The sequence below is a fragment of the Agelaius phoeniceus genome, chromosome 6 (assembly GCF_051311805.1).
Source record: "Agelaius phoeniceus isolate bAgePho1 chromosome 6, bAgePho1.hap1, whole genome shotgun sequence".
Lineage (NCBI taxonomy): Eukaryota > Metazoa > Chordata > Aves > Passeriformes > Icteridae > Agelaius > Agelaius phoeniceus.
Window position 1 is genome coordinate 58437764 of NC_135270.1, and position 288358 is coordinate 58726121.

At 44.8% G+C, this 288358-nt stretch overlaps 5 protein-coding genes across 8 annotated transcripts; 3 read left to right on the top strand and 2 right to left on the bottom strand.

The window, feature by feature from the left end:
- Positions 1-37760: 37760 nt before the first annotated feature.
- Positions 37761-75949, bottom strand: SLC38A6 (solute carrier family 38 member 6). The gene is made up of 16 exons (XM_054635511.2): positions 75721-75949; positions 75096-75217; positions 74317-74390; positions 70230-70282; positions 67324-67363; positions 58195-58273; positions 53718-53800; positions 53189-53247; positions 48543-48608; positions 48291-48344; positions 46693-46772; positions 45931-46031; positions 43846-43970; positions 42829-42973; positions 42614-42708; positions 37761-41533 (listed from the first exon to the last, which is right to left on the bottom strand). Exons 1-16 carry the CDS (start codon positions 75874-75876, stop codon positions 41453-41455), a joined length of 1413 nt encoding a protein of 470 aa, XP_054491486.2. The 5' UTR covers positions 75877-75949; the 3' UTR covers positions 37761-41452.
- A 22-nt stretch (positions 75950-75971) lies between these two features.
- On the top strand, positions 75972-82120 carry TRMT5 (tRNA methyltransferase 5). 3 transcript variants are annotated; one of them, XM_054635255.2, is made up of 5 exons: positions 75972-76101; positions 77621-78270; positions 78579-78703; positions 80157-80811; positions 81833-82120. In XM_054635255.2, the coding sequence occupies exons 1-5, from the start codon at positions 76097-76099 to the stop codon at positions 81895-81897; spliced, it is 1500 nt and encodes a 499-aa protein (XP_054491230.2). In that variant the 5' UTR covers positions 75972-76096; the 3' UTR covers positions 81898-82120. The 3 variants fall into 3 exon arrangements, with proteins under 3 accessions (XP_054491230.2, XP_077036929.1, XP_054491229.2); XM_077180814.1 differs by having other exon boundaries at positions 76028-76094; XM_054635254.2 differs by lacking the exon at positions 75972-76101 and adding an exon at positions 76111-76621.
- A 1922-nt stretch (positions 82121-84042) lies between these two features.
- Positions 84043-203731, bottom strand: MNAT1 (MNAT1 component of CDK activating kinase). Its single transcript, XM_054634683.2, has 8 exons — positions 203596-203731; positions 169386-169538; positions 167694-167767; positions 159394-159497; positions 155277-155417; positions 149792-149917; positions 121100-121221; positions 84043-85219 (listed from the first exon to the last, which is right to left on the bottom strand). Exons 1-8 carry the CDS (start codon positions 203682-203684, stop codon positions 85099-85101), a joined length of 930 nt encoding a protein of 309 aa, XP_054490658.1. The 5' UTR covers positions 203685-203731; the 3' UTR covers positions 84043-85098.
- A 1114-nt stretch (positions 203732-204845) lies between these two features.
- On the top strand, positions 204846-215929 carry SIX4 (SIX homeobox 4). 2 transcript variants are annotated; one of them, XM_077180815.1, is made up of 4 exons: positions 204846-205072; positions 205166-205719; positions 207046-207734; positions 210181-215929. In XM_077180815.1, the coding sequence occupies exons 1-4, from the start codon at positions 204887-204889 to the stop codon at positions 210975-210977; spliced, it is 2226 nt and encodes a 741-aa protein (XP_077036930.1). In that variant the 5' UTR covers positions 204846-204886; the 3' UTR covers positions 210978-215929. The 2 variants fall into 2 exon arrangements, with proteins under 2 accessions (XP_077036930.1, XP_054491228.1); XM_054635253.2 differs by having other exon boundaries at positions 204846-205719.
- Positions 215930-237793: 21864 nt separating this feature from the next.
- On the top strand, positions 237794-240183 carry SIX1 (SIX homeobox 1). Its single transcript, XM_054635301.2, has 2 exons — positions 237794-238561; positions 239593-240183. Exons 1-2 carry the CDS (start codon positions 238002-238004, stop codon positions 239879-239881), a joined length of 849 nt encoding a protein of 282 aa, XP_054491276.1. The 5' UTR covers positions 237794-238001; the 3' UTR covers positions 239882-240183.
- The last annotated feature ends 48175 nt before the right edge of the window (positions 240184-288358 follow it).

Here is a 288358-nt window from a genome sequence, read left to right on the forward strand (position 1 = left end):
CCTTCTGGCTTGGCTTCCACTGCTGAAAATATTGGCAAGAAAATGCTCTGCACTGGGGATATTTATTAGAAAAGCAATAGATTTGTACAGTTTAACAATAGAGGGAGGATTCAGAGTCGTCCATTTGCTCTGTGTTCTAACTTTCAACTACTTTTGTTTTTTATTTGCAAGCCAGAATAACTATACTTATCCTTTGAAATGATCGTCAGCACTGGCTTAGCATAATTGTATTATTTTATTAATTGTATTGCCTATGGAGGGGTTATGGCCTGTTCCTTACACTGAAAACTGCACAGGCTACTCCCAGATGGGAGGCCAGTCTTTTTATGAAGATTAAGTCATTTAGATTCACATTTTGTACTTATTAGAAGTTATCAGATTTTTTGCCTTTAATAAAGACAACAAAAGAAACCAGATTTACCTTGAACTTCAGTTTAGTTTTGTAGCAATACAGACTATGGAAGTGCTCAGCTCCAGAAAGGTTCTCTCTTCCTCCATCATTCCTGAGGGAGAATCTCATTTAATGTTGCTGCTCTTCCTGCCTTGTGCTACAGGAGCATCCATGGGCCTTGGCCAAATTTGCTTAACACTTTCCAAACCGCGGCCTTGACAAAGCACCTTCGAGTCTGTCAGGGTAGGAGAGATAGAAACTGGTTGCAAATGCTTCCTGCAAAGGAGAAATGAGTGATTTCCTCAAGGCTGTAGAAAAACTATGCCCAGAGACCTCATACACACTTCTTGTGCCTGCCAGTCTAGAAGCCCAATCACAGCAGGCTTTGCTTCTGATCCTGATGAAGACTTCCCATCAAACAGTGATGAAATGTGACAGGAAGGCTCTTATTTGTTATTTCTCCTTTTCCAAGTGTTTGGAGCCATTCCAGACTTGCATGACCAAGGGAGATTTGGGGGCAGTTCATTGCAGAGGGTCATTTCAGATTTTCTGGGCTGTAACCTTCAGGGTGAGCTCTGAAAAGTCATGTACACAGAGTGTAAGGTACACAGCCCTGGCTTGTGGTCCTCTTCTCCTCCTTGTACCTCAGGAATCTATAGTATTGTGCTGCAGAAAGAATTCCATGGTGGTGTGGTGATGTTTGAATCAGCCACATGAGATCCACACCACATTACCCAAAATTCCCATTGCCCCAAGTTCCTCCCCTCTGCCCATCTGTCTGTAAGTGGCTCTGTGCTGATGTGGGGGCAGCACTGCCTGAGCCCTGTGCAGCTCAGGAACAAGGAATGTGTGGCCCTGGGAGGGGGAATGGAGGAGTTTGCTTTGGAGGATTCCCAGCAGGAGCTGAGCTCTGGGCATGCTGGAGGTGCAGGATGTTTCCCAGACAGCAGAACAGGGCAGGTGCTGGAACTGCTCTGCTCAATGGGCACTGGGCTGAAGGGCTTGGCAGGGATTTGTCCCCCAGATTAAGGGTAGCTGTGTAGAAGAACTCAATCCTCACATCTTTTATGACTGGGAAGAGCACACCAAGCCCATCACTAAATATGTCCTTTCCAAGGGCAGCTTGAAATGGTATTGATAGGAAGAGTGAAGTTCCTGTGCAGGGTTTGCACCTATTCTTTACAGTCTGGTTTAGTGAAACACAGAGACCTGAGTGGGCTCTGGGCCCAAGGAAGAATATAATCCTTCAGGGGATATGGAACTAACCATCTCATAATGTATGGAAGCCAAATCAGGCAGAGCACACTGGGCCAAATGCATCCTGACTGGAAATCCTGCAATTTGAGAAGGCTGCAACACAGAGGAGTTTGACCCAATAAGTTTTGAATTTAGAATAGATGCCAAGTAGTAACCATTCCCATGTGAAAATAGCAAACATATCTCTTTGAGACCAGTGTGTTCCAATGAAGTGCATGAACTTAAAGGGTTTTTTCCTTTCCAGGTGAATAATGCAAAAACAAATTAAAAGCAGGAAATCCTGATAAGTGGTACAAGGATGGCTGTGCTACAATAGCATCAATCCCCATCTTCTCTGGCCCTCTTTTTCAACACCTTCTTCCTCATTAATCTCATTTTCAAAGTCCTGAAACAAGTTGCTGCCAAGCCTTATTTTTTTTGCCAAAGTTTTTTTATACTCCAGCCATTTGGAATATGTATTGTGGTTCTGTTAAAATACAGAAGACAGAGAGAGACTGCGCAAAAAGCCATTACTAGTCAGTTTATACAAAACAGCAGTTTTGTAGGTTCCTTACCTTTGTTTTGTCTTTCAAATTCACCTCTAAAAGCATGGCTTCCAAATTCCATGGAGTAACTTTCAGTTCCCCAAATGCAAACTGTGAGGTCTTCAGCTAGCAAATACTGAATTTTGGAGCACATTGGAGTTAGCTTTTCCAAAAGGTCTTCTGGAGCACATTGGAGTTCTCTTTACTTTAATAGGCTTTTTTGTTTTGGCTTTTACTGACATCAGTACATCCTGGTAACTTGGGATCTCTGCACGTTTTAAGCCCCAGACTTGCAGTTCTCCAAATAACTCTTCTCCCAGAAAAAAATATGAGGATTTACAACACCTTTGAGAGATGTGGGAGTTGTATCTAAATCCAAACTTGAAATCCCCAAACTCCTATTCATAAACCTCACACCCCAAAACTATGTAGGATCCCTAGTGCCCAGCAGCAAAGTTCCCTAAATTCACACCTCAGATTAGGTGCCTCCTCCTCCTTCCAGATGCTGCTGGACACCAATATCACCAACCCAAACCATTCTATGATTCTTTCTATGACAAATGTTGATTAATCTCTCTGCTATCCAGTGGCAGAACATGTGGGAATTGTTTGAAGCAGCACCAGGAGAGGTTTAGACTGGACATCAGGAAGCATTTCTTTACCAAGAGGATGGTCAGACACTGGAAGAGACTCCCTAGAGAGGTGCTTGATTCCCCAAATCTGTCAGTCTTTAGGAGGCATTCAGACATTTGTCCTTAATGCACTGGTCAGCCCTGAAGAGGTCAGATAGTTGAGCCAGATGAGCATTTTAGGTACATTCCAACTGAAATATTCTATTCTATTCTATTCATTCTATTCTATTCCATTCTATTCTATTCTATTCCATTCCATTGCATCCCATTCCATTCCATCCCCATCTTCTTAAATCACACAATTTTTATAGTGAATCATGCTAGATAACCAGAATTGCAACCATAATACTGGATGTGTGTTTTCATCATTATTTTTCCTACTTCCATTTCTAAGCACACAGATCAGCTTGATGTTCATAAAATCAGGAGACAAAATGCAAGACTCTGTCCTTGGATGCATCCCTATGGATCCTGGGTTTAGTTGCTGGTGCCAAATGGGCTCTGTGCACAGCACCCCATCCAGCTCTGCCAAGACATTTCCTGCTCCCCACAAATTTATGATGTCACTTGGAGCAAAACTCATCTCAGGATCTTACTTTTATGATGGTAACTCTGTTGTGAATCTGGTATAAAAGCAGCAGTACCCTGGCTTCTCAGCTGGTGTAAAAAGGAGAGCTGCATCAGTTTGTGCCAGCTGAGGATGTGGTTCAAGCTGTTTGGTTTCTCTTTTCCCTGCAAGCTGTTTGCTGCAATCTCAAGGACGCTGGAAAAAATGTTAACATCAGCCAGTTGGGGGCAGGAGGGAAAAATCCCTGAAAATTGAATATAGTTGCAGAGCAGTTTTTGTTTTTTCCATTAGCCGGTATTCTCAGGTTACCAGAAAGGAATTCATTGTCCTTCTCCACATTTGCTGCTATTGAAACAAGAGATTGAAAGAGTTGAGAATAAATGGCCAGGCTGAAAACTTGCAGTGCTTGTGCTGGGGTTTGGGTTAGGGCCCTTACCAATAGAGGGCTGATTAGGCATCCATTTCCCAGTCCTCAGCAATGAGATTAGGAAGTGCAGGAAATTCATTGTCTCGAGCTTGCCACTGCTGGCTTGCTCCAGCAGCCATCCATCAAGGGACTGACAAGCTCAAACTGTCCATGTCAATCTGCAGCTGCCTTTAATCACACACAGATTTATGGGACACCCCCCTCGCCCCCTGTGGAGATCTAGAAACTGTGCTTTGTTTTGCCTTGACATATATTTTTCCATTTAAGATGAAGAAGTATGAGTCCTATTAAGCTGCACTGCAGCTAAGAAGCAGAAGGGGCAAAGCTCTGTCTGAAATGGAGGAAATGATGATGTAATTTTGAACAGTTTAGGACTGAGGGGATTAAAAGCTTTGGAGTAGGATTTGGAAAGTCTCTGGTGTTACGTAGAGTGGGGTTATATCTCCTGCCTCCCCATCTGGACAGAGAGGACCTTTTTTCCTATTTACTGGTATGGGGGTTGTTGTTGTAGCTGTGTTGCTCATAAAGCACCATGGCACTCCATGCTCCATCATCATTTCCATCACAAACCCTCCTTTCCTGGGAGGGATCACAGCATCACAGTCAACATTTGCTGCAGGGTAAAGCTTGCCCCAAGTGTCTGCTCTCAAGCTGAAGAGCAGCAGGGGCACGAGGCAGGATCAGGCTTGGAAGCTTTCCACTTTCTAGTAACATTACACTTACCTCATTTTCTAAAATGAGCATTTCTAGCCATTATCAACAACCCCAGCCCAGGGATCATGCTCCTTTTCCATGTGTTCAGACAGCTCCCTGTCCACTCCCTGCAAGGATTTCTATCCCCACGGCTTTGGTGGTGGGACACATGGCCTGGGTGATCCTGGCCAGGCCCATCTCACTGTGGAACACCTCAGCAGGCCCAGCAGCTCCTTGGCTCCCTCCCCATCCCATCTGCTGCTCCCTGATGCTCCAGGCAGGGGCTGCACACACAGGGAAGGGGCTGGTTTTCCTCAGCCTCCCCTCAGCCCTTCTGCTCATCCATGAGAGGTCCAAGGGAATATGGGTGAAGTCATCCTGTGCTGCTGAAGCCCTGAGTGGTCCTTGCAGTGCTGTCTTCCAGCAGTTCAGTGAGTTTTGGGGGTCTCACTGGCTGTTTCCATTAAGAGAACAAACTAATTTTAGCTATTTTTCAAAGTTAATGATCAAAACCTCTTTATGAACTCAAATCCTTTTTATTAACCAAATCTAGTTTCTCTGAGCAGAGCAGGAATCAAATAACATGTGGGGACAGCACCTGGTCTTACTCTAATCAGCTGCCCCCCCATGTTCTCTGTCCCTTCCTGTGTTATTCTCTCTAGGTTGGGCTCCAAGCACATCTCTGGCTGCAGCTCAGGGCTTTGGTTCCTTCTCTGTTTGCTGCCTTTCCCCCTCTTACCATTTCCAGACACATGATCAAGCCAGAGCTGTATTCTGTCAGAAATGCTCTGGTCAGGTTTATCATGAAATTGAATTTGTCAGCTACAGATATGTCCATATCAAATACAAGGCAGGGGTATCAAGCTAAGAATAAGTTGGCAAATGGCAAGAAATAAATTACTACTTAATCTCCAAGAACAGAAGTGGTATTTTGACAGGTGTTCTGGCCATGCTTTAAGGGATAATCAAACTCCCTGCATGCTCTAAACACATGGGAAGTCAGTATACATGCAAAAAAGTGGCCATATCCCCTAGTAAAAACCTGCCTGAGAAATACCTGCATTGCAGATGTATTTTCAAAGCCTGTTCTGTAATTACTCTGCTATATGGAAACACAGCATGAAGTTGTGGTCTGCTCCCATTAGTTTTAATCACAAAGCAGGCAAATAAAATCAGCCATTCAGGCATGCTGAAATAACATTAAGAGCCTGATAAATTTGCAAGTGCAATCACAGTTGCAAGTCAGAAGATATTTACAATTCAAAGAGCATCAGTCCAATTCAAGAGGCTTCCAAAGATCTGCTTTCTAATCTGTCTCCAGTGTCAGAATAATTAGAGTGTTATATGCTCTGATAACAACTTTCTCAAGTTCCTTATCTGAATAGAAATAGCACAGGGACTGTCTCACTCAGGAGAGTGTAAATCAAAAGTGAAATGACAGTTTTAGTGGAGGCTCTGGGATTTATTTCAGCTGAAGACCTGCCCATGCCATGATGACATACAAGCCAGCCATAAAGACAGCACCAAATGAATCTTAAAACGTTAACAGAGATCCAGTTTGCTCTCAGAAGAGGTCAGTGATTTACAGGATTCATATTCCTGTATTGTTTTTATTGTTATTGTTTTATGACAAGGTTCATCCAGGGTCAGTTGAGACTCCAGAGCTCTCTGTGGCTGAACTGTGCCTGTTGCAGTGGCTGATAAAAGAGGGAGGGAAGAAATTTCCATCTATCCCATGCCTGGGAGTGCATTTCTGCTGGAGGCTGGAGTGCTGCTCCACAGGGAACAGGGCTGGGGATAACTTCCCTAGAGCACAGCTGCCTTCAAGGGTCCAACAGGAGCATTTTGAGGTTGCCCAAAAAGTGTTTTCAGCAGCACAAACCACTCCTGGCAGGTACATCCTGCTTGGTTCCTGAGACTCTGTGTAATGGAAAACAAGCCTGTGTAAGCCAGAGGGCAGCTCATGGACATTGTCCCACATTTCTGCTTTGATTCAGGTGAATCTGGTGATCATCTAAATTAAAACAAGGTTTGTGTGGCACTAGTACTCACATGGGTATGGTATTCTCTTTTGGAAAGGCCAGGAAATCATAACTGTCCAGAAGAAAAATATTGGGCCAAGTCCCAAAGTCCTCTTTGCTCAAAAAATATTCAAATATTCAAAATATTCAAAAATATTCAAAGACAAAGAGAGTAGAGTTCTTTTGAGGGATCACAAGCTGCACACCTTAGCAAAGCTGAAATAATGTGGCAAACTGCATGCAAGTAGGGAAAAAATACACAAGCAAACCCACTATTGGTTGCCAGTGGCCAAGAACCAGGGAAAATACAGTTTTGACTCATTTTTTCTTCTCTTTCTCTCTCTGTGCCCTCTTCAGAGCACTTACAGGTAGATATCCAGCAGCAGATTTCAGTGCTCAAGCTGAGTTCTTCAATCTTTTCCCATATCTACTGTGCTCACTGTGGGTACCAGAAAAAATGGTGGAGAAGTATCTCAAGATACTTTGGACACTTTGAGAGGTGTCTCAAGACAACTTGTAATAAATGATGTTTTCGCAATGATAAGCAGCAATTGACTGGTAGGCTGAAAAACAACAACGTGGTTTCCCCAAATTTATGTTTAATCCTGTCACCTGGAAAGGTGCTCTGCAACATTACTTAGTGCTTATGCCTGGAAAGAGTTTGGTCCTGAGCCCTGACACACAGGTGGACTTTTGCCATCAAGCTGGGAGAAAGCTTCCCTTCAATTCCAGATGCACAAAATTAAATCTGTGAGCTCTGGTCAGTGTTGCCATTGCTGGCTTTCACAGGGTGGTTTGAAAGGGCTTTTTCCCATTGTTTTTCCAAGGACCTGCCCAAAAAAGTTTCCATCCAAACCACCATCAAGCAAGACTCCAGCAGAGGAGAGAAGAACAATAGCACACAAGGTTCCAAGTTCAATAGCAATTTCAAGGATTTTGGCTGTTACAGTTAATGAGTGGCAGTTTCTCTCAGGCCTCCTTTCCTTAACCCTTGACAGACAAGGCTTGGAAAACTGCTGGTTGAGAGGGCAAAGAGGTCAAAAAACCCATTTATTTAGCAGCATGAATTATTAGGGAAAAAAAAAACTAAAAAATTTTTAAGTGTTTTGAAGCAAAAATCTCAGATAAAATGAGATTTTATTTCTATTTCCACTTTTGCTTAACTAAGGCATGAGACTGAAGGGTGGGGTTGAGAGTCTGGATTTTGGGCAGGGCTATTTTAGAAAGCTGAAGACAGTCCAACATTTGCTCTAGGGCAAGCACTGCCCAAATTTAGGGTATTTTAAAAAATACATGTATCCTGATCTGAAATCTGTGGCTTGGGCATGTTTCTAAACATTTCTTTTTCTTGAAAAAGAAAGAAAAATCACCATATAGTGCCACTGCAGAAAAACCCTGAAACTACCTTGTCACACCTTCCCTTCCAAAAGGCGTGGGGGGAGTTGAGAGATACAAGACTGAAAGCCAGAAAAATGGGAAAACCTGATGTTGCCCAAAAAACCATGCACAAACAGGTTCTAAAGGACAGAAAAAAGCATCTCCCAACTCCTCTGTGGGGAGAGCCTGAGGAGGAGGCAGCAGCACCTCACAGGATGTGTGAGGGGACACGCCTGGGGGACAGTGACCCCTGCCAGCAGCTGCCAGCCCACCCCATGAGCATTGCTGGCCTCTGGAATGATAAGGCCCAGGCTACCAAACCCTTGTCCCAGGCCACAGCAGCCCTCAAAAGCAGGGGCAGTCCCTGCTGGGTGGCCTGACCCAGGCTGAGCACCTCCCAAGGCAGCCCAGGACTCCTGAGAGCTCCATGTCCCCTTGGCTGGGGACACCCTGAGGTCACCTCCATCATCACACAGGGCCAGGATCAACACCTGCCCCTGGCACAGTGATGCCTTGGAGTGGTACCTAGAACAGAGGCTGCTCAAGATTAGGACAAATAATATATTTATATTATATATAGAGAGAGAATAAAGTGGGGATTTATTAAAGGCCTTCAAACAGGTGCACCTTGGGCAGTGAGGCCTCCCAGAGGCCTCACCCAAGCTGGATGATGGCCACAGGTTTTTCAGACCATTATAACTTTGGTCCATTCAGGGGTTAATCTTCCCTAATTACAGCTTCAGGTAATGAAGTCATACACCCCCAGTTTGCTCCCCCCCAAATTCACTTTTATTTACACTTTTGGGGCCTGAGGCTGGAGGGTGTCCTTGGATTTCAGGCCTAGAGGGATTGTTTTGTCTGGCCAAAATGTGAAGACAGTTAACTAACACTTCATGTGGAGTTTGGAGTAATGCAGTACAGAATTTGAAAAATATAAAAGCTAAAATCCTAAGGCATCACAGCCAGGGGACAATGAGAACCCTCCAGGCCAGAGCTTGAGAGAGGGTTCAAATGGAGGAAAATGTGCCACAGGGAAGAACACAGCATTTCAACCTCCAACAGGAGAAAATCCATTATTTCATGGGATTTAGCACCTTGCCAGGTACTGCTGCTGTACACAACCCTCTGAGCTGGTTGTTCCTGCCACGCTTCCCTGCACCAGCATCTGGTGGCCTCCAATGCCCCATCTTTGCTGACCCCAAGGTCCTTTCCTCCCTCTGCCTCAATTTCCAAGTCCCATGAGTGTGAATGATGGGAACAGACCAAAACTGGGGCTTGTCCTGCAGGGCACAACAGAAATCAATTCAAAATATCAGCACTTTGGTGTTACCTGAGATACTTCATTTGTAGTTGCTGGTGGTATTCTAAAGACTTTTGTCCATCTTGGGAACAGAGTAAATCCTCCAGTACAGCTCTGGAGAAAAGAGGCCCTCCCATTCATGGTGAATGCTTGTCACAGTTCCTCTGACAGCTCAGCACTTGATATGAATGAGGCAGGAGGCTGACAGCAAGTGGAGATCTTCAGGCTAATTACCTGGAATAATTTGCCTGCAGGTGCTGTGCAGGTGGTCTGAGCCCTGAGGCACTGACCTAGGAAAAGCCATGGGAATCCTGCATCCTGCTCCCATCTCAGCTGCACTGCTGGGATGCTGAAAAAAAAAAAAACCCAGATTCCACATTTTAGTCCACAGTTATCAATTTAGAGTTGCTTCAAAAGAGGAGGAAAAATCTGATGTCTTTGTAAAGTTTACCTCTATTCATTTTATCAGCTTGATCCATGTCAGCTTTAAAAGAAGTGGGGAACTTCCTCACAGATGAGAAGAGCATTAATCAGCTAAACCCTGTAGGCATTTAAAAACCAAACCAAAATACACATTCTTTCCTGAGGCTAGCCAGGCAGCCACCAGGAGTCACCCCCTCCTGAACATTGATGTTTTAAAATATTCTGGGATTTTAATTAGGCAGTGACAAACTCTCATGAAATGTGCTTGAATTCTTCTTCTCCAGGCCACTGACTTGAGGGTTATCATGTCTGCATTAAGGTTTAAAGCTATTTAACAGCTCCTTAAGTGCAATTCTCAAGATGTATGAATCTTGTGAGTCACAGTGGCTTCTAAGGAGAAGCAGTCATTTATATCTTGGATTATCAGTAAAATCTAATTTCTGGGAACAAATAAAAAAAGATATGACACCATGCTGTGCTTTGACATTCAGGAATATGACATGAAATAAGGTTACTGGTTTATGCTACATGCTTTATTGGTTTCTAAAATCAGATACAAGTCTGTGATCAATGCATACATTTCTTAACATTGCATGTGCACTGCTTGGGGTTTATCCCAAGAAACAATTACAATCCTTCCCACACCCAGAAAACATATTGGCTAAGACTCAAAATAGGGTGATCCCAAATTTACCAAGGATCTAAAGTCTTCCTTCACATGCTCAGGGCCAAGCTTCTGGGGGAGGTGTTGTCATTCAAAATGCAGAAGATTCCCTTAGAGCCTGCATGGACAGAGGACATGAATTACCCCCTGTGAATTTTAGGATAAAGAAATTCAGCATATTTTGAGACTACTTCAGAATTCACTTTTTACACAGAAATTGTCCACTGGTATCAAAAGCTGAAATGCAACAAAGAGGTACAGAAAAGGATCAAAAGAAATGACTGTCCAAAGAAGGAGAGAGTGGGAATATTGAACCCTAAGGAATTCCAGGCTGTTTGGCAAATCTGAAATTCATGTTCCTGCCTTACAACCAAGAACCTGTAGTACCATAAAAGAAACCTTTCTTTTAGCACCCTTTTTGGGATGGATTTTTAAGTTCTTTGGAGAGGAGCTGAAAGCAAATGGGTTTTGCTTTTGCTGCAGTACAGAACAATTCTGTAGCCTGTGATTTTTTAATAATAAATGTTTGGAGAGCTGTATCTGCAGTGTGTGCACACGTGGGTGGGTGTTTTGTCACCTCCCTCGGTCCGGATGGTTTGGGGTGTTTCCAGCAGGAGGACACATGTGCTGAGCTGTGCTCAGATGCCACCTCAGTGCCATTCTGTTTATTTTTAGGAAATGCAAGCTGATCCCCGTGTGCCAGGATGTGATGGGATCAAACAGCAGGAGGCTGCCCCCACGCTGCCCCAACCCTTTTGTTCTTTGTTCTTCTTCAGGATGTGCCTCATGTTTGCTTTATCCCTTGCTGTTCTTGCCCACTCTTCTCTATCAAATAGCATCAGCCTCTATCATAGGAAATAGAAATGTCCTGGGAATGTCTCCATATCCTTCTAGCCTCTCAACTCAGTTTTAAATTATTTGCCCTGTGCTCTGCTCTGTTTCTTTTTGGCTGCCACTAAATAAAGGAGCTGTTTCACTTCAGAAGGAAAGGAGCAGTGAGACCAGCCCTAACCTGAGACCAAACACACCCTTGGGAGGCTGTTTCCCAGGGGAACAGCATCACATCTTCTCCTGCCTCTTGCTGGATCCACACCAAGCAGAGAAAAGGAGTTTGGGCAGGTTACAAATGGCACAACCATAATCAGGAGCTTCTACTTTGTGTCATGATGCTTTCACACCATGAGCTCAGTCTGAGCTCTCTCCTGTACAAACCTCCTGGGGGGATTTGAATCTTCCTGCTTGTATTTGTTACACTTGCCTTTTGAGACAGTCCCTGAGGAATATTTATTCTTCCTTTGGAATCTGCTGTCTCTTTCATAAACTCTTTCTCACTTCTCCTATAAAAACAGATCCAGAACAGAACTCCTTCCAGTTTCCAATTTAATTTTATTCCTGAGCAGTTTATGCCCAGTTGTTTCCATGCTGTGGCTATGCCTTAACTTAAGTAACTCTTTTCCATCCCTGGTGTTCTCCCACACAGTATGGGAAAGGTAATTTTTTTTTTCAGGGCTCATCACATTTCTTACCACAAACCACTTTTAAAAAGTTTATCACTTCTCCTTCAAAGACTTTGGATGCATCAGGATTTCAGGTAGATACAACACACTGGAAAAATGGCACATACCACCAGACCCTCTTTATCAATGGATGGTGCATTTTCAAGCTGAAAGCCATCTCTTTAAATGAGTACAAGCTTTTTCTTGCTCTAAGGGCAGGGCTCTTATCTTCCTGCCTTTTGTTTCCACCACTATTTTTCCAGATCCAGTAAGAAAAGCCCACCTGAATCCACATTAACATCATCTCTATACAAGCAACATGCAGCATTTAAAATGATTGAGTTTAATTTTCCAGCATTCCCTGGTGCTGTCATCCTGTTTCATGGTGTGAATTGGGTGAAGGTCAGGGCTTGACTGACCTTTGTCCAAGGTGTCCCTGCCCATGGCAGGGGGGTAGGAACCAGCTGACCTTTAAGGACCCTTCCAACCCAAATAATTCTGTGACTTCAGGTTTAATTATGCTTGGTTAATCCATTTTCTCAGCATTACATAAAGCCCCTTCTTCTGTTCCTAGTCAGTGGAGTGATTGCTTAATGAGCTTATTTCTGACAGTACCTGGATCAGTTTTACCACCTGTGCCTCTCTGAGATCTGAAAAACAGATCCTGCTTCCTTTTCAGAAATTGTCCTACACTGCTGCTTTCCCCATTCAGAGGCACTGCCCTGTGCTGGCACTAGTCCAAGGACAATTTTGAGAGCTTAACTTGCTTTTTCCACAGCTCTTTGCCCCTCCACACTCACATCTCTGAAAGCCATGTTTCACTGTCATTCCTTGTTCTATGATATCCTGCTGTTCATCAGAAATGCTCAGTGGACGAGTGGGAATCCACACTTGCTCCATAAAAGCCCAAATTCCCTGAACATCTGTGCAGGTCTCAACTATGATGCACTTTTCTTCCTGATCTGACTCTTCAGCTTTGTGCCACCTCCTCTAGCACATGATGGGGGAGAAGTTTGTATTGGGAACTTCTGCTATTCTATTCCAGATTATTTTGTATGGTTAAAGGCTTTTGCTGCAGCCAGGATTAATTTTTCTTTCTTAAGTTGCAAAGTGAAAGCCTGTAAGAGAACTCTTTCTCATCCTTTGTATGCCAGTTCAGTTTTTCTTGTTCTATGGGTTTGAACAATGTTTCAAGTCAAGTTCCTCTGCTTCTCTATCCTTTCAAGTAGGGCATTTCCTTTTCCTTCACTTCAAATTTTGACTCTCCCCAGAACAGCTTAGTTTAGTGGCTGGTGCCCAACTATTTATCAAGGACTTGTACAAACCCTAGGTAGTTCAGCTTTTCTTTTTTTTTCTTCTCCTCAGTCTGGCAGGAAATCTTGCAGCAGCATCAAATCTGGGCTGCTCAGGTCCACACCTACAAACCCATGTGTGTCCATCCTTCCCAGTCAGCCTTTTAGACTGCAATGCTGAGCTAAGCAGAAAGACCTTTGAGAAGCCTTCCCACACCAGCGCAATTTTGCTTTATTTTAGAAAAAACCCAAATTATTTCCCTTATTCAAACTTCTTTGAGTTACTGATGGGTACAAAAAAGTGCTACAAATGTCTTGGTTTAGCCAAATTTTCCAGCTCCTACATTAAGAAGGACTTCACTGTCCTCTGTGACCCTTCTGTCACCTTAGCCAAGCAATTTTTCAGCTCCTCAAAAGCACTTGCAGAATCAGGAATTAATTTGCTGCATCATCATCTTCTTCATCACCCAGCACTATGTAACTGGAGCAATATCAGACAAGACACCAGTCTCTTTTTTTAGATTATATTTTTAGCCTTTTGCAGGTTACATCCATCTATTTTTAGACTAAATAACTACATAATAACTTCACTCACCTTCTGCTGGTCAGTCCTGACAGCAGGAGGGCTGTTGGAAGAGAGGAGTGGGGAAGTGAGAGCACAGGGCAGCCTCTCATCCTCCATCCCAGCTGCCAGAAATCTTTGAGACAAGGTGGAAGGCAGGGACACCTTCCACTAGACCAGGCTGCTCCAAATCCCTTCCAGCCTGGCCTTGAACACTGCCAGGAAAAGGCTGAAAATGCTCCACAGTTTCTCTGGGCAACTTTTCCCAGTGCTTGACCGCCCTCACAGTCAGGAATTTCTCCCCAGTATCCAACCCAGTCCTGCTGTCTGTCAGTTTGAGGCCATTCCCCCTTGTCCTGCCACTCCATGCCCTTGTCCCAAGTCCCTCTCCAGCTCTCTTGTGGGGACACTTCAGGCACTGAAGGGCCACAATAGGGTCAAGCAGGGATTGCAAAGGTAAAGAGGCTGGACTAAGCCTCTCCTCATGCAGAGTTAAGGATTTTCTCTGTTAGAGTAATTTTTTTTTTCCGTGGATTTTTTGAGCATCTTGCTTAAAAATCTTTCATGTCTTTTCCTTCTTTGAGGCACAATCCAAGCACTGCTTACCTTGTTGACTTTGCTGATTTCATTTTGGGAACCAAAGGCCCTGTAGAAGCACTGCAGGATGTTGGGTCTCTCCCTCTACCTGCCACAGATGACAAATCAAAATATACATATAAAATCAGTGCAAAAGCCGATAGGGTCTTTTGAATTAACACCCCTTGAAGATTTTTTCTGTCTCCATTTTACAAAATCTGATTTGCCCTGTCTCAGACTGGGAGGAATCAGGGTTCAAACCTGCAGAGGTATTTTCTGTCACCCTGGGCAGGCGGGGCTGGCAGATGGGACCTGGCTGTGCCCATGAGAGCACCAGGGTGTGAGCAATGGTTCTGCCTCCAGGTCAGCAAGATGCCTCTCACATTCACAAAGCCACCACTAACACGAGACCTGGCAGCTCCTCAAAGATGAGCAGAAGTTTGGAAATCAAAGGTATTTTTCATTCCTGAGCATTTCCATCCTACTCACTGGGCCTCTTTGCATTCTGCAAGAATAAGGCAACCAGAAGTGGTGGAAAAGTGGTGGAAAAAACCCACCCTCCTCAATTTGACACAATTTGTACCATTTGCTAGAGAATGGTTACAACCCCCTTAAAATATGAGTTCCCTTCATTACAGAAATACTTTTTTTATTCCTTTAAAAGCCAATGGAATGTGGACAATGAACAATCTCACATTCAGAAGCCAACTTTTCATCAGGGTTTATCCTTTTGATTTGGAAACTGGCTCTTTTATGCTGGAAAAATTCTGTGAAGTGTTGCAATAAAAGAGGCTCTATTTTTGCATTAGCAGAAATATGCACACACAGAAACCCAGGCAATACAAAAGAGAGCAAACAAAGGAGTGCCCAGCCCGTAAGCTGCAAACTGCAAATTTCTTATTTCAAACACAAAGGCCACATAGATCCTTGCCATCTCTAATAATAATAATGCATTCTGCCACCCAACAGCACCACATTCCCACCAGGCAGGGTATTTTTCCCTGCAAAACAGAACTTGGTGGATGTGGCTTCAGCTGCCTAAATGTCATCTCAGTCTGTTGCAATCTGCTGTAAACTCTCAAGATACAAGTCATATGTCACAAACTCACAACAGTTTCTGGATTTGCTTTAGGACTAGAATGTTCCTGGGCAAAAACTATTCAATAAGGAAGAAATTCTGTCTTCTGTTTTTTAATGATTCCCTGAAAGTTGCTTCTCACTGATTTTTTTCCCATCTTTTTTTTGCCTACTTTTGTACGTGTCATTTTATTTTATAAATCAGATCCATCCCAGTTCCATCAATCAGACATAGGAGGATCCTTATAGAGACATAGGATACCCTGAGCTGGAAGGGATCCACAAGGATCATCAATGTCCAGCTCCTGAATTGTGCTTTTCTGTATTTCAAAGTAGTGCAGTAATTGTACACATTGTTTGAGGGGAGGAAAAAAAAGAGAATCTGAATCCAGGATAAGCTTCTGGCCAAAGCAGCTCAGATTTTCCATCTCATCTGCAACTGAGACATGAAAAGCACAGGTTAGGACTGGGCAGCAGCCTCCAACAGCAGAAGTCCCATTTCTGGCAATTCTCCCCAAAGTTTGTGTGTAACTCTATTTATGGGCTTTTAGACCAAATATAGTAAAACCAGGTATGGGAAGGATACATTTAGACTGAATCAAAGTTTGAGGGAAGGGTAGGCTTTTTATGTTTCACATACACTTGCTGGCAGATATTTATAGAGGATGACTCTCTGAACTCTGATCCACAGTCAAGGAGTGGGATGAGTTACATGAATTCAATGCCACGAGCTCAACATAATTTCCTTTCAACACCATGGCCAAATTGTCTTGATTTCCACACCTGTAAAATGGGGGATAACACTTATCCCTTTTACAGGGGATAATGTTATAAACAGTTGTTTAATTACTTGGAGAGGCACCGACTTTAGACTGTAAAATAACTTTACCTGTACTAGCTGTGCCACACAGGAGGAGCTGAAATCAAACCCAGGAAAGTGAGGGAGAAAGGAAGCATAATTTCCTGTTGTATGATGCACTCTGACTAAGAATATAAACCCAAGGGACCTTGGGAGGAAAGGTTTTTTTGCAGCCTGCGTCTCCCCCTTTCACCATTATACCCATGCAATGCCAAGCCCATTCCTCCTTTACCCAGGGAGCAGGGAGAACACAGCCCTTCCACCTAAAATTAATTTTTCTTAGATTCCAGAGCAGCTGTGGTGCCATGTGCCAGCCACTATTCCCCATCCCATGTGCCCATGCTGTGCCCAGTTGTCCCCTCTGGTTGCAGTATAAATCAGAGGAGCCACTGTGGTACAGCTGAGAAAGCAATGGAAAATCCAGCCAGCCAGGAAGCTTTTTCTTTTTCTTCTTCATTTCTGTGAAGTTCTCCACACTTGGCAAGCTTTGTAAGCTCAGTAGTGGGAACTGAAAAGGAAAAACCATCACGTACCATTTTTCTGTGGCTTGCAAATGTGAAATAAATCAAGAGATAAAACATCAAGACATCTGTGATACAAGATTTGTTTTGTGAATGTTTAAAGCATTTAATCTCTGTTCTTCTGGCTCCCAGTCCTGGTTGCTGGGACATTATTACTTTACCTATTTTCCAAGGTATAAATGCTTATATCTCAAGAATTTTCTGGCTGTGTTCTGTATTCCCCTTTGCACGACTTGGATAAATCTCCATAACTTTACCCATCTGTCCCATTTTCTGCCTTCTGGTTTATCATCTGAACATCCCCATGTGACACAGTGAAGTCCCCATTGCCAGCAGCAGGGCCAGCTGTGCCACCTCATTACTCCACCCCTTTGCTGCCCCTCAGAGCTGGGCCAGGTGTCCCTGAGCCACAGCCACTTCTCAGGCAGGGACAGGCAGGAGCCAAGCTTCCCATCGCCACCAAACTCCTGTCCCTCCACCCTCTGGGCCACAGGACATCCCCTTTCCCTCTCTTCACACAGAATGATGACAAGGAGCATGGCTCAGGTCGGTGTGGGAGTCCTGGGGACCCCCAGAAGCCCAGGGTGAAGCTGAGACTCCCCCACCTGCCCCTGGCCCTGGTGGGTGCACAGAGGAGCCAGCCCAGGGTGAAAGAAAGCTCAGCAAACAGCCCAGCAAGGATTTGCTGATTGATGGAAGACCTGAAAATAGACCTTGCAGCATCTCTTTCTTCTGTGCCACGTGGCCTTCTGTCTGTCTCCAAACCCTGGTTATCCCAGGGGTCGTGCAGGGACCTCTGCCCCAGCAGGTCTCCATTGTGCCTGTTGTTAGAGCTTGGCTACAGCTGTTTAATTCTCATTAAACAGTCAAGTTTCTTTTCATCTTCTTCCAAAACAAGGATCTCAAGTCTTACAACAACATCTCCTAGGAACTTTCTGCTCTCCTCTGGGGACATATTTCTTTCTAGCGAAAGGAAAATTTCCCAATAACTTTCTTCTGCTGCCAGGCACCAAAGCAAGGCAGCATCGTGCCACTCCCTCATCATTTCCTAAGAGCCTTGCACATCACTTTAGTCAGGGCTGCACCCTCTCCTTTTTCCTATTCTCATTCCAGCCTGTCTGCTCAAATGCATCCAAAGGTGTAAGAAAAAATCCCTTTTGGGACAGTCTGTGCCATGCTGCACCCACGGCTGTAAAACCTTGGTGGCCTCACTACTGGTTCTTATCAGCCATCACACCTTCAAGCACAGAAAGTGTGTCTAATATTAGCCAGGAAACGTCCTGGAGAAGACCTGGACTTTTTCAGCTAATCAGTATTAATAACTTCCTATGTTTGTAGACAGCTCATAGGAAATGCAGCTTGACTCATCTACCCTGTAATTAGATGAACTCCCCGAAAAAGTGCAGGTGGCTGCACCACAAAGGCACATTAGCCAAGGTGCAGAATGTGCTCCTGACCAAAGGGCAGATAACAGCAGCTATAATTTCCTCCACTGATATAATGTAAAAAAAGCAGTATTTCTGACAGATTTGGCATATGGCTGAGGTTGGAAAGTCAAACAGTCATTTTCTTTCTCTCTCTTACCTCACTCAGGGGAAATCTGTAATATGCACAAAGCCTTGATTTATTTTTTACACTCTGGCATATTACTGGAAAATAATTACAAAGCAAAAATTCATGGATACCAGAAGATATTCAGGCCTATTTGCTGTCTAAGTTATACCTAGACTGTGATTCTTACTGAAGATATTTGTTTCCTGTGTTCTTTTCTGCTGCCAAGTTCAGCCATATATCACTTTTATGTATCTGAAGGCCATGGTGTAATGCAATATGAAGCTATGAATGGGATAAAGTTACATATTCTCCATTGATTTTCCATTGTATCCATTATCTTTAATGTTGGAATGCAGGTTAGTGCAAGTGCCGGAAGCCTCTGCACCTCTGTGCTGGCTGCTGCCCTAGGAAAACCATCCCTGGGGGCAGAGAAAATCAGCTGCAAGCTGCAGAGAGGAGACAGGAGTTCCCCAGAGTGTCCAGCTTAATGGGGGAAGCAGTAGGAAAGAGAGAGGGAGAAGGTAAACTCAGGGATGGGGACATGAGAGGGGCTGGGAGGGAAGGCAGGGGAAGGAGAGGAGAGAGGAAGGGAGCAGGACCTACTGCAGGCTTTCTATCAGTGGAAAATTGCTTTTTGCATGCTTAACAAAGGAGGGAGAGAAAGAGATTTGTGGCCCCTGATGCTGCTGCAAAGCCCCACAGGCACCACCAGCATCACTGCCCAGGAGAGCAGAAAACAGCAGCCACCAGTGCTCGAGAGCCATTGCTCCCCAGCCCCAGACCTGGTGGAGATCCAGCTGAGGGTTCAGCTGCTCACCCTGTGGGTCAGGATGGGCAGGGAGAGTGTTCCCAGGCAGCCCTGGAACTTGCCACCCTGGCAGATCAAGCAGAGGCTGCTGAGTGGGACAGGAGGATGCAGCTGGATGGGGAAGGCAGGATGCTCCCGACGCTGGTCGCCCAGCTGGGCCCAATTGCACTGGGACTAGATGTTAACACTAACTCTCTAACAAGCTTCTCAAATCACATTTTTAAGGCCATGTGTTAACAGAAAACAACTGTTCAAATTTAGCAAGTTCCAGCAGCACTTTCACCCTTGTTCTGTCTGGGCCGCAGGAGTACGAAACGCCACCACCACTTCATTTTTCATCCCTCTCACAAAGGGGCAGAGCTGTTAGTCATGCAAGTGGCTGCCTTGGACGGTCCCACGCAAGCAATGCCAGCAGGATTTCTCCATGTGTGACTAACTGCTCCTCCTGGGAGGCCAGAGATTCCCACTGGGAAGGTAAAGGACCCCCCATGCTCTGTAATCTTAACTCTGTAGTCACCACTGCTGCTGCTGTAAAGTGTTTTTAAAATGAAAATCCTTCTGCAGGACAGGTGACCTGCTCGTCTCCATCTGGCCTTTACTGTTCTGGCTACTCTTGGTGACATCTGTGACTAATTCATGATGGATGAAACTGAGCTGTGACCAGTACAAAAAACCTTTATTAAAACCCTGCCAGGTTAACCAGCAGGCATTCCTCAGGAGTGCTGCTCAGAAAGAGCCAATTCTGAGTAATTCCATGGGCCAACATTCCTGGAAGGAGCATCTCAGCTTACCTTGAAGCACATCAGCCATGGACACCTTGTGTCACCCATAACCCAGGGGACAGAGCTTAGGGACCTTTGTGCAACTTTTCCTTCACTTATTTGTCCTGGTAGAGAAAAGGCTCAAGCTGCCATGGAGCAAAACCTTTCCAGCTGGTTTAAGAAAAGTCTGGTACCTTGTTCTGTGTGTACGTGCATGTGCTGCACAGCAGGACCCCTTTTCTCATTTAAACAGCCAATTAAAGCCTACTTTGGCACTTAGCACATGACATCAACTCGCAGTACTTAACCTGCCTAGCACAGTGTGAATTTAATTTGATAAAGGGGCAACTAATAAAGATCTTGGAAGGCTGGTTAAAGTTCATTAAGCCATTCCTTTCAAGGTATACTTCCCTCCAGTGCAAAAGCTTGCATCTACTTTTTTTTTCTCTTTAAAGCTGTGTTATATCCTGCCACCAGAAAAAGGTGCTTGTGTCACATCCCGACAGGGTATATTTAAAGTCTCACTGTCAAAGTCATGGCAGGCCTTGGTTCTTTGCCCGGGAATGTGCAGAAAGAAAAATAAAAGCCCTTTTCCCTGAGTGTGGGGCGAGGAGTGCAGTGTGCTGGTGCAGCTCCCGGGAGGGGAGCGGGCTCCTGTCACACTGAGCTGCATTCATGCTCCTTCTCCTGAGCCATCCCTGATTCCAGATGGATTTCATAAACAGATGAGGAGACTCAGCTCTGAGTTCACTGCTTTAATGCAGCCCGTATGGCTGACTCATGTAATAAGTATTTAATCATGTTGATGAAAATCGGTTTAAAAACTCCCACCACCCACAGCGCCGCTCCCCGCGCAGCCGTGGGGCTGAAAACAGCACAGCACAGCCAGGGTAGCTGCTTCTCCCACAGCCAGGGCAGCTCCTTCTCCCACAGCCAGGGCAGCTCCTCCTTCCACAGCCAGGGCATCTCCTTCCTCCACAGCCAGGGCATCTCCTCCTTCTCCCACAGCCAGGGCATCTCCTCCTTCCACAGTCAGGGCAGCTCCTTCTCCCACAGCCATGGCAGCTCCTTCCTCCACAGCCAGGGCATCTCCTCCTTCCACAGCCAGGGCATCTCCTCCTTCCACAGCCAGGGTACCTCCTTCTCCCACAGCCAGGGCAGCTCCTTCTCCCACAGCCAGGTCACCTCCTCCTTCCACAGCCAGGGCAGCTCCTTCTCCCACAGCCAGGGCATCTCCTCCTTCCACAGCCTCTCCAGGTGCCTGCCTTGCCTTCCACCAAGAGCTTCATGATGTGTGCATGCATTGTGCACTGCCACCCTCTAACAAGGGCCCGTTCATCTTTGAAAATCCTCCTCAAGCCACCCACTGAAGTGCCACAAAAGGAGGGTCTTTTAAGCCCCACATTCCCCATGCAGCTGTTTCAGAGGTCACTCAAGGGTTAACACTTTGGTGTTTATATCTTCTTATTAGTTTCTGTTTGCGCTCACAAATGCCCATGCATTAAAAATTTGCTGAGCTTAAGTGGTCTCAGTTTGTAAACAGAGAAATGCCACAAAGCCTTGCAAATGTTGAGTCACCTTGGATGGAAATTGTTCTTCTTGTCAGCAGAAGTCATTCCTGATGCCAAGGACATGGATCTAAAGGAACATGTGTAAGACCATCATGTGGCAACCAGTAGTCCACACAAATTCAGTATATTTTAAGCAAGCTCAGAAAAGTCAGGGCTCCTCCATTCAAGGTTGGATTCCTGCTCATGTTTGTCCTTTTACAACACTCATCACTGTTCATCAGCAGTGTTCTTCTGAGAGCTCTGGGGAAAGGAAGATGAGTCCCATGCTGTCCTACACAGGATCCCAGCCACATACAGAGAGAGGAACCCCTCATTTTATCACAAGAAATTTTGTGGATTGGTCCAAATTTGTTGAATTAGATTTAATTTTAAATCTAAAATTTAGATTTGGGCAAGTGTTGTGGGCAAGGCCACACGAGGAGCTTTGATTTGTCAGATAATATTTTCCAAACAGAAATGTTGAAAGAAATTGTTGTTGTAGAAATGTTGAAAGCTGAAGGTGTGCCTGCAGTATGCTACCAGTTCCAAGGCTGCTTACATCCTGACAGGGAAAACTATTTTCTGCTTGAGACCAGCCAAAACCTCCACTTTGTGTCATTGAGTTAGTTTCTTTTTGTAAGTAAATTATTTTCCAAATCCCTGAAATGTAGCACAGTGTTCATGGCTTCAGAAGCTGAGTTTATTATATTTTCCCTCACTTCATTTTACAGTTGCCATTTTTTTCATTTCTAAACATGCAGATGTATTGAAAAGATACCAGTGTAGGCTGAACAGAAAGCTGACTGTGATCCTTTCTCATCCACTTGCAAAGAGTGTGCCCAGGAATTACCCCATGCTTTCTGAGATGCCCTTCATGTTGCTGCTATAGATAGTTGTGCTTCAGTGGTTGGTATTTAAACCTTCAAAATTGGGAAGTCTTCATGATTGGAAGGTCTTGAGGACTGGGAAATCTTGTGGTTGTGTTTGACTCGTATTGCTCTGGCACCAAGATTTACACAGCTCCAAGAAATGGGAGCGTTATGGTCTTTAGAGGCTTGATAACAAAATCCAGAGTTCACTTTGCACAAGTCCTTCATCCTTCCATTCACCAGGTTATGAGTTTTGGTGCAGCAGCACCAGACTCTGAAAGTGCAGGAATTCTGTATCTCACTTTAGAGCACCTAATGAAGATGTCATTGTGACCCAGAAAAGGACCTTAAATGGGAAAGCCCTGGAACAGTGGAGAAGTCTCAATTTCCTTGCTTATGACTTCAGACTCCAGATCTAAAGGACACCAAAGAGAGTTTAATGCCTATAAATCTTGCAGTGTGAACTGATTCATGACTCAGACAAAGCCCAAGCCCCTAAGAGTCAGGAGAACAACCCTTTAAAATACAGTTTGCTACTATTGCTGGAAACTTTAACCCGCTGGCTTCACACTCAGGTTTAAGCTGCAAGTGGCAGGAGAGGATTTATGTGCTCCTCTGAACAAAATACATCAGGGTAGGAAAACTTGACCCGACAGTTTTGAGACGTGCCTGCCATAAATAACCAATTGATTGGCTGGGCTGCAGAGCCATGAGCAGGCGTGGGGAGCCTGCTGAGACTCAGACACGGTGTAAAATGCTGGAGGTGCCAGCAAAATGGACACAGCCATCAGCTACGTGGTCACCTCCCAGCAGAACTGCTAAGGAGGGCTCAGGAAAAATGGAGCAGCTTTTATGTCCCTCATTCCACAACACCCTGGAAGGGGGATCCAGGCTGTGCCTGGGATCCAGGCTGTCATGGGCCAAGGGGGAAGAGAAGAGAGATAAAATGACCACCTTGTGCTTGAGCAGTAAATCATCTGGAGGAGGAGAAGTATTTCAAGTGAAGTTGGAGATCATGCCTCGACAGGTTGCAGATGAGTCTTTTCTGCTGTAAATTACCACAGCTGCCAAGTGGCACTGGTAGGTCTGAGCTAGCAGGGCTTTCCACCCCCAGAAAAGTGGCAGCAGTTACAGCAGAAAGGAATCTGATGACTCAAATCACAGATTTCAGGACAGAGGGCCAGAGCTTGCTTTGCCCTCTGAGAATGGGTCATTTTTATCTTTTCCTTCCCAAAGAATGTATGTGATGCTCCCATCTTCACTCCCACTGCTGCAGTCACACTTTCTGGACTTGGGTTGATCTTTTTGCACTGCCCCACCCTGATGGCAAGGGAGAAAGTGGGAGTTCCATGGGGCAATGCCTGCCAAATCTTTCAATCTGGAGAAGAGCAGGCAGTAGGAAGCAGAGCAGACATGATGCTGGTCTACTCCAGACACTCATTTACACTGGAGACATGTGCACGTTGCAAATGAGAAGGAATCTGGGTGGAAATGGCTACAGAAACAGCAGGGTAATGATGGACCAGAGCCAGCTCCTCTGGGAGGCTGTGGCTGTGGGCACTATCCTCAAACAAGCAAAGATGGGACCTTGTTCCTCTATCAAACATGAGATGAGAAGGAATGACTGGCAGGTGAAGGGCAGGAAGGAAGGATGGGGACATGTGAAATTCACACTGAATCATTAGGTTGGAAGAGACCCTCAAGATCACCAAGTCCAAGTCCATTCAGCCTGATCCTGCTCAGAGTCTCAAGTGCTTTCCCTGCTGAATGGGGCAGCTCTCAAGGGCCAGATCCTGAGACAGGTATCTCCTCTGTCCTGGCACTGCCACCACCCCAATCCATCAGCTCTTTCAGAACCAGAGGATTCCTCTGCTATGTAGGACTCAGTTTCTACGGACAATTTTTCCTTCTTTTGGGTTAGATTCAACTGTTGGGTATAGGGAGCAGATCTCTGCAAGAGAGGAATTGTTTCCAAATAATAGAATTGTTTCCAAATAATTGTATTTACACAATGTGCAAATGTGCACTGGCCAAGTATTGATGTGCTAGACAGGTGGCCTCCTGGTGGCTCCTAAAACACCAGAAATGGTGAAAACCAGGAGCAGATTCAGCTGCTTACAGGAATCTGGCCCATTCCTATGAACTACAAACCTGTACAAGTGTGACTGAGCCTTGAGTCTCACTGACTAAACTCAGATTTTATTTTAACACCCTGATAACCCAGTAACTACTCCCCCACATTTTAATGCCACAAGAGGTTATTGATCCCCATCCCTGGAAGTGTTCAAGGCCAGGCTGGATTGGGGTCTCAGCAACCTGGGCTGGTGCAAGGTGTCCCTGGATTTGTGTCTCTAAAACACAGAGGAAAGTGCTGCTAAATAATTTGAACTTATTTTTCTTTTGTTGTTGTTGCTGTTGATTCTTTTTTGAACTGAAATCGACTTTAGTCAAAGGATTGGTGGCAAGAAACTGTTGAGATCTTGCTTCTGTTTTGCAGGTAGTAGCTCCTTAGGATTCATGGACTTGTGTAAATTAGGGAGATAACAATTATCACCTTTGAAAAGAGCAGGACCTCATCAGCACCTCATCTCTGACAGGAGACAGTAATAAATGCTTTGGATAAACAAGTATCAGAGAGGGAAGGGCAGTGGTCCCATCCTCCCAGGCCAGGGTAGTTCAGGGTCTTTTGAAGGCAGCTGCTCTATCCAAATAACTCCTGCAGTGAGCAGGCCCAGTTTGTGCTGTTTTCCATGAGCCTGTGCAATCCTTTCCTTGCCAAGCTTTAGCTCCCACAACACCAGTACTGAGGTGCTCTGCAACACCATGAAACCTCTTAGATAAGAAAGCAGAGGGGCAGGTATTGATCTCTTCTCTCCGGTCACCAGTGACAGGACCTGAGGGAATGGCTGGAGCTGTGTCAGGAGAGGTTTAGGTTGGATATCAGGAAAAGGTTCCTCACCCAGAGGGTGGCTGGGCACTGAACAGGCTCCCCAGGGCAGTGGTCACAGCACCAGCCTGACAGAGCTCAGGAAGAATTTGGACAACACTCTCAGGCACAGGGTGTTTGGGCCAGGAGTTGGACTCCATGATTCTTGTGGGCCCCTTCCAACCCAGGATGACTCTATGATATCTATCATATCATGATTTTATGATAGGTCATTTTGCTGCCTTTAACTTCGTTGTCAAGCAAGTGCTTTAGGCACCATCTAGTCCTGGCTTTATGGGATAAAGTGGATAACAGCTCCATATTCATTTCTTAACTACTGAGGGCTCCATCCACATCCCCTCCTCGCTCGCTCTCCAAGTGTCCTACTCTCTTTGAACTGACCATTTTTTGGAAGCCTAGCACAAAATTTAGGCAAATGTTTTGCTACAGGAAAGAGAGTACTTGCTTTTGGAAGTGTCATTTTAGTGCATGCAGCACTAATGTTTATAAATACATACCTGCACACAGACAGGGCACTTGTCAAAACACATTCAAAGGATACCTAGGTTCTTTCATGTATTACATACTCAGAGTGAAAATAACCAGCTATATTTAACCCAGATCCAAGCCCAGACTAAATTATTTCAAAGGTCAATTAAAGAACAGAAAATCTCACTAGCTAAGAGATAAAAAAGCTCCCATTCATCTGCAGTTCCAAGAGCTTTCACAGAACCAAAGCACAGGATGAGAAACTGTAATTAATTACCATTTCATATAAAAATCATTGACAACTCCAAGTTTCTATACCTGCCAAGACCTGAATTCAGATGACTGCATTTGGCCTACAGCAGTTGATGGAAACTCCATCACTCACCAGGCTGATGTAGTTGTTTGGAAACCAACGGCTCTTGGCAGGGAAAACACATTTTAGCTTCTGTTGAATGACTGCACATATGAGGAGCAGGAGATGAGACAGACCAATAGCCAGCACTCAGATTCAGATTATGTTTTGGCTGGGGCTTAAAGTTCAGGTCTGAGGCCAAGTGGAGGCTAGGATTTAGCCTGCAATGTAATCCTGAAATCACATGGGCTCTTCTCCTCAGGTGTTGGCCTCGGTGGCAGAGGCTGGGGGTGTTTTCTCCCTTGCCTTGGTGAGTCTGTTGGTTTGGCAGGCACTGCTGTGCTTGCTGCATTCCTGTTCTTTGGCCCCGTGTCAGTCAGTTCTGGAAAACTCTTATTCGACCACAACTGGAAAAGAAAGAGAGAGAAAAAAAAAACCAAGCCAAAACCCACAGATCAAATCTGTAGGATGGGTTTGAACCACAGAGCCCAGTTTTTTACCCTGACAGCCTGCATGATCTCAGCACAGACATAACCACAAACAGGCAAAGGAAGCACTTGGGGAGCTGAGCCCTCTCCCATCAGCCAGCAGGCGATAACATTCCAGCCAAGAGAGCAATGAACACAGTGAGCCAAATCCCTGAAGAAACTCTGGGATTTGTTCTCTCTGGCTGATTGGAAAAGCTGTTTCCAGAACTCAAGTCAACACCTTCCTTCAACCCCAGAACACCTCCTTGGGTAAACATAATCACCTTCCAGGTTTGGGCCTTACTCAGACCGAGATCACTCCGCATAGGAATCATATTTAGCACAGGTCACTGTTTAAAACACCATCAGAAATATCTGCCAGGGCGGTCATGTTTCAGCTCTGCCATCAGCCCTAAGGTGAGAACACCCCAGTGTGGATTTGTGATGTGCACCAGAATGTTCATGCACTAATGAATGATGGCCCAGCTCCATTTCTTGTGCAGTCTGCAACTTCCCAACGTGTCTGACACTCTGGGAGCCCACGCGCAACAGGGATGGAAAACTTGGAAAGCGAATGGAAGCGAAGAAAAGCCCTTGGTGTAATTTTACAGTGTGTGAAAGACTTAAAGCAAGAAACACAACCAGATGCCACAAAGAAACTACTTTCAATTAGTTCTGCTTTGTGTTATACCTACTGATGAAAAATAAAAACAAATTCATTCTGTCAACAGCTCTATCTATAGCATAATCCTTAAATGAACTCATCCGTCAAACTGGTCTCCTCTGGCAAAACATATTACAATCCCTGTTTCTCAGCTGTGGGAATCAATCATCTGTTTCCCAAACCCATTGGTCAACATCTTAAGAACCCAATATATTTTTATTGCACTGAAGAAGCCAGTCACAGGGCACCAACCTCACCACACCACCTATGGACAAAGGCCTCGTGTATTAGCAGAGTCAGCGATTTCAGGGGAGCTCTTCCCCTGTCAAGGTTCCACAGCAAACCTGCCTGACCTGGAATAAAAAGCAAACCTCAGCCTTTTGGCCCCAGCAGGATCTGTGGGATGTGCTGCTGCTCACAGCTGGACAGGGCAAGAGCACTGAAGAGCAAACCAGATTTTTTCTGGGTGAGCAGTTCAGAGTGTGATGTTTGAACCAGGAGATACAGAGGCAGGGATGTGCATTTTTTAACCAAAGTTAATGGTTCCATTGAATTAGCAGCAGAGCCACCCCACCAAAGCACTGGCAGCATTCAGCAGCATTTCCAGTGTTCCTCAGTGGTGAATGCTCCCCATCCTCCATGCAGGAGGACCCTGAAGAAGGGCTCTCTTCCCAGCACTCCAAAGGCTGCTGCAGCCCAAGAGCACACCCTCCTTCCAGCAAAGGCACCCTGTGAGAGGGACACCAACTCTCATTCCTGTGCTATCCATGAGAATGTAAAGGCACAGCCCTACTCCATCCTGGAGGTACAGAGGGATGTGGGTGTGGGGGTTTCCAAGGGTCTCAGTGCCCAGCCTCCCCTGCCAGGCCAAAGGGCAGAACTGGCCAAGCTGAGATAATATGGGAGAGCAACTTTTTCATAGGCAGATAGTGATGGGACATAGGGGAATGGCTTTGAAACAAAAGAGGTGAGACTTAAAATAGATATTGGGAAGAAATTCTTGACAGTGAGAGTGGTGAGACACTGGCACAGGTTGCCCAGAGAAGCTGTGGATGCCCCATCCCTGGCAGTGTTCCCGGCCAGGTTGGATGAGACTTGGAGCAGCCTGGGATGGTGGAAGGTGTCCCTGCCCATGGCAGGGGTTGGATTGAGATGAGCTTTAATGTCATTCCAGCACAAAACATTCTGTGATACGAGCTGTGCTCTGCAAGAGCCACATCAGGATGGAATGGTCAGAGAACAACTTTAGTCACACTTACCAAAGAGTGAAATGTGCCTCAAAGTCATCCTTGAAATCCCATTTCCCAGCAGGACTCACTGGTGCTGGGAGCAGACACTTCTGCAATTGGTGCTCTTGGCCTCACAACATTGGCTGATAGAAAAAAATTACTAAAAGTGAATTGTAAACTGAGATGTTTCTTGCAGAGTCATTGGCTCAGACAGGCAAACTGCAGCAGTGGTTTTACCTGAGGCAACCTTATGAGAGCTCATTATGTAGCTGTATTTTAACAAATTAAATGCCAATTTCTATGAAATTCACTGGGAATCCCTTAAAATAATTTATGACACAGACACCAGTGCAGAAAACTGCAATTTTGAGCAAAGCAGACATATCAAGGACACCCTGGTCTTACTGTTCCAGCAGCAGTACCAGCTACTCTTGGCATTGCAGGAGCAGCAAAATCTGACTGATGTTGCACTGGTTCAAGATAAACTCCCATAATTTCCCATAGATTCCAGTCCCCTGGATATTTGAGAAATTGCTTCTGGGTTTGAAATGTTCTGATGCAAGACTTCACAGGAAGCCAAACTTTTCAGAAAGGTAACAGTTCTGGGTAGCATTTCCCTGAATCTTGGGGTGCAAGCAGAATGGCAGAGGACTCTCCCCACCACCAAGCAGATCTGCAGAGGTCTGGTATTGCTCAGGAAAAGCACACAGACAAATAACTCTGGGAAGCTGACCAGGTGATGAGGTTTTAAGAAAAAGTAAAGAAAAAAATAAAAACATTTTACCTACATTTTTTGCAATATCAGAGTTTATGAAAAGACTGGGTTACCAACAGGTTGGAGAAAAGCAAGGTGTGTCCACAGTGTGGCAACCTGCCTTCTCCTGGATGGAGACTGGCCATGCCAAACTCAAGGGAGCTGTGTGCCCCCTCCAGCAGGTGCCACACCTCCATGGCAGGGGAACACTGACATGGCCCATTGGGGTGCACAATGTCAATAAATTTCATTGCAGAAAGCAGCAAAGGCAGTAAGACAGCTTGGTGTGGGTTTTGACAGCTCAGAAATATCTGCCCAGGGCTCCCAGACCCAGCCAGCCCTGGTGCTGGGCCTGGCAGCCTGAGGAGGAGGAGGAGGAAGGGAGGAATTTGAGCTGAAATCAAAGCCAGACATCCCCAAAGAACAAAGCTGGGGGGATCTCTGGGCGACAGGTGCCTGGCACACAGGGACAGACAGGGAATTCTGACAGCCAGACATCTCCTGTACCCCTTCCCTTGGCAGGAAAGAAGGGCTGCCAGCAGAGCTGGCCAAAAAACAAAGCAAGCAAGGCATGGATCTCTGGAGAGTCAGAGAATCCCTGTGCAGCAGAGTCATGTGTGAGGAGCAGAACCTCCCAGGCAGTGGCTGCTGAGGGCTGCAGAACAGCCCCTGGGGAATTCCTCAGCGTTCATCATCCCTAAAGCCCAAACCAGCCCTCCCAAATCCCCTGGCATCACCATGGAAGCAGCCTGGGTATGGTTCCTGTGTCAGAGGACACACACACAGCTCCCTGCAGGCAGCAGGAGGGGAGCTGAGCTCTGCCCTGGAGTGCTCCCTCTCTACACAAGGACCTGCTGGAACTGCCTGCCCTGCACTGGGGGCTGAGGGCACAGTCTCCTCTGCCTCTCACACCCTCCCTGGCTCATCAGGCACTCTCCTATGGAGAGGGAGCTGAAACACCTCACCAAATCCAAGCATCCATCCCCCTGAGCAGCTCCCAGCTCTGCTCCTGAGCCAGCATTGAGCACCAGGAGGCTTTTCACAACAATATACTGAGTGCACCTTGGCTGTGCTGTTGGATGTCCCAGATCCACTCTACAACCATGAGAAATAAAAGGATTTTTTGTTTTAAAAGATTAAATTCTACAATCATGAGAAGTAAAGGGATTTTTTTGTTTTAAAAGATTAAATTCTGGCTGCTGGCACAACCTTAAAGCAGACAGTGTCTATATGATGATCAGCCACAGTTAATTCTTTTCATTCCTACTGAAGTGGTGAAAATTGTGATGTGGAACATTTCTGCTTGCCCTGGGACTCTAGAGTCAGATTTGGGAACTGACAAGTGATCATAAAAGAAAACTGACTGAAAAACAATTGTGTCAAGCAGACACTTGAATTCTGAAGGAGGTAATCTGTTCTATCCAAGGAAAGGTGAAAATTATTCTGAATATTTTCAGAAAGAAAAAAATGTATTATTGAGACGAGGCAGACACAAGAACTGACATTAAATAGAGTCCCTGTTGGTCACTTCCCAAAATCTCCAGGGGAAAGGAGCAGGTGCCCAGGGCAGATGAAGGCCTGGCTGCAGGGCTGGGGCTGCTCTGGGCTTTTCCCATGATGGTGCTGGGGGCCAGGGCAATGTTTCCTACCCAAAACCTTTGTTTTGGTGAGTTTGTCCAGCATCACCAAAGAAGCACAATCCAAGGGAAACCATGCAATCCTCAAGAACAGCTTGGATAAAGAAGAGGGCAGGGTCAGTGTGTGTCAGACCAGGAGCAGAGAGCTCTGTGGGTGCCTGATGAGCCCAGCCCAAGCCAAGGGATGGCTTTGGTGTGGCCTGGGCTCACCCAGTGAGCATCCCTTGGGAGGAGCTGTCCTCCCAGCCCCAGGTGTTTCCTCCTGCTCTCCTTTAGATGATGGCAGGGCTGGGGGCTCTCCCCAGCAAGAGATGGCACTGCAGAGCCCTTGCCCTCACCGTCAGGACATTTGTGCTGCTGATCCCTGCATCCTGCTGTCCTTGGGGAGCTGCCCTCAACACTTGTGCCCTCCACATCCTTGGGATGGTGATCACCCCGGGCCCAGCACAAGCTATAAATATTCCTCCCATCCTTCCCCCATCACTCACTCACTCAATCCCCTGGCACCCCAGCAGTGGCCACAGGCTCTGTGGAGCATCCCCCAGCCCCAGGCTGCCCTGGGGGCCCCAGCTGCTTCCCCCTCCCAGCAGGATGGGATGCTGGAAGCCCCAGGGGGGACGGGGCGTCCCGCAGGCTCTCCCAGAGGCACCACTGGCAGATTAGCAGCTCTATTTTTCAAGCTGATCCTCTCCCACCCCCCACCCCCCCTCCAACTTCATTCAACTTACAAGGATTTAAGAGAACTTGGCAGGACAGGCAGGGTCTAAATATAAAGCCTGGTGGCCATTTCATCAAACAAGCCCCGATGAGCAAATGGCCTCAGTACCTGGAATGTGGGTTCATGGAAGTGCCAGGTCAGCAAAGCAGCTGCCTCTTTCCTCCCAGCACAATGGGGATAGCAGAGATGCCATCAGCACGAGTTTTTTCCTACCCTGCTGTGCACTAAAAAAAAAATTATTCTTGGAACATTATGGAGCAGGGGAGTAAAAATAGAAATGCAGGTTCAGCATATGGCTCCCCTCACTCCTTGTGATTGCACCTTGTTTTGCAGAGAATAGAAGGAAAAACAGTTGTGCCACCCTGTTAAACCCTGCTTGCTCAGCAGCTCCTGACAATGACACTTGCTGCTTTCCTGGCTTGTTTTAGAAGTCCTTCCAGCAACCTGGGTGTCTCTGTGGTGTCAATTTAACCAGAAAAGATGAGTCTGTAATCAGCCCAGCATGGGTGGGAAAGCTCAAAAACTTGCTGCAGCATCCTCAGGTGAAACTCAGTTTTGTTTGTCACTGTTGGCAGCACCAAGGAGTCACCACATGGAAAAGGAAGCTGGAAGCAAGGTTTGCTCTGCCCCAAGATCTCCTGTCAGAGAGCCACCCCTGAGCCCCACACCAGGCTGGGGGGAGGCAGCTCCCACAGCTGCTCACTGGAGTCTTTTTGGCTCAGTGAAGCTCAGTAGAGACCAAACCAGCTGGAGCTGCTGGGATGCATCAAAAGCCCTGTGATGCCCTGCCCATGCACTGTGCCCATCACAGAGGGCCAACTTTGGTCCCCAGAGAAGTGACAGTGGTTAAACAATCCCAGTGTTAGTGCTGGTGGAGTCACTTCAGGGATGCAGCCTGGGAGGGGCCATGCTGGTGCTCACAGCATCTCCCACCCACTGAGCCACCTCCTGTGGCTCTTTCAGACCCCTGGGGACAGGCAAGTGTGTTTAGGCCAGCTCAGAAGGGCTGGGTGACAGGCTGTGGCCTCAGGCTCTCCTCTGGTTTCCTTGAAGGAGGAGGATGAGGCTCCAATATGGTCACCACAATAGGACCATGGTGGGGGGTGAGGGCAAAGCAGGCAAGGATCCCAGGGAGGCACAGACACCAATTCACAGAGGGTGACAGAGAGAGGGGCTGGTGTCCCCTCCCAGCCCACAGAGCCCCTGCACAGCAGGGATGGTGCCATGGGCTTTTGAACGGACACTTTGCCACACCACATTCTCAAGAGACAACCCAACAAATCCTTCCTCACCTTGCTCCTCCTCCCCTCCCCTCTCAGCCACCTTCCTGCAGCATTCACATTCTCTGAAAAAATCCCTTTGCCCAGGACTCTTCTGGGAAGTTGAGAAGCCTCAGAGAAAAAGGAAAACAATATTATCTCATTGCTTCTCCAGTGTGGAATGTGTTTGGAGATTGTTTACCCACAGGTGATTGTTTCAGTGGATTCTGCTGTGAGTTGTTTGGCCAATCAGGGCCAAGCTGTGTCAGGACTCTGGAAAGAGTCATGAGTTTTCATTATTTTTAGCATTTACTAAGTATCCTTTCTGTATTCTTTAGTACAGTATAGTATTCTTTAATATAATATAGTATTATAAAGTAATCAATTAGCCTTCTGAGAACATGGAGTCAGATGCATCATTCCTACCTTCATTGGGCATTTCCCTGTGAATACAATCCCTTCCTCCTTCCCTGGGGAATTTTTGTGCCTTGGTGATCTTTAGCCTTGGCCTCCCTGCAGCTGCAGAATCCCACAGCAGATCTGTGGCTGCTCCAGAACCAGCCTGGCTGTGTCAGAGCCCAGCCTGGCCAGAAGAAGCCCCTGTTTAGGGCCTGGATCCCTGAACATTCCGGCAATCACCGAAAGCCCCTGGCATTTGGGCTCCAAAAGACTTTCTGAGCTCCAGGATGCCACCAGGAAAAGGGACTGGCCCTCACCTGCTCGTGCCCTTCATCATCACTCTAAGCCCTGGGGCTGGAACAGGACAACAAAAAGGTTTTAAATTCACCAAATTTCCAACAAAACCTCATGTGTTTTTCCAGGTAACATCCACTGGACCCTGCTTTTTTCAGCTTTTTCAGTCAAGCACGTTTCCTCTGCAGCATAGAAAAGGACTTCAATCCTCACTCTCCCAAAAGATCATTTAACAGCAAGCTGGAGGGAGTGGAGAGATGACAAGGGATTTTAATAGAAGGCAAATTAAGCTCTTTATAAGTCATTTCCAAATTGATTTATATAGCCAAGGCTGCTCCACTACTTTTTCACAGTGGAAAAGTCCCTTAAGAAAACACCTTCAAAAGACTGATCCAACTCTCCTTGAAGCCAGGAGAGGCAAATCATGCAAGTGAAAACCAGGGCTAAAATGTGCACAAAATGCACAAAACACTCAACATCACCATTCAAAGATTGTTCCACAGTCTCCTGAATTCCAGATGCTGGAGCCTAATGGATAATGCTGAGCTATCAAAACATGAATGTATGTGGAGTCTCTTTAGTCTCAGCATTACAACTTCATTTCTCAGCATTAACGTTCATTTCAAAGCAAGGAATTTTGCTTGGCCTCCCCTGGGACCCCTAAACCCTGGTGTTTGTATTCCACCCTGCAGCAGGAGCACAGGGTGGCAGGGAAGTGCTAAAGCCAAATGTTTCCCCCTTTGCAGCGTGCTGGAGAATGTGCAGCGACACCTCTGCTCAAAGGGAAGGCCTTGTTTAGATAAGCCATGGCAAACACGAGGCACAGGCCCTGCAGGAACAGCTTCAGGGGCTGGGAGAAGGTGGAATATCAACTTCCAGTATTTGTGGGTGGAAAAAAAAAATCTGTCCATGGTTTCCATGCAGTTTCAACCTGAGGCTTTGCATCCCCCAGGGAAATGTCATTCCTTGGCTTGTGACCCACCAAACTGAACTGTCAGATTAAAGAATGGCAAGACAGACATCTCTGGCTACCCAGGCCAAGACAATGTCTCTCCACCATCATCAGAGTCATCTCCCCTTGGAAAAGCACCAGATGAATGTTCCTGTTGCTCAGATGATTCCAGAATGTTTGAGTTGTAAACAGCAATGGAAACTGTGCCAGCAAACACCAAAAGGAAAACTGCACCATTTCAACACTTGCTGAGCTGGGCCCAGCAGTGACACTCTGAGCACCTTGTGGATGGTGTCCCTTGAGACATGGGCCCTTCTCCCCCATCCCATCTGGTGATCACTTGTGCACAAGGCCTGCTTGCCCTGATGGTGTCACTGGCTGTGCACCAGCAGAAGCTGCTCTTGCTCATCCCCACCTCAGTCCTTGGACAGTGCTGTGGTGACAGCTGGCAGCCCCAAAGTGCCATGGCAATGGCTCCTTCTGCCCTTCCCTGCTGTCTGTGCCCCCCAAACCCAAAGCAGGCCAACCTCATGTGGCAGGGTTAATGAATAAATATGAAACCATGCAAGGAAAGAGCTCCCAGCTCTCCACCTTTCCATTCCACCAGTGCCTGGCAAGCTGTCTGCAAGCAGGACCTCAGTGTGCTGCATGCTCCCCAGAAAAAGCACACATCAGGAGGGGTAAAAGAACCAACACTGAAGATGCAGCAATTTGGGGGCATAAATTCCACATATGACTGTTGAGATAAATGTGTGCAGTGACCCTGCACTCAAACATGTCAATATCCAAGGGGCAGTGAAGGCCATAAACCCCTGCTGGAGCTGGGCAGGGGAAGGCACTGTGGGAGTGCTGCGTCTCAAATCCTTTCTATGACCTCAAAGAAAAGCCCCTCCCAGACAGATCTTCCATCTGCACCTCACCCACCACATGGGACCTCACCAAAGCTCCCTGCACCTCTGTAGGTGCTGAAGAACCTGGTCAGCACCTGCTCAGTGAGCAACAGTGGGAATTCCCCTGCACCCCTACCCAAAGCTCAGGGTGAGGAGCCTCCTGTGACCACACAACAGCAGCAAGTGGAATGCACCAAGAGGAGGTGTTATCCTGGTGAATACTCCTGAAATTGGAATGCACCAAGAGGAGGTGTTATCCTGGTGAATACTCCTGAAATTGGAATGCACCAAGAGGAGGTGTTATCCTGGTGAATACCCCTGAAATTGGAATGCACCAAGAGGAGGTGCTATCCTGGTGAATACCCCTGAAATTGGAATGCACCAAGAGGAGGTGCTATCCTGGTGAATACCCCTGAAATTGGAATGCACCAGGAGGAGGTGTTATCCTGGTGAATACTCCTGAAATTGGAATGCACCAAGAGGAGGTGCTATCCTGGTGAATATTCCAGAAGTTTGCCCCAGTGCAGCTGATTCTGCTCACTGCTTTGGCTCAAAGGATCAAACATTGATTATTATATTGGGAAAAAGAGAAGTGGACTGTAGAAATGTGAGCTGAGAAGTGAATAAACCCCATGAATTCACTCATCTTTAACAAGAAGGGAAGCTGTTCATCAAAACCAGGAGTGAAACATTGAAAGTGAGTCCCAGAGTGTCCCAATGCCAGCCCTGTAGGAAGCTGTAAAACAGAGGCTCTTTAACCCTTCCTACAGGAGATTCACAGCCACGAGCTGCACACACCCAGAAATGCTACCCTAAAGCCCCACTTTCAGCCCAAAGAACAGTGAAACAGCCAAGTGTGACAGAAGGTGAGAATAAGGTCTGAGATTTTCAAGGCCCTCAACTCCAGCCCAACAGGTTCTGTGCTGTCATAACCACATCCCACACCTTTTCTCCATCCCTGTGTAAATCCCAGTATCAAGTGGAGCTACCTGGGAGGACAGGGAGAAGGGGCTCCCAGGAACCCTGTCTCACTTCAGTCCCTGGAGCAGGGAGATGGGCTCCTGAAAGGCAACAGACTGGAACAACAGCCCTGAACCTCCAGGGCTCATTAACTCTCCTTGGCCACATCTGTGATTTGCTCCATGATGTGTGGAGCAGGAATTTCCACCCTGTCTCCAGAAAAGTCATCCTGCACCCTGGGCTGCTCAGCCACCACACCAACCTCCCTGTCCATCACACACACCTGGTGACTTCAACTAAACCTTGCCTGAAAGCTGGAATGTGAATCAGCTGGGGAAGGCATTGATGGCAGCAATGTCAAAGCTCAGTGCAAACCTTCCCAAGATGAACCATCCTGCCCTTGGCTGGGCTGACAATAAAAGTGTGACCTCATGTGCAAACGAGCTCAGAATTCAAACCAGGTGCTGGGAGCTGCCTGGTGTCATGAGCAGGGATGGTGCTGGGGCAGGAGCAAGGCTGAGCACAGCCAGGACACACAGCACCAAAACAGGCAGTGCAGCACAGGGCTCCATCCTGCACTGCATGGAAAATGCTGGGGTTTGTGCTCTTTGGTGCCAGCTCTGCTTGGGGCAAACACCATTAAGTGAACAGAGCTGCTGGCACTCACTTCCACATGTGTGAACTTTCCTACAGCTCTGGAATCAAGGCAGCAGCACAATGATGAGGGGGTTTCCATGTTTGCTTATACCCAGGACTCCCCTGGACCTTGCAAAGTGCTGGGAGCTGCACTCACAGGACACAGCTACTGGAGAGCACTGGGACTTACAGCCAGAAAGCACATCCATGCTTCAGTAAGGTAATGGCCTCTTCCCCATCACTGACCCTCACCTTGCTCAACAAGGCCCATCCCAAGGGTGTCCATGAGCAGTTTTTCACCCTATTATGCACTGCCAGGCCAGCTGCTCACCCTTTCCCCACATCCCAGAGGCAGTGCTGGCACAGAGCTGTGAAATAAACTTTGAAAAACACTGAATTCATCCTTGTAAGAGAAAGCATTTTGATAGCCCTACAAGCTTCCACTCTGTTTTTTTGAACTTCCTGAGTACAACTGACATTTTCAAAAGCTCTAAAAATCATGCACATGTGTGGGTCAGTTCTGTTCATGGTAAGCTCCTACCTGGCAAGCGGTTGTAGCTAAACCACCAGTAAGTTTGGGTTAGATGCATTCACTTCCAGCTAAGAGACATTGAGATTAGTTACATTTGTTAACTTCCAATCTCCTGATTCTTAAAGAACACCAGCCTCTGAAATAAATTCTGCTGGCTCCTGTTCACAGGGGGGACCAGATCAGCACAGAAGAGGCAGGTTTGCTGTCCATGAACCAATACCTGGGAGGACAGTAACTGCATTGCTCATTTTGTGCATCCTGGTGTTCTGGAGAGCACAGTCCAAAGAGTAAAATCCATCCCTGGAAGCAGATTGGCCTGGGAGGGGCAGTTGGGAACATTTCAGGATGTGCTGCAGAACATCACCTGCAAAACAGAGTGGGGATCACACACACAGCTGTGTAGAGTGTAAACTGTTCTTTATTTTTTGCATTTTTTGGAACATGCCCTGGCTGTTCCACAGTGACTCTGAGGCAAAGAGAACTCAGAACAGAAAACCTGTTGTACAATACACAGGGCAATTTCTACATCCAGATCATTAATAATTTCTTTTGGGAATTCCATTTCCACAGGAAGCATGGCTGGATGAACACTACTGAAGCACACAAATACCAAGACCACCACCACAAACTGCAGGAATTGCACAGCACTTTTATAATACTGAGAATTCTCTCCCACTGGCAGTAAGAGTAAACATGTCCAAGGGTTTCTTTGTATGGAGAGCAGCTGCAATGAATGCTTTCAACACCAAAATCAACTGGAAAACAACAATTTCAGGTGAAGTGTTAAATTAAATCTAACTAAGAAAGGAGTTCCACAATAATCCTAGTTTTGAGCTCTGCTGTTTAGCAGCCTCCTTCCTGCCATGCTGGTTACAAAAACCATTCTTCACACCCAGCTTACCACAATCCAGCTGAAACTTGAGCAGCCTCCAAATGGACAAGGAATGGAAATAGGAGAAAAAGAGAAAATAAATCAAAGGCAACCAATTAATTTTCATCTCTCACATTGTTCTTCCTGCTCAACCGGGGAAAAGGAACCTTTCCAAGTGAGTTCAGAAATGCTGTGTGGGTCTCTTCATTCATTCCTGTCAAGTCTTCAGTGAAGAAGGTTGGAAAATGCTGATGACAGGCAATAAAGTAGAATCACTGAAATTCATAAATCTGGAAATTTGGAAGAAAAAATATCTGTATGCAAGAATAATGAAGAAAATATTTGTCAGCATTTAAATGAACTGAGAGTTCCACACTGGAGGCCTCTTCTGCTCAAAAACTTCATGGAAGTGCACAATTGTAGAAAAACCCTTGAAAGACACAATGCACAGCACAGCTGTGGGAGGTCAGAAGGATAAATTACTCTGGTTTTTCATTGTGGACAACACTCATATCTTCTAAATTTGGGAACAGAAATTATTTTTCTGCTCCTCCATATTTTAAGTTATGAACTACAGAAACTCAGAAGTAGCAGCATTTCTAGTTCTTTTTCAGATGAAAGGTATCAGGCATTCTGTAAACCCCTGTGCTCTCCTTTCTGCAGCCAAAATGTATTAACAGAGCTCAGCAGAGCTGTGAATTGCTTCCATTCATCCTCATCAACTTCACACACTGCAATTCATCACTCCAAAGTCCACCTTTCAGGACACTCAGTCAGCAGCCAGGCTAGTTAGGATAATACCCAAGGATTAAAACAATACTGTAGTGATTTCTGCAGCACTAAGGAATCCCCTGTAAAATTAACAGTGGATTTCAGGTATTTTCTCAGTCATATTTTCAAGATGATGCACACAAACCAAACTGCCCCAGGGCAAGAGAGCAGTACAGTGCATGAGACTCAGCTTTTTCAGGGAGAGGAGGGAAGAGCAAAAGCTCAGCAAAGCTTTGCCAACTTTCTGTCCCCTCACAGATAATCTAAATATTCAGATTTAAGCATTACTGTCTAGAGTTTAAAATAAAAGTGACTGCAGTAATGATCTACCAGTACTACTCAACAGTATGCTACAAGAGCAGATAATAAATGAGAAACTATTTCCATAAAATTTCTAATAAATACACTCCCTAAATTCTAGTATCTGACAAAAATCCCTGAGTTCATTCTCATCAATGTAAGGTCTCCTGTTTTCCAAGGAAGGTTTGGTTCAGTCAGACAGAAAATCACTTCCTGATGTACAGCTGTCAGTGCTGACTCAAGGTACACTTTTACAAGGTATATATTTAGTTTTCTACAACAGTGCCAGAGATTCCATCAGCATCTGCATCCCTGCAGTGCAACAAAGCCCATGAGACTCAGCCATCAAAGGGCAGCCACAGGCAGGAAGGCAGCTGCACCTGGTTAGCAGGAGTTTGAATTGGAAGAATAAAGGCAAATTCACTTTTTAGACAGATAATGTCATATCTTGTGGTCACCTTGGTTGTCTGCTGGGTAAACATGTGGCAGGAGCCACTGCCAGTGCCACAGGAGGAGCTGGGAACTCCTGGCCAAGTGTGGATTTGCTGTTTCTGGTACTGCCAAACTATTACAGGCTTCACCTGGACTCAAGAAACCTCTGCTAGAAACTTTGTTAGAAAAAGAACTGCAGTCCTTTCCAGGGATCTTTTTCTTTGGGATCCTACCAAAATCTCTGAGTTAGCTCCCCGGCCTCACCACATGTATTTATTTTTATATTAAACTCCTCGGGAGAAGGATACTTCCAAGCAAAAAGGATTTCTGAAGCAGCACTAACCTGCACCACCTGGGTGCCTTCAGGCCATCCATCAAAAATGATGGAAAAGTAACTCCTGGACCCTGAGAGAGCCAAGTGATCTGCTGGCAGGAAAAATAAGGAATAGAGAAGGTGATTCCAGCTCTGCTATTTGCTGTTCCTCCCCTTTAGACAGGGCAGGATCTATCAGCTTTTGATTCCTTAGGGCATGAAACCTCTGAGCAGATAAGGTCACTTTATGGCCATCAGATCCCACCTGAGAGAAGGAAATGCTAAAAACCTGCCCATGGTCTCAGGCACTGCTTTCAATCTACTAAAATGAGGAACTTTTCTTGTGGGTACCCAATATCATTTCCAACCAAGCCCAGCTGGTGTTGGAAATTACATTCACATTCAGGGGGCCAAAGAATAAGGAATTAGAAAAGACTACATGGAAGTTCACAGACATCTGAGGTAAAATTAGGGTTCCATAAAAGTAAACTTTCCCTTTCCCAAACAGAGGCAGATTGTCATCTTTTAAGCCCAAATCTTCTCTGAAACACAAAAGAACATAAAATATACAAACACTTTAGTTCAAACCTGAAAGATTTGTAAAAATGGGTATAAGAGAGAAAAGAGGAGAGTCTTTCACTTGGAGGAATACTGAGGTACTTTGAGTACTACTCAAAAGTAGATATTAATTGAAAAATGTCTATTATTAACTGCAAAATGAAAACACCAAAATGAAATGCTACTAAAAGCTATTATGCTTGATGGGCAGAATCTGCTAATTTAAAAATTAATCAGGATGATTCAAGTGTGCTGACAGAGAAAAACTGTTTTTTAAAAAACAATTAACAAATATTATCATGACATGCCCATTAAACTGAGCTAAGGCAGTTGGTCTCTGGATCCATCTTAGGATAAATTAGGGTAAACACTTGGAATCAGCAAGTTCTTAATGTGAACTGGCTGAAATTTTGGATATTAGTCAAGCAACAGGAATCTTTCAAGGATTGGGACAATGTGCACTATCCTAGGTGCACAAATCACATTCTGCACAAAAAGTCTGATGTAATGTCTGTTCCCCTTGTTTTGAAAGGACAAGTTATTTCAAGTGTCTGTTTTGATCACCATGTGCCCTAAACCATTTTTGCATTGCAGAAATTTTCAAGACCTTTTTACCTGTCCTTATTACCTCATCAAAAACTCATATTTTAGGCAAAGATGAATTGTCCAGTAACTGAAGAGTGACTGAAGATTAAAGAAGGACCATCAGTAATGGAGGTGAAAAGAGCATTACTTCTTCCTTGGCAGCTCTGGTCAGTGTTCCTTTGGGATGTGCAGCACTCACTGTTGGCATCTCTCTGCTCCTTGCTGTCCTCCTGGAGCTCAGATCAGACAGGGTCAATAGCTCTTATTGATCAACCCAATTGAAAATGATTAGAACCAAACTGAGAAGGCCAACACAAATGCCAAAAATAACCAAGGCACATGCCTGTGAAGAAAAAAAGCAAAAATTAATGCCATGAAAGTCCACAAGAACAGGTACAAATAGTGTCTTTTGAAATAATCTGTAATGTTTCAAATTATTCAGTCTTCAAACACAAAGAATCTGCTAAGTGGGAAACTAAACCAAGCCTGGCATAGTTTCCCTGGGAACTCCTGGAGCAGTCACACTATCCAGCTGCACAAAAAATAATTTGCCCTTTACAACTCTAAAGAAATGGAGAAACTGATTGGTATTTTACTCAAAATACAATTAAAATTACAATGGATTTTTTTACATTTTTGACTAGCCAGATGATGATAAAACCACAGTTCAAGAGACTGCAGATTGCTGATTTATAACAGGTTCCCAAATCTGCTGGAACTAGTCATGACTTTAGATGGTCAGAGGGCATCATTATTAGATTTTCTTTCAGATTCCCTGTTTTGTCAATACAAGACCAGCTCCATGAATCATAAGAATGGCAGAAAAACTGTGTATAAACATTTTGTCAGCATTTTGGCCACTCTGCTGAGCAGTGATTAAATGAAGACAGACAGTTACAGTGCAAAAAGCAGGCTCCTGCACAAATTCCAGCCCAGAACTTAACCTACTACTACAAAAGAGAAACCACAAAGAGGAGAGAAAAAAAACCAAACAAAAAGGAAGAGAACAAAAAAAAAAAGAGATGTTTTTGCAAAGTCTTTTATAGAAAACAAGCACAAAAACCGTCCCACTTAAATGCAGTTTAGCTTTGTCCCAACTGCTCAGACAACAGAGTAACAGGTAAAAACTGAGCAGAAGCTGGATTAAAAGAAGTCAACATCTGAAAACTATAGGGAAAAGCACATATCAGACCAATTGCCCAGTACATGGACACACTGCTTGCCAAAAAACTCTGCTGAAGAAGGAGTTTCAGACAGACCAGAGCTACCAGGAAGGATGAAATAAAATACGAAGAGATTTTGTGAGCTGCAATGAAAACAAGAGCTTTGCCCCTCGGATTGTGTGCTCCACTGTGTATTAAAATGCATTTAAAATGAGCCTGTTTAAATATTATTAGTGCAGATGAGAAAACAGAAAACATACCCCAAGTTTCTGTGGTGATATAAAGTCCTCTCTGTTAAGTTTAAGATAAAATAGTCCAGGATATACAAAAAGCAAACATGTTGATGTGGTTGAACCTTTAATAAACAGAAAGTAAGGTTTTGTTTATAGAAGACTGAAGTACACTGCAGAATCATATACTGAATTTCTTGAAGTTAAAATAAAACCCAAGAAATCCAACCACCACAAGAACTTACCAACTACTCCAAATACATTTTTTATGTCTGGCACATACATTGCAAACAGAACAACAACTGCATTCAGTGTTAAGGTGACAAGGATATGGCAAATCCACGACCCAGGAAGATGAGAGAAAAATACCATCAACACAGCTTTCCTTGCCTACACAATAAAAGACAAACATTGTGTGGGTAAATACATAAATATGCACACACATTTTTTGATCTTACCTCAATTTCATAACTTGAAGAATTGCATCATTCCAGATGTGAAAGAACATTTTAAAAATCAAAATGCCAGAAGATTAGTAACAGTTTAATGCTTTATCTCTCTGTAGTGTAGAATGTGATTTATTACTGTATTAAAGCAAGATTTATCACATGGTCATTAGTCTTAAGAAATGACTGGTCCCTCCCTGTTTTGGAGGCACAAAAGAAGGCCTGGGGGATGGTCTTTGTCTCTTTGAAAATGCCTGGTAGCAAATGTCAGCATGTTGTCAACTGATACATAATCTATACAGTGCTTCCATACACAGAGTTTTGCCTGCAAAACTTGTTTTGGTCCTAAAAGAATGAATTTTCAATTCTACCACAGTATTGATAAGCTAAACTAGGGGGGTTTTTTGGTGAAATAGGTCTATATGTGTTTTTAATTTACAATCAAATTGAGTTTCAAGTACAAGTGTGTTTGTGTGTGGGTGCGTGCATGTAGAAAGGAAAAACCAAGTCAGCAAAACTCAATTTAAGAGGAAAAAAAATCAAACTAAATAAACTTTAGAAGTTCTGAATTCTCTAAATTAAAAACAATGCTGTGGGCTAGTTTTAATCTGAAATCTGTCTCAAGAGCACAAATTAGCTTAGTGGTTAGTTGTTATTTTGGAGCTTTCATGGAACACATGCAAATATGTGGTCTTTGATCAATTACTTGACAAGTGAATAAGATACACAAGACTAGATGTGACTCAAGAATTGCAGTCTGCAAAACATTAGTGACCAGTGCTCAGTGCCAGCTCCAGAGCTCCCAGGAATACTCACTGGGAAATGGATCAGAGGGACTGTCAGGAGCACAGCAAACAGAATGGCTGCTCTCACAGTCATGATGATGGTATCGTGGGGCAGGTACCTGGAGTAACCTTGCAGCAGCTCAGAGTCCACCTTGTCTGAAAACAAAACAAATTAATTGCTTTGTTAATCACTGGAGAGCTAGGGTAATTAAGGTGACATTCCAATGGATCCATCTGCTTGAGGGAAGCAGATACACTGGCATTACTGATACACTAGGAGGCAAAATCTTCAGGGAAATTAAAAATTTCAGGAGGCAATGGCAGGCAGAGCCTCTGCTGAAGCCAAAGATGCCTAAAGAAAAGACACAAATGTGAAGGAGACAGCATTAAAAAAATAGAGGAAATTTAAACAGCAAAAGTCAGAGCACTGAGAGTAGTCTGCTACCCTGATTTTTTTTTTTTTTTTAAATCTTAACTCTGCTTTTTTGGACTTCAGAATAGACTGAAATTTTCAAAGTCTGGTCACTCTGTGAAGTTTCAAATTCACAGAAAACAGAAGAAACCATCTGAACCACAGAGAGATGAAACATGCCTCATTTCAAAGAGGGAACTGTTCTTTTGTTTCCAATTTAAAATAAAATGTTTTACATTTTCTCAGACTGGTGTTTTAGGAACAGGGAACAGACTTTCTCTGTTTAAAGAAGTAAGTTAATTAAACAAGACAACCAAAAAGTGAAAAGAAGCTTGCAAGGGGAAAAAACCAAACCAAACAAACAACAAGTCTCTTACAGACATCCACTCTTGATTCCAGCATTTCAGGCTCCTGAGTCTTAGAGTTACTACAGGAAATCAAGTCTGCAGAAAACCCAAAGCATTCCCACTGAAACAGACTGAGAGGTGAAGACAGGATCTGGTCCCAAAGAAATCATGGCAGTAAAGGTAACAGGAACTGGGATGGCTTCCAGGACTATTTTTTTCCCCTCTTTTTTTCCCCTTCTTGTTAAGATTTCATCTGGACAGATGCCCTGCACTGCCTACTGAACCTTTCTGAGTGGCACTTCAATTTATATTCTCCAGCAAACTTCATGGAGACAGCCAGGAAATAGCAGCAGTGGCCACTAGGCCATCAGGGCCTTCAAGACTCCCCAGAGAACTTTTCTAAGGTTTCTGGATATCTAGGGAATATTTTCAGACATGCTTATACTTAGGGGTAAAAGACACAGAAGTTCCTAAAAATCTGGAATTATTAGATGCTGAAAGCCAATATTCTTGGTGCTTTGTCAGACACCATCTGATCCCTAGGATCAAGAATTATGAAACACTTGAAAGGAGAGGAAATCCTCATCAGAACTTTCATTTACTGCCTTACAGTCTCCTGTAAGAATTTTTATCCATTCCAATCATTGAAGATTAGCATGTGAATAAGAGTTTTCAGAAGACATCAGAAGGATCCTCATGGATGACTGTTATGCATTTATGTGACAGCATTGGTCTGAAACTACAACAGAATCAGCAAGTAAAGGAAATTCAACAGACCAGTTGTGTTATCACTGCTGTATGAAATAGACCCTCACCTACTTCTGCCAGGGCTGTGATGGACCTTTAAAAAAAGCCACTGTGTAGATAAGGGGTCTGAAATCTTTCTGAAGTATAAGAATGCCAGACAGAAAAAAATAATCTATGTTTAAACTCTACTGAAAATCTGTACCCAGAAGTATTTAGAAATCCAAATGTAGAGTAATTAAATTGGTACTGCAGCACACTGTCACCTAAACTCTACAGCAAATGAAAATTTGTGTAGAATTTGGTAGAGCAAGTGTGATACCCCACCCACTCTTCTGATTGATAATAAAAAGGTACAGTAACTTCATCAAATATCAACAACATTTCTAACAAATGGGCTCTTCTTGGTTCAGTTAATGTATCAAACAAACACATTTCTGGCTCAGGAACCAGAAGTTTTCCATGTGCTGGAAAACCCAGCTCAAAGCCTATCCTTTTGAATGTTTAAAATCTGAGGGTTCCAGTGTACTAATGCCTGAAGCATTCCCGGCAGAAGATATTTATCTTTTATCATTAACTTTTGTTCTAAGGAATACCTGAAGAATACACTTACCATAAAATGTCAGGTACCCAAAGAGAGCAGATATGAAGTAAATTAGGAAACTCAGCCCAATTCCTGTGACAGTTACATTCTGCATTCTCCTTTTGGATGGACTAAAATGGAGAAAGAAAAGGAAATCAGTGTTGTTTTATCAGTATTTGGGATGATTACACACAGCACAATCTATACAGTACCTTGCATTTCATAAGGAAGTTTTGGCCTAATTTAAGGCCACTGAGGATTTGCTGAGCTCTGTGCTGTCACTGATATTTAGGGGATTTTAAAGTATTTTTAGTCTGGTAATTAAAAGGGCACTTTTCAAGCAGACAATTAACACTGTCCCCATCTTGTCTGGAATTTAGACTTCCCAGTGTCTCTTTTAAATGAAAATTGGGATTTACCAGGCTGGCACCTGTTCAGAGCCAGGAACAGAATCTGTGTAAAAACCATCACTGGATCAGATATGGCCAAATGCAGATTCAGTTACAGCCAGAAAAGTTGACTATTAAAGTACCTTAGCAAATGACCTTTTTTTCCTCCTGATTGTCCAGAGCAGGACAATATCCTGACACTGATGATGGAACCACATTTGCTACTTTTCATTCCTCTAAGAGAGAAAAAGCCAGGACAGACTAAAACTGTACACTTCCTGAAACCATGAAAGCTCCTTATTCTGCAGTGAATTCTGCACTGACCTAAAAATAAAAAATACTCAGGGAAAGTATTAAAAAATGTTATCATTCTATTTTAATATTGCATCTGTTCATACATTACCTTTGGAGCTCACAATAGATTGGCAAGACTGAGGTATGGCACAGAAAAGAGAAGGCCATAGTTGGTATTGCATAAGCACTCTGAAAGAGAAAGAAAACATCTTGTAAGTTGTTTGCTGTTACTGCTGGCTGGAAAAATATCTGTATGAACTCAGAATTCAGTTCAAGTGTTGGAAGTCAGTGGAAATATTTCCAGATGAATGCTCTGAGATAAATCTCCACAAGACACAAATGGTGTCTCTAATCAGTCCACAAAAATTCAACCTTTTCAAGTCATGTCAGTTCAAGTGGACAGAGCTCAGTTTCATCATCAGGAGAAGTCATGCTGCCTATAAGCCAAAACTGGAAGATTTTCTTTTTTGACTATACTGAAGCCAAGTACTTATGTAGAAAGGGCAGGATGTGTCCCAGAGCCAGTGTATCACTTGTGAAATTCTCTAAGAATTTTTCCAAATTCTAATATCCATGGCTAACTGTCAAATTACTGATTCCTTCACCCTGACCTCACTATTTGATTACTCCTTCAGAAAAATTTGGATAAAACATAAAATATAACAGAAAATATTAACAGGAAATATAACATGCTTTGGCATCTGAAGTTTTTAAGACAGTTATGTAATTAAAGATGCAACCACACAATTAGTGGTGTCTCATTCCAAAAATTTGTAATAAAAGAGATGAATCATCTAGTACAGCTTACTGCAATTGCCAAGCAGAATAATCTGTAACAAACACTTTTGTGCTGAAATAATCAGGCCCATGCTGGTTAAGATATGCCACTTTCTATTGATAAAGCTAATTTTAAAAAAGAAGGAGAGATGAGTCCCAAGATTCTTCAAAGCAAAAAAGGCCAGAATCTCACATTAGATGTTTCTGGTCAAAAGCACCATTTCTTCTTTGATCTACAGACAACATTTGTCTGATGTTTGCATTGCCCAAGTTTGTTTTTTTTCTTGGGAGGGTAGGGTGGACTTTTGTTTTTTCAGAGAGATGCAGCCACATCCCTCCTAGATCTCACTACAGGGCTGTCCCAGATTTACCTTTTTCCCTTCCTCTTCACTCCCCAGAGACCAGGGCTCTACATGACACCTCCTCTCCTGCAAGCCTTGATGGGTGGTTACATGATTTAAATGCCATGTTAATTAACAAATACCAGAGCTGGCACCCAATGAGATGCACAAGATTGCATCAGGCCTGAAGGATCAGCTTCAGGTGAGAAAACACCAAGGTTAATTTCAGGAAAGCTGCTCTACCCTGCCAGGAACTAAGAGCACACAGCCAAGCAGCACCAACTTTCAGCTGAGGGCTTGATCTGATTGCATGATGAGGCTGACCACTGCTTCAGCTGTTATACTTTCTTCTTTGGTCATATTTCCAAAATATTTTCATAAATGCTAACTTGGACAATCAGCCTTCATACAAAAAAAAAAAGAAAAAAAAAAGTGAGACTGGATAGCACTTGGCAGCAGGTACAGAAAATATTTCAGCAGCCCATAACGAGTTTTACACAAGGACAGCTTACCCTGGGTAAGGTTTAAACCCCAATTTTTTAAATACCACCACCCCCCTTTAAGTTTGTGTATTGTTAATAGAGATTACCTCTTTTGAAAGATGAAAGAGCTTTGCTTTACAATCCCCAGTAGAATTTGAAACCTGTAAAACATAAATGCAAAAAAAAAAAAAAGGCATAATGAAAGAATAAGCCCAAACCACAGACATGAAACTTTTCAGATTCTGTGATGATTAATAAAAGAAGGAATTTAAATTGCAAGCTATTCTGAAAGTGTTAATGTAAAAAAAGCATTACAGTTTACTAATAAAATTAGAACTTCAAACCAGCATGCACTTTACCTGTAAAGTCTCTATGGCACTGCTCAGAGGGAGAGGACAAGGAATGGACCATTTTTTAATCACAACCTGCAGAGACAGCATATTTCATGCATGAATGATATCCTAAAAATCAGTTTTCAATTTGGATACACATAGCAGAAGTACCAGCCTGCTGGAACACCCAGCAGGGAGCTCCACCCCCAGTAAATCACCAGGCCTGCCTGGCAGCCAGGCCACCAGAAGGAGAGTGGCCAGAAAAGCCTGTCAGTGCCATTCCATGCAGCTGCTCACCCTGCACAGCTGGCAGCCTCATGGCCAGGGAGCTGGAGGTGGGGCACTATTGTAAATCAAAGGGCACAGAGAATGATGCATTTGACTTTATCATCAGAAGGCTATTTTATCCTATTCTATGTACATTGTATTTAAACTGAATTTGCTATGCACTTACTCTTGCTTACAACTGCTCCCACTGCACTCATCTCTCATTCTCTCATGACAGTCTGACACACACACACACTTCTTGGCCCTGACAGGCCAAGGGAACAAAACATCTTCACTTTGGGTAAACTATCTCTATATTACATTCTACTTTAACATAACACAAGCACAGCAAGCGAGACAAGAATTGTGTTTTCCTTCTTCTCTGCTTGTCTCACAGCTTCTCTCTGTTCAAAAAGCATGTGAATACTACAGGGCACTGCAATGGGCTCTGCCACAAGCTGGAATCCAAGCAGACTCCCAGGCCTGCTCCCTGGGCTGCACAGCAAGGGCCTCCCAGGCAGGATTGCTGCTGTGTTAGAGCCCAGCCTGCACCCACAGCACACGAGCCCTCAAGAGAGATAGAGCAGAGCCTAGGGCTCATCTTGAAAGGCAGAAACATATGGTTTGGACTAGAAAGCAAAGGAAAAACAATAAATGCAATTATTGTCCCAGAATGTCATTGGGCCTTCAGCTACACCCTGCTGGTTTAGGGACTGCCAAGTAACAGGGCTGAAAATCAAAGGGAAATTAAGAAATGTTACCTCCTTTTTCAGGAGCCCAGTTTAAAATGATAGTTGCATTGCTCTCCTCACCCTAATTAATTTCCTATTGTAGTTGCCTGGCTGGAGAGGTTATAATTCTTTTGAAGCCTAGAGCAAATCATTAAAAACTTAATTAAAGACTCAGATTCAGGAGAAGAATAACATGCAAGGGAACTCCTCTGGCTCAGGGAACTGTGTCCTGCATGCTGCCAAGTGGTGTTTCCCAGAGGATTAGATGCTCCCTCTTGTCACCAGTGCCAGGGGAGGCAAACAAATGTTACCTCTGGCCAAAATGTGGGCAAAGCAAACTGTGGGTACACAGCAGGCTGAGTGCACTGTGACAGGAACATTTTAAACTGCACAAGAACAACTCAGCTGAGGTATGGAACTAGGTGGGAGCCTGCTCAACAGCAGCCTGCAAAGGCCAAACACTAAAATATAACTTGAGCCTGGGTTGTATTTAAAGGCACCCAAAGAGGGGAAGGCTTTGAAGGCTCCAAAGCAGTCAAGCTTTGTGGGAACTCCCCCACTCCAGTCTAAAGCTGGAACAGGCACTGGGAAGGGGCATGGAACTGAAGGGCAAGGCTTGGGGAAAGGAAAATGTGCCTGGCAGTGGTGAGGGGAAGACTTCCTGCAAGCTAAAGAGCAAAGATATATATAAACATTGCAGAGGGAGGACCAGACAAGCCAAACCTAAAAGGCTGGAGGAGCATTTCTCTAAAATAAATGTAATACAGATTAAGACCAGACTGAAGTGGAAATAAAAGAAGACAAAATAAAATGTACTAGGTGCATTTAAAAAAATCTTTTTTTATTTTTGCCCACTTGCTTAATTATTTAAATGTATTTGGGTTTCCAATTGTAGTCTAATGAGTTTCCCCAAGAGGAAAGGATTTCTAAGCTGGCAGCACAGCCCAGTTCGCTGAGCAGTCATGCAGGCACCACAACCTTCCTCTAGAGCTTTAAGCCTATTTCATATAAACATTCTTTTGAGTATAAAAAATGTTTGGTTTTAAGTGAAAAAACCTTAAAAATCAAGAGAGATTCTAGTGGAAAAAGGGTATTTTAAGCCCACACCAGACACATTGCTAAAGAGTAAAATTAGAGGCTCAAAGTGTTCTAATATCCTCAGTGATTTTTTGTATCCTGCAGAGTGAAAACAGGAATCCCTTTATTCCAGCAGTACTGACAGCACTGGGCAAAGGGGCTGTCTGTGCATAACATCACTCATTGCATGTGGCAGGTTCCCAATCTGCAACATGTTTTGTTCTGGGAACACAAACAAGAGATTTAGACAAACACCATCAGCAATCATTAACACCTTTGCTAAACAAGCTACCAATAATGCTATCTCCACACACACACAAAAATACAAGTCTGTCTTACACTTCACCAATATACACAGCAAGAGGGGAGGCAAAACCAAAAAAAAAATTAACAATCACAATTTTTTTTTTCCCTGAGGATTCAAGTCAGGGAAGTATTTAACAACTGAGCAGCAAAAGTGCTCAGGACATCACAGAATCTGGCTTTGAATTAATAGTTACACATCCTTGTTTTTCTCCTAGATCAGCTCATCTCAGTGTCTGCAATATTTTTGCAAGTAAAGCCCAGAAGCAGTTTTTTGGCTTTAAAGGAAGAGATACTGAGGCACAGAGAGGACATTTGAGCCCCAGAACAAAGGAGTGTCCAGCCCTTTGCTCAGAGCACTCCCTGACCAGACTGACCAGGATGTCTCTTTTCTGCAGGCTGCAGTAAAATTGTGGCTTGCTGGCAAAAAGCTGAACAGATGGTGTGCACTTGAAAAGGCACAGAATTACTGTATATGCAAAATATAATTCTATCACTTCCATATGACTAACACAGTTCTCTTCTGGAACAAATTAAAACGTATCTGCCACACAGAAATTAACAGTGTGCAAACTAAAACACCATTTCAACAGCACATATCACCCACTTCAAAGCAATTAGATATGAAAACTAAACCACATTTAATGCCTTTACTTTCAGGGCCTGAGCAAGTCACAGGGAATATTCTGTCAGGAGTATTGGTTTTCTGGAAATATCCATAATGGCTTTAAAAATTTTGACCTCAGCTAGATTTACTGTGGCTGCTGCTTTGCCATTTAACAAGAAAGAGTAAGCACACAAACATTAACATTTCATTAAAAATCCAGCAGTCTGTACTCCTCCCTTAGCACTTTGTACCCACGTTTTTGATAGAGAATCACAAACTAAAATCTAGTTTAACTCATCCCAGCCTGGCATGGCTGCACACAGTTCTTGCTTACACATTTGCTTTTCCAGGGACTGAAGTTGTTTTAAAATGCATCCACCCGTTACAACAGCTCTCCTCAGAGATCCATAGACATTCCCTTTGAAATCCAGGAGCTGAGCTGGTTTTAAAACCCTTGCAACTTGCTTCAAACCAAAGGCCTGTGTCAGCATTATACTTAGTGCTTTTTCTTACTTTTTTTCCCATTTTTTTTTCTTTTAAAGATAAATTTTAGGAGAGAGGTCAAAAGTTAAGGTAATTTATAAATATTACAAATGAATTTCCATTAACTCTGGAGAGGCTGTGGCTGCTTCTCAATATTCAGCTTAGGAAGAATACTTCCCAAGGTCCTACAAACACTGCAGCTCTCCAGGGATACCCTAGGGAGATGTTTTGACAGCTTTGAAGTTTGGTTTTATCACATGGTTCAGTTCCTAATGGATTGCCTTGGTCTCCTGGATGGCATGTTTGTTCAACTTGCCTTCAACTCTGTTTATCCCTTTGTAAAACAGGTATTAAATGCAAGTCAATGCAAGCCAGAATGACAGGGCAGAGGGGGAACATTTTTGCCAGGCTCCCAAATAAGATTCAAATAGATGAAATAGATGACAGAGTGAGAGTTGCTCAGTTGTACCACATATTACACATGTGCATTAACACACTTTTTCCCTTTAAAAAGAAAAAAAAGTGCAACTTAAAGGCACATTTTCTCTCTTAGATCTGCCTAGCAGGTCTCACTTTTGATATTTGGAAACATCTACCTCACAGGGGCCTTGAGAGGGTGAACATCAGGGTCAAAAACCCCCATATGGCTCAGAGAAAAGAACTTTTCCTTTCAGCTGGAGAGGAGAATAAGGTCATTGACGTATTAATGAATCTTGTAAACTGCCTTAATGAAGTTCTAGTTTTCTTTGCCTTTTTCTGAACTCTGTCACTCCATTATACATGTAAATTTAATTTATTTTGGAGTATATTAAATTTTCTGCTGTACTAGTTGCAGTAAGTAATAGTTAGAAGTTAAGAAAACAGAATTCCATTCCTCTGCTAGTAGGGAAACAAAAATGTATGTGCCAGCTCCCTTTGCTGCACCATCAGCAAAAAGAAAAAAAAAAAAAGAATTGTTATATTTACCAGCCCAAAATATAATTATTTTAACTATTTTCACATGCTTGGAAGTTCATACACATTTCCCAGCCTCAGCAAAACAAATGTAATCTGTCCAAGCAAGCACATACTGAACCTGAAGAAAATTCTAAATTTCACATAAAAAATTAAGGGGGAGGGGAAGACAATTAATTTCAAAACAGGCTTATGAAAACATTCAAACAATAAGGGGGAAAAAAAAAGAAGCTGTGCAGAGATTAACTTACCACAAGAGTAAAGTACACCGTAAAGAAAAATGATAAACTACTTGTGTAGCCAAGAAAGCCTGTAAAATAACAGTAAAAATAAAAGAGAATTTATAAGGAAAGTGATCCTAATGTACAGCTAAAGCTTTACATTTTAGGCATGTTTTCTATTACAGTGCTTGGTATCTGGGGCTTAGGACTCAGAATAACAACATTCCAACTGCCTGTCACAGATCATTTATGTAGTTTTGTAGGGCAGAATTAGAACTGGCTCACCACTAATGGCATGCTGTAAGTAAATGCAGCTCTTTAATGTTCTGCTGTAAAGATTTTATTTTAGTATTGCAGACAAAATACTACTGCAACCCAAGTAATAGGTTAACTAGGCAGGGCTGGAAGGCAGAACACACTACAACAACTTAAGTAATCACCACCACCAGCAGCCCCCTGCCAGTTTAAATAAATAAATAACCCATTAAGGTTTTAAAGTCTTCAACTGTAATTGCTACTAAAGTAGAATAATATTCTCTTCTCTCCTTTAATTACTCACCAATTTTAGGAAGAAGGGCAAGAGGAAAAATAATGCAGACTGAAGTAAGCAGCAGCAGCAGTCTCCCATCGAGGTACCAAGACCTGTTGGAAAATTGATTTAGGTTTGATGCAAAGCTCAAGAGTCCTAAAAATATGTTTAACTTAGAACTGTGCTCTTAGACAAAGCAACCACTAGGACAAGAAAAAATAATTTCCTGTCTTACATGCTATTTACATGAATTTGTACTCCTAGTTTCAACACTGATATAAAACAGAGCTCCCAGATAATCTTCATTCTGTAAGAAAGCAGCCCTGCAAGCAATGTTCCACAGGCAAGTGTCTGCATGGATCAGGGGGCTGATGTGTGCCAATTAATAATTCTCATTAGCACAAAATGCAAATCCCTGCCTTGATTCACAGCATGGTCAGAGGGAAGAGTATTTCATACTCTACAGATTTCCAGCAGAAGTATTTACACAGCACAGTGTGTGTCTAAAGCTGGGTTACAATGAGCTGCACATTCACACACCTGAAGAAACAGCAACATCAATTCCCACTCACTGCTGAGCTTCCCTTCCTTGCATACACCCATGAAAGATGTAAAGGACAGAAGGGATAAAAATTATGCTGATGAAATCTGGTAGAATGTTTATACATAAAACCACACATATTCAAAAAGCATTGTAGAGGCACATTAAGTCCTCACACATTTAAAATCTATTTGAAGCATCAAAATCCCATCTCTGAAGTGAGGAAAGCACAGAGGGATAAGTTGTTAAGTAACAGAAACATTTTGAGGTTCCCTGCCCTCACTTGGCAATAACCATATCCTGTACTGATAAACATCTTGCACATCAGCCTCCAACTTTACCACCTATAAACACCTTGACTTTTGACCTTCCAGTTTATTTAGTCCAGGATATGGTTAGCACCTAATAAACAGGCAGCACCTCAAATTATCATGAGGGAAGTACCATAACACCTGTGTTAAAGAAGAATTATCATACAGGTATATTAACTACTGCTGTACAGCATGGACAGCCACTTGAGTCACTTGTTTGGAAAGAAGATGTAATGTAAATGAACAGAGAAATTTCAAGTTTGACAGCATGTTCACTGTATCAAACCCAAAGCAATCATTAGCTGACAATGTCTGTATTAAAAATGAGTCAAAACACATCATTCTTCAAAAAGTGTATTATTAGCTCTGTCTGCTACTGCTACAGTGAAGAAGCAACTTTGCCAAAATCAGCTTCTTGCTGTAGCATTTATTCTTCATTTTATTATTTACCATTCATGTATTTTTAAACATTTTCTTTCTTTCCAGTCTGGTGGATGCTCAGATGAGGAGGATCAGCATCATGGCAGAGAACACTAGGATTATGCACTATGTGGAAATGTGGGACCTCAGTTGAAATCTCCTGATTCCAAACCCACAGCTGCCACTGAGGTTCACAAGCTCAGCAGAACAGACAGAAAATTATTTTGGTTACTTTATGGTAAATGAAGAACCATTGGGGGGTGAGGGGGGGGGACGACAGAGAGGAAAACAGCAGTGAGGAAATGAAGGAAAAAAAGTAATTTTCTATACGGCTTCATTCTGGAATACCAATTCTTGTACTTAAAAAGACCAAAAAGAGCTCAAAAAAGTCCATAGTGGGCTGGTTATTGGAAAATGTGTCCATTTTCTCCTCAAAGTACTGATGTAAAAATACACTTATTTTCCAAAGGCAGAATAAATGTTTTGATAGTGCCTTTAAAATCAATCTAATCTGTAAGTTTAATCCTACATGATAAAAGCATTCAAAATATGAAATACAGAATATAAATCCTTGACTCTGCTGAAAAAGCTTTGGCATGCAGATGTTTCTCCTCCCTCCCCCTTATTTTAACTAAAAGCAGACATTTATAAATCGCTTTAATTTCATTCCTGAATTCAACAGAACAAGATATTCATATGTTCTAAATTAGGATCTTACTCTCAGTTCATATCAATTATACAACACACAAGCAAGACAACTTAATTGCATCAATCACATCCTCTGACAGGGTCATTAAATGTTAACAGAGGGCTCACATATTACAACTTTTTAACATAATCCTCATCTGAAACTATGTTCATGTCATCAAAACTATGTGGAATTCTTGTTATGCACACAGAAACATCTCCACTCATCAATGTTAGTAAGTGTTCATACTGTATGGTTTTGTTTTTTGAAAAGATATGAGGATGTGTTAGACTGGCTCTGAGCCTCTCAAACACATGCACACCTGCTAACCTCTACCTATAAAAACAATTTAATGCACAGATCATTCTTTAAATGGCTTTCCCAAATGTACAGCTCAGGAGGGTTTATGCATATAAAATACTTTCACAGATAGTTTAACTGACATTTCTGATACATCCCAACTCCAGTTAAGATAAATTCTGCACCAAATGAAAGCGTATCAAATGCTGTAATGACTTAACAAACACAGAACAGTTGTGCAATCCCATCTGGAAACAAGTGGTCCAGGTAAAAAAGTGACTCAAACTATTCCATATTTATGCCCTTTGAATAAATAAATTGCTTCTCAGGCTTGGTATTTGATTACCTATTTTTGTTGAACAATTTCCTACCATTTAAAAGGTCAGCTAGTAAAAATGTACAGAAACAAAAGATTATGATCTAGCATGGCCATTCATATGGCAACAGAAATTAAACATAGATGTGGGCACACATATGTGCATGTTCCTGTGCTTGATCACTGCACTTGAACAATTTGCTTGAACAAATACCAGAGGAGGGAAATTGTGTTAAATTAACATTGAATGATGCAAGAACTCCAATTAACAGAGGCAGAAACTGGATGAGACCAGGCAGGCAACCACCTAAGCATGGAGCTGTGGTCAGGATTCCTGTGGACAGTTTCAGCTCTTTCTAAATGCAAAGCTGAACTTCACTCCCATCTCCAACTGCAAGTTCAGCTAAGGAAGAAGCAGGGGTGCTGGCAGAGCTGACAGATCACTGAGGATTGCAACAGCTCAGCTGGTTTGTAATAAACAGCTCAACACTGTAACCTGAGTGCTCACATCCAGGAGATCTGAGGTAGGACCTGGACAAAGCTGTTGGGAGCATTATCCCACAGGCACCTTAATGAAGAAGTTTTCACAGTGCTTTTTCAGACAGAACAACCCTTGGAGCAGCACAGGCTTGAACCTCAAGGTTCTACCTACCAGGAGTCTTCTTAAGCTGTCTGTTTCAAAGTGTATCTTTGCTGGAAGAGAATTTACTTTGCATAAAATTAAAACCAGTAGTAAGAGATGTTAGATGCTAAATTTGGGGTTAGACAGATTGGAATACAGGCAGCAGATCCAGCAGCAGCTCAACACCACTGTGTATGAAGAGTGAGCTTGAAGTATGAGCTTGAAGGAGAAGGTTACAGCACCCAAATGAAAAGCTGATAACTACCACAGCTGGAAGAGATACATTAGCAAACTAAAAATAACATCTATACATAAAATGTAATAGTTTAGATAAAAAGAGAAAACTGACAAAAAACCTTACTAAAATTGTGAGGGTCCAGAGGGCAGAAATACAAAAAGCAAGATTACAGCCACAATTAATTTTTCAAACTCATTATAAAATCCAGAAGTTGCAAGTGATAAAATAGAAAATCAACTAAAGTACCTTTTAACAAACTGATTTCCCACTTAAAATTCACCCACAACATTCAGGAATAATACAAGCATCACACAGCCTTGAGAAAATTTCAGCACATTTCTATCCAGAGCAAGGTTTGAGCTCAAAACATCTGAAAATAGCAGTTTGGAAAAACAGCTGTAAGGCACTCCAAGATACACTGTAAGGAATGACAGGAGCATGGAACAACTCAAACAAGATATTTCAGTGCTGAAGCTGCAGTGTTTGCCTTCGATTTCTTGTGACAGTTCCAATGGAAATGTGAGGGACACACTCCTTACAAACAGCTTTACAGCTCAACTGCAAAAAATAACTTATTTACTGGGAGCCAAGTTTAGGAATTATAAACCAAGTCTGGAAACCTGGCATTTTTCCCAAGCCAAGTCCAATTACTAGAGCAAGACAACAAAATATTTCCATAGAAATGCCTGCCATTTTTTGTCCTGTGATTTTGAATTATGTGAAGTGATAACATGACAGCAGTGGAAATGCTTCTTCTCCTCTCCCTCCCAGCACCTTCCTGCTTCCCCTTTTACAACATTACAGGAAGGAGATTCCTGTAGATGGAGTTTTGCCACTGACTTTAAGGTCGTAGGATGGGAAATCGCCATGAGGAAAGAATCACGCTCTGTGTGTGTGTGCTGCAAATGACCTGCACTTGCCAAATACATTTCATATTCCAACAACTCATGTAAATGACTATTTAAATTCAACTGTGAGATCAGAGAAGTGTCAGCACCCATCACTTTCAGCAGTGCTGGACCCCTTTTTTCTTCAAGACAAACACAGAATGCATGAAGCATTTTTCCTTACCCGCTCTCGGCTCCACTCAAAAGCCCAGCAACAGCCCCAGGAAGTTCAGACTTGACAATTAACAGATAAGATGACATGGCTGCAAACAGAAGCAGGACAGATTTAGCAGGGGAACAGCAGCATCTCAGCCAGCAGGGCTGGACCAGCAGGGCTGTGCCTGGAACATCTCAGCTCCGTGTGAGACACCGCGGCACCAGATCCAGAATTTATTTTCTCATATACTTCCTTTAAAAATAGCTGCAAGTACTGCACTGATGTCAGCTAATGCCTCCAAAGAGACTCTTCCACTGTGAGTCCTGAAACAAGGAAAACATAATCCAAAGGGCTAAAAGGCAAAATAATGTAATATATAGGCTTGCCCTTCTACCTGGGAATACAGACCTACAGGCTAGAGACAGACTGTGAGGCTGCAGCACTCCTCCCTCCTCTTCATGAGACATTATTCATGATGAGAGTAAATAGTATTTGTTTCTCTCAATACAACAGGGTTTTTTAAAGACTCAATTTTCATAGTTGTTCAATTGCTGTTGTACTAAATCAATACAAGACAGAAATTCAAACACACGTATAGGACTTGAAAGGGATTTTTTATATACTCCAAGGTTTGGTCCTTAGAGCTAAGAGGATTATCAGTGACACATCCCTGCCTCCCATGACAAATCCATCACCCAACAAAATCCCAACAATAATATCAAGTGCAGAACTGTACAGGAACTGTGAAGCAGAAGAGAAAGCAGAAGAGAAATTATTAGCTACTCTTACAGGATTATTGACTTGAAATTAAGTCTTTCTAATTCTGTTCAGCAGAAAGCAATCCAAAAGCTCCTTCACAGTGCCACTTTTCTCCTTCACTAAATACTGTGATCAAAGGAATGAATAGAGGGGTTTTAAATCCCAATTTATACTAGTCTGAATCCTTCACATACTGTTCATGTTGCTTTTTTAGGTAACCAGCAGAGAATTACTCAAAAAATCAAGCTTTACAAACAGCTTCAACAAGCATCAAAGCCTAAGTGAAACTAATTTCCATCCTGCAGCAGCAAGTCATTTTAGTATTGTGTCAGTAAAAGCTTAGTTACATTCAATCCCTGACAAAAACTCATCTGTTGTACTCAAATTTTACTGTTCTGTATTTAGTAATTCTTTAGAATTTTACCACGGTGTATTTATTAATGCTTCAAAATTAAAACATTACATTTTGAAAAGGCAAACCTTCATAAGCTGATATTTGAATAAGTTTGTGTGGGATTTTTTATTTAAGGAATCTTTTGAATCTTAAAAGAAAAGATGTGTGGACTCATACACTGCTGTATTATAGCAGTTACTGTTAAATTTTGAAGAAAGGGTAAGGTGGTCCCAATAGAGAAAGAGAATTCTATTAACACAAAGTGACATCTCCCTACCACAAGGTTAAATTAAAACCATTTGGTAAGTCACTAAATAATAATAGTCACTTCTTCATAATTAAAAGCTCTGGTTTTTCCCCATGTTAATGTACATTTAGTGACATGTAGTTGTTGATTGTGTGGCATGAGGTATTTATCTGCTGTCCTGATTTACTCTCCTACAACAGAGTGTATTTTCAACCAGAGAGAATTACAGCATGCATATTTCTAAGTCACTAGAATTTGTAAGTAAATTAACCCAATTTTTCATGCTAAGTTGCAGGCAGCTGCATATTTCATTTTAATTTTTTAAAAAACTAATTGGGGGAGGAGGGAAAGGAAAATTCTTCTAAATTGCAATTCAACCTTATTTACCCATTAGCCTTCTCTCCTGTATGATACTTTATACACAAGCAAGTCAGAATTTTCATATATTTATGTCCTTCAGAAAGCTTTCAAAACGAGTTCTTTTGCAGTCTCCACTGCAGAAACCTTCAAATTAATTTCCAGATCAGATTTCTTCCAATATGCAATCTGTCACTCTGCCCTTGCATTCCTATTAGCCTCTGGCTAATCACTGGATCACTTCTCCTTTGTTGCTCACTCTTTGTTTTTGAGAGGAGTCCTATTTCACTGAATTCCACTCCTAAGGAGGGAGCCAGTCCTGTACCAAGAAAATTGTGCATGCTGAACATCTGTGTGCATCTTTCTTCCTTTCTCTGGGCATATGGGAAACAATCTCACATAGTAGGATTTTTTATATTCTCTTGTTTGTACTACAAAATGAATAATGGATATTAAATAATTTTATTTATATCCTGATGTTGGAACCCTAGGTAAAAAATTATTTAATTTAAGCATCAGGATGTTGATTTTTGTTTAAACATCTCGTGCATGAATCTGAGCGGCATGCCCATACTTGATACAGTTTAAAAAAGCCAAATTCTGCTTTTAGTTCATTTGCAAACACAGTTTTAATTCTCCTCAGGAGAAACAACTCCTTGTAGCTTTACTTGGCATGAAGACACAAACCACTGTGTAACTCTGCAACACACTACAGAGTGAGCAAAGAACATGGTTGGTTTGTTTTTTTAAAGATGAAACTAAAACAAGAAAAACTAAAACAATGTGACAGTCTTTTTCTACTTGAGGAACTGAGAGCATAAAATGTGACAGACAAAAAGCCAGGTATCCTTTGCCCCAAATAACAATCTGAACCTCAGTTCCCTGGCTCAGGTTGTGTTGTACAAATGAAACCTCAGCTCTCCTTGGCAGCCCTGATGTGCCATGGAAGGAAGAGATTACACAGCCCCAGGCTGAGCTGTGACACAAGAGAACACAACAAAAAGCACATCATCCTTGTGCTCTGATTTACCCTGAAATACTGACATGAGACACCCATTCCACCCTGAAATACTGACATGAGACACCTATTCCAGCTTTCCTGCAGAACAAACCCTGTGCAATGGCCTGGTCTGAGGCTGCAGCAAGAGGGGGAAGCCACAAGGGCTGAACCAGAACTAAGTGAGCAACCTTCACATGGTCACTTCCTAATTTTCAGGTTCTGAATTTGCACGTATTATGTTAGTTTGAGGTAATTTTCAGTATGCACCTAGAGCTACTTGATGGAGAACAGTTCTGAACTCCTCAACACGCCTTGACTCACCAGAACTCAGCAGAAATCAGAATTATTCTATTAGTTTATTATTCTGTACACTTACACTGTGTTGAAAGCAGTAAGAAATATTGCTCTTAAAATACCTATCACTTTGCCATGATCTGAAAACTTGCTATTAGCTGACAGAAAAAAACCCAAAAAGTTTATTAAAATATAAACTAGAGTAATTGCTTTACACTTCCATTACTACAGCCTGCAGTGCCAGCATGAGCTGTGACTCTATAAATACACACAGCATGCATACATTATTCAGAATGTCTGTGCTGTGCTACCAATATTGTTTAACACTGACCATATGCACCCCTATCTGAAAAAATAGTTGCTGGAGAAAAGGTTGTTTTTTAAACAGTCCTCAAAATACCTCTTCTGAGGTAGCCCAAACTTGAAATATGTGGGTGGCTGTTTGGTTAAAAGAAAAAAGTGTAACTTTTTCTTATTATCCTACCCAAAAAGAGACCAAGTGCTAAAGTCCACAGCAAGGATATCACAGAATGTACAATAAACTTTTAAGTAAACATAGAATTTATGGTGATAAATCCCTTTAAATCATTTCATTGAAGGGTCTGACTCTTCTGGTTAGATTCTCCTGATCTACCACTGTAGGTGATGGTATTAGAGCCTTGCAAATGTCTTGCATTTCTAAGCCCTGTGCAAAGATGGAAACAAGCTCCCCTCCAAACTTCCCCCAGGAGAAGAGAGGGAGTTACTGGTTTTAATATGTCCTTAGTGAAAGCTTTAAAAAACAATGTTGGGATCATTTCTTTGGTTTTAAATACAGATGTAGAATGGAGTGTGTGACAGAAGATGTAATCCTTGCTCATACAGAGAAATTCCAAGAACTCAAACAGGTTGTCAATTTCTTTGCTTGTCCTTCTATTATGGAGACTCATCCTGATGAATTTCTGGTCCCCTGCTTCCTTTTCCTTCTATCTTTAGCTTTTACCTGAATTAGTCTGGAACTTTCCTATGGCAAGCTTAAAAAACAAACAAAAAATCCTTCTTATTGTACATGGAACACACAGGCAGCAGATTTACTTTGGTAAAACTTCCTTAGTTATAAGTGTGCATTTATGTTAAAAGAATAGAAAAGTTTCCTACATAGCTCATTACATATTCCATTCTGTAGTACAGCTGCAGGCTGGTATTCCTGTAATTTAATTTTTTTTCTATTATTTAAAGAAAGCTTAATATTTTTTACAAGATCAAACCTTCCAAGAACCTTCCATTCACTGCAATAGGAAAACACAGGAGCATGGGTCATTAATTGTTAAATTAGTACAGGAGCTGACAAACCTGCCCTTAATTAAGGCAGCTCTGCACTGGAAATCCTCACTTTGAATCACTCAGGATAATTAGGCTTCCAGGTCAAAAGTAAAGCATGCTGTGAAAACAAACATTTGAGTTTGTTTGAAAACAGAATTAGATTTCCCATACCTAAAGGAAGCTTAGTAATTTCTTAAGGTATTAAGGATGCAAGTCTCAGCATGAAATAAGCTGTATTTCATTTTATTTTATTCCTCCATGATTTGCACCGTTCATTCATCTCCAAAGTTTCTGAGTATTGTTGTCATTCCTCACTGATTGCACGAAGGTTATTCCCATCCACCCCCTCAGTCTGAAAAAAATATTTGCTTTATTTAAATTTGAAACAAATTTTGCAAACACGTTTAGAACCAAAGGGCAGAATGGATGAACTTGGTGGGGGAAGAGGAAAAAAAAAAGAAAAGAATTTGCAATTAATAAATGCCCACTTAGCATGATAAAAAGAGGGGTTTATTAGTCTCTGCACAGCACCTCTGAGGCACTCACAGAAAGCACGATTATATATATATAAATATATATATATTTACATGGACGGGGAGCTACATTAAATATGTCACTGTTTCCCTCAGAAGAACAAAGGGGAGGGGATGTGGAAGGCAGCAGGAGAAGCTGGAGGCTCCCGAGGCGCCGCGCTGCCGGCAGCTCTCCCGGGAAGGCAGCCCAGGCCAGCAGAGGGTGGTGCTGCTTCTTTGAAATATCTGCTTCGCACAGCGGCTACGCCTCTCCACTGATTCCGGGAAGCTTGAAAAATACGGAGCACGCGATTGTAAATACTTATTTAGGGTGTCTTACAGGCACAGCAGGGTCTCTGTGTATTGTCTGTCACCTTGGCTGTATTAACAGGCCATAAAATCTACAGGGCAGCATCACCCACTGGAATGAATCTTGTTGCTCCCAGTCACTGCCTGCAGCATTCAGGCAGTGCTGAGGATAAAAATCACTCCAGGCACACAGAACGAGCTTTTCCCTCATCACTGATTCTTACAAAGAAGATAAGTGTGTACCTTTGAGGACATGTGGAAACAAAAAATCAAAAAGCACCAGTTATAGAAAGTATATTGAATTAAACTGTATTTATGTAAGAAAGCAAATAATCATTTGTAAAAGTAAGATAGCTGTCTGGAAAGTTTAGTTCCAAAGAATGACTGCAATGGCAACTTGGGGACAAGCCAAGGCAGGTTATCTGAAGAAACTGAATAAAATATATATTGCAAAAATCCTCACAGAGACCACCTAAGCTACATGGTGGTACTGTTAATAAATTTAAATTATTAAACTCCTGTTCTCAGCAGTCTGGACTGATGTCTGTGTGCATCACAGCCACCAGGCCATATCTCAGCAGCAGTGACCTTCAGCTGATGGCAGCCCCAGCCTGGGAAGCACAAAAGCTGCAGAACTCCACATGCTTCCTGCTAAGGTCAGTGCTGGCATTTGTTAGTGCTGGCAACGGGCTGAGAGCTGCTCTTGTGCAATACTTTATTGTGTTTGTCTCCATTTTTCCACCAGCCTTGCTAAAAATCAGCCCTTCTCTAACTTTATTTTGCATGCTTTAGGAGTCCTACAGATTTTCTCTTGGGTACATGGCTGTGGACTGTCCTCCTTTTCAGCCACATCCACAGCAAGGACAATTGTAGAAGGAGAAATTGCTGTCCTCCTTCCTCCTCTGCTTCAGAAAGCACCTATGAATCTCCCAAAACTCCCCTGGTGGGGAGAGGGAAGGGCTGTGTGATTGCCAGCCACAGCTCTGGCCCACTGTGCCCCATCCATCACTTCCTAGAAGCACAACACCATTAAACAATAGCAGGGAATGCATCCAACTCCAGCTGCTCCTGGGAAGGATGACATGAGGAGCCAGCAGAGCCATGGAACTCAGCATTTCCACAGCAGCCTCCCTCCTTCCCTGTGTGCCTCCAGGCCTGCAATTCCTCAAGGGCTCTCTCCCTTCTCTGAGGGCACCTGACACCATCTGGGAGCCTTCAAGAGCCTCTTCATCCCAGCAGGTGAGAAATGGCCATAGGGAAGATCACTGCAGAGGAAGATGTGTGTGACAGGAAAGGGTTGGGAGGAGCAGATGAACAAACCTGAGCAGCCTGGGAAGTGCAGTTTGACAGTTCCCTTTGCCATGTGCTCTTTGCACCCACACACCAAGCAGCCCTGTCAGGAACAAGGCAGTCCACGTGACTGTTTGCATTAAAGGGCTGCTGGATTGGGTCAAAAAACTGAGAAATGGAATGTAAAAATCAGTAGCACTGGCCATCCCATTCAATCTTTTGTATACCCTCATTAACAAATACCTATATTACAAGAACATACTCATTATAAGGAAAGCAAGGCAAATGTTCTCCAAGTTTAGTCACTAAGCTCATATTCTATACTCTTTTGAGTTAGGGTATTAAAATGATTCTAATTTACATTTGGATATTGAAAAGTCAACTCAGTATCCTGGTGCATCCTTAGTTAATCTTGGTACTTTAATAGATTTGATTTGTGTTATGTGGATTAATTAAATGCCTTCCAAGGGACAATTAAAATCTGCAAGAAAAGTTGAATGCTCATGTCAGGGATGCCTGTTAAAATTCCAAACAATGTACTTGAAAATTTGAACCTTAATTTGACCAATCAGTGCTTTCCTGCAGCTGTACAAAAAGGGTATCCTGGTAATAGAAAAAATCAATTCCCCTATCTGCACAAATCCCTGAGTATATGCAATTAGAATGTCAGATTCAAACTTGCACATGAAGCTTTCTTTTAAAAACACACAAAGATGACAAATTGGAAAGCCTAACCATTAAAATTATTACTAAAGTGCTTTCTCCACCACAAATTAATGTAACTCACTTCTGCACTCAGGCTATTTTTAGAAGGGATCAGGGCAAACTTTAAAAAAAGCCCAGACTAGATGCAGATAGTGACAATAACCCTGGTAAAGTTGCTTAATCACAAGCCATCTTTCATTATCTCATGCTCTCTAATCACTTCTGAAATAAGATAGCATGTGATGCAACGCACCCAGGTCTGATGATGGAAGAGGTAACACAAAACAATTTTATTTTTAGCCTTCCTCTGAAATCAAAGATGTTGACAGAGTCTGGATGTCTGCCCAACAGGCACTGTGCCCCTGGTTCCTTCAGCCAGACAGACAAACAGAAAGAGGGGAACACAGCAAACCAGCAGGACAGGCAGAGCCCAGGTTTTACACTTAACCCCAGCATGGATCCCAGTCAGGACAAACTACACTCCACAGTTCTGCCATGTAAAATCTGCAGAAGGACCAGAAAGACAAGAAAAATTATTTTCTTTCCATGCAGTTCTTTGGGAGTCAAAGCTGTGTGAGAAGAGAACTTTTCATATGTTATTTTTTTTAGCAGCCTGCAGCAGCACAGTCACCTTCAGAGCTGGTCCTGACATGGGGGACTTGCACTGCAGCATGCACTGGCTTAGGGCTCTGGAGTTACTGAGCTGAATTTTATTAAAAATGGCACAGAGGAAGATATGAACTGTGATGAGGAAGAAATGAGAGTCATGTTTCCTTTGACAGCAGTCTTGTACATGATCCCAGAATCTCCAGAACCTGCTCTGTGTATCCCTCCTTCTCTTGTACTGTTTATTTAGAGGTGCACTCAAACAGGAAAGGAAATGAAAAGATTTGTTCATTGCTACAGAACATCCTCTAAAACCTGTATGAATAAACAGTCCTTAATCTTGGAATTGCTATGGTCACTCCTGTCTAAAATTAATGCTTGAATTTTTACAGCCATTTCATTTGGGCAGCTTTTATTATACTGGAACTTTTAGTATAAGAAAATATTCCAAGTTTATAATGAAAACACAGTTACTTTGTCTAGTTCTAGGTGCTTAGACAGTGACAAAAACCAGCAATCATTGAATTATCTGGACTTGCCAGGTCATCCTAAAGGAAAGAACAGCACTGGAATGCTGTTTCCTTCTGTTGATGTATGTGAACGTGGGTATCCCATGGTGGTAGGAAACAGAGGAGGGAGCTTTCAGATAATTCCCTCATTTAAAAGAAAGCATCCAAAACATTTACAACAAAAGAAAAATTAAAACTGTTCTATTAGACTTCAAACTGTTCTACTTTCAGACAAATAATTTCTAAATACTTAGTGACTATCAAGTATGTGAGCATACCTGAGGAAGAGTTCAAATACAAAACCAGGGAGTGTTATTTTGTTATGTCATGTACCAAGGAAGACAAAATAACACACACTGGAAGGAGACAGCCCACATGATGTAAGTCAGGGAGATAAATTCCCCCAAAAAAACAAGTTATTGAGCTAAAAAAAGAAAGCTCCCATTAATGCAAAACATATGAAGCATCATAGCTAAGTAAACATTCACTTGCTGCACAAATCACTAAAATGCACAAGCAGGTTCCAACAGCAAAACCCAAACCACATTATCTGATAAAATGCAGCTACCAGATCCCAATGTACAGAAGAGCAGAGAGGAGATGCTGCTGCCTGAGCTCCTTTCAATGAGCAGGGCAGCTCTAAGGGATGTGCTCCACATCCTGGCATGCAGCAACAGGCAGAGAATCCAACCCCCAAAATTCCCCCATCTATCCCACAACTACAGCCCTTCTGCTCAGCACCATCACAAAAGCCTCTTAAGTTTTCTGTCCTTTTAATGAGTTTCTTAAAAACACTTTAATTATTGCCTTTGGTGCTGGTGGAGCTTTGAAGCCTGTCACAGATTTAATATTGAGCATATGAAGTCTCTTACCTCCAATATTCTGGATAATTATTGTAGTTGCAACAAGGACCTATAAAAAAAATGGATTTCTTTAGAAAGGGTAAGAAGAATAACTAAAATCATATGTCTAGAGCAGGCATAAACCACATGTGTATTATCTTAAACACACCAGATGTAGCAGTGATAACAAGTCCCAAAAGGAAGGGAATCTTCTCCTTAGTGAGGAGTTTAACACATGGAAACCAGCAATGAACATGGGGACAAAAATCCTTCCTGAAAATATCACATTTTTATTCAGAGACAAAGCAAGAGTCATTATACAGTGAAGCCTGTTGTGCACAAGAGAAGGTTTTTAAATCACTGAAAACAAAAATGCATTCTAACTGATATCAGGTGAATACAAATGAAAATTATCATTTATCTCTGACAGACAGCAGGGATTTGCACAAGCTCAAATGTACTTCCTTATTCCTGAATATTTCTGACTGTCAAGAATGTCATTGTTTTTTTAAACTTGTAAACCAGATACTCTTTTCCTTAGCACTTGTGATTATTCATAGTGGACTGATATGGAAGCAAAAATGATCACAGGCTATTAAAAAACTTGTCTGAATAAAAAAAAAAAAAATTCCAACTTAAAAAAAAAACAAAACCTAAAAGTGGCTATGAAGTTTTTCCAAGGTTTTCTTTTGAGTTTAGCTGTAAAATACCATTATCATGAGCTTCAGTTTTCTTTCTGCCCACTGCTCTTCTTGATATAGGACATTTCCTAAATAAGCACTGCCATTAAGTCAACTTGGAAAAAAATTAAGCTACAGTAATGAGAAGAAGTACAAAATTGGCTTTTTGAAAAAAATTATTTCAGATTTTACATTAATTCAAAGTCAGTTCAAATCTCACCAAGGAAAGGAAGGAAAAAAAAATGATATCTTGGAATTTGCCATAGATGGAAACAAACAGTTCACACCTTTGGAAAGGGAGAATCAGCAATCTTCCAACGGCAGAATATTTCCATTGTTACAAATCTCAGAAAAATACATTTGAAAGGAAATCACCATTTTGAGTAACTGCTCTAGTTCAAGAGTAGTTAACCAGTAGTTTACTCAAACTGAGCTGCCAATTAAAGCAAGGCTCTGCACTGGGCTGGCAGGGTCCTCCCCCTATGTGTGAGGGAGAAGTAAGCAATGCTGCAGAGAAAAAAGGAAAAATAAAAATAAAGTCATCTGTGCCTGACTGAAGTGAGAACTATTCAGGGATAGATGAGAATTCAGAATGGTAGTGGTCAAGTAGAAAAGCCAAAAAATCAACAAGATCAGTTAAAAGCAAAGCATTCAGGAAGCAGACCTCAGATACATGACTTAAAGAGTTACTGGATTGCAAAGAGAAAACAGTCTGAGAAAACACTCTCAGAAGCAGCAAAGCCTGTCTTGCAGGCAAGTTTTAACAAAAGTGTATAAATATCAAAGATGTTTCAAGTGACAAAGAAAAGTCCTCCAGAAAACATCAGTTCACCAGGAAAGCTTGGTGAACTTTGTTGGGAAGCTGTTCTTTTGATAAAATAATCACAGAAATATTCCAGTGCTCTCCATGCACGCTGAAAAGAAAAATCCAGATAATTTTCAGCATGGATTATTAAACTGCAAATAATGAAAGAGTATATTAAGAAGAATAAAAAAAAATACACACATTGACTATGATGTGAAGTTGTGAAATCTGCTTCACTTCAGCTTTTAAATAACAGATTAGATAAGCATCTGCCAAGAATGGTTTATGCATGCTCAGCCTTGCTTCAGGGCAAAAGCAGGGTAAGTCACATTTTAGTTTCTTCTTAAGCTCTGTATTTCTGTGACTTTTTCAAGTAATGGCTCATGGTTAATGTATACAGAACAGCTCCTGTAAATAATAACTATGTCTTATTCCTTGCTATTATCAAGGTTTATTATCTCTTGAGGTTGATCACTTGTTAATTTGGTCAATAAATATTGATCCTCAGACTACACTCATCTGCTTATTAATGCTAATGGAAGCTACAAACACCTGATAGCTCAGGCTTAATTCTCACTGACATTCAGATAAAAGAAAGCAGTCTCTAGCCTGTTAAGGCAAATTAATTTTAAAAAGTTTGCACTGTTTCAGTACAACATTAAAATCCCGCTCATGTGGTAAAAAAATCTGTTTTCAGTAAGGTATAACTGGAACACAGAGCATAGAATTCATACCATTAAATGTGCAGTATTCACTGGCAGCAACATTACTATTGGGAAAGAGATTCAGAGCACACTAGCAAAAAAACAACAGTTAACATTTTCATTACTCTTGTATCAGAAATGGTTATGTTGTATATGTATGTATCAGAAATGGTGGTTTTGTTTGGTTGCTTTTGTTTGTTGGTTTGGTGGGCTTTTTATAATTATGAGATCAAACAAGTAAGAAACATTCACGTGAAGAGCTTATTAAACAAAAGGAAAGCAGTAACATGCATCCTATGTACTCTTAGCTGTTCCTATAGTGGAAATTACTTGAAAAGCCATCCCTTATCTCAGACCCTATAAAATGATGAAACACAAACAGCAAATCCATCACTTTCCTGTCCCTTAACACTTTTACAACAGAGGCAGGACTGTATCAAATCTGAACCCTGAGCAACAATGCCAGTGAGCAGATTTGTACAGACAACTGAAAGTGAACACTCTGACAGGAAAGCACCACAAAATCTTGCATTTCAGGAGTGCAAATTGAGCTGAAGTTGGGCTTCCACAGAGCAGACCCACAAACTGAAACCAAGTGAAAAGCTTCAGGCTGTCATGGATTTCTCAGCATACTATGGTGTTAGCAATATACTATTAATTTCATTTATATTTCTTTATTATGCAAAGAACATTTGCATATCAGAAGCATGAGACCAAGAAGAAAAACAGGTAAAAATGAATACTCACCCTTCCAGTTGATCCAAATGCAAAAAGGCCAAGGTCTTCATAAGAAGTGACAGCTGTTGGTAAGGGAAAAAAAGAAAAGAGCTAAAATATCTCGAACTTGAAAAGATTGAAAGCGCTATTTTTGGCCCTTTTTAAATTAATAAAATTCAGAATTAAAAGAATATTTCATAGCATTTTTTACTTACAAAATAGCTTTTATTTTCACCTTTACTCCTGCTAAAAAACACAGCTTTATTCTCAAACATTCAGAGACTCTTCAGAAACTCAATTTAGTATTTGCAGTTTCAGTATTTAAAATATAATACTAGTACATTAATAGCAAATTGCCTTCTCCCAAAGATTTTCTTTGTGGGTGAAGGATTATGAAATTAGCATTAGCAATTAGATATAAGATATGTCTGTATTTTATTTCTTAAAACAGCAGGTTTTTTTAAATTAGGATGACAACAGAGGATACATTTTCATCTTTCTACAAATATAAATATTACCATCTTTCCAGCTTTTAAGAATTAGGCCTTATCTATTTTCAAGAGAGCTAAAGGTAAACACTTTCTTTAGTTGAAACCTCTTATTAAAAAAACCCAAAAGAAAACCCAGAGCAAAACAAAAATCCTGCCCTTACCTGCACCCCACTTACATAATTACATGAAAACAGCCTGTGGTTTCCTGTATAATTCTGCTGGGTTTTAGCTGAAGCTCACTTCTATTCTAACTCAAAACAATCCCTTCTCAGAGAGAAGGATGTTCTAGTAAAGCCTCTCATTGTTACTGTGTATTTTGTTACTAGAAATTCAAGCAGTATCAAAAAGATGCAAGTTTTCTGAGAAACACCACTCATTTCTTGGGATATAATAAAACACCTGTGAATGCTTCAGAGGGTACAATTACTCTCAAACCCTCATAATTCTGTGGTTGGTTTCTCTTCCTTGGTTCTGTTTGGTACAACACTGCTGCTGTCACAGTTTAATTGAGCTGTGCAGGGTGAGCTTTTCACACCTGGGAGGAGCCCCATCCCCTGTAAATGACACAGGCAGGGGAGCCACAGGCACCTCACCCAGATCAGGTGGCAGCACTGGAGCTCACACCTGCCCAAGCTTAGCTGGTTTTATTTCACTGAAATTCTGCACACAATCACAGCAGTGCCCAGAGGGGAACAGAACAAAAACAAACAGAAACCAACCCCAACAGAACTTCATGAATTTTCTCATATGGTTTTCTCAAGGAGCAGTGTATCCCATTCTGCTCTACTAAAGACTCCAACACATTCTCACAATATAAATGAAATAACAAAACTAAATGAGTCAGATTCAGTGCTCAGCATAAACCTGGAACTGACTCTAACAAATATCATTCAACAAAAAATATTTCTTACTAGACTTTACCTTGTGTTTTTCCTAATTTCCATTTAAAAGGAGCTAATCACTACTAAACTACTAAAAAAAAGCATTTTAGATAGCCATTTAAAAAAAATCAGTAAAATAGTAAACATATTTAAGAGCAAGTTGTTTTTACCACATGGTAATTAATATACAGCACACATGTATGAGGAGTTATGAGCAAAGAGAACAAAATTTTCCACACAATTCCAAAAGAGCAATATGAAACCTTAGAGTATTTTCTGTAATCAGTTTAGTCCTGTAAACACTGGGAAGCCCTACTACTTGATCACATTACTTCTGTAATTTCAAGAATATATGGAACAAAATATTTAGTGCAATTTATATAAAGGTAAGTAAGTTCTATCTGATTAGTTTATTTTTTATCATGTTATTAACACTCCATGGATATTATCCCTTTAAATGTGAAGGGGCAAGTACAGTACCAACAGTATTTGTGACTGACTCCTAAAATGAAAACAAAAAAACTGCCACAAAACTTCAAAGTGCATCCCACTTCAATTCCCAATTCCTCTGCTTTGCAGAGTAATCTCAGCCCTTATCAGCCCAAAACAACACAGGTCATACTGAATTAACACCAGGACAAACACTGACTAAACTAAACTCAACACTCGACACCTGGCAATATTTTTTTTGCTAAGCCTTTTGGTCTACACAAATCACTTGATTTTGTCAAAGTCCAGACCAACATAAATGAGTAACTGAAGACACTTCTTTATTTTTGAACTGCAACTAAAATGCTTGTGCTTAATAAATCCTGGCCTCTGTTTGAAATGGAATTAGCATTAGTGCTTTCTTTTCAGGAGGTGTTTTATAGGTCACCTCTTTCCTAAATAATAGTTTACAAACACTTTCAATGGTTTCTCTTCACCACCTTTCAATTTTTTCTAGCTTGTTTTTAATATGAAACTACTAAAATTTCCTTCCAATTTTTCCCATGGATTAAGTTTAATACTCCAACACTGTAATTGGAGTATTAAACTTAATCCACTGTAATTTGTAATTGTTTACAAATGAATATAGATTTTTAAAAGAAAAAGTTTGATTAAGTAGTTTGGAATCAAACACCTACAGAGATTTTGCTTTGTCGAGGTACAAAGGTTGTATTTCCCACTTTTTAAAGACAGTGTTCCAAGGAAAAACTTGGAATGCTAGCTAACATTTAATTACTTTAATAGCTGACAGGAATTATAGGCAATATAATCTCAAATCTTATTTTTAAAAATCAAAACACAAAAGGTCATAAATCCAGCAAAGTTATCCAGACATAAATCTGGTGCAAGTCCTACCTGCCAGCATTAGGTGATAACTAATTCTTATTTTCAGACTGGAGGAATTCTTCACCCTGACACTTCAGCTGCATGAATTTCAAAAATGCTTTCCTGAGGTGAACTCTTGCCTTTGGACAAGAACTGAGGAGTTCAACCCTTCTTGCACGTTAGGCCTCTGAGCTCAGAACATCCAAACTATTCTTACTTCAATAAACTTAAATCCTTGGTTTCCCTCCTCATCATAATTCTTTTGAAAGAATCTTTTTTTTTTTTACTAGACAACAGCTTAATGCCACTTAATGCCCATAAAATACAGAGCTTTTCAGCCTGAAGGAAGAGGTTAAAAGGCCACTAAAATTACCTGAATCTCCTTTTTTTTTTGCTTCTCATGTACCTATCTAGCTTCATGTTTCAGGTTCTGACTCCTTTCTAATAAATAGCACTCCAAAAGGAGAAAAAAATTACCAAACCCTTAATCCCAAATCATCAAGCAGCCAACAATACCAAGCAGAAAAGCAACCCTACCTCTGAGGGGTGTTTTTTAAGAATGTATGAAGAAGGTCACTCAACAGGTGGGGACAGGAGCAGCAGATCTGAGAAGAATCAGGAAGCAATCATCTGAGAGACCAAAGGCAGCTAAAGAAAACAAAGCCAAGGAGGGAAGAGGCAGAAGCTTTCTCCCACCACCTTTAAAAAGAGAGGAAAACAGATGAGAGGGAAGCAATAAGCAGGGAAACTTCCTGCTGTAACATGATCTTTGTGTAGCAGAAGTCAAGGAAAGACTCAGTTGTTTCAGTAGCAATTCAAAGAAGCAGGAATTAAAACAGGAGCAGATTTGAGTGCAGGTACTAGAATGGATTGTTTGAAGTGTCTCAAAGCAGTGCACTTTCCAAGGGCTGCACCATGACTTCCCATTCAGCAGCAAAAATGCTCCATAAGCTGCATCTATAAAGCACCAGGAGAATAATGATAATCCAATATGATTGAAAAGCCTGAATGGTACCCATTCCAAACCATGGACAAAAACATGCACTACTCCTAGGAGAATGAAAAGCTGCTCCTTTATTGCTCTTAAGCATTCACTGAAAGCAAAAGCACACACTGATTAGTGAGGTTCAGCCAGCACCAAAGTAATTTTGCTGCAGAAATGCAGGATCTCTCTGGAAATATAAGAGAGGTATTTGGAAAAAAAAAAAAATTTAAAAAATTAGAAACCAGTTAGTTTGGCATCAGCTTTGCATAAAAAGACTCAAAATCCTGTTTTTAAATGGCAGATATTAATTGTTAAAACATTAAATAATTCAAGGTCAGACAATCAGACACCACTGTTAACTGCAATCTTTATAGTGGGTCATGTCTCTGTGATAAAACTGATGAAATATTTCAGAGCTCACTGTTAGATAAATCCTTGGCACTTACCAGTCTGAGTGCACATACTGAGCAGGAGAAACACAGAGTAAGAAGCAAGGCTGGCAACAATCAGCAGCAAGATACTAAAAACCACAAAATATTCACAATTAAGCACTTTTACAGCACAATGCACTTTCGAGCTTTAAGAATGCTACTCTTGCAAGAACTAAGCTACAGGATTTCCTCATTTTATGGCTTTTATCTGCTGACTGTGGTTCACGTGGTCTCTGATCTTCCCAATACTTGCCAAGTTGCCCTGATGTGTGGATTACAGGATGGCCATAACCATGGGAGTTTGTGTGTGCACATACACACAAACACACATCCCCCAGTGAAGATAGACCAATGCTTAGGAAATGGACAAAGTGACAATTCCAGTGACTTTGGCCCCATCACCCACAGGTCAACATTTGCAACAAGCAAAAGTGCAAACAAAAGCACGAGTTGATTCAGAGTTTTCAGCCACACATCCATCCTATTCCACAAGGCCCGTTCCTGGAGCTAAAGGAAATCAGAGTTTTGAAAGGAAAATATCAATCTACCAGGAGTAATGGCCAAGAAATTGCCACCCTGTGGCAATTTAATGCAACATCTGGGTAGGACTTAGATTAGGTCAGATCTGAATGACTAAATCAAAAAGGGGAAGATCTTAATCTACAATTCTGAAAGGCACAAGCTATTTATTTCTTCCTCAGATTTGCAAAGGAGTCTCAGTAATTTTTTTTTTGTTCAATTCAAACCTACAAGGGGAGCTTAAAAACGAGTATATGTAAAAACTGAAAACTTACCTAAACCCCATGATTCCTGTGTTGGCCATGGCATAGGATAAGCCAAGTATCCCACTGCCCATGATTGCATTCATTAAGTTAAACACTGAGAAAGCAAAGGAAGAACCATGACTTGAAGAACTCTGTGAAAAGGACAGAAAAAAAAAGTACAGTTAGTGAAAGAACTCTTTTGATCTTTCCTAAAATGAAATTCAAGGGAGGAGGCAACAGCCAACTTCTTCTTTAATCTAAAATCTCACTTCTCATTCTGAAACGCAAATCCTTGTGCACACACGATGCCGTGAGCATCCCAAGACGCCCACAAGGTTCGAGCACAGCGGGGGCAGAGCGCAAAACGAGCAGAGCAGGATTCAGGGCTGGGATCAGGCTGTCCCTGCGTGCTCCAGCAGGGCCCGGGCAGCGCTCCCAGCGCTCAGCAGCCAGGGAAGCGAAGGGATCAGGAGCAGCCACGGGACCAGAGGCTGATCCCCCCCTCCCCATCCAGGTGATTCTCCCGTCCCCGGCGCTGTCACCGCCCCTCACAGCCCCGTCTCGCCGCCCTTTGAACCCGCGCTCCCCGAGCGTCCCCTCAGCGCCCAGCGCAGCCCCCTCAAGGCGCTCCCTCCCCGCCGCCCCTCACACGCACGCTGCCCGGCGGCGGCGGCGGCAGCAGCGGGGCGGTCTCCCGCTCCTCCTCCTCCTCCTCGTCGTCCTCCTCCGGCCGCTCACGGGCGGACAGGTACCAGCCGCGGGCGGGCAGGGGCCGGACCCGCCCGGACCCCCAAGGCGGCGCCGCCGCCATCGCCCCCCGCGCCCGCCGAGCGCCTCTGAGGGGAGCGCCGGGGGCGGGGCCAACCGCGGGTGTGGCCCTGAGATGGGCGTGGTCAGGGGCGAGGGGCGGGGCCGTGCCCGCCCCGCTGAGGGGATATGGAGGGGCGTGGAATTGTGGGCGTGGTCACCGCTCGCCCCCGCCCATCCCGGCGCAGCGGCGATGACGCGCGCGCGCGGCGCGCGGGCCCGGTATGAGGTGAGGGCGGGGGCGGCGCGGGGACAGAATTCCCTGAGGGGAGAACATTCCTTGAGGGGAGAACGGGATAATCGCGGATCCTGGCGCTGAGGGAAGGGGTGGTGTCTCTCCATGGGTGCCTTGGGAAGGTGGCGGCAGTGGCCTCCAGCCGGATCCAGCGTTGCGGGCGGCTCTGTCTTGTGGGTTTAATGCAGTACCGAGAAGCGCAGGATGAGAGGACATGGCTGCAGGTTGCGTCAGGGAAGGCTTCGTTTGGACATTAGAAAGAATTTGGTCACAGAAGAGGTGATCAGGCATGGGAACGATGTCCAGCAAAGTGGGGGAGTCACTGTCCTGGAGGTGGTTAAGGAAAGATGGGGCGAGGCACCCCGTGCCATGGTGGTGGGTGCTCGATGATCCCAGAAATCCTTTCCAGCCAATTCCATTCTCTAGTTCTGAGACCCCCACCACCCGTTTCCACCCCCAGGAGAAGCACGGGGATGCTGAGGCCTCTGGATGAGGGATTTCTCCTGTGCACAGGGTGAGCAATGCCGTGTGCCTTTCGGAAGGAGGTGTGCTCTGCCAAAAGCCTGGCTCAGGGAAAGGGGTGGCCTGGGACGTGTACGGAGAGGGGCGGGTCAGGATGGGAGGCAGGAGCAGCCTTGGCAGGGTTTGGGCACAGCAAAGTGAAGGACAGAGCACACAGCCTGTTGTGACCCTGGAGAGGTAACAGGGCTGGGGGAGGCAGGCAGGAGAACCAATTTCCCTGCAGAGCCTCTCTCTCAAAACAAGCTTGTAAAAAAGTCAGGAGGAATGCCAGCCTCCAGCACCACCTAAACCACTGGCTCCTGCCTTGGAGCAGCCAGTGCCAAGGCAGAAAATTTGGCCCTTTTGGTCTGTCTCTAGTGGAGGAAACCATTTAGAGAAGTGTGAAGCCACTTTTCAAGTTTCCATACCATGCATGAATTGGGGCTCAGTGGCAGGAACAGACATTACTGACGCTCCTCTGGACCCTATGGGGGACACTGCATTTAATTAATGACCTTTCTGGCATGCACCTCATGGAGCAAAGATGTTACAGAGCATGGAACCTCTCACACTGGGGCATGGGAGGCAGAAATCACCAGAGTGATCATGACCACTGTTGCTAATAACTGTTTTCTAGCAACCACTGCTTGGTAATGAATTTTACCAGACACAGGAGGGATCCAACAGGAGTAGGATCAAGACAGTAGAAATATTTCCATTTGGCTTACTGAGATTAATATCACATTTATTAGAACAAAGAGAGGTCATTGTTTTTTGGCAGGAGGGGATTATCTCGCCGCCTGAAGTCAGTTAACATTTGAGTCTAAAAGTACATTTGCAAAATAACAAATTTGCAGCATATATTTCATAATAAAGAGCTTTACTAAACTATTGTGGATTGTTTGGTACAGATGGAAATTCTGGTTTAAGAGAACAGCAAATCCATGTGATTTGCAGCCTTTTAAATGGAATGATTACATAACGTCTATAAAATGAATAATTTCTCTTCTAGGACTTTGTGGAGATTGGGATACTGTGCCAGACTACTGAAAACTAATCATTTTAGAACAGCTGCATCAAATACATCATTTCCAGCAGTTTGGATGCTGTTGGCACAACATTCTGGCACAATACCTGGGCTCTTTGTAGTAGTTAAAAAAAACACTTTGTTCACAATGCCCGAAACTGTGGAGGATAAAACTAATCCAGAACTGTATTTGCCACATCCTGGAGTGCGTGGGATGACACTGCTCAACAGAGAGGCTTTCAAAAGGACTCTGGTTGTTCCAGCTCTTAAAGTCAAGAAAGAAATTGTGCACAGTGTGCTGAAGTCCCTGAAACAATCAGTACTGCAGCGCCCCGGCCTCAAGCGGGTGGTGGAGGACCCAGAGGATGAGGGCAGCAGATTTGTTATCCTGGATCCTCATAAAGTACCGGAATTCTCATTGGGAGAGGCAGAGCAGCAGGTCCTGAAACAGCTCAGTGTCCCTCCTGAGGTGTGCAAGTACCAGCTGGAGCTGAGCTACGAGAATTTCAAGTCGGAGGAGATCCTGCGGGCCGTCCTCCCCGAGGGCCAGGAGGTCACCTCTGGCTTCAGCCGTGTTGGCCACATTGCTCACCTGAATCTCAGGGATCACCAGCTGCCCTACAGACACCTGATTGGTAGGTGCAGCAGCTCCTCTCAGGAAGGTTTTTGTGTCATTTGTATATTGTTAAAACGTTACTGTTTGTATATTGTTAAAACGTTACTGAGGGGCACAGTTCTCACAGTGTGATGCTCTCACTGCACTGAGCTGAAGTGTGTGCCTTGGACAGGGCACAGCTGCAGCCCTGAGTCATTACAGGGAGGTTGTTCCAACACACACTTACTTTTGTTAATTTAGCTGTAAACAGCAGGTTTGTTGTGGCTGTTGTAGAACATTGAAAGGTCTTGGTCCTTAACCATAATTATCTCCCACCCTCTCTTTCAGGCCAGGTTATAATGGACAAGAACCCAGGAGTCACCTGTGTAGTGAATAAAACCAATATTATCGACAGCACATACAGGAATTTTGAGATGGAAGTGCTTGCTGGAGAGAGCAACCTGGTGACCAAGGTACAGGCCTTTTCCCCCTGGTATTTTCAATTTAATGTGCTAAAACCCAAAGGAATCTTCAGCAGAGGTGTGATGCAGGGATGCTGCTGAGACCATTCCTGTGCACAGTGCCCTTCCTGACACCTGTCTGAGCCTAAGGGTTGGCTGTTACTGCTGCATGCTTTGTCCTGGTCTGCCAAGGGCAAACTCAGCCACAGGGATCAGGAAGGCATGTGTTCTTCCAAGTTCACAGCCTAGATTTAGTGATGTGGATTTGATCTAAGAAAATCCAGTTTCCTGATTTCACCAAGCCTTGTACAGTGGCTGGTACAGAAATTTCTATCTCACCAACTTTGCAACTTAGGCAACGTTTTGCCTTTGCCTTTTTCCTCTCCTGTCAGCAGCAAGACAAATCTCCTGTCTCCTCTGCTCTGACATTTATCAGGTGCAATCACTGTGTAACTGCCAAGTGTTCTTCACATAGGGTTTCTTGTCTGTAAATGGAAACTTGGCCACTGCTTCCACAAAAATATTTTCTCTTATCTGTTAGCAGCTTTATACTTTGAAAGGAGAAAACATGAGATTACCAAGTAAAAGTTGAATAGCTTGATGGAACATCCTGTTCATGCAGAGAGAAAGCCATTGGATTGTCAAGGCAGCAGTGACAATTGAATGTTGTGCAGATGGTGTCACCACACACCTGGCACACCGTGGAGCTGCATCCAGGAGTGCAGAGACACTTCAGGGTGTTTCTTGCTGGCAAAGCAAACAGTGTGGAGATCTGGATCCCAAGTTACTTTGGAATCAGACAATTCCACATGCTGGTGCAAAGAGAGTATTAGCTTGCATCCCATTCTCATCTGAATAAATACTGTTCCTTTCCAGGTCTGTTCTTGAGATAGTGGTCATCCCAAAGCTTGGGTTTGGATCAGCTTCCAGACTCTGTCACCTTGGGAGATGAAATACAGTATTACTCAAGCTCAGAACTGGCTCCCAGTGGCTTTGAATTTGGCTGACGGTTCCTGTTCTTGGGCCTATCATTCTCAGACACTTATTTACTGTGTGCACTTCACAAAGGAGGGCTTGAGGCATCTTTCCAAGGTCTGCTTTCAATAAAGGAGCTGTCAGCCAGCCACAAAGCTCTTGAAAACCCTTAGATTTTTGTAGGGTCATTTTAAGTTGCTGCTTTATTTCCACCTGGTGATGGAGACCTGTATAAAGCCAGCTATCAGGATTGACACTGGGGACATGGCTGTTTCTGATGAGTTATCTGTTAAAGATTTAAAATCTGTTTATTTGATTGCTTAGCTGATCTGTTTATTTAAGATTCACATATGCTACCAGTGGGACAATGCTGATGTACCTGTTACCTTTCAATAGGCACCTTGGTTTTTAATTTTCTTAATTAGCGATAATGCTTAAATCTGCCTGCCATTTGAACACAGAGGCTTAACCAAATATTTTGGACTTCCAGGTCAAAGAAAATAACATTTCCTACGAGCTGGACTTCTCCAAGGTGTACTGGAACCCTCGCCTGTCCACGGAGCACAGCCGCATCGTGGGGCTGCTCAGGGCCGGCGATGTTCTCTTCGATGTCTTCGCTGGCATCGGCCCTTTCGCCATCCCGGCCGCCAAGAGGAGGTGCCGGGTGTTTGCCAACGACCTCAACCCTGACTCCTACACCTGGCTGCTGCACAACTGCCAGCTCAACAAAGTGCACACCAGGGTGAAGGTGTTCAACATGGACGGCAGGGCCTTCCTGCAGGGGCCGGTGAGGGAGGAGCTCAGCAAAGAGCTCCCGCTCCTGGGGGAGGAGCACAGAAGGGCGTTCCACATAGTGATGAATCTGCCAGCTCTGGCTGTGGAGTTCCTGGATGTGTTCAGGCATCTCTTGGTGGGGGAGCCCTGCAGCCCTGCTGGCCTCCCCACTGTGCACTGCTATGGGTTCTCCAAACACAGTGACCCAGCCAGAGACATTCAGGAGAGAGCGGAAGCCGTGCTGGGAACCTCCTTGGCTGGGCGCTGCTCCACGTTCCTGGTCAGGAATGTGGCGCCCAACAAGGAGATGCTGTGCCTCAGTTTCCAGATCCCAGCAGACGTGCTCTACAAGAGGCCCTGCCCTGATGAAGGTAAGGAGCAAACCTCCCAGGTGGCACTGGGATTTCAGGCTGCACCTCAGGCTGGTCCCACCTGCTCAGCCCCGTGGGCCGCTCCGGGTGTGTGACAGCGGCGTGGCTGCGGCGCTGAGCGCAGAGGTGGCCGGCAGGACCCAGCGCCTGCACGTGTGCAGCAGCTGCAGGGCTTTCCCTGCTTTGCTCACAGCAGCCTGCTCCTCTGATCCCAGCATGAGCTCCCCAGGAAAATGGTGGACTGGACAGGATCACCCCACAGGCCATAAACCAGACCTTTATGCCTCAGGCTGGGGCTGAGGGAGGATGGGGACTCAGTGATCCTCGTGGGCCCTTCCAGTGCAGGATATTCAGTGGCTCTGTGATCTAATGCCAAGCTCACGTCCCTGTTAGCTCAGTCCTTCTGAACTGGAGCTGTGTTTTTGCCCAGATCAGTGCACTCCCAAGGGACTGCTCCCAGCTCTGACCTTCTCCTTATGCTCATACAGACTCAGTGAGGTCTGGAGCCACCACATCAGCAGAATCAGGTTCTGTACCTGATTGAGTTTAACTGAGACATAGATATCCTTGGAGATCTTCAGTGCTGAACTTGGTTGTTTTGTGGGGGGTTTTTTGTTTATAATTGTTCATTTAAGAAACTGGTTGGTTTCAATGATCCTGGGCTTTGCACTACATGACAAAGGGAGCAGAGGGAGGTTCCCATCTGCAGTTACATGAACTGGAGGAAAGGAGGTTTTTATAAAGCTTTAATGCCATGAAACTTACTTTTATGCTGTTGTCAGGTTGCACTGAAATGTAGGTCAAAATGCAGTTCCGTACAGGTTTTTGCAAAGTCTTTTTTGGCTTTCAGTAAAGACCCCCCATTATTGCTCTAAGAGTTTTCATTTGTGACTGTTAAACCTGATTTTAACTCTCATCTCTTCCTGTTAAATCCCTTAACAGAGCTCCCTTTTCCAGAGCTTGTGGTAGGTCAGTCTGTTTACTGTACATTAAATAACTTACTTTTTCTAACCTTTTCCAGCAAAACCAGCCTCAAAACGTCTCTGTACCAGCCAAGATTGTTCAGAAGAGAAGGCATTGAGTTGAAGATCAGAGCTATGGTGACTACCTTAGTTTGTGTAGGGATATTTGGATGTCTCTGTTTTACCCCTTGAGTTATGAGGAACAGAGCTGTGTTCCCATTGAGTTGCAGCTCTATCTTGGGAGCCTTGCTTCCTGCAGTCACCTTTTCTTCTCATTGTGGGATCAATTGAAATTGCTACTACAAAAATTTAAAACTTTATTCTCTTATAATAAATGTGTTTTGGTACTTGCCTGCTCTCTGTTGTTTCATGCCCTGTGCTAACTCAGTGGCAGGGCCTGGGGTGGTTTTCTGCTGTAGCATTTTGATGTGCAAGTTGTGGGGAGAACAGACTTTTATGTCTTGTCAGGTCTAGGAAGGTGACTGATATAACCCCTGCCCTGGATTCTCCCTGACAGATGTGTTCTGGTTTCAGAATATTGGATTATGGTTAGCAGATGCACAAACAACTCTTGTGTAAGCAAGGTAACCTTTCAAAAGCTTAACCTGAGATACCAAAAGGGCCTGATAGCCCAACATCCTGAGGTTTTGAGTAAAAAATTCTTTTTAACACCAAGATTTAGTTAGAGATTAGTTGACTCCTAACTTTGTGTTTGCCCATGGTTAGAGCCAGAAAGACTTTAATGTCTTTTGCATGTTTGCAGATGAAGTTCATGCTCTCATTGCAGTTCCAGGCTGAAACCAGCACCTGAAAAACAGTTCTGTCCTCCTGAAACCGTGTCCTGCCGTGGCTTTTGTGCCTCTGCCCTCTCCCAGCTCTCCCCACCTCTGCCTGCTCCCCTGCTGCAGTCCCTGGATGATCTTTCTGGCTGGCTGCTTGTATTCTGCAGGGATTTGAAAAGCCTCTGCCTTTGATTTCCTTTTCTTACCCATCCAAACTATTGTTGGGCAATGTCAACCACAAATAGTTTATTTGGCCGGAGAACTCGGCTCGCCCTCTCAGTTTCAGATATTTTCCCTCAGCCCAGGCTCTGAGCTCACGCCCAGCAACCAGATGTCTGTCACCCTCCTGGCCCTGCTGCTGTGGCCCCAGCCCTGAGCCTGCTGCATTTTTGGTTCTCACCCAAACACCACCAAGGGCCAGGGATTTGTTTTGCTGGTGGCTCCGTGTGCCGGCCTTTCCTTCCCTTGGCTGCGCGGCCGGTGTTGGGAGCGAGCCGGGCTCCTGCAGGATCTCATTGATCCATCCCCAGGGAGGCTGTCCTGCCTCACCCAGGGGTCCTGCTCCCTCCCTGGCCTGCACTGAGCCCCAGCACTCCTGCTCAGCCCTGCAGCTCCAGCCCCTGCAGCTCCAGCCTGTTCTCCCCTCCCAGGCACGGCTCTGCTGGGATTCTGCCCCAGCCCCGCTGCTTGTCCCGTTTCCTGACACCTCTGCTGCTCTCCAGCTGCTGCCTCCCCCTTTCCATAACCATCTGAAGGCAGCTCCTGTTCTCCAGGGCCCCCCACAAGCACTGCTGCAGTGATAAGTTCCTCCACCACTCTGGAATGGTGCAGCCTCCCTGGGATCCCTGCCTGACACAGACTGTGGGTCCCTGTGACTTCACATTGCTCCACAGCCCCAATTTAGGGCTTGCACCACTGCGCCAACCCAAGCCAGGCTTTGATCACCATTTCTGGGCCAAGCCTGTAAAACATGTCACTCTGATTTTCACTACAGTGTCCCAGGGAAGGATTTGAAGCAGTAAAAGGACTGAATGTCAGTGTTATTCAAGCAGCATAACTTCAGTTCAGATACCAGACTAGCAGATACATGACTATGCTCATAACCAGGGGTTTTCCAGCTTTCTGTGCAGTTGCCAGTTCTGTGTGCAAGAAATGGCATAATAAATAACAGCCAAGCTATGCACAAGTTAATGAATGTATTGAAATTATAAATATTAATATGCATATGCAGTTCTGCATTCATTAGGGCATGACCTGGGGCTTTACAAAACTAATAGGAAGAGATCATTGGTGAGGTGCATCCTTGCCAGCCTGGGTGAGCCTGGGAGAAAGAATAGAGGAGGGAAGGATCTGATCTCCTTACCTCTGCCTTCTGGAACATTCCTTGTCAGCAGCTGTTCTGGGCACAACCAAGGGGATTTCAAAAGGCAATGGAAATTTTGCCATCTCCCCCCATTTTCTTTAAAAAGAAAACACCAAGTCTGGAATAGATCTCATTCATCTCTTTATTACAGCATAGAGAAAATCCATCCATCTAGTGCACTCCTCAGAGCAGGATTCAGCAGCTATGAGCAGGTGGCCTATAAAACATGGCCCAGGGTGGCTGTCCTGAGCAGCTTCCCACCTCCTGCACTTGGTCAAGGCTCCATCACAAGGAGCAGGCAAGGAATACAAAAAGGATCACATCAGGTGGCAGGGACCATCCCCAAAGCCAAAGGGATGTTCCCACCTAAATAAACTCCTGAGTTTATGACAGAAAAGCTGCAAATGGAGATAAACAGGAAAAAGCAAACATACAAAAGCAAAACAAACAAACCCCAAAAGGCAACCCCACAATTTTGACTACAATGCCTTGTGTTGACATTTCTTAGATTGCTTCTAGAGCACCTCAGCTGAAAGACCTTGAGCTAAAGCTTTGTTTTCCAAGCAAAGGTAAGAACCAAGTGACACAGGGAGGAAGGATCCCACACAAGAGCTGTGTCAGCATATTTCCAGAGTTTCTTGTCTCCTCCAGCTGGCAGGAGGAAAAACCCACTTGTCTAAACTGGGAAAACTAGTTTTATGGGAAGAAAATGCAGGCTTGAATATTGACACTAAATGTTATAATCAAAATGGCATTTAAATGCTTGTGCAAATAAAACCCTGCAATAAGAGTAAAACCACAAACTTTATTAAAGTCTGGCTTTATTTAAAAAAAAATTTACAAGTGTATTTCTTTAAGCCTCAAACGTACACAGCTGAGTTATTCACATCTTCCATTAGATGTGGCTTATTGCTTCAGCCTCCCTCAGCAAAGTGCCACATGAGTAACGAGTTTCCCCCTCCACAAGAATGTATCTGCCATTTTACACAGCTCCGGTGCAGAGGGGGTTTGGTTTTTCCCTTTAACACTTGAGCGCAGCCGGGTTTGCACCAGAGGGGGGCACAGAGCAGCGAGCGCAGCCCGGCCGGTGCGGGCGGACGCGATCCCGCCCCGCCTTCGCTGCCTTGCGCCGCTCCTCGCCCCGCTGGGTGTCCCTTGGTCACAGCCTGGTGCTCCCGGGCTAACTGGGGTGCCAGAAGAGCCCGCTGAAAGCGTCCTGCAGGGCCCGGTGACAAGCCAGCGAGGACGTGTAGCCCCCAGCCAGGTCCTGCGGGGAGGCGGCTCGAACGTGGGTGAGGTACCTGCAGCAAAGAGCAGCGTCATTTCAGACACATCAAACACCCTGGGGTTCACAGCACAGCGAGGATGAGAGAACATTTCAGGAGAAGGCAAGGAGATGGAGCTGCCCACAGCAGGGTAAAGCTTGTCAGAGTTAAAGCAATGACACAGCTCCACCAGGCTGCCCCAGCCAGCCCTGGTGGCACCGGGGTAAGGGCACCCCGGGTTTGTGTCTCTGTGCTCCCTTTGGGGGTGGCTCATTTCCCCACTCCCACAGGTCCTGCCCAGACAAGGACACCACCAGAGGAACAGGAGGGTTTCAGCTCTGCCACTTAATGCCCAACACTCCCCCGAGCTGACTGTGCCGGCTGCTCTGATAACCAGAGGGCTGAGCTTCCTTTGCTTCCTACCTGTGCCTGGAGCCCACTGACCCTGGGAATTAGATCTGTGGGAGGCCACCATCACTTTGCCTAAAGAAGGCTCTAAACTTCCCCATTAATTAATCATCATCACCCATTTGCAGAGCCATCTAATTGTACCCCAAACCTCCCAGAGCGTTGAGCTGACATAGAAACAACACAAGCTGACATGGAAGCAGGAGTTGACATGGAAGGACAAACTGACATGGAAGGACAAACTGACATGGAAGCAGGAGCTGATATGGAAGCACAAACTGACATGGAAGCAGGAGTTGACATGGAAGCACAAACTGACATGGAAGCACAAAGTGACATGGAAGCAGGAGTTGACATGGAAGCACAAACTGACATGGAAGCACAAACTGACATGGAAGCAGGAGTTGACATGGAAGCACAAACTGACATGGAAGCAGGAGCTGACATGGAAGGACAAACTGACATGGAAGCAGGAGCTGACATGGAAGGACAAACTGACATGGAAGAACAAACTGACATGGAAGCAGGAGCTGACATGGAAGCAGGAGTTGACATGGAAGCACAAACTGACATGGAAGCACAAACTGCCATGGAAGCACAAACTGACATGGAAGCACAAACACACTGCCTGTGCTGGCACTGCCACTCTTGGCTCCCCTTGGCTCCTTCCAAGGGCTCCACCCCAGCTGCACACGCAGAGCTCCTGCTAAAGGATGGCTCCATCCCACACTGTAACCCCACAGCTCCTGCACCCCGTGAGACAAGGACAAGACAGATCAGATTCTCCCCCAGCTCTGCACCAAACGCCATCAAACAGATCCAGAGCCCAGCAGGAGCAGCACAAGAACCACCTCCCATCCTGACCATCAGACACAGCCCCATAAACACCACGTGCTTTCCACAGGGGCGCTTCGGCCGCTGTTTTGATTCCTCACTTGGTACATGTTGCTCCTGGGAAGGTTGAGTCATTCCACCTCTGGCTTGGCAATCCAAGCATAAACTTGCAAAACGCACACAGCCTTTTATAATGTTATCCCAAGAAACCTAAAACAGCTGCACTTTTGGCAGGAAAATACAGGACCACCAGTAAAATATCCAAAACAGTTGCATCTTTTAATTTATGACTGTACACTGTTTCCATAAAGAGTATATAAAACAGGTCAGATTTTATAGGTAAGACATAATAAACAGTCATACCCATTGATGCCATAAAAGCATAGAAAAAGAGATTACTGAGAAATGATTAATTACAGTTTTAAAAACTGTATTTCTTGCACCTAATAACCACAATGCACAGACATGAGCAATGTTTCTGAGGGATTCTTGGTGAGATGCTGAAGCTGAGACTGAATTTACCTCCTGTGACTGAGCTGAGGTGTTTTGTACCAAGCTGTGACAGAATCTGGCCCTCACTGCCAGACATTGGTTTCCATCAGCACAGACACAGGCAGGAGAACACAACGTAATAATAAAATAAAATAAACCCTTTTAATAGTGCTCAGTCCAAAAGAACTTACAAACACAGCAACAAAGCTGGTCCCATCTCTTAATTTGCAAGGGGAGGTGGTCTGCAGAGAGCTCCTGGTTTGTGGCAGAACACATTTTATGGGTTTTAATTTTTTTCTTAAGATTCTTGTTACTTGTCCCTTAATATTTTAAGAGGAAGATCTCATCCTTCCCAAAGGACTTTTAAAACTGCTGTGGGAAACAGGAGCTCCTTTCCCCAGGCAGGAATGATGGGCACTGACAACAACAAAAAATTTCCTTCAAAATGCTGGTGTGAAACTACCTCTACCCTCTAAAACAGAAAGTTTTTTTTTACAAAAATCAGTTCCCACCTTGTATTTCACTTCTATCATATTTATTTCATTGCACAACTTCATTTTCCCCTCCTGCATTAAACAGTCCAGTGAAAATGGGAGTATTTTACATTTCAATATTAACAAAGGTCGGTTGTGTCTTTCTCATTACTTTTCTTATCTTCCCTTACTTATATATCACTGAAAGGAGAAAAACAGAGTCTATTGTTTCCCTTTTTCTAGGACATCTGAAATTGGAGCATTAGTTTCATAAGACAACCTGACTTCCAGCCACTGCAGCACTTACAGTTAATTGGGAGGTGATCTCTGCAGCAACACAAAATCATTGCCAAAAAGGCTCCCATCGACTTTTACAGCACAACCTGCCCTAATTCTCCTTACTCCTGTGAAACAAGCACAGCCTGCTGCTGGCTGTCAAGTGAGGTCTTTATTTTCTTGTTAAGTATCTGAACTTACTGCTCTTGACCCATTTAATTACTGTGGTACACCAGGCAATTGCAAAGAATCTGCCACGCTGAAGCCACACAATGAGAAGCGAATGGGTTTTGCTGCCTTTTCCACACCGGTCCCCATCTGTGCTGCCTGATTCCAGCCATCCCCTCCACAGGAGAATCTCTCTGAACTGGATTCCTGGGGTTTCTGGCAGAGGTCAGCACATCTTTTCATGTACACCTTTACAACAGCAGCAGGAAGAAGGGCTTGCCAAGTTTTATTTCCAAAAAGCCGAGCTCCGTTAGGTCCTGGGACCTGGAGGTAATTGCTCTCACTAGTTAGCAAATTCCAGCACACTGGGTCTGTTTTTCATAGGTTTATTTTAAGTACCTGTAAATCTTATAAGCAGAGACCAGGAAAAAGAGGTTTGCTTTTTCTGGTGCACAGTTTTTTCATGTAACTTGTTTTTACTGAGGGCAGACTAAACTCTGAAGTTGAAAAAAGCCTGCACTATTATTTTTGAGCAGGGCTAAAGGGCTGAGTGTTCCCTGCCCCACCATTTCACACTTCCCATTCCCAGCAATGCCTATGCCCAAACAAGCCCCCTTTCCTTGGCTGCAGCCTTTGGATGTTGATCTTCCCCATTAAGCTTTCACATCAGTTCAAACACATCATATTTTGTTCTTCATGAGCCTTGGGGGGCTCATTCCTGACCTTCAGTTTCTCATCACCATGGAGGGGGTGGGAGGAAAAAAAAATGAAAAAAAACCCCTCCTGTTTTCAAGGAAAGAAGTGTAATTCACACTCATTCTGGAGGCTCAGAATCGAGCTGGCTGTTCCTGGGAGGGGTTTTCTTCATTTTTTCTCTTTTCCCAAGGCTGAGTCACAACCACTTCAGCAGGACAGGACTGTGAGAGCTACGTGGGCTCAGTGTGGCAGCAGATGTGACCCCCTGTGCCTCCCCAGGAGCCCCAGAGCCCCTGGCACTGCTGCTGCTGACAGCCAGAGCACCCAACAGCAGCTCAGCAACACCCAGGGCACTGGCAAACATCCCCTCACTGCTCAGCAGGGTGGTCTTGTTCCAGAGAAATTCAGGAAAGACGTCAGAAACAATCAGAGAGAGTGGAGAAACAGCACAATCAAACCTGGCTAAAATAAACACCAACCAAAAACCAAACAAAGCTAAAAACCCTCACCTAAACAAAGAAAAAGAACCAAACACAAACCAGAGTATGTCCCTGCACCCACCCAACTGAAAGTACCAGTGCTAGGGATTATTTCACACAATCTTTCCTGTTACCTGAGATAAACACACTCCCAGGGGGGGTTTCTGCAGATGCATCACTTAGAGATACATGTGGAACAACTGTGAATTTGGCACACTGATTTTTTTTTTTACCTATTAGGTATTTTATGGGAGTGAAGAAAAGAAAAATCATTCACAAGTTGTTTTACAGGGGGAAAAAAAAATTAATTCTATTCCACAGAGTAGATTTACTGCTCATCTGATTATCTGCAGTATCCATGACATTAAGTAATGGGGCAGACATTAGATCTGGGAAATCTTCCAGATTCATCATTTAAATAATAAATAGTGGTTGCATAAAGCAAGCAAAATACTCCAGTGTGGAAAGCTGTGAAGCAGTAGGAAGGCAGTAGCATAGGCTGCTGCATTCCTGGGCCTTTCTGGAGCCAGCATTTTCACTGGATTTACCAATCCCTGGGATGAGCTATTGCTGTGTTACTCACAGGAGCTGCAGGGACTGGGTCTCTGGTATCAGAGGACAGAGCACAGGAGGAACTGGGCAGTGCCTGGCCTGGCTTTGCTGAGCAATGAGCCCTGGGCTCCTCTCCAGCCCTGAGCAGGTACAAACTGAGCTCCTCTGCTCAGCTCTGCTTTCCTTTCAACCAGGCAGCTCTACCACAGTCAGTCTGTGCAGTCAAACAGAATTTATTGATAAAATGAGCCAAGCTCATTGCTGTTCTCCATTATATAGCCCCAGGAAATACATTGGTGATATTCAAATATGGTGTGGTTCTCCCTCTCTCAGACTAACATGACTAAGGCAGGGCAAAAACACAAGGCACAAAGCTGGTACTCAAACCCAGAATAGCAATTCATCCTTCCAGGGAGTAGCTACAAGCCTGATCCTCAAATTTCAAAAAAAAACCAAACAAACAGATTTCCATCCATTTTAGCAGACACTCTGTGGGCAGTATGATTGTATTTAGATGTTAAACCCACCAGCTGTGAGTGGTAGCAGAAATCCCTGCTGAACCCCAGCCTGTTCTGACACAGAATTCAAGTTTAACAGAGCCATGAGCTCAGCCAGGGCTCCTCATGAGCCCAACCCAGTCCCTCCTTGCCCGAGGTCCCACTGCCAGCCCTGCCTCTCCTCTCCTCCACCCTCCAGACCCCACAGACAAAATGGGAGCAAATCCATTCAATAGGTGCAACCACTGAAGGAGTTCTCTTATTTGTTTGGGGTTTTTTTCAATGCTTCTCTGTATACAATTGCAGCATTAAGTGTGGATGGATATCAAAACAGGGTTATGCATAGAGAGATAAAAAACACATTTTCACCCAGATTATGGCAACTTATGGACTGAACACAGCCCACAGTGCAGAGGTACAAGGAAAAGTCACTCTAAATAGCACAACAGTTTTGGTTTCTATAAATTTCTGCCAAAGACAAGTGATCCAGCACAGGCACCACCCCTGCAGCCCCAGCAGTCCCACCTGCAGACAGCAGTGCTGTGCACATTCAGCTTAGCAAGCCAGGCTGGTTTGGTATTATTAATAACCCTGTGCTGCTTTCTGAGGGCTCAGTGAGCAGAAAGTGCTCTCTGAGGTGTCAGATGAATGCCAGACCCTTCTCCATGCCACAAACTTGCTCAGCCCATTTCCCTCACCCCTGCCCCAGGAACCTGCTGCAGAACCATTGCTTACTCATCACAATTCTGATTTCCAGCAAGGAAATTTAGTGCCTTCATCTTGCAATAAATCCTGCAAAAGCAGATGCCTTCTGGCTCTAATGGAGCTCTTTTTGTTACAGTTAGGGATTATGAAAAAATGAAATTATGAGTTTAAGCTCCTAGAACTTTTAGGTTTTCTGAGTGAAGAACTCTGTTCTACCAGAAATAAACTTTCCCAGTAGAAAATACAGGAAATGCCCCAGCCCAGAAAATCAATAGAAGAAATATAGGACTCCTAGTGCTTCTTTTTAACCTCTTCCATCTGCTTTTTCTAAACAGCAATTTGTTTCAAACACTGTCAGAGTTTTCTCAGGGCAGGAGTGTGTGCAAACTGTGTGTGGTGAAACAAAGTACTTTAAAAGGAAAACAAAGCAGGTCTGCCAGAGCACACCTCAGCTAAGAGAGAACAGGACACAGTTCTGCTAACAGACACTGAAAGAGGCAAAAAAAGCCTCAAAATGTGGTATTAGGTAGGAAAGAGCTGCTGCTGATAAAGCCAGTTCTGACTCCAAAGGTAGAAATTAGTGATGAGTTATTCCCCCATCCTCTTCTCCCTCATAATGTCCTTTCTATAAAGGGAAAACCTTTTGGACCCTGGAAACCCAAAGCCCCCAGTGTCCTGCTGCAGCAGTGACCCAGCAACACCCTGGGCTCAGAGCCCCTTCCCAGTCAGCTCAGTGACCAATAAAGGGATTTCTGAGGGTTTAATGCAAAAACTGCAGCACTTTAATTTGATGTTTCACATAAACTGTTTCCTCTGTTAAGCCATACATGACCTGTAAGATATATCTAATGACCCATCTTAAGAGTTTATTGCAGATTACATCTGAACTGGTGAGTGCAGCCATGGACCTTGGAGTACAAAAACCTTGAAATGCAAAGGCCCAAAGTCACAGAAGCCCTCCTGGGTGGAGGAAGAGAACAGAATCAGATTTTCCCATACTACTTTCCCTAAAAACTTCCTCTTTTTGTGATGAAATCCAGAGACCAACCATTTCCACTGCAAATCTAACCCACTGGGGAGTGGAATGGAGGGAAATTTCTTTATGACAGCTACCTCAAAATACACCTTCAGTGCTCCTCATAAAAAACCCAGCTCTTCTACTGGCAGAAAAAGAGTTTTAAAGGAAGAAAAGTTTTAGAGAGCACCTGGTTCTCCAGCATTTTCCCAGCACTGCAATTCTACTGCTGCCCAGGTTTTTAAATAGATGTGAGACCAGACTCAGGTACTTGCATTTATTTAACACATAAACATTTGCTTTTGGAGTAACTGAGAAGCCAGTGCTGTTGCCTTGAGGTAAGATGAAAAGCCACAGAGAAATGGAGATCAAAGGAAAAGGAGCAATGCCTTCCGCCTCCCAGAAACTGATATCATTTTAAAAGAAGTGGATGTTTTAAAGTGTAAAGACAGGAAACTAACGATGAAAAAGGTTTTATAGAATAAAGGAAGCTTTGTACTCCTCTGCCCTGATATGCATTTTGCACATTTCCTCTGCTGCAGGCTGGATGCAGCCCTGGGCCAGGACCTGCAGGCACTGCCAAAAAAAGGAGGTTTGGACAATTCCAGTCCCACTGCACAGCCCTACCCTAGAAGGCACCAACTCACAACCATTTCATGGAGAAAGGTCTATAAACTCCAAATATTATATTATATGGTGGTGCCCTACCCAAGAAGGCATCACCTCACAACCATTTCATGGAGAAAGGTCTATAAACTCCAAATATTATATTATATTATATGGTGGTGCCCTACCCAAGAAGGCACCACCTCACAACCATTTCATGGAGAAAGGTCTATAAACTCCAAGAACAATGGACCACAGGCTGTGAGATTATCAACTTCAAGCACTGTGACCTGTAGATGTAAAAACTCCTTTGAAATGGGACATAAACCCCTTAAATGGTGCAAGCTGACCTATTTCCCTCTTCAAAAGGAACTGGAAACCCAATTACACCTGGAGATGTTACAAATATTAACAAGTTAAATAAACCTCCTCTTCTCACTGAGGAGTTATCCAAGCTAGAGATTCACATTCAACAAGAATTCCCATGTGTAAATCCAGTGCATGTTTGAGAGCCACATTTTGCCCCTCATATGAGCTCACAATTCACAGTGGGTGCCTGCATATTCCCTTTTATAATAATCAAATGCTGCATTTAATCAGCTTCTCTTAACATTTGATCAGGCAGCATCACTTCAGACGAGGTGTAACAGTTACAGCCTCAGAAAATGTGAATTCCAGTGCAAGAGAGCAGCCAATGCTGTCTTTGGAGCACTCAGTGGTTCTGAGCTAATGTGGGAAATCTTGAACACAGTTTCAAAAGTTAAAGTGATGACAGAGGTCATCTTGTTTTGTCGGGGATTTTTCAGTTGAAAAGAAAAACAAACAGCCCTGAAGCTGCTAAAGTACATCACAACCTCACTAAGGAGCCCTTAGAGAAAGGAGGAACATCCTAGCAGGTCTGAGGCAATGTGGGTGACAGGTTTCTGTGCTGCTGCACGGTGGATTCAAGACAAGGATTATCTGAAAGTTCTCATTTTAGCACACAACTGCCTATTTTAAAACAAAAACAGGAAAGCAGAACCTGCAAATACACAAATCCTTTGCAAGCAAAGGAAAACTAAAGGCTATGCAAGTTCTTTTTGGTCACATGTTTCAGTTCTGTAAAGGAGATGTTATACAAATTCTATGCTGGCTTCTCTTTCTTTGATTATTGGGGGACTTCCTCCCCCAATAATAGTGATGAGTTATTCCCCCATCCTCTTCTCCCTTATAATGTCCTTTCTATAAAGGGAAAACCTTTTGGACCCTGGAAACCCAAAGCCACCAGTGTCCTGCTGCAGCAGTGACCCAGCAATCCATCCCACTTTCCTCCCAGTAAAATATTTACTTGTTTGATGGTTCCACACATGTCAGGGAAGAGCCATCCCTGACTGTGCTGTGTGAACATTTTCCTTCTCGTTGCTCACCCACACATCACCACACCACGCATCCTTGCCAGCTCCAAAACATGCACAGCCACTACCATTCGGATTAATTCCTTTTTCCCTTTAAACTGCAAGGATTTCAGCTTTAACTGCTCCCCAAAGAGCTGCCTGGATTCCTCCCCCCCTGTGCACTCAGCTGTAGCAAGAGGTCAGTGTTTATTTCTGGAAGCCTTGCTCACAGGAAGCCTTCCTTCAGCGCCAGGGGCTTCCGTAACTGCGCGGGGGCTGGGACGAGCAGGGGCACCTGGTCCCCCGTTTGTCACCATGCCGAGGTCACCCGCCAGCTGTCTGTGCTCTCAACACCCTGCCCAGCACCAAGGCCTTCTCCTCACTCACATTTCCAGCTCTGCACTTCCACATCCACTAAATCAATCAGCCCCCACTGAAAGTGCTCCAGTGTGGTATTCACGTGCCCTCCGAACGGAGAGAAGAATGAGCAAAATAATTCTCATCTCATTTGCTGCCCCTGGTGCTTGCACGTGGTGCAATGTGTTGGGAAGGTTGTTTACCTGAAAGAATTCTGTAATTGGATGCTGGGAGAGATTGTTTATGTTAATTAAATGTCCAAGCTGTGTGGACTGTCAGTCTGCAGACAGTCACAAGTTAGTTAGTTATTTAGTTAGTGATAGCTCTTGTTAGTGTAATATTCTGTAATATAGTATAATATAGTATAATAAAGTAATTAATTAACCTTCTGATATCATGAAGTTCTGTGCATCATTCTTCCTACCCACTGGGCATCGTAGCACCAAGACTCCAACAGCTGCAAGGGCAGCAGCTGAGCAGCCCTAAGCTGTGGTATTTGCAGGGGTAAATCTGACTCCATGTTCTTAGAAGGCTATTATATTATATTATATTATATTATATTAGCATTACATTATATTTACATTACATTATATTTACATTATATTATATTTACATTATAGTATATTATAATTACATTATGTCATAAATGCTATACTATAAACTATACAAAAGAATAGAGAAAGGATACAGACAGAACGTTACCAAGAATGAGAATGAAAAACTCATGACTGACTCCTCAGAGTCCAACACAGCTGGCTGTGATTGGTCATTAAGTAAAAACAATTCACATGAAGCCAATCAAACATGCACCTGTTGGTAAATGATCTCCAGCCACATTCCAAAGCAGCAGAACAGGGAGAAGCAAATGAGATAATATTGGTTTTTCTCTGAGGCTTCTCATCTTCCCAGGAGAAGAAATCCTGGCAGAGGGATTTTTCAGGAGATATGACAGTGACACTGAGTGGCCCCATGGAGCACAAGGACACTGCAGTGCCCAGCCTGCACACAGGGCTGGGGAGGATTCACTGCAGAGCTGCAGCTGCACTTTAGTCCCTGACTAAATCAGGCTCTGCTCGTACTTGACCCCAGGAAGAATGTCATTGAACACAAGGGCCTTTTCTCAGCTGTGATATTGGATTTTTTTTTTCTTTTCAATGGGTAAAACAACCATTAATCTACCATTTCTGTAATTGCAAAGCAGCTCTCTCTTTAATGTGTTGTGGAAATGTTCTGGCATAGACTGATCTCCAAATTCTTCATCTTTCCACTCTTCCTCCCACACACTGTGTTTAGGACAAAGGGCACAAGAAGAACATGGATGTGTTTAAATATATATTATAACTCTGAGGAAGTCAACCACTGTTCTGTAATTTTCTACCTAAGCCAAGACTGTTTTCATAGGCTTGTATTTTTTATGTAAGGACAGGGCAAGTTCAGTTTTAAAGACACCACTGTGTCTTTTCTTCCCTGGGCTGGACAGCATCCCTTCTGCAGACAAGAAAGGAGAACAGCTTTTATTCTGAAAGACAGATCTTTTGGACACACAAACTCTTCTTTTAGGATAAAAATTCCCTCCTGTTCCTCCTGCTCTGCCTTTTTATCCATGTTCCACACACCCCACTGAGCACCATGAATCCCCCAGCACACAGCCAGAGATCCATATTGATGAACTGGGGCTTTGGGAGAGCTACATGAAAGAGATTCCTCCAGCTTCCATGTCAATTATGCATCTGCAGGCAAAGGGAGCCCTTTCTGAACAGAGCACTCAGTCAGGAACACCTACAGGAGGAGGCTGGAGATGCACAGACACTTTTTTCTCTCTCTTTTCAGCACATTTTGCTTGATGCTCCCTTCTGAGGCAACAGATGAGGACAGCAGTGATTGTATCACAGAATCACAGAATGATTTGGGATGGAAGAGACATTTAAGATCACCCCTGCCATGGACACAGGGATGCCACCCACTAGCTCAGGACACAGCTGCAGAGTCCAGGCTGGCTCCAAGCACACAGGAGGTATTTTAGCCCCAGGAGCACTGGTGAGGACCTGGATTTCATGCCCCAGGCTGGGAAATGAACTGGCCCAATGCTTTTCAAGTTTTTCTTGCATTTAAGGTCTTGCTTTAGTCCCAGCAGGGAAGAACACAGCCCCTGGGTGAATCAGGCTTTGCCCTCAAAACACTGCTGACAGAAAAAAACCATATGAACACAGAAAAAGTGATTACAACCTCAGCTTTGAAATACAGTTTCCTCAGGCAGAAAGTCAGTTCTGTTTTCACTGTGACACAGCATCCTCTGTTCTGAGTGAGTAGCAATGAATTCACATCATATGGCAATTCCAGTTTAATATGACTCAAAATAGCACAAGAATTTCTAGAGGGTTTTTAGCTGCTGATACTGATGAGGTAAGTAAGCTGCCAAACCTAATAATTATCTCAAATGAAAAACTATGAACTCTTGGTTATTCATTTCAGATAGTAAGAACCCAAAGTTATTTTCTTTAGGCAGAATGTGGAAAGTGCAATTGTTGAAAGCAAACGCTGCAGTTTGAATGACAGTATTTAAAGAAGATGAGATTGTTCAGGTCAAAAGAAGGTGAAAACCAGGTGGGTTTCCCTTGCAGCTGACTTGTGCTGTAATGCAGGAGCCCCTCAGCCTCCTGAGGCTGTGGCTGTGCTGGGCAGGCCAGCATTTCAGGCTGCTGCTGAGATCAGGTTTACAGCTCCCAGCCAGGCTGGCGTGTGCTGCCCAGGAAGGCCTGGGAGAGGTGGGAGGGAGCAAAGGGGGCAGGAGCTCAGGGAGAGGCTTCTCCTGCACACCAGGGATGGCTGCAGGATGAGAAACATCTGCCCCAGGCAGGAGCAGCCTTTGGGCTGAGCTCCCAAACCCCCCTGGCACAGGGCACTCCCAGCTCCTAGGCTGGGGAGGAGGGAAAAGCTGCTCTGCTCTCCTGAAAATATTTTTTACAGGGGAATGAAGGGGAAAAAACCACTCCTTCAATCCTAGGCAATTTCCTTCTATCTGTCAGCATATGGTAGGAGCTATTATTATTTGCCTTAAATATAAAGCATCATTAAGGCTATTTTTCTGTTTTAACAGCTTAACAATTCTATTGTGAAATCTGGGTGAAATTCTCTGGGTTTTATTGTCCTTCTCTATTGTGCCTTGGTAGAATTTCTAGAGGGGAAAAATGCAGTGATGATAGGAGATCTTCATTTTACTCTTCTAAAAAGACAATGAGTTAAGTGTCTAAATTGAACCATTTTTTTATGATTTCTGTTGAATTAATTTTAATTTTCTGTTGCTTTCAGTCTAATCCAATATCCTGAAACAGCAGAAGCACAGATATCAAACAGGAGTGTGCTGAGCTAGGCAGAGCCCCTTAGTTTCACTTAGAAAATATCAACAGAATTGTTACAGAGCAGTGACATCCACAGCTGCTGAAATTCTCCATGGATTATTTGTTAACAACTCAACTCAACTTGCAAACTGCATCCCCAAAATCTGTCTCAAAAGAAGTGGTGCCTGCTGACTGAACGGATTCTGAAACTGGTGCAGAAAGTGCCTTGTTAAACATTCACAGAAAGTGCCCAGGAATCAGAGTGGATTGCTAATAAAAATGACATTTAATAAATTCTCCTGCTGAGGAGAGCTCCCAGTAACACTAGGTGGCAGAAGGCCCTGTCACATTGAAGACACCTGCAGACAGATACACGCCCAGAGCTACTTGAGCTTGATTTTAGAAAAGCCAAGGGGAAAACAGTTGAAAGCAAAACAGTTCTAAGATCTCCTTTTCCATCCACTCTTCCAGTGCTAATTCTGGCTCTGATATCCCTAATGCACATTATTTCACCATTTAAGCTATCCCAGAATATGAATATACCCTTGAAACCTGAACATTTAATCACATTTTATTCAGATGAAATTCTGTATGTGACAGGTGATTCTATTAAGCTTTTATGTAATTAAAAAGAAATTCACTGCCTAAAGAAATAAATGGCCACTAGGACAAGTACATAACAAAACCACACACTGTGAGTTACCTTGAAGCAAACTTGAAACCCAGCCTGCTGCTATACATTTCTGCAAACAAATTTCTGCAGCTGAAAGAAAAACAACAACCTACAAACTCATTCAAAACTGCTCAAGACACAGTGTGGGAGAAGATCTGCTAAAAATGGCAGCTGCTCCCTCATGGAGGTGCATTTTCAGGAATACTTTTGTAACAACACAAAAAATTCAACTGCTTGTTTCTAGGTTTACATATTTAACCCTTAAAAAAAAAAATCTGTGCTGCATTTTCCTTTATTCTGGCCACTCTCTTTCCAACTGCTCTAAGTTTCTCTCTCATCCTCTATAAATCCAATCCATCCCCTGCCCTGGTGATGTTAGGAGGAAGCTGCAAACACAGAGAGGGAAAGCAAAAGCCAAGCACTGTCTAAATGCTGAAAACAAAAGGGGGAGAATGACATTTCTGCCTCCTCAGATATGTAAGTGTGACTTGACAGCAAAGATTTCTCTGAGATGCCCATGGCTGCAGTGCTTTTGCAGTTGCCAAGCAGTAACAGCCCAGACTGGCAGCACTTGAGGGCTGCTTCCCCAGGGGTGGCTGGTGCCAGCTCAGAGCTCAGTGCATCCTGCAGGGTCATTTTGCACCTCCAGCCATGAAGGCTGTTTGTGTTTAAATATAGTGTATTTTATCATTCACAGTTGTCAGCAGTGGAAATTGTCATCTAAGCAGGAAAAGATGCTGTTGAAGAAACAGGAGGGGTTGGTTAGAAAGTAAAAATTATTTTGGCTGTGACAACTCCTCTCCCTGCCCATTTTGAGGGTAAGGATCATGCCACCCATTGCAAATTGCTGCCTGAGAGTCAGAAAAATCAATAGTAGGTAGGAAAGCTGACTTGCCAAGGCTACAGCCACTGCCAGCAGATTATTAATGCATCTGTCTGCATTCTTTAATGTTTCCTAAGAAGCAACTATGTTAACTGAAAAGGTGTGACGTGTCACCAGCCCTTCTCTTCTCTCCTCTTCATTTTCTCTCCATATTAAAACCTTGGCTACCAAAGAAAACAATCATGTTTCACCTCATCTTTTCCCAGCTTTTCTGAAGTTCAGTTCCTGCTCTAGAGCAATATATACAGTCTAAGTACTACCCCTGACAAGCTGTTTGACAGCCCTAAGTTGCACATCTATTTTACTCCCAGAGCCTTGGAGTTGGTAGGGCTTAGATGGGAAATGGAGGCCAATTAAAATAAACACAGACAATATCAATGCATTCTTCAGAAAGGCACAAGACAAGCAAAATGAAACACTACTGGCTTTTGCCCACAGTTAGAATTCAGCTCATCTCACAGGCTGAATGCTCTGGCTGAGGTCCAGAAAGACACTTAAGCACATGTCTTATTTTAAGCATGTGAGCAGCCTCATTGATTTTTCACTCATGCCAGGAAGAATATTCAATGCGCTTAAAGTTAAGCACATTGTTAAGTGCCTTCCTGGAGCAAGGCCAGGCTATTTAGCCCCTGCAAGAGTTGGTCTAGAGAACATTTACCATTATTTTAACTTCTCAAGACTTTCTTTGAGATAAAGTTTTATGCTGTATGAAAATATTTCATTCATACCACCAGTGACTGGCTCACAGCAACCTTCAGGGACCAAGTGTTCTTCCCCTTCCCACATCTTCTAAAGCAGTAACTGGAAGGATTAAAGACACATAAGCAAATATACCAATAAAGAAAATTAGTTTTGAAAGGGAAGCCAGCAGTCTTACTGATCTGAAGAGCAAAATGAGCCCTGCACTGAAAAGCTGACAGACATACTAATTTTCAATGAAAACTAATAAAGTCATTTGCCAATGTCCCATTCCAATACCAAGTCCTGTGCAGGAGCTTCAAAAAAGCAAGCTAATTGTTGACTGAAATTAATTATCACAATAAGCACACATTCAATTCCATTTTCCCTTCTCCCTTTTACGTACAAAATTCAAGGAAAGGCCTGTTAGTGCTTTCCTCAACATGACCTCACCACATCAGAGCACTTTAGAGATCAAAGGCACGACAAACACTTTGCTCTTTGCTACAACAAAGTGATGCCATTTGCTGTGTTTGCTACAGACAATTGAATTTTTATCTGGTTGGCATTATGCAAGCTCAGTAGCATATCCTGAGTAAGAGCTAGAGAAAGGTGTTTAACAGTACAGCTAAGGAAAGCTGGGTGGGACTCACACTCCCTCCACCCCAGCCATCCCTTTCCAGAGGCAGAAAAGGGAGTGCATGGCAGCCTGAGCATTCCAGTGGGAGCAGCAGGACACTGACAATCTGCTCCTCTTTTCTGAGCAGATGTACCTTTGTGCTTCAGTATTAGTTTTTTCCTGCAGAGTTTAAACTCAGTGGTGAAAGAACACAATTGGCAGGGGGATGCAGGAACAGCAAGGCAGTTCAACACTTGATCACCTCTGAAATCTCAGGGAGACACAGCTGTACCACTCATCATCTCTCACACCAATGCAGCTCCACTGATTTCATGCTACCAAGCCCACACCTGATGGAAACTCCAGCCTCAGCATCCAACACCCCACTTTAGAAACTGATGGAGCAACCTCTGAGACCTCTGGAGAAAGGAACTAAGATGATGAAGGCAGCCTGCAGACAAAAAAGACCCTTCCAAGTGGATTCTGCTCTAGAAGTCATCAATCTGAAATAAATAATCCCTTTATTTTAAAATATCATTTTACATATCTTGTTGCTGAGATTATTTAGTGAAATCTTCTCACCTTGCCATGCAATCAGAGCAGGACAGTGACACTGAGAAGGGACACAGGGAGCCCACTTGGTCCTCCCTGCTCAGCAGGCTTGCCCAGGGCTGTACCCAGTCAAGTTTTAGTATCTGCAAGGAGGAACATTCCAAAAACTACCTGGACAACCTGTCCCAGTGTTTGACCTCTCTTGCAGCAAATGTATTCCATGTCTAAATAGATTCCATGTATTCCAGTGGAATTCCATGTATTTGCATTTGTGTCCATGACACCTTGTCCTCTCACTGGGATCACTGAGGAGCACCTGGCTCTGTCCCCTTCACTCCCTGCCCTCCAGCAGGTATTCACACACATCAACAAGGTCCTTCCAAGCCTTTTCTTCTCCAGACTGAAGGTTCCTTCAGTTTTACCTCACATGACAGACACTGAACTGAAGTCTTGTGAAGGCTGACCTAGAACAGAGACTAGACAGAGTTAAAGAATAAAGCAGGGATTTGTTAAAAGGCCTCCATGGATCCACCTTGGGCAGCACAAGAGCCCAGCCAGGGCTGCACCCAAGATGAACCAAAATGGTCACAAAATGGACAACAGGTCACAGGGTCTCTCACTTTTATAAGTTCTACTCCATTTGCATATTGGAGTTAATTGTCCAATTACAGCTTTAGAATATGAAGCTTATCCCATCCTTCTTGTTTTTCTCTCTTCAGTCCATGTTGTTTGTGCTCTTGGGCCCGAGATTTGGATCCTTTGTTCTTGGTCCCCAGCTAGAGAAGGAATTGTTTTGTCTCCCTGCTCTGTGCAGAGAGCTCACCATCCCCTAGTATGAAGCTCAGAAGTACACACTAAAGCAGCACAGAATCTGAAAAATATAAAAGCCAAAGCCTGAGGCATCACCAATGCCTCCTTGCTCCAGCATGTCCTGTCTGGCAGCAGGGATGCCAGGGCAGGTTCCAGCATTCTGGATGTGTCCCTCACCAGTGCTGAGCACAGGGAAGCATCACCCCCTCTCTGAGCTCCTGGTGACCCTGCCTGGCCCAGCCCTTGTGGCTTTGTCCCCCCCAAGGACAGGCTGCTGCCTCCTGGGCTGCTCCAGCCCCTTCTCCACAGAGCTGCTCTCCCAGCCCCTGCTGCTGCCTCAGGGGGCTGTCCCAGCCCAGGTGCAGCACCCTGCATTTCTCTAAGATTGCTGTGACATTTCTCCAGCCTTGAGGTGCCTCTGAAGGGCAGCACAAGCACCTGGTGCAAGCTCTGGGCTCTGCATCACCTGCAAAGCTGCTGAGGGAGCAGGTCACAGCCAGCCAGGACACAACAGGGTGCACTCCCAGTATGGACTCCTGGGGGGAACCACCGTGTCCTGCTTGGCTTTCAAACCCACAAATTAACAGCTGTGTTAACAACATTAGATTGTATTGGTTTAACCAGTTCCCTTCTTTTAAATTTAGGTGCTTCAATGAGTGCAGTATTTTAATATATGCAAGATCTGTTTCTGAACAGTATCTGCTGGTTCAACTTGTCCTTAAAAGTGAACTTCCTTCAAGAAAACTTCAAAAATCATTTATGACTTTAGAGGGGGAGACAGACTTCTCTCCTTGAGCTGCTTTAGTATGTAACTAACCCAAATGGTGGATTTCCTTAAAAAATCATTTCTGCAGACAAAAATGCCTCTTCACTTGAAGAATCCAGAGCAACAAGAAAGCTGTTTTCCAGAACTGGGATTACAGCCAGTTTATGATGGATAAACATTGAATGCTTATGGCATAATTATAATGTCACAGTATTTGCTGCCAGAATTACAAAAATATTCTTAAAATTATGCCCTAAATAGAATGGTGTTTAGTTTAGCTAAACTGAAAGCACACTCCAAGAAATGTGAAAAAACAAACACCATGATTCCAAATCTCAATTATGCACACTAAGGGCTTGTTTTAATAAAAGTATATTTAGTGGCTGAATAAAGTTTCTCAAAAAATAATTTTAAAGATAATGAATTCCCGATGTCCAAAAAAGTGTCACATGCAATTTCATCAGTGACTCATGTAAACTAACCTCAAATTTAACCAAATGCAACTGTGATCAATATTGTGTCAATCTGAAAGTATCTGGGGTTTAAGGCAACAAAACCAGATGCAAGGATGAGTAAAAATTTGGAACCCACAAACAGAACGGATTTCTTGGCTACTGAAAGGTCTGGAACAGTTACACTGACAGGGAGAAGCCAAAAGAATGAGAAGTTTTGACAGTGTTGCCACATTTAGCAGGAAGAGAGTCAAGTGCAGGAGAAATAAAGGGGAGATAGTTTGCTACCATTGCATGTTATTTAACTTTTTTTCTTTTAAAGATGGCATCCTCCACTTGAGGTATGGACTGTCCCACACACCTGTGACCTGTTGTACAGTGTCTGACTTACAATTATGTTCCTAGGCACTTTTGTAAGGCAAAACCCAGCAATAAACAACCAAAAAACCCAACCACATAAAATATAAATACTGTCAGATTTACCAACAGATTCTTGAAAAAGCTGTAACAGTTACTGGACAAAAAGGCTAGTTTATATATATATTTTAGATTGATATAGATATATAGATATATCTATATATATAAACATTAGATTTATATCTATATTAGATTTGGGCCCCAAAAGAAAAGGACATTTGAACTGATTCTACCTTCACTGTGAAACAAAACTGAAGGGTTGTGCATGACCTGCCCACCAGTGCTGTGCTGCCCATCACAACCTCACAAGAAGGTGACAGAGAATAAAAAGTTGTCTACATCAATCCCCTTCTATTATTTATTTTATTTATCATCTCTTGGCAGTAACACATATCATGAGTTGCAGCGGAAAAATCCATGAACTGCAAACAAAAATGGGGCTGAGAGGGGAAAAGGTGTCAGGATGGAGAAAAGGGGAGTTTTATTCCTGCAAGCAATAACCCCTACCATGACAGCCTTTCTGGCTCCTTCTCCACTGACAGGAAATGTCTGTAAGAGAATCATGTGCTGCTGGAACACTGAACTGCAGAGGTTCACATATGAGACAGGCTGTAGGTCTGACATGGGAACAGCAAACAAAGTCAAAAGCCCAGTCCTCTCCCTCTGCCTTCCAAATACTAAAATCTTAGAATGTGACAGAAACCTGTTGATTCTGACAGAGTTTAAATTATGCCAATATGAAGCCAAAGAAGTAGAACACCTAATGCTGGCAGAAAAATAAGAAGCCTAGGACTTCCCTGCTTCACAGGTTTTTATCTTCACAAAACCAGGCAGAAAATCCTGAGGACCACAGAGGGGCAATGGATTTATGAGGTCTGAGAATCCTCAAACAAAGAGGTAGTTGAGCTAGTGGATTTTATTGTTTTATCCTTGAAAGCTTAAATAATAAAAAAAAAAGTTAAAAATAAAAATAAAGCAGAGCAAGCAGCTACTAGAACAGCAGTGTCAGTATTGTCCTTTAGGCATGTTTCTCTCCACACCTCTGGAAAGTTGTCTGGCATTTGACATATTTGGGAGGAAGAATTTTCTCCCCTGGCAAAGTCAATTAACTTCACTGTATTTGAATCATCTGTCAGAGCTGAATCTGCTCCCTTCTTCAAGTCTGACACAAGCTCCTACACCTACTTGACAGATCAAACAGCTTATATAGAAATTACTGTGCTTTAAAGGGAAGTTCCATGGCTCTGTCAAGTCAAAAGCTGCAAGACAAGAGGTGAGTGATTATTCTATTAGTATACATTCCCCTGGAATATTAAAATACAGCCTGACTTTGTACTGAAGTTTAACCTCCTTCATGTAATTTGCTATTTCATTATGAAACTCCTTTAGTCTTCAATCACCAGAAACATCTGTAGAAAACTAAAGTAGGTCTTTTTCCTGCTCTGTGCTCTTGAACTGCCTAATTTCTCTTACTATTAAGATATATAAGCTCTTTGCTGTAAGAAGAAATGAAAGAAACAGTGTGGGCCACTGCTTTAACATACAGCCATAAAGAGGTATATGCATGTTTATGCATTGAGTGCTATAACCAAGCTTTTATCTTAAAGCTACATAAAATATTAGTGCTCTGTGAAACACCATTCAGTGTGATGTCACTAGATTGCATGCCATGCCACTCTTTGGCATCATAAGTCAATTGCCAGCTCTCATCACATTTTATAGGCATTATAGCTCAGGCTCAAACCCACCTCCCATTAGCTCCAATTCAATATTTGCTGTACATCAATGCATAAACCTCCTAATTAAAGGCAGCAGAGGAGAGAAGGGTAACACACACAACGTGCTTAATGCAGTTCTCCAGTTAAAACATGAACACAAAGCAGCATGGTGGGTAAAGCAGGAATGAAAACACTTCTCTACTGAAATGCCTTTCCTCCTAATCAGCTCTTAAAAGCAGCCAGACCAGTAATGCAGCTCTCCCAGGTGGCAGCCAGGGACTGGGAGCACTCACTGGATGCATCACTGAGAAACAACATCAAGGTGGATGTCAGGACCCAGGACATCCCTCTGGCTGTCCTGAGCAGCCCAGACCCTGCCAGGGGGCTCAGAGACCCTGGCACAGAGCCCAAGATGCCCCTGTGGGTTTGATTATGACCCATGGAGCAAGTTACCAACCTTAGATGAAGATCTGCAAGCCATGACAAGTTAAGTAGGATGACAGTGAATTTATCACAAGGTGAAAAAGGAGATTTTGGGGTTTTTAGAATGGGGGTTCAGGGGGGCAAGATGGAGGGATCTGGGCATGTCCAGCCTTTCTCCTTCTTCTTCTTGGCCTCCATCTTCTGCTGTGATGTTGGCACTTTTAGATTGGTTTAGAGTAGAAGCTCACTGTCTAACATAGGTGACAGGTATTGGAAAGCAATTGTAAACATTGTACATGTAGTTTTTGGTATAAAGACATAACACTGCTCTGGGGCAGGCAGAGTGCCTGGAACTGCCCTGCTGAGCTGATCTCGGCAGGACAGGAAGAAGAATTTTATAGATAAGGAACAATAAACAACCTTGAGACCGAGAAATGAAGAGCTCTGACTCCTTCTTCAAGCACCAGGCTGGGAAAAGAGACTTTCTAACATTTCTTGGGGTCACTCTGACCAGCTAAAGATCCCAACAGATTTCTGTGGACCTCCACTCCACAGATTTTATATCCCTGAGCAGCAATGAAGAGCACATCACAGATGAAAATGTCCCTTCTCTTTGGGCACAGACCTGTTCTGGAGTAAAACACCAAAGGCACTCAGACACTCTGTTAGAAAGGGGGTTTGGTCCAATAAAATCTCTCTCCTACCAGAATCCAGCTGCTGTTTGTATTGAGCTGGTGGAGCAGTGCATCACCCCTGCCAGGCTGTTGATGTGACTGAAGGGAGGGAGCACAGGGCTGTATTGATCTCCCAGCAGCAGGGCCAGCCCTGCACAGAGCTCACTTTGAAGCAGCCCCATCCAAGCACTGCATTATCTGCCTGGCCAGCGCCGCGCACGTTGGCAAAGGCTCCAATAATATTGTGGCACATAAATCCACTGAAGGCTAACCTGATGCCCTTTGTGAGTGAGAACTGCTTGTACTACAAAGGTTCTACCAGTTAGAGCCATGGAAGAGCAAAAAGCACAGGGGAAGCAGAGCTGGCTCTTCCCAGACCACCTCTGTGCTACTGCAGCCCAGGCTGCCCTAAAAGCCATCTCAAATACAGCCCCACACACCAACTTTACCACAGGTTTTGTAGGATTTTCCTGTAACTCTCTGTGGAGGTTAAATCTGTATCAATGCAAACTCCTCCTTTTCTGTACAGAAAACATCCAAGAGGATTTTTTTAAGGAAAATAATCTGGTCATGTTTCCAGAGGAGTCCTGTGGTCATCTTCCTGATTTAGCTGTCCTCCTGCATCAGAACTGTTACCCCTCAACCCCCTGGAGCACAAAGGTTTCCCCTGTGTGCCCTGTCCATTTAATGCACTGCCACTGAAAATATTCAACACTGACCTATGGATTGAAGCAATACTGATCTCAAATTTCTTTACCCCAAAAACTAACACACCCCTCAGTGACACACCCCAATGAAAAGTGCAAGCTCACCTTCAGCTTTACAATAAAAAGGCAGTAATTCATTTTTAAAGTACCATATTGTAATTAGTCTTCATAGGTGCTATGCAAAAAAAAAAAAAAAAATAAAAATTAAGCATGATTTACACTGATAGATCTTAAGAAGTAAGTGTAAATGGGGATTCACCATCCAAAGAGCTATTTTCCCTGCAGGGATCTCATTTTATCCTAGTGATTCTCAACAACTTTCATCTACCATTTGAAAGAAAATATAAAAGTCACCTATTGCAGAATGTACATCTGTCAAAAAATCTGAGGGGGCTGGGGAAATGAATAAATGATTCAAATTAATCTGTGTAGCACTTACTAATGTGGACTTTTTCCAGCTAGAGACAGCTTAACAGCAAAGGTCACACAGCCAGGAGCTAAGAACAGGTCACACAAACACAGCACCACAAATTAATTCATACTGGAAACAACACAGATAATGGTGCCTGACTTATAAAACTTGAGCTCTGGTTTCTTCTGGAGGTAAGGAGGTGGGTACAGACACAAAATAGTATCAAGCAGGGGAATTCAGAATTCACCCTGGTTTTCTGCAGTGAGTTCTCTGAGTGTTACCTTCTCTTTTCTGGGGCAAAACACTGAGCTTCAGCTGTACTTGCTGAAAAAAATCACTGCACTGCAGACCTACAGAACACCTAATAATACAACAGCAATGACAGCAAGGAGTTATCACATTGTAAATGTAAAATGATCCATAACAATATCTGCATACACACACAGGCATGCACAAACATATGTATAAATATAATATTCCAGCAGAATTTCCTGGGCACACAGACCATCCTCTCAAAGCAGTTACTCCTGGCACCCTAAATCCTACACTCTCTTTGGAAAAATTATTGGGCCCACTGCAGTTTCTTCACCACTTTGTCAGGTAGAAGAGTTTTGGGGAGCTCTCATCCTCCCCTGGATCTTCCCTCACCATGTGGCAGCTATTCTTCTGGGAGCACCCAAGCCTTTTATCAGAGAAAAAGCAAAAATTTTGGAAACATCCAATTAAGAGAGAATATAATCAATGAATTTATGTACAGGCTAGAGAAAAGGTGAAGGGAATCCAGGAACATGCATGCTTATTTAGATGTCACTTTCCTTTCAAGAAATTCTGCTAAATTTAGCATGCTTTTTGTTTTGGTTTTTAGTTGTTGGTTGGTTTTTTGGTTTTTTTTTTTACATCAGAAGTATTTTAAAGCCTGTCCTTTATTTGCATTTTTTGCTTTTCATATTGATTTTGCTTACTCAAGGAAACTGGCAGCTGAAATGGTGTTCTAAAAACAAGGCACAAACATTTAGCAGTGTTGCCATTTCAAACACCAGGCTCAGCTGAAACTGCCAAGTGCTAAGACGATGCTGGTTCAGCTGCTGAAACCCTCAAAGGACAAAACAAAAATGCTGAATAAAACCAAAATATAAGTCATGAGTCAACAAAAACTCTGGGATTTGTTGCAAATAACATCCTTCAAAGCAGCCCAAAATAGAGGATGCACTGCTCTTTGCAGACACCAGGAGCCTGTAGTATCACCTCCACCCAACCAGCCCAGTTTGTGTGGTTCTCTCTACTGGAAGTAGCAAGTACTTCCCAGAACCTAATGCTGATATTTCAAATCAGATATTTCCATTTTTCAGATAATGAATCAAAGCACCAATGGGAGAAAGAAAAAAAAAAATCAAAATGAAACAATGCACATGTGCATGAGGAAGGCATGAAATGGACCCATACATGAGCATTGAAATCTCATGTATTGCCTAGCCCCATTCATAGTTTTTTCTAAGGAGATAAAAATAGCATTAAAAGAAAATACATTGATTTTCTTTTCTTTTTCTAGTCTTCAATTGCCAGGGCAGACAGCCTGTAAAACCTGCTGCTGTAATACATATGGGCAGCTGATCTGAGCAGAGAGCTCCAGGAAAGTTTTCAGCATTTGTTTTGAAATACAGGAAAATCAACTAGCAGCCAACAGCTCCCAGAAAAGCCAAATATCTGTGAAGTGGGGGATGAAGAGCCTGCAGCACCAGCACAAGGCTCCTCTGCCCACCCTCTGTCCTACAGGTAGCTGCATTCCTTTGCTCCATTTGCAAACATCCCTGAGCCAGGTGAGCACACACAGCTCATCCTCTGTGCTGCAAAGAAAGCATCCATCCAGACAGCCCCAGGGCAGAACAGTAAAGGCACTTCTGTGAGGTCTAATCCTGTTCCCACTGCAGCCACTAGAAATTCCTCTGCCAGGGCTGGGAGCACAACTGGACCTGTGTGGAGTTTTTATTTATTTTTAAACCCACCAGGCTCAGCACCCAAGCAAGTTCAATGGGGATTTTTCAGATTTGTGTTTTGACACCAGAGCCAAAAACAAGTCAAGGAACATGTGAACTTCCTACAGCTCTTTGGAGAAGGCAGGGAAGGAGGCTGGAGGTGTTAACTGGGAGAACTGGTGAAAATGGTGAGTTGGGAGCTGCACTGAGCTATCCCTGCTGTCACCTCCAGGGTCTGTTATGACACTGTCAATTCTCAGATGTTTGTAGAACTGGACAACACCAATTTTGTGTGTTCTTCTGCTAGTGCAAGCTTTTCCAAGTCCTGGATAAATTGAGTAAATACAGCAGATCCAAAAAAATCTACAGAGCACTTCTGGGTGAGCAAAAAAGAGAGAGGTAATAAATGCAAAATACAAAAATAACAACTTCAGTGACCGCTCTTAGACAAAAGCCAAAAGATCAAGAAGGATCCTATGGCCCAAACTGCTCAAGGCAAGGGACTGCTCAGTCACAGCAGCCTCCTGAAAGCAAAATCCCCACTGCACTCACACCTTCACAACAATACTTGCCTAGCTTCTGGGGAGAAAAAGTGCAGGATGCACCTACATCATGGAACAAGGGAAAAAATAAAAAGGCAAGATATGGTTTCCTTATTTCAGATTGTTTGCAGACTCTGTATCTGTGGGACTTTTCATTCCAAAATTAACTGTGTGCTGAAGAGAGTCTGGAACAGCAGAGCCTTTATGCTTCCAAGTTTTGAGATGGCCTCAGAGTGCAAAATCTCTTCTCTCTCGTTTCTGGAATAGCTTTTGACAATTAGTAGAATCAATGACCACAGAGCAAGAAATCTGCCCAATCCATCAGGACCTAAATGTGAAAAGAGGGGGAAGAGAGAGAGAGAATCTTCTAATGACAGGAAGGGGAGAAGAGGTGTAGAATTTTTTTGGCTTTATTCAGGAGCATTTCCTCATGAATTCTGGAAGAGAGTCAGAAAATAAAGATAGCAGCCAGCACTCACCTCCTGCATCTTTTTAAGGGAGAACTAGACAAATGCAGCAGTAGCAAATAAAGGAAACCATAAGTAACCTTCTCTGTGCAAGGCAGACACTACCCCAGTAGAGAGAGTTGGCACAAACCCAAGGTATAGAAGCTGCTTGGTAAATTCTCAATAAATATTAAAAACACAAGCATGCTGATACCTGCATTTTTTCCAAAGTTGATGGAAAAATTCAAGCATGGGTCGATGCTCCTCAGAACAGAGGAGTCAGTAAGATTCCAGGTTTAGGGGAAAGAACAAAGGGATGGAGAAACTCTTATCTTGAATCTCAATTAACGTCGACAGATTGCGGAGATGAGAGAAAAGCGCCTGCACTGGAGCCAGGGCCCCAGCACCTCTTCCATCCCTCCAGCAAGGCTCACCCAGGCCTCAGAGGGGCCTGGAAGCCAGTGCAATGATGCCAGCAAGACATGGGACCCCTCTTTCTACAGGTTTCACCCTCTTCTCTCTCCTCAGCACAGGAATATCCACTGTTCCTATCAAGTCTACAAGGACAGAGGAGAAGGAAAGAAAAGAGATGCCTTTGTTTTCCACAGAAGGCAGTCCTCATGCTCTGTGGTTTATATATATATATATATAATTTTTCTATATATTATACATATTCCTCTGCAGAGGAATAGTGAAGACCAAGTGCACAACCATCACTAGATATCATCAGGATGTTAAAGAGTCTCAAGAATTTGCTCACCTTTAGCATCATCTTAGAAAAAACACCACCAGGACAAAAGCTGCCTTGATCTCTAAGCAAAAAAAAGCTATACCTGTAAAAAATCTGGATTGATGGGTCATTAAAAGCAGTGACTAAAAGACCTTTTTTTATTTTTTTTTTAATAAATATTTAAAATACAAAATAACACAACCACTTCCAGGACAAAAGTAACCCAGCATGATGTAGCAAGTGTATTACATCAACCCCCATAATAAATCTAACCTGCTAATATTTTCAACACTGTATGTGTTCTTGCACACTTTCAAATTACTCCAACACTATTTTAAACAAATCCTTCCACTGAAGAAAATGTCAATATATCAAAACTATTTTTTAAACTAATGAGTTTCCTTTTTTACAAAGCAATTACTTTAAGCACTGAAAAGGTTTCCATGGCACCCTCCACTTTCAGCTGACAAATATCAGCAATAGCTGGATTTAAAACAAACAAACTGAAACCCCCAAATCAGCAGCATTTGACTCAAGGAAAAACATTAAATGTTTTCAAGCAGAAGCATTGAAAAACTTATTCTTACTGAAAGAAAAAAGTATGAATGCACACCTGCTTTTCTATCAATCTAAGCAGGAAACCATTTCACTGCTGCATCATAAGTAGAAGAAAAGTGCTTATTAAAACATTAATCACAGTCCATTATATTCTGACTCCACGCCAGAAGTTCCCATTACATCACTGAAAATATCTATTAACCAAAACTTGATTCTGACAAGTTACAGAAGTGTAGTGTTTAGGATTTAGTAATGTAAAAGTCAGTTTTAGAAGAACAGCTACACAATTGATTTTGCAGTGGCAAGCAACTATAATTAATTGTTTTTGTGACATTTATTACTGCAGTGGGGTTGATTTAACTGGTGTTTCTACTGTAAAATTATTAAAAAATTATTTCAAACTTCATCTACTTTTATTAAACACATTTATTGTGAAGGTATTTAATACCTGGGGCTGGCTAAACAATTTTAAAACGTGCTGGATATACCAGTACATGTAAAACTGTATTGTCTTGTGTAAATATGGGCCTTGTTTAGAACCACGTCTCACAGGAAATTATGCCAAATGAAAACCATCTCCCCTTCTCCTCTCTCACTGAAAAGGATTTATGTTTTTACATTTAATACCAGTTAAAGAAACAAAAATATGGTGGTGTTACCTTCAAGCCTGAGCAATAGTTCAGCTGTGAAGTCCCATTATGTTCAAACCTCTGCTTTGTTATTAGAAACACAGCCTGACTCAAATGCTTCAATTTGGAACAGGGAGAAGTGAACAACTCAATTCTTTCTGGAAGCCTGGCACTGCATGTCTTGTTTACCTAGAACAGTTTTCAAATAACTACTAGCAAGGCTTTAAAACCAAAGCCATGAAATTGGTTCCTAAATGTGTGTACATAATCTCCAGCCAACCATTTTAATTCCTCAACCCCCTCTAAGCAGCATCACTAACAAAAAAAAAAAAAAAAAAAAAAAAAAAAAATCAGCAATAGCTATAATGCATGATAGGAAAGCCATAATATGTATTTTGCCCCTTGACCCAAAATACATGAGTTTCTTACTTCAAAATACACCTGAGATAATAACCCCTAACCTCTCCTTGGACATCTTCCAATTTCAAAGATCCCAAGAGCTTCAGTTAAGGAATTTTTAGGGTCCCACTTCCATATCCAATCACTCCCTCCCATGCAGCAGCTCTGGTCCCAGTTACCCCTAAAATCTCTGCTGTTCCTCCAGGTGTGACAGCCACAGGGAGAGATGCACAAACTGCTGGAATGGAAAGAGCCAGAAACTCCAATTCTTATGGGTGTGGAAGACTTGGGTGGCTTTGGGATTTTTTTTATTAAGGAAACTGGGAAAGATAAAGAAGAACACACCTGTGATGGGATACCATAAACTCTTAGGAAAAGTTCTCTAGCTTCACTTCTCCCTCCAGTGTGATCAAATCTGAGGGACCACAGGGTCAGTACCAAAATAAGAAAACAGAGACTGCCAGCCCAACCCTCAAAAATCTTGTCATCCATCATTATCAGGATTGAGAGCAGTTACATCCATCCATAGGATGAAATTTACCCATGGAATTACTGACTTTGGCAACTGATTTGCTCCTCCAGGAAGAGATCCCTCACTGCCACCACTAAGCACTGTTTGGAGAAGCTCTAAGCATTAGAGACTCCTTCAACAAAGGAGTCTGAAGGGGGTTAAAGAACCACAATCTACTGCTTCAAAAGCTGCAGAAAGCTTCAAGCAAGACATCTCCCCCCAGTGCTTCCCTCTGCCATCTAAGGAAACTCATAACTCACCTTTTCAGCCATTTGATACCTGAACAAAATTTTCATCAGAATGCTGCTTTACAAGTGTATTTATCAGTGCCAGAGTCAAGATGATGCATCATTTCTGGCTTTATTTTTTTTATGGGTCTTTTTTGCTGGCTGTCTCTGGCTAAATGTTTTCATTTTACATCCCCCCCCCCCCCCTTTTTAAAACAGCAGTGTGAAGGGCTTAAGAAGCCTCTCTCTCTCCTTCCTTCCACACTTCCTTTCCAAATTTTATTGCAATGAATTTTTACAAATGCTTCAGAAGGCAAATTGAAAGAGGATGCTCATCACCTTTCTACTTCAACTACATGTGAGACTAAATAGTTTAAGATTACTGCATCCAAATAAACCCTTCAGGAGAAAATGCCAGGGTTTTCTCAGACTGCCCCAGAGCAAGTCCTTGTTGTGCCATCTCTCCTGAGAGCCAAGCCCAGAGCAGGAGCAATGCTCAGATGTTGATGAAGAGGAGGAGCTCAGCAATGGATTTCCACGAGGCTCCATCAGGCAGACTGTGCTCCCCATCACTGTGCTCCTGCCTCTGTACTCAAACACTGGGCTCCAAAGAAAGCATCTGGGGGCTCTGTCCCAGCAAGAACTACAAAAACTGGAGGACACTGAGGCCCTGGTGTTGTTAAGTGAGAGATAATCAGGACAGATCTCCTGCATGTGCAAAACATACTGTTTTTCTTGTGGCAAGCACACAATTCCCAGTGCAATTATCCATCTGGCTGAGGAGCCAGAGAAAAGACTCAAAAAGGGCAACATGATGGAGTGTAGGAGAAGCAAGGAAGGAAAAATGTAAAGAAAAGGAAAATACTGAGCATAAAAACCACTGATCTCAAATTTACCACATCACTTCAGAGATGCAACAGAAGTCCTAAAATTTAACTTGTACCAAAATACAGCAGCTAAGGAGGGAAGCCTATGGATATACAGAGTCACAAGAGAATCAGACATCCACAGCCATATGAATGCAGGGGATCGAGGGGAGGATGAGAGCAAAGAAGGGCTTTCAATAACAGATAAGAACTGTCACAGACAATCAGGTCTTTTTAAGTGGCTGGTAGTAACAAGGCTTTGATTTGCTGAGACACAAAGAGCACAGAAAATAGGGCATTTGGCCCACACAATTGCTGGATGCCTCCTGACACATTATAATCCATCAGCAGACAGCTTTGCCTGACACCTTTCAGCTGCCCACTTAGCAGCACTGCCTCCAAACCTGCAGAGACAAATCAGGGTTTGCCTCCTACAAGCTCTCAATAATAAAGCCAATGTTACCATCTTGATTTTTGGAAGTAATTTTAAGTATTTACTGTTTGATCCTGTAGCACAGTTTGCAGACAAATCTCCATTTCGTTAAGGCTCTGATTTTTTTTCTTTTTTTCCTTTTCATATTTAAGTATTTTAATCAATGTATGATTTAGTATTCAGCAAGCCCACGCTACAGAAAGACTATTCTGGAAGAAATGGTATAATTACATTTCCTACAGCAACCTTGTAATCTCACGAGTATTTATTCTAGACTAAACAGCCTTACTCAGCTGCCCTGTGTCTGATTGTCGATGAAAGAAGCTTGTTTGACAACTGCTTCGAGCAGAAACATATTTTTTCCATGATTGCATGAAAAAGTAAAAAAACATTACCAGACTGGTATTCTGAGCACAGAGACTCGTGTTAGATCGATGAGTTAATTCTGAAGCCAAAGGCCAACAAAAACAATCAGCATGGACATTCTGCTGTCAGGGCCAGCTTTTGAGGTTAATTTAGTAGTACACACACAGCTACAGCCAGCTTTACATAGAAGAAACTGCATGGTATATGCAGGCTTCCTTCTTTGTTTCTTTATATATTTTCCATATTCTCTGCTTTTATAACCCTCCTGAGACCTTTTACAGTTACAGAACCCACACTATACCCACAGGTGGGCGGGCAGGAAGCAAAACTCTCCATTTCATAAGCAGTCCACTTTTAATATATTCAATTGCTAATGACCTTGACAGAAGAGCTCCATGCAAAACACCATATTCTATGGGGTGTCGTTTGAAATGTTCATAGACTTTTCTGCCAGAAAACTGATTCCTTAAACAGTAAGATTTCAGACTTAGTAAAGGCTGCACTCCTTGATTTCCATTCAGCTGGAAAAATTGGTGCTAATCTACCTCCCCTATATTAAATTTGCATCCTTCCAAAAATCCTAAAATGAAGGCTGTAGGATTTCTGTGGAATGCTAAAGCAATACCAGACAGTTTCTGTATCAAACCAGGTCAAGATGGTTTACAGGCAGTTCTGTTGCCTGCCCTGAAAGAGGCAGCACACTTGGCCATGTTCATGATTCCAAAAAAGGGTACCCACACAGTACTTGTTTTGCCATTCATGGGTTTTTATTCAATTATTCATGATGAAATGAACAAAAAACAAAAGGCTGTATGGAAATGTAGCTGAGTCTTTAAAGCAATAGTCACTCCTTACCTGCCAATTCTCATTCTTTGGGTACCCAATGCAAAACACTGCAGCAGACAGAAAGCTCTGTGCTGAGGATCAGGCCCTGCAACAGGAGACTCTGGGAAATTCAGACCATATGCCTTGGTAGCCAAGAGCATTCCTGCAAGGAGTGCAGCCCTCTATGTGCCCTCCAAGGCAAGACAAGTTTCCCTTGCTCTTACTCAATCTTTTGACTCTGACTACTGAGCTTATTGAGAGACTAGATTCCATTAAAAGGAGCAGAATGAATTCAGTGTTCAAAACCAATGGGCCAAAGCAGATCAAATCAGCCCTTCATTTGTGGCTTTTCTCCTTTTCCAAGATTCAAGAAATATCTGCATACCCCAGTGACAGAGCAGATGTGAAAAATCACCTGCTATGGACTTTTAAAGCCCAGTGATCCTGTCACCCATTCAAAATCAATTCTCAGTTATTTCACTGCCTCCAACCCTACACAGACACTGACAGGGTTCTAGCAGAAGCTAATCCAGCCAAAGACCAGCTCAGCTATGCTGTAAGAATAGTTTGGAGACCATCCTGACTATTGCCTCACTTAAAAAAAAAAAAAAGAAAATCACAATGACTGACAGCAAAGAAGTTACACGAGTCATTTCTAGATTAAGTGCCAGAACTCTACATGTGTTTCAAATTACACTACAACACTGTACAACAAAGAAATATGCAGAAATTTTCCACTTCAAGTGAAGGTTAAAAATTAAACACTAACAAAGCTCTAACAGGTATGAAACCCAACCTCATCTTAATGTGAAATTTAAAATGCCTGAGCTGTCCTACACTAGGAAAAAAGGAATGAATCAATCCAGTTGTTCATAAGAAAAAGCACAGTGGGCTAAAACATGTTCTTTGTATGTACAGATTTTCACAGCACTCCCACTCTGCTTCAGTACTTACCCCCTCAGCTCTTAAAATGATGTTTTATTTAGATTAACTTTTAATTTATCAAGTATATTACCTATCCTCATTAGATTAATGTTCACTATTAAACTTCTTTTTCTGCATTTTATTTAAACAAAACATTAACCAGGGTGTTCCTAACAATGTGATTATACATGAAAACAAGTTGATAGATCAAAGAGAAGTCACATTTTCCCTTAAAGAAAAGATTTTTGAAGCAAATCTGATTTTTATATACACACACACATATATATATTCAGCTTGGATCTCTCCAAAGCTAGGTAAGCAAACACAATCTTATTTTAAGCAGACCAGGCTTGACTTGATTACAAGGTCTGCTGCAAAGAGAAATTTTTAACCTGACTTGTAAATTACCTCAATTTTATGAGAATGGTGAGGATATGACTGGCACTGTGGTGAGTATGATCCACTTTAGATTACAAGGTTTCTAAACCTTGAGTCACAAAGTTTACATATCTTTACCCAAAATGCTAATCACATAAGCAGATTTTCAATTTATATTCAATTTTTAAGTAGCCTGTGTATGTCTCTTCACAGCTGTAAAACTTGGTAGCTGCTGTGTGGCCACTCCTGTTAGACAGACTTATAATTACTGCCAGGAATGTCTTTACATTCTTCAGGACCTCCAAAAAAACATCATTTGGATCCTCAGGGGCTTTTTTGTTTTGTTTTTCCTTTAGAATCAAAACTACACATCAAACATACATTTTTAAAGCAACACACTACTTTCCATCCCCATCCTGTGTTATTCTTTCACTACTTGGAATGTCAGTTTGTTATATTTTTCATTTCTTTTGTTTTCCAGTAAGAAAAATGCAGACCTCCAACCACACAAATTCAGCATGCTCAGCTAAAACATCAGGAAGAAAAAAAAAATAAAATTAAAAGAGACAGGACTTTTTTGCCCATCTAAGAAAACCTCCAAGTAAAGCAAGTGCTCCCAAGTGTGTTCTGTTGCAGCCACACACCTCTGCTCCCCAAAAGGCAAATTCAACAGATTTGAACCAATTGGAACCAAAAGGTGACACTTCCCACTCCAGTCCAAGCTAAGAGTTTGTGGTGCCAGCAGAAGTGCCAGCAGAGCCCTTGCTAAGGCAGGGATCTCTCTCAAACACATCAGCAGGTTGCCCCCAGCTCCGTGCACAAAGCAATTTCCCAGCGCCTTTCAGTAATTCAGAGCAGTGACAAAGCCACCCAGAGCCAGGGCTGCAAGTCATCATGGAGGGACAGGCAGCTGCAGAAGCCACCCCCAGGATGGGCATGTTCCAGTGATCCAAGAGCCCATTTTCCTCCAAGGGCAGCACCACATGTTTGGGAGATGCTCTCACGCATCCTCTCCCCTTTTCCAAGTCACGTTTCCATCTGACAGCTGAGACAGGCGTGAGCTGGTCCTCGAGTCTGAACAACCAAAGTGACCTTCATGGGGGGCTGAAGGACACAAATCCCCACACATTATACACTAATCATCTGTGTTGGGGGAAAAAATCCTAAATCTTTATTATTCTCAGATTTCCAACACCCTAACAAAAAAATGCACAAGGATGTTAATGCTTTTCTGCAGTACTTAAAAAATAAAAAGAAAACTTACATCCCCAGGGGAAACTGAAAACAAATTTGTAAGAACAATTTGAACATAAATTTCCTTTTTTGCAAAATATGCAAACTCCACACAGAAGAACAGTGGAAAAATGCAAAATCAAGTTTATGGTCAGCTCATTAAGTTTTTTGAAAAGCCTAATAAGCAAATAATACAAGTCATCTTAAAAAGTTGGGGTTTTTTTAATTATAAAAGATTCCTTACAAATGTTCTACATGACCCTGTAAGTATTCACCCTTTTTCTTGCCCTTTGCTAAATCTTTCTTGCCAGCTGTGTCCTTCATTACAGCAACTCACTAAGAAAAAAAAATGCTGAAACTTAAAGCAGGTCTTGCAGAAGGTAAGATGTCATGGAATATTCAAAAAAACTCATTCTACTGAGTGTTTTGAAGATTAAAAAATGTATCACCAAGAAAAACAAGTCAATAAATTATAAATTAGTGAATTCAAAAGTCACTAGGTTGACAATTGTCTTTGCAATAGTTCTGGCTCCAGAAACTCAGATAACAGCCTGCACATTGGAGGGAACTATTTAACAGCAATAAATGTCAGGCTACAAAGTTATTAACAGGAAAATGAAAAGAGGGAGAAAGTAAAATTAAAAAAAAATAAAACCAACTAAATACATTCAAAATCATAGAATGGGTTGGGTTGGAAGGGACCTTAAAGACCATGTAGTTCCAACCCCCCAGCTCTGGGTAGGGATGCCACCCACTAGGCCAGGTGGCTCAAAGCCCCATCCAGGCTGGCCTTTTGTAAGTGCAAATGAACAGGAAACTAAAAATCTTTAGCTGGAGAGGTTTACATTGTGCCCAGCTCTTCTGCCTCACCCAGGCAGCTGCATGCAGCTGCCTGAAGAGCCCCAAAGCAGGGACAGAGGCACATTAGTGAAGCATTCATCACCAACAGGAAATGCGCATGAGCTCCTATAAACACAGCAACACAAATATATAAACCAACAGCCCTGCACGCCTCAAGGTATTTCAGACACCCCATGGAATAGGGTTAGAGCTGGGCTGGCTGGGAACCCACAGCATTGATGTATTTGTTTTGGAATGGCAAATGGCCTCAGGACTCAGAGGAACTGTTCTGGTGGGCACCACCAACCCACCCACCCAGCCAGCCAGCCATGAGCTCCCCTTGCTGCCACAGCCACCCCGCTCCCCTCAGCTCCCCCATCACCCCCAGAGCCCAGCCCAACAGGCCTGGCTGCTCCTGCTCACAGGAGGAAAATGGCACTTTTCAAGGTGTCTCCAAGGACAGACTGTGGCATTGTTAGCAAACCCTACTCTGAATCCCACACAGACACAACTGCAGGGTTTGAAGGGATTTGCTGTGTAAATGTTGGGCTGCCCCAGAACTGGTGCCACTAAATGCAATGGACATAGAGGACAGTGTTCCTGATGGATTTGGACACCAGCATTCATGGGGCACAGGCAAAGGGAATCCTCCCTGCATCTTTTTCTTGTTTGTGATGAGGCTGAGGGGGCCCTTCAAGCCCCTCTCACACTGGAGGTCCCTCACAGCTGTGCTCCATCCAAACAGGTGCTGAAGGCTGAACCAGGCTCTGCCCAAGTTTAAACCCCTAATTAATACTTTTGCCTGTGCCCCATGAATGCTGGTGTCCAAATCCATCAGGAACAGTCATCTATGTTCATTGCATTTAGTGGCACCAGTTCTGGGGCAGCCACACACTATACAGAGCAAAACCCTTTAAACCAGAAGAAGATAATAAAAATTACAGGCATCAGGAGGACACAGAAACAGTAAAAATGGAGACAGCCTCACTTCCAGACAGTTTGCACTGTCAGTTCTCACTTCAGTTTTCTAAAGAACCATTAGGTTGCTTATTTACCTTCCTAAGTCTATCTCTGTCATTTCCTGGATGAGATACAACTTCTCCCATGCCAGTGAACTAGATGGGATTCCTGTTTGGATTTCAGTGGTCTCCCAAACTGCACACTAAATTGCCTCAACTTTGTTCAGTACTTTGTGGCTTCAGTTTTCCCAGATTGCACAGCCAAAGGTAAACTGTTCTTTTTTTAAACTCTTTCTTGCCTTGCCAGCCTGCACATTCATTGTGCCCTGCTGTTTTCCAGGCACTGGAAGTGCTGATGACCTGGAGGGTCAGGCCATGATGAGCTGGGTGACACTCCCCCAGCAGCTCCAGTTTTCAGGTGGTATTTCAGCTACCAACACATCACTCCTGGACTTCCTAACCTCCCTTAGCCAGGCACAGAAGGCTCCCAAACTCCCTTTCTTTCAAACATAGATGCACACCACGATGCTGCCAAGCTGCTGGACCAGCCCTGCATTATATTTTTTGACAAAGTTAAGCTCTGTGCTTCATTCCTCACAAACACAGTTTGACTGTAGACAGCAGCCGACAAGTAAATCTACCCTTTTCCATGGCAAACAGCCCAACTTTAATATTTTTACTGGCTTACAGCTGGGTAAATTAAGCCCCAGATTTTTATTTATTTATTTTTTAATACCGTGCAACTGAAAATGAACAGCTACTTCACTATGACTGCCAAGGACAACCTTAAAAACACTAATGCAATCCAGTCCAGCTCTCAATAGATCTATAAAGGCAAGAGGACCAAAAATTTCAGCTTATCCACCCAAACAAAATGTTGGTTGGGCAGGAAGTCTAATATTTCATTAAGATCTCTAGGAAAAAAAAAAAGGAAAGGAAAAAAAGATCCCTGGCAATCTGAAGATGGTAACAATCCCAGCTACAATGCCATAAAATGGGAATTAAAATTCACTGATTTACTCACCCCAGCCTTCCCAACATTTCTAGCTCTGGAACTTGTGGTCCATATGTCTCCACTTGCAGAGGCTGATATTCATACAAAGTTTCCTCTAACTTTTGAATGGGAGCTAATGAAATATGCTGACCCTGTTGGAAAAAAAAAAAAAAAGTAAAATATTTCTATATATAATCAAGGTCAAGGTTTTGTTTTGACTTTTTTTTTTTTATATGCAGTATAAGAACAAGCATTAACTTGGTCCAGACAAACACCCTCCCACATAAGAGCATACTGTTCACCATACCACTGACTTCTTCATGATTTATATTTTTTTACTGGGACCTACAGATTGGAAGTGATGTTTCATCAGATAATTGTTTGGACAAGAAGGAAGGGGGGAAGAAGCTTTCTTCAGGGCAAGCTTACCATTAGAAAGTACAGCTGCTTCCAGTGTTACAAGCAAAATTATTATTAGGCACTAATTTCATTTATCTGAAGTACTATCAAACAAATGTCTCTGAACAAACCTACTTGATTCTGTAATCAATGATTTCCTGAAAGCCCTAATTAGAAAGGGAAGCCACTTTCCTTTCTCTCCACAGGCTTTGTAAGCTCCCATACATAATGGCTCTCAAGATAGACTTTTACAGAGCAATACAATTAATTCATTCAGCAAATTCCCATTTGTTTCATAACTAAAAATATAGAAACACACAAACATTAACCTTGCACTCCAGATGGTACTTTTGCAAGACCTTCAGAGTGCTGAGAAACAGTGAGACATTTGCACACCCCTCCCCTCCAAGTCCCTATCACTGGGAGCTCTCACAAAACAGGAGACTTGTGCCTGGGAAGGAGGGGGTCAGGAGGATATGAGATAGAGCCAAAGTTAACAGATGTTGCTGCGTGACATTCTACACTGATTTGTTGATCTTTCACACAGTTTCAATTTTCTACTGTATTCTATGGTGCTCACAAAAATTAGCAGCAGCAGCAAAAAGAGAGAGCACCGTGAGCTGCCCCAAACCAGCCTGGCTCTCCCTGTAGAAATTGAGTTTCCCATCTGCAGAATGCAGGAATTTAGCAAAGTAGTAGTATTGTTTTTGTAGACATTTGGTCTGAAACAGGAGATGGGAAGCTTTGCATGGTGTAATGCTGTGTACAAGCCTGGCTCCCACTGGTGATCACTTACTGAGCTGAGCTTCCCTGGGGCCACTCCTCTGAGCATCTACTCCCTCAAGTGGAAAATACAGGCTCCTAAAGCAGGACACTGGGTTAAAATTAACTAAAGAGGGGAATGAAAAAGTCTGTAGAGGGGGAAAGCTGTTAATTAAATTTGTGGTTGAAGACAGTGACCTTTCTGAATTTGGAGCAGAGATATTTTTGTTTAGGGAGTTGCAGAAAATAGCTAAGAAAACTGAAGACGTAAGTCCTTGAGAAGCGTTATCGTGGATCTAAGCTGATCTCCACGGAAATATCAGCAGCTCAAGTTTTCCATTCAAACAGCCCCTGTGTGTGTGTGTGATGAAAACAGGGAGTTTTAGGCTTTTTTCTGCACTGCCTGGGGGACTGGAGAGGCCACTGCTGACACTGGCATGGGGACAGTGTCCTGGAGATGAGATGCAAAGGAAGTTTTCCAGTCAGCCACGCACCACTCCAGCTCTCATGGCCAGCACAGTTATTTCTGTGCTACAAGCTACTGCTGCAACATTACCACACATTTTTTATAAAGTAGGAAAAGAAAGGTTAAAAATTCAGCTTTAATCCCACTTCATGATATTTTAGGACATAAAAGCAGGGGTTTCTATTATCCTAAAAGTTGTCTATTTACAATCTATCCAAGTTTATTAAAATACAGTACTTTGTAGCTACATTTCTGTGGGCCTCTTACACCCTTTGCAAGAGGGTAATGCTTAAATTAGACTCTTACATTTGAATTTTTAGCAACATCATTGTCTCTAACCAAACAAAAAATGGAAAGTCATACCAATGTTTTACATATGTACAGCCTCATCTGGTGAGTGAAGAGTCTCACTCCTTCCAAATCCAAATTTTGTTCCGGCCATAGAAAAGAAATTTTCGTTTTGGGCAAAGATCAAAACCATGGTAAATACTTTGGGAAATTACTTCTGTGCAGAAAAAGGGAAAACCTCAGATTGCAGGCACCCCATCCCTTGAGGACAGCACCAGAACAGCTGCTCACTGTCAGCACAGTTGCACTGGTGCCTTCCTGACACTTTGTTAATGAGAGCAACTTCTGCCAGCATTGGCTAAGAGACACAGGAAGGCTCCCAACACATGGACTGGGATCATCACTGCCCTCCTTCTCCACCACCATTTATGCTGCCACAGATGTCCACCTCTGGAAGCTCCTGGGAGGACAGGATGAAAATGTTTCATTTGTTTTCCCCTCTTTGTGGGGTTCCCAAGGTGCCTGAGGTCACAGGGGATCGGGATGGTCATTATTCCTCAGATAACTGAGCAGGAACTGCCATGAATGGTGGGAAGGCTGACTGGTCAGCACCCCAGGGGTATGGGGGGCACAGGGGTCATGGGGAAGGACTTCTCTGTGTGGAACTGCATCACCAGCTCCCTGTGCTGGCCTGGAGAACAGCAGAATGTCAGAAGAGGAGCTGCATTCTAGAAACTGTCCCCCCTTGAGCTGGTCTGACATCATGTCCAGCACAGGCCAGGACATCTTGTGTTCCTGTATGAAGCCCAAGGACTGGCAGTTCAGCCAAAATACCTTCTTTTGAAAGGCATCCAATCTAGATTCAGACAGATTTCAGATCACACTCTGTGATCTGATGTACAGGTACATCCCCTAGGTAAGTTAACTGCAATAGTTGATTATCTTCACCATAAAATACTGGCAGCTCATTTCTGGTTCATCAGATTGACTCTCTCCTATGTCCTTCTCACCTCCCTCATGGGCCAAGGTGCAAGGATTAGGAACCAGGGTGCCCAAAATGACTGCACTGGTTTGTGTGCAGCCAGCAGATCTGCACCTCAAGGAGATTGTGCAGCTGTATAAGACAGCTCATCTGGTTTTGTTTCCCAAAATCACAACTTTAGCTGATGTGCTTTGGCAATGTGGATTACATTCCATTTAGCAATGGGTAAAAAGCCCTATGATTAGCTGTTGTTCCTGCCCTTTGGCTGTCTGGCCTTTGGGCTCCTGAGCTTACAGACTTTCAAATTGTTCAGCCCCACACAGGTTAGTGAGGTCCTAGAACTGGGAATGGCCCAGACTGGTGCAGAAGGCTGGGATGCAAACCAAAGCCATTGCCTTTCCTATTTCCACTGCTGTTGGGATAAGCTGACTCACAAAAAAACCTTGTTGAAGTTAAAAGGCTCAATTTGACCACTATTATCTCAGTTAAGAGCCATTTGACCAGAAGCATCCCACTTTTGTCTCTCTGTCCCAATGGTCCCTAACCACTTCATAACAGACTGGTAATAAAAGGGAAGCTGCTGTGTAACTTTAGAGACACCACAACAGACAATAACTGTTACTTTGGACTTACACAGCACTTTTACAGATCCAAAACCCATTTCTGACCTATGAGGTAAGACTTTTAAATTTCCTGTATTCCACCTAGACAGTCAGCCTTACCTCTTTCCAGCAATGGGAGGCATTTATCAGCATGCTGAAACCAAAATGAAAGCAGTGGGACCAAGGTCCTGCTTCTGCATTGCTTTCTCCTGACAAACCTAAAATCTGATGTGGTCATGGGTAAGTATTTCTAATTCCCCTTGGATGCTGTAATGTTTGTGTAAAAGAAGCTGACAGCATCCAAATGAAGACAGAAAAGGCTTCCAAGAACACAGACAACACTTTTTCCTGCCTCCTCTCCCTCCCACCCTGATCTTCACAGCATACAAGTGTTTTCCCTGGGATTATTTTAGGCACCAGAGCTGTCTATTACATACTGGAATGTATGGAACCACAAAACATGCTGCTAATTAGAAGGAAGGCATTTGCTTATCCTTAGGACTTTGTTTATATAAAAGCCTGCACAGCAATGGATTTGTGAGCAACTGACATTCTATTCATGTGCTGTATGGGTTCAGATGAGAGACATACAGGATTAAATTGGGAGGGGGGTTGAATAATGTCTTTGTATTAGAAGTAAAACTGACTGGCTGAAAGACTGTTTGAGACAACTATCAACTGAAAAAGAAACAAAAGCAGTGGCCAGTTTTGGTTTCAGATTGTGATACAACATGGCATTACTAAAAGAAAAGCTGTGGATTACATACAAAGAACTGCCCCTGCAGTAACAAGGAGCTTACTTTAAACAAAAACAACACTCTTTCAGGAACAATTATGGCTGTTAGAACATCAAAATTACAGTGTATCACTGCACCTTTCACACAGGTTTGGGGAAGGACTTTGGCAGATGCCAGGTACATCAGTATTTGCCTGCTAGCAGAATGAGGTTATTTTAGCACAGAGTACAGAAATATCAGCCCAAGTTGCAGCATTCACATTTCTCCCTGTCCGTGGCTCCAAAATGACACTGCCTTCCTCCACCTCCTTCCCTCAGCAGCAAAAAGAAACAACTGACAGCCTTCCCAGAAATCTTTCAAGAGCCAAGGAGGAGGAGAAAGGAGACTCACACCAAAAATGCACTAGTAGGGGAAAGAGGAGGAACAGCTATGCCACAAAAACATCTCCAGGCAAGAGACAGAAGCCAGAGACTGGGGTCAGTAAAACCTGTCCAGACAAGGCAAGTTTCTGTACTAGCAGCAGCTGGACTAGTTGATGGAGCCAATCTTTTTGCCTCCTTTTCAATTTCTCTCTGCTTAGGGACTTACTCAGCTCTGCTATCAGCCCACTTCCACAGCACACGTCAGAGAACAGAAATAGCGGCGCTCGCGCTGCATCTATCAGTGCCTCTGCAGCAATGTTCTTTTTATTTAACCCTTTTCTCAGTCAGGGCACTCTCCTGAGCCTGGCCAAAGGAGACAAGGAGGAACCAAGGGCTGTGGAATGCCAGGACACATCCCCAGCACTGCTTCCATTGTACATGGCAGGACAGAGAGGTGAACAAAGACCCTTTTAAACACACCATCATCTGAGCGTGCAACTATCCAAATGCTTCCAAGTGAACATTAAAACAAAACTATAAATTCCATTAAGTGTTCAGTATAAGCATCTTAGGAAACTATTTCACTGTTAAGATGGTAACAGAATTCAGCTTTTGAAAAGATTTCATTTCACACAATTTCTTACAGATATCAATGTAAGTATCTTTGGTGATGTGGTGTGAGCCGGAAGTTGGGTTGTTGTGGATTTGTTCTCCCCCTCCAGCTTCCACCCTCTCAATTCACTATTGACAAATCCATGTCAGCAATGTTAAAGTGGCCTTCTGATTCTGATTAACTACTTTGACTACAGTAATACTCAGGAAAAGGAGAATGAAACTGATAGATTTGGAGGGCTCAGTTAATATTATTTTAACCTTTACCCTCTCTGTCTTCCAGAGCCTTTTTAAATAAACACAAAGTAGGTCAAACTAAAATGTATAATTCTATTTGTTGGCCTAAAATTCCTGTGCCAGTGAAGCTTTTTCAAAGACTTAAATATCAACTGTTCTCTCTCTGCTCTTGAAAAAGCAACAATAAATCCAATTTAGTTACTTGATTATGAGAAGTAAAAGATTATGAAGATATTTCAGAAGTGAAACTGAAAGAACAAATGATCTGACAGAAAGCAACAGAACCAATATTAAGATTTTCTGTTGATCTCAAAACCAAAATCTGACCACAAATGGCAAGATCAGAGACACAAGACTGCCAACCCCCCTCCTCTGTGGGGTAGATGATTTCAGACACCTAATAACAATCTCCCTCCATGGTAATACTTAATTTGATTTTCAAATGCCAAAACAGATTTAAAAGATGTGCTTTCTTTAGGAATGACAGAAATAAGCCAAGGGATCAACAGCCCTGAAGAAGTTATTAACAAAGACAGTGAGATAAATGTGATTTGTTACACAAACAGGTACCAGCAAAATTAACCACGGACTAACATGGGTTAAATCACACCATTAGTTCTACTTGCCTCCAAAATTTTCCTTTACAACTTTCTGACATAAGTAATTACCTGACCAGACTTATCTTTAAGCTCCTGCCAAAAAGCCCCATTTCTCTAATCTCCCAGAAGAAAGCCTGTGTCCCTCTAACAAGCTGAAATACAATTGTGCTGGGGCAGGGCCAGGGCAGGATTTAGTGCCTGCTCCCTTCACAGAACAGCCCGGTGCCCTTTCCTCATGCCCGTGGATTGCAGCGCCTGCTTGGGACTGTCCTCTCCAGCACTGCCTGCTGCAGCCCAGGCAGGATTCAGGGGATAGTCTGGATGTTTGCTGCAGTAAGTCACTCTCTTGTTTTCAGCAGAGACCCCAGAGTTCTGGCAGGATCTGCCAAGCTTTCCTCAAAATCCCCACCACAATTCAAAGGACAGCCCGGTACACAAGACAGCATTATTTTGGGGAATGAAGAATTAAAACACAATATCATTTTCATGTCACTAATAAGCCCATAGGTCACACTCCTGGTTTTCAGCACTGGTGTCTCCATCTTGCCCCCAGCTCTGTCTCAGCTCCCCAGCAATTAATTCTGTGCACACCACTGTGCTGGACACGGCTCAATTGCTTCTGCTCTTTTTGTTCTGTGCCCAGGACCTCTACCCTGCACTTGGTGCCTGTCTGGCCACCTTCAGCTGGACTGAAGAGCCATGCCATGAGCTGGCTGCTGAGGGGCATTTGGACACTCTGGCAATGCCACATGAATTTGCAAACCTCACTACCAGCTCGTGTATTTTTTGTTTTTGTACAGCAGCTTCGACAGGAGTCTACGTGGCCCTTCTCAGGGTACAGCTGCTGGTTCCTCCAATTTTCAGAGAAATGTTTCATTGCAGGTGATTTAAAGTCCATGTTTAGTCAGTTTGTTTCACCAGTCCTGTTGGTAATACAGAACACTAAGCAGAACTAAACAAACTTTTGTTGCATCTCTACCATCAGACTTCTGGAGCCTTGGTCATTTTGGTTTGGCTGTCAACAAAGCACAGTATCCACTATCAACAATAGCCAGTCTAATTACAGGATTTAAAGCTTTAATATAACATTGTTTTAAATACACACATTTAAGACCTAATTTTTCAAGGGACATGAAGTAGAAATAAATGGCAAATGCCAATTTGTGTATCGTGAACAATGAGAGAGGGACAGACACAGCAGTGGAGGTCAGAGCACAAAGCTTTTTGCTCATCAACCAGCAACAACTGCCTGAGCCCCTGCACAGGTGACTCTACTGGTGCTTGTACTTTGCTGAACTAGGGCTGTGTGTTACACTGATGTGATCCCTCTATTATGCAAGAAAATTATCTAGGATTTCCTGGAGAAGAGTGGAAACTGTAAAAACCAGCTGCTCATAAAGAATCATACATCACTGTACTAAACTGTCTGCTCTTTCCTGGGACTCTCTAAAGCAGCCTCCCCCATCCAAACAGCCCCAGCTCCAGAATACTGTTTTTGAGGAATGCAAAGTCTGAAGGATGATTTAAAAAGAAGCACTGCTTAAAATAACAAAGCCAAACAGAAAGCTGACCTCAGACTGTAGAAGATGAGTAACTTTGTGTGTATGGAAGTCAGAGACATATTCCCTGTTCTACTGAGCATCCAGCCTAGACCCAGATAAATGTTGATAAAGATGCAGAACATCACATTCAGCATGGCTTATGTCTGCCTGATAAAGGGAAGAAATAAAGTGAGATTCCTTGAATAGCTCGATTTTAAGGAGGGACTGCTAAAGGTTGATGATCGTCTGGCAAGAGAAAGCAAGGAAGTTTTTATAGCAACAGACACCAAAAAAAGAATAAAATATTAAGAAGAGGACCATAAAGGCAGATGAAAGGAAAAACATGAATAGAATAAAAAAAACAGGAAGGGTAAATTATTAGAAACAGGCAAAAGGAAAAAAACTGAAGTCTAAAGTTAAAAAACTAAAAGTATCTGACGTTAGCAGTATGTGATACATTTTCACAATATTTGTGGGCTGTATTTAGTACAACATTTAAAATGAAAACTGAAAACTGTTAGCAATATATTTAGAAATTATTACTTAGAGTAAAAGTAGTTTATTTCTAGCCGCCTTCTATTTGCATGCACAGCACACAAGTAAACATGAACCAACTATTCCAAGACAGGAGGGGACTCACTGCAAACACTTCACTTAGCACACACTTCATGGCACTGCTTTGAAAATGAACATTAATTCTCTCAAAGTAAACAAAAAAAACCTCCCTGGGGCAGAAGAAAATGCATTTTTAATCTGCCCAAAATTTATTCTTTTGTCCTTCCAGAGAGGTTCAGTTTCTTTCCATGCAAGTTTTCATCTATGTGGGTATTTCATTTAAGTGGGTATAACAAAATGATGCTTAAATCTAAACCACAGACATATGACAGCTTTTCAAGTTATGTGTACTTACTTCTCATGGCACCTGAATTTTGCCAGTCCTTTGGACAGGATTCACAGAACCTCACAAGACCAAGAGTCCTATCTGTAAGCCTTGCCTGATCCTGAGAGAGTTGCAAAAAATCCTCCTACAAATGAACTACCATGGCCTGCTGCACTGCCCTGGTTTCAGTGGCTACAGCTTCCTAACTCCTTGAAACACAACCAGAAATATCTAAGGCATCCTTAACACAAAGAAAAAGGAATGGTCCCTGCCATGAAAAATCTACAATCTCAGAGAAAATAGAAACTGGTAACAAAAATGGAAAAAATCACATGGCAATTTCATTCAATCAGTGAAAAACCATATTTATCTGTTTATAAAATAAAAAGATGCCTCATCTGTTTTATCTTGTTCACTGGTTTCGTTGTGAACCCCTGTGATAAACCACTTGTATTCAAATTTTTAAAAAGCAAGTGTCATCACAGATTCTGAGAGAGGAGACTGCTGTGAAAGAAACTGCAGGACAAAAATTGCATTTTGAGCAAGTTGGGGAGGCTGCCTCAGTATTTCCTGCTATAGGCTTACAACAGACAGTTTTGCCTTAAAAACAACCCTTCCATTGTGGAAGGGAAGGTTCCTGTATGGTCTGGCACAAGTACTGGATGGAGCCCCAGCAGCAGAGAGCCCTGACATTTAACAATATCCAACAGGGAAAGGCATTGCTCCAAGGCAGGGGGCTGGGTCAGGGACTGCACTGACATCCCAGGCCATGGCCATCAGCTGCTGCTTGGCAAACAACACAAACAAGCTGCAATCCCAGAGAAAAAGAAGCCCCCAAAACAAGAATTAAGAATATTTGTTAATCAAATGCCTAATCATATAGGAAGGTCTTCATTTATTTGAATTTCACAAATGATTTCCAATCAGTAAAATATGTACCAGGCTCTCCACAGATGATGCAAATGCTTGCCCTGGCTCAGGGCAGCTGCTGCTCTGAGAAACAAACCAACATAAGCTGATCATTTGAATCCCCTTAAAACTCTTAGTATTGGACCAACTAAAGCACAGTAGAGCTTACTACACAGTTTTACAAGCCATGCCAAACATCTTCGTGCACTTAAAAACTATAATTTCATTAACTTTACCTGTAAGCTTGGGGAGGAGGAGGGTGCATGAGGGGGGGAAGAAAAAAAAATAAAATACAAACTCCTTTTCTCCTAAACTCTGAAAATAGTTCAGGGTCCAAATCCCTATACAAGAAGTAATAAAAATAGTTTGGTTTCTGGTAGCAATAACAGAAATGAGGGCAAGATTAATTCTTACACTTTTATGGCAAACAATCTAAAGCAGATGTTTGAGAATAAAAGAGAGATGTCAAAGTAGTTAAAAAACGCTTTTCAAACTCAAACACAACAAGACAACTTACAGCTTTATGTGCTTATATAAAACTCTAAATCATCTCAATCAGCTCCCACCCTTCACCCTTCTCTAGCCTATGAAGCTTCACAATTACCAAAAATGTTATATTCAAGTCTAAACCACGACAGATTGGTGTCTCCTGAACACAAGCACATGCAAGTGAGCTTTGCTGATTAGAGATCAGCTCCTGAATCTGGAGCCTCATGAAGAGAAATAGATTTCCCTGGGTTGAATATCCAGGATCTCTGGAATAAAGTCCCTGTCTTCAAGAGACAGAGCACACTTTAAAGGTATCTAAAAAAAGTTCAGAGTGTATTTACATTTCTGCTAGAAAACTGCAGTTTTGAGACAGAGATCAAACTTCACATTCTAAAGTCAAAATCAACATAAGCATTCCTCAGAATCAGACTTCAAATGGATATTTGAAGTTATCCACACTTTCTTGTTTGCGAGTTCAAAGAATTGCTGATCATAAAGCAAATTTGAAGATATTAAATCTTTCAAGTAGAGATTTGACAAAACACAATGTGTGTGTGTGTGTGTGCAGGAGAATTGAGCCCCTCCACATGTAACAGGGCAGAAGCCTGGGCACAGTAATCCTAAGCACAGCCTTTTCCAAAGAAACTGCCCTTCACTGTGAACACTGTGTCAACTTAAAACACCGTTCACTCAGATGTGCTTTCCAAAAGGCCTCAAGCAGGATGATACTGATTTAAATAAAGAAAATTAGGCAAGTTTTTGCACTCCAGCTTCCCACACAAGGAGGATTTGCCAAGCCTTTCCAGTCTAATCAGTGCTGCAATCACCCCGGTATATAAAGAGACTGACTCAGCGCACACAAACACTTCCAGACTCACCAGCAAGAGCTGATTTTTTTGGCTGACCACAGCAAAGTGCCTCCCAGTGTCCATCTACCTGGAAGCCATCCATCCAGCCACACTGGGCTACTGTGCATCTGCATGGCTGCTCCACTTCATTAGTGAAACACAAACCCAGCTCCAGCCATGGCAGTAACTGATACCGTATCACTCGAGTCAATGGGAGCAAATCAGAAACTCTACACTACATATGAATAATAATAGGTTTTTGTGTTTCCTTTCCCCAAGTGCTGACAGTTTGGAAGGTTATTTTCCCCACCACCACCATGGCTGGACTATAACCACATTAATTTCAGCATGCCAAGGCAAGCTGTTCAAGAAGCTTTCACGGCACATTTGGCTTAATAATCCAGGGTGGGGTTTTGGGGGTTTGTTTTCAATTGTCCAAGATTTGACAAGAAAAAGAAAATTAAGTTTAAGATGTATAACTCTCTGGAAAATTATATTTTCAGCAAAAGATGGCAAGCTTTAAAAAAAGTTTTAACAAACAAATTTAAATCACCCTTTAAATCACCAGCAGCCTAAATAACTTGGCCCTAGCTCTGGATATAAACTTTTATCAATGGTAGATGACTGAGAAAACCATGTTTTCTCCTTCAGTTTCACATCAATCTCAGGGCACAGTTAAAACATGACACTTCATCAACTTTTCTCTCCCACATCTCCTGTTCACAGTGTTGCTGTGCTGGCTGAAACATTTATTGCCAGGACAGAGCACTGACCAAGGGACCTACAAGGAACAAAAGCCTGCCAGAGCCTGCAGCAGCTCACCTTACAAAATCACCTAAGCCCCAGCCCAGCTACTCCAGCAGCTGCACTGGTCTGTTCCAGGGTATTAGCACAAGCAGGGAGCTGCAGTGACTGTTTGCTATCAAGTCAAAGAAATTCAGACTTTGTTTCAACTTTTCTATCTCAGATTTAGACCAATACTAGGAGGCAGCCCTCAAGTGCTACACAGAGCATTCTATAATTCATAGAATAGTTGAGTCACAGCAAACCAGCAGCCTAGCCAGGATAATGCTTCACTGGATGTACCTACATTTACTTCTGTAAAGGGCTACAGTTTGCTTTTAATTATTCATAATGCTCTACAATGTACTTGGATGTGTATACTGTACATACACACAGCAGTTTGAATAAAATAAACACACCTCAGTAATTAGCTGATTGCAGCGCTCAAATAGTGATGTTTTTAATGAGATGCTCTTTGTGTGCATGGAGGTTTCTGTTCTGTGTGTGTACACACAGATACACCCAAACACAAATAATCCAGGGCATGAGCTAAACAGTTTTAAACAAAGACTATCATAGAATGTTTGCACAACCCTGTAATGCCCCAATCACGTGCACATTTGCACATGGGAATTATTTAGAGGCATGTCAAGCTAACAAATTTTTTTGCCAACAGAAAATTTTATCACTTTATCATTTTTTTAATCAAATTTTACCTGGGACTTAGACCTAGATTCAGCAACACTGATTCAGCTTAGAGAACTACCCAGCTCCAAGCACACAAAGAGTCTCACAAAGCCAAAGGAGCAGCCACATTCCAGTTACTTGGCCTGGATCGTGGCCTGCAAGTCCAGTCCAACAAAGCCAAGCAAGCCTAAACCTGATGGGGTAAGCGGAGCCCATCCGCTGCTCTGCAATTACCTGTGGCAATAAACACCACGCTCTAGGAAGCACAGGCTTGCACAAACAGGCTCCAGAGGAACAACCAGCACCCTCACAACTCCAGCCTCCACTCCCTGTCCTTGCATGGACTGTTCCAGCAGCTGGGAAGTGCAGCAGGGTGTACCCAGGTGGGTGACACCAAGATGGGCCATTGCCGGGTCCACAGACCCAGCAGGAAACACAGATGGGCCCTGGGGACTGAACTGCAGCGGGGACAAAGTCACAGAGCTGAGAGTCAAGCCAAGAGGAATACCTGCTTGCTTGGTTTCAAGCACATGCTGAAGGGTTTTCTGGGGCAAAGCCAGGGTGATCCATACCTTATGAGATCAAGCACCTCCGCCAGGCTGGGATCAAAAATTTATATCTGACTATTTCAGTGATCCCATTAGCCCACAAGGGCAGACTTCAGCTCAATACTCAAGGTACAGGCAGCCAGATGAATTTTACCAGGTTAATCCACATGCCTGAGGCATTTCCAAAGCAAAAACCTACTGGAATAGCTGTGAGTTTTCTTACCAGTATAAATGGATGTTTGACCATCACTTTCTAAATGAAGGTGGGCATCAGAAGACTAATAAAATATTATTAAGATAGATTTTAAGAAGTGCATCTGGCTTCCAAGTAATATCTCAAGATTAGTTATTTATTGTATAAATCACCTTAAGTTCATTATCTGGGCCCCAGTCCCATGGGCCAAACAAGTTGAGAAAATAGTTCAACTAGGGACTGTACATAATGAGGGTCCATTACTCATACCAAATAGATCAAACCTCTTTAGAAAGTTAACCTACAGAAAAAGTTTCCAAATTTCTCTAATCATGCATTTAAAACTTGAAAAGGAAGAGAGTAAGATATTATAAATCATGCACACATACATATTTAGAAATCTTTTTATACATATTTAGAAATCTGTAAACTTTTAAAAAGTGGACTAGAATTTTAAGGAACAGCTTACTGCAATAACCATTGAATTGTTCATAATCATGTTGGTGTCCTTTTAGAAGAATTCTTATCTTAGCATTTAACATTTGTCTTCTTAATTAAAAAAAAAATAAAATTATAAAATGCACTGCAGACAACTACAATCCCTGTAAACTGATGTTGAGAGGCATCACTTTCTTCATGGGGTGCACCTCATCTTATCACAACAACACAAGAAAACTTGCTTTCTTTCCAAATGCACAGCAGATTTCTCTAATCTGTGCATTTACCAAACTTCAAAAACAGAGAACTGGTGGTTTGATGCAATCAGCACAGTGCCATTTAAAGCACAGCACATCACAGCACCCTTAAGTCTTTTTGGAAATACCTCTGCTGCTCAGCAGCACCAGCTTTCCACCAGTTGCTGCTCCACATGCTATTGCCAATCAGCTGCATTTGCTGTAGTGCATTCCAAAGTTTACTAATTAATCTCTGCACTAAACCCCACTGATGGCTGGTTGCCATTTGAAATTATCATCATCTTTTATTTAAAGACATAGCGACCGTATGGCCAAGCTCAGACCTTATTTGTAAGAAAGAGGTGAGCTAAATTTCAGGTAGTTAAATCCAGGGCTTGTTGTTTTGTTTTTTGTTTTTTTTTTAACCTGGACAGAGGCAATTATTAATGGTTTGAGGATGTTTACATTAGACACACTCAGTGCCATGTCAATGTTAATTGTCAGGAAATGGGCACACTCTTGCTTTCTGAGCTCAGAGCAACATTCAGCAGAGGGTGGGAGATGCAAACCACTGCAAAAGAGAGCGTTCATTTCTTGCAGAACAGCCTGCATGCTTTGAAGCTGTGTGTTTTAAGGATCCCAGCTTATTGCCCCATTTCAGATGAGGTTTTAAGCAGTGATTTCAGGCAGCCCAACCTCTCACACCATTGTTCCAGGCTGCTCCCATTCAGCAGAGCGTTCTGGCTCCGTGACCTTCACAATGACCTCTACAAAAGCAGTTGTGCATTTCACTGTGGTGTAAATCCTCACAGACAAGTCGAACCTGTTCTTTTTGGCATCCGGCCCTTCAGATGAATACTCTGCAGAGATTTATTATGAAAGGGGAATGAAGGGGCATTATTGCACAACATTCATCCCTCACATACAGCTAAGTTCCATCTCTTACAACTTCTGAAGGCTTCTAAATAAACAGATCATATTAATTACACAAATCCCTCTTGCTTCTCATCAATTTTCTGTAATTAAAATTTGCTGTTGTTTACAAAAAGGTAGATATGCCCAGGAAAAAGCATGTGTGTGAAGGTGTTTTACATTATTATTAATAAGTAATATGCATACTTCCTGTTACTATACACAAGGGATTAGTGTTTCCTAGCACACCATTCACTTATAACACTGAAGTATTATTCCACATTGTAGCAACACACATTGCCCTAAAAGGGTCCATTAATTATTTTTTTAATACCATGAAGTTGCTGCAGGATATTAGACTGTCTCCATAAGAAATATACTGCTATGGTAAAATGATGAATGATGAAGTTTGCAGATTTTTAATTAGATTTCAGAGCAGTAAGAATTTATAAAGTAGTTCTCCATGGCCTTAGCTTAATACTTTGTGTGACCTTATGCAAATAATTAGAAAGAGATTCAAGATTCCATTAATCAGAACATATAAAAACATGAAAGAATAGTGAAAGGGGTAGATTTTATAAACTCAGTGAGTCTGCCAACATGGTCAGAGAGCGCAGTAACCCTAACACTCACATCACCCACATTCCTTCAGGCTTTCCAATTGATCCTTCAGCAAAATATGTTCTGTTAGGAAAGGGAGAAACCATAACAAAAAAACACCCAACTTAAGTTGCATTGATATTTCAATCCAAAAAATCATGTTCCAACTAGATGCAGTCGCTTGGCATTAACCACAACTGAAGCATTTTGACTGAAGTTCACATTCCCTGATCCAAATCTCGGAGTTCCCCTCCAAAGCTCCCTCCCCCCAGCTGTCAGCTGTCATGGACAATTGACAATGCACATGCACATCCCTCCCCCTGCAGAGAGACAGAGCTGCTGTGTGTGTGTGTCTCTCCCTGTCACCCACAGGCCATGACAGGTAGGGCTTCTCTCTCCCCTTCCTCCAAGTGTCAGCTGGCCATTCCTCGCCTTTCCAGCTTCCTTTTCTGACTGCAAAACCACGGACAACCAAATGCACAGCAGCAAAAACTTCTCTGTGCTAAAGATACAGGAAAACACAGTCCCCTTCCACTTTTCCCACATCCAGACTGCCCTTTCACAGCTTCAGGGCTGCAGGCAGAAGTTTCCCCAAACAGAATTTGCAGTGGTGGTTTTTACTTTATTATGTCTAAATTCACTTCCTCCCTCAGGTGCAACTGTGCCACTTACACCACAGTCCACCCCTTCATTTCTGAGGCTACCAGTGGGAAGAGAAGGACTGAAAACAATAGAAGGTGACCCAGCATGGTCATAGAGTGCTGCCTTTAACAACAAAGAGAAATTATCTGCAGTTCTAAAGGAGCTTTCTTCCTATAGTAGAAATTTCACATTTTGAAAAGCTGCAGTTGCTATGTACTTTGTCTCTTCACCAAATAAAAACTTAAGTGCAGCTACATTTATGATTTGGTCTTCATAACAAACAAAATAACCCTGATCCTTCCAATACTTTATTCAGGATTAAAAAAAAAAAATCCAAAGATTTTTCAATTAGATGAGAGAGAGACAATGACAAAGTTATACCTTGCACCTACAGCTCAAATTGGTTACAATTTAAAAGCAACAAACAGCTAAATGGGTACAACAATCTTCATGAATATTTATACTACTTTAAAGAGACACATCTGTTTAATTTTGTATTTCAAATACACTTAACTAACCAGACACAAAACAGGTTAAAAATTAGCACAAAGCAAATGCTGTACACAACACTACCAAAGAAACTGAACTGACACAATATTATGCTTTAATATAAATTGCACCTTAAGGATTGGGATGGGGGGCTTTTACCCCACATTCCAAAAGTGCCTGATATGTGATAAATTCTTGGTCTAACCCTGTCTAGGCTTCAGATTCTACCTAAACAGGAATTCAATGTGGCATCATCCCACTAGTGGCAGATTAAGGTGCACAAGTGAAACCAAATGGGTAAAGTCAATGAAAGGATGAAACTCCCACTGCAATCCCCTCTGTGTTCTCTCATGAGCTCTCAAACCAAGCCCTCTTTTTCTCCCCCATAACAAAAGGAAATCCTAACCATGTTTTCTTGTAAACAACCAGAAAGAGGAATGTTAGGTATGCAGGCAAGGCCAAGACAGTGCCACCCCTTCAGAAAGGCAGAAAATTCTTCAAATATTTACTGATTGATCATTCCAACTTTGCTTGTCTGAACCCAAAGGGTTTCACAGGAACCATTACAAACTGGGATGTCTGTTGCTTTTTTGCTTTCTGTAGCACAGGTAGCAAACAGAGGCAGCCCCAGGGTGCCCAAGGATGGTGAGGATCAGGTGCCCACATGCAGCCCTTTAGATCTGTCAGCACATCCCCAGAGCCCAGGCCAGAGCTCCTGGCTGCTGGAGCACTGCCTCTGAGTGACTTGCAGAGGATCACATTTCTGTCATCTCTCTAGGCCTTGGAGAAGGGACTGATGCTCTATTTATTTATGCCTCTCTTTCAAGAGATGAAACAGGAGAATGGCCCTCAGACCTAAATATATATATATATATGCTGCTTTCCTCCTGTGCACAGCCCTCACTTTTAACTTGTTCCTCCCTCCAAGCTACTTACCTTTTCAAAGTCCTCCAAATTCCACATACACCACCTTTAAATGTACCATCTGTGTCCTGCAGGATCTACCTCGCTTGCCCAGAATAAGACAAGAATCATTCTTCTTACACAAAACCACCATTTCATTTTCTACTAATCATGGCAAATGTTGCAAGTTCCAGTCTCCTGGCTCCCATCCAGCTAATTTAGATAGATGGTTCCACATGTGCTCTCTGTCCTTCCATTTCCTGCCCATACCACGGCACACATTTGTCTCAGTGAGTCAAAGCAGCTTTCTCTGTAGCCACAATATTCTTTAATACTTTATATTTTAAAAAAGAAGCCTGCATAAAACACAGCCTATTACCATGCTATTACTGGCTTTGCAAGAGGGAGAGGATTTTAGTGCTTTGCCACACATTCTGCTCAACTGTAATGGGCCACAAGCTACACTTGAGCCTTGCATTTCCCCCAAATACAGAATTACCTGTGTAGCAACTGTGTTCAGGCAAAGCAAAACAATAAACTAAACTAGTCATTTCTCTACTTCAATATTATCCATGTTTTCTGCCCTTAAAGTAAAAACCTTGACAAACCCAGAATATTATGAGGAATGAGGGTAAGCCAGACTTTCAAAGACCAAGGCAATTCTTCTTCATGAAGATAATTTGTCTCCTCACTAGCTAAAGCTGTTAATATTCCTTTCCAGAGACACCCTGACTGACAATCACCCCATATATATGGGGACATGCACCTTTTGATGTCCAACACCACCTCAAACAATATTCCTTTCTCTCACCCTCTGCACCTGAACAAACATTTTTAAGGAAAACTACTTTTGAAGTCTCCTTACAAAACATTGTCTCTTTGATCCAAATATCTTTCTTCAAGTACCCTAGTACAATACAGATGCACTTGGATGGTAATGATCACTATTGAAAACTAGAGCTCCCAAGAGCTCTGTTGAAACACATCTTAATTTTTTAATGAATTTTTGATTTACAAATGTGAAAGCTCAGAATTTGACTCCTCTGAGACCCTGCAGTAAACATTCATTTATTTGCTGTGTGCACTTATGCAGGAGCTAAGGTGCAGAAAAGGTGCCACATGCACAAAATGCAGCACAGCCCCAACCAACACACTGATTTTTTTCTTTGTAAGAAATCAATATATTAGTAATTAATTTATCAGTAAGGCTGATGTACCTTGGACAAAACAGAAGATGCTGGAGGAAACAAGTTCTGGCCATTCAGCCCTGCCTGAACCCTGGTTAGCACATGTATGTGGGTGTGTGTGGGTGTCACACTGGAGGCCACACAAGTGCACACACACCACCCTGGCTCACCTCAGAGAGCAGGACTCTCACACAGGAACTGATGCTGATGGAGGAGTGCCAGAATCAGCAGGTCCCCAAATCCTTCTGTCCCAGAGCTCCCCTCCAATTCCCAGCCTTGTGCAGAAACCACCCAGCCCTTCTGCCTGGAAACTCCCATCCCACTCACAGCCACATTTCTGCCAACTCTGCCCCCAGCCTCTCCCCTCAGAGTGATGCTGCCATGGCCCCATTTCTCCCCAGTTTGTCTCCCCAGTTTGTCTCCTCTGCTGCCCTGTGCTCCCCATCCCAGCAGCCCTGATTCCATGCTCCAGGAGGGCACCACTGCTGCTGCCAGCACTTGTTACTGATTTCCCTGCCATATTCCTTCCAGCAACTGCCTCCCACTATGGCCATGCCTCATCCTCCTCCTGGCTCTCCTTGTATGACCAAGTCTGGCAAGAATTTCAGAAAAGCTCTAAGCTGTGCTTACCCAAAATTTGTCTGAAGGTGGCCCTGAGAACAGGTAAGGAAGAAAATTCAGGCATATGAGAGATCTTTTAACTGTGTTGTGAGATCAACACACTCCACCTGGACAAATGGATTCTGGTTCATTGGGAAATGTAATAACCAGGAGTGAAAGCAGGCTGGGAGGTAAGGCTGCACACATGTGCCTTAACAGGCAAGTCTGTCAGAGCCAGACAAACAGACATGGCCCAGCTGAGTGCTGACTCAGAGGAATCTGCAGAGCCACCATCCCTGCTCTCCACTCAGGTCACCAGGGCTCCTCCAGGTACACAAGAGAGAAGATGAAGGAGTGACACACAACTGCTTTGATCAGCAGCAACAGAAGAAAAGATTAGAAGCAAACATGTGATGTTCTCACAGATGCAGACAACTTCTAAGGAAAAAAAAAGGATCATGGCAGGAAGGTCACACATACTTCTGTGCACATATACAATTATACTACAGCTTCCCTAAATGGCTTCAAATACTTCACTGATCTTACTACAGTTCTTTAAATGTTCTTGCTGCTCTCTTTAAAAGAATTTCCCTCTTTAAAAGTGCTCAGCTGAATGTCTTTGCACATCCAGCCTGTAACAGTAGAGACAGTCTACCAACCATCTGCAGAAGAAATCTATGGTTTTATTGTTAAATAACAATTAAGGTGCCTGAACTATTTTTTAAGACCTAAATTCTAAAACATTTAGTTCTGTAAAGTCCTCTTTACATAGTCATCCTCAAGGACTTAAAGAGGTCCTGCAAAGAGGTGGAGAACTTTTGCCATGTACATAGGCAGAAAATGAGCTTGTATCAGGTCAAGGAAACACAGTTACTGAATTTCCCCTAAAATGTAAAAGCAAGGGCAGTAAGTGTTACCAGAGGCCAGGATTGCAGAGCCTCCACTCAGGAGGTCTTTCAGAACAGGTTAGGACAGGTCCCTGCCATGAAGTACCCCTGGCCCTGCCCCATGGCAAGGGGAAGGACCCCATCACCCTCAAGACCCCCAGCCAGCACTATGATTATACAATTTCACAAGTACCTGCTGCAATTCTGCCACCACAGCTTCTCTTTTTATTATTTTTTCTTCCCTGATTTAAAATTCCACCCTCACAGAGGGACTTTGTCCACTCCCATTTTTTATCATCTCTGTAAGACATAATGCTTATACTTACAATTTTGGACAAGCTATTTCTTTCTGTTTCATTCCAGCACTACTTTCTCATGGGTTTACTTTCAAACAGTGCATCAAACATCACTGTTTAACAACTTTTTGCATTAAAAGTGTGGTTCAATAACTTTGCAAGATTCCTTCAGCACAAACTCTAATATTTAATGTTTATGATGTTTGCAACTCTTGGCCAAAGCATAGCATCAAAAGAGCATGTATGCACTGAATTGTATCTTGTTAAAAAGAACAGCAGCACTGAAAAAAGTTATATTGGAACAATCTATAAATGTGTTTACATTATATGAATGATTTGCTGTTCCTTCACAAGGCATGTAGGAAGTCAGCACTTCTCAAATGTGTAAAGTATTTCCATGTGCTTAAAGCACGATCTTTCCAAAACAAACAATGATTGAGAAATTTTTTATTATTCTTTATTTCCCTGCCAGCTGTTTTTTTGGACTCTCCTCTCAGCCACCTTCTTTCTTTCAGTCAGATCCCTCCTTATTGCTCACAGTAACACCTACTCAAGCAAAGGTACATTCAGAGCTGTAAGACCCAAAACCAGGAGGATCTCAGGCTGATTTAAATGGCATTTTCCTTAGATTACTCTACAACGTGTCTTTGTGCTATCTTAGCTGGTGGCAGGTCTGGCTGCTGCTTGGGATGGAATTTGGGCATCCTACATGAGAGCCTGCAGCCCATTCCTGCTGTTCTGTCCCAGTGCCTGCTCCCATACAGGCAAGGAAGCCAATGACAACCTGGCTGAACTCTTGCAGCAGCTTCCTTTCTCCCTGAGAGCCTTTTCATGGGACCAGAACATGCTCCATGTCACAGAAATGTCCTCTGAAAAAGGATGGGGAACAGTCAAGCATGCAAGTAAGCTCCTGGGCAACTCCAAAAATCACACAGGACACTAAAAATCACAAACAAAACAAAACGAAAACCCAAGCCAACCCAAACCAAAAAAAAAAAAAAAAAAAAACACAACAACAAAAAAAAAAAAAGATGACTAAAAAAACCCCTAACCTAAGAACAGTTTCATTCCAAAAAGTGACAGCTAAAGCCCAGATCTGCCCCACTGCTGGCCACAGACACTTTAGCTAACAAGCACATTGGTCATGCCATTCACTCCTGTACAATTAACACTGTAGGCATTATTTCATTTACTAAATTCCAGTCATTACAGCTGTGCAAACTTATGGGTCTAATTTGTATTTATACTAATATGTGTACATAAACATGTGCTGCTTTAGCCATGCAAAGGAGCCTTAAAGCAAATGAACAAATATTATTTTAACAGAGCAGTATCAGAGAGCCCAGCCATAAAAAGAATCAAGTCAAGCAGTTCTGATTATGTCTGTCCACCAAACAGCTTAATTTCAACTACAACATATTTCTTAAGGCATTCCAAACTAAAATCCTGCAGAGAGCTATGGGGACACATAGCACTGCATTTTCAAAATACAGTCTCCTTTTCCAAGGCCATTGCTGTGTAAATGAAGGGAGGAGAAATAACAAATACTGTCATTTACTTTGCCTTTTTTCCTCCAGAAACATTTTCTTACCAACATAAAGAACAAAATTCATTAAGTCAACATCATGTGCTGAATGTTTATGCACTTTGATATAACAGTAATTACTTAGTAAGGCCAGAACCCAATTAATGTTTCAGACTTCAGTCCATGGGCTGGAGTGCACAGGAAGCATTCTGATGATAGATCACTTAAATAAAGTTTATTTGGCATACACTTCAAAACCAGAGTTCAGAAACTCAAAGCACAGTTCAGCATGTATGTGCTTGACTCTTAACAAAACATCTTTATTTAAACAGAGGGCTAGAGATTTAGTATGACAAATGTATTTACTACTACTAATCATTTTCCATCAAGCTACTCGGAAGTTGCAGTCATATTGTATTTATAAACTTAGGAGATTTAAGGGAGCAGAAGGTGGGTCACAGGACTGTGGATTACTTTTTAAATCCAGCATGTTAGTCCTAACCTGAGTTAGATCTTCCAGCATATTTGGTGTCTCTCAGTTTATATATCTGAATTCTATATCCACATATTGTCAGAAATGGTAGAGATCCAGAAGCCAGAATTTCTTTTTCCTCTCTTCAGAAATAGTGTCCTCCTTAGCAAATCAATGCCCATTGTTGAAAAGAAGACACTGTTACTGATGACAAAAATTCAATGCTAAAGCAATATGCAATGTACACTCTGAGCAGGAATCAGGAAATGGTGCTCAGCAACTGCAGAATCCCACTTGTCCCAGGGCTACCTGCACCCCTGGGAATCCCTGCTCCAGGGAAGCTGCTTGGCAGGAATGCTGCTTCCCTGAAAACCTCCATCAGAGACTCTCTGGAAAGTGCTGTGACTCCCCTGACTGGGGCATTTGGGTTTCCTCTGGAAAGGGATTCTGCTTCCTGGCACTGACACCGAGCCCAGAGCTGGGACACAGCCACCACACACAGACACAGAGACACAGAGTGCTCAGTGCCACTGGAAATTCAACCTTTATATATGCATGTCCTCTAAACAAATATGCCTGTTCCAAAAGGATCTATATGCCTAAACACACTAGTTACTCTTGAAAATAAGTGTTGTAATTTTGCTGTGATTCTAAACTACCAAGAGCTGCAAAGAGGGAAATATTCCACCCAGCTGTAAAAGAGAAATGTGCGTGGTATGAGCCAAACGAAGATTAAAAACAAAATACCAATTAAACTCAAACTGGCATTCATCTCAAAGAAATCAATTCCATCTGAACAGTTCCAGCCTGAAGATACACCAGCTGAGCTAACAGTGAAGGAAGCCTTGATTGCTTTATTTTTTAACGTCAGGCAAAAACTAAAAGCACCCAAAAAAAACCCCCACACACTAAAACACACTGCACCAAAACCAACAAACCAACCAAGCAAACCAGAGCAGTAAGAACTGGCAAAGAAAGGCCCCCTCAGGAGCTGCAGAATAGCTGTAGCCTAAACCACAGTGTGACATGCACCTCACTTACCTCAGAGTACCTGGCATATGTCTAAGCAACTTTGAAGGAGCACAATTGATTAAAAAGGGTATTTTGACAGACTTTTTTGAGTTTGGAACAGGATTTTGGATAATTGCTCCACGAGCTATAAAAGAAACAGACTGAAAAACAGGAGCAGTTGTTTGCACAGGAAACAATATTGCAGGAAAAGGCAATAATAAAGAACAGTTAATTTGACCTGAGCTGATGAGGTCAATGTTTTAAAAGAAATAGCTCCACATAACGTAACATAAGAAGGTTATTTCCCATCAGAATAATACTGCAAGTGTAAGACTGCACAAAATCTCTTCCCTAACACTTGTTATGTGCAGCTTAGTGGTAACACACATTCCTGAGGTGTCCTAGACATCCTGTGTCTGACACAAATCCATTCCTCTGAAATATTGGTTCTACAACTGCTCCCTCCTGCAACCTCTGGCTGCTCCGGGCTGCAGACTGCTCTCCCCAGCATCCAGCTACTAATAACCTGAAACTGCAAGAACTGGAATAAATCTGGGCAATCTTCAGAGCCACAAAGTTATATTTAACACTGCTGCTGTGATTTGGACAGGGAAGCAGTAGCTGGAGTAGATATTTCACTCTTAATTCACTGCCATTCAGGGGTGCTGTTGACAGGAGATGGAGCCTGGCTCAGCGGAAGAGCCACGGCTCAGGAATTCAGCAGGGCTGGATCCTATTCCTCCTTCCTCCACTGTTCTGCTGGCTAATCCTGGGTGAGAACATCCCCTCCGGGCATCTGCTTCCCCTCCCCTCCCTCCCTGACACATCTATTTCAACTGCAGATTCGCTGGCCTAGGGACCATCTTGGTAATGGTAAAGCACGTAGAGCACTCTGCACTAATAGTTCTATTAATAAATATTCCCACTGCTATTAAGTAATAAAATAAAAATGATTATAAGTATTGGAAGGTCAATGATGCATTACATTAATTCTGAGGTATTTGGGTATAAAATGCAAAAAGGCAAACTTTCCCAAGCAGGAGCAAACCAAGGGACACCTATGTTGTTTTCCTGCATTTTTGGGCAATCCAATTAGAGGTAATTGAGTTTTTAACTGCATGAGATTACTCCAAGAATACCATCACTAGAGGCTAAGTGTCCTGGGAAGCTGGGGGAAGTCCAGGACAGTCCTTCCAGTTTTGTAATGTTTCTTTTCTTAAAAAAGAATAAAGAAACATTAGAGAAGTGGAAGGAACAGAAAAGGGACAGACACACAGCCTGAAATGTGCTGGAGATGGCATGAGCTGAGCCCTTCTAAGGCACTCAGATTTTCTACAAACATGGAAACAGCTGGGCCATGGACCCAAAGGTTCTGTGCTCTCAGTTCAACAAATTAAGGAGGACTTAAATATATCCACAGTTCTATGCATTTTTAACCACAATGGTGAGGTAAAGCACAGACCTAGAAAAGCCTTCTACAGTTCTGTAAACACTAGAGACATAAGAAGGAAACTAAATTCATGTAACACAATTAATTCCTGCTGCATTTGCAAACTGCCATTTGTCTGCAATACATATGAGCATCTCTCTTACACCTCAAAATGAGCTCCATGTTAAAGCTACCTGACAACCAGAAATGGTCATTACATTCACCAAGAAACAGAAGAATGGTTCTCTTGCCAGACTTTGTTTTGCACCTCCTGACAAGTTCTAGAAATGCTGGAAACATCATTCATTTCACACAAACTGTGCTCTTTTTGACAGCTGCTAAAGTCTGAAGTACCACAATTGACAGGAAATCTCATTTTTAGCACTATTGCAGCAATTAAGATAGCTACAGTTTCTTTTGTAGCTTTACCCTGATTGGAGATTGGCTTTAATAAGATTGTTTTAAAATATTTAGATGTGCTGAAAGTATATTTCTTAATATGATGAACATGATAAGAAAAAAAGCCTGGCAGCACTGTCTCCTCCTACTCAAAGGGGTAAATCAAACTGATTGATTTGGAATGTAAGCTTTGTGCACAGAGGACAGAATTTACTGAAAATGTTAAAGAGCACACTACAGAGGAAAAGCTGCTTCCACTTGAAAGGAGGAAAAAAAAAAGGAATTTCACAAAAGGAAAAGTGAAGGAGACCCTGTCCCCACGAGCTATTTGTCTGTCTCATGCTATAGGGGATGCTCTTGCTTAGCTTACAAGAGAAAGACATTCCCTCCTCCCCCTGCAAGCAGAGGAACTCACAGCACTAATATGACACCTTAAATGAGCCAACTTCCTTGAGCATTGCCCAGGAGACTAGAATGGACATGCTCCTAACTCAGACACCAAGAAACATGTCTGATTAGCAGTCAGGCAGAAGAACATCTCTGACCAAGGAAAAACACCCCTGTTCAAGCTGAGAAAAAGCCCAGTGGATTGCCACAAGTGGCATGTTTTCATAGTCTTTGTGTAAACACCAGCTCTGGATCAGCCAGCAGCTCAGCTAGCTCTATCTGGCTTCCCTTCTTTTGAAACAAAATTAGAGGCAAACACCCATCAGAAAAGGTCAGTGGCCAAACTATTAGGAAAAAATAAAAGCCCAGGGGAAAGACATATATAGTGATTCATTAAATGTGCACTGCTAAGCCTCTGCCAGTGGGCACAATCCAGACTTTTCACACAAATGTCCTGAATTTTCAGAACTCTTGTGCCAGAGCATTAATTAGAATTATATTTCTATAGAAATTCTCAGTACTCTCCTCCAGCTCCCCCACCAGCAGGAGTGGTGTGAACCCCGTGGTTTAGAGGGGAACAAAGCCAAAGCAGCCACAAAGAGCACAAGAAAAGTTCCACCCACTTCACGTGGCCACCTACGCAAAAGGAGTGCACTGAGCACCTCAGGTTCTTGGGAAAACACTCAGCCTGGCAAACAAGCATGTCCTGAGGGGGAATTCACCTGACACTGACACCAGAACCCACCCTCATGGATCATGTGCAATGAGCTGAACTGCATTTCACAAAACTAACCCTGCTCCAAGGCCAGCAAACTTGCATTTGATAACTACAGCAACTTTCCAAGGCACACCCCAATCCTAATCTGAAAACATCAAAAATTTGAGATTTCGTTGCATTCCAGAGCCAATTTTAACAGTGAGGCCAATTAACCAGCAGAACATTGTGTGAACTTCAGGTCTTATTCCTTCCTTCAGTTCCTATTTAGATGGTGTTGGTTTCACTAAGGTTACTGGTTCTTGCTACATTTAATGCTGCACTGCTCAGAGCTGGCATGTTCTGTGCTAAGGAGGTACTTGGTGTAAATTGAGTCATACCTGGACCATCTCTTCCTGAACCAGAGGCAGAATGCAGCACACAGAGCAGATCTTTCTACCTTTGAATGGACTTTTGTGGCTCCTCTTCATGTTCTTTCTGATTTTTGCACTCAAAATGCAGCAGCAGAACTCTGCAGTTCACAACTCTTCCCAATAGTGCATTCAGGAGGAAAGGTCCTTTCCTATTTATTGCTGGACTATTCACATACCCAAGGCCCCCCACAGACACTGTGGCTGAGGGTCAAACTGGTTTACTTGCTTAGCTAAACTTGCAAATCCTCTTCCCAGAGCCTGACCAGGCTGGGGATTTATTTACTCTTCAATTTCTCATTTTGCATTTAGCCTTATTAAAACACATTTCATTCAAATGAGGCCAGTTTGTCAAAGCAACCCTTTGCACATATCCACAGAAATTCAACATCTGCTTCCAAGCACTGAGCTGCCTCCTAGCAGGACACCCACAGAAACATTCCCAGGCTGTGGAACCAACTTCTCCAAAAATTATAAAGTTAGATACTTCATTCATTTATTATGCAGAGTATCAATATTGTTATTACTGTGTAATACAATTTCTATTTTTTTTAAAGTCATGTAATAAATAAATCAACCACCTGTAAAGAAAATAAGGAAACATTCATCTTTCTAAGCAAAACCTGTAATTTTGTTGGTGAAAAATTCTGATGCAATCCATTTCCCATAAATAATAGTCACCAACTTCAAATGCTTCTATCCTTATCTTTACTGTTAAAAAACATGAATAGAAGTAAGTACAATAAACTGTTATTTTTCAATTTAGGACTAAGTCAGGGTGAGGAAATTTTTGTTTCCTGAGATTGAACAAATTAAGGTATTTATCTATTCACATTTTCTGAACACTGATGAATTAGCAATTAGTTATCTGGCACATCCCCTATTATTCCAAACATTAGGATTTAAATGTCCTGCTGCTGGAAATCTCTTCATCCAAGTCTTTCATCATTCCTGGATGAAATTTACTTAGGGCTGCAGATCTCAAATATCCACTACCACATGCTGCATTTAATATTAATTTTTAAACAAATTAGAAAATACTTCCACTGTCCTCATGACATACATCAGCTGATCATCTTCCTTTGCCCACAGAAAAGGCACAGCTTTAAGAAATTCTGACAGTATTTTTTAACAGCAAGAAAAAGTGCAGCCATTCAGACAGAGTATTTTTTAAACAGAACAGGCATTTTCTGTCCACTGGCTTTTCTACACAGACTGATTTGCTTTGTGAGAGATTTTCTATCTCCCCCAGACTGTTAGGTTTTAAAAGAAATAGGAAGAAGATCAATTTACACCACAGGAAAACAAGAAAACAATCCACACAGCCTTACAAAAACTGACTGCTTTTGGAAAAATAAGCTGCAAATCGTTCCACACTGTTAACACTTTAACAGATAATGAACACAGCACAAATATTCATGGCAAAAATAAATTGATAACTGATAGGAAACTAGCTTGATGCACAGATTTTTGCTTTGCTGACTTCTTGGTTTGTTGAGGAGAGTAGAGAGTGTTGGCTATTTTCAAGACATTCAGTTTACCATTATCAATTCTAAAATACAAAGTCTAAAAAAAGTGGATTTTAAAAAAGTATAAAAAGAGATTTAAAACAATACAAAGCAGAAAACCAGCAAGGTGCAGAAAAGATCAGTCACTGGTGCTCCCACCCCCAGCTTTACATTTATGTACAGAGGCTGTTGTGTGCTTGTGCCATGATACAGAACAGGAATGCTGAGAGATCTTCAGCTGCCACCCTAAGGTGACACATTTGCAAAAATACTTGTTGTTTCCCAAAGCCAAATAACAATGAAAATAGAGTCCTTAACCTTGGCATCATTTTCTAGACTGTCAGTCTCATACTCACAGATTGCTCCAGTGCTCAAAATAAATCTGAACAAAGTGCAGATGATTCTTGAACTTCAAAAATTTCAACTTCCAGAGTTGGTGAACAAACAAGAAAAATAATTCAAGGACACCACAACTTCACAGGGAGAGAGGTACACTTTGTTTTTTGACAACTACACAATGAAAATGTTCCATATATTTGTGATGGGTGGGTGATCACAATATTCCAACTAGCAGAATGATGAAATTCTTCAATTAATTCCTAATTACTTATTATTACTTACTTATTTAACTGGAAGCAAACAGTCTATTTCATGTAACATGCAACTCAGGTTTAAGTGACCTCTGAATTTCATACGAGGAACTCCTTGATCTTCTGAAATGCATTTAAAAAAACCAAACAAGCAAATCTTACCATTTTGATGCCAGTGGAAAACGTGACTGGTTTGACAGGTTTGGGTTTTTCCAGCTGCATTTCTAGCTGAGTAGATCTGTCCTTATGCTGAGCTAAGAGCAGAGAGGCAGGAAGATCAGAGCTCTCCTGTAAACATATGAGGAATAAATTTGAGTCCTAGACCAAAACAAATATTAATTAACACTGCAAATTCTCCCAAACTGCAAGCTGTGACTGCAAGGCCATCATAGGAGAACAGCAGAATGCCAAGTATCCTCTCCCTCAGCAACAGTTTACAGAAAAGGATCATTTTCAGTAATAAGAAAAAGCTGCAGCAACCCCATAAATCAGAATAACCTGCAAACAACCGTTTTTATAGAATCCACTAGAATCCACATTAAAGACAATATAACAGGCTCCTTATTCCAACTGGCCAATGCAACAATATTTATTAAAATAAAAAAAAAATTAGAACTTAATCAGAGAGGGAATAATACTGAGTAGTGTAACTTGGATCAGATGTTTATCTAAGACACATTCTTTCTCCCAATGAACTCAGACCAGTTTGAAATTGTTTCCCATTAGATTTCACCTGAGGCCGTTTGGAAATGATCCTTGCTCTGCTCTGCACAATGGCACTATTGTAAGTGCAACCAACAGCATATTTATTTTCTCCTTCAGCAACTTATTTTTAGGGAAGCCAGCCAATTTTTAAATATATATACACATATATACACATAAAAATAGTAAAATGAATAGTTAAGCAAATGAATTGCCTAAACTGTCAGGACAGAATGATTATTAGCATACATATATGTAAGTGCATTTTTGAGAGAGTCAGGAAATTATTGGCTAAGTAATTTTCTAAGAGACTAATGTGACTATCTACATGCACACAGAAATCCTTGAGAATTCCTGGCTAGAACTACCATGAAGTTGAGAGCAGGGAAGAAGTTCAGACAGATTCTTCCTGGACTGCTCTAGCACAGAATTTTATTCCTAAAGCTTTCACACTCCACATTTACTTCTGCTTCAAAGAGCCAAGCAAATATTGAACTATGAACTACATTTGGTACTCACAAAACCAAGCAAATTTTATAAACAGGACTGTGATTTTTTAATTATTCAGTTCAAGGTAAGAAGTTGGATGTTTTTAATGCCACAAGATGCCTTGCTGTTTTCATGGTACCCAGAGAAATCCTCTGAAGTGATCATGAACAGCAGTCACGTTGTACACTGACTTTTCACATCACTCTCCAGTCTTTTTCCCCCTCTATATTTTACTATACTCCCTTTGCCTTACCACTAGAATGCAAGGAAAAGCAGAAAATCTCACAAGACATTATCTGGCCCAGAAGCACAAATACAACATCTAAGACACAGCTTCCTACTTGGATTTCTGTGATCAGCTGGGAGGAGGGAGGGAAGATGCTAAAAACCTAAATTGTAGAGACATCTAATTTCTGCACAACTGGGAGAAAATCTGGACCACAAATGCACTAGGTTAGAGTCTGCTTCTTTCAAGTGTTGTACATCTCTAACCTGCATGCAGTAGCATGTGCTGTCAGCTGTCAGCAGAGGTTAAAGATGCTGAACTCTTTCAATGACCAGATTTAACAAGCTGGGGGAGAAGGGCAGAGTGGAAAGCACTCTCCTGTTCATTTTGTCATTCATATTCCTTAAACACTCACTGCATTTCTAATAAAATGATTCAAGGAAGCCAATTTTTAACCAACTTCTCAGGAGTTCACACAATGACCAGTAACCAGATTACACAACTGTGGGAAACCCAGAGTGTGCCAGCAAGGCACCACATCCTGATTGTTTGTCCTTTTGAATATGCCCAGAGCCCTTCTGTTAACTATTAACACACGTGGAAGTTCCAACCCTGTGTTTATCCATACCAGCAATTTTCTCCATGGGAAAACAAACTGTCCACACTATGAACAAAGCTGGTTCTACACAACAATTTCTGGAAGATTTGTCTCAAAACCCTTGAGGTTCTGGTGAAAGTGTGGATTTGACCTCTTTAATGCCTTTGCCTGGCTCCAAGTTATGCCAGAGTCCAGGGAAAACCTGCTCCTCTCCCATTGTGCTCATGCCTGGGAATTATGGGCTGTTGAAGAGGAAAGTGCAAGTCCCATAAAACACAAGAGATCATCTTAGAATCCTCTGTATACACTTGAGAGAGTCTGTACAGCACATAAAGAAAGGGCTTTAATTTTTTACTCAGCCTGGATTATCCAAGGTTAAAAAAAAATTCCCAAACAAACAACAACCCAAAATAAAACACTCATATAGCTCCCCCAGTGATGCACAAAGTGCATTTGAGACTGCAAGTTGAAATTACAACAGGGTATTGTGCTTTTAAAGTGAGAGGTTCTACTGTAAAAGAGGTGGTCTACAATGCAGGTAACACAGAAATTAGGGAATTAATTAGGGAAGCACTAGTTAATTAACTAGTGTTAATTAATTAATTAGTGTTAATTAACACGAATTAATTAACACTAATTAGGGAAGCAAAAAGGACCCAACTGCTTTTCCAGAGCCCTGCAGAGCCTGAGCCCCCCTGATGCCTTGCTGATCTCTCCAGTACTTCACACTGGCCTTTCCCTCCCTGTTTTCAGCCAAGGATGGGTTCATGGAGCCTTGGCCCTTTCTGCAGGAGCCCCTGCACTCCCCAGGCTGGCCACAAACCAGGGCCCACTGCACAACATTTAGAATCCCAAACATTTTTCTGTGCCTCTGCAGTAACTACATTATCAGCTCTTTGAAGATGGCAGAGCATTCTCAAACACTTCTGCACACCATTGAGACCTTTGCTCCATATGAAAGCACCACAAGTAACACATCTGATGACCTGGACCACCAAGATGATGGGAGGGAAGGAGCATCTCTCCCATGAGGAAAGGATGAGGGCTTTGGCATTGCTCAGCCTGAAAAGGGAACACTTTGGGGTGACCTCATTGTGGCTTTCCAGCACCTGAAGGGAGCTGACAAAAGAGATGGAGAGAGACTCTTTACAACAGCCTGACAAGGGGAATGGCTTCAAACTGACAGAGGGCAGGGTTAGATCAGACATTGGAAGAAATTCTTTATGGAGGGTGGTGAGGTCCTGCACAGGCTGCCCAGAGGAGCTGTGGATGCCCCAACACTGTGAATGTTGGATGGGGCTCTGAGCAATCTGCTCTAGTGGAAGTTTTCCCTCCCCATGGCAGGGGGTTGGAATTGGATGCTCTCCAAGAACCCTCCCAACCCAAACATGGCTATGATTCCATGAGGTCTGCAGCTTCATAAGATTTCAGCACCAAAAGTTAAATTCATTTCTTGACAAGAAAGTAGCTGACCATCTTTACTTGCACAACACAAAAAATGTGTCCTTAATTTTTTCTTGCTGCCCAGTGGCAGGGCCAAACTTGGAAAAAAAAATTACCAAGATCCAGTAGGTCTGGGCTGTAGGCTGGCCACAACAAGTGATCTGTCCAAAGGAGAAGATTTGGGTATAAGGTTTATAAAATGTCAGATTGTCACCTTCCTCTGCACTCACAGTCCTGCAGAGCCAGTGGTGGTATCTCTGTAGCCAGAAATTAATCCTTCTTGGTTTAGCACAGAACCAGCAACCATAGATACAAGATTATTTTTTAAGTTAATTCTTTACCCTGCTGCTGCTTGTGCTTGGCTTTTGCTGCATTTCTCCATTGAGTTTTATTCATTATCAGTTTCATTTTCAGATTTGCAGCACAGTATTAGAGGGATTTCTGAGACCATAGGAAATGTTTATTTCTTTAACAACCACTGGCTTTCCAGAGACTTTGTAAGTCATCACACAAACACTTCAGTGCTGCTTTTATAAACCTTAGTAATATTACAAAACAAGTTTTGGCTCAAATTTAAGTTGACACTGCCCCTTCAGAAACAGAGACAAAACTTGAAACTGTTTAGTTTCCTCCCTCAGCCCTTAAAAATCACCTTTCTATTGTTTTTAGAATATTAAGATATGTTTTAATAGCAATACATATGCAATCACAGTAAAAAGTACTTATTTTAGTCATGTTTTAAGGGTTATTTATAGCTATTCTTTTTGCAAGCCACCTGGTGAAGGTTTCCAGTAAAACCAAATGCTGTGTTAAAAAAAAAAAAATTAAACAACCACACATCAGCCACTGGTCTCTAGTCAGTCAGAACTGTGTTTTAGAACAGGTTTTTAAGAAGTCAGAAACTCCAAATCCAAATTCTGAGAAATTAAATTCAAATTTATAGTGGAGTTTTTATTAATTTATCCACTATTCCTAATTGTGTGGACTGTAAAAGCATTTACCTTTAAAGTGAAAATAGATTGCTGGATGTAAAGATACAGGCTTGACTTTTTTTTTTTTTTTTAAGAAGCTTTCTGCTCATCTCTGCTTTTGCCTACAAAAGGAAAACCAGTAACAGGTTGCCAGGAATCCTGGCTTGAAGCAAGGCATCTATCTCTTCAGGAGGCCCTGAAACTCCTAAATTTCACTTAGATCCTCACTCCATGTCAGTGCCTTCTGCCCTGGCTCAAAGAGAAACTCTACTTTTCCAGAAAAAGAGGAAAAGCATCTGTACCATGAATAAGAACTGAGACTACAAAGCAGGAATTACCACTGTGTTAGTGTGAGATGCACTGATACAAGAGAGAAAATATCATTTGGATATGCCAAGCAACTTTAAACCACACTGACACAGCTGAACACGTGTATGTATGCATACATACTTCTTTTTTCTGATTTCCCTCAAGGTTACACACAGGCTGTGTGTACAGACTGTCCTCATGGGTGTTAAACCTGTGAATGTGTGTGTATGCATGTCTGTACACACACTTGTATTGAAAAAATTGAGATGTGAACCTTAAGTAACACACTGAGGGAGTTTCTCTATGCCCACACATGATTGCATTTGAGATGCAGAATCAGTACATTAATCAAGATGACCACAATTTCCAAAAGCAAGTATGAGTTTTCCTCTGCATGTCCATATAAACTTCATTCACTTCAACAGGAGCAACTTGTACAGAAGTGGCAGTAAGAGAACATGACACACTTGTGGCAGAAAACTTTTCATTGCAGTTGTTTTTGCATACAAAGGGACCACCAATCATTTATGTGCTCTGGCTGAGAAAGGGCTGAGCAATGACTGGATAACTCCTGAGGTTACTGTCCCCTGCTCTCCACCATCTCCACTGCACAGGTGGCTGAGCCAAGAAGCACCTCCTGATGACCTTTTTGCTTCCACACACCTCAGCCACTACTCAGAACTGCTTAACAAGCCAACAGAGGTAGAGCTGAGCTACAAATCCCAGAAGCAGCCTTCATCCAGCCCCTAGCTTACCAAAACCAGAGTGGTTTGCACCACTGAAATAAATAACAGGTGAGAGAATGGAAACACAAACCAGGGAAACAGGGACAGATCCATTCATTCCACGCAGTGACAGAGATGCATGTCAATGCTACAGAGCTTTGAAACCTCTGCTTTTGTCACTCACCAGATCATCCAGGAGTGCCTGTTTATTCTTCCTTTTTATCATCTGCTGGAGCTGCTCCTCCTTCTGCATGAACAGGCGCCTCTGTTCGCTCTCCTGCCGCTCCACCTCCAGAGCCTCCTCCAGCTCCTCCTGCTCCCGCGTCTGAGAGGGAAAGCAGAAATCAGCTCCCAGCAACCCCGCTGCCCCCAGGGACCCCAGCCAGGCCAGGCAAGGGGAAAGCAGCCAGATTCTGCCTTTGAAAGCAGAATTTTAAGGTGATTCTGGATGATTATTCTACCTCCTCATTGCCAGTGTAAAGTTAAGATTTTTAACTTGCTGCTGGCTGGAGTCAGATTTGACTCCTTAAATGTTATAGAAGGGGTTTTCCCTCCATTTTCACTCTAAAGTGAGCCCTCCTCAGCTCCCACTCATCCTAGAACTCAATGATGTAAGTAGGATGAACAAAAACATCATCCCACAATACTGTTCCTGATCATCCCACTCATCAGCTGCATCTTGGCAAAGCGCACTGTGCTTAGCAGTGGTGTAGAAGAGAAATGAGAAATTACAAATATGTGAATATTAACAGGGAAGCCTATATCTTTAAGCATTAACTGTGAAAATGTCACATTTTTACAAAATAAGGATTTTTTCCTATAACCTGGATTGCAGTCATGTGACATGAGATGAAAAGAAAGATTACTAGTACAAAATGACAAGTTCTTGTTACAGATCTATTTCTTGGCAAGGATCTTTTTAATGTGCAAACTATTAGGTAATCTGTATTTGAAAATCACAGTGAAAGAATAAAAAAAACAGAAGAGGGTTTAGAGACAGAGGAAAATAAGAGGATTAAACAATTTAAAAAGAAGATGGATCAAAAGAATGTCAGTTTGGTTGCTAGAAGGTACAAGGAAAAACACACAGGAAACATTTTCCAAATCCTCTCCATTTAACATACTAAAGCAAAGGGAGATGCAGTAAAAATGGCAAGATAATTAAAATTTTATAAACTTAAATGGATGATTTACTGATGAAAGGAGTTTCAGCAGAACATCACAGGGGAAGACACTGATCTCTTCTCTATGGTACCCAGTGACAGGACCCAAGGGAATGGCCTGAAGTTGTGTCAGGGGAGCTTTAGATGGATATCAGGAAAAGGTTCTTCACCCCGAGGGTGTTTGGGCACTGAACAGGCTCCCTAGGTCACAGCACCAAGGCTGGCAGAGCTCAAGGAGGGTTTGGACAATGCCCTCAGGCACAGGGTGGGACTCCTGGGGATGGGGCTGTGCAGGGCCAGGAGCTGGACTCAATAATCCTTGTGGGTCGCTTCCAACTCAGTTCTTCTAGATCTGTGATCATTATCGAGGCCAAGGCCATAGTAAAGTTTGTTCTAATCATAAAGTTGTATCATAAAGCACAGCTACCTAATAGAAGCCAGAATCTGCAAAAAAAAAAAAATAATTCCTTCACCAGACAGATTAAGCCAGTGGGTCCCAGTGAACCCCAGTTACTCCTGGGAGATGTCACCACCTGCCACCAAGCCAACAGAAGCTGCTTCCATTTTGTAACTGGTGCAGTGACACTGGTAAAAAGCTGGTCACCAACCAGCAACCACCTGGAACTGGGCTCTCTTTGCATTTAATGAAAGGAAAAAAACAAACAAGAAAATCCCCAAACTTCTAACTGAGGTTATGTCTGAGAATTGAGAGATTTAGTTGGGTTGGTCAACAGGACAGAAGAGCTCAGGCTCTCTGAGACATTCCAAGGCTCTTCCATATTTATCTCTAAAGACTGCCTGGAATTTGCACTGAAACAGAAGAAAACTTGTAGGGAAGTGCTGACAGACCTAGTCTGAAGAAACAGCCCAGAAAAATTATGGTCTGAAATAAGTACACTGATAAACAAACCTAAACCAGAGCAGACTACAGGAAAATGGAAGAATTATCACGTGTCAGATCAAATTCTTTAAACAGTAAAAGAGAAGAGATGAGTTCAATAGGCAGCAAGGGTTGTGTCCAGACTAAAGATAATCTAAATACAGTCCTAATTTGTGAAGGGAAAGATGATGACAGTGAAGCTGGGAGTAAACTCAAGCCTACAAGTGAAGAAGTAAATAGAAAGTAAAATCATGTTTTGCCACATTCAGGAAAGGATAATCAAGAAAACATGCACATTCACATCACAGAATCCAGACACAACTATTTCAAGAGTGCACAAAGCAGCAAGTGAAATTAAACATCTAGTGATAAAGAAGGAAGCAACAAGTTACCCTATCACTGGAGAAGTGCAAATATTTTAGGGGAGAAACACTGGAAAAGCTGTAGTCCACTCAGGGTACAAGGTTTTACAAATAGAAAGTGTACATAAATATCTATATATTTAAAAAAATAATAATTTCTAACTACAAGAACACCAAGATCTTCACTTTTGTTTTCTAAACTACAAGAGAAGAACAGTCTCAGGATCAATGTATTTCCAGCAGAGATGGGAAAACAGAGTTCCTTTATTAAGATCTCTGCATTTAATTCTGGCCCCTTCTGCCTGCCAAATACAAATCACACTGGAGCAGGCAAAGGGTAACAAAAACAACAAGAGGGACAGAAAACATCTATATCCCTCAAAAGCAACCTATTACAGTGGACAGAAAAATTAAGTCAAGAATGTAGGGACAATGACTGGCCATAAGAAGTTTAAGCAAGAAAGTAGGAGACCTTTTACCACACATGGAGTAAAGACATTTAAAAACTTGCTAAGAGGAGCTGGAGAGGAAAAGCAACCCTTCAGCTTTTAGGAGAGGGGGAAATTTATAGGCAAGATCATGCAGTTTTTGTAATAACCACTGTGTAAAATCTACTATTATGTTTCAATTGTTGAAAAAGAAATTATGACTGTTTCAAATGTTAAAAAAGAAAAAAAAAAAAAAAAAAAGAGAGAGAAATGTTTCCAGCTCTTCAGTGAGTCTGGATTCACACAGGCTTGTCCAGCCTCCAGCAGGACTGTGGAGCACAGCAAACACAAGTGCTGGGGGCTTGAGAGGGTACAGGGCATTTCAGAGCTGCCTGCCAGCATCAGCCAGGCCCTGGCCAGGCTGCCAGAGCCACTTCCTTGAAGGGAAGGTGGGCTGAGGCAGAGCTGCTCTCCCTGTGACCCCAGAGGCTGCAGCTCCATTGTAAAATAAGACACACAGCCAAAGCTTTGGCAGGTCTCTTCAAGCTCTGAAGCAGAGGATATTGCACAGTGTCAGAGACAGGATAACAGATCAGAGATGGACCCCTAGGGAAATTTCCTTGCCTTTAAAAGGAAGAGGTTCAAACAAACATTTTTCAGATTCCAATCTCCTCCTGTGAAATCCTAGAGCTAAAGAAATCACCCAGAGTTTTGCCACAGACTTCAGGGGAGTGAGGATTTCACCCCTACTGATTTGAAAGCAAGTCCTTAGTGCAACTGGATTACAAACATAAACCTTTGTTATGTCACACTCTGGGCAGACATTTTCCTTCAAGAACTGATAACAATGTGTATTTTTATGCTGAAAAAATATTTAACAGATTAAACTTTTCTTACAGGAATAAATGCATGCAAGTATATTTTTAAAGAACAAAATGATATGTGAGCCGTAATTCAATGAATGAATCTTCAAAGAACCCTGTGTTTTGCATACAGATTATATATACAATATCCCTGATGTTACTGTTATCAGCTCTTGAACAAAAGTTTTAATGTTTGTTTCAACATCTTTCATTTCAAATTTTGCATAAACCAGGCCTGTGTTTTGCCTCAATTTTACAACTCTCTCCTGGGAGCTTCATAATGTCTGAGTCTGGATTTCTTTTTTCCTTCAGATGAGAAAGGAACGATTGTCCTGGTGTAGGAATGAACTTCATCTCTCCTGGCCATTGTCCAACGACACTGCCAGCACACATGCCGTGGTGATGTATTACACACAGCCTCTGCTGCCTGCCCCTCTCCTCCAGCCCTTCCCAAAATAAAGCATAACTACATTTCAACCTCAATATTTAAATACAAAGAACCCAGCACAGTGCTTTCACCTTGATTTGTTTTAAGAAAGTACTCCACAAATCCTTTAGTTCTTTAACAAAAGAATAAAAATTGTAGGGGAGAGAAGTTAACTAACCAGTTTTAACTTATTCTTCTGAATGACTTCTTTGTTATCCTTTTGATACAGCTCCATTTTCTTTTTGGTGTTCTCCAAGTCCACATTGTTGGTCAAGTTAAATACTGCATAAATGTTATAAAGACAGAAAGCAAAAGTATTAGGTCAGCATGCATGACTATGACAAAGAAACACTATTCTTATGCTCCCTATCCCTTCTAGCCAAATATAAACATTGCAGTAACAGAACTTATTTAAACATGCCATATAAAGACAGAGACAATCTGCTAAGTCACTGCACTTCAACAAAAGCCAGCAGAGTTTCTGTAGGTTTACACATCTGTAGGAGATTAAAATTTGAATCTTGCATCCCATTTTGTGACACTGTAATGATACACATGAATAATCATCATACTACTCATAAAACACTGACCTTTTCAAGTAGCAGTTATAGCTAAGAACATGGTGATTCCTGTAAAATCAAATTAGACCAAACACAGGCATATGAAGACAAGGCTGGAAATTAAGTCAACCCATTTCCTAGGGAATATCTAATGCACAAGGACTACAGCGACTGAATTCTCAGGTACACAAAAAAAATTTACATTGCCTGATAACTTAAAAGGCACCAATGGACAATTACCTTTATTATGAGGAATCTGCAGATGCTTGCAGATTAATAGGTCAGCTGACATTCTTTTGATGTCTCTCAGTGGTGACAGACTATATCTCATGTAATTATGAGCAAGCAGGGTCGGCCAGCAAGCTCCATAGTTTAGCACAACATTCCCAATTATCTACACATGGTATCACAAGAAATTGAACAGTTTCTATAATCAACAGCTTGAAAGATGTAGATGGTTTGGATGATTTGTAATTTGATACAATGCCTGAGCCCTTCACCTCTAGGTCACTGGTTCACTTGTGGGTCAAGTGAATTCCAACTGAAGGCCGCTATCACTGGGAAGTCTCTTGGTGATCCCCATCCTGAGTGGATGCTGGGCTCATGCCCATGGCCTTAGAGCTACTGAACAGAGCCAGCACAGAGCACTCCAAGCCTCCAAGAGCCCTGTCAGGTGCCTACAAGAGCAGCAGAGAAATTTGTGCTGCCGTTGATAAATCCTCCACAAGAAACAACCACGCAGTGACCGTGCTGCATCACACCCCAGAGGGAAGGAGGTTCTTGTGCAAACACCAGCACGTGGCACTTGGGAGCTTTTGCTTCAGTTCTCTCTTCTCAGGTTTTTAGGCAACCAGAACCAAGCTAAGCCTGGGCACAGGCACCACTGCCAAGTCATTTGTACCAGTGAGGCTGCTGGAGGGAACAGAAGGAAGCAGCATGAAGTGTGTTCTTACTCAGCAGGGTAACACACATCTCAGTTTGGAGAACATCATTTCCCTTCTTCCATCCTCCCCACAGCTAACGTGGCAGAAAAGGGCACTTAGGAGGGTTCTAGGCAAACCAAACCAAAAGCAGCTCAGGCTGGCACACCAGGTGAGAACAGTGAAGGAAACATCAAGAAATCAATGCCAGGAGCAAATGGAGATGAGAAGAAACAGGAAGGTCCTAAATGGTAGGGCTGTGGATGCAGCTCAGTTCTACAAGCCCAGCTCTGGCTGCCAAGGGAGGCATTCCTGCTCCCCAAGCACAGGCCTCACTCTTTCCCCTCCTCTGATTCAACAGAAATCCCCCAGTAACCTGAACTGGCTCAACACAGGGGCTGAGAGCCAGGGAGGGTACCAGGGAAGTAATAAAAGGGTACAGATGGGAACAGGAATACTCTCTTATCCAGGAGTACCAAACCACCACATCATCTTACTCTTCTTAAAAATACTCAATTTCCCCAAACTGCAACAAAGAAGGGCTCACCGAGATACAGTTCAATAACCTAACCTTAAAAATAAAAATTAAAAAAAGCTGTATTTATTTTTCCCATTTTCTGAATAATAAGCAATATTAAGAGGAATGACATTTCAATTCAGTCTGGCTCCTGAATCAGCTGGACTCTTCCAGCCCCACCCCAGCATCCTCAGTTCAGAGGGAAGATCTAAGATGGCTCAGTTTGTGCTTTAAAACTTTTAGAATCAACACCTGGGGTGAATTTTCAAACTTTGCTACTGTTCCTGGGCAGACCACTGGGCAAGAACCAGAAAAAGGGGAATAAAGGTTCCCTTCTCCTACACACCACCTGCTGTATCTCCATGCTATAGCTTCAGGCTGCACTTCTCCCTCAGGTCTTTATCTCATGCCAGCTGGGACCTCTGGGCACTGCCATAACCCAAACAAACCATTCCAAGTTCAGCTCCTTGGTTTCTGGAAGCCAGCTACCCACCCCAAATGTTTTGGGGTTTTTTTCCTCTCCAAAAGGCATAATATTTTCCTATTTCATATTGTGACAAACACACACTTCTTGGTTGTAGCAACCTGTCCTTAGCAAAACATGATTTTAGTCTAAATCTTCAGTATTTTAATGGTGATCTGACATCCAAATTTCCAGCCTACAGTTGCCCACTGACAAGAAGTTTTAATATTTGAGTATTAGGGCAGAGAAGAAGTATCATGTGCAAATGCTGGCACACAATCAGCCCAGGGCTCTGCAGTGACAGCAGCTGCATGGGAATGTCAGCACTTGCTACAACCTCCATCCACAGCAGCTCTCTAAACTCTCCAGTGACGACACAAGAAAGAAATAGCACATGAGCCATGCTGTGCCAGCAGGATGCCCAGATGCCACCTTCAGGTGCATGAGGAGATGCCAAATTGCCTTCAGGCTCCTGAACATCATGAATATTTCTCTAAAAATAAACCCAGCCATAAGCTGATGATCCCTGTTTTGCAGTTATTGCTGCTTGAAACCTTCAGGGTTTGTTTTTTTGCTTCTTTCTCAGTTATCTTTAATAGGTTAAACTGGCTACCATTTGGTCTGTAAAACAAGAAGCTCAAGATTTAAAACTCATACTGGGGAAAAGCAGGCATGTTTTAAACACTTGCAGATGCCTACCTTTATTGAGAACTGCTTACAAAAATGGCTGTATTTTGGTACTTCACAGGAAGTAACATTTCTATCTAAAAAAATCTATTTCTGCATCAATGTTTGGGAAATTTTCACCCTAAAAGCCCACTGCTCTGCTCATGGTGGAAGTGTTTACCCCCCTTGTTTTCCTGCTGTGGCTGGAACCAAGCCACAGGCACAACCCTCTCAGCAGTCAGATCTGCTCACACCACGCTGACTCTGCTCTGTCCATCTTGTCCTGCTTTGTCACTCAAGGATATTGGAGGACACCAGCAATCAGATTCTGACTTCCAGCCCCCTCAAAGGCCAGAGGAAATTTGTCCCAGAGAACATTGATCTACAGCCATTGATGAGAAAAACTGTCCTGGTCCTCAGCATCTCCTCCTCAACACCGACCTGTCCACACTTCAAGAGTGAAAACATTTAAGACATTTTGTTGCAAGAGTGGAAACAGAGTAAAAGAGTGCAAAAGAGTGTAAAAAAAAAAATGGAAAGTGTAACAGTGTAATCTGGATCTGCCTACATCAATTTCAGTGTCAATAGCTGCCCTTTAGTACATGAAAACAGCATCTTCCCTCCTCCAATAAACACCTACCAGCAAAACAAGCTGCTCTTTGACACTGCACGGTTACCAGTGGCCAGCCAGCAGCCAAAACATCTTTCAACATATTTTCTAATAAATTTTTCATGAGCTTCAAACGTCTTTTCATCAATATTTATAGAATACAAATTCTTGCCATTGTATCCTCACAATACAGCTGACAAGTCTGCTTTGCAAGGGGCACTAGGGCACAAAAAATAATTAAGATATTATTTCCCTCTCTTGTCCCTTGTCCCCTCCACAAGTTACTTGGCATTTAAAACCCAACAACTATAAAACCAAAGAACACAATTGCTATCACTCAACATACAGACTTGAACATAGCTAAGACTATGCAGCAGTTTTTTTATTTGGCTTGCTTTGAGTTTTGCCAGAAATTTATTTTAAATGTACTACTTAACTTTAAATAAGGGAAAAAAAATAGAAGTAGAAAAACTAGAAAGAGTTAAAAATCCCAACTCATATGCTACACCTACCCTGAAAAAATATTGGTGTAGATCTGAATATGAGTGGCAAAGCAGATGGCTGGTTTGAAAAGGTTTCAAAGAGAAGACAGACTTATTTTTGTCCATGTTGAAATATAGCATAAGCCGATATAAGAGGCCTGAAGCCCTTCAGGGAAAAGAAACAGAAGCTGTTTTGTATGCAACAATTATTTATCTTCTTATCCATCTCACATTGGTTGGTTTATAAAATGACTTGCCTTGAGACATCTGTTAAGTATAACAGGAAGACTATTGTGTTTTTTTGTGAAACATTTCATTCTATTTAGGTGAAACTCCCAAGTTCTGAAATTCAGCCTCTACAGGGACTTTCTCTGTTTTTCAAAACAACAGCATTCATTATACAATACTATAACAAATGGAAAAACATTTTTCTAGTTATAAAAAAATAAAATAAGACAAAAATTTTAATTAAATGGCACAATAATTGAATGAATGAATATCACTGCACTGCAGGACTAAGTTCCTCAAAATCTCCCTGTTTTAGACTAAGGCTGACAATTACTAGCATTAGTTCATTATAAACAATATTCCTCCCATCCTACTACAAACAACTCCTAAATTATCATCTTCCTAAAGCCCAGGCTGGGAATGGCAGAGTGCTACAGGGGGAGACACAATCTCATCCTCAGTCTGCCTGGGATGTCCCAGGCCACCTTGGCAACTTCCCTTGGTGCTTTTGAGCCTGATCCCTGTACTTTTAAAAGGGGTAGGAATGCACTGAGGGAGAGAAAAGATGGAAAAGAATTTAACAGGTCCCTTCCAACCAACATTTCGGGGATTATAACAAAATACTTATCAGAAACAAAAGAAAACCCACAGTTAAGCCAGGAAAGTCTAGTTAGGTATCAATGATTATTTCTGTTTATCCTGAGTGGTTTTCTACTGAGTCAATAACTTTTCCAGAAGAGCTGTAAACAGCAGTGAATGACTGAAATCACTCAGCCCCATCACTCTACGACCATTTTGGCAGGAACAGTGTGATGATGAGAACTGAAACAGATCTTTGATAAAGCTGCCCAATTTCCAGTTGTGTTATTGCCCGTGTCAGGACCAGCAACACCATCCTCGAGAACACACACACAGAAGGGGAAGAAACCAAACCACGAAACAATAAACAGCACAAGCCACAAGTGATCACAGATAGCAAAACCCTTCCTATCCAAGGATCACTTGTCAGATAAGTGTTCTGAGAGGCAGCTGGTATTGCATAAAGGAGGATCAGGGAGATACAGGAATACACAAATAACAGCAGCCTCCTTGGGGCTGAATGCCTTTTAAAAAGCAGCAATTACCCAGAACAATCGTGCTGCGGTAATGCCTGGGGGCCTCACTCAGGTACCAGCAGAAGGTGCCAGGCACACGCTGGGAGGCGGGTCCTGCTCCACAAGAGCTTTCACACAGGGCTTGGAAAAATGGCCAGGGAGATACTCTGGGGAAGGAGAAATACGTGGGGGAAGGAGAAAACTCTGCAGAAAGAGCAAGCGAGGACCCTTTAACCGGGTCCCATTATAAGGGCACAGTCCCGACTCACTCAGATACACCTTACCCACACCTTTCCCAAAGGCAGGTTTTAACCCTTTCACTTTGTTTTTATTAGCACTAGGAATAAAAATAAACTGTGCTTACAATGCTCTCAAATTGTCCAACTGATTTTTCTTCTGGGGAGAGCTCGCTTTGAAATGCGGTTTTTATTTAAAGCCTTGTTTAACACATTTTAGCCCAAAGCATTATTCAGTGGCTACACTCTAAACCACTTCAAAAACCTGGTTTTTATAATAGAAATCTTAAAAGGTGACTACCCTAATGTTTGTTTGACCTTCCCACACACACACACTGCTGCTGCACCATCCAACTCTTCTATTTCAACAGAAAAAGTCTGTAGGTATAAAACAGCTGATATGAAGGGGGAAAATGTGTTTGAAGTGAGGTCAGCAATTGCTGTGTCTCATTCCATTGCTAGTTTTGGAGCTGACCTACCTGGAATATTTGCAAAACCTATCAGAATCAGGGTCACATGAAAGACACCTACACAGGATGTTTACATTTTGTCTGTGCTAAGCAACTACATCATTTAAGCCCCTACAACAACCCCAGAAACAAAACCTTCCAGCAAAGAGAGAAAAAAAGGTGAAGCTGCACTTTCTCTCACAGAAAAACTGAAAGTTTGGGGCTTGGGGAGAGGGGAAACCTTCCCAACCACCAGCAGCTACTGCAAGTCTGCTGAATGTTGGCTCCACAGTTCAAAGCTGCCCTGCACATCCTTTCTTTTCCATCTTGCAGCCCAGTTTTCCACATGAGCAAGCCAGCAGGGAATTCAGAGACACACAAAAATGAAATAACTCCTCTCAGCAGTAAAGTGTGAAATGATCATGCAGAGTCAATGACTTTTAACACACTGTTCAGTCAGGCACACCATTCACAACATGCACTGGAAAATGTCACATCAGACAAGTGCCAGGTGGGGAATTCTGCCCAGGACCACAGCAGGGATGGGCTTGGGGACAAATGTGCAATGGGCTTTGTCACCAGGGAGAGCAAACAGGGCTTGAACTCTTGCCTAAAGTGGTGTTGTTGAATCTAACCTGTCCTCTGGGATCTGTCTGGAGTTGGGATATCATAAATGAACTCACTGACAGTGAAAATTAAAGTCTCTTCTGACTGTACCCCTTCCTTCCTCTCATCACCCTGGCAGCCACATGAATGAACTTGGATGCAGTTGGACTTCCAATTCCTTTTAGTATTTTAGGTGTTCCTCTCAGGTAACTAACTCCAATTCCTAAAAACTCTATTCAAGCTTCTTCACTATGCATTTGCAGGGCCAAAACAATTATTGGCCAAATCATTTTTTTTCATAAGGTTACCAAGACCAGCCAGGTTTCTGCTGCTTCTAAAACCAAGTTCCCAGCACAAGATTTGGAACCACTTGCAATGTAACCACCTAATCCCAAGAGCTGTAAAACTTTAACATCCTGCACAAATTCATGAGGTTCACACAATTTCAGACAAAACTTCAACTCCCTTGTTACAGATGTTGAAAACGCCTACAACAGCAATTAAGTGGGAAATTATATTTAATGCTACATGAAAAAAAGTAGTTTTGCCTCCCATGAGCACACAGATTCTTCCAGGATCCTCTGGCCATTCTTTCTATTCATTCCCTCCTTCCCCCATACCATTCCAAAAACTATACAAACAAAGCTACACCCACATCATCTCCTCCAGATATCTGGACCATGTGAGTGTGACTGGTGTTTCCCAGCCACACGATTTGGCTTCCCAGCCTCAGCCTCCTGGTGCCAACAAAAACATGATACATTGCTCACAGCAGTAAGTGTTTGGATACATTTCTACAAAACACCACAGTGCAAAAAGGAGCAAGGGCTCCTTTGAGAAAAATGAAGGAAAAGTGTCATCTCCATGGTTTCCTTCAAATCACATTCACTGCCCCTCCTGCATGCTCTAAGTCACCTCTTCTTCCTCCAGGTCAAAAAAAAAAGAAAAGCCTCAGAAGCTCATAAAAACCAAGAACAAACCATTTAGGAGTCACTCCTTTGAACACATCCTTGTTTTTCTAAGCAAAACCCATCACTCCACTATAAATCACAAGTCACCCTAACTAAGAAGAAAATAAACCCTGTTGATAACATTGTCCCTTCCCCAAAGGGCAAAGTTCTGCTTCAGCTAATCCAAAGAGAAAGAAATCAATGTCTGTTCCTAAACCTTCTCCTTCTGCACAGCAACATAAAATGCTACCACAGTGGTATGTAAGGTCATCAGCTTCAAAGCAGCTTCAACTACTGTACTTGCAGAAGCAAAAATGATGAAAGACACCATATGGCTTCTGTCATGGTAGATAAAGCTAATGGAGGGATATAATGAAAATTTCAATTTCTCCTCTCTTTGTTTAATCTTTGCCAGTGCAGCATTGACAGTCCCCTGCAAGCCTTTCTTCTCCAGCTTTGTTTCCTCATTGGTTTGTGTTTTTTCTCTGGCAGATAAAATGTTTTACTTAACAATGTCCTACAGTTCAGCAAATATGATTAAATCCAGAAAAAAAAGTAATTAGATAAAAATCTGATACTGTGATAAATCATATTACAGAAACTGAACTTAAACATTCTCATAGGCAGCTAAGTCAGAAGATAAAAGCCTATGGTCTCACAAGCACAGCACATCAAAAATTCAAGCATTAAGACTTACCAATTTCTTCTATTTCTTCCAAGAAATCATTGTATTCATCTAGAGTGGGAAAGTCTTCCTCTCTTTTATTGTATCTTTGAGAGAAGAGAAAAGTATTTATAAAACACAGAAAGATGCAATTTCCATTCAACAAAGCTTTTGCTGCAAGCTGATTAAGCATTGATCTGCCTTTATCTACTGTGTGCTTTGTGACTCCCAAAGTGACCAGAATCTTTACTGGGAGACAGAAGTGCCTGCTCCAAAGGAAAGGAGGAGCCTGGAAGAAATCTCTGCTATCTTTGCCTATTGTTTGCCAATTCCTTTTCCAGGGTTACAGGTAAACATGAGCACAGAGGCCAAGACAGAGTAACTCCCAGCCAGCCTCTTAACAAAGGCAGAGACAACAGCAACACCCACAGAAAAAAAAAAAAAAGCTTTTCTACAACAATCAGAAAAGAGAGTTTGGCTTTGTGCCAACAACAGAAAGCATATGTCAGCAGCAAACTGAAAATGCTACACAATTATCTCATTTCATATCAATAGAGCATTCCAGCACTCATACTCACCTCTTCAGAGCTGGAAAAAGTAAAAAGATGAAGGGACAACTGGCTTAGAACATGGGCAGCTTTTGAAAGTCAAGACAGGAGACTTTCTTCCCAAGAAAATATAAAAACTAGATTCTGCTTGATCTGCGGACCGTGACACCCAGGAATATAAAAATCCCAAGAATTGAGGCCATTTTCCAATCTGGGGGCATTTTTTCTGCCTCCTAAAAACTAATCTGGCAAACCACAGTGGGCCAAGAATTTTCCAACATTTTCTCCTCTAACTAAACTTTATTCCATGTTTAATTGACTTATTACAGATTGACTTCTGTTAACTTCAGTGGACTTTAAAATCCAACATCAAAATTTTCACTGCTCTCCACATCAGCATTTTAGTATTCAGTGGCACAGTTTCCCCACATCTCAGCAACATCATATGATTCATTTACTATTGTCCCCAGTTTTAGATAAAGGCTGACAAGCTTATAATTTACCTGTAAGTTCACTTAGGCACACAGAGCTCTCTCTGGGTTGTTACATTTATCAGATTTTCTTCTATTAAAACACCAACTGGCTCCCATATTTTCTTTATAAAATGCTGCTTTACTGGCCACAAGGAGTGAGATGCAATCTTAGACCTCATTTATCTCAATTTCAAGAGCTTTCAAATCTGCATGACAGACTGGTAACACCAGGCTTGTAAGGAACCACTTCCACTAACAATTGCTGTGTGAAGCAAAAAACAATGTGAACTCTCTTTTGCCCATTTTGATTTTGAAGGGAACTGGCCTTCAACTCTCAGAACAGGTCCCCAGGGAACAAAACAATCAAGGTCCTGTTTCTTGCTCTGCTGCCATGTTCACCCTCTCAATATCTAATCATCTCCATTTTGGAGCCAAGTCTTTGCCAAAGAAGGCCACATAGAAACACTCAACATTTTCTAATACTAAGCAGGAATCCCTCAAGGCTAAATTGAGAATTCAGCTCTCAATTGTTGCACAAAATCAGATTCTCTGAAATCCCTCCATGATAAATGGAGTCAACTTTTATCGTTTGCCACTTTAAAAAAAAAGAAAAATCTCCTCTGTACTACTGAACAAGTAATTTTTTTTAAATGTTGATGCATGAAACACATCCACTTTCTGATATTTTAAATGGTGACACTCACATTTTCAGCACTTTCTTCCGGATTTCCACTTCCTTGTCGACAGCAGGGTCCTCAAAGAGCTGCACCCTGAAGTTGCTCTTCCTCAGGGGGGTGTCACACTCGTGGCAGTTCCCAGCCCCTCTCACAAACAGCAGCTCCACACAGCTCTCACATCTGTGGCAGAAAGGAAGGGGTGCAAAGGCTCAGAGGTGTTGAACAGAACTGAAACACAGGAGTGTGCCCCCTTTTTGCTGTTTGCACAGCACATCTGCCCTGGTTTCACTTTCTGCAGCACCCACCAGGGGCAGGAGGCCAGGCCTCTCCACCCTCCTGAGCAGAACAGGCTCAGCAGCACAAACACAAGGACTCTGATTCTCCTGCCCAAACATCTCCAGCTCTTTGCTGGCACCAAGCACCAATCCAAACAAAATGATGGGGTCTGGATCAAGGGGAAGCTGTTACTGACACCAGCAAACCCATTTCACATGAACCAGACTGCAAGATCCTTATTTACTCTAAGCATGACCTCATTGCACAAAAACCCTGTTTATTTTCTTGATGCTGCAGTGCAAGGAGAACTCAATCCAAGCATGGACACAAATCTTGCCTGCAGACTTCCAAGCCAGTCCCATCACAGAGGAACTGCTACAAACCTGAGCTAAAATCCAGCCCAGCAAAGCTAAAAGAATAAAAAACATTTCAGTCAGCAACCAGCTTTATGCAGCTCTCCTGTGCCTTCTGGTAATACTTTTTAAATTGCATATAAAATAAACCTTACACAGAGACTGCACAGAAATAAAACAAAAATACCTTTCTGTTTTTATTTCTTTTGACCTAATGAAGGCTTCAGATTTTAACAAGATACTTGCTGACCAGTCAGTTGGCATTTATCAAAGGAAGAACATATAACAAGAAAGCTGATTTTAAGAAAAAAGTACTTGGGTAGTAATAATGTGCAAATTTCTAGTGGAGGACAACACCTGCTGCAGTCATTTCCTACTGCTGGGGAGGCAAAGGGGAGCCTATTTATAGCTTTGCTATATTGAAGCCAGAACAGTTGTACATTAAGGGCTAAGCCATGTTTTACCTTCACAAACCCAGCACAAAAGCTAAACAAGTTAAGAGAAACAACACTGACATGGTTGAGAAAGATCTTAAACAAAACTTTCACGCTGCTGACCTATCCCCAACTAAACTGGTTCCAGTCCTTACAGAGGCAGAGGTGAGGAGAGCCAACCAGTTCTACCCAGCTGCTGTTTTCAAGATTAAAAAGTGCAAAACAAACACAATTGTGTCTCACAATTAAAAAAAAAAAGGCAATTTTTTTGTTGTTGCTAACACAGAGAACTACAGCTTCAGCCTGCATCTTGCACAGCAGCTGCCAATGTTAAAGAGCAAACCTTGAATTAACTTGGGCATTTTCCTGCCCCAGAATTCCTTTAGTTAGAAAACAAAGTGTATTTATAAATACAAATTATCTGGGTAGGGAACAATTAAACTTCATTAGCACACTAAGCCTGAAATTTAGAAGCTGCTGGGACATGAACTCAATAAAATAATGAGAAATTAATATAATGTACATAATTAAATCAATTTATGTCCCCACTACAAGAGGAGCAAGAGTAAATGCAAGAGAGCAGGCAAGGCAGGGAAAGGGATTTCTCCCTCCTTTCTCCCCCAGCCTGTCTGTGCATGCAGGAGCCCAACACAAGGACAGATTCACTGTCTCTATTCTGGCAGCTCTTGCTGTTTGTGCTTTTCAACACAGCAGCCAAAGCACAGAAAAGCCCCTGCCTCCTTTTTCCTAAGTTATAGAATAGGGAATAAAGCTACAGAGCTCAGCAGGTGGATCCAAGTGCAGGTGTTTGTATTGTTTTTTTATCACAGTATTGCCTAAGGACCAACAGAACAGGGGCTCCATGTGCAGGATATTATTCACAGACAGTAGCACCTGAAACTACTTCACTCCCCCCTTCCCTAAATCAAAGACACTTCATGTTTGCACAGGACTTGACTATGGAAAAAATCCCTCCTTGGAAAAGCACTTCATACAAGTGCCTCCATGCCTTCCCCAACTGAAAGCACTGTTTCTAAGGCTGCAAAATAGCTTTCCATACATAAAAAGATGAGTCAACACCTCACTATGGGAATCCCACATCAGGTGATTGCATTCTCACTCACTCATGCACATCCACCCTTATTTTTGTTTGGAGATAATTCCTTCTGAATTCAAAGGGGGCTGTATGGGACAAGTCAAGGGCAGAGCTGGACTCAGTCCGTGTCCTGCCTCCTCTCCCATCTCCAGACAGATTTAATACACACAGATCCCAAACTTCCCTCCAAACAAATCTGTCATCCTTGCCCCCACAAACAGCAGCCACTCTGCCACCAGTAGCATTGTTGGGTCACACATTTCCATCTGATTCTTGAGGAAGGGAAAAAAGCCATTTCCCCTACCCTGCTCCAAGGAATTCCTTTTGGTTTCACTGCAGACCACTAATGTTAGAGCATGTGTCACCACCATGAAGGCACATTGTTATAAAGGTGGATTTAATGAATTCTTTCACATCTTCAAATAAAGATTTCAAAATGTGACTTGAGAAAAAATTATCTTGCACTGTAAAATTCAAAAACACTTTTTTTTTCCCACTTGGATTATTTAGTTAGCTAGTTATTAAAATATGTAGCAATTTCTGTGACTTCACCAAAGGCACCCAGCTCATTCAACAGCACAGAGAGACATCCCAACCCCACTGGTATTAGAGAGCTCCTCATGGCACACAAACCACATCATTTCAGGAGATCCTTTTCTTTCCAAATCCAACTGTTCCCCACTGGCCTTACTGTAAGGACAGCTGACTGTGGAAGCAGGACACCATTCTCTGTACATCTTTCACTGGCCAACACATTCTATGTGGCTTTCTCCAAATGAGCAAAGCACCAAAGCACCTCCTTAACTCGCCCTCAAAGCAGGGTCAAAACAGATGGCACTGTTTTCTTAAATTAGGAGCCTTAAACAGGCAATTTTGCATTTGTATGTGTATTATGCATGCAGATATGCTACCTATATAAACTATTTTTAAAAATCACATCCATACATTTGTTCAATACTTGAGTTTGTCTGAAGACAGCAGCTTCACATGAGAGCTAAACAAATGGTGTGATGTTGCTGCTTCTTCTCTTCACACCAGGGCTGCACAGCCTCTGCAATCTGTATTCTACTTCATACACTCACTAAAACATTTCCTTCTGGATTTGAGTTTCTATCTTGAGAACATGTGATCAGGATGAAGATACCAATAGAAAATGCCCAAGGATTTACACATGGACATACAACAGGGAAAACTATCAGTAATGCCAAGCAGGAACAATGAAGTCTCCTGGTCTTTGACACCAATAAATATTAGAATGTTCATTTTCATTTCATGGACAGTGGTTTTATCTGTTGTCCTTCTCTTTAATTCCCATGAAATATTAAACAAAAGGCCCAGTCTCTGAGCAGTCTAGAACACCACATTTTTGGGGGAAGCAAACAATAAAGCATCTGCATGTTTTGGCACCATCAAAGCACAAGCAGCACTACAGGCCCTCATGTCCAAGGACTTCAGGATCACACTAAAAATGCTTTTGGTACATTGCAGAAAACAAGCAGAGGTTCCTCCCCAGAAAGCTGTTAAGATATTTATCAACTAAATTACACTGACTGGGAACTGAGTGTTTGTTTTGGACAGAGTGTCTTCAAAGGGTACCGGATTTGTGCCCAATCCTGCATTCCTCACACATGCACACACTCACTTCATGCAGGGAGGATGGCAGACAAGGAATCAGCCCTCTGGGACACTGAAGGATGAAAATGCCTCACAACATTAGCATAACTTGATGGTGCTGCTCACTTTTTTAGCTTGGCTGGCAAGGCAGCAAACAAAACAGATTAAAGGAACAGCTATTTTCACAAGCAGGAACACAAGATATTCTCTCAAAATTTTAGATTCTGCTGAGCATTACAAAAATGTGCAGAACTTTAGATATGCAGCTATTAATCATTTCAGTAAAAAGACCCCCAAACTTTATGGCTTTTGCTGTTGACTAGGAGTATTACAGAATGAGTTACTACCATTCTTTACAAAGCCTATTTTTAGTAGATAGACTCATTAAACAGTATCAAACACTTAGAATTTCTAACCTTGAGCTTTTATAACCAAGATGTTTCTGTTGTTTCAAGTAATAAAACAACAATCCTCTCTATTATGGAAGAAACAGTTTCAATTAAAAAATGTATGTATGAAGTACATGAGTATGAGTGTATGAAGTAGAATAATACAGTCTTCAATACATAGCTAAGACTTGAACCACAGACAACAGGAGTGGAGAGAATCAGCAAAAATTATGTTTTCACTTGTTCCTCAATTTCAATGTCAGAGGGAAATTTACTTATAGAAGTGGAATGACTTGATTTATGGGGAGGGAATATTAAAAAACAGAAAACACACACATGAGAAATCTTACAGAATGACATCTAGTTTTTTAAATCAAAGATGCTTCTAGAAACATTCCTGGGCTTCTGGCTTAGCTTGGATTAGACAATTTGATATTCTCAAGCAGGGGTTCTTGAAGTGAGACAAGAATAAACCTGTTTATTTCACAACCTTCAGTACATTTAACAAGTCACAGTGGTTTCTGCTGAGCAGCCAAGAGCTCATCAATGACTTGCAGCTGGCCACTGCAGCTTTATTTTCTGGGCTGAGGGACCCATAGACACAGGTTCTTCCTGGAGTCTGCAGCAGCCATGACCTCTGAGATCCAAAAGAGTCAAAAGAACCCAGAAAAAGCCATTTTTTGCCATATTACAGGATAAGGAGCAAAAGCAGAGCAAAGAGAAATTTGACTTCAGTAACACCGAGCACCTCTGAGAGCCTCAGAATAAAGGAGCTTAAAAGATCAGTAGGGAGTTAGGGATAAAACTCAGTCAAATTTTCCTTTTCACACCTCAGCTTCAGGAATCCATAAATCCTTATTCAAGTACTTGCAGTAGCTGCTGCCTATGTTTTTTGGGCCATCTCCTCCCTGACTGCCAAATAAAAGAGGCAGCTGGGAGAAGGAAGAATCCTGTCCAGATTCTGTCAAGTTCTACCAGTGGGGATTTTGCTGTCCTTACCTTGTGAGGAGACCACTTCAGAGCGCTCTCAAAACCTTATTTGGCCAAAAACCCCACCCAATGGGTCTTGTCTTCAACTAGTAAATAAACAGGTCTCACAGGCAGCCCATGTGCCATGCAGAGACTACAGCTCATCATGGCAATAGGACACAGCCTTCAGGCAGGAGCCACGACTCTATCAGATTCAGATGGGAAGTGCTCAATTCAGGTGAGAATTTTGGGGTTTTAAACACTGCTGATAAGCTATCTGCAGTCATCTGCAGCTCCCTTCTCTTCAGCCCAGTCACACTGTGACATAAAATCTCAGAGATTGCTTTGCTAACATTTCATTTTTTTCAAATCAGGACTCCAGAGAACTGATCTGAACTCCCTCCTTTAAGCAACAAAGCAAAAGCAAAAAGACTCTGGTGCTCTGCCTATATCTGTGTTATGTCAATTCTCAGCATCATCTGCCAAGCCTCTGAGAACACAATCCTCCTTCTAGACTGTTTATATCTTTTGGGAAAAGGATGCACGCACACCACTTCTGTTTCATTTTTGTTTTGTCAGACAAGTTCTGCTCCATATTGCAGAAAAGAGGAGGTTAAATGAGCCCAGACATCTCAAAAATTCAGGAGACATTCAGGCACAGTTTACCCTATTTTCCAAACTCCCATGTACATACTCTGCTATACAGACCAGGTCCTCCCAGCTGCACCAGAAATAAAGCAGACCAGGTAGTGGCTGAACAACAGCCCTGACTGACTGGGATTTCTGAAGGAAAAAAAAAAGACATACTGAGTCAATTAATAATAAATATTTCCACCACCCATTGTGTTTCAACATCTCAACTACAAAACCATTTCAAGGGGCTTGGACCTGACAAGAGAATTTGCAGCAAGCTAAAACTTAAATCACTTTTATCCAGTACAGATGAGCCTTTCTTTTTCCCCTAGGGAAAAAAAAAAATTAGAGAAACTTTTATGTTATTAACTCTAGATAGTATAGAAAAAATATTTCTATGAGTATTTAAATAAAAGTGGTTTTTTCCTGACATAGTTCTGCCTAGTCAATTAAGGACACAATCACAAAAATGTGTCTTACAGCACCATTCTGCCAGTTTGGCCAAACAACAGGCCAGTACTTGAGAGGCCAATTCTTGACACTCCAAGAGCAGCTGTGTGGCATTGAGAAATAAGGGCTTTCACAATGACTAGGCACACCAAAACCGACCCAGGATTTACTCAGTGTACCAGAACAACAACTCCAAATCCATTATGGTCTACTGGGCAAACACATGCACTAAAATAATAATTCAACTGTGTCAATAACCTTTGCTATTATGCTTTATTCTCCTTCAGTGAGAACTCTGCAAGTTTTCAGAGTTCTCAGCAAATATCAAATTAAATAGTTTATTAGGATTGCCCACAGCACACCTGAACTTAAGTCACAATTACGAAATCTGCCAAGCCTGTCCCTTTTTAGACACAATCCAGCTCCACGTCACCCATTGTCTCACAGGACAAACATATTTGTCATTAACAAGTGTTGAGATCTCACACCAGACTCCACATGAGAAATGTTGCCCCCCTTAGCCCTCCATATCCATTCCTTGCCTCATGAGAAAGTCCTGCACTATGTGGATGAGCTGACAGATCTTACTAACCCAAGTACTCTAAGCATTCACTTGCTCCATCAAACACCTACATAAGCCAGAAATCACATGGGGAAAAAACTAAAATATAGACAACAAAAAATAAACACTTGGGGCTCCCAAAATAGTCACAACAAATCTTTAACTTGAAATCTTTTACTGGAACAAGACTTCTACCTTCTGTATTTTCAACACATTTTAACAGGGCAACAACAGCATGTAGGAACAAGACAAGGAAATGTGGCTTTATGGTAAAAGGGGAAAAACATTAAAAGGTATTTGTGGCATGATGGGATATCCTGACCACATTACTGAGGGCTTGTCACGAGACACTCCCATATTTCAAGTCTAATCTCAGAGTAGGAAGATAAAATTGATAAGACACATCTGTCAGAGAGCCAGGCATACGACCAAGGTCTTCCAAAATACAACAATGATTTGGGGTCTCAATGGGAAATATGCAAGGCTTTGAAAGTCTGTCAAAAATCAAAACCTTGACCCATCTTTCACAAAGATACCATTGAGTGATCTACAAATGTTGGCTCATCTCTCCTGGGTATTGGGAGGAACCAAGCCAAATTCCTGCCAAGAGCAGAGACTTGTATTTGACTTGAAGCATGAAAAGTACACAGTCCAGTTTCCTCAAGCTATTCAAATACAGAGACAGTGTGGGTGTATGCACACACAATTAAAAACAACTGAAAAAACAGCCTGGTGGAGCAATAACTGCATCAGCCATGTCCTGGATAGCTCTGAAACCCCTATCGGTGCTCAAAAAACAAAGTGTAACAAAGTGATGTCCTCCCTACCACTAAACTTCCTTAGTTTGAAGTGACTGAAAGAACAAGTTGCCATGACCAAGTGGGAGCTCCTGCATAAATCTTGGTTTATGATACAATAAAATCAAGTGTTTCTTTTTATTTAATTACAAATGAACGGCCAAACTCAAAGGTTAAGACATCATCTGCCATTCTGATAAGCAGCAGAAGTCCCAACAAGCCTGAGTTTATATATTCAGCTTGAGAACAGCAGAAGTGTATCCCTGCATGTTAAGTCAGCACCAGCAGCAGAGAAGCTGCTGTAACCTCACTGCTGCGCACTGTCCTTCCCCTGCTGTCCTCTCCCCCAGGCCAGGATAACATTTGTGCAGCCACACAGTTATTTCTGGGTTATTTCTCAGCCAAATAAACTCTCCCATTGGGTGCACCACACAGGCAGGGCACAGTTTGAACAAGATCCCTGAACTGAGATCCCAGGGATTTCCACTGGGTGGGAGGGCATAAAAAGCTGTTCTTCTCTCTGTTTATTAGAATTTCTCCTTCCCTCCTCCAAAGCTTTTGGAGCATACTCAGCTAGTTTATCTTGATCCAAAAGTATAAGGAGAGAAAAAAAGACCCAAAAAGTGTCCATCATTATTTCAGGGTACCCTACAAGTTGCTTGATCAACACACCTCTAAAAAGCTGAGTCAATGAACAGTTAAAACACAAGCAATGCAATAATACATGGGGTAGCAGACAGAGGGTAAATACTATTTTTTAGACTTGCTAAAAATAAGACAGCCAAAAGACCATGACAAATTATTTCAGAATACTTTACACAAAGCACACAAGATTACTTTACAGCCAAGCCCTTCCACAACAACAGAAACAGAAAGCAACACAACTGAAAAAAATGAATTAAGTCATGCATTTGAAACAAGTCAGAGAGTCACTGGGAGCTCATCACTTAAAGAGCATCAAGCAGAGAAAATGACAGCCCTAAACCAATTAAATAGCACCTCATGGTCCCCCTGCCATGTGGGACAGTCAGGAAAAGGCACCTGACACCCAAGGTGGCAGCAGAAGAGCTGCTGGTGTTTCAAAGTCACCAGCAGGAGGTGAGGTTTAACCTGAAGTGACCAGTGTGGTTCTGGTCAATCACACTCAAAACAGATGAGTTCATCCTATGAATGCACAATTAGATAACCACAAGATTAGGAAGATTGGCTTTTCAGGAAAAACAGCAGAAAAAGCTACTGAACTATAAGAAGTCCAACCAATAGAGTAGAACTTCATACTGGAAATTGTATTTCTCATCAGTCACAACAGTGGGGGTCTGGAATCAGAATCAACAGGAGTAACAGGACAAAAATTAGTTAAAAAAATTAATATTACTTAGTTTTAAAAAGTTTTGTAAGTTAACAAGAGGAGGATTTGATGACCTGACAGCCTTCAATAGGTAACCAGATTTGGTAGAGATGATGTCTCCACTCATATCTATAGTCCTGGTTACCCTGAAACAATAATAGCTTAGGAAGGAAAACAAAGGAGAGAGAAAAGCTAAAACTATGTGCATCTTAGAACATCTGGGCGATGCTTGTCTTCCTTTAAAATTTTTTTTTCAGTATTCAATCATCTGCTCCTTCTGCTCATAACACTAATCACTCTCAGCCATCAGTCTGAAGCAGCCTTCCAAAATTCAACAGAGATTAAAATTCTTCTATCTAAAAGCAAGCAATTTATCTAATTTGGCATAACCCTTAATACATGTATGTCAGAGACCCAATTCACTTCACTTGGATTTACTTGGATCAATTTTTTTTACATGGTGGAAAGAGAACAGGTAAGATCACACCATTCTGCCTGTCCTTAATAGCCAATACAACACACAGAAGAAATTGGAGTAAGAATCCCCAGCTTGTCTTACTTCAGACAGAACATGCAATTTGTCATGGAGATATATGTGACTAGCAGAAATCCTAATATATTCTGCTGTAAAAAATCCTTTCTGCAGCAAAAGGTGGTGGTCATCCTCAACAAATCATCCTTCCCTCCTCTCCAGCCCAATACAGGCTCAGGGAACTTGGTGCTTTTCAAGGCTGCTGCCTTTCAGTGAGACCAAAAGCCCCAGCAGCCTTTGAAAATACTATAAAGACTCAGTAATATTTTTGCTGTTGAAATCACATGGGTTTTCTGGACTAATGAAGGTAATTTTACATCATATCACAATTCCCTACTGAAATGTCAGTTGATTAGGACATCATTTATTCCCTGCCCTAAAGCACCATTTAGAATGACTTGCTAAATCTCTGTTGGCTTTACTACTGCAATTTGAATAGCTGGACATCAGAGAAGGAAGAATGATCTCTATGAACCCCTTTAATACCTCACAGAGCAGAGCTCAAATTATTCTGAACAGTAAGATGCAGAAAGACAAAAGATGCAACAATAAAGTAACACTTTATTGCCATCTTTTATCCAAACTCAGACTCAATCCTTCAAGAAATAAGCCTAGGCAAGTATGTTTTTAAAAGAAATATTTTGGCAAATCTACTTTCTTTTTGAACCTTAAGTTAAAGGAGATGTAAAGAATGAACCCAAAAGCAAGTAAAGCATTTCCTGTTGGAATGAGTGTCTCCTTTAGGAGTGGCTGTGCTACCTGCTGCTGAAGCTCATTCACATCCCATCACCTCCCAGCACCTTTGATCCACTGCTGATCTTCAGCATCCCAGGCACCTCCTCAGGCTCTGTGCCTGCACTCCCTGAAACTGCACCACTGGCACACACAAGTGCCTCAAATTACAGCTTTAGCTTTCATTTCTGTAGCCCAACAGATTTTTATGGCACTTTCTTTAAATGCTTCTTTCTCTCCCTAATCTTAATTTTCCCCATTGTAAATGCAAGGACAATATTCACTAGAAAAACCCCAGAGCAGCAATTCTGTTTCCCCACCTCCCTGGTCTCATTTGGGAATCTCCCACTTCCTACCAATTTTTAAGGGTCATTCCTCACTTCATTTTCACATAATCCCCAAACAACCATTATCACATCTTTTCTCAGCATGAGATAAAATATAGACTGTGCTTCATAAACAGTGGAGACCTTAAGATTACATTCTTGGTGGGACACAGCATGATAAATATTTCAGGGATGTCTTGAAATACCCTACAATATCCAACACGTGGCCAGTGAAACAAAACTCAAAAAAACAAGTATATTTTGACTTATTAGAAACAAATAAAAAGAAAAAAGAAAAACACACCAAAACCTCCTTCCTCCATCCCACCCTGACCATTGAGCAGGTCAGGTTTCAATTTCCTTTCTAAGGGTGGCAGAAATCCTGACCTACTTAAAGCATGATAGGGAACTCTTTTTTTTTTTTTTTTTTTTTTTTTGCATTTTAAACTTAATCATTCAAAAAAATGCTTTTTCTTCAAGCTCAAAAGAAAAAAAAGGCAACTGCTATTCTAGCACATTAAACCACTTGGTGAATGTCATGCCAACCTTTTGAAGCTAAACTGTAAGATCATATTCAATGCGGCTACCTTTAGGTATTAAAAATAAGGAGAACATATCAAGAACATATCAGGCCTTCATTAGCTGTGCTGGCATCTCAATCATTTCCTACAGATTGTGGGAAATAAAAACCCAGCCCTACCCCAGTGAATTTGAAGGGAGCTTCACAGGTTATCAAACACAAAGAACAAAGTGAGCAAACACATTACTCACCATTGCAAAGACATAACACGAGCTGCTCTCTCAGAGCTGCAGCACATTTCAAAGAATATTATCACAATAAAAATTTGTGATGCAAATGTATTCCTTCAGTGTTTGTTAGTAGGAAAAGCAACGAGGAGAATCAGTTGCACAGAGGGAGCAGAAGCGAGACAACTCATATTAACAGAGGATCAAAAAGATAAAAGCAAAAAACTTGTAACAAAATACATTCTGTTCTTGTTAGTATTTCTCTCAGTGCCCATTCTGCCACAAACCACACAAAGCAGAACACCCCAGTGAAGTTACCCAGCAGAGGATGCAGATGCTGGGACAAGAGGAAGGAGGACACACAGCTGCCTCCCCACACTGCTGAGATGATCATGATCAAATTGTTGTCAAATGATTTGAAGTCAGATAAATACCCACAGAGCTGTTCTTCATTATGTGAAGTTCCTCCCATGTACAGCACATTCAGAGTACAGATTGTTGGGATTTTGTGTGCTCCTTGTTTTTATGTGTGGAAATAGCCTGGAGGAGTATTTTTGAATGCCTGTTTTAGCATAAATTCCACCTGCCACCCTCTGTGGGACTGGTCTAACTTCCTCATTTTGCAGAGTATTTTTGTTCATTCCTATCTCTGTGTAATGTTAATGGGAAAGACAAGAGTTCTCCATTTCCATTCACTACTTCAGCTGTAAATATCACACAGACAACCAAGCCCCACCATTATCCATGGCTACAACCCTGTGCTTTGTGCCACCAGAGCCCACTGCTCCCCCTGATTAATTGAAAACCCATTGAAAACAAGTAAGGGAAAGGAAATGTGGCCCAAGATTCAGATGATCAGTTGCAGACAATATTTGAGCTGATCTGTTTTATCCAAACATCAGCTGAGGAGCACTCCACAATGCTGCATGTTCTCTCATAATAAACCACACTGCTCCATAATTATACAGGATCTGTGCACATATTCAAAAGCAGTATTTATTTAGGCTCACAACTGTATTAAATGCCATGTGTAAAGAACATTGTTCCTAGCCTGAGAAAGTGTGTATGGTATTTTCCCTATCCATATAAATCACACACAATAAATGCTTGATATTATCTAGTGCCACTAAAGCAGTCAAATTAAAACAAATCAGGGGAGAACAACCCTGAGTACACAACTCTAGGAAGTTTGAAATACAGGATTTCATGCTTTTTATATGCTCTGAGTCTCAATCAAATTGTAAGCTGTACACAATAATGAAAAGGATTTTTTCACAACCACGCATTCAAAACACAAAAATTCAAATTCAATGCATCTATTTTACATGTGATTTTTTGATTCTACAGATCCTTCCAGAACACAATAGCCACTAGCAAAATCCATGGTGGCCAACAACTGGGAGATCCAGTGAAGACACAAAATAAAGCAAAGGATGAGTTTTTCAGAAATCAATGACCCCTCCAATTCCTGACATTTTGGGGTGCCCACGTAACACTGCCCACCTCTAACTTCCTTGACCAAAGCAAGCTGCATGTGTGCAAAATATTTCATTCTCTCTATCCAAAAATGACTCTCTAAGGGGATACCACACTGACAATCTACTGTTATCATGTTATGATGCTATTTTATATTCCTGCTATTTATAACACATTTTTGTTAATTTCTCTAAAGCTCTCAGATTCTTGTGAACTTCAGCTACATCCTTAACTTTCAATTTTAAAGGGTAATTCATGCTGCTTCCACCCCCTAAAACCACATGCAACATTTTGGAGAGATGTGTAAGGCATTCCATAGTTTATCATCATTTTCTCCAAGAAACATTAGGATGTTACAGAAAAGTGATCACCTTCCCTACTCTCACAAAGCCCATATGCCAAGTTTAGTGGTAAAAATAAAATAAAAGGGATCCAAAGATAAGGAAAAGATGGATTGCTTGTAGATACTGAAGATTGCACCCTGGCTATTGCACACAACAATTAAAGCCTCAAAAGAATCCAGTTAGGGACACAGGCTGTGGTCCATGAGTCACAGAGCCATTGTGCAACTCAGGTGCCTGAAAAGCAACTGCAGCTCAACTGAAAAAGCCATTTACAGCCTACCCAGGGCAGAAAACACCATAGTGGGTGTTTTCCTTGGAAAACCTTGTAAAACGAGTTTGGCGACACCCACTGCAGCACAACCTGAATCTAATGCACAAAGTTAACCAGTTCAACAAAATTCCCCCGTGAAAAAAAGTGCTAAAGGTGGTGATGGAAATCAGAAAGATCAGGCCACATTCCCAAGATGATTGAACCCAAGAGGGAAAGGCCTGCCCTGTCTGTCCAGGTGAAGCAGAACCATCACCTGCTGCCCTGCCACCAAGGGCAGCCCTCAGTTAACAGGGGCAGGGGGATGTCAGCCCCAAAACTGAACCCATCAACACACCCTCATTAGCTGGAAAACAAGCATTGCCCAGGTCACTAGACATAAATAAATGTGTACATTAATTCAGTGATTCTGGGGATATAATATTTTCCCCCTCCTTTCAGGAGGCATTTCAATGGCTCTTTATGCTTAGTGTCATATCTCAACCACTACAACATGCTGAGCCTTCAATACCATTTTGTATTAAAAATAGAATACATGACTCAGATGGTTTTAAGACATAGATGCTTACTCAAAAAAAATACACCACCCCAAAATATCACCTTAACATCAATATATATTACAATATATTGTAAAAAATTGTACAAAATATCACCTTAACATCAATATTATATTCAGCTTCCAGAACTGACAAGTACTCATCTGCAAAACTTCCAAGCAATACAACTGAGATATGTGTGAAATATTGGGGTTTCTGCAAAAATCAGTATTATTAAACACTGCAAGGAAACTTCCTTGACCAGCCCTTGAGTAGTTTTAAGGCAAGGGAATGCCAAGATGATCAATTTTCACCTTTTATCTCAAAGTGTTCTCATGGAACAAAGACTCTCTCCCACAAAGGAGTATTTCCTGCTGGTCATTCCCTCTTATCTGGTTGCTGAAGACCTTGACAATACTGACTGGAGCACTCTCACTTCTCAGGGCAGCTGCACTTAAACCACACAGACACAATCACACCCCACTGCTGCCCGGGCTGTACAGGTGGAATTAAATCTCAGTCAAATTCTCATAGGCTTTAAATGATAAACTGTTAAAACTGTGGGAACGTGCACAGAGGAGGCAGCTTAAACACAATACAGTTTAATTGCATTAAGATGTGAATGCACTAATAGGATAATGTATGTTTAGGTTCTGCTAGGGAGGCAGCAATTGTCACTCTGAGCACAAAGTCTGACAGCTCAAACTGTCACCAGCACCTGCCTCACAGAGTGAACAGTGAAAGACAAATCCATGGGATTTCTGCTCAGCAGCTTTTATCAAAACCAGATTCAAGTGAGGCTGAATGGTCTAATAAATGGCCAGGCCAAAAGAGGTTCTTTGGTTTTGACAATATACAATTAAGCCACTTTTCACATGCCCAAAATATCCATTTAACAGGCATGTTAACACTCAAGACTTCATCAATGATAAGCTAAAAATGTGTGGCTGAACAACAGCTCACAGCTTGTACATTCTCAGACATGACATGTCAAAATGTGAATATGTTCAGGTCTATCTTTCTATGAAAAAATGGGCCTAATCCTTCAGTCAGTGACTACTGGGAGAGGTGAAGTGCCTTCAAGGCACTCTGGAATTGAGGTCTCAAGGAAGAAGGGGAAACAAACCCTCAGTATTTGGTGGGCTTCAAGGAGGCCCCAGATTCAGCTCCATGGTCTTATTTGAACAGTCTCACAGGTATCACCAGTAAACAAAAAGCCTGTTCATTACTGTTTGCAAGACCAGGCCCCTCAAGACAATGGCCTACTGAAAGCAAACAAAAAACCACTACACAGAGGGGAGAAAAGGGAAAAAACCCAGAAAACAGACACTTGAGAAAACACTTATTACATGTACCAGATAAATCCCATATAGCTGGAGGTTTTGCTTTCCCTAGCAACACTGTGTGGGTCCAGGACAGCCCAACATTCACCTTTGCAAGAAGGCCCAGCACTGAGGCCATCATTATGCCACATATTGTAGAAAACTCACCAGGAACTACTTTTCACTTGTTCTTTGCTACAGACAAATACTCTCCAGTCTTTGTTCAAAAACAAATACTATAAAAACTAATTATTAGGTATTAGACTAATATTAGACTATTTAGACTTAGATTACTAAAAGGTAACCTGAACACTGATCCAGAAAAGTGAGAGCTTAAACTCTCAGCACAACAGACCACAACCTGCTCTGTTTCCACTCCAATACAAGCAATAATCTTTCCACTGCTAAAACCATAAGATTTCTCTCTTCCTGCTCTGCAGGAATGACTTGTGAACCATCAAATTCACATACAGCAGAAAAGTGAGGACAAGAACTGCTTTGCCCAAGGGCTGGTCCAAGACATGGAGTCTTTCACTCTGTGTTCTGGAGTCAAAAGTGTACATATTTGGGCACAGCACCAAAAGTGCAGACACTCACTCCTGCTTGTCCTCCCTGCAGATGACTTTGCTGCAAAGGTCACAGAGCAGAAACGCTTCCTCTGTGTTTCACAGGCTGCTGATGCCACGTGGGGAAAATGCGTCAAGGCAGTCACTCCCAGAGCATTAAGGAAAACCGGTTACCAGACAATAGCCTTCCTCAGCTCTGAGAGTGTTTACAAATGTGAGGAATGCCAGTGTGTCCTAGCATGCCAGCTTGAAAATAAGTCAAGCACCTGGCCCTTAGCACAAAAGGCTGACTCACCTGCACAGCATCTATTCTGCTTTGAAAAGACCCCATGTTTTACACTCCTGGGGACACAAAGTACTCTCATGACGCTGATGGGAGCTGGACTTTTCCTGCCCTTCTCTCCCTCTGCACACATCCTCAGCACAGACAAAGTTGTGGGATGGCTTCCCAAGCCAGGGGACAAGAAAGATGGGGACAAAGATGATTTGCATACATGTGATCTCTCTGATAATGCACAGACACCCCCTGACACCAGCTGCCTCCTCTGTTCCACGGGGAGAGGCGTGAAAAAAAACCACCACGGAGATAAGGAGCCACAAATACTTAAATCTATGCTCTATGAAGTTCTAATTCCAGTGTTATTTCCCATCCCATGCTGGAGCTCCACTGAAAACTCATGCATGAAACTGGGCAAGTACTGTAGGAGACACTGAATCAACTAACTCAGGAGGAAGCTGTTTCTTGTTCCTACTGTATCTTCACCTTCCCTGCCCAAACCTGTTCACTTTTTACACACAGCTCATCCAAGCCTTTTTCCTTTCCTTGCAGAGAACTGTGAGTTGGGACTCATGAAAGGTCTTCTGGCTACTACCAATGTAAACAATATCTAAAAAAAAAAAAAAAAGGAGAGAGAAGAGAAAAAGCAGCTTGGTGACAACAGCCATGACACATCAAATATCAAAGTTGCTTCACTGCCATTCCTATTACCTTCCAAACAGATTTTGCTTTGTATTACCTTCACTTTCATTTATGTAGAGAAGAAAAATAAGCCAAACAAAACCCATCATTCTTATGAAGGATCACATTGTGCACCCTCCTGAGTAATCTCTCATACCAGCTTTTCATTCACACTGGTGACAACATTACAAGTCCACTGTGAACCAAATCCCTGCACAAGTTTTGAAAGAACCATGAAAATATCTAAACAAGAAGAGATGTGAAAACTCTTCCCCCACTTCAAGAAGAAAGTTGTCTCCTCCCCAACACAGCTCTTTTCAAATTGCAACACTTTCAGTAATCCACAAGTGATCCTTTTATTTTCAGGAGCAAACTTTACATAACATGAAGAGGCAGCTTCTTGCCATTTGTTTAAGTGAAATCCCAATCCAAGCCACACCGTGTTTGAGCAAGAGACAAATGGAGCCTCTGCAAGCTCAGGTTGTCAACTAAAACAAACAGCTGAACTCCCACAGAAGGGACTGGGGAAATTGTGTGGGATCATGTGAGATCAAAGCTTTTTCTGCATGGCTGACACACACCTAGGGCACTTCAGGCTGCTGGAATGTTACCAGGACAGCACTCTCCTGGCACAGCACTGGAGTTACCAGCAAAGACACATGCAGCTACCTCAGACAGATTCATATATTTATTTTTACTGGTATCTAATAGGGCTACTACAAGTGCAAGGTCAAGTCTAGTCCTACAGTAGCTTATCCTATTTCAGATCTGCCCTGCAACCTCTACAACAACACATGTGCCCAGGAGCAGTACAAGGAGGTAATTCAGCTGATAACCAGTCTAAAATCCTACAAGGCATCACCTTCCTGAACTGATTCACCATTCAGTGCCAAAAAACAGGTTGGAACACGAGGATGGGACAGGTATGTGACACAGGGAACACCTGGATTTTAATTAGCTGGAGTAATCAGGGAGGCTCAAGTGGAAGTCAACACACTCCTGCAACCAGTAATTTTAATTTGTTCTCTTAACCACACCACTTCTCTTCCTGTTGTCCTTATACATAAAAGGCATCACCCAGTGATGTCTGATCACATCCAAAGCATAAAAATTTTACACCAACCTGGACAGTAACAAAGCTCATTTGTGCTGAAAACAGAGTCTGGGGAGAGCCATAACATTTTGGGCCCAAGTAATAAAAAAAACACTGGAAAGAGTACGACCACAGATGCCCAGCAAAGATAACACAAAATTTAAGACCTTCAAAGGTATCCCTGCACATGGTAGGGAGGTTGGTATTAGATGACCTTAAGGTCCATTCCAACTCCTTAACACTCTACGATAAAACTTGTAAAAATTCCAAAATTATGATGCACTGAAAAGCTGAAGTATCATTTCCCTAACTCAGGCAAACACCCTTTACTGGTGTACACCTTTACACCAGCAGCTACTCACGGGATTGGCACATTCTAAGTTTAACACCTGACATCAGGAGGCTTTCTGAAGGCTGGCTTTATTTGCTGGGGAAGCAGGCTGTGTATTTGAAGATGAAGTGTTGATGGAAAAGAAGTTCACAGAATCACAAGGTTGAAAAAGACCTTTAAGAACATTGAGTCCAACCCATGCCCAAACACCTCAATTAAACCATGGCACCAAGTGCCTCATCCAGTCTTTTTTTAAACACATCCAGGGATGGTGACTCCACCACCTCCATTCCCCTTTTAGCACATATAAAGATGTAGAGACCCCATAAAACCATTTTGATTTTTCTCATCAGTAAGATGAGGCAGCACTGCTTTAATATCACAGGAGAAATACGTAGGCACAAAAAGTTTTATATCAAGAAAGCTAAAGAAAAGGAAGAAATCAATGCTCCTCTTATTCATTGCATATGCTTGATATGTCCAAAAAGTAATGGATTAAAATATTGTGATTATAGCATAAAACACATCCTGCAAGATTAAAAATACCATTCCATGTCAATAACAGTACCCTACCATATAAACAGAGGAACCACACTAAGCCTGAGTCCTTATCTTGCAATTTTCTAACTTTTGGGTGCTAAACTCTAAAACAAAGCTTGGAATGTAGCTTTTATGCACTATCTATACATTCCTCAACAGAATCCAGGCAACAATATTCAATTTATCCTTGAAGAAACTAGAAAAATAATTCTGGAGCTATTAGGAAAGAAAAATAAGCAGAGTTTTATTAATGTAGTTGCTCCAATCTTGAACAAAAAAATGCTCTCTCATCATGAAATGAAGTTGGATTGGTATATTTATTACAGTCCCTAGTCAAAAGCTGACCTAGTCAAAGCCTGGCAAGTAGAAGGTCTGGTATCACTCAGAAGAAGGTGAGTGACAGCCATTTAAGATCTTTGAGCTGATCACATTTAAAGGGGCAGATGTGGACAAACCTCCACCTCTCCCTCATCTCATTCACCTTCAGCTTCTACTGTAAATAGTCCAAGCCAAATATGAGAAGTGACAATATTAGAACAAACTCCAAGTCTGGTGCTATCAACTTATCTTAAATAAACTGTTTGTCTGTGTTAAGTAAACTATTTAACAGAAAAACAACTGTCAGAAAAACTGATGTACATTTTTTTAGAAGTGAAAATAAATAGAAGAGGTTTGATCCTGAAAGTAATCATCACATGCAGATTTTCACTATTTCTATGGGCTACTTGCACATGTGAGGCTACTCTGGCACTCGAGCACCTGAAGAACTGAGCCAGTCTTTTAAAGCAACAGCCTTGTTAACACAGATCCTTCATCCACTCTTCTATGTACTGCTCTGCATTCCCAACAGCTGGAATTTGATTGTTTGTAATTAGCCACATTAATTCAGTAAATATGGGTATCAGTCCACAGTGGAAGTGTCTATCAGTGACACAGAGCTGTGGAATCTCCAGACCAGACCAGCACAGCAAACATTCACTTTCCTACTTCAGGACATGTCAGATTTAATCGCCCACACCAGATCTGATCTTGTTAGGAAGGAGTCTCTGAAAGCCCTGAGAATCATTTAGGAAAGCATTCAAAGGGCAAAGCAGCAGTGTTCTTGCAGGGAACTTTGATGCACTGGGGAACACTGCAGAGCAGGGATTCCACCCCACGGGTCCTGCTGCATTTCCCGCAGCTCCCTCCCCTGGGCAGAGCTCACCGAGGGCAGCAGGGGCAGAGCTCACCGAGGGCAGCAGGGGCACCACCCCAGCCCCATTCTGGCTCTCAGGGATGCCCCAAGCCTGAGCCAACGCTGGCAGTGCCAAGGACACTGCTCCAGAGCTGCACCTCCCAGGAGGTGCCAGCACAACACCTCCTCTTGGGCTGCGCCCAGGAGACACCACCAAGGACGAGAAGTTCTGAGTCTCACTAAAGGAATAAAAGTGTGGGGCTGCTTCACACACCTGAAGCAGCAGTTCAGGATATCCATATAATGTGCTCAGCATACTGCTTCCATTTGTGAAGCTGCTAAAAAGTGTTTATAAAAATATATATGGAAAAACGTCCTGCTGGTGTAATGCTCCAAGCAAATCAATGTAAGAAAATAAGAACTGTCAGAAGAAATCAGGATACAAACGTGTGCCATGCAAGTGCAGCTTCCTCCTGGTACTAAACTAATATTTCTTTTGAAGGAAGTTAATAGATGAAACAAAAAATTGCACATTGCCAAGAATGGTATTCATCCCATCCTCTCTTTCTACATTACTCTCTGTATTATTACAAAGGCAATATTATGTGTAGTAGAGAATGTTTCTGGTTATTAAATTTTATGTTTCTCTACTCAGTGGCATCACATTCTATGTGGCCTTTTTCTGCAATTAACATCCAAAACACAAATTAAATATTTATGGATAAATGTCAATTACAATTATGAGAAACAGTAAAAGGACCATAAATTAAATAATGCAGATAGAATAATAAAGTATTTTCATATGACCAAAACAATGTTTCAGTGTTAATGCTTTCTTATTTGAATTGAAAAATGTAATTATGTACTCATAGGTGCCATTATTGCATAAAATTTGGTAGACAATACTATTTTTTCAGCATTATGATTAACTCCCAGTAAGAAAAAGCCAAGCAAGCCTGGTTGCTTCTTCCAGCAGTGCAACATTATTGGATGCTTCATAGGTATCTCCAGTATGGGACTGTCCAGAGTGCACTACACAGCTATTCCTAGACCATTTCCATCTTCTGTAACTAATTATCCACAATACTACATTTTGCTCAGTATTACCAGCTCTCCCACACATCCAAAATATTTTCCCACTATTGTACTTTTTAACTAAGGAACTAACCCCAGGCTTGCTAAGAAATTTAAAATAAAAAAAATTAAAAATGCAAATACTTCAATGTGACACTGGGATAATCACCTTGTTGTTTTAAGGTCATTGCTTCTGCTTGCTGATGCTGGTTTTTACAAAAAAAGGGTCAGAAACAAAACATTTTTACCAAATTACCAAAAGCAGCCAAAAGTCATCAGTGACAACTTAAGGAATTGTAAATTACATGGGACACGCTGTTCACAAATAAATCAGATTTATGGTTATGTTCAGTTGTTCCTGTTACCTGGAATTAGAATTAGAAGCTCATTAAAAATGAATACATTTCAGAGAATGAAGAAGCACAGCATTGTATTGATGAAAGCTTCATTAAATTTTCAATGATAGAGCTGCTTCTATATTTGTGGAGGAAGGACACAGTAAAAAGAAGTTGGGACAATTCTCCTTCAAGCAACTTTGCATCTTTCTACTCTACCTAGAAAACAAATGGATTTTAAAACAAAATGTTGGACTAATTAGGTGTAGGAGATAGTATCTGTGGTCCATTATATTCAAGGAATGGTCACTTTCAGGTCAGCATTTTTTCTTGTATATATTTGCCAATTACACAACTGATACTCCAGAAGAAAGAAACCAGGAGAGAGAAATCAGGTTTGAGCTGATCAAGCTCATATAAAATAGAGGCTCTGTATTTTATCTGAACTCAATGGCACAGTCACTTCTTAGAATAGTCACTTTAAAAAAAAAACAGAGTATGGAAAATGAAGCTTTACCTAGCAAACAGTAAGAGATAACTTCCTGTGCAAGCACAAATGTAAATCTATTTATCAAAGTCATGCAGTAATGCAGCTTTGTTTCTACTGCAGAGACTGAAGCCAAGAAACAGACAGAAAGCAAACTATAGCCAAGCCCACTACTCAACCAAATTTCTCATATTACCATTGGCAAGTCAGACAATTAAAATCTCCATATGTAACACAGGCTACATGAAAGAAAGCAGAACCAAAACCAAAAAAGTGAAAATTCAAGCGGTCTGATCCCTCTTGTGGTCGTGCACCACAATATAAATTTATTATATCTCCACATCGTGCTAGGCAGTTTCCTTTGGAAAAAAGGCTTATGCAATCAGGCTGCTACTCAGCTCCTCCCCTCAATATCCATTACCTTGTGTCAACTAAGCCAGGCAGCGGGGTAGAGGCCTCAATGTCATGTTATTCCTCTAACAACCTGCATGATCTATGGCCCAGGCATTACACGTTTTTCTTAATACACAATTAAAGTGCATGGCCTGCCAGGCACCAGGATGAGGGCTTGTTCTTTCCAGTCTGTTAGGATCCCACCTCTTCCAGCCTTTTGGATAGGCAACACTCAGCTAACACATTCAGGCAATGCCAGTTTATCCTCAGACCTTGTTTATTCTGCCCTGCTCAAATCCTGCTTCGACACGTTTACTGTTTTTCTCCCCCTCTCCAGTTTTCTTTGGCATGCACAGTCAGCATTAAATAACTGACCTTCTCAAAACCACCATGAGGTAGCATTATCCCCACTTTACCAGATAAGGAAATTAAGCCACTATAATTAATGCTTGAAGCATGCCCAAATTTCACATTCCTGATTTGAGAGCGATTAGCATTAGCGCTCTAAAGGATTTCCTCTGCTCAAAGCCCGGCTCCCAGGGAGGGCAGGAGCAGTTGCCCAGAGCCTGCACTGCCACAGGGGCATCCCATGGCACAGCAGAGCCCCTACAAAATGCTGCACTCCAGAAACTTGGCCAGCTCCACCCCAGGGATCTGTAAAACACTCCAGCACCCGGGTGCTGCTCCAGCCCAGCGAGGGAACACAGATCTGAGTGCCTCCTGCACCTTTCCTCTTCTCCTGGCCAAGACTTTTGTACCCAGGCTTGGCTCATTTCCATTTAGACACCTACAGCCCCCACACCACAATGCTCAAGCACACACACACTCACTGTCCTCACCTCTGACTGCCACAGCCATGGCTTCCCCATGCCTTCATCCTCCAAGAACTTCACATCTTCCTACGCACTTCCTGAGCTTCAGTTTCCCCCAGTTTTCCAAGATTGTCCCAAATCCTTCCCTAGCCCAGCCATCACTCCTTCTCTAACTTCTCATGTAGTCATGTCCCTTTCCCTAAGCAAGCCTCCCTTGTGATCCCTGCAGCTTCCTCTATGCCATACAGTCAGACTGGAACTCAGCCACTCCAGCATTTCAGTTTCCCCAGAGCCCAAGGTGTTTCCCAGTCACACCTTCCCTGCAGAACAGAAGGCTCCCTTCCAAAATCTGTCAGCTGGCAGCAAAGGTTTCCCCACAGACCCCATGCAATCTGGGCTCCCTAACTTCACCCCAAGAAACAAATCTCCAAGGGGCTGTTCCACTCACCCATCACTGAGATCCTGCCCATGTGAAGGCAGCTAATTCTGCACACACCTCCTGTATTACCTTCCCCCCAAAACCAGGCAGACAGAATAGAAATCAAGGGTGTGTTTGACAAAATTTTGTTGCAAGAGTAGAAACTAAAAAGTTCCAAGAAATGCAGCACTTCTAGACCAAGCTCAACAAATACCTCTGCAGCTCCTGAACTCCTCCAAGCCTGCTCAGCTGATGATGCTCAGCACATCCCCATCACCCTGGCATTGCCCTCAGTCCTGTTAACCTCCCTCTCTCCCTTTACACAGCACAACCATACCATAAAATTAAAGATAACTTTTCATTTTTTTTCCCTAAAACAAGGGATCTTGGGGATTTAAAGGCAGCCTCCCATTTGTAGTTCACAGCACATCAGTCACAAGCTTATCAAACTACACAATTGCCACTGCCAGTCTTTGCTGACGCCGTGCAGGGTGTGGAAGGATGATTTTTTCAGCCTTTTAAAGCCCACAGACACTACCCCCAGAACAATCTGGACTCTTCTGTTTACACAAGGCTATTCATGTACTCACAGTAAAGATTACCTAGCCACTAGTTACACCTACAGATTGTTCAACTCCTAATCCCCACAAAGATAGCTTTTTTTTTTTTTTTTTTTTACAGATAAACACATGACACCCTGCAAGTAAGACAAGTTAAACATTTGTCTGCCTGTACTTGTCTGGGATCAGAGATCTTCCTCCTTCACCCTGGCTCTGAGGGCAGCTCTTGCAATGCACCTAATCCCAGTGCCAGACTTTCCTGCCCAGTTAGACCCAACACTTCCCATTCTGGCTCAGCAGTCTGAGGGTGTCGACACTGGCCAAGCCACTCCCTTGCCTTTTGCTGTCTAGGAACATCAGTCCTCCTTTGCCACCCTGGCAGAGACTGACAGTGTGGCCACACTTCTTGGAACTAATAAAAAACTGAAGAGCACAACATTCTTGGGAACTTTCACCTCAACACTCCTTCTTAAGAGGAAACCAACAAAATACATTTCTTCTCACTCTGTTACATCACAATTTTTCCTAACTCTCAGCAGAGCCATTTATCTTCTCTAAAATCTTAAAGAAGTTGTCATGCTCATGTTAAACCCAGGATTCTGCAAATGCTTAGACATAATCTAACCTTAGTGCCAGCCATTGAGGCAAGACTGTGTGGGCACAGCAAAAATCATTACGTCATGTTCCCCAATTTGAAGCCAAAATATTTATCAGACAGATGACTTCCTCATTGTTCCTTTGTGACAGAGACATCTTCTTCTCACTGATCTGAGCTTACCTACATTCCACACAGAAAAACCTGCAAGAATTTCCTTATGTATTCTCTCCCCACACATTATAGTCAAAAAAGAACAACTTAATATTATTTTCAGAGCATCAAAAAATCTTTTTAGCTATGACAAAGTTTAATTTTGTCATATATAGCAGCAGCTCCTGCTAAGATCTCTTCTCAGATCTGGTCTCATCAAAATTAATTCTTGCAAAATATTTTTTAAAAAAGAGGAACCAGGTAAATGTCTTTACAAAATTCAGATCACTGTTAGGACTACTATTTGTGATTTTTATTGCAGCCAGAGTGGTCTGTGAGGAAACATCCACTGTTCCCTGCATATCACCAAACCAAGAGAGGGAACCAGCAACATGAAACTGAAGTGTCCCCATGCAAGCTCAGCTGTGCCTGTGCCACAGCTTGTTGCTGTCAGGGAATTTTTTTCCTTATTTCCTCACCAGACATGAACAGTGGAGTATTCAATTCAACTTCCAAAACGTTGACCTGGATTTTCTTCAAACTTCACCTTCAGCTGTCCAGCAGGGGAGGAACAACCAACCAAAGCTCCAAACAAAGAGCATGCACATAAATGTAACTTCTGGGCATTTGCATCAGGGCACTTCTGGACCTGCCCTGCTGTGAATTTACAGTTACCAAGACACATGTGCTTTCTAAAATGACTCAGGAATCTATTTGTTTCATTTCATAAATATTAAACCTATGCATATGGCTTATTAACATCTGACAGCTAATGCAACCACACAGAAGCAAGCTCATTGTCCTTTTTCCTCACAAACCCACAGAATTATTGGCTTCAATTAAAATGAAGTAGATGCAATTAAAAGAAAGAAAAAAGAAAAACCTGCCTAATATGAAATTGTTTAAACAGCTCTTGTCTTTGCCTTCTTTTTGAGAAACACCTGTTCTCAGCACAGAGATTTACCAGACCTGTGTGAGACCCTGACCATATTCACCCTCGCAGGGTGAGCATTCACCCAAACCAGAAGGGGCCAAGCATGGTGGAACAAACTCCTCAAGCTGGGCACCCAAACACACTTCCAGGACCACAGAAGCACAGAATGGTTTGGGTTGGAAGGGACCTTAAAGATCATCTCATTCCAATCCCCTGCCACGGGCAGAGACACCTCCCACGAGAACAGACTGCCCAGAGCTCCAGCCAGTCTGTTCCTGAACACTGCCAGGGATGGGGCAGCCACAGCTTCTCCTGCCAACCCATCCCAAAGCTTAACCACACTCACAATAAAGATTTTTCTTTCCCTAATAACTAATCTAAACCTGCTCTCTTTTGGTGTGAAGCCATTCCCCCTGTCCTGTCACTGCATGCTCCTGTAAAGTCTCTAATCCAGGCTGCAGATTCAAACAGACTGAATTTCCAGAATCAAGGAAAAAGACTTTACTTTTCCATTTACTGACTGGAGAGACAGGATATAAACAACAGCTTTCCTTTTGCCAAGGTCACAAGGAGCAGAACCATAACTTAAATTTCCAAAAAGTACTTACAGGGAATGAAGAGTAGAGCTCTGTGAGCTTTGCTAAGCAGACAAGAAGTATTACCAAGCAGGCATGGCATTGATAGCTCAACAGAGAAAAGAGAAGATTTTCTAAATATGCCAGTTTTAAAACAAAAGAATTAAACGGAGGCATTAACACCACTTCATCAGAAGTATCAAGACCATGACTCAGAGCCAAATGTAAAAGCAAATATCCACTGTCAAAACTGGATGGCAGAAGGAAATAACCTCTTGGGTATTTCAGCAATGATTTAATCACCTCCCATGACTAACTTGTAGAGACTTTGGAAGCCTAATGGGATGAAACTGGATCCAAAGAGCATCTAATCCCAATTAATAAAACCAGGAAAAACTCCAAAAAGACAAAGAAGAAAGATGACCTAGATTTTTATTCCCTAAGAAGTCAGGAAAAAGCTTTCTTTCAGAGGGAATACATCCCACTTAACATAAAAAAAAAATTGCTTCTTTCTCTGAGGAAGCAGACAGGCTTTGATTGTGCAATTACTTCAATCAAACATCAGTTAAAGTCTCATAGCAGATCTGACAAAGTGAGTAAAAACCTCCCTGATGTGTCTCCCAAGTCACACAGAAGAAACTAAGAGAATTCTTTCAGAGGTGGAAATTACTGGGAATGAAATACATTTACACAGCTTTCATTACTTATCTCCCCAAAGCAAAGCAGGCATGTTCAGGACCACACCAAGTTCCTGTTCTGGTTGAGATTTTCAACTGCATGTAGTCCCAATCTGCTTTAATCTGCCAAGATTATTCATGCTTTTCATACAGGCAAGGATTTACCATCCAGGAATCCAAACTGAGGTGTGATATGGTAATAACAACAAAAAACCAAGCCTCAGAGACAAAACAGAACACTTGCTCTTCCAGATAAGCCAATTTTAAAGCATGCAGCTTCACAAAATGGTTAAAAAAGCCAAATTAACATTGTGTCACAGGAAGGTCCTTCCTTCCACCTTATTCCTACCTCATTTGTAGACACAGATTCCTACAGATGACCTTGCACCACCTCTGATGTCTGACTAACTATTCACAAGCCACTTCAACTTGTTAGTTCTGTACAAACAGCATTAACTGACCAAAAAAGCTCATTTTCTGTCAGATCAGCAAACCAGATCAGCTCCTGCAAGGGTCTGCTAAGTACCAAAGCCTGCTGGCTCTTTTCCTTGTGCCTGCTGCTGTTCACAAATCTTGAATCCACACTCCATGGCTGAACCAGCACACTCACACTTGCTTGTGCTCCAAAGCCCACACACCACTTTTTTTGGCCTGAAAATCATATATATTACAGCCAACCTTTATGTTTACAAATGACAGCCCTGAATCATTGTCCTTGTATATCTTGCATTCAAGGTATTTTCTTTAGAAAAAAAAAGCTTGCCAAATCAAATTCAAATGCATATTTAACCCCCCCTAATTCCCACATGCTCAAATTAAAAGTTACAGGTCTGACAGATCTTCACTGCCTACCTCTAGTTTAGACTTCTCCACTCAAACTCACTTGGCTGAAATACAGTTTTATGTTATTTTCCACAGTCTCCAGGGCTTTCCCCCATCCTAGAAGAAAGGCATTTTCTTGAACCACACTGCAGAGAAGAATGCAGCAGGAAGCCAAGCCATCCTTTCACTTGGAAGGGGTTGAAACAAGAAGATTCCAAACTGTTTTCCAACAAGTCCAGCCCCACGCACTGGCATGAGCCCCCATTCCCCTGAATTCACCAGGGATGTTCCTACTTCTACCTCCCAGGCAATGTGACAGCCACAAAACTCCAAAAGCTTCTACCATTAAAATAAATACACAAATAATGAAAGCTCTGTTTCTTCACATTGCAGCTGTTAACACCTCAATTAGAGCTCTCCAAGGATGCACTTCCCCCCTAATGAATCCCTGGAAACACCTAACAGGGTGCAGGGCAGATTAGAGAATCCCCACAACACAACTTGGTGAATTTATGTCTCCCCTGAGCAACACAAAGCTGGGCCTAGAGACAGTCAGCTTTTCTACACTGTCTTCATTTTGAAGTCTTATTAACAAATTAAATGAGAAATAAATACATCTCCCTCTGGAAACAGGAGAAAAAAAACCCCTATATTTTATTAAGAAGCCCAGACACCTTTCCAGAAGTCTCTTCAAGACAGGAAAGAGACCAGAAAAGCTTAGAATGAAGCAAATTCATCCACTACCATCTAAGATTGTGGCAGTACACCAACAAACCCAAACCCACCAAACTGGCAGCAGCTGAAATGGAGCTTCCCAGCTTTCTGTGGAGGCTGCTCTGGTCCCTGAGCCCTTGTCTCCCAGAGATACCAGGCTTGGAAAAGACACTTTGTCAAGACAGCACAACAGCTGGCATGACACTGGGGAAGAAAAGGAAGGTTCTTTGCTTTTGCTGGTCTGCAGCACCCACATTTCCTCTCTCTACAAGCCAGGGTGGCTCCCAGGTAGCTGGAGCACCAGGACTGACTCCTAAGGAAGAGCTTTTCACACCAGTTTCCTTCCTGCTCCCTATAAAAGGCAGTGGGATAACAAAGGTTAACCAGCAGTCCCAACTAACTACCTTTTTTACCTAACATTTTTGTGTCTCCTTCTTGGAGACCATATGGTCCAAGTTTACAGGCAAGAATAAATCTCTGTACCCACTCCTGTTTGCAGTAACAACCTTAACGTTCTTTTAATGCAGGTTTGGGTGGATACATTTCCCCTCCTCTTTATGTAAGTAAATCAGTGGGATGTGCTTAACCTGCCTCCTAAAACTCAACACAGGCCATGAAATCCAAGCAGGCAGAGTAAAAGATAATTCGTGGTCTCAAGTGAAGCCAGGTGGATTACAACTCCATTGGCAAGCATGCACCCAGCATCTGCATGCTTAGAAAAGACTCTAGGAATTGTCTGAAAAACCAAAAATTGTCATGCATGCACAACAGATTGTGAATATAATTCTTGAGTGAACTTCTAAAAGAAAGCAAAGCCATGAGTGCACCTTAGAAACTAATGCATTACAGGACTTTAATCAAGCATTGCTCCATAATTAGACACACTTTTCCCTGCACAAAAGTTTTTTTTAAAGCCAAGTATCTGATGCCTTGAACCTCTGTTATACTTAAGAAAATAAACTTTAAAAGACATTCATTATTCTTGAACTAAGCATTTCCTTACTAAGTCCCATCCTAGAACAACTTTTAACTGCTAATTTATCATCCTCCCTCCCAGTGACAGGGAAGATTAATAGTGGAAAAGGCTTATTTAACACTACTCTGATGCCAAAAACACATGGTGTTACACTTTTGGTGATATTGGTCAAGAAGCAATAACCAAGGAAAACAAACTACTAAGAAATAACACCCCCAAGAAACCCACCCCCTCAATTGTAAGCCTTGCCATGGTTCTATTGGAATAAACTGCAGTGGAATCCCAACCTGAAAGTTGTTTATAAAAGACCAAATGTCTGATTTCATCTTCTTGCAGCCACCTGCCTATCCCTTATCTCCACTGCTGTGCTTATCAGCACTCTGATCTGCCAGGAGCACATTCCAGAGCCCCAGTGCCCTTGGGAGAACTGCCCATGCCAAAGGTGCAGCCCTGGGAGATTTCTAACATGGGCTCAAGCAAAGGATGAGGGAGGAGAAATGCTACCTGCATGTGCTGCCAAAATCCAGACCCAATCTGATGGCAGGGTCAAGGTCACAGTAAGAAAAGAGATGGGAAGCCAGCACAGGGATTTTCACATCCACCTCAGATGAGATTTAAATGAATGAAGTGAGGAAGAGGAGAAGAATGAACAGCCAAACCTCCAAAGCAAAGGATTCCATAGCAAGAAGAACCTTCACTGTAACCATCTGTCAAAACAAGAAAGAAAAAGCAGGACATCTGTTGCCCAACAAGTTCTCAGATATTGTGAGGTGCTTTTTTTATATAAGAGGTGGGGGAAATAAACCATGATAAGAAGAATGGCTCTTCTAATTTCATTCTAATCAGAGGGCAAGAACCACCTAAGAACATGAAAGTGGAAACAACCTGGTTGACAGAAGGCATAAAAAGACAACTCTCACAGTTCTTCAGAAGGGAAAACAGTCACAAAATGAATAAAATGAACACCTGATAAAACCACAAGCTTTCTGAAACCCAGATGAAACAAAGATCTGAAGCTTGCTGACAAATCATCTCAGCCAAGTAAAGGCTCTTCAATATTTTAAAATTCAAGGTATTTTGCACAAGTGCAAATCACATCACTGGAGGTCACTTCATTAAGTTAACAGCACAGTTGACAGAATAGGAAAGGTCAGGGCTTTAGGAAAGAAACTACCAGGAGGCAGCACTGAAGGTAAAATGAAAATATTCCTTCAGAATGCCTGCAATGCAAGAAAGCACAGCTGAAGCAGGAGCGCATTAACCCGCACTTCAATGAGAGGGAAAATCTCTACCAGATGATGCCAAAGCACTTGGGGCATTTTCTGCATCAATCTCCACTCAGTAAGATGGATTAGCTGGCTAATGTAACTCATAGCACAGCAGAAGGAGCAGGAGCCCAGGCTAGAACTGGGAAATGCATTACAGCAACTGCTCCAAAGCTCCCGAGCCAGCAAAGCCACGGCTCTGAATTTTCCATGCAGATTTCTCGGCACACTTCAAACAAAAAGCACCACAAAGGAAAGGCAATGTGCTTCTGCAGACAGCTTAATGAGCCTCCATAAACCCATGGACCTGTAGTCCATAAACCTGGGCACTATATCCAGGGGTTACAGCATTAGGAGTGCTTCAAGGTTTCAGATCTGGTAGATGTAATATTTACCTTTCGAAAACTGACAAAAGAAGTTTTGGAGCATCTCTGCTCTCTGCATTAAGCTCCAACAACCTAAAGAAGGACTAAAGCACCTGCCTCTAAAGAGCAGGAAAGAAGTACACAGGAAAACACAGACCAGAGTCAAGCTTACCATCAGATCCTGGGAAGATGCCAAAATAATCTGAGAAAAAAAAACCCTATCTCCTGCATATGTCAGATAACAGAACAGACGAGATTCAAAACACAGCTCCTTAGGAACAAATCATATCAAAGGAATATAATTCCCTCCAATGACACAGTAACAATATAGGTAGTGAAACAGCAACTACAGGCAATATAGTTTTGGTTTAACTGGACTTTTGACACTATTAAACTGACAGCCATACAATCTAAACAAAAGCAGAACATACTGAAATATTCAGAGGTGATTAGAAACCCACACCCAGAGATAAGCTATCATTATTTCAGTCTGAGAGAAAATTGGTAGCAAGCCTATTCACATGGCTTTAATCTTTTCACATTCTCCACTGTTACAGAAAGTAACCAGGGGAAGAGGGTTTTTAGCAATGAATTTACTGCAGGCAACTTCATATTTTGCTCTGCCTCACTTGGATTTCTTATGGTGACAAGCAACAATTTCCAGTATCTCCCAGACATTCTACACATCAGAAAACATCAGGATGTTAATCTCAGAGAATAATCTCAGGCAGTTTTCAAAAACTTGGATGGAGAGTCTCAGAATCCCCAGTCACTTGAAGCAAATAAAAGTCACCTGAAGTAACAAATTGTTTAACAGAGCAAAAAGGTAATAATAATCACCTGTACAACATAACAAGGAAAGCAAGCTTGAATTCTGTTCTGCCCACAATGTGCTGAATGGTAAAGTGCTAAAGAATCTGGGGCTTATGTTCAACATAAATCAAACATATCACTGCAAAAAAACTAAATACATCAAGAGTCATCATCCTGCCTGGATGAAACGCAGGCAGGAAAAGAATGAAAAAGAACACAAAATAATTTTGACTCTGGCTGTTATATTAATGACTCAGATGGAACACCATGTCCAGCTTCAATAAAATGCAAACCAAGTGGAAAAGGCCTAAAGAAACCCCAGTGAGAATAACCCCCAAGTGTAACCAAAAAGAAAACAAAAAAGACATTAAAAATCACTGAAGAGAGGAGACTGAAGCGATGGGATTTCTTCAGAGTGAAAAACACCAAAGAGAAAGCCCTCAAAGTATTGCAGACACTCCTACAAAAGAGAAGTAATAAAGAGTTCACAAGTGTATAAAATTCATGGTAGAGTTCTTAAATGCTTCAATCATAGCAAACAAATTTAGATTGGAAATTAGGAGTAGCATTTTCAATGTTAACAACTGCAAAATATCAAAATAGGCTGACTAAGGATAAATCTCCATCAGAAACTTATGTTAGCTCATTAAACACTCCTTCCTTGTGACTGAAATGTGGTGAATTTATGAGAACAAGTCAGTTACCTCCTTTCATTCACATCTGAGTTTCCAGCTTCTGGATGAGTTACTATGGAAATTCATTAACCATTACTAAGAAACAACTTCCAGCATGAAGGCTTTGTAACACTGTGTGGAAACAGTAATAGATACACAGCCCTGAGGGAGCTCTTGGAAGGAAAACACAGAGGAAAAGTGGCACACTTGAACCACATTGAGATGGAGAGTCCTTAATTACAACAATAACAAACCCAGAGCTCCTACTCTGCCACAGAGATGCAAACACCAAGAGCTGGGCTGCAGAAACAAGCAGCAATACAAGAACATCAACCCCAAACACGGTGTCAGCAACTGCACCCAGTAAAGTAGAAAGCACCATTAATTGTCTCAAGCCAAACTCAGCTCCAAAAAAAGCCCAAAACAAGAGAAGCAAAGCAGGAGAGCAAACTGAGACATGCTGTCCTCTGCTGGAAGTGGCTCTGGAGGAGCCTGGAAGCACATCGGGACCACTCTGATCATTCCTCTGATCTTCGGTCAATGCAAGATCGAGGCGTCGCTTTAAACCCGCACGGCTTTGCCTGAACGGCGCTGCTGCCTCTTGAACTCCAGCACTGCTGCCACCAAAGGGACACTCCCGAGGCCACCTCTCCCACACCACCACACCTCCATGGCAGGAGGAGAGAACAGGAGCAGGGAACAGAATGAAAAGTAACACTTTTTTCCTAAGACAACAAGATAAATCCCTTTTTGTAATTGACTTCCTTCATTCTGTTCACTTACTGCAATGTACCAAGGCAAGCAAAAGCTCTCAGGCTGCATCTCTTCAATGTAATTCACACGTGGTTTAAAAACATACACATCACAGGAAAGATGACAAGCCAAAAATAAAAAATATAGAAAGGGCTGCTACTGCAGTACTGGCCTTGTATGGTGTACATCCAGAAAGAATTTTGAGTACAGCCTTTCAAACTTCCACACTAACTAAGGATGGTCTCCAGATCCAAAAGTGAATGAGTTCAACCTATTTGTGACTTAAATCATCAAGAGCATCTGTGACTAAAATCAGCAACAGCCAGTGATGGGTACTATCTAAGGGCTGAGTTTTAGGAGAAAAGGGAAAAAAGTAATGACTGGTCTTGGGGGGAAAAAAAAAGAAAAAGAAAAAAACACGAATGAGTTAAGACTACCATCAGCACAGATTCGCAAGAGGATTTTCCAACATTTAAACCAGCACCAAAGCTTCAGCAAAGCACTCTTCATTCAGCAGAATTAACACATCAAAATAATACAACAAAAAAGCTTTTCCTTTACTACTCGAGCACAGTTTTAAACAAGAAATGTTTAACTCTGTGGGAAATGTATTTTCCCCTGAGTTCCCCGCTTCTCACGCCGAAGCCTGGCAGCGCTGCGGGACAGGAGGTGTCCCGAGCTCACGCCGCGTCCCGCGGGTTCCTCCCGGGAATTTCACCGCACAGAAGGCACCGAGGGCAGTCAGACCCACACCGGAGCCAGCCCGGGCTGACACGGACCCTTCGCGGGAGGAAAGGCAGCCTGACCGGCCCGGAGCTGCCTCGCAAGCGCCGCTCGGGTCTGGCGGAGCCGATGCCGCCCCCACCCCCGGGCCAGCCGGGGGAGCGACCCCTTCCTTCCCCCAGGCCCCGCCGCTCCGCAGAGCAGCCGGGGCTCCGCACCGCGCCCGCTCCCCCCGGGGCCCGGCGCCACTCACAGCGTGTGCCCGCAGACGTTCACCATCAGCTTCAGGGAGGGGTTGCGGTATTTGGTGGTCTTGCACCGCGGGCAGCCCAAGTCGTCCATGGCCTCCTCCTCCCGCTCCCCTCCCTCCTCCCGCCGCGCCTTCCGCCTTCCGGTGCCGCCGCCAAACGGCCCCGCCGCCGCCCAGCGCCGCCCCGCGCGTTCCGTGCGCGCCCCGGCCCCGGCCCCGACACCGCCCGCCCGAGCGGGAAGGAGCCCGGGCAGCAGCGCCGGGGCTGTCCGGGGGCTGTCCGGGCCCCAGAGCTCCGGGTGTAACAGCGGGAGACGGGGCACACCTGCCCATGACTAACCAAGAGGAACAACAGAATCAATCACTTCGGGAAAGACCAGCGTGTCAACCGGACCATGGCACTAAGTGCCACGTCCAGTCTATCCTTAAATGCCTCCAGGGATGGCAACTCCACCGCCCCCCTGGACAGCCCATTCCATGTTCAATCACTCTTTCTGCGGAGAAATTCCTCCTAGTGTCCAACCGGAACCTCAAGATTCTGTCCTCTCGTCGCTAGCCCAGCGGCAGAGCCCGACCCCCACCTGGCTACTCCTCCTTTCGGGGAGTCGCAGACAGCGATAAAGCCACCCCCGAGCCCCTTTTCTCCAGGCGAAACACCCCCAGCTCCCTCAAGCGCTCCCCATAGCACTAGTGCTCCAGACCCTTCCCAGCTCCGCTACCCTTCTCTGGACTAGCTCCAGCACTTCAATGACTTTCTTGAAGTGAGGGGCCCAGAAGCGGATACAGTAAAACTCCCTCACCCCCAGTAACGACAGCAGACAGCACCGGGAGCGTTTTAACCCTTTCCCTTCCAGGGAAAGCCGCAGGTGACGGAGCCGCCGCTCCCCGGGGGCTCCAGGTGGGGATGGGAAGGGGGGGGGAGCGGAGAGAGGAGCGCGGCCGCTTGATTGACGGTTGCCATGGAGACGCTGTAGCCCCGCCCTCCCGGCGCGGCGCAGCCAATGGACGGGCGCGGCCGGGGCAGAGGTGGGCGGGGCCACATAGTCTTGCGGCGGGTGCGGGAGTCGCGGCGGGGGGAGCGGCGGAGCGCGGCCGGGATACAGCAGCGATCCCGGATGGTCACCGCGGGGCCGGGGGAAACCTGATCGGCTAGAGCAGGAGGAGGAGAGAGATAGGAAGGGGGGAGAGGAGGAGAAGGGAGCGTGGTGGGGGGGGGGAGGGAGGAAGGGGAAAAAAAAAGAGCACACAAGAAAAAAAAAGAAAAGAAAAAAAAAAAAGGAAAACAAACCGAAACATGTCTTCAGCCTCCCCCGCCACGGACGACATCGTGATCGCGGTAGAGATCAAGGAGGAAAATGTGATGGAAATGCTCTCCGAAGCCCCCGACGGGCCCGCGCCGCCGCCCCCTCCCGCCGCTGCCCAGTTCCCCATGGAGCATGCAGGCTCCGCTGCCGCCGGCGAGGAGGGAGCCGCGGAACAGGTACTGCTCCATACGGAACTCCTGGCCAGGAATCACCACGCTGCCTCCTCTCCCTCCTCTTCATCTTCTTCTTCCTCCTCCTCCTCCTCGCAGACCCCCTTGGCTTTCTCCCCGGACCACGTCGCCTGCGTGTGCGAGGCGCTGCAGCAAGGTGGGAACCTGGACCGCCTGGCCAGGTTCCTGTGGTCTTTGCCCCCGAGCGATCTGCTACGTGGCAACGAGAGCCTGATGAAAGCCCGGGCGCTGGTGGCTTTTCACCAGGGCATCTACGCCGAGCTCTACAGCATCCTGGAGAGCCACAACTTCGACTCCTCCAACCACCCGCTGCTGCAGGAGCTCTGGTACAAAGCTCGCTACACCGAGGCGGAGCGAGCCCGGGGCAGACCCTTGGGGGCGGTGGACAAGTACAGGTTGCGGAGGAAATACCCCCTGCCCAGGACCATCTGGGACGGCGAGGAGACGGTCTACTGCTTCAAGGAGAAGTCCCGCAACGCGCTGAAGGAGCTCTACAAGCAGAACCGATACCCCTCGCCCGCCGAGAAGCGCAACCTGGCCAAGATCACCGGGCTGTCCCTCACCCAGGTCAGCAACTGGTTCAAGAACCGCAGGCAGCGGGACCGCAACCCTTCCGAGACCCAGTCCAAAAGGTGAGGGAAAACTTTTCCTCCCCGCCCCCTCTCCCGCCTGCTTTCCCTCTCCCGGCTCTTTCTTCCCTTGCAAACATGGCGCTTACCTTCGGTGCGCCTCGTCCTCCCCTCCTTCCTCCTCCCCGCTCCCTCGTTCCCAACACACCCACCCGGCCCGGGCGTGCGAGGCGGCGCGGGGAAACTTCCCGGACCCGCCGCCCCGCGCTCCCGGGGGAGCTCCCGGCACGGGGGAGCCGCTCCCGGCACGGCGGAGCCGCGGAGCGGACTCCCGGGAGGGGACGGGACGGGGGTGTTCGTTCCCCCCGCTCCTTGTTTTTATTCAATTGTCGCGCCTGACAGAGTTAATCATTGACGGCCGCAGGACGCGCGGGGTCCCGGCGCTCCCTCTGTTTTGAAACCTGACTCGGGAGCGGGCCGGGCTCGGGTTTCAGCGGGGGAGCGGGGCCGGTTCCCGGAGCTCCCGGGAGCGGCCCCGGCCCCGCTCCGCCCGCGGCTCGGGCTCGGCTCCCCCCGCCCCGCGGCGGGGGCGCGGGCAGGTGGAGGTGACCTCCCCGCTCCCGCCTTCCTCCGGGAAGGGACGGGAAAGGGGGGAGAAAGCGCGGGGAGGAGGGGGGAGGAAGGGAGCGGGGAGAGAAGGAGGGAAAGCGGCCGGCGGAGGGGGCCCCAAGGCATTTCTCAACCAAGGGCGCGATTGTGCCGCCGCGGCCCCTCTCCGCGGGACACATCAAAGGGCGAGGGGGGAGGGAGGGGAGAGCGACCGAAAAATGCAGCCGAGGGCGGACCAGTCAGCGAAAAAACCCGGCGCAGCCCCGGGCGGAGGCACAAAGGCCGCCCCCCATCTCTCCGTCCCTCCCCCCGGCACGGCCGGAGGTGCCTCCGCCGGCACCGGGGCAGCGCGGGCCGGGGTCTCCCCCTTCCCCCGGGCCCGGGGCGCCAGGCTGAGCCCGGAGGGTCCGGCGGCGCTCCCCGGCCCTGCCTCACCTCCCAGCGCTTTGCCAAATGGCCGCGGCCGGTCTTACACGTGTGGGCACCCCGGCCCAGGCAGCCCCCTTCGGTCGCCGGGGTGGAGGAATTTATTTGCAACTCCATAACCCAGTCTGTAAAGTTGCTCCTTTGACGAGTGTTTGGTTTGATGTGTTCTATTCTAAGAAACCTCCTTCCCTTGGCTTAAATATTCGTTTAAAGTGCTTCGTAAAGACAAAACACAGAAAAAAATTTGTTCGTGGAAACTCTCACATACTTGTATTAAAGCAAGAAGTCCCCCCTGGTGCAGAGATCCTGCTACGCCGTGGTAATGCAATGTCATCTCTCCATCTTTTCCCGTAGCGAGTCAGATGGCAACCCTAGCACAGAAGATGAATCCAGTAAGGGGCGGGAGGATTTATCTCCCCATCCACTCTCCAGCTCATCCGACGGCGTTACCAGCCTCAGCCTTCCCGGCCACATGGAGCCTGTCTACATGCAGCAGCTTGGAAACACTAAAATAGCCTTGAGCTCGTCCGGTGTCTTGTTGAATGGGAACCTCATGCCTGCCAGTACCTCTCCTGTCTTCCTCAATGGTAGCTCGTTTCTTCAGGGACCCAACAGTGTCATACTCAATGGACTCAGCGTGGGCACTTCGCAGACTGTTACCTTAAATTCACCCAAAACTGCGGCGAGCGTCGTGAGCAACGGGGTGTCCATCACTGACATACTGTCCTCATCGTCCTCAGAAGATGTTAAAGACTTCAAACTCCTTCAGGCCTCGGTCCCCAATGCCACAGCAGCCTTCAGCCCTAGCAACATCCCAGTCACTTTCCCAGGATTGATACCGAGCTCAGAGGTGAAAAGGGAAGGCGTAGAAACTGCTGCTTCCCAGGATGGAGGCTCCGTAGTTACTTTTACTGCTCCTGTCCAAATAAACCAGTATGGCATTGTCCAGATCCCCAATTCAGGAACAAATGGCCAGCTGCTGAACGGAAGCATTGGGTTTTCTTCTCTGCAGCTGCCTCCAGTTTCTGTGGCAGCTTCACAAGGTAAAAGCTTTGCCTCTTGCAGTAAGAGGTACGAGAAAAAGTTGGAATCAGGCACATTTAGCATTTTAGAAGCTGTGGTCCTTTTCTTCCAAGGTATCAACATAGTATTTGAGCCATGACCACGCACAGAGTATCAAATAATACTGTTTGCCTTCCTTTATAGTGGGTTATGCTCCTGGGCAGACTCTTAGATGAAGCTGAGCTCCTCTGTTAAGAGCATGGAAGGAGGTCTGGTAATTTACACCCCTTTCATCTCGTGCTGTTCACAGAAGTCTGTGATAGGAGTCTTCACAAATATCTGTAAATTTTACATGTTTCAGTAATTCAAAATATTACCCGTTTGCCACTGAATTCTTTTAATGAGAAGGTTCATAAAAATGAAAATTATGGCAGCTGGAAATTGTTACCCTTGTTGTTCTTGTGGTGGTTGTTTTGATTTTTTGTTTTCTTAACAAAAGCATTTCACAAAAATACATTTTGAATTATTGTAGACACAACAAGACCGAGCAGTTGCTTGTACATTTTCTGTTCCATAATTAAGAAAGATTAAACTTGAGGGAAACAATAGAAGTAAGCACTAGCTTGTAGATATAAAATGTGAGGCTCTTTGGATAAAACTGCCCTCAGTCCAAGGGAAATATGTCATCACAGGTTCATGTGCCAAGTGTGCAGGCTCCTCCCCAAGTTTGCTTTAGAGTTGGTCTTAGCATACCATAGTCTGAATCTTGCAGCTGGCCAGGAAGAATCCCAGGGAGCACAAACCTTGTCCTGGATCCCTTTTTTGAAGCAGATCAGTTAAAAAGCACTGTTGAACGTCTTTGGTACTCATTGGCCACTTTATTTATTTGATTATGAAAATCATTAAACTGGAATGATTCTGGTTTCAGGAGCTGTGAATACTATAATGAAAGTCAAATTGTGCTCATGTGCTTCTTTGAATTTAATGTGTATAGGGAGTGAACTGTTCTTGCTGAAACACAGGGAGAAACACTGAAGCTGTGCAACCACATTTCAAATGGGTGCACAATTATCACAATTATAAGGCCCTAAAATGTGGCACTCAGAGGCACTGGAAGTTATTGGCACATAGTTTAAGCAAGATTAAAGAGAGAAGACATTTAGTTTGAATGCCACCTTTAATTACTAAAGCCACTTAATCCACATGCTCCAAGGCATAAACTAACAGCCTGCAAAGGTGAGAAAGAAAGTTCTGTCCTGTTAAGTATTGTAGAACTATTGTATTTGAAAGTCCTAAGATTCATAATGAGCTCTTCTCTGACCATTTTTCCCATGGCTAAAAGTACTGATTGCCCACTGGAGAGTGATCCACCATATCTTTGGTGCAGAGAAAAGTTCTGGTTGTCTTGGATGGATAGCTGGCTGCCTAGTCCAAGTGAAGCATGCTGCAGGCTATTTCAAGTAAGCCAGTAAATAATACTGACAGGTAACTTCAAGTTACCTGGCTTTGTTATTCTAGTTTACCCATATGCATAACATCTTCCAAAAAAATCATAAAATCATAATTGATTAACTGAAATTAATAGGGAACTAAAATATTCCCCATGTGAGAAATTCATCTTCAGTGCTGTTCTAAAATATTCAGCTGTGTCCAACTGTAATCTCTTATAATTAAACTGCTTTTGAGAAAGAGAGGTGTTCCAAGTGCGACTCAGTCCCAAGAGCCAGTATTTCTTATTTTAGGAATTACCATAATGACAAGTGACATGGCAAGTCCAGTGAAAACAACTTCAGGTCATCTCTGGCCACCTCTCCTTGCTTTGGCTCACTACAACATCACACGAGCAGTGCCATGGCTCTCAGCAAGGGCAGGCAGTGCCGGGTGACTTTTCACAGCATGGTGGATGTGGTAGGATTAGGATTTTAGAAAAACACAAAAAAGCAAGGTGAAAGGGAATAGAGCTGAGTGCTTGAGGATTATTACCTAGTTAGACCAATAGAAATTACCGGTTTTTCGTGTTTTCTGTGAGGGTTGGCTCGGGCAGGTTCTCCCCAGCAGCAGTGGATTTCATGTGACGTGTCTCCAGTTCCCACACACAAGCTGTAGTCTGTCACTGAACTATCTTTAATGGCTTTTCATGCTTCTATTCTTAGATGGAAATTGAGTGGTGGCAACTAGTGAAGGCCAAAGCACATTCATTTTAGTCACATGGCTGGGGACTGTTTGCTCCTTAATGAGAGTCTGAAAGATACCTAATCGAATATAGCAGAAATTTCTTTTTTTTTTTTAACTTTCTAGAAGCAACTTCTATTAACAGCATTGATTTCTTTACACCAAGTTTTTTCTCACCTGCTACAAAAATTGCTTTGCAGTGTTACATGAAATATTAGTGTATGTGTATACTGCAAAGGTAAAAAAGACCAGGACTGCATAACCCTCTGCCAGCTGTAATTTCTGTGTTCTTTTCTTTTGCTTCTTTTTCCCTAGGTAATGTTTCAGCAAACCCCAGCACATCTGATGGAGGAACTTTTACGACTGAATCTTCAACAGTGCAGCAAGGAAAGGTTTTCTTCAGCCCCCTCACTCCGAGTGCAGTGGTTTATACAGTTCCCAACTCGGGCCAGGCTGTAGGATCTGTCAAGCAAGAAGGACTGGAAAGAAGCCTGGTGTTTTCTCAGTTGATGCCAGTCAGTCAGAACACACAACTGAACGTCAACATGTCTTCTGAAAATATATCCAGTGCAGGGCTCCAGTCCCTGGCCTCCTCCTTAGTGAATGTAACGCCCTCACACAATTTTTCCCTCACTCCACCAACTCTTTTAAATGCTGCAGAACTGAGCTCTGGTATCTCGGAGAGCCAGGCCATGTCTTCACCCGTGACCAGTACCTCTACAGTGATATCTATCAGCAACACTAACTATGCAACCCTCCAGAACTGTCCCCTCATCACCAGTCAGGATCTGTTGTCCATTTCCACAGCACAGCCCGTGCTTGGAGAAATAGTTTCAACCAGTGGAGACCGTGTCAGCCACCCCCCTGCACAAGTGCACCAGGATTTTGGCAGAGAGCACAGGTTGGTTCTGCAAGCTGTACCTGATGTCAAAGAGAATTTCTTGCCTAATTCTGAGAGTAAGTCAACTGGCAATTTAATGATGCTGGATTCCAAATCTAAGTATGTTATGAGCAACATGGTTGACACGGTATGTGAAGAACTGGAAACGGACAAAAAGGAACTTGCCAAACTGCAGACAGTTCAGATGGATGAAGTTATGCAAGACTTGTAGCTTCTTTCTTTTCTTGCTTTCTGTTTTAATAGATAAGTCTCCTGTTGAGGCCCTAACAAACACCTGGTGGGGTGTTTGTGGGGTTTTTTTTTTGTTTGGTGGTTTTTTTTTTCATTTTAAGAAACCAGAAGAACATTTAAGTGGTCTGAATCAATGTACAGAGGAATCTCCAGCAATGGAATTAGGTTGCCACACTTGGTTTGCATGCAGTATTCTCTTTTAAACAGGTTAAAGGAGAAAGGAAATGGCCAGGGCAAGTACTGAGGAATGGGTACAGGTTTGGCTACCAGATACTACCCTGAAAATTTAACTAGACTCTCCATAGTACAACATACTCTTAACAGTAAGTATACACTCCTAGCTTCAGATGGAAAAAAAAAATCTCACTCCAAAATGGTAGAAACAATGCAGACTTTTTATTTTCTGTTTACTTCCAGTCCATGGGCATTGAGAGATTTCTTAGGAACTCTAGACGATACCTCTCTGGCTACTTTTATGTTGTTTGAGGTTAAGAAACAAAACAAAATCATAATATTGTTACTGGTATGTTTGCTTATTTTCCAGCAGACTTGCATTTAAACCAAAAGTCTCACATCAATCATGTACAGGTTTCTAAATGCTACAGCTAGCATTTTGTCAGTGCACCAGAAAAGGCATCATTTGAAACTCTAATTATGCAATTCAGAAGCTTTCTATCCAGTATGAATGTAAATATTGTTTCAGTTCTTATAAAGGAGACTTTTTTTTTTAATTAGTACAATGGATTTTATTTATGGTTTATGTTCCCTTTCACTTTAGACACAATGCATTGAAAAGGAAAACATTTTCTGGCTGTTTAATTTATTTTATTGTTTGAGCAGGAAGTAAGCGTAGTTATTTCTGACAAGGTTTTACTTTTTTGTAGGTTTTTTCAAGCAATAGACTGTAAAAGTAAAATGTTAATCACACTGAAACTAGAAAATTAATTCCCAGTCTCACAAACCCAGGAGGTCACTGTTTCTACCCCCTCTGTCTTTGTGTTCAGGGCTTTTTTTTTTTGTTTGTTTGTTTTGTTAGTAATTTGTGATTTAGTTGAACCCTTTTGTGTATTTTTTACAGAATTCCACGTGCCTTTCTTCCTAGTGGCCTTATCTTTGTTACTAAAGCACAGTGGCAGGAGGAATAAAAACACTGATTTGCAAATATCCGTCCTCAGGGCCAAATCCTGATGCCTTACTTCTGCAAGTGGACCCCTCTGACTTGGGTGCCCCTGCTTGCACGAGTAAGAAGAGGTTTGAGAGTCTTCTGGACATGGTGGGTGACATTTCCTGGCAGTGCAGAGAGCCAAGGACGGGTCCTTCTGCCCCACATCAGCAGGACAGGAGGGGTCCACGGAGGGTGCCAAGGGGAAGCTCTTGGCTCTGTGAGATGAGCAGGAAAGGTTGGATGGGCAGGCCAAGGAAGGGAGCCCTGTGTTCATAAATTGGCCAAACTGCCCATGTGGGACAGCTTCAGCTGCTGGTGGAGCAAGGCCCCCATGCAGGAGTGCAGTTGAGTGTGTATTTATGAATATCCTCCAGGAGAAGCAGCCTGGGGGCTGTGGTGGGAACTGCAGCAGCCTGGCTGGGGATGGGTGTCCACACCTTTCTCCCTGGAGCAGGTGGAACAGATCTTAAACTTTCCTCCTATTTTTGTAGCATGGAAAAGCACATCCTTATAGCTTTAAAATAATAATGAGAATTCAGATGTACAAAAGTGACATGCTGTTAATCCCGGTGGGTTTGGTTTTGTTGTATTTTATCCTGATGTGAATATATACAGTAACTAAAGCATGTGCTCATCCTCATCAGGGGCCTCCTCCAAAGCCTTTGGAAGGCTATTGGAAATGTTTTCAGAAGCTTCTGTGGGCTCTGAAGCAGGCTCAGGACAGAACAAGATCACTTGTAAAGGACAAAAACAAATGGAAAGGAAAGATAAGTGAGGTTGCATATCCCAGTGTGTTTGTCTTGGTTTTAGCTGGTTCCATGGAAAGCTTTTGGGGAATGAAGGTTTTTCTGTGCACCATGAGCACAGCTGCATTCTCGTTGTGGTTTTGCACTATATTGCCTATTTTGCAAGTTTTTCTGTGGAACCTTGAGGCTGAGCTCTGTCAGTGAGTGCTGGAGCCCGTGCTGTGAGCCAGGGCTGCAGGGAAAAGGGCAGGAAAAGGGAAGGAGGAGTGTGCAAGGGGAGCACTTGCAGCTCTATGGAGTCACCGGCGCTCTGCAGGCAGGAGCAGCCCATCAGCAGTTGGCTGTCCCCATGTGCTCCCAGGCAAGCAGGGTGTCTGAGGCAAGTGCTTTAAAGCAGAGATTATCACAAGCAGGACATGGAGCTGTATGTTCCCCTGGCACAGCTTTCCCTGACGTTCCCAGAGCTCCGCGTGAGCAGGGAACCGGATAGTCCAGAGTTCTCCTAACCACTCTGCTTGTTTATCTGTTTGCTGGGCCCCAGCATGAGCAGTCTGTTTCCCACCTCTTCTTCACCCATGTAACTAAGATGGTGATGACAGTAGCTGTATATGCTTTGCATGAAATCATTCAGCCATTTGGAAAATTAGAAATAACCCATATCGCTGTCATTTTAATGGAGAACGTGTACTTGGCTCTGGAGGAGTCGATGGTGGATTAACATTTGGTCTGTGAAGCTCAGACTATATTTGGAGGCAAGCTAGGGAATATTTCAGAGCAGTTGTTGGTGTGATCATCTCTCATAATTGAAGAGACTGTGGTGTTACAACAGTACCTGTTACTTTATTTTTCATTTTTCTTTCTTTGCATTCGTTGTGTTACTGAGGCTCTGAGTTCCGTGGCTTTGCAGCACAGTTGATGTGAAAAACTGTGTATGTTGTTACAGTGGCACGTTTCTTGGAGTGTCTGGTACTTCTAATAGGAGACTTCCCACTCTTCAGTGAGAGGATGTACATAAAAGCAGTGTTTTGGGACAAAGTGAGATTAATCTATTCTAGTCTTCCAGATATCGAGTAACTTCCTATTATCTTTTACTCTTTCTTTCTTTCTCCCACTGAAAATAAGTGTCATTCCCTCCAGATAACATAGTTATAACCTCATGTTTTCTGCAGGTACATATGCACAATATAAAGACTCATTGCACGGTACAGTGTGTTTAAAATAGAAATTTAAATAAGTAGTTTTATTCCTTACAAGGGTAAGTTTTTATTTTGTGGCCCTCAGGCAGGCAGGCTCACTGCTCTCAATAGACAGTACTCAAAGCCCAAAAAAGTGTCCAGGGCCAGATCTTTGGCTGCTGTAAATAAGGCATTGCTCCACTGACTCCCAAACCAAGGATTTTTACATGGTGTTTAGGGGATTTGGATGCTGATCTCCCACACGTGGGAGAGCAGTGAGTATCCAAGCCCCACAGACAGCCCTTATTATCACATTCTGTTGTTTAAATGGAAGGTATGTCTACCTGGCATGCACATTCCTTCTCTTCCCTCCCTCTCTGTTGTGGATGAGAGTAAAGAATCATTTCAACCTCACATATGTTTGTAACTTCTAAGTCCACTGGAAATCTTACAGAAAACATTGCCAAATTCTACTGCTTTACTAGTCCCAGACTCAGCTTTGAAAAATATGCCTAAGGAAATTCTTACAAAGCATGATGTTAAAAACCCCTCTCTTCTTTTCTACTTTTGATTAAAGCTGCCTCTGTTTCACCCAGAGTTTTGCAGAAAACCAGAAACACAATGAATTGAATGCTCTGTGTGGACTCTTTGCAGCCTTATCCCTGTGGTCTTACCTGCAAGGACATTTCAGCAATATAAATCACAGACATCCATTGGCCAGGTCCTCAGCTGGGCTAAACTAGCACATTTCCATTGACTTTAATGTCCTTTTTTGCCAGCTGGGAAATATGGTCTATTCATTTCACTGGTGTTAGGTCAGGGATGGATTTGGCCCAGTACACAGTGGCAGCACAGACCAGAGCACAAGGCTGACACTTGGGTAGAACCAAACAGTCACAGTTTATCAAAGCATATACCTCTTCCCATTTACTGCTTTCCCCTACCTGTGGATTCAGGAAGACTCATTCAGAAAGTGGCTTCACCCAGAGGTGAGGCTGGAACTGTCATTACTGCTCTCAGTCTGAGACTGATGACAATAATGGACAGGTTCTGACTTCAAATCATGTAAAACCACCTCAGTAATGATTTTCAGTTAAACAAATCAGGGTGGAATTTGGCCCTGTGTGCACAGGAGCTTTTCATGTACATAGATTTCCACTGTCTGTGCACTTTCCTTAGCAAGGGCAGATGAACAAGAGGGTGCATCCCTCCAGTATCATGTGAGATATGTGTGCAGGGCTCTGGGGACATGAACTGCCCAGTGCTTGTGGTCAAGAAGAATGTCAAATCATCCAAAAGAATAGTAATTTTATAATTCTGAAAACAAAAATAATGGTATTTTTAAAAGCAAGGATGCCTGAAGTCTTCCTGTATCTCCTAGCAGTTATTATCTTGAAGGATATTTTATACCTTAGTTGTATGTTTCATATAATTTAAAACTTGCTTCTTAAATTTCTGAACTCAAGGAGGGGGTGAATCTTCTGGCTTTCAGGATTCTCATTCAGAGGATGTTTGTTCTTTTGCTGCATGTACTGTTTGTCCAGAACTAACCAGTTATTTCTCCTATATGGGTTTTATTGTGCCTTACAGCAAATATTAAATTTAAGCGGAATGTACGTGTTAGAGGAGGGAATAATCAAGAACTTTACTGCACTGTTAGGTGATGCTGCCCCAGAGTGTATCATCAAACATATCTGTGCTTAATTACCCAACCAAAGAGATCTAAAGTATGTATGTTTGTTGTACTGTAATAGGGGTTTGTGCCTGGACAATTAAGTGTTTTATTTGTATTCTGAGATGATGTGAACTTATTTTTCTAAACACTATACTGAATAAACTTTATATTTATACACATCTTGTGTAAATATTTCTGTTTGGATGTCATGTGAGGGCTTTGAATTTGGAAAAGCAGTCTGAAGTAGGAACTTGGCTTCTAATGACTCATCATGAAAGGTGATGGCAACTAGGAGTGCCTGTGCTTGCCAGAGGTTTGATCTGCACCCTATTTAAGCAAGAATGAGACTTTCTGTTGACTTGAGGGGGTTTTGTTGGAATTCTAAAATACTAAATTAAAAAACATAAATCTTAGACCTCATATTGAACCTATTTGTGTCTCAAACCGAATTTGTACTGTAATTAGTTAGATATTATTAAAGTCTACATCCACCTGCTAGTTAGGACTAGTCAGTATTTTCTTGTGGTTCCCATGACACTGGCATGCTTTCTGTGTCAGGGGCTTTTTTTGGGTAGGTGTACTCCTATTTGCTAAATTCCTGTTTGTTGAAATTTTTCTTTAAAACGTTTCATATAGTGTCAGACTTGGTTTTGGCAGCCTTTTGAGAACAGCTTGAAATGTTATGTTCCCCTGATATTAAAGGATTTAAACACATTACCATATTACTTCAGGTCTGCGTTCCAAGTGCCAGCATTGCCTGGTTACCAGTTTGATGCCAAAATGAACGACAATAAATCCAAACAGACTGATCTGTGCAGGTGAAATCGTTTCCCTCACTGAAGCTATACACATTAGAGATAATTAACAGCCTGTACATGCCAGCAGGAATACACCCTTCCATCCCTTTAAAATGTGTTCAGGCCACAGGAAGCAAGGTGAGGTCTGGGAGTTGGTTCTTTTCTTTTTTTTAATAGATACAGTTAAAGACATGAAATTTGTGATTTTGTTACTCACTAAGACATTACCTTGGTGGTTTAAGACCTGACCTTGTTGTTTTTCACCATTCCTCCACCTTTCCCAGGGATCGCAGCCGCGCAGCTCCGCTGGCCAAGCGCAGGGAGTCCCCTCCCAGCCCGGGGAGCATCTCCCTCTTTTCTCCAGGCTGATCCGACTCTGCAGCTGCCCAAGTAAATAATCCAGTTACCCTGGAGCAGCCCTAAGCCAGAGCCAATTGCCTCGTTGCCCAATTCCTGTTTCCTTCCCAGAAGCGGGCGCTTGGCTCAGTCGTGTTTGCGGCGCTCCCTTTGCCCGAGCAAAACCGGGATGGGATTTTCCTGCCTGCAGAGAACAAATCCCAGACTGATCCCCGAGCAGCAGCTCTGTCCCAGCTTTGCTTGCAGCAGGAGCTGAGGATTTAAAGGCATCCTCCGACCCGGCTGGGAGCAGCTTCTGCCTCACCATGCAGGAGCATCGCTGCCAGCCCATGCCCCGGGCAGGGATTTGTGGCTGTGTTGAGCCCCTGCAGGGGCTCTGGATGAAGCGCAGGGCTTTGGGAACAAGGAGGAGAAGAGGAAGGTCTCGGCAGCAGCGTATGCAAATGTCCAAATTCTCCCTGAGCAGCCACCCATGCGGTATGCAGGATGAATCATGTTCTAACGGAGCGCATTCCTGCTGCTTTGGAGCGCTCCGCAGATGTGCTCCAGGTCACCCTGGGCGAGAAAACCACACACAGCCACGGCTCCTTCTTCCCTGGCAGCCTGTGCACAGATGGAAAAAGGGGGGACAGCACGTTTGGAAGGGTGGGCAGCCGGATCCCTGAGCCCCTGCCTTTCCCCCAGGGCCTGGGGATGCTGCAGGGAGGAGGTGGAGCTGCCAAGGCGGTAGCTGGGATGGAGCTGGTGGTAGGAAGGCTCAGGAGATGGGTGGTTTCTCTTAATCTAGCAGGGAGACAATGCTGGAAGACAGCACTTATTATCCTCTATATTTGTCTTGATTTTTCCCTGGTGCCAAATCAGAAGGGGATTTTGCTGCTCCAAGAGGCAGAGGTTGGGTCAGTAAAACAAGATTTTAATATGGATACTCACAGCTTGGAAAGCAGAGGTCTCCTTCCAGGCTGCATCCCCTGTTGTGGTGATCTCTGGCTGCAGAAATCTCTGGGCTGGAATCATAGGTCGGTATATGGATACAGATCACATTTTTAATATAAAAATACATTTTAGAAGGAAAATGATTCCCAGAAATAGGAATTCATCTGCCAAGCAACGTGCACATAACCGATTTCACACTTAGAGGTGCCAGAAAGTTCAGGAATGAGACCAACAATAAAAAACCAACACACATGTGAAAAATCTACAGCATTAAAGCCAGATTCAATAAAAATAGCACCTAGTTTATATGCTACAGAAGCTGGCACATGCCTGAAAACGCTGAAGGAAAGAGATAACATGCTCAGAAGTTGCATGCAGTCCAGAGGGACGGAGCAGCCCTGGAGCAGGGCTGATGGTTACTCAATAACTCATGTACGATATTCTCCCGTGTAAGTGCTTCAGTTCTCCATCCTGCTACTTCTCGGGCAGAAAGACCCAATTTGGAATACTTGAGGCTGATCAATAAGCTTTGCTGTGGCAGCCAAAGTGCTTTGTGATAGACCTTGTGCTATGAAAGGACTCCCAGAATGTTACACCGCATCATTTTCCTTCCTGCCCTGCAGGCTGGCAGGCAGTGAATTCCGTGTTCATGGCATCCCTCGCACTGCCTGCAGCTGTAAACGCAGCCCCCGAGGCTCACAGGAATGGGAGGAGGCAGGAGGGGAGGGGAGGGAGGTGAGGTGATGTGCCCGGGGCGATGCAGGCGGTGGGTGGCACAGGCAGGGTGCAAAGCCAGGTCTCTGCCTCCCCCTGTTGCTTTGCCCACCGGCTCACAGCACCTCCTCGGGAGCCCAATCCCTCTGGGATGCCACATCCCATGGCACAGCAGCAGGACTTGCTGCTGACACCAAAGCTGAGCTTGCTGCTTTCATTTACTTGTTGTGTTTCCAGCCACCTTCCCATGCTGACCAATAGCCCTGTTGATAGCTGGACTGGCCCTGGAGCAGCAGCCCTGAGCCTCCAAGCACTCAGCCTCCAAAAAAGTGTTCCTGCCTGGATCTGTAGCTCAGGGTGATGCACATGCAGGCCCTGGAGGACTCCAAAGCCACCCACTTCCAGATCAAGGCAATCTGAGAAAGGTCTGACTCATCTCCCACCAAGCCCAAGGAGCTGAGGGGGAGAAATGCTCAGGGGAATGAGGATGGGTTAGTCCAGAGCCTGAGCTCTGCATGCTCTTGCATGTCCTAAGTCAGTGGCTTCTTAAAAGAATACATTGAGAACAAATGACAATTTGGATGTTACTCATGTCCTAGGGAGATGCTGGGGATTTTGCTTTTTACTGCTGCTTGATCAAACCAAGGTAGGGGATCAGAAGGCACTTCTAACAGGCAACACTCAACACCATCCCAAACACATACAAATATACAAGCCGTCTGTATTAAAATACATTATCTGTTGTGTTGTAAGCATGCAGGTGGAAGTGAGCACTGACCACATTAAGACTAAAAACTAATATCTTTATTTTGTGGTCCATTATGAAGTTGTGCAAGAGGTGCACGACTTCATAATGGACCACAATTAGAGCACAGCCCCAAAACTCCACCACAGACAGGTTCAGATTTCTGACCTGCTGCTGAATGTGCTGTCCCCTTGCTCAGAGCCTGTGGCAGAAGAGCAGCAGAGGCAGCAGGGGCTGACTGCCCTGTTAGTGCTGCTCTTGGAGGAGAGGAAGACTCAGTATCAGTAAGAGAGAGCTGCAAACTCCAGGGGAGCGACACCACCTGCATGTGGAAGGATTTAGGCACATCACACCCCAGTGTGGGGAGTCACATCAGCTTCTGAGGGCTGCTACAGCATTTCTCCTCCTTTTCCCTACTAATGTAGTGCTGTTCTCCCCAGAGCTTCAAAACATTGAGGTGTTTCTGCTCCTTACATCACCCTCAGGGTTTGGTGTCCCCCAGCTTTGCCAAGAAAGAAAAGATCTCCAGAGCAGAAAAGTAAGACTCTCTTTTACACATCCACCCACAAGGACTGGGTGCAAGACCACAGCAGGCCCAGCCTTCAGGTCAGTGAGCACTGAGGAGCTTCAGCTGAGCCCCTGTGGCATCTTCCCCATGGCTTTTTTTGCCTTGTGAACTCCCCAGGACCCACCAGATAAATTCCAAGGGAGTTTTTTAGGGGCTGCTCTCATTTGCCATCTTCCCCTCAGCCTTGCAGACCTCTTGATATGAGGTGGGACCCAGGACTTCCAAAAGCAGCAGCACCTGGCAGCAGGCTGCTGATAGCAGCCTATTTTGGGGTCTGGCTTTATCAGGGAGGGCCTGGAAGTGCTCCCAGGAGCACAGGGCATGCTGCACGTTCCAGGCACAGCCTGACCAGCAGGGCTGCAGGATGCCTGCTCCCAGGACAGAGTCACACAGCACCAGCCAGCCCTGCATGGCTCCAGGACACTGCACTGCCCCAGCACAGGGGTGTCAGCAGGACATTTGGCACCTCCTGCTATGCTCAGCAGGTCTCAGTAAATCCCTTCTGGCCTCAGTTTCTTGTAGCTATTGTGGGGTTTTTTTCCTGTGCAAACCAAAGGCAGAGTTAACCTGAGCCTCAAACCAGGAGAGCTTCATGCCATTCCTTTGGAAGAGTCAGGCCCAACAAATGAAACCACTTGAGAGTTGCTCAAGTTTGTGTTTGTTACCCAGTAATGGCAGCAAGAATTGCTCACCTGGGCATGGGGAGAGGCTCCTGTTCCTTCCACATTTCTTCACCAAGACCTGAATCTTTACACCTACATTTTGGATCAGTTTGGGTTATGAAAGCAAGTCTTGTTTCAGGTGAATGATGCTCAAGACAAACAAGGAATAGTAATTTGGTGGTGGCCTGGAGGACCAGACCAGCTGCTTATTTCACATTCATTTATGTGGCTTCTAAAAAGACCCTAATAACTGAGAATAGTTATGAGATGAACAGAAATAGGCTCTACCCTGTACATTAATCTGAGGGTCTGGTCCTCCAGGCCACCACCAAATTGCTATTCCTTGTTTGTCATAAGCATCATTCACCTGAAACAAGACTTGCTTTTGTAAGCCAAACTGATCCAAAACTTAAGTGAAAAAGATTCAGATCTTGGTGAAGAAATGTGGAAGGAGCAGGAGCCTCTCCCCATGCCCAGGTGAGCAATTCTTGCTGCCATTACTGGGTAACAAACACAAACTTGAGCAACTCTCAAGTTGTCTCATTTGTTGGGGCTGACTTTTCCAAAGGAATGGGATGAAGCTCTCCTGGCCTGAGGCTCAGGTTAATTCTGCCTTTGGTTTGCACAATAAATGCACAAATGAATGTGAAATAAGCAGCACACTCATAACACTGGGAAGCAGTAGGAGAGCTTTACCTAAGCCCAAAACTAGGGAACACTCCTGCTTAGGTTTTTCCAGAGCCACATCCAGTGAAGGAATGCCTCCTGTCCTGCAAGCTCCACTTCCAGCACAGGCACCACAAGATGTTTCAGCATCCAGGTCTCCACCCTGTGAAACTCATGCACAATCATCAGTTCATCTGTATTTAATAAGCACACCCTCTTCCAAAACCCAAGATGTCCCTGCAAACACAGCCTAAAGCTGTGCTGAGTTGAAACACTTGATCAAGAGATCACTTTGATCAAGGGATGGTGATATTCTGACCTGGAAGCACAAGACAATCACCGATTCAGAACAATTTCCCTGCAGAGACTTTGCCCAGATCACATTTCCCCAGTTCATTGGGGCATGGAACAGCACCAAAGGCTGGTGGATGCCAAGCTGTGTCACATCTGATGGCTCTTCCCTTTCCAAGCAGAGTATCATGTCATCAAAGGCAACGAGGCTGGCACGACAGAGTTTGAGAATCCCACTTTATAGCTGGTAGAAATTGAATCCCAACAAGTCTGTCAGTAATGATATATTCCAGGTAATGCAGGATTGAAATCTCCTGGCCCCAGGTCTCAATCTTACACTTAAGCAACAATCTGATTTGTCAACTTTCACAATTTATGGGCTTTGCAATATTTAGTAGATGGTGAGAGAGGGGAAGTAGGCAAAGGAGTTATGGCCACAACTTCCTGCTCAACTTCATTCTTAGGTTCCTGGCTTTAAAATACAGAAATAAACATGGAAATATTGAAGATCTCCAAACCAGAATACATATAAATTTGGATGTATCACATCTATCTATTTATCCATCTGTATTTTATCTCAAATCTTGTGTTGCCTCATTCTTTCCAAGCCTTTGGGTCTGATAGCACTTTGTGCAACAAGACACTTCAGGAAAATAAACAAGGGTATAAAATAGGTGCCATTTTAGAAATAAAAGTAATGAATAGCCTACAAATTCAAGAGAATATTTGTCAAAGTTGCCTCTGGGCTCAAATTCCCATAAACTTTAAAATTAGACTTTTGAATTAATTTCTTAGACTATTGCAGTATAATCAGTAAAGCTAATAGCTGATTTAAAATTAAAAAAACCCCTCAGTATAACTCAACCTAGAGACACATTTCACTGACCTAAAAAACACCCCCCCCCCCCCCCCCAAAACAGCATACAAATGCATTTCCTAAAATCAGCACTGTAAAAGCAGTTTTGTTTTTAAGGAATTCCAGCAAATTCATTCTACATCCCTATGTAACACAGGCAGGATTTCCAGAGCATCCTGCTGCTGGCAGCTCTCAGGGCTGGCAGCACAGACCAGCCCATGGCAGGTTACTGGTTACCAGCTCCACACCTCAGTACATCTCTGCACACAATCTGCATTTTGGTCTGTCCATAATTAGCACAAAGCAAATGGCTCCCAGTTGTAACAAATGGTTTTCAGCTCAGTTATCACCCATAGCAAGGACCAGAGGAACTTGCAAGGGCTGTGGGAAAGGAGGCAGAAAAGGGTGAGGAACCTTCTTGAAGTGCCTTTTGTTGGCTGCCACCCTCAGCCCTGGAAAAATCCAAAGTGTTTGTTCTCCCAGACAAACCAAATCAATTTGGGGATTTTTATTTGTTGGAACCTAACAAGGTGTTTCAAGAAAAAAATATCACTGGGCTGCTCAGCTCATTCTGCCTCTTAAAGCTTCGGCCTAAAACAGAAATTTGAAAGGCCAATGGTGCTCTTCCTTCAGTCCTGACTAAATGTTCCAAATATTTGTATTTTTGCAAAATAACAGAAAGCACCAAGAGAAAAATGAGTTACACTTTATTTTTCAAGCCCTACTCAGAGGTAGCTTGAACTGTAACTATCCCAAGAATAGCTGATGTTAATCACTTGGAACCAAAAGTCCAGTTCCTAAATATCTGGATTTATATCTCCCCACCAGTACAACAACAGTAACAGCAATTCCCTGCTCTGTGTGGCAAGAGGCACAGCCAGGCTGGGGTTCACCCATCTGGAATAGCACAGTCAAAATACTGAGGCCAGACCCTACTGATCAAACATTATTTATTTATTTATTTATTTATTTATTTATTTATTAATTAATAAATAAATAATATATATATATTCAATATTTATATATTTATATATATTCTATATTTATATATTATATATAAAATGTTATATACAATATATATTACATATTTATTTATAAATACTATGTTTATTTATCAATATCTAAATATTACTATTAATAAGTATATATTAAAATATCTTTAAATGTATAGTATATATTTACATATATTATATATTACATTTTCATATGTAACATATATTGGTTTTATATTATGTAATCTGAATATATATATTCTATATATTTTTATCTATTTTATATTATATATGCATCATATATGAAACTTTCAGCTTACACAGATGACTGCTCAGAATTGTCCTGGGTGCTCAATCTCTCCCTGAGCTGTGCCAATGCCTCCCACCTCCCTGTCCCTGCCCAGCTCCTGCACACTGGTACCAGGAGCAGGGCACAGCAATAGGACTCTGCCCTTCCCTTTGGGGAGCCCTTTACCTCCCCACCTCAGTGACATTTGACCAATTCTGCTCCTCTTCAGCCCACATGCAGATCAGGGAAAGTTATTTTTCACAGAAATGTAGAATGGTTTGGGTTGGAAGGGACCTTAAAACTCATCTCATCCCATAGGTGGGGACACTTTCCAGCAGACCAGGCTGCTCCAAGCCCCATCCAACCTGGCCTTGAGCACTTCCATGGATGAGGCAGCCACAGTTTCTCATTTCAGCTGAGCCAGGAGCACAACTCTGCACCAGTGGTGATGCAGCCAAGGCTGGGCACTGCTTTGCCTCCTGGCAATGCATTTTAAAAGCCATTCCTTAACCAAACTGCTCCTTTCACTGTCTGTCTCCCAGGCTCACCAGCAGAGCTCTGCATGCCACAGCACTGTCCCCCCTCCTGGGCTCCCTGTGGGTGTCCCTGCCCTGGGACCGTGCTCACCAGGGTCTGAGGATGAGGGAAGGGATGAGGATCTGACTCCATGTTTCAGAAGGCTTGATTTGTTATTTTATGATATATATTAAAACTATACTAGAAGAATAGAAGAAATGATTTCATCAGTAGGCTGGCTAAGAATAGAAAAAGAAGAAATTATAACAAAGGCTTGTGTGTCAGACAGAGAGTCTGAGCCAGCTGTGATTGGCCATTAATTAGAAACAACTCTATGAGACCAATCACAGATCTACTTGTTGCATTTCACAGCAGCAGATAACCATTGTTTGCATTTTGTTCTTGAAGCCTCTCAGCTTCTCAAGAGAAAAAGTCTTAAAGAAAAGATTTTTCAGAGAATATCATCACTACACTGACCCACCCATCAGAGCTGTCACAACCTTCCTGAGCAGCCACGTCTACCAGCAAAGAGATCACACTCACAAATCACTGCCTGGAAAGTCTGTGTGGTATGTGGCTTAATTTTCTTTTCCATAATGTGAAATCCAATCTGAAATGCACAGATTAGTTTACTAATCTGTGTAAATCCTATTAATAGCACTTACTCTGCTGTGCTCCCATTCACATTCTAACAAATCTGCTTGCCCTGGCTTGGTTTTCCCCTCATCTCCTGCAAGATCTTCACACCTGGTTGCTGTCACGTCTGCACAAAATAGTGGCCACAAATGGAAACTTGTGCTTTGCGCTCATCTCTCATCTCTTAATTTGTGTCCCATGGTCCATCATGTTCTGGATCAAAGCATTAGTGCTGTAAATCACCATGGTGCCATTGAAGCTAAGGGGATTATACACAGGATCACACAGCTCCAGTGGGGAAGGGCAGAGCCTGTACCCTCCTCTCCTCCAGCATCTCTGCCTTCTGTGCCTGCTCCAGCTGCATCCTGCCCCTCACAGCTCCACTGGCACCCCAGTGACTCCATCCTGCCCTGGCCACCTGGCCCAAAACTGGCCCAAACCCCAGCAAAGGACCTGCTGGCAGGGAGGAGCTGATGGACCATCTCTGGAGCACTGGATGTGCTCACAGCAGCCCCACACACATCCCCTTGTCACCCGTGGGTTTAGGGTGGCACACCTGGCTCCTGGCTTGTGCCTGCCATGGGGAGCAGCCTCACTGGGTGTGCTGCAACCCCCTGAGCTCAATGTGGGCTCTCCAAGAGAACACACCCTCTGTTCTGCTGTGGAATGAACCATTCTCTGCTTGAAACAACAATATTTACTTTTCCTGGTCTGCAGTGGTTCCCTGTGTCACACTCACAGTGAGAGGGGTCAGAACCAAGAGAGGAGCAGAGCAGGGCTTGCATGCCTGGCTCCAACCTCCTAATCAGGCTGTGCATTAATTAGCTAATCCACCTCCACACTCTGTCCCTTGTGCTTCATTTCAGCTCTGTCCTGGAGTCCTTGTAACCGAGCACCTTCCACAGCCCCAGCCTGTCCCCCAGCATGCCAGCTCCATGCAGAGCCAGGGCCACACTGTTCCCTGGAGCTGGGCAGTCCTTGCCCTTGGGCCAGGCTGGGATTTGCCAAAGCCAGCCCTTGGGAAGGGCTCTGAGCTGCTGTCACTCCTGACCTGTGCCCTTGCCCTCTTCCAGCACCTGCCAATGCATCCCACACCACGTGCCAGGCAGGAGAGGGAGACAGCCTGCCAGGAAAGGAGCTGCCCAGAACTTAGCAGGTGGAAGGTTTTCATGGAGAACAGAACATGGAAACCCTCAGGTGATGAAGGGGAAAAGATCTACTCTAGATCACCAAAAGGAAAGGGTTTGAGTTAAAACTGCTCTTACACAAGTTCACAGTAGGACAAACCCCCTCCCTGCCATGGGATCCCTGCTCCTAGCGTGTGTCTGCTGGCTGCAGGATCCCCACCACCCAGCTCTCCCCATTACCCTGGGCCAAGCTCTGGAGTGCTTTCACCAACCTCAATAAAAAGGCCAGACCAACTGTGCCAAGACAGTTCCAGCACAACCTTGGATACATTTCCAATGGCTTTTCTACCAGAGTGTGAAACAAATTATTAGCATAAGAGATTTGTGGCTCTTCTCTTTCCTTCCCTGAAGCTGGAGGTAGAGGCAGCTGAACTGCCTCTATCACCCATCCAAAAATACTTGGATTTTCTCTCATCACTTGTTTTCAAGATCAACAGTGCTTCACTCTCTCCTAGTTTCCCCTAAAATGGTTTTAAAGTTTTAATTACCTGAATAATTCATGGTAGTTTACTTGAGTGTTAGCTCAGGAATTGTTTGTTATACCTAGTTTTGTGGAAGAAATATTTTAAAAGCATTACCCACACTCAAGAAATTTTCCCCAAATTCTCTTTTACAAGGGGTTCTTACCTGTTGCCTGTGTTAAAGCTTGCCTGTAAAACAGTTCTTTGTTTACAGACCTTTAATCTCTTGGTAAAGGTGCCAGTTGTGAAATATTAAAATGCCACAAAGAAAAAAAAAATAAATTAAACCAAAAAAATAGGAATTTTCAGAGTGAGAGAGACAACCAGCCAAATACAATATGTGGCCAGACAGAATCAGAAGTGCTGGCTACAGAACAAACCCAAGAGGCATCAGAAAAAACCTCCCCAGCCACGGTGGTAACAGTTCACCAGCAGAAGGAATGTACAAAACAAAATGGGAGGAAGATTCCCCCTCTTCCTCCTCTGCCTTGCCCCCAGAACACATCTGACACCGATGCCTCTGGTGCATGCAAATGTGCCACTGGGAAGGGCAAACAGGAATTTTGCCTTTGGTGTCCTGCCTGCCCCACCCTCTGCAGGCAGACCTTCGGAAAAGTGGAGTTTAAAACAAAAAAGGGTGAGATAAGAGAAGGGGAACAGCCCATCTGAGCCCTTTGTACCTCCACAGGGCTGCTCTGTAAAAGGAGTGTGATTTCTATCACCCTGCTGCAGAGCATCGTGTGCTGGAGACCTTGTCCCAGCATCGAGCTCCTGGGTGCTCACAGCCAGCCTGTGCTCATTTTCCCTCTGGAGCAGCTCTTTCCTCTTGGATGTGGCTCCAGGGGACAGTCACCATCCCTGTCTCACCCTGCCTTTTTTGCACAGCCTGACCAAGCCCTGCCAGAGGCTGGCCTGCAAAGAGTTCCTTGTCCTGATGTCAAAACCTGCTCCACACCCGTCATCAGCTGGGACACAGCACACCCTGCAAGAGCCCCTCTGGTTTCTGCATCCAAGGAGCTCATAATTCCCCTTCTCCTCCCTGCTGCTCACAGTCATTGAACATGCAGGAGAGCTCAGCTCTGCTAGGAGGGTCCAAAATGTGAATTTAACTCTCAGCTGCTCTTCAAACCCTGCCCAAGGACACACTCCTGAGCCCTGGTTGCTCATTCTCGGGCACCATCAGGGCTTTCTGCCCCTGCCTGTCCCCAGGACAAAGGTTTCTGCCTCTCTGTGGTCTTGGCAGAAGTTGTGATGTGTCCCCTCCATGGTCATTGCAGAGTTCAGCCTGCTGCACCAATGCACTGTGCAGGAGCAGTGGCTTCAGCCAGGACATCACAAATGTGGTTACAAAGAGCTCCCCTATGGGGGAATCAGTTGGATAAGCAGGAGAAGCCACCTGTGAAACCTCGTGGAGCCTAAAATCCTAAATCAGCCTTTGCAGCCTGGCTCATCCCAGCTTTTGGCTTCAGAAATTCAGAGCTCAATTCCTGCTACAAAATTGTGCTGTTTGATTTCTGCAACTTCCACACCCCAGGATGTCAAGGGAACACTGGTACTGCCTGGTGTAATTGTGCTCTAGGGGCAGCAACAGAAAAATTGCTGTACATTTTCCTGCACTTCAGCCCTGCAAAACCCTTTCTCACCTCCCTGCAAAGTAAGTTTTTTATCACTCCCCTCTGTCTCCAATGCTGAGTTGCACCTCATCTTTAGGGAAGCACCAGTGTTAAAACTCCCTTTCAAATGTATTTTAATTAAGTATTTATAATTAATACTGAAAGCTGTGTAGAGGATCACAAGTCCTGGCCCTTGGTGTCTCCCAGTGCTCCATGCACAAACACAAATGAGCTGCCAACACATTCCTCAAAGCTGCATCCTGCAGCTCAGTGATCCTGTTGAGGTCTGCATGCTTGGAAGGAAATTATAGGGGTGCCAGCAGCAGCCATGGCCACGTTGTCTTTAAAGCTGAGGAATGCTTTGGAAAGTGATTGTGTACAAAAATAATAATAAAAAACCCCAAATTTTTCATGCTGTCCTCATGCTCAGCCTTACAACTTCACCAAGCACCCATCCATTACAACTGATGGCAAAGATAAGCTTCTACTACCACAACCTTACCTCAAGAAGTGCACAGCTGTGCTTTGGGAGTTAAGTGGAATTGCTGAAAATCTCCAAGGATTGAAGGAACTTCACTTGAACATGAGAAAAACACCATCAGTGGATTAAACTCTGTGATCTGAGCCACTCGAGGCACAAAGGACATTAAAATAGAACTGAGACTCAAATTTGGTGAAGCCAAGAGAGAGCAAAGCTGGGTGTAATTAACCTACAAGATTCACAGACACAAATTATCACAGGGGCCAAGAGCTTGTCCCTGAAAGTGTGGAAATGCATACATTTATACACACACCTGAGCAGATATAAATACATGAGTATAGCTGTGTTCTCTCAGGGCTGAAAAGGACTTGACAGCAGCATTCAGTCTCTCCCCCAGCTCCCAGACAAGATCAAATAGACGCCGGTATTTTCTGACAGATGTTTGTCTAGACCTGTTTTTAAACAGAGAATCTCCCACCTCCCCAGGCAATTTATTCCAGCACTTCCTTTTCTTCTTCAGCTTCATACACACAGGCACAGGTATCTTGATCTCAGAAGGTGAGGGGAGCAGCCTCTGATGCCTTGCACATCAAAGCTTTGTGAAGTCATTTCTCATGGCAAGACCTTTCTTGCGGATGACGTACAAGCCCCAAAGATCCCATTGTGACCTGAGGTGACAGGCTGGGCTTGGGGGACAGCAGATGGGACAAGGAGGGGGGGAAATGGGGGAGGAGGGGGAAATTCAGTCTTTTCCTTATTAACCTGTCAGATTTGTCTGCTGATAAGAGAGAGCTGCTTTGTGCGCTCCATTTTTAGACTCAGACGTTAAGTTCCTCTCTTTTTTGATGAAATAAATACAATTTTGGCTTCTCCAGCAGCCAACTCAGAAGAGATGCTGTCCTGTCAAACTTCAGTGAGGCAGAGGAAGGGATGAGGAATGAGGCTGTGCAGCTGGAATATGTAAATGGCAGGATGGAGAGCAGCACTTTTCCAGCCACACTGGATATCTATTACCTCCACTTTTGGACTGACAATGCACCAAATGTTTCATTGCCTGGGGCCTTACAAAGCTGACCAGCTTTTATAGCCAAAAGCACTAATGTAGAAAGGCAATTGGGAATTAATTATTTAATGTGGTTCTCATTGGTAGAAAGCTTCCACCCTTCCTGCATCTCAGCTACCATTATACATATGTTGCTTTTCTTCAGACTACAGTGATTAGACAGCAGAGGAAAATGATGGCTAAGTCCTGTTCCCACTTGCAATGAACTCCATTTAAATCAGCAGATTTGCATTCAATAACCAAGGGCGCAGTTTGGCCCCATGCTAGGAAAACATCATTTATGACAGAAAAATATAAATAGATTGCAGCATCTCAATTTCTGAAAATAAGCCTTTTCACACGTGTGCTCCCAAATTTCCTCTTTGAAAGGCAGAATATTCCTACTTAAAAATTAAAATCCATGCAAGTAGCCCTATTTGTAGGAAATTACATCAAGCTCCCTTTAATTTGGCTCTTTGGATGTCTCACTGGAGCAGACAGAAAGGTGTATCCCAAATCCACTGCATGTTGGTTCAGCTCCAACTTCTCCTGAATTCTTAGATAAGCATCTATTTCATTTAGAGCCTTTTTAGTTATGACCTGTGAAGAAGCAAATGTCCTTTTGAAGATCTCCCTGCAACAGCTGCATGCCAGAGACTCCTGGCCAAGTTACTTGAAGAGCTTAAGGATCAGGCCCCACGTATTTAAAAAAACAAAGTGCAAAATAAGATTCTGCAGCAGGGCTGAGAAGGGGCATGAACTTACCTGTCAGTTGTGATACGTGGGAAACTGGTGACTTCTTCCCTGCAGTCAACACCTCCAGAATCATTCCAGATGAAGCTCCAACAGGATCCTGCTGAAATTCAATGTAGTGAATTACAGGAATTAATTTATTGCAATGTGTCATATTTTTCCAAATACAAAATATGTAAGAATAAAAAAGATTTCTTTTTTTTTGGCCCTTCAGATGAAAGATATATGGCTGTACAGATGTGCTTTTCTAAGATCCAGTGGCATGAAACCTGAAATGCCCCAGCAAGATTCAGGAGCGAGTTTTAATCACCATGGAAGCACGACACTTTTGAAGGTCTATGAAATTATACACCCAGGTCTGAGAAGAGTAAACTTATCCGTCTGCAGAGATCTGCTGATAAACAGAGACAACTCATTTTCTCCTGGAAAGCTGCAATAAATGTTGTTTGAAAAAACAATCAGATGTTAGAGACGGGTTTGTGCTGGGAAGAGAAACGAGAGAAAAGAAAACAGCGCTGGGAGAGGCTTTCTGTGAGGGAAAAGGGAAGGAAGGCAGTGTGAAAGTATTCTCTGCAAATTCAGGAGGTGGAAGAAAAGATGGGCTGAGCATCTCTCAGGGCCAGACAGAGGCATATGGAGACCCACCCAGGGCGCAGACAGAGCGAGGACCCCCAGACCCCGGCTCACGCAAGGTGACCTTTCCCCTCTCTAAAATTTCAAAGCTGGCGTTGCCGGCGCTGAACAGACTGTGTGCCATATGTAACATGACCTCAGCTCTGCTCTGCCAAGCCACTGATGGCATCACTAATGAGAGGTGAAAGGTCCCCTCCTTGCAGCCAGCTTGGAAAGCCACCAGGAAGGTGGGTGCAGGATGGGCCCCCCGGCGCTGGATCCCAGCAGGACCCCACTGCCCCACAGCCCTGTGTTCCCACTGACCCACCCCTCCAAAAGGGTGATGGTGCCTCTTTCCTTGGCCCAGCTGAAACTGGCACAGTCCCCCAGCAATGGAAATATTTGTTCAGCACCCGAATGCAAAGCACACAGGCAAACAGAGCGTGGATGTGAACCCTGTGCCCAGTCCAGCTGCCACCCTGGCAGCCCCTGGCAGCACGCTGCTCCCAGTGTGGATCCTGCATGGGCCAGGTGGGGAGAAGGATTTGTGCTGGGGGATGGCACAGAGCGGGGAGAACCCTCAAAGTACCTGCCTCGATCCGAGGAGGACCCAAAATGTGATTTAGATTTTTTTTCCAAGCATTTTGTGCGGAAATCATTACAAAAACGTATTGCAGGAAAAAGCCAAAAATCAACCATCACCCTTGCTGCCTTTTTGTTGTTGTTGTTGTTGTTGTTTGTTGTTCCTTTTTTAAATAAGGGGGGTTTTTTTCAGTTTTCCCGGTGTCCAGCGCCCCTGCCCTAGCTATCACCTAAGGCAGGGACAGACGGGACCTACCCCCGAACTGTCACGGGTGTGGGTGGGTGTCACGGATGCGGGTGGGTATCACAGATGGGGGTGGGTGTCACGGACCCGAGTGGGGTGCAGAACCCGGGTGAGTGTCACGGATGCGGGTGGGGCGCAGGACCCGGCTGGGTCCGTGCACACAGGGAGGGCTGCGGCAGCGCTCCCACGGCTCGCTGTGAGCACACAGGGGAGCACGGGCAGGGTGGCAGTGCCACTTGAGGAGCTCTATGGGACCGTGCCTTCGGGGGAGGGGGAGTGTCGCACACGCGGGTGGGGAGCGCCCACGGGTGGATTTTGGGGTGCGGGCACACGGAGGGGCGCGGGCGGGGGGTACACGCGTCGGCGGGAGCGCACAGGCGGCGTGTGACGGTGACACACGGGTGGGTGTCACAGCGCGGCTGCGGGCCCAGCGCAGCCCCGGCAGCACGGGGGCATCGGCCGCGCTGGAGCCGCCTCCCCGAGCGCACGGCGCGGAGAAGGCGCCCGCGGTTTGTTTCGCTTCTGGAGTGACTCATTCCTGGCAGATGTGGCACCGCCGAGGTGCAGCGGGGACCCAGCCACGCCCTCAGTACAAACACCCCACCCGTGCTGCTGCCTCCCCACGCAGGGCCAGAGCCCGCGGGGAAGGGGCTGGATTTACCCCTCGCTGCTCTTCTGCCGGGGATTCATTCTCGCATCGCATCCGGCGCTGAGAGATTCAATTATGCGTTCCAAATATTATTCTGCCCCTCGCCCTCAGCACACCCTGGTCTCGCAGGGGCGCGGGCGAAGCTGCCCACGCGTGTTGGGTCGCGCTGGGCCATATCGAGCTGCGGGCCGAGGAGTGGCTGCAGAGGGGCAGCTGGGGCGTGTTTTTCTCCCACGGAGGAGCCGCATCCCGAGGGAACATCCAGCCGGCTGCAGAGGAGCAGCACCCGAACCCGCGGCACCCCCGCGCCTGGTTTGGCCGCAGCTTAATTCCTGCTGCAGCATTCTATTTTTTAAAAAAATTAAAAATTAAGAAAGAGGCAGAAGTTGCAGCTAACGTTGCCTCGCGTTACGGCAAACGCTATTACGCTGGGAAAACAGAGAAAAACAATGTCGGGGGAAAGCGAATCACAGCGCGAATACCGCGCGTCCCTGCGGGGATCCCAGCGCCCCTTTTCCCCCTCGGCGTGGGGGTCCCACCCCCGTGGGGTGGCTGCGGACCCACAGCGACACTGAGGGGCTTTGGGATGGTGAGAGCAGCTGGGGATGGAGGGGTGGGGGTCTCCCCCTTGGAATGGGGGGCTGCAGCTGGTGGGGGGAGCTGCGCACCCCCGGTACCCCAGGGCCGTGCCACGGACACGAACGCGCGGGGCAGAGGCGGCACAGCCCGTGCCGGCTGCAGGGAGAGCCGGCAAAGCTTCCGTGCAGAAAAGGAGTTAAACCCCGCCGTTGTCCTTTGATTTAGGAAATGGCTCATCCAATTCAGTTCCAAATTATTCAGGGGCAGGCTGCCTCGCTCGCTCCCTCTCTCCCCACACCAGCCCAAACATCTTGAAGTAATCAGCAGCTGAGAACGGAGACGTCCCCCTGGCATCTCAGGTTAAAGAAGGAGGTCCAGGAAAATGTGGTAGAGCCATTACAAGAAACCTGAGATGCATTCATCAGAGACTCCAATTGCCATCGCATTAGGATTGATTAGAGACCAGCAGTACCGTAATGACCCGGAAAGCGGGGCATACGGGGATTATTAATATCAGACTTCTCAAAGAAGGAAAAAAAAAAAAAGGAAAGGAAAGGAGAAAAAAAAAAAAAAAAGAGAGGAAAAAACGGAGGAAAATAGGGAAGAAGCAGGAGGGAAAATTTAAAAAACCAAAGCACATCGCGGGGCTGCTGCTCGGATGCAGACTTACCTGACAGCACAGACACCGGCGAGCCACACCGACGAGAATTTATCGAACTTCTGGGAAGCAAAAGCAAACAAACATGGAAAAAAATCGCCTCTGGAGCCCCTGAAATCGCCTGTTCCCATGCACGGCTCGCACAGAGACTCCCAGCGCTGCAGCCGCGGGCCGGGCGGGCCACGGTTCGGGGGTCCCGGGCGGGGGCTCCCCCTCCCGGGCCAAAGGACGCCGGTCCCCGGGCTGGCGACAGCAAGGACAAGTTAAAGAGCCACCAAAGAGGAGCAAGGAGACCTCGGTGGCTCGTCTCCTTCTCAGTTCCCTGCGCCAAAACAAATCAGCCCCTCCTGGTCTCGGTTTAAATGTAGCTCACTGGATAATTAACTCCATCTTTCCAGCCCTGCTTTAACTGTTTATTTAGTGTCACCCCGTATTACCATCACTAGCACTTTCCTCTGAACAGGAGGAGCTGGAGGGTTTCACCTCCCAAAAGGAAATTCTTCGTAGCTTAAAAGAATCAGCATCCAGGAGGTACATTAGCGAAAAGGGAAGGGGGGAACGGGATCTGGGGGTCCCATGGCAAAAGCGGGAGGAAATAAGGGTGGAGGTGGGGGGGACAGGGACAGAAAGACGTATCGGCCCTCGGAGAGAAGAAAACAACGCGTGATCACCTCTAATCCTTTGAAAAATGTCCCGGTAAGTGCGCGAAGAAAGAGCCCTTTGTGCCCTGGGGATCGGCCACATCGGGAAGGCCTTATCCTCATCCTTATCCTCATCCTCCTCCTGCCCCAGCATCCCGGCCCTCCTCGGGCAGCCCCGGCCCGGCCTGACCCCGCGGGGTGCGGGGGGACCCCTCGGTGGCACCCCCGGGGCAGGGAGGCGGCCCCCGCCCCGCGGACAGCGGCTTTGTTTGTACAGGTGTCGGGAGGGCAATTTACTAACAAGTAATTAAAGGTCGCACCGGTCTGCAGGCGAGCCGGGCCAGAGGCTCCTGCGAGAGAAGAGCGCTGCATATGGAGCGGGGTTTGTTCTTCCTCATTAAAAAATAGAATAATAAAGGAGGGTGGGGGGCGGGGGGGAGAGAGAGGGGGAGAAAGAAAATACAAATCCTTTATTGTTGGGGAATAAGCCGGGAAGCTGGCTGTCTCCCTGCGCCTCGCATTCGGCGGGGAAGGCGGCGCGGATCCGGTATCACGTTGCAGATCCTCACTCGAGATAACGAAATGCGATCTATTTTTCAGAACAGCAAGTGGATGGGAAAGGAGCCTCTACAACACAAACCTCATTGACTTAATGGGTCGGTTTTGGATTTCGCCTTCGAAATGTTCGGCGAGTGGCAGCGTTGTGTTTCTGCCCCGCCGGTTCCCAGCCTCCAGCCCCGGTTCTCATCCCGACGAGAAGCGGCTCCCAAAAACCCGCTGCTGGTTTTATTTTGTTGCGCTATTTGCCTCCTCTAGACCCTCGCACTTATAGGAAAAAAAATTAAATTTTACTTTTGACTGGGGAAGAGCTTTATTTGTAAGCTCGGAAGGAAATGGGGGATGTATTTGGTTTACTTTTTTTTTTCTGCTTTGTTTTGATTTTCTGGCGAAATCGAGGAAAAACCCGCAGCGCGTTGCGTGGGCTCCATCTTCATCCCCTCCCTGCATTGTACAAATACATCGAATAAACAAGGGAATAAATGAATCTCCCGCACAAACAGAGCCGATGGGTGCCCGGGCAATGGGGGCGAGCAGCGGAGGCCCCCTCGCTCGGCCGCCACCTCTCCGCGGGCGCGGAGGGGCCAGGCCCCGGCGGCGGGGGCAGCCCGGGGAGCTCCGGCCGGGCGGGGAGCGGGGAGATGCTGCCCGGAGATGCTGCCCGGAGATGCTGCCCGGAGATGCTGCCGGGCTGCTCCTGCTCCACCGGCAAAGGAAGCGCCGAGAGGGGCAGGCGGCAGCTCCGTGCCGTTGTCCTGATCGGTGGCTTTTTTGCTTATTTTTGCTTATTTTATTTGCTTCCTTGTTTTTGTTTTTATTTTTTTTTTGAGCGGCTCGAAACTCTCATTTTGTTGTTGCTTTTGTGATTTTTTTCAAGGGTTAAATGGGGTGTTCTCGAAATACATTTGCCTCTTCCCGTGGTTCAAAGTGAAAGATTCCCAATTTTTAGGAAAACCAACCCCGGAGCCTTAACGAACATTGATGTTCAGCGGTCCTTGCTTGCAGCAACTCCCAGGTAGACCCCGGCGGGTCTGTTCCCTCCTATTGTGAATTTTGATGAGAGGGGAGAATAAAGTCCCGCTCAAGAATCGCGAGGAAGCCTCCGCTCAGCCCTCGCCGGTGTCTGTCAGCTCTTCCGCCGGCCGCATCGGGATAATTTGCTTATTCCCAGCAAGAGCGGTGTTTGTTTTGGTCGGCCCTTTACAGGAAGAAAAAAAAAGAAGAAAAAGAGAACAACAAAAAAAAGGAGAACTGTGAGGGCAAGAGAAGCCCGCTCTCGTTACAATGCCCAGGGGCTTCCCCAGTCCCGCGTTGCGTTTGTCTCCTCCTCATCCAGAAGTTACAAACCCTCAGGTCCGAGCTCTTCCCCAGCTGAGCCCCTCACTAGAAAGAAGAAAATAAAATTTAAAATTAATAACAATAGAAATGAGGGATGGGGGAACCCACCCCTAGGCTGGGCAGGGCGCTGCTCCTCCAGGACGCGGCCGCGGGCGAGCCCATGCCTTATAATTCTGCGCACTTGCTCCAGACTTTAGGGTATTAGTTGATTTTAGAGCCGGGTTTAAGGCTCCGTTCCGGTCCCCACACAGCTGCCTTGTCAATAAGGATCTGTTCCAAGTAGACATTCCTTCTGGGAGGACATTGCAGCTCTTTAAGACTTCATCTGCAACATCATAAGTACTAAAATAAAATGGCAAGGGAAAATTACCAGACACATGGTCATGGGATATGGAAGCGCCCTGACTCCAGCGGACATAGTACAGTCGCTGTACAGACTGGGTGGCAGGGGCTTAATTTAAACAGCACCGAGACGCGAAGTACGTGGGAAAAACAACAATCCGGATTTAGGAAAATATCGGCCTTTCCCACGTCGTGGAGCGGGCAGGGAATGGGCAGGGAATGGGCAGGGAGCGCCCCGGCTCCGAGCCCCGCGGCCGGGAGCGGGCTCCCCTTCCCTTGGAGCAGTGAACGCAAATAAATCCGACTTGGTAGGTCAAATAAATCCGACTGTCTTAGTGAGGACAAACAGGTTTTAAAGAGCCCCGCGATGGCTCTTAGCACCCGCGGAACGAACTCATTCCTGAATCCAAAGCGATCTGGAGTGTGTTTAAAATAAGGGCTTCGACTTATCTAATCAAAGATAAATACAGCCATAAAGACACCCCCAGCCCCCCCGCGCCCTGCCCTTATCTCACCGCATTGTCCTCACCTCCCTGCTGACAATAGATTATCTTTGCTTAGGGAGCCTAATTGTTTTCTAATTTTTTAAATAATTGCTTTCGAGCGGGGGTGTGCAAACGAGGATTAGGCTAATTAAAGCGCCGCCGGTGGGTGCAGCGCTGCTGCCCTCGGTCTGCTCGGGGCTGTCCCGACCCGCCGGGTCCCCCCCGGGCGAGCGGGGCAGAGCGAGGGGCAGGAAGGGCCCCGCGCATTATTCAGCTCCTCACCAAAGCATTATTGCATTATTTATTCATCCCCAGCTCGAAGGTAATTAAATACTTCGGGCTGCTTTGGCAGCGGACGGCGAGCGGGCTGGCGGGGGGGCAGGAGTTTTGGGGCGGAAAAAAAAAAAAGATGGAAGAAAGAAAGAAAGAAGGACAAGAGTCCGCCGGCAGCGGCTTCCCCGGGGATGCGCCCGGGGGCGGCGGCGCTCGGCTCCCCCCGCGGCCGCACCCGCGCAGAGGCGGCGGCGGGAGGGACGCGCAGCCGCGGCCGGGGCCGTGTCCGGGGCCGTGTCCCCGCCGCCAGGCCCCGCCCGCCCGTGCCGAGGCTCTGCCCGCCGGGCCGGGCTGGGCTGGGCTGGGCTGGGCTGTCCGGGCTGGGCCGGGCCGGGCCGGGGGTGCCCAATCAGCGCGGCGCGGGGGCTCGGGCGCTTTAAGCGCGGCGGCGGCGGAGCGGGGACAAAGTTCCCCCCGGCGCCGCGACGAGCATCCCCGCTCGCCCCACACACCGCCCTCGGCTGCCGCAGCGCCTCCCCGCTCTGGGGCCGGCACCGGGACCGGCACCGGGATCGGGATCAGCACCGGGCCCGGGCCCGGCGGGCGCCTACCCCGCGCCCCTCCGCCGCCGCGCTCCCGCGGGGTGCCCGTCGCCTCCTCCTCGTCGTCCTCCTCCTCCTCCTCTTTCTCCTCGTCGTCCTGCGGCCGCCGCCGCGCTCGGCCATGTCGATGCTGCCGTCGTTTGGCTTCACGCAGGAGCAGGTCGCCTGCGTCTGCGAGGTGCTGCAGCAAGGGGGGAACCTGGAGAGGCTGGGCCGCTTCCTCTGGTCGCTGCCGGCCTGCGACCACCTGCACAAGAACGAGAGCGTCCTCAAGGCCAAGGCGGTGGTGGCCTTCCACCGCGGCAACTTCCGCGAGCTCTACAAGATCCTGGAGAGCCACCAGTTCTCCCCCCACAACCACCCCAAGCTGCAGCAGCTCTGGCTGAAGGCGCACTACGTGGAAGCCGAGAAGCTGCGGGGCAGACCCTTGGGCGCCGTCGGCAAATACCGCGTCCGCCGAAAATTCCCTTTGCCCCGCACCATCTGGGACGGCGAGGAAACCAGCTACTGCTTCAAGGAGAAATCCCGGGGCGTGCTGCGGGAATGGTACGCCCACAACCCCTACCCGTCCCCCCGGGAGAAGCGGGAGTTGGCGGAAGCCACCGGTCTCACCACCACCCAGGTCAGCAACTGGTTCAAGAACAGAAGGCAACGGGACCGAGCGGCGGAGGCGAAGGAAAGGTACGTGCCACCCTCCGATCCCCGCTTTCGCCCTGCTCCACCGTGCGGGGGGCGTTTGGGAACCCCGGGAGCTGCTCCGGGAGCGCGGCGAGTACGCGGAGCCGGATGGGATAGGAGCGACGAAAACACACGGTTCCCTTCAAATCCTCCCCCCCCCTTTTTTTTTTCTTTTTTCTTTTTTTTTCTTTTTTTTTTTCTTTTTTTTTTTTCTTTTTTTTTTCCTCGTGAACCGCGTTCCCTTTTCCCCTTCCGTGGAAACCCAAAAGGGTTTTTCACTCGATCTCACCTGCCCTGGGGGAGCAAGGAGCCCCCACCGTCCTGTTCCAGGCCGCTCGGCCGCCTTTGTTTGCTGCCTGCCCTCCCGAGCGAACCGGGAGCGATGCGGAGCCGCAGCCTCCGGGAAGCGCTCGGGATGCCGGGTCCTGTGCGGCCGGGGGTCGGGCAGGGCAGCTCTGGAGCTCGGAGGAGGGAGATGCAGCTCCGGGATGGCGAGGTGGGGGGAAGCAGACCGGGATGAGGACGCGCTGGCCGGGCCGGGCCGCCGCCCGTAGCGGGGCCACCCCGGCAGGCGACGCGGTGGCCTCGGTGCGAGGCGGCCGCTCGGCCCGGGGAGACAGAGAGCACGGAGAACATCTCCTTCAGCCACCGAGCCTCCTGGAGAAAACCCCCAGCCAGCTCGTCCCCGGGCCGCACTTTCATTTTTGATTAAAAAGAAAGGAAAACCGCCCCTCAAAAAAATCCCTTCCTCCAATTTTGCCTCCTCACCTAAATTATCGGGCTGTTGGGTGTATTTATTTGTAGGAAGGGTAAAAGAAATAGGGACGATCCGTTATGAAATTATTAGGATTATTTTTCCCCCGCTTGAGAAGCATCTGCTCCCACGCTGGAACTAAACGCGAAGGATTTACGGTGGGCATTAGCACAATGCCCATCCCCGCCGCCTCGTGCCCGCCCTAACATCCCCGTCCTAGGATTATATATACAATTTCTTTTTTTTTTTTTCTTTTTTTTTTTTTTTTGCCTCTCCGCAGAGAGAACACGGAAAACAACAACGCGGCCACCAACAAACCGAACCAACTCTCGCCTCTGGATGGGAGCAAACCCCTCATGTCCAGCTCCGAGGAAGAGTTTTCTCCTCCCCAAAGCCCGGATCAGAACTCGGTCCTGCTCTTGCAGGGGAACCTCAGCCACGCCAGGAGCTCCGGCTATTCCCTGAGCGGCTTAGCCGCATCCCAGACCCCGCACAGCCTCCAAGGCCACCAGCTCCAGGACTCGCTGCTGGGACCCCTCACGTCCAGCCTGGTGGATCTGGGATCCTAAAGGCCCTCGGCGAGCCGCCGGAGGATCGGGAGAGGAGGTTCTGCTCGGGGACAGAGGCTCTGGGTTGTACATAGAGGACAGCACCCGGTTTTACAGGTCACCCGCTGATTGCTAACGGGACTCTCGTCTCTTTTCACACAGCCCCACATCGGCTCTTGCTCCAGTTCCCCCTCAGCGTCTCCCACTATCACCACGATTTTTTAATTATTTTTTTTTCCACATAGCCAAACGCAGAGAGCGGCAATAACCCTCATCAGCCCTTCGAGTTGAAACGAGTTGGTCCCAACGGGAATTACAAAAAAAAAAAAAAAAAAAAAAAAAAGAAAAAAAAAGGGGGGGAAAAAAAAGAAAAAAGAAAATAAAATCCCAACCCCTGCTGGATCCGATTGTACCCAAACAAATGCCAGCGCCGCGGGCGCGGTGGGGCAGGGTCGGCCGGCACATCCCTGCTGCTGCCTGGCCCGGTCCCCGAGGAGCCGGGACGGGGACAGAGGGAGAGAACCGCTGTACTGAGCCCTGTGGCGGAGTGGGAGGAGGGAGGGGAAGTTACGTTTACATTTTTCATATTTAGCCTTACCAAAAAGATTTCGATGTAGTTTAAATTAAAAAAAAAAAAAGAAAAGAAAAAATACAGAAAAAAAAAGAAAAAAAAAAAAAGAAAGAAAGAAAAAGGAGTGAAAAAAATATATCAAAAGCTGCAGTATTAGAGTTTTACCAAGTGCCTGTGTCTGACCGCGGCCGTGCGAGGCAGATACTGAGTGGGCTCCCGTGGACCCGCGTCCCCCACTTTTCTCCTCTTCGGTGGTGAAATGCATCGATGTGGCTAAAAATTAGGATAATAATAGTAATAATAAAAGTCGACGGCCATTTCCTCCTAAAGTGCCCCGCCAGTTCCCCGTTGCCTTCTCCCTTCTGTGCCCGCTCGCCGCCTCCCTCCTCCGGCTTGCAGAGAGCCCGCGGATGACGCTGCCTGTCTCGAGTATTTGTTACCAAAAATCGCATGTGCTTTCGGGTTTATTTTCTATTGTACCTAAACAGTCTAAATTAAACAACGCTGATGGCAGAACACCCCGGCTGCGCTTTTCTTTGCAGGGGCGAGCCCGTGCCCCTCTGCCCGCCCTCGCCCCCTCCCCAGGGGCTGCAGAGGAGCTTCGGGGGAGCCGGTGCCTTGGTAAGGGGGCAAGGACGGGGACAGAGGAGCCGTGGAGCCAGCTGTGCCCCGAGGGAGCCGGGCACCCGGCCGGGAGGGAGCGCCTGGCCCCGCCGTCCGCCCCGTCGGGGCCTCGCCGGTGCCGGTCCTCCCTGTTAGCGTTTTGCATCATTAAGTGTGTGTTTATTTAAGTCTCCGCGGTGTTTGTGCTCGGGGTCTTGGGCCATGGAGAAATGTCACCCTCTGCAGGAGGGTCTCGCCCGGCCGGAGCGCTGCGCGTCCCTCCCGCTCCATCCCCAGCTCCAGAGCCCCTCGGGGATCCCCACCCGCGGCCGGACGGGGCAGCGGCTCCGTGCCCAGCCTCGCCCCCCGGGCGCCGGGGACAGAGGGGGGAGCCGGGATGGGGCTCTGGGATGGGTTCCCTGCTCCCTCCGGACGGGCCCCGGCCGCCCCTCGGGGGATCCCACCGGGCTTTCTGTGCCCACGGAGCTCTGGGGGGCATGGCCGGGGCAGGGGGAACCTCCCGTCCGGGCGGGCACCGCGTGGGACCGAGGGCACAGGGCGCAAATGCCGCGCACGGGCGCGCAAACCGCGCGGGTTTCCTCTGTGGAGCCGGGGCAAGAGCCGGAATTGTGGCGGGAGCACGGAGCCCCCTCTCTGTGTGTGCAGCGACCCCGAGCTCGGCTGCCCGGCCGGGGAAGGTGGGTCTGCCTGACCCGCCGGGACCGTAGGGGACGGGACAGGACAGGACAGGACGGTGCCCCCGCTCCGGGCTCGCCCGCTTGTCCCTTTCTGGGGCTCTTCATCACCTTCCGGGGGTCTCATCCAGTTCCAGCCGCTCCCATCCCTCGGGCAGAAAAGGGGAACCCCCGGGGAAATGCAGGATGTTTGTGGGGTCAGCAGCTGCGGGCTGTACGCCTGGAGGATGGATAAACTCCAGCTCCGTTTTTTTCCCAAACCGCGGGCTCGGTGAAGAGGAAGGATAAATATTGCCCGGGGCTGCAGCCCTGCGCGGCGGGAAAGCCAAGCAAGGACTCGCAAACCAGGAGGTATTTTCAAAGCAAGCAGCTCAAAGGCGCTTCCTGCGTGTAGGCAGGCACAGGGTTGGTTGTCGAAGGCTGGGGAAGGTGCCATGGGATGCTCCCCTTGCCCAAATCCCCCTTTCCAGCACACACCTGCAGCCCGGGGATGATCTCAGGTGCCCCGGCCTCAGAGCCCTACCCACCTCCTGCTCTCCATTTCCAAAAGGGAGAGGGATGAGGTTGGCAACAGGTGGGAGGTGGAAAGGAGGGGTGGAGGGTGCTGAGGGCATCCCCTTGGAAAGAACTCCCTGGCCAGCTGTCAGGTAGGAGCAGGGAGGCCCTGGAGCTGAGCCAGGCACAGGTTGCTGAGCTCTCCTGACCTCGCAGCAAGCTTTTCACAGCAGAGCCAGCCTGGGGAGCAGCCCCAGGCTCTTTCTCACTGTCTGCTTTTGTTTCCACCAGCAGGAAGGAGTTAATTCGCCCCCCCAGTCCCGTTCACCCCCCAGGACAGATTTCACACTGTGTCCAGGTCAGCCAAAAAAGGGGAGGAAACAGAACAGCAGAATGATTAATTCTACCTGCTTTTCCCATGAGTGATCACCTGCTTTCGGGGTCATGAATAGCAGGTAGCTCTCTCCGTCTCCAGCTCTGAGAGCCTCATTTGTTTGGTGACAGCTGAGTGACAAGACCTGAAATCCGAGCCCTCAACTTTGCCTGATGTGTGGATAAAACCCTGGATGTTCCCTCAAACATTTCAGGAAATGAAAGTTGTAACGCGATCCCTCGTGCGCCCACATCTCCCCCAGCAACACACAAAAGCTCAAAGGAACCTTCTCGGATTAAATTCAGCCTGGAGAGGATGGAAGGAAAATGGAGAGCAGGCTGAGAAAGCTGGAACTGGCAGGCTTTTCTTCAGCACTTATTGGAAATGTCTGTCCAAAGCAGGGATTTAGAAAGGTCACCTCCACCGTAAGCGCTTCTTCCTCTGCCGGAGTCAGACGGGCAGCCTGGTGCTCCCCAGCCCATCCCCACCTCTGGGACAGCCTGGGGAGGGCTGTGGGGTGCACTTGGATTCCCCAAGCAGGAAATTCAGTGTATAAAAGCAAACACCCAAGGAGAAAGGCAGCCAGCCCCCTGCTCTCTCCTCGTTTGATTTCCTGGGTCACGCTGAGCCAGCGCTGTCCTGTCCCCAAAGCACAGCTCTGCTCTGCCCTGTCCTGCTGCAGCTCCTGCCACTCCCCTTCCCCACCAGCCCCCCAAGTCCCACTCTCTGCCCCTACAATCCTGGGCCATGTGCTGGCAAATCCTCCACAGAAGCTGCTGGGGAGGAGTGGATGCTCGCTCAGCCTGTGGATTTAAATCCAGCATTTCCAGGCCTGGCTCCCTAAAGCTTGCACATCCGTGGCTGCAATTCCAGGATCCCAGAGCCAAAATGTGGCACATTTGTGCTCTGTGTCTTTGCAAACCAGGCCTGAACGGCCAGAAAGTCAAAGTTTCATTTTTAGCACACGGGTTTGGGGATGTCAGCCCCTGGAATGAGTCCAGGTGTGTGGTGCTGTCAGGATTAGGCCAGGGCATCCCAACCCCCTCTCTCCTGGGGACGTGGTTTGATGGAGCTGCCTGTCACTAGGCAGCCAGTGGCTGCTTCTGCTGTTATCCAGCCTGAAGATAAAGCACTATTTAACAATTGTTTAACTATTCCTGAAGTGCTTCAGGATCTGCAGTCTCTGTAAAAGAAACAGCACACGCCCCGAGATAACTCTTCACCTCTGAGCTTCTCCCTTGCTCCTGCTTTTCTCCACTCATGAATGCAGCTCACGAACGCTGCACAGGTGGAAAATCTCTCTGTCTGCCCACCCAATGTGCTTTGCTGTCAGTGATTTTGCACCCAAGGAAGAGCTTGCAGAGGGGTGACACTGCTGGATATTGGTCTCTGTACAAGGAGCCTTCAGGGCAGGTGCTGCAGCCTGCCCCATGTCATGGACAGCAGCAGAACACGGAATTTACACACCCTGGCTGTGGCAATCCGTGTCCAAGGGTGGATTTTGCTGTTCCTGCTGGGGCTGAGGCTGTCAGGCTTTCTGAGGGCACCAGGTGCTGTGTGGGGAGGGCAGAGGTGGCCCAGGCCGGATCTGCAGAGCTTGGGGGCAGAGCACGGAGTAATCCGAGACTCTGCCATCTTTCCCAGCTGCATGTGGACACAGCTTTAAATATGGAAATGAAGGAAAATTTGCTTTAATCTTCAGGCAGAGAGAGCAAATTACCAGGCTCCCCAGAGGTTTTTAGTGCTCACCCCAAGTGCAGCCCCATGCTGCCTGGAAGGAGGGCACCAGGCTGAGCCCCCATCCCCTGCCACCCTGTCTGTCCTTCCAGCTGGACTTTTCACCAAGGGCAGGAGCATTCCCTCTCTCCCTGTGGTTTGTAGTGTTCATCCACATCTCCTCAAGTTTTAAACAGAGGCTGAACTTTCTCTGAAGCATATAATCCCAATCCTAATAATGAGGTTAAAGAGGCAGATTTAATTCAATTACGGTTTCCTGTTTTCATTTGTCCAGCGCTTTTGGAAAATACCTCTGTGGGCAGAGTGACTCCTTCTCATCCCTGTCTCAGCTTCTCATCCACAGCCCAGCTCTGCAGGGATAGAGATGCTCTGGTATCTGCTCAGACTCAGATGAATTTCAGCTGTGGTAGAGAAGCTACCTCATGCCTGCATCTCAGGATGGAAAAAAAGGGGAAAATTCTTCTTATTCTGACTTCAGGATGGAAAAGCTTTTAAGATAATAGCTGGAGCATGGGTCAGCCCTGTTTTCCAGGAGGGAAACTGAGGCCTGGGGAGGTGACAGAGCTGCTGAAGGTCAGAGCAAGGGCAGGTGATGGGGTGGGGAGGGTGGCTGGTGCTCTGCACTCCCACACTGCCTCCCTTTATAGTCCCCATAATAAGTCACTGCAACTTATCATTATGTAACACAATATTCCTAATACGAGACAAAACCAATTGACTAAAACACAATGCCAAATGAGGCTTGTGGCTAGCACTCCCTGAAGAAATTGTCTCTTTTCTAGAACTGAAAAAAAAAGCAACAAATAAACTCCACACCAAAAAAAAAAAAAAAAAAAAGAAAAAGAAAAAAAAAACCAACAAAAAATCCCCCCAAAAAACCCTCCAAGCAAATTAGGAACAATTGAAAAATGAAATCACATCTGCAAACTATCAGAGTGTTTCTCCTGAGCCCCAAAGGGAGCCTGTGTCCCCCCAGCACTGTTCCCACTGCCCTGGTGGGGTGCTGGGTGTCACAGGGACCTGCAGCTCTGTCCAGGAGGGCACAGGAGGGATTTTGTGGCAGTGCCAGGGATGCTGGCAGACACAGCCTTTGTGCAGCTTCACTCAACAGAGGGGCAGCATCACCCTAGAGCAAATCAGAGATGTGTTTAGGAAATTCAGATCTCTCTATGAGAGGTGGCAGGGAAACACTCAGAGAAAGAGTTCAGGAGGGAGATAACTCATTTTATAGACTGCTGTTCCCTTCCTGGGAGCCCTCCTAGGCTGGGCAGAGGCACTGGCACGAAGGAAGTGCAGAACCTACCAGGAATCCTGCTTGGCTCTCCATGGCCAGCAGCTGCCCCCCAGCAGGGCTTTGCTGCAGGAGCAGCCCCAAGGGGAGCAGGAGCTGGGAATGCTGTGCAGGCTCAGCAGTGCCCATTGCAGGCACAGCTCTGTCCCCTGATGTGGTGGCCTCCAGCCCTGCTGGCAAACAGGACCCCTGGGGGTTTGCAGCACGAGCCCTTCCCCGTGGATCTGGGCTGGGAATGCTCTGCCCTGCTCCAACCACCCTGGAGAGCTCTGCTGGGTGAGCAGTGGGGGAAGGACATGAAGGACATGGCTGGGACACACATCCCTGCTGCCCTGTGGGACAGGACAGGCTGGAGCCTGAGCCTGGAGGGATCCCCCAGCCCTGGAAGTGTCCAGGGCCAGGCTGGATGGGGCTCTGAGCAAGCTGGTGGAGTGCAAGGTGGCTCTGCCCATGGGATGGTCTTTAAAGTCCCTTCCAACCCAAACCATTCCACATTTCTGTGATTTCATGGATTTCTATTTTTAGAGGCAACTCCTCCACAAGCAAGGAGGAGCTGATGGGGAAGTGGGATTATTTTTTGGGAGGGACCAGCACAGGGGATGCTGAAGCTGTGCTATTCCCAGGAGACACAGTGCCTGCTGGAGTGGACAGACACACAGAGCAACAGGCTGGCCAAGAGGCTGATGCCCCCTGGGGCTGCACCAGCTGCATCTGTCACCCCTGTTCCCCTGTTATCTGTCACCCTTGTGTGCAGGATCTGCTGCTGAGCCCCCCAGGCCCCAAGGGTGACTTGGACTGGGTTCAAAAAGCCCCCAGGAGGGCAAAGACAGAGCAGGGCTTGAAGATGGGGAACTGCAGGAGGCTTGCTCAGACACCCCCATGTCTGCTCTGCCTCTGAGCTCCCCAGCAGGCAGGGCTGGGCTGGAGGAGAGCTTTAGCCACAGGATTTGGGGGCTCTCTGCTGGCCTGTGTGACTTCATCACCCCACAGGAGCTTGGGACAGTGGTTGGCCAAAGCCTGTGATGGTCATGGTGAGGATGGTGAGCAGCTGGTCACCCCCAGCACCCCACTCCAGCCTGCTCCCACTCAGGGCTGAACCCAAGACTAGCTGGGAGGTTTTGGGATGGAGGAGAAGCAAGCCCCTGCATGGTGATGACTTTCAGGGAGGTGTTTAGCACCTTGATCCATGCCAAGTGTCCAACCAGCTCATCACAGTGGTCCCTTCTGGTTTATGGATGTGTTGAATTTGCTAATCTACCCTGGATAAGAAAAAGAGGTGATGTTGCATGATCTGAAAGCACCAGTACAAGGGGGATTCGTTAAAATCCTCCAAACCAGAAGGAAAAGAGGCAAAAGGAGCCAAAATCTGTGAATAAGAATGAGACATAACACATTTCCCCAGCAAAGGGGAGTGCAAGGTGGACACCACAGTGGCTCTGCAGCAGCTGCAGGGTCAATTTCAAACACAAAACACATTTTGTGCCGCTCTTTCCACCACTCATGGAACCACAGCAGTGCTGCTACAAAGTCCCTGCCACTAACATCCTCCTGATCCCTGGAGAAAATGATCTTCCCTCTCCTTTCTGCAGCAAGGAAATGTTTTATTCAGGGAACTGCTAAATGATGAAAGTCTTGGGGACAAGATACTGAAAAACAGAGAGAGAGGAGAGGAGAGGAGAGGAGAGGAGAGGAGAGGAGAGGAGAGGAGAGGAGAGGAGAGGAGAGGAGAGGAGAGGAGAGGAGAGGAGAGGAGAGGAGAGGAGAGGAGAGGAGAGGAGAGGAGAGGAGAGGAGAGGAGAGGAGAGGAGAGGAGAGGAGAGGAGAGGAGAGGAGAGGAGAGGAGAGGAGAGGAGAGGAGAGGAGAGGAGAGCATCCACTGGTGGGGGAGGTTAACCAACTTCCACAGCAAATGAAGTAGAGACAACTGCGGAGGAGAAGGAGATGTTTTGTTTCCTAAAGGACATTTCCTAAAGGACAAACCTTGACTTGCACGGTGATTTTTTTTGTGCCATGCCCCAGCAGCCTCCCAGAAACCCAGCAAGGGTGTCTCAGGGGGGCACTCAGCCCCTGCCTCTGCCACAGCAGGGACTGTCCTGGCACAGAGCATGGCATGGATGGGGTGGCACTGCAGGATGGGCTGGCTGTCCCTGCACGCCCTGAATCCGGCTCTGCATCCCCCTGGGCTGCTCTGGATGACGTTTTGGGGGCTTGGCTTTGTCCAGGACGCCTCTCTGTCCTCATCCCCCGCCTCTGCCAGGGTTCTGTAGCCGCTGGTGGAGGCAGGGAAAGCGATATCCTGAATATTGTAGATATATCCTCCTGCCTGTGCGAGCGGAGAGCAGGTGCCCACGCAGCTGCCAGGTTTGAAAGAGGAGCTGGCAGGAGGGGAAGAGGCCAAAATGGGTGTGCCCAGGAAGGGGGAAATCACATCCATCCCAAACAGGGACCCGTCCCATCCTCGAACTCAGCAGGACCATAGGGAAATGGTGAAAAAAACCCAACAATCAAACAAACAAACAAAAACCCCTTATTTGCAAGAAATCTCTCAAGGCAGCATGCAAGGGGTTGGGGGCTGAAGGCAGATTTAAACAGAACCTGCTGCCCGGTGATCCATGAGGAAGGCTCGGGTGCCCGAACAATGAGGGCAAGCTGGAATGATGGTCACCAGAGAACCTGAAACCCACGCTGGGGAAAACAAACAAATGCGGGGAGCGGAGCCTTGCCCAGGGCGGCTGAGGCAATCCGTGCTTGTGCAACCCTAGCCCGGGGCTCCCTATCTGAGTGCGCGATCTGCCCCGATAAGATTGTTCCTGCTGAAAATGAAAACCGCAGCGATTCCAGCCGGAGTCGGATTGTCCACCTGAGCACCGGGGCACTTTCATGTGGAAATATGATCGCGGGTATTCGGCTGGCATGAGGGGAAAGAGGGGAGCGAGGGGCTCTGGGCGGGTTTGGATGGGGCAGGGATGCCAGCAAAGGCCACCGCCCCCGGGCGAGGTGTCCCCAAGGCTCCGCAATTGTTGCCTGAAGCGATCGTAGAAAAAGCAACGGGGCTCTTGCCCAAACCTCGCTGGTTTTTAGTGAGAACAGCTTGGGGGGTTTTTTTTAGGGTCTGGGGACTTGCGGTTGGCGGCTCTGTTGTGATAAACCCTCAAATCAGAGTCACATGAGCCGCGCTGGAAGCAGCCATTGCCGCTTTTTGGGTGTTTTGGGTGGAGCAGCGGATGATGAATGGCTCCGCTGAGTGGGAGACAGAATACATAAACATCTCCTATAGATATACATGTACCTGGAGAGATAAATGCACCTGATAGAGCCCCTGTGTAGAACAACCCACCTGATAAGCCATTCCCAGGAGCACGATGTGCAGGATTAGATCCTTGTTTGCAGCTAAAAAGCAGATAGTGGCCGGTTTTGTCTCTATTGTAGTTCTAAAAGCCGTGTTTTGGGGCATGTGCCTCCGCACCCGGCTGATATGATCCCACCTGCTCTGGATGTCAGTCCTTTCCTCAAGGAAAAAAAAGTTATTTGGGAAAAGCGGCAGTAAGGGATTGCTGGGTGATGCTGGAAATGGAACCTCCTTTCACTCAGATGGGAGTGGGATGCTCGGATCCTGTTCCCTGAAGCAGAATCGGGACAATACTCGACCACCTGAAAGAGCATTTGTGTTTGTTTTGAGCATTTAGCACCATGTACTGACTGTTCACAAGTTTTAAATGCTGCTGAGTGATTATATACGGCAGAAATGTCAGCTGAGAGGGTGGATGAGACAGATTTGGGCTCCCAACCCTTGCCAAGTTCCTGCACCAAGGGCAAAAATCCTGGTAAAAAGCAGTTCCAAGTGCTATGTGTACTCCTATGACTCCTGCTCAGTTGCTGCAGCTTCACAATTGGCATTTTCCAGGGGAATTTGTGGCTTTCTGTCTCTCCCTGCTGCAGGAAAACCCATGTGAGCCAGGCAGGGAGCTGCACATGTGGTATTATCCCCTCAACAGACAGACCTGGCTAAAAATGAATAAGAGCCAGGGCTCCCCCTGCTCTGACATTTCTCCCCATCCCTCAGCTCCCTCCAGCTACAGCAATCCTGCTATAAAAGAGAAATCTGCCTTAAACTGTGCTTGCAGATGGGATATATCCCTCTAATCTTGTGTTTCCCAGGGCCAGTGCCAGCCCAGGAAAGGCTGCATGTGCACACACACAAACACACACAGAGACACACACACGAAGACACAGACAGACACACAGACACACAGACACACAGACACACACATAAAGACACACAGACAAATACACACACACACACACACAAACACACAGACAGACAGACACACGCACACACAGACACACACACAAACACACACATAAACACACACGAACACACAGACAGACAGACACACAGACACACACATACAGACACACACACACACACACAGACAGACAGACAGACACGCACACACAGACACACACACAGACACACACACAAACACACACACAAACACACACAGACACACACAAACACACACACACAGACACAAACACACAGACACAAACACACACACACACACACTCACAGTTTTTTCAGTTTTTTGGGTGACTGATGAGAAACCAACTCCTTTAGTCCTGCCCATGGGCAGCGTGTCCTGCAGTGGCCATTCTTCTCCAGGGCTTGGTGTTCCTGGCAAGGCTGATGTGAAATGAAAATGCCTGTAATTTTCTGAAATTCCTTAATCCTGCTTATTTTCTCTCTTTCCCTGAGAGCTCGGAAGCCGCAGTGGTCTCCTCGAGCCCACCCACTAATTACAAGACATGAGCTCAGCCCGCTGCTGGCCAGGAACAACATCCCAGGAGCAACCAGCAGGAACCAGCACTGAGCCCTGGCAGAAAAGTGCCTGGGAGTCTGTCACCAAGGGCTTGGCAGCGGCACACCAGCCAAATCACAGCAGGGAAAAGGGAAAACATCCCATTTTCCTGCCTTTCCTAGAGCCACTGGCTGGCTGCTCCAAGGTCTGTGTGCCACTTGTCTGTCCCACCCCTCGATGCTTCTTTAGGTCTTGATCTATTTAGCTGCCAATTATTTTACCAAATTTGGCCCATTTATCTTTCCAATTTGCTTGAGAAGGTCGGGCCCTTCAGCAGTGCTGGGGAGAATGGGGGTTTCCAGCAGGAGGGTGGCATCTAGCAGGAAAAATCTTCTCCCTGGAGAAATTAGATCAGACAGAGCCCCGAGGAGGCCGAGCTAAAAATAAAGGCTGAACTCACAGAGGAGTTACAGGATGGGAACAGAGGCTATGGTGCATCCCTGGTTTTATTCTTAGCAGGCACAACTGGAGAGATGGGTATAAATTTAGTGGCATAAATCAGTACAGTTAATGGAGGGATGTTGGGTTTTCTTTAAATGCTGTGCTCACATTCACAGGTTTACAGCAAATCAGGTTCTTTGCCCAAATCCCCCAGGTTTGCAGTGGTTTTGTGATTGCCCTTTGGCCAGGCTACCTTGATTTCATGGACAGCTTCCCTCCTGCTTTCCCTGTGCACAAGCAACGTTCATCCTCCTGCATCCCAAAAAACCAGAGCTGCCAGAGTGAGGATGAGGCTTCTCTGCTCCTGTTCTTACCCCTGCACAAAAACCTCACTGTGCACAGGATTTCCCTGGACACCCTGCTCTGGCATGGCTTAGGAATAACATCCCAAACTCCACTGCTTGGAATTTCACTGGGTGAAACCATGGAGGGTGGTGGGGTCACAGCTGGGGGAGGAGGTGTGGGGTGCCAGGCGGGATTCTGTGCCTGAGTGCTGAGCTGGGAGTGCAGGAGTGGGAATACAGGAGTGGGAGTGCAGGAGTGCAGGAGTGGGAATACAGGGGTGAGAATGTAGGAGTGGGAATAGAGGAGTGGGAATGCAGGAGTGGGAGTGCAGGAGTGGGAATACAGGAGTGGGAGTGCAGGAGTGCAGGAATGGGAATACAAGAGTGGGAGTGCAGGAGTGCAGGAGTGGGAATAGAGGAGTGGGAGTGCAGGAGTGGGAGTGCAGGAGTGCAGGAGTGGGAATGCAGGAGTGGGAATACAGGAGTGAGAATGCAGGAGTGGGAATAGAGGAGTGGGAATAGAGGAGTGGGAATGCAGGAGTGGGAATGCAGGAGTAGGAATAGAGGAGTGGGAATATAGGAATGGGAATGCAGGAGTGGGAATACAAGGGTGAGAATGCAGGACTAGGAATGCAGGAGTGGGAACGCAGGAGTGGGAATGCAGGAGTGGGGATACAGGAGGACGAATACTGGAGTGAGAATAGAGGAGTGGGAATGCAGGAGTGGGAAATGCAGGAGTGGGAATAGAGGAGTGGGAATGCAGGGGTGGGAAATTCAGGAATGGGAATAAAGGAGTGGGAATGCAGGGGTGGAAATGCAGGAGCGGGAGCGTGTGACCGCAGGAATGGGACTGGGATGGGAATGCAGGAGCGGGGCGGTCGCAGCGGTTCCTGGGGCTGCAGTGCCACCTGCTGTCACCGCCGGCTGCCCGGGCGCATCCCTGCCGGGGACACGCCGGGGACACGCCGGGGACACGCCGAGCCTCTGCCTCCCCACGGCTTGAAAAAATGAAGTTAAGCCAGAAAACGCCAGCGGTGAAAAGGCAGCGCCGGGTCACAGGGGTGGAGTGAGATGAGCCCGAGGGGCTCAGGGGCACAGGGACACCATCCGTGGGCACAGGGACACCCGTGGGCACAGGGACACCCATGGGAACAGAGACACCCATAGGCACAGGGACACCCATGGGCACAGGGACACCCATGGGCACATGGACACCATCCGTGGGCACAGGGATACCCGTGGGCACAGGGATACCCATGGGCACAGGGACACCCGTGGGCACAGGGATACCCGTGGGCACAGGGACACCCATGGGCACAGGGACACCTATGGGCACAGGGACACCCGTGGGCACAGGCACATCCGTGGGCACAGGGACATCCGTGGGCACAGGGACACCTATGGGCACAGGGACACCCATGGGCACAGGGACACCCGTGGGCACAGGGATACCCATGGGCACAGGGACACCCATGGGCACAGGGACACCCGTGGGCACAGGGATACCCATGGGCACAGGGACACCCATGGGCACAGGGACATCTGTGGGCACAGGGACACCCGTGGGCACAGGGACATCCCGCTGTCCCAGCACCCCACATGGAAAAGCATCCTGCAGGAATGATCTCTTCTCTCCTTCTGGATTGTTGGACATGATCTTTTCCTTCCTTCTCTGCCTAAATGTGTCCTTCAGGAGCTTTACCCCGAATTATCATCACTTCTTGCTGGCCCTGTGAAAAGCCTGGAATTTCCCCCCGTGTCCATGTGGGGTGGCTCAGAGCAGCTGCTCAGTCCCACCTCTCCAATTCAAGCTCTCAGCCTAAAAATCCTGGACTGCACCCCCCATCATCAAAAGAGGGAGATTGAGATTGGATATTGGAAAGAAATTCTGACTGTGAGGATGGTGAGGCCCCGGCACAGGTTGCCCACAGAAGCTGTGGATGTCCCACTCCTGGAAGTGTTCCAGGCCAGGTTGGATGGGGCTTGGAACAACCTGGGGTAGTGGAAGGTGTCCCAGCCTGTGGCAGGGGGTTGGAACTTGATCACCTTTAAGGTCCCTCCCAACCCAAACCCTTCTGTGATTCTTTAATCATTACTGTTAACCTCTCGGTGAGAGTTTGTGCCCTGCAGAAAAGCCCAAAAGAGCTGCCATTGCCTCCATTTATGCTGAGAAAAATCATAGAAACCTAAAGAAAAAAATAAAACCAAAATAAAAATTGAAAAAAAAAAAAAAAAAAGGAGCAGAGTTATCCTAGTTGCTGAAAATTAAGCATTAGGGGGAAAAAAAATGCTCACGAAAGCCAGATCCAGACCGGCTGGGCAGCTTTCAGAAACAACAACAATTAAGTTTGGAGGAAACCAGATACTCACCATGAAAATTTGCAATTCTTTGTTGAACAAATGTTTCCATGGAAAAGCTCTGTTTACCCTTCCCTTGTGCTGTCAGCTCCTGAGCTGGGATGCTGTGCAGCTGGGCAGGCAATGCCCAGAGGAGCCAGCAGAGCTGGGACAGAGCACCGAGCCCATGTTTGCCTTTTTAATCTTCTACCTGTGTGGGTTAGTGCATGAAATGCATTAATTCTTCACAGGCAGCCCAGTTTTGGGAAGGAGGGCTGCAAGGGGCTGATCCCTGAGCAGGAGCAAAGATTGGGATGGGCAGGGTCCGGTGGAGGAGCCTGCTGGGCATTTTAGGAGAAACCTGCTGGAAAAGCTCACCACATCCAGCCTTGGGGTCTGGAAGTCTCATGGACAAAACCATGAAACTTTTAGGAGTAAAAACCTCATCTTTAACAGGTGAGACTCACACTCAAACGACCCAATTTCTTTCTTTTTTTCTCAGCACAGACCCAAAGTAGCAGCACATTTCCACATTCCCTGCAATCCCATCCCAGGATCCAGGCAGGAATTGCCGGCTGCAGCTTTCCCTGCAATCCCATCCCAGGATCCAGGCAGGAATTGCCGGCTGCAGCTTTCCCTGCAATCCCATCCCGGGATCCAGGCAGGAATTGCCGGCTGCAGCTTTCCCTGCAATCCCATCCCGGGATCCAGGCAGGAATTGCCGGCTGCAGCTTTCCCTGCAATCCCAGCCCGGGATCCAGGCAGGAATTGCCGGCTGCAGCTTTCCCTGCAATCCCAGCCCGGGATCCAGGCAGGAATTGCCGGCTGCAGCTTTCCCTGCAATCCCAGCCCGGGATCCAGGCAGGAATTGCCGGCTGCAGCTTTCCCTGCAATCCCAGCCCGGGATCCAGGCAGGAATTGCCGGCTGCAGCTTTCCCTGCAATCCCAGCCCGGGATCCAGGCAGGAATTGCCGGCTGCAGCTTTCCCTGCAATCCCAGCCCGGGATCCAGGCAGGAATTGCCGGCTGCAGCTTTCCCTGCAATCCCATCCCGGGATCCAGGCAGGAATTGCCGGCTGCAGCTTTCCCTGCAATCCCAGCCCGGGATCCAGGCAGGAATTGCCGGCTGCAGCTTTCCCTGCAATCCCAGCCCGGGATCCAGGCAGGAATTGCCGGCTGCAGCTTTCCGAGCCAGGGAGGTGCCGACGTTTCCTTGCAGCCCCGCTGGGAGCAGCAGGGAGAGGCTGCATCCCAAACCCTGCGCTTGGACCCAGCCAAAACGGAACGGGGAAAGTAAAACCAGGGGGAAACTTGGCTGTGGCTGCTCCTTTCACTGGCTCCTTGCTCTGGGTCTGAGGAAGCCGGCCCACGGAGAGGGGCTGCTCTGCTCTCTGCTGTTCTGGGTCCTGGGCAGCTGGGAAAGGAGCCAGGGAGGGGCTGGATGCTGAGAGCAGCCCCTGTCCCTGCCAGCCCATGCTGCCAGAACAGGGGAGCCATGCATGGGCTCCCCATCTCCTCTGCCCCCAGTGAGGAGCCCGGGTGTTGCTGCCCTGCTGGGTGCAACCTGCACCCCCATCAAACCATTCAAAACCCATTTATTGGTTCTCGTTCCCTGAACCCCCCAGGCCCAGGTCATACAAAATCAGTAGGGGAGAAATACATTTTTTTCTCTTTTCCCCCCAAGGAATTAGTTCACAGGGGGAAGGTTGTGCAGGATGGGGTCTGAGCCTGGCTGTCCCAGGTGGACACCACTCAGTGGTGATTTGGGTGTCCCTTTCCTACACAGGAAAGAGTTTTGGTGCCTTCACTGCCCTTTGAACACCTGACTCTTAGGGCTGGTGCATCACACGCTGCTCTTGGCTGCATCCCTCTCTTCCTTGTCCAGTTGCTGTGCTCCCTGGATTGCTGGGAGCCTTTTCCTGCAGCTCCACAGCCCTCAGCACTCCTGCTGGGGACTGTCCCTTGCTCTGTGCAGCTCCAGCTGTGCTTTCAGAGGGAGCCTGTCCCCAGCAGCTGCACCATTGTCATTTACGAGCTGTGCTGACAAACCCCAGCCAGGTCCCTGGTGGGGACACGCCTTCATCCTTCCCCACACCCCTCCTCATGCCCAAGTGTGTGTTTGGGGCTCATCTGCCACCCAGGCTCTGTCTGATCCTTTCCTCCTGAAGGTGCAAAGTGCCTCTTCAGCCTGCCCAGCTCTGGCATTTCATCCCAACAGGCCAAGCATTCACTCCGTGCCAAACTGGCAGGCAGCTCACTTTCCTGGCACGTGGCCTCCTTGGCTTTCCATCCTGACTGATTCCTTCTAATTTCATGGTTTGATTTTTCCCCATCTTTAAAATTCACCATTGGTTTTGATTAGGTGGCAGTGGACCTGCAGCCCTTGGGCTCCCAGGAGCAGGAATGGGGAGTTCTGACATGGTGGCAGCAGAGCCTCAACCCAGCTTATCTTGCCTTTGAGAGAGGGAAACTGTGACTCAGGGGCTCAGAGGTGGCCAGAGTGCTTTGTTTTCTTTTATTCCAGCATGCTCCCAGAGTCCCTGCAGCTCCTGGGTCCCACCATGGAAATGCCACCTGGAGGACGCGCCAGGGTGAGGAGAGCATTGAGGGCAGAGAAGGAAGATGGGGGCGAGTTCCCAGCCCTAAGAAAAGGAATAATGGGGGCAACCACAAAGGAAAAACAAATGTCTGAAATGTGAAGGAAGTTTTTTATGCAGAGGAGCCCCATGGTCAGCTTGGAGAGAGTAGAGGGGAGTCCCTGCCTGGCTGTGGCATCCCATGGGCAGATTCAAACCACCTCTGATGGCTCCTGCCTACCTCCAAACTGCTGAGGGTTTGTGAACCCCATGCTCCCTGTCCACCTGGGACAGCCAAGCTCAGTCTGTCCTGCACAGCCTTCCCTCTGCCAGCTAATTCCTTGGGGGGAAAAAAGGAAAAAAACCTATTTTGGCCCTACTGATTTTGTATGACCTGGGCCTGGGGGATTCAGGGAATGGGAATCAACAAATGGATTTTTAGTGGTTTGATTTTCAGTGGTTTGACCTCTGGATATAAATATTGGAGCAAGTGAATGGCTCTGGGTTGACAGGACTTGCAGAGCCATATTGGGATTCCTGGGATTGCAGGGTTCCCTTCCTGGAAGGACATCACTGATTTGGGGTGTCCAGGAGACACATCTTCTCCCCCCAGTCCTTGAGCAGATGTGGCCCCTGCCTCACAGACCATGGGCCAGCACAGAGGCAGGTTGGAGGGACGATCAACAGGGAGCTGAGGAGGGTTTGGGGTGGGACATCTGTCCCTAGGATGGCAACTGCAGCAAACACTTTTGCCCCCATGGGAGATGTGGCAGGGCTGAAGAGCAGCCTGCTGTCAACACTGCCACCCAAACAGCTCCTGGGAGTCCCAGCCTTCATCCTCCATCCTCCCCCACCTCAGGGAGGGAAGGCAGTGAGAGGGGAACCTGGCTGTGCCCCAGGGCTGAGCCCCACCACAGCAAATCTGAGCCCTACACGCTTTGCCAGACCCCAAAATATCCCAGCCCCTCCACCCTGCTGCTGCTCTTTCATTTTATTTTTAGATCTGTTGCTCCTGTTAGCTCTTTTCTATTTGTTTTTGGTTCTTATTATTCCTGGCTCCCTGCAGTGTTTTGCTTTCCCTCCTCAGCCCTCATCCGGATGTTTATTCTCTCTGCTTGTTTTTCTGCTTTCCCTGGCTGGAGCTGGGCAGAGATCTCTGTTTGCACTGGGCAAGGGCTCTCATGGAGCTGGGCTGGGCCCAGACCATCATCTGGAGACCCCAGGCTGGTCCAGGAGGGGAGAAGCCTTGGGTTTGCTCCAAGCAGGAACGGGGCTGGTGTAGGAATGTGGCAGCTCCTGTAGCAGAAGAGCCAGCAGCAGGGTGAAGGAAGTGGGGGGAAAAGGAGAAAGAAGTGGGGAAAAAAGGAGAAGGAAGTGGGGAAAAAAGGAGAAGGAAGTGGGGCAAAAAGGAGAAAGAAGTGGGGGAAAAAGGAGTTATCCCATCTCTAAGGAACTCCAGGGATCAGCAGTGATGCACCCAAGGTGACAGAGAGGATCTCCAGCAGCCCTGGGAGCTGCCTTACCCACATCACCTTGTGTCAGTGACATATTCCCCAGCCACCTGCACTCCAGTGGAGTCTCATCTTCTTTTTGCCAGGGCTGGGATTAAATGCTCGAGATGGAATTTCTTGTTGGGACTCAGATGTTTGTTAGTTCTTATCTCTGTTACAGTCTCACAGAGCGTGAGTTCTGCAGCACTTCACTCTAACAAACTAAAAAAAGGAGCCCTATCTCTCTCTCTACAAGGCCTTTTAAGGATAAACTGTCCAATTAAGAAATTACACCTAAATTATTTTTTACTTTTAACCCCATAACCAACCACCCCTGCCTTGCAATGAGGATTTTTTTATGGTTGTGCATTGAGGTGCCTTGAAAACCAGGATGGGCCAGTCAGTGCCTCTGCCTACTAAAACCCAAAACATTTTCCTTTTTAGGATAAATACACCCAAACCTGGCTCTGTTTCTTCCACTGTCCCATACATGATGTATGATATTTCTGTGCATCTTCTCTCTGCTCACCCAGAAGAGATTTTCAAGGTTTTTTTGGGGCTCCAGATGAGACACATCCCCATGAAGGGGGTGGAAGGAGAAGTTTCTTCTACAGGCTGAGAACACATCAATGACTGGGGTCTCTCACTGCTCCCCATTTGGGGGCATGGTCTGGAGGGTGATTTTGGGCAAACAGGGGGGTGCTAAGGGCACATTCCCTGTGGGAATGAGGTTTTGCCCTCAGTGCTGCCAGCAGGGTTACAACAACCCCCCCACCTCTGGTTTTTGCTTTGTTTTCTGTCTCACTGGGAGGAAAAGTGATGCAGTGAAAAAGGTGAAAAAGGCACTGCAATATCTCACATCAAAGAGCCCTGATGGCTCTGGGTATTTTATTGCTGAATTGCAGATAAACACAGCACACACTGCGTTTGCTGCCAGAAATGTCAGGGATTCCCTCGTTAAATTATTTATTCCAGTGTAAGAGCACAGATTTTTATATATTTTATGCTTTTGGTGATCCTCTGTGATCCTCTCTCCACCCTTTGTGACAGTGAGGTGCCCAGAGCCACATGGCCATGGGGCAAGGAAGCTCCCAGCAAGGAGACACTCCCAGCTGGAGGATGGGATGGGGACATTCTCTGATCTGTAGGGGTTTATTTGAAGAACAGCTCAGTCATGAGACCAGTGCAATAATCTGAGGCAGCCTTCCACAGTTTTTGGTACAGTTACAGTGAAATTTGCATCTGAGACATTAAAGGGCTGGTCTGGAGCTCTGCACATGGGCACAGGGACTTTTTATTGCTCCACTTCAAAGAGGTTCAATAACGGGAACGTTCAGGTAGGGAAAAGTTCTTTCTTTCCATGTGCAAAAGCTTGCCAGAGGACACACAGGCATCCCTGCACACACAGACTTACAGGGCTCTGGAGAGAGTTAAACCAGAGCAGGCTGAGGAGTTTGCATCAAAACCAGTATTATTTTTGGAAGGGAAAGTCAGCTGACACATTGGCCCAAGCTGTCAGGATCTTTTAGTTTGGGGTGGAGGGGTGGGGGGAGGAGGAAGGGGAGAAATCAAAATGAAAAGCACTCAGTTGGCTGAAAGGAGCCAAAACAAGGGAATTTTTGATCAGTTTGAGGCCAAAGCCTGCAGAGCTTCATGAGAGGTGGAGTCTGGGTGCTGTGGACACTGAGGTCCCATCTCTGTGCACTCTGAGCAGCCTCCCTTGGACCATGCCCAGGGCTGGGAGCCCCATCTGAGGGATGGAGGGGCATGGTGGGGCTCCCCACTGGGTCTGTCCCCAAGGGCTGGGGCTCCTGAGGGTCACATCCAGCCTGAATTTGATTCAGCAGAAGAAATGTAAATGTTTCACCAAATGGGCACTGAGTCCTGTCCCTGCTGCATCAAAACTTGGCAATAAATCTGAGTTTTCTGCATGTGTGGGGGTTTCTTTTCTGGAATTTTGATTCTACAGGCAGAGCTGATTCTTTGCAGCTTGCTTGCTGCTTGGGGTGAAAGCAAGTGTTAGAAAACCATGAGAAATGTTTCATTCATGTTTTAACCTGGGGAAATTTGGGTCTTCTGCATTCAGAAAAAGCCTCCTCTAGGAAATCACACACAGTGCAGGACATCTCTGACAGCGTGCTCACAGACATCCCTCCCTGCCCTTCCTCAGGACAAAAAAAGCCTCATTTATCTGATTCCCTGGTTTCTCTGGCATCCCTTTGGACTCCATGGCAGAGGGGCACACCTGTACATGCAGATATCTGTCGGGTCCGGCTGTCTGTCTCTGCCCCGACACGGGTAGAGTGGTTCTTTGGTGGGCGCGATGCAAAGGACGAGTCTGGACTCTTCAGCTTTCGGTCTTCAGGTTGTTTATTATTTCTTATCTACAAAAATTTTCTGTCTGCCCAACAGAGGTCTGATCTGCAGGCAGTCACAGGCACTCTCTGACCACCCACGGGGCGGTCATGTCTTTTTATACTAAAACCTACGTATACAATATTTACCTTTATTTCCCAATGCTTTTCGCCCATGTTGGCAAGTGCACCTTCACTAGAAACCAATCTCTAAGTGCCAACATCATCACAGGAGATGGAGGACAAGAAGAAGAAAGAAGAAGGACAAGACACGCCCCGATCTCTCCATCTTGTCTCCATAACCCCCCTGTACCAAAAACCTTAAAGTCTATATCTCACCCTCTAAATGTGTCTCTTTTACACCTTTTACTCTAAAGTGATTCTCTTGTCCTCAGACTCTTGTTACTTCTGTGGATGGATCAAAATCAAGCCACCAAACACTCTTGGCAACATTCCAGGGTTTTCGAGACCCCCAAGGGTTCTCCTGGCATCTCTGGACATCGGGAACGATGTGCTGAGATCCCACATCTCCCCCTTCTGTTTGCACCAAGAAGACTTCTTTGGCAACTTGACTCATGACACGTCTCACACACATAAAGATGCATGGGACAATGAGCATGAGGACTAAGAGTATTATTAAAATATAAAATCCCATTTTTAAAAACCCTCTCCATAAGGGAGAAAGATCAAAAAATCCCGCCACATCATCAATCCATGACCCAGTGATTTCGCCCAATTTCTTTATACTGTCTTTTATATTTTGAATGCTTTCATGAATTGATCTCGAATGATCTGAGAGATTCATGCAGCACATCCCCTCAAACTCTTCACATCCATGTCCATGAGCGAGCAATAGATAATCGATTGCTGCTCTATTTTGAAGAGTTGCCTCTCTCACACTGCTTACATCTTTCAACATGTCACTCAAAGCGAGAGAAACTGATTGAGCATGCTTGCTCAACCAACAACCCATGTGGTCCAGTTGAGTCAAGGCCACCCCCGATGCTGTCTGAGGTGAGAAAATTGCTGCTGCAATTCTCCTTGCCTTGTCCCAGGTGTACACTTCATCATCACAGTCTGCACTGTAATGTTGCAAGGACCTTTTCTCTTTGTGTTTTTGTTCTCTCAACACTTTTAAATCTGGTGACAACATTGAAATCCTCCCAATGCTGCATGGACCTCCCTTGGCATTTGCAGGAATGCCGTGCCAAATTCTGTCCCCACAAATTAAAAACAACCCACGTGGCAATTGCACTGGGACCTGGATTGATCCTTTGGCTGTCGTCACAGTGTGATTGCACCAAGCTGATGCGTTTCTATAATATTCATGATTTGGTGTGACATCAATGCTATTGTTTGTCCTTGACACATTCGAATTTTCAAATTTCATGCATAGCTCCATTGTTGTGGACCCAAAAATCTCCAATTCCTGTGGTTCAGTAGAAGCCACAGGTAAAAGATGTGTCCACGCACACCATTCATTCACAGGATCTTTGATGACCTGTGAAATCTCCATTGGAGGATGCCCTGGAATTGGCCATTTGCCCACTGGCAACCCAACCATGCATGCCGTGAATGGTTTCCCTGGTTTCGAATGTGTCAGGCAGATACTTTCTAAATTTGCTGCCGGGGCTAACGTTTCCCAAACATTTTGTTTCGGCTGACTGACTGAGCTGGCATTGAGGGTTGAGTACTTGAGCGTTTCTTTTGAGTGGAAAGGGTTTGAACGATAGGGATTGAGGCTAGAGGCATCGGTCTCGGAGAGGGGATGGAGCCCCGGGATGCCGAACCCTGAGTGTGGCCCCTTCTTTTCGCCCCAGACGTCACAGAGGATCGGACCCGCCCCCGACCTCGCTCCGCCGGCACTTCCCGCGCATGCGTGCCTTCGGGGACGCCCTCTGCCTCCCCTGTACTGACGTCACTGTCTCCGTCCCGCTCCACCTCCGAAGTCTCCTCCCTATTGTCTGTTCCTGCCCCTCTCTCCTCCTCCTCTGACGCTGTATCCACACCCCCCGCTGAAGCGCGCAGCCCCCTCCCCGCGGGTGCCCCCTTTCTCGCAGCGATTCGAGCCGATCTCCGGGTCCAGACTTCCGGGTCTGACGTCACCACCGCGCGTCTCCTGCGTCCCTCCACAGCGGCTCTCCGGAGCTCTGCAGCTGCTCCGCCCTGGCTGCCCGTGTCTGATGCTCCCGCGCTGGTTTGAGAGGTCTCCCCGGCCACTCCCTGAGCCTTGCCCGACCCGCGCGTCTTTGGCACCGCTCCAGAGGCGACTGTCGCTTTCGGCGTTGCGCTCGCAAGAGTCGCATGGAAACCCGTGTCTCCCATTGCCTCCCCGCCCCCCCCGCCGGCCGCCGCCGCTTCCGCGCCGCCGCGCCTGCCGCGAGAGAGCGCATCCCCCCTCCCCACTTGTTCCCTTTGAACCCCCCTCCCCGACTCCGCCACGTTTTCCACCTCCTCCCCCCCTGATTCCTGCGAATCGGGACAGTACACTCCGGAAGGGTGGCCTGTCTCCTCGATGTCGCTGGGAGAAAACTTTATTTCATCAGGAAGAGGAATGGTATCATCAGTGTCTGAGTCGGAGTCTGAGGTCCCTGTATTCTCTGTGGTTTCAGGGTGCTTTAGGGTTCCCTTGGGTTTTCGGGATGGTGGGACTGAGGGCAATGACATTTTCCCTTGTACCCTTTTCTCGGGCACCTTTTCCCCCGGGCTAATTGAGATCAGAGCCAATTTCTGCTTGGAACCTTGCTCTGCTCCCTCCGCCCCTCTGGGACCTGCAACAACTTGTTGCCTGGCTGACCCCCTAAATTGAGTTGAGGTCGCCTCTAACATAATTCTTGCTGAGGACAGCAACTTTAAGGCTGTTTTATCCTCATTGATGGCTAGAAAATATAGGTGTCTGTTAACTTCTTGCCAAAAGCCTACTTCAAATAACAGCCTTGTTTCGGAGTACGGGTAATTACACCGCACCCATAGCAATAATTCTCTAAGCTTTTTCTTTGGGATCCCCTTAGTGTGTGTGTCTGCCACGCCTTGTAGGTCGGACAGAATTTCTATTTGTTCCTGGGAAAGTGTACCCCCCATGTTCTTAATTCTTGACCTTCTCACCGAATTCCTGTCGTCAGAGCAGTCCGGAGGCTCCTGGTCTCTGGCCTGCAGGTCACAGGAGATGGATCCGGAGGCGCCTTTCCGATTCCGATCCGGGCTGTTCTGCTACGAACTTTCTTCGGCTGAGGTGGAGTGCGATGTTTTCTGCGGCTGCTGCGTCTTCAGCGTCTCCTGGCTGCTTTCTGGCTGTTTTCCCAAGGAGTTATCAGGCTCTCCTGGGAATGAGTCCAACTCGGGAGCTGCCCACTCGGTGCTTCAAGGCTGCCCCTGTGCAAGTGGTGCACAGTAGAGCTCACCGTGGCTCAGCGAAGGCTGCTGGATGCTGCTGGATCGCCGGTCGCTGCCGAGCTGCCCCCGGGTCGCCGCCGGGTGCCCACCGGTGCCGGTGCCCACGGGGTGCCCACCCAGGGACGCCAAATGTCGGGTCCGGCTGTCTGTCTCTGCCCCGACACGGGTAGAGTGGTTCTTTGGTGGGCGCGATGCAAAGGACGAGTCTGGACTCTTCAGCTTTCGGTCTTCAGGTTGTTTATTATTTCTTATCTACAAAAATTTTCTGTCTGCCCAACAGAGGTCTGATCTGCAGGCAGTCACAGGCACTCTCTGACCACCCACGGGGCGGTCATGTCTTTTTATACTAAAACCTACGTATACAATATTTACCTTTATTTCCCAATGCTTTTCGCCCATGTTGGCAAGTGCACCTTCACTAGAAACCAATCTCTAAGTGCCAACATCATCACAGGAGATGGAGGACAAGAAGAAGAAAGAAGAAGGACAAGACACGCCCCGATCTCTCCATCTTGTCTCCATAACCCCCCTGTACCAAAAACCTTAAAATCTATATCTCACCCTCTAAATGTGTCTCTTTTACACCTTTTACTCTAAAGTGATTCTCTTGTCCTCAGACTCTTGTTACTTCTGTGGATGGATCAAAATCAAGCCACCAAACACTCTTGGCAACATTCCAGGGTTTTCGAGACCCCCAAGGGTTCTCCTGGCATCTCTGGACATCGGGAACGATGTGCTGAGATCCCACAGATATCCATCCCAGGGACCTGAATTTTCCCTTATCCCCAGGTGGGAATGCGCTGACTGCCATCACCCACTGCAGCTGAGGGCTGCAAAGATCCAGCCACACCTGCAGAGGACCATCTCTGGAAGTTTTATGGTTTTTGTTCTACTCTTTTCCTCCTCTGGTTTCCAACCCAGCTCTGTGGGGTTCAGCCCCTAAAAGGGCATCCCTGCATGCTGGCTCCATGGACACTTTGATCCAAACAGGTCCCTCCATGGCTGCTTCCCATCCTTAAGCAAGACCCACACGTGCCTGTAGATGAAATTTTCATGTGCTGCCTGCACAGGGGAGAGAGAGAGAGAGAGAGAGAGCCAGGACAGGCCTGAGGGCAGAGCCAGCCTCTCCTCCCAGGGTATTTAATTCAATGGAAATGAAGGAAGCAATTCCAGGAGCCCCGTGCCAGCCGTGCTCGCAGAGGCTGGGGAAGCAACAGAGAAGGTTCTGTCTCTTCCTGCAGGCACAGTGGGGCTCTGGTCTGGTGAGGAGCATGGAGGCAGTGCCAGAATCCTTGGAAAAATATTCAATTGAAGTCTCAAAGAGGAGTGATGGTGCTGGAAATGGGGCTGGCAGCCTGTCCTGTTTGTGGTACGGCTGAGATGGAAGGGGTAACACCCAGGCTCAGCTCCACACTTTGCTTTTGACCCTTTTTAGTTGTAAAGAGAAATAAAATTAGTCTTTATTGGCCTCTTCCATCTCACGTCTTTCCCTGCCCCTTTAAACATTCCCCCATTTTTCCTTCCATCATTAACTCTTTGTTGGCCTCCTGGGACCCTTCCCACCCTGTTGCTCCGGTTTTACCTGGACAACCATTTCTGGAGAGCCGGGACTGGAGCTGTTTTCTGCCGATTTTCTGCCAGGAAACCGGGGCCAGACCACTGCTCCTGCTCTGCTCTGGATCCAGAGCCGTGCTGACCCCTGGAACCCTGCCCCAGCTCCTCCCGGGGATGCGGGGCTGGCTGAGCCTGACCTGGGAGGTTCCTGCGGGGCTGGCGCTGTCGCAGGGGGAAGGGGACAGAGACCAGATCTGGCTGTTCCCAGGGCTGGAGCAGCTCTGCGGGTGTCGGGGCTGTTTTCCTGCTGTTCTGTCAGCAGCCCCTGGCTCGGGGGGCTCAGCCCAGCGCTCTCCTCGCCCCGCTGGGAGCCGCAGCATCCTTTGCTGCCTGCGGGAAGGGATTTCCATTGCCGGGGCTTTTGGCAAGCCCGGGAGGCAGCACTGGCCCCTCTGTGCCACCTCCGGGCTGGAGCTGCTGCCTGGGGCATTTCCTTGGGCTGGGACGTGTCTGGAGAGCTGCTGGGACCTGTTCCCAGGGGCAGATGTGCAGGGCAGGAGCAGCGGCTGGAGCTGGGATGGGCAGGGCAATGGGGCTGGCACATCCCATATCGTGCCCTGAGACATTCCCGAGACATTCCCCCTGCAGCTTTCAGGGCAGTGGGGCTGGCACATCCCATATCGTGCCCTGAGACATTCCTGAGACATTCCCCCTGTGGGTTTCAGGGCAATGGGGCTGGCACATCCCATATCGTGCCCTGAGACATTCCCCCTGCACTGGCACATCCCATATCCCAGCCTGAGACATTCCTGAGACATTTGCCCTGTGGGTTTCAGGGCGATGGGGCTGGCACATCCCATATCGTGTCCTGAGACATTCCCAAGACATTCCCCCTGCAGCTTTCAGGGCGGTGGGGCTGGCACATCCCATATCGTGCCCTGAGACATTCCCCCTGTGCTGGCACATCCCATATCACAGCATTAAACATTCCTTCTGCAGCTTTCAGGGCCCTGAGGCTGGCACATCCCATATCCCAGCCTGAGACATTCTCCCTACAGCTTTCTGGTTTGGCACATCCCATGTCCCCTCCTGACACATTCCCCCTGTGGCTGTCTGGCCAGGGGACCCTCGGCTGTGCCTCGGGAGGGTGGGATCTGCTGCCGCAGGGCAAGGGCAGGTGCAGGTGGGGCAGGATGTTCCCAGGCTGGTGCCTCAGTGATCTGGGGAAGCAAACAAACTCCACAACTTTTGTGGGAGTTGTAAAGCTGGTGTGTTTGTTACAGTGCTGGATGCATGTGGGGATTGTTTTGTTTAAAAGGACATGAGTACCTCTGGGAACTCCAGATCTTTTTTTATTTCTTTTTCTAATCCATATGCATGTAATTTCACAATAGGTTTATACATATTTATTTTACTGATTTTGCATTACATTTGCTGCTAGTTTTTAATCAGAAAGAACTCCTGGGTCATCCTGCCCAGTCTCCTGCAGCCTCTCTGTCTGTTTCAGAGTTCAAGGGACCCTCCCTTATCTCTGCCCTGTGTGGTGTTCACAGGGGTCCCAGGACGAGGGAAGGGATGAGGATCTGACTCCATGTTTCAGAAGGCTTGATTTATTATTTTATGATATATATATTATATTAAAGCTACACTAAAAGAATAGAAGAAAGGATTTTATCAGAAGGCTTGAAAGGAAAGGAATGGAATGATAATAAAATCTTGTGACTGACCAGGCAGTCCGAGACAGCTGGGCTGTGACTGGCCATGAATTAGAAACAACCACATGAGACCAATCCCAGATGCACCTGTTGCATTCCACAGCAGCAGATAACCATTGCTTACATTTTGTTCCTGAGGCCTCTCAGCTTCTCAGGAGAAGAAATCCTAGGGAAAGGATTTTCCATAAAATGTGTCTGTGACAGTGTCCTTTGGCTGAAGCCGTTTTTTGAGCACAGGTTTTTTGTGAGAACAGGCAGTCAGACCAAACAGCTGTTTGCAAGCTACAGACTTAATCCAAAGATGTACATTTCACCTAAATTAAAATGGATTTCTACTCTGGAAAATTTCCCCTCTGTCTCATCCGTGCTGACCACACCAAGGAGATGTGGGGTGACACCCAACCCAGAGCAGTCTGACAGAGAGATTTCCAGAAGATGTTGTTTCAATAAACTGTTCTCGTCCCTTTCTGCAGATATACAACTTTTTGGAAAGCCTTTTTTTCCAGGCTGGGACAGGGCTCAGGTTCAAGAGAGAGGAGTCACAGAGATGTCAGCACAGAGCTGGCCATGGCCACACCTGATGCCACCCAAACCTTGGGGTGACGTCTTTGCCTGGAGCCCATTTGCAAGCACCCAGCAGCAGCCACAGCACTGGTGAAATACAGAATTTCCCCCACATTTTCTCGTTCCCACTGGCCTGCCAAGGCTCAGGGACAGACTCCGCAGGCTTGTGGGGCATCACAGACCAACGTGCCACGTTCCCCCTGTGCAGGACACACAGGGCAGGGATCAGTCCCACTCTAATTCCCTGCAGGGGAACTTTTACACCCTCTGGGCACAGCCACCACCCCCAGCACCTATGGAGGGAACAGCTGCTCTGATTTTGCTGCTGTACAAATGACTCAGGAGGGACAAAACACAATTCCCTGTATCTCTGACAAATCCGTCTTTGGGAGATGAGCTCTGACCTACTTTGTGGTGCAGCCGGATGTTTAAATTGATGAATGCAGATGTATTTCCCTCAGACCTGGGAAGGAATGTTGTATTGCTGCCCATCTTTGTGGCCTCTTGGGCAGAGGAGCTGGATTTCACAGAAAAACACCATTTGTGGTTCAACCCCAAAGGTTTTTAAAGGGAAGGAAAACATGAGATCATGCCATGCCTTTTCAAAGGCAATCCCAATGGTACAAACCAAGGAATGTTCAAGTGATAACATTTATATCAAACTGAAAATTGCTGCTAGGAGAGAATTCCTAACCTGGCTTTTCAGAGGGTCACATTTTCACAGCTTTTGTCTTGGCTCTGGTTATGACTCCCTCCCTGGGATTTCACACTTATTGGTATCCAAATGGAAGTTTTATGGTGCTGGAACACAATTTAGCAGATATTTCCTCATTCTCTCAATAAATCCCTTTTTTCAACCATGCAAATGGCAGAGCACACCCATCCCTGGGACCCCCCTCCCAAAGCAGTGGTGGAAAACAAGAACTATTTTGCTGCTGACCTCCTATGTGAGTTTTACTCCTTCAAAGTAGCCCAGGTGGTAATACAATGCAAGAGCACCTTGAAAGTGCCAATATCCTGAAATATGACCTGGTTATTAATCTCACTGACTGTATTTGATGTGGGTACCTGATTTAGGGTCATTGATTTTGCAGCTTTTGCTGTTTTAGAAGTTAATGTGATTTCTAAACTGTAAGCCAGTGTAGAATCAACATAAGGTGAAGACAAATTTAAATACAGAATAACACACCAATATACATAATATTTCTATTTATTTTCAGCTTTTAAAGTAATTTTAAAAGAAAAATTTCAGATTTTCATTGTCCACACTTCCCAAATTAAAACAACATAAAGATGCTTGGATTGGGTATCAGAAGATGCTGATAGGGGCTGAAATCAGGGCACATAGGTTAAAGGAAGATATTCAGAAATATTTAAGGCACAGATTGTGCAAATTTTGTATTCTGTGGGATGTCTGATGCTGTGTCATGTCAGGGAAGGGCTCTGCCTGTCTTTCAGAGAAGAGCCACTCAAGCACTAATTTATCTGCCAGATTAAACCAAAGCTTTTCCTGCTGGAGGCACTGAAGCAGGAGCCTGGTGAACCAAGAGCAGAGGAAAATTCTTGGCTTTTCTGTTGTCCAGATTCAACATGAGAAAGGAGTTCCCTCTAGCATCCTCCCATAAATCCATAAATCCAATAAATCCACTGCAGCCTGCTGGCAAGGATGCTCTGCTGGGAGGGATGCATTTGGAGTCCTTACAGCAGCAGTGGATGGGCCATGCACAGATTCTCTTTCTGGGAGTTTTTTGTGAGCACAAAACACCTCTAAGTCCATTTAATAAGGACCTTGATCCTGTCCAGGATCCTAAAATGCCAAGGGCACACCTGGAGACATGAGAATTACCTGGTTACCCCTTGTAGAGGACTTGTCCAGTGCAGGCTTGGCCAGCAGTGCAGTCATGGAGGATTTTCTGTTCCAGACTCCATGGGCAGGAACTTTCACCTTTGTGGCCTTGCTGAGCTGGAATGAGTTTGCCCTGCAGATTTGGGTTTACACACCTAAAGCTTGTCCAAGGCTCCCTCCAGCTCTCTCCATCCCTTTGAGAGCAGCTGCTTTTCCTGCTGCTCCTCTTGCCACAGGAGGATGGAGCACAGGCCAGGCACTCACACCCCCAGCAGCTGATCTGCTTTCCCCTGACCGTGTCATTGATGTGACACAAGACTCAGGACCCTCCTGCCACCTCTTGCCACTGCTGTGGTGACAACACAAGTGACACTCAATGCCAGGAGGTGCCTGGGCTGCCCTGACATGGGAGGATCCTCATCCCTCCAGGCTTTTCTGGGCATACCTGAGCCTCAGTGAGATCAGCTGCACCCAGCCTCACCCCAGAATATTCCCCAGGCACCTGCACTCCAATGGAATCTTCACTTTCTGCCAAGGTCTGGATTAAATGCTTGAGATGGAATTTCTTGTTGGGACTCAGATGTTTGTTAGTTCTTATCTCTGTTACAGTCTCACAGAGTGTGAGTTCTACAGCACTTCACTCTAAAAAACTAAAAGTAGAGCCCTATCTCTCTCTCTACAAGGCCTTTGAAGGATAAACTGTCCAACTAAGAAATGACACCTAAATTATTTTTACTTTTAACCCCATAACCAACCACCCATGGCCCACAATTCAGACTTTTCTGTCCCATTACAAAAATCCACCCAAACCCATGGAGAAGAAGGTGAAGAAGAAGGACCAGCCTCCACCCTAAAACCTCCATCTTGCTTTATAGATATTACTAGATTCTAAAACTTTTAAATTTTCTACCATGTGATACGACACACTTCTATTCCAACTCCACACCCACAATCCCAGTTCTATCATTCCATTTTGGAATCCTTCCCCACGGCCTCAGGTCAATGCAGTGTTCTCTCGGGGGTCAGTGCTGCCAGCACAGAAAGTCTGAAATTCTCAGCATCCAGGGCTCCATCACTGCAGCCCCCAGCGCCGTCCCTCGGTGACAGGGGCACAGGTGCCAGCAGGACAGCGAGGTTTCCACAAGGTGGCATCAAAAGACCTGGGCTTCCTCTGGCAGGGCTCAGATCCCGCAGGGTTTGGGGTTTCCGTGGGATGGCTCGGGATGTGCTGCAGTCAGAGCCCTCTCTGGGGAGGGAGAAGAGGGGAGGATGTGGGATTTGTCCTTTAGGGGTCAGACACGCAGTGACACACACCTGACACACAATGACACACAGTGACACACACCTGACACACAGTGACACACACCTGACACACACCTGACACACAGCCCTGCCCTCTGGGGCTGCCAGGGGGGGTTTGTCCATCCAACCTCATCAGGAAAGGGCAGGCACGGACAGCAAACACTCGGGGGGGGGTCACTAAGGCAGTAAATGTGCTCCCCTCTGTGCAAAACATCTGCAGCAAGGGGGGTGGAGAGGGAAAAGGGGTAGGGAGCCATGGGGGATGGCAGCAGGTACCAAACCCCTAGGAAAGAGTGACCTCCTGGCTTGAGCCAGGACTGATGTGTGCAGGTGAGTCAGGTTTGTGTTGTACAGGGCAGCAAAGCCAGAGAGGATCCCCAGGGAGGGGGGAACACCAAACACAGCCTGTGAGGGAACCCAGAGATCCTTCTTTTCACACAGCTCCAGAACAACCCTGTGGTTTTATTCACCAGCGTGGGAGATGATTTTTGCTAGCCCTTACCCACAGATGTCTTCCCTGGGGTGTTCCTGAGCTGCTGCTGAGCTTTTTGGAGGTGACACCCAGTTCTTCACCTCTCTGGGGTGGCCCTGGGTGAGCCCTGGCTGGGCTCAGCACTGAGAAGAGCCTCAGCAGGATGGGATGGGACCCTGAGTTAGAGAATTTGAGCAAACACAGAACTCAGCTCTGTGGTTTGCAGTGCTGGGACTGCTTTGGCAGCAGGCAGGCTCCAGTGGGACTATTGAACCATTACAGCCCTTGGAGAGACTACAAGCCAAACCAAAGAAATGCCACGTGGGTGACCTTGTCCTTGGGGCAGAGGCAGGAAAGAGGAATCAGCAGGAAGCTGTGTCCCAAGTGTCAGACACGGGCTCAGGCCAGCAGCAGGGCCCGTGCAGAATTACTGCAGGCTCTGAATTCAACAATGAATTGCAGGCTGCAATATTCAACAATGTCTTGTCCACTCCTGCCATGATCAGTGTGTCCTTCTGTGGGAGCCAAGGAGAAGCTGCCCTGTGGGTTGGTGTGCAGGGGTGGTGGTGCTGGCGGTGGGTTGGTTTGCTTTTTGAAATATTTTTATATTTTATATTAAAAGGTTATATTTTATATTTAAATTATTTTTATATTTTAAAATAATAGATATTTTATAATTTATAAAATATATAGAATTTAAAATTTAAATTATAAAATTTATTTTATATATATTAATAAATTATATATATTTTAGTAATATATTAAAATATATTATATATTTTTTAATTACTGCTATATGTTTTATATTAAATATTTTTATATTTTATATTAAAAGGTTATATTTTATATTTAAATTATTTTTATATTTTAAAATAATAGATATTTTATAATTTATAAAATATATAGAATTTAAAATTTAAATTATAAAATTTATTTTATATATATTAATAAATTATATATATTTTAGTAATATATTAAAATATATTATATATTTTTTAATTACTGCTATATGTTTTATATTAAATATTTTTATATTTTATAGAAAAATGTTATATTTTATATTTAAATTATTTTTATATTTTAAAATAATAGATATTTTATAATTTATAAAATATATAGAATTTAAAATTTAAATTATAAAATTTATTTTATATATATTAATAAATTATATATATTTTAGTAATATATTAAAATATATTATATATTTTTTAATTACTGCTATATGTTTTATATTAAATATTTTTATATTTTATAGAAAAATGTTATATTTTATATTTAAATTATTTTTATATTTTAAAATAATAGATATTTTATAATTTATAAAATATATAGAATTAAAAATTTAAATTATATAATTTATTTTATATATATTTATCAATTATATATATTTTAGTAATATATTAAAATATATTATATATTTTAATTATTGCTATATATTTTATATTAAATATTTTTATATTTTATAAAAATGTTACATTTTATATTTTAAATATTTCGCTCTTTGAAATATTTTTATATTTTATATTCAAATGTTATATTTTACATTTAAAATATTTTTATATTTTATATTAAATATTTTTATATTTTATATTAAATATTTTTATATTTTATATTAAAATGTTATATTTTATATTTAAAATATTTTTACGCTTGCATAAAAAAAGAGTCTGATAATCAAATTAAGCAGTGAATAAAGGCAGAGCTGTGTCCCACAGTGATCTGTCAGACACAGGCTCAGGCCAGCAGCAGGGCCCATGCAGAATTACTGCAGGCTCCCAGGAGCAGCAGTGCAGCAATATTGCAGGCTGCAATATTTACAATGTGCTTAATAACAATGTGTTTTCCACTCCTGCCATGATCAATGTGTCCTCCTGTGGGAACCCAGGAGAAGCTGCCCCATGGATCTGTGTCCAGGGGTGGTGGTGTTGGCGGTGTGTTGGTTTGCTTTTTGAAATATTTTTATATTTTATATTAAAGTATTGTATTTTATATTTAAAATATTTTTACACTTGCAAAAAAAAAGCTCTGACAATGCAAATGAAGCAGTGAATAAAGGCAGAGCTGAGGCTGCCGGAGCTGAGCAGTTGGTGCCTGGAGGCTCCTGGCTCTCACACGGTGGAGCTGTTGCTCCAGGAGCTGGGGGTGATGCTGTGTGAAAGCTGACCTAGAACAGAGGCTGGACTGAGTTAAAGAATAAAGCAGGGATTTGTTAAAAGCCTCAATGGATCCACCTTGGGCAGCACAAGAGCTGACCAGATGAACCCCAGCTGCACCCCAGATGAACCCAAAATGGTCACAAAACAGAAAACCAGTCACAAGGTTAATACCTTCCATTTGCATGTTGGAGTTAATTGTCCAATTACAGCTTTGGCTTATGGAGTTCCATCCTTGTTCTTCTCTCTTCATTCCACCATTGTTTACACTCTTGGGCCTGAAATTTGGGTTGGTTGTCCTTGGTCCCCAGTTAGAGCAGGAATTGTTTTGTCTCCCTGCTCTGTGCAGAGAGCTCACCATCCCCTAATATGAAGCTCAGATCCACACACTAAAGCAGCACAGGATCTGAAAAATATCAAAGCCAAAACCTGAGGCATCATTTCCCCACTTTAGAGGCTCAAAAGGCCTTTACCTTGTCAGGTGTCTATTCTAAATATCTACTAACAATAGGTAGTGCCCTGCACCCCACCCCGACAGCCAAGAGCTCACTTTTCTCTCAAAAAGTCAGAATTTGGCTGTGGGACAGAACAGCATGTTTGTTGTGGGCATGGGTACCCAAACCACCACCCAAATTTAAGGGTTTTCTTGAACAAGGGGCTGAGTTAACAGGAGAGGCTTTAATGAGGCAGAGGGGGTTGAAGTGGGAACTGGAGGTCAGATCTCACCCAGACTCTGCCTCAGGTAAGCTTGGACCTGCTGGAGAGAGCCCGGAGGGGCCACAAAGATGCTCAGAGGGCTGGAGCTGCTCTCCTCCTGCTGTGGGGACAGGTGAGAGAGCTGGGGATGTTCAGCCTGGAGAAGGGAAGGGGAGACCTCATGGGAGCCTTCCAACACCTAGAGTGGGCTTGTAATAAAGTGGGAAAATGACTTCTTACACAAGCAGGTAGTGACAGGAAAAGAGGGAGTGGTTTTAAATTGAAAGAGAATTAGAACTAAAAGATATTTATATTAGATATTAGGAAGAAATTCTTCCCTGGGGGTGGTGAGGCTCTGGCACAGGGTGCCCAGAGGAGCTGTGGCTGCCCCATCCCTGGCAGTGTTCCAGGCCAGGTTGGATGGGGCTTGGAGCCACCTGGTCTGGTGGAAGGTGTCCCTGACAGGGGGCTTGGGACAAAATAGTCTTCAATATCCCTCTCAATCCAAATGACTAGCATTCTATGATTGTTCTATTACTAGCTAGTAAAAAAAAAAATTACTACTGAGAGAAAAATAAAATTTAAAAAATCCCAACAGTTCCAGCTGCTCCTCCAGCCCTCCTGATGGGCTCCCCTCCCTGAGCACAGCTCCTGCTGCCTGTCCCTGCTGCCACCTCAGCTTGCCCAGGCCTTGAGCAGCTCAGGATGGGAACAGGGAGTGTTTGTGAGGCTGATCTGAGCAGGGATGGTTGGGGCCAGCCTGGGGAGCCCTGCCTGGACACTGAGGCAGCTCCAGAGCCTGACACTGCACAGGGGACACAGACACAGCCCTGCTCATCCTCTGTCAGAAGCCAGGACATCCCTCTGGCTGTCCTGAGCAGCCCAGACCCTGCCAGGGGGCTCAGAGACCCTGGCACAGAGCCCAAGATGCCCCTGTGGGTTTGATTATGACCCCTGGAGCAAGTTACCAACCTTAGATGAAGATCTGCAAGCCACAACAGTTTAGGTAGAATAACAGTGAAGTTATCACAGGGTGGAAAAGTAGATTCTGGGGTTTTTGGTATGGGGGTTCAGGGGGCAAGATGGAGGGATCTGGGCAAGTCCAGCCTTTCTCCTTCTTCTTCTTGGCCTCCATCTTCTGCTGTGATGTTGGCACTTTTGGATTGGTTTAGAGTAGAAGCTCACTGTCTGACATAGGTGACAGGTATTGGAAAGTAATTGTAAACATTGTACATGTAGTTTTTGGTATAAAGACATAACACTGCCCTGGGGCAGGCAGAGTGCCTGGAACTGCCCTGCTGGATGGACCTTGGCTGAACAGGAGAAAATATTTTATAGATAAGGAACAATAAACAACCTTGAGACCGAGAAATGAAGAGCTCTGACTCCTTCTTCAAGCACCAGGATGGGAAAAGAGACTTTCCAGGTTTTCTCAGGGTCACTGTGACCAGCGAGAGATCCTGACAATCCTCCATCCCACACACCTTCCATCCTCATCCTCACCTGCAGGCTTTCCTGCAGCAGGGCTGCTCTGGGCCCCTTTTCTCCCTGGCACCCTCAGCAGGTCTGAGGTCTCTCTCCTTTCCAGCCACAGATTCGTGGCTGCAGGGAGCAGGCTGGGGATCAATGGTGCCTTTAAATAGCCTGACCCAAAGCCTCTCTAAGCAGCTGGCTCTGCCAAGCAGCAATAAAACTGCCTGGCTGGAAGCTTTTCTATCCAAACATTTCATGTTAACATTGCCAGATAAACTCTTCCCTTCCTTTCCAAGCAGTGGAGGAAGACAATACCTGTCCCATGAGGAAGACTCTGCTGCCATCCACCTCAGCTTTTATAGGAGAGGGTCACCCCCGTCCCACATCCTGCACCCCACGGGCCAGCACAGCCTGGGAGCACCCTGAAGTATCCCAGGCATTTTTTCAGAGGCTGCTCTGGGAAGCCAATGGGGCAGAAGATTGTGCTTAAGTGCTTCCCTGGCTTGGGGCTTGTAGTTCCTGATAATCAGAGTTCAGCTCTGCCTCATACAAGTCAGCCTGCACACACATCTTGTTTAAGCTTGATGAGATATGCTTTTGTTTACTGCAACCACCTCTGAGCCATCATTTTCTCACAAATGGCCTATGAATCATCAGTTATGTGCTATTAATGTTGTATGGCAATGTTCAGTGACAGAGGAGCAAAGGAAATCTACTGGTCTTCAAAGGAAAGCCTTGAATAACCCTGTGCAAATCCAAGTGTTTTCAGCCTGCTGCCAAGGCAATGAATATTGCAGATATTACATGTCTTTGTATGGTATTTGTTAAATAATTTAGATGGAGGAAGAGATTTTAGCCTAAATGGCTGCTTGAAGCTGCAGCATTAGAGGCTTGCAAAATTGTTGCTGGGACCCATAAACACAGGTTTGCCTTTGGATCCAGTCTCTTAACATTTTGTATAGCTTAGGCAGCTGTTTCCCAAAGATCAAGTGCAGGTTCCAGCTCATCCTACCTGGAGTTGTGAAGAGACAAATGAAGGAAGAGATAATGAATGGACAGCAGAGTCCTGTTGGGCCAAGAAAATCCAAGTGTTCTTGGGCATCACCCCCAATGAATTTGTACATTGTGCAGAGGGTGGGTATTGACTGGGTTTTTTTGAAATAGCCTCAGAATTCCCTGAGCTGGTGCAGAGGAAAGTGAATTTTCACAGAATCATAGAATTGTTTAGGTTGGAGAGGACCCTTGAGACCATCAAGTCCAGGTGAAAACCCAGCACTGGCATGTTCATCAATAAATTATGTCCCAGGGTGCCACACCCACAATGCCTCCACCACTGCCTGCTCCAATGCCTGACCACCCTTTCAGTGGAGAATTCTATCAATCTTAATAAAAGATTAATATTAATATTAATTAAAGATTAATATTAAATTAACATTAAATAATGTTGATTATTTAACATTACATTAAATCTAAACCTACCCTGGTGCAACTGGAGGCCATTCCCTCTTATCCTGTCACTCATTACCTGAGAGAAGAACCCAACTCCCACCTGGCCGCCCCCTCCTGTCAGGAGCTGTGGAGAGTGAGAAGGTCCCCCCTGAGCCTCCTTTTCCCCAGGCTGAGCAACCCCTTAAATTATCCCCTGGATGGAGCTCCTTGCCCTCCTGTCCCATGCCTCCTGCTGCCTCTCTGCTCAGTGCAGCCCCTCGGTGTGTCCAGTGAAAGCCACCAGGAGCTGCTCAGCTCCACCAGAGCCCTGGAGAAGAGCTGCAGGATGGTGCCAAGGTGAGAGCAAACCTCTGTTTAACAGGTTTTCACAGAATAGTTTGGGCTGGAAGTGACATTTAAAGGCCATCCAGCCATTCTTCTGCAGTGATCAGGGATACCTTCAACCAGACCAGGCTGCTCTGAGACTTCTCCAGCCTGGCCTTAAATGTTTCCAGGAATGGGGCATTCACCAATTATGGACAACCTGTGCCAGCACCTCACCACCCTCATCAAAAACAATTTCTTCCTCATCTGTACTCCCCATTAGTTTAAAATCATTACCTTTGGTCTTATTCCCTTTTAAAAAGTCTGTTTCCACCAGTGTTTGATGTGTTAAATTGAACAGCAGCTGCATCCTGCTCCTTTGGTGGTTTGCACAGCCAGATCTGGCCCATGGGATCAGCTGAAGCCCAGGCTGGCTGGTAGGGCACCTTCACAGCTTCCCATGGGGCTCTCAGGTGTGAGGGCTGCTGCCAACACCCAGGGGATTTTCACACATGCTCAGGAGCAGGCAGGAAAAATGAAATCTCTCTGGCAACTCCGTATGGTTTTGTCTTTCCCATCAGCCATCTCCTGGGAAATGGGCTCCATCCTCCCCCACCTGCAGGCTGTGGGACACAGCACTCAATTATTCACCAGAAAAAGAGCAAAAGCAACTTCCAGTAACCCCAAATGCTGCTGCAGGGCCAAACCCAGCCCAGGTTATTCTATGATTCTGTGATTCTGCTGGTGCTGTAGCCCCTCCAAGCAGGGTGAAGCCCCCCAAGCACAGCAGCACCCCCAGCCCACTGCACTGCTCAGCCAGGCTTGGCTCTTTTTCCCTGCAGTCACCTTTGGGCCCTGTCAGTAATCTCAGAGCATCTGCTCCAAATCATCCAGGATTACAGGAATTAAAACAAAAAACCCAATTAGAGACCCAGGGTCCTGCAAGCACAAATCTGTTTAGCCCTAATCCAGGCTGCTGCCCCTTCCCAAAAGGCAAAGGGATGGTCCCTGGGGGCTGGTTTCTGTGTGCCCCAGCACCACCTCCTCTCCTCAGCCTCAATTTACCCCTTTTTGCCCCAGCAGTAGCACCAGGGGCCTGCTCATGCCAGTGGGGAAATGGAGCACTTGGCTTTGGGCTCTGAAATCAGATGTGGGGGGCAGTGCCAGCCTCTTCCCCTGGCACACCCAGAGGGGCTCCCAGAGGACTGTGGATGGAAAGAGGGGGTGCAAGCACATCTGAATGTGCCACAGAGCCTGTCAGGGTCTGCACACCAGGCAGAGGCTCCTCCACAGCTTGCTCACCATGCCCATTCCTCTGTGCCACCAAGGCCACCCTCAAGGCTCTGCCATGCTCTGCACTCTGCAGTCCCATGCTCACCTTGCTGGCAATTCAGTGTGGGAATGCTCTTCTGAGATAAGACACAGAAACTGGAGTCTTTCAGTAGAGACTGAAAACCTGTTAGGAAAGTGTCTCCTTTCCTTTGAAATCCTCTGTTTCTTTCAGTGCTGTTGGGGTCTCCTCCAGCTGGTCCCACCTTTCACCTGCAGCCCTAAACATCTAAGATAAAAATGCATTATCCATGGAGTGTCCCAGTATGCCCATAAACTCTGTGAATAACACATTTGAGTCAACATTGGACCCCTCTCATGTGTGGCAGCCTTTACATCAGTTTGTAAATTTTACACCCTGAAGACACCCATAAGGAAAACAGTCAATGTTTTAGTTGTTAATAATGGGAAAATCTCTGAATTAATATTCAAGAACTTGGGGTTCACATGCTTCTAAGAGGTAGGTGACTTTTACAGCAGGAGACAAACAATGCCTTTTTTTTTTGTTGGCTTTTTTTTCTCATAAATGATGCAAGAAAAGGTGCTCACAGCAGAGGTTCCAGACAGGGGATGCTGTGCCAATTAGCACCACGTTTAGGTGTGCTGAGACATGAGATGCTCTAGGTGGTAAAAGCTTTAAAGTTTTCACAATTCAAAGGGATATTTGTGGGTGGGAAATCCTTTTTCTGTCTCAAAAAGTCCCTCCCTGTGGGGATCCTCCCAGGCCCTCCATGTCCTGCTCTTTTCTGGCAGCTCCTCCTGCTGCCAGGCCATGCTCACCTCTGGGCTTGGTGTGACAAGGACAGCTGGGGGCTGTGAACAAGGTGGGTCCACGTTGGTGCCAGGTCCTTCTGTGAGCCTCAGTGGGGATCAGATCAGCTCCAGAGAGATGTGGGGAGAGGGTGATGGGAGAGGGCTGGAAAAGAGGAGGAGCAGAAAGGAGGAAACCACAGGGGTTGAAAAGATGCTGAAGCAAAGAGCACATGGGCAAGGGAGGGTTTGTGATGAGCAAACAGACACTGCAGGGCAGAGGGGCCACCATCAGAGCACCCAAGTGCTTCAGACTGGTCCCAAATCCTGTTGGTTTTGGGGTCTGGCACCTCCAAAGCCTCAGTGCTGCAGGGACCCCAGAGCCCTGGGTGGGTGGCACTCTGAGGGTCTGAGGGTGTGGGCTGGGGCTGTGGCAGGGCCACAGTTGTCCTGTGAGCATGGGCAGTGCCAGGGTGTCTGTGTGCTTTGTCCTCGTGGGACGCCAGGGCCAGCACTGACCCACCATGTCAGCAAAGGCCTCAGCTCACAGACTTCTGCATTTGCTGACTTTTGCTGAAAGCTTGGTTAATTCAAGTTACTGAAAGCTTGGTGTATCCCTGACTTGTAGGTCCTTCAGCTTCCTTGGAACTTGGAGCTTTCATCCTGCCTTGCCAGGAGATGCCAGCTGGATATGATCAGTCCTGACTGGTTGAGAACAGCACCCATTGAAGGACTCTCCTTGAGAATAAAAATTTGCAAGATAAAAAATACAGGCAGCTCATTTTTCAAAGACCAGGTTCTGAAACTTCTCTGAGGCAGAAATGAGAGATAGGAATAACACCACACAACACCCAGAGCTGTGCACTTCCATTCCTCACCAAGATGAAAAGGTTGGCTGTTGAAAATAATCCTGGACTTCTGCAAAATGGCTAATTTTAATTTGACTGGGGCTGTGGATGTCCCATCCCTGGAAGTGCTCCAGGCCAGGTTGGACAGGACATGGAGCAGGCCTGGGATAGTGAAAGGTTTCCCTGCCCATGGCAGCAGGTTGGAACTGGATGAGCTTTAAGTCCCTTCCAAACCAAACCATTCCATGATTCTATGATTTTATTCACCTTGTTACCCATCACAAGAGTTTCCTTCTTGCTCCGGGAGGGAACCATCTGCAGTCCATCCCCCCAAGGTCCAGGGCAGTGAGAGCTGCTCTCTGGGTGTTCTTAATGCCCAGCAGCTCAGCCTCTTCTGGAGACATGATGCAAAATTGCAAGGGTGGAAAAAGACTTTTCTTAGGTTCTGTTGTGCAGCTTGTTACAAAGGTTTTAATATCCAGGTAATTAAAGCCCTGAGAGTTGTATTCTCATGCTGCTGTAGAAGGATTTGATCTAATGGCCAGGGAAATCAACAAGAACCTGTTTTCTGCTCTTAAGATGCGTTTGGTTCTGGCTTGAATTGACAGTGAGATGTAATGTAGATCTCAGCAATTAATACTGAAGGAAGCATTGCTTATTTAGTTATGCAACAAACAATTAATACCATTCTACTAAAGAAATGAAAGCAATTTATTAATTATGCCTACTTTGCAATGTAACAAAGCAATGATTCTGCTCCATCACTCTTGGTGTCTTCTGATACTTCGCTTTTTCTGCCAGGCATTTCATGTCTTCTCTGAGCCTTGCCCTCATGCCTTAAATAAATATTCTACAAGAGAAAATGACTCACAATGCCAGTGTGAGCAGCTGGGCCAAGGCACTGTGCCCTCACCTGTGTGTGCTTGGAAGGTGGAACTCAGAAGCCTCACAATGGCTGGGTTAGTTCTGTAGCACAGACAAACCTGAACAGACAAAATGCATCCCTACAACCCCCTGTGTGTAGTGACACATAGAGGTGACATGAGAACAGCCAGCTGTAATGCCTGGAAGGCTGTGAGGGCCTTGGCAAGGTGACTTATTCACAACAGAGCACAGGAAATTGTTAAAAGCAATAAAGATAAAGCTATCAAATGAAAATCGTGCTGCAGCACTGCTAAGGACAGCCTTCTTCTGTCACCCTGTCCCACACAATGTGGGTGTGTTCCCTCCATGCTCCCTGGCACCACAAACACCCCACAGGCTGCAGCAGGGCTGCAGGGAGGCTGGGGATGGCTGGTCATGATGTGACTGTGCAGGAGCAGGGCAGCACACAGTGACAGATCAGTCCTGCTCCTGCAGTGCAGGAGAGCAGCAAAAAAAGACATTTTTGATGAAATAGTTGAAGCAGTGGGGATTTACTGAACCAGTGTTGCACTGCCCATGCAGCTTGCTCAGTGTGCTGTTGCCAGCAATTCAGATATTGTCCAAGCTGTCCTGCTCATCAGTGCATGAACTCTGAAAACACTTAGCCACTACCAGCTCTGTGCATTATTTCAGCTGGAAGAACCGTGGTAGGTAAAGCAGCGATGATGGATCTAAACGGTAATAAAGTCTCCCTGTTAAAAATTTAAAGTGCTATGCAACTATTTTTAGTGACCTCTCCAGCTGAGATAATGCAGACAGCTAACTAGATGTGAACATCCATCTGAGGAGAATTGATTCCTGCAGTTTGCAAACCAAGGTGAGCTGTGGAAGGTTAATGTTCATGCTCCAATACAAGAGGTACCAGCTGTATGAAAAGCTGTATACTGTACATGTAAAACAATAACCTATTCAAGGGCTAATGTGGATGCAGTGGTTTTTTGCTTCCTCCAGCATGTTTATTTCCATGATGGACATTTAGTTTAGGCAGAACTCTAAGAGCTCCCTCCATCACAGCCTCCTCCCTCTGTGTGTGGATGTGTGTGATGAGTGTGGGCATGAGAGAGGGAGGAGAATCTGGTTTTGATTCAGGAAAATGAACATGCAAGCATTCGAGCATGGCCCAAACCTAAGCTCTTGGGTCAGCATTTTTAAATTCAGGCTTTTAAAATGAGGCAACTGCATTTTGTGGCTTCCTAAAAAAAAAAAAGCTGAGCACCAGCAGCTCTCTCTCTGCAAGGAGATGGAGAGCACTGGGTGCCACTGCAAAAACGCAGCACATACTGCAAAATGCAGCACATATTCCAGGGCTGCTACAGCAAATTCTTTGCTTCTCAGAGCTCATTCATCTCAGAAGGGCTCCACATCCAGCAATGCAGCCTGCTGCCCTGTCCCTCCAAACCCTCAGATGGCAATTAGCAGCATCAATAAGTAATAGAACAAATACTTTGTCTCTAAAAAAACAAGCCACAGGCAGAGCAGCTCATTCGCTTTACTCTGAGGCTGTGCTAAAAACATTTAATTTTTAATATTTCATCTGCTTAAAGCCCCAGTCCTACAAACACTTAATTTTGAGAAGAGACACTTGAAAGCCAATGTGTGATGAAGGAAGGGTGAGAGGCAAGACTTGATGCTTGTAAACAACCATATCCATCAAGTCTGGTGTGCACCAAGGGTGCCTCTGTGGGGAAGATTTTTAGCAGAGTTCCTCTGGCTCACCTCTTCAGCAAAGAGACAATGATTTTTCATCAGAACCAAAGCCTAGAGAAAATGGCAGAAAACAGCTAAAACACTGTAATAAGAATGTTTATTAGATTAACTAGTAATATATTGAAACATCACTGAGGAAAATAGCTTAAAAATGTTGAAAAATGAGATCCACCTAGAAGCCATGAGCTTTGTGCTCTTAAGTAGCAGTGTTGCCCTAGTGTTGCTTCAGGAACCATTCCTTGCAGGAGACATCCCACCACTGGAGCCCTGCAGTCCCTCTGACCCACGAGTGACCTGCCACACGAGTCTGCCAGGAAACACTCCAGCAGTTTAAGCTTAACAACCAAATTGGTTTGCATCACTCCTTCAGCACTTGGGGCTCTCAGGGGATAAAAGGGATCATGACTGAGTGGGAACAATACTCACAGAAATCAACGCTGCCCTCAGGAGTCTCCTCTCACTCTGCGGTCAATAGGCAGAGCCCAGCCTTGGCAGACAGTGAACTTGATTAGAGAGATGATCTTGGTTAAAACTGCCTAGATCTCCTTGCTGCTGAGGACAGAGGGGGAGGAGGCTGGGGCTGGCTCTCCGGGCAACAGAGCCTGATGGACAGGGCTGGATTACTGCAGCAGCGTAACCAGAGCAGGATTAGGTGCCCTGAGGCACCCACCTGAGCACTGCTCTCTCCCACTGACCACACGGCAGCCTGGGGATCAACCCCCTCCAGGCAGGGCACTTTTGGGGACATCTGTTCCCAAGGTGACTCCAGGACTGCCTGCTGACCTGCAATGGTGGAAGGCGCGGTGGGGAAAATGGTTGCAAGCCAAGATAATTTTGAAGAACAACCCATAAAGTCTTCAAATTGACTTAAGAAATGATCTGGCCTGAAGAGCAGTTTCCAGTATAAATGTCCTGATAGAGATGTTTATGGGAAGGCATTTTATAGAGATGTTTATGGGAAGGCTTTTTTCCCAGCCTGCAGACAGTGATTTGCTCCCTGAGGAATGGTTGTGTGTTCTTGTGTTTCTTGGAGGTGCCTGAAAGACACTGGAGCTGTGTGTCCCTGTGTGTGCTTGGTTCACTGTACATTTCACAGGGAATTACCCTCCCATACCCAGTTCCAAAGAGGAGCTCTCATTCCATCCTCAGCTACCTTGGTATTACAACTATGTGTTCTGAAAGCATTTCAAGAATAGCTTCTGAAGGAGCACATGCATTTTAGTCAGTGACATTGGGAGGAATGGGATGGCTTTGTCCTGAATGGAACCACTAATGGCATTGAAAGAAGATTCAGACCAGCAAAAGGCGGCTGGTCTGAATAAAAAGATTAAAAAAAAAAAAAAAAAAAAAAAAGAAGATAAAAAGATGAAAAGAAAACCACCCAAGTCCTGCTCTCCTGTTGTAGAGCTCTTCTTGAAATCAACAGGTCTTGAAAAAGAGAAGGTAGTGCTGGGTTAAAACTTCCTGCTTGTCCTAGAGAAGGCCCAAATAGTGTGCCATTGAGGTTACTATGGAGTTATTGAATAAAGGCTGAGAAGCTTGTTCTGCTGATCAATACCTGAGTGTGCAGGCAGATCTCAGCAGTGGCTGTTTGTCTCTTAGAGGCTCCACTCTGAAACCTTTATCCAGCTTTTGTAGAGTTTTCAAAGGGGTTGAACTTCTGAGACCAGTGCAAATAAGATGTGGATGCTCAAACAGATGCTTCCATTCTGCTCCTACCTCTAGATTATTACAACCTCTCTTCTCACACCTTTGTTTTATATTAGACTGCTGAAAAAAAGGAGGAAAAAAAAAAAGGAGGTGTCAAGAGGAACAGCTTTAAATGGAAATAAAGAGATGTGTCTAAATCCTTTAGGCTGTTTGGGATGTCTCAAGTGATTTAGTCTGGCTGTATCTGTACATTAAAGCATATGAGGGCACTGAGGTTCATCACTTATCCTATTAAAACGTTAGAAGAGTCCCTGGCTCGGGTTTGCCTCAGACCAGGCAGAGCTGGGGAGAGCTGAACAGCCAGCATGGCATGCAGAGTCCTTCCCATGGACACAGCCCCTTTCTGGGAGGGTGAGGGGGCTGAAAATCACAGAGCAGTCCCCCCTCCAGCAGGCAGCAGCATCAGGACAAGTCATTTAATAGCACAGACATGGCAGAATGCCTTCCTGCCCCGTGGCAAGGCTGTGCTGTGACAATAAAGAGATAAAACCCTGCCAGGTGTTTTCCAGTCAGGAGAGGGTGCTGGATGAAGGTGTGATAAGGAAAAAAGAGACCACCCCGTAAGTCTGCTCTCCATATGGACACCCACCTCATAAGGCTGTCCTGATTGCCTGAAAATGAGCTGCAAATCCAGATTTTGGGGATAGTGAGCTGCAAGTCCTGTCTGACACCATTTGTTTGGCTGCCTGGCGGGGAGGGAGTGCTGGAGGTCCCACCAAGCCCCTCCTTGGGCATTGCTGGGAAGGAGAAGCTTTTCCCTCAGCAGCCAGTGGGGAGGGTGAGGATCCCATCCTGCCCATGCTGGGTGTGAGGGTCACTCACAGGAGTGGGTTTGGCTCAGCTCTGTCAGACAATCCCAAGATAAAAGACAAGTCCCCTGGGTTTTACTCCACACAGTGAGAGAAGAGCCTGTACAAGGAGAGCAGTGGGTGACTGGCACAACTTTTAGGATTTCTGGGACAGAAATAGTGGCAACAGTGGTGAGGGCTGATGCTCTGGGCTGACTCCAGTGGGATGGAATGGCACCAGCTCTGCTAAGTGTAAGGAGAAAATTAACAAAGTGTGGAGGATTATGGGGCAACAGCACCTCTCTCCTACCTCTGGGAAGAGGCAGAGATGACAAATATATGAACCCACTTTGCTTTAACATGGTTTGAAGCTGGAAATTTCCTTTCAAACCATATTTCTTGCAGGGGAAAGTGTGTGCCAAAGAAGCCTGTGTCACAGATCAGAAGGCAGCAGGGTTAAAATGAGTTTCCTGGGGAATTTCTGCAAACTGGGGGAGTTTAAATTGGATGCAGCTAGTGATGAAGGAAGGGGAGCCTTTTCCTGGCCTTTGGATGGGGGTCTTGCAGCCAGTCCTGACAGAAGGGAATATACACCATCACCATGGTGCCAAGAATAAATGCTGATAGAGTGCAAAGTGCTGTAAGCCTCGGAGGATCTAAGAGGAAATGTTTCTTCCCTGGATCCTCAGCTCGGTCTCACCCTCCGGGTCCCCCCCGTGGGGGCACACCAAGGCCAGCCCAGGGTTCAGGCTCCTTTGGGGTGCAGGGCAGCCTTGGGAAAGAGACAAGAGAAAGGACAGGTCAAAGTTAGGCAGCTCCTGCACCCCACAGGGCCCTTTCCCTTTGGCCTCTGACACCTCCATCCTCCTCTCCAGCAAGCACACGTGGATCTTCTCCCGGAGAGGAAAGAAATGAGAGGAACAGGGAAGAGCCGGTGCTGGGCACTGCTGGGAGGCGGGGCAGACACGGCTGGGAGTGTTGCGCTCTCTCTCACGGTATTACCCCCGCAGCAGCCAGGGGTAACTGGATCTGCGAGAGTCTGATCCTCCCAAGCCCTTAATTGGATGCGGGAAGCGTCCAAAATGCGGCTCACTCTCCTGCTTCCCATACTCACGGCACACACATCACTCTCCTCTTGTCACACAAGGGTGTTTGCCCCTGAACCCAGCCCCTCCTGCATCTCCCAGCGCCCAGGCCAGGGAGCTAAAGCTGACCCTTTGTACAGGAGCCCTCCCAGATGAGAGAAGTGCTGCTGGTGGTGCAATATTCAATACATTTACAGACACCCCCTTTTTCTGTTCTGCAAAGAAAACCCCTCGGTTAGACAGGGGGCAAAAGGCAGAACAAGCAGGGAGCAGTGCCTTTTGTGGGACTGGGCTGTGGGATGGGGATGGGGATGGGATGAATGCTCTGCAAGCCTTGTGCAGACTGGAATGTGAGGATGAGTGTGCAGGGAGCACCTGCATGGGCCAGGCAGCAGCTGGGGCAGCACCCCCGGCCTGGAGGGGCTGGTGTGGCTTTTCCAAGGCTCTTGCATCCTCCAGCCTTCCCTCCACCGCAGTTTCCACTGCAAACAGCAGCAGTCCTCCTCTGCAGTGCAGGACTGGGACAATGCTCCCTGGGTAAGTGGGCCTTCTGTCCCCAGCTGCACCAGAGCCAGGCTCTCTCCCCAACCTGCAAGCCTTTTGCTTTTTCCTTTTTTTTTTTTTTTTTTGGTTGTTGTTGCAAGGGGGTTTTTTTTGTTGGTTTTTTTTTTTGGTTTTTTTTTTCTGGTTTTGTTTCTCTTTTTTTTTCTTTTCTTTTTTTTCTTTCTTTTTTTTTTTTTTTTCCTCTTACAAAATCAATTTACAGACAGCTCACTCATTTTTCCCCCTTGCAAACTTATTAGGTATTCAGTCCCGGCTAGCACTCGTAAGCATCCTTTGTCCCAGGGAGGGCTGGAGACCCCTTCATTAGCAGTGATTACCTCTGAGCAGTTTGACAGCCTCCCAGCCCGCTTACAAGACTTTCCCATTCAGCCCTGCCCGGGGCTGCCCCGCTTCTCAAAAGAAACGGAAACATTCAAACATTTCTCCCCCCTTCCCAGCTGAAGAGAGGAAAAGCTGTTTCTCTTTTCCGCCTTCCCCATTCACTTCACTTTTGATACAATATTTTCCTTCTTTGTTAAACCGGAGAGAGAGGGGTCAAGGCAGACTTTTTAGTGACCCTTTTCGGAGCGTTTTGTTTAATGTAAATACAAGCTCCTTCACTCTTACGTTTATAATTATTATTAGTTTTAAAACAACCAGAGGCTAGGGAGTGCGACGGCTTGGGCTGATCTTTAGGGGGGAAAAAATTCCTGAAAAACCTGGGGGAAAGACATTCACTTTCAATAAGGGAAGGGAAAGGGCAGTTGGGAAAAAAAATAGCAAATGAGGGGACGGGGTGGGGAAACTGCGGGTTTTTATTTTGGCTCTTGTTGGTCGAACTGAAGGCGCGGGCGCAGCCCCACGGCCCCGGCCCCGGCGGGGAAGAAGCGGAGCTGGGAGATGCTCGGTTCTCCCGTTCTCCTACAACAAGCAAGGCCGGGCAGCGGGGCTGCTCTTCCCACGGGGCTCCGTGCTGCTTTCCCCGCCTCGGACGCTCTTCCCGAAGGTTGATTTGTGCTCTTGCCGCCAGCACCCGCGGGAGGGTCCCTCCACTGCCCGCTCGGGAGATGCCGCATCCTTCACGACGCTCAAAGCCTCTGTCGAAAGAGACAATATCGTCCCCGCTGCCTATTGAACAAATTCCAGGTGTTTTTTAGTTGCAAAGAAATCCCGCGTTACCAGACGCTGAGCGCATGTGCTCTCTGCTCTCTTTATATCTTTAATTCGCCACAATAAGCGCTGCTACTCTGCCCGCAGAAGCCGATGGAGAAATTGAATCCAATTCACCGATTTCCCGGGGAAGAAAAGAAATAAAGAAAGAACACGATGTATTTCAGCAGATTCCGTTTTGAGGGCGAGCACCGCTTTTGTTCCCAAAACAATCTCATGGGTGGGAAGCGCTGCCCATCAGCGAACCCCAAACCCAAAGTAAAACCCCAACCTCGTTTGGCGCTTAAGCAGCACAGCCGGGCTCTTCTTGCACGGCTTGAATCCAGTGGGGTTCAGGAGGCAACAAACCTCAGGGTTTGGGGTGCAAAGTGCTCTCCTGACCCTCCTGTAGGTGGGTACCCCAAATTCAGGTGGAGACCCCTACTCTGCCCCGCTCCCCGCCCTGCGATCCGACCCTCCCGCACTCCTAAAATGCAGATTATTTTGCTGTCCACCAGGGAAAGAGCTGCCTGTAAATTGTCTTGAAAAAACAGTTTAAAAATTCCTGCTACCCGCCCCATCCCTGGAATAATCTGTAGGGAAAACCAAGGCACATGCATTTGAGGACAGAACGCAGCTT

Excerpts from the sequence above, each read along its gene's own strand:
- SLC38A6 (XM_054635511.2), bottom strand. The coding sequence starts at position 75,876 with ATGGCGGCGGCGCCGCCTTGGGGGTCCGGGCGGGTCCGGCCCCTGCCC. Across the intron at positions 75,218-75,720 it reads CGCCGCCGCCGCCGGGCAGC|AGTTCTTCAAGTCATGGTTC; the intron begins GTGCGTGTGAGG and ends TCCTTTTCACAG. Across the intron at positions 53,248-53,717 it reads TGCCCTTCTTCCTAAAATTG|GCTTTCTTGGCTACACAAGT; the intron begins GTGAGTAATTAA and ends GTTATTTTACAG.
- SIX4 (XM_054635253.2), top strand. The coding sequence starts at position 204,887 with ATGTCTTCAGCCTCCCCCGCCACGGACGACATCGTGATCGCGGTAGAG. Across the intron at positions 205,720-207,045 it reads TCCGAGACCCAGTCCAAAAG|CGAGTCAGATGGCAACCCTA; the intron begins GTGAGGGAAAAC and ends CTTTTCCCGTAG. Across the intron at positions 207,735-210,180 it reads TTCTGTGGCAGCTTCACAAG|GTAATGTTTCAGCAAACCCC; the intron begins GTAAAAGCTTTG and ends CTTTTTCCCTAG.
- TRMT5 (XM_054635254.2), top strand. The coding sequence starts at position 76,455 with ATGGGGCGAGGCACCCCGTGCCATGGTGGTGGGTGCTCGATGATCCCA. Across the intron at positions 76,622-77,620 it reads GGATTTCTCCTGTGCACAGG|GACTTTGTGGAGATTGGGAT; the intron begins GTGAGCAATGCC and ends TTTCTCTTCTAG. Across the intron at positions 78,704-80,156 it reads AGAGCAACCTGGTGACCAAG|GTCAAAGAAAATAACATTTC; the intron begins GTACAGGCCTTT and ends TTGGACTTCCAG.
- MNAT1 (XM_054634683.2), bottom strand. The coding sequence starts at position 203,684 with ATGGACGACTTGGGCTGCCCGCGGTGCAAGACCACCAAATACCGCAAC. Across the intron at positions 159,498-167,693 it reads GGAAGAAATAGAAGAAATTG|TATTTAACTTGACCAACAAT; the intron begins GTAAGTCTTAAT and ends ACATTTATGCAG. Across the intron at positions 85,220-121,099 it reads GAAATGTTGGGAAGGCTGGG|GTACCTCACCCACGTTCGAG; the intron begins GTGAGTAAATCA and ends TCTTTGCTGCAG.
- SIX1 (XM_054635301.2), top strand. The coding sequence starts at position 238,002 with ATGTCGATGCTGCCGTCGTTTGGCTTCACGCAGGAGCAGGTCGCCTGC. Across the intron at positions 238,562-239,592 it reads GCGGCGGAGGCGAAGGAAAG|AGAGAACACGGAAAACAACA; the intron begins GTACGTGCCACC and ends GCCTCTCCGCAG.